The following is a 277,826-nucleotide window of genomic DNA, read 5'->3' as shown; positions in this document are numbered from 1 at the left end:
ACAGTAATAGAAATGACAGTTGCACCTCTGTGGGGGTTCGAACCAGCTACCTTCGGCATACAGACTCGTTGCTTTAACTAACTGAGCTATTTGCTTTCTTACGCAAACTGAACATGTTATACGGTAAAGATGATTTTTCATTACGATCGTGCTACCAATTCGTCCTTTTCCATAGGTAATTTCAACTATTTGCTCTATCTAAACGCTAATACTTGGCATAGATTCATATATTTGAAGTTTGCAGATAATGCATGTAATAAGACATATTAGAAAAGTTTCGTTGAAAGTTTCGTTTGTAGATTTAATCCGCATTTCTCTCAATGACATAGATGTCGTTGCTTCGTGTTGAACTGTAGAATTCCCTCGAGTTCTTGAAAATTTCCCACTTTAGCAGAGTTGGTAATTCTCGTAATTTCGGTCGATTTAATGTTTTCTGCTTCTAATTTATTTATTTTAAGCTGATATCTAACACAAATATTTAAAACGGGCTTGTTATTAACGTTTCCTGCTGGGGAAACCTTCCGAAATTTCGAACATATAAAGAAAACGGAGATATTTTCAAAAAACTTCAAAATAAAGAGACGCGTCATTTATTTTGCTCATGGTAGTACGTACGTTTAAAACAATAATATCACACCACCGTCCCTTAAGAGTAATAAAAGAAAGTCTGTCAGTGACAAATTCAATTCGTTTAATTGCTGATAATATTCGTTTGTGAACGAAAAACCCTGTTCCTAACTGGTGGTTTTTCTTTCCTTCCCCGCAAAAGAACGTAAAATTTCCGGAATTCACAGATCCATTTCCTTCCCACCTAACTTCTTGAACTCCTACTAAGTCTATACTTTTTTTTTCTAACTCACTCGTTACGAATTTTAACGCGCTTGCCCTTTAAAGACTTCTAATATTCCATGTTCCAAATCTCATGTCCATTTTCTTTTGCTGAGGTCATGCCAAGCTATCAGTCCTTGTCCACTGCTTTTGTGAATGTTTCTGAACAAGTTCCTTTTTTTTTTTTTTTTTTTTTTTTTTTTTTTACAGGATGAGGTTGTTAGCTTTACCCAAACCCCAAGCTGGAGGGCCACTCCTAGTCGGCTGTCCGCGACTGCTTATTCAGTATATTCGCAGCTAACCTCTATATCTAGAGGCCTTCTCGATGCGCAACCTGAGGACGCGCCATGCCTAGCTGACAGGAACCCACGTTACATGGAATAATAATAATAATAATAATAATAATAATAATAATAATAATAATAATAATAATAATAATAATAATAATAATAATAATAATAATAATAATATACAGGGTTATTTCGAACAAAGCAGTTTTCTAAAATACTTTATTGAAAGAATGTGATAATATTTCACCTAAAAATTCCTACAAAGTATTATTCAATTGAAAAGTGATGTTATTATTATTATTATTTTCTTGAATATGTCAGCTGTACGAATACTTTTTCCACGTACAATTTTAAAATTATTTTTTTTTTAAATTTTTTGTTACAGAGAGAAAACAGCATTTATTTGAAAATCACTTCGTCAATATATTCATAGATATATATATATGAAGGGCTCGGGGGAAAACACGATAACTGACAAAATAATGTTTGCCACCTTGCTGTCATCTTTGCTTTTACCGTAATTCACTTGCAGGAAATCGTAAGAGGAAACACTTTCAACGCGTATTACTCTACCAGCTATTGGAGGATTGACGAATTTTCACCACCGATCGACTGTTCGTATGATGATGAACACAGAGATCTAACAATTTCAAAATACCGAAAATGTCAGTTATCGTGTTTCCTCCCCGAGCCCTTCACACACACACACACACACACACACACACACACACATATATATATATATATATATATATATATATATATATATATATATATCCTCTACGGTCCTCCAATGCTCATTTGAGTACATTCATTTTAATATTACGTAAATATATGTCGTTTCATTTCAATTGCACCCTTACACGTTTTGCTACTCAAGTACTCATTCGAGAACACATTTAATGCACTCTGGGTCCATCAGATGGTAGTATTGAGTATACAGTGTACTAACTAGAAAATATTCAGAAATAATTTTTGGTGCAGTAAAAAAAAAGAAAAAAAATCGGGTCTGTAGAGGATATATATATATATATATATATATATATATATATATATATATATATATATATATATATATATATATATATATATATATATATATATACGGATTATTTAACTTGAACTGGCAACACTGCTACGATTGAAGTGTCGGAGGCAAATGACGAACGTGGTATGTTCCGTGGATGTGTACGAGTCAGTTCAACTCCGCTGCAGTCCCATATTACGGTGTGTGTGGCGAGTAGACACTGTTAATGTGGTTGTTATGTGAAATACCGATAAAGAATACCGATAAAGCTAATTAGATTAATTAAGATATGTTTAAATGAATCCCAAAGTAAAGTCCGGGTAGGAAAATTTTTGTCCACGAGCTTACACGTCGAAAATGGCCTGAAACAAGGAGATGCGTTGTCGCCATTATTATTTAACTTCGTTCTGGAATACGCTATAAGGAAAATCAAAGATAGCAACCAGGGCCTAGAATTGAACGGTATTCACCAGGTTATGGCATATGCTGATGACGTAAATTTAATAGGTGATGATAGGAGAACAATAGAAAGAAATGCAGAGATCTTATTAAACGCTTGCAGGGACATGGGTTTAGAAGTAAATGCAGATAAAACTAAATACTGTACATGGAAGTGCGTCGGGACCGGAATACAGCAAACTATGGATGCGTTAAAATATTAAATAATACTTTTGATAAAGTGGATAGTTTCAAATACCTAGGATCAATATTAACAGAGGAAAATCATATTCACGGAGAAATTAAATGTCGACTAAAAGCGGGGAATTCGTGTTACTATTCGGTTCAAAATCTCTTGTCGTCGCAAATTCTGTCGAGAAATTTGAAGCTTAAAATATACAAAACGGTAATCATGCCTGTTGTTCTGTATGGCTGCGAAACATGGTCACTTACTCTGAGGGAAGAACATAGACTGAAAGTATTTGAGAACAAGATCCTGGGACGAATATTCGGACCCAAGAGGAACGGGAATGGGGAATGGCGAAAACTTCATAACGAAGAACTACATAATTTATATGGTTTACCCAACATTGTTAGGTCGTGAAGTCTAGGAGGCTTAGATGGGCGGGTCATGTAGCTAGAATGGAAGAAAGTAGAAACGCTTTGAAAGTCTTGACAGGAAGACCAATCGGAAAACGACCATTAGGAAGACCTAGGCGCAGATGGGAGGACAATATTAAGATGGATCTCGCAGAGATTGGAATACAAAGTAGAAACTGGATGCAGTTAGCTAAGGATAGAAGTCAGTGGAGAGCTTTTGTGAACGCGGCATTGAACCTCCGGGTTCCATAGGCCATAGAGTTAGTTAGTTATGTGAAATGCCGCCCTAACGCAATATTCACACGTGCAGAACAACGTGTGTTTATGAAATTCCAGATCGCACGAGGGCGAAATGCTAGAACAATTCACAAAGGATTAGTAGAGGCCTGTGGTGAAGCTACTGTACCGTATCGGACAGTCGCGAGATAGGTTGCAGCAATTTAGGCGGGACGACAGTCAACAGACAAAATGCACGGTGGAGGGCACATGCAAATGGCTACGGACGAAATTCATCTTGAAAGACTATGGACACTGCTTGACGGTGATCAGCGCTGGACTTGTAGTGAATTGGCGCAGGAGCTGAACATTTCTTGCGGAACAGTGTTTCGCATGCTAACACAAGATCTTGGCATGCGGAAAATTGTAGCCAGATGGGTACTCCATGCTCTGACCGAGGTTCAAAAGTCGCATAGGTGGGAGTGTGCGCGCCTACACCTTCAACATTACAATGAGGAAGGTGATGACTTCTTGCACCGCATTATTGCAAGTGACGAAACGTGGTGAAGATCTTACATGGTGACGATCTTGAATTGAAACGTCAGTCGAGTGAATGGCGTCACCCAGAATCTCCACGACCGAAAAAGCTTAAGTAAGAGGCAGTAAACGTGAAGGTGATGATGATAATATCATACGACCACGAAGGCATTACCCTGTCACATCAAGTTCCACCGGGCGTTGATGTGAATGCTGCATTCAATGCTTCATACCTCAGTGACCATTTGCGACCAGCATTGCGGCGCAAACGTCTACACCTTCTGGAGTCTGGACCAATTCTCCTACACGATAATGTCAGATGCCATACAGCCAGGCCCGTGCTGGCCCACCGGAACTTGTCCCGGTGCGCCCTCTGAAACATCACAGTATAAATAAAGGTACAAGTTTTTAGTAAAAATTCTTAGTTTTATTGGTAAAGAACCCGTGAAAGGCACAGCGCGCCCTTTACATTAGACACCCTTGCGAGACCACATCAAAAATGGACGATTTTATTCACTCTTCTGTATACTAGAGTCCTGTATAATACATACATAGAGTTACTATTGGTAAAGAACCCGTAAAAGATACAGTGCGTCCTTTACATAAGGCGCCCTACGAAACATCACATTATAGATAAGTGTTTTTAGTTGTTCTGTATACCAGGTTTGTATAAATTAAAATAGTGACTGTTAATAAAGAACCTGTGAAGGGTACAAGGCGCCATTTACATAAGGTGCCCTGCGCATTATCACATTATAGACATATATATTTTTTTAATTTGTTCTTCTGGATACCAGTTTTGTGTTATATAATTCATACAGTTGTTATGGGTGGAGATCAGATAAAGAGTATAAACACTTACAAAAATAACTGTAAAGTTATGTAGCTATAAAGCGAAACAATGTGATACATCAAGAATAGTTCGAAGCAGTCGCGGACAGATGACAAGGATGATCCTCCAGCTTGGGGATTTGGTGTGAGGCGGACAACCTTATTCTGTTAAAAAAAAAAAAAAAAAAAAAAAAGATTGTTAAGATATATTCGCAGAATCCTCGGATTAGAACTGATAACTTGGCACGAACTCAGTAAAGTAAAATCGACATGAGATTTGGAACAAGGAATATAAGAAGTCTCTGTAGGGTAGCGGCGTTAAAATTTGTAAGGAATGAGTTTAGAAATAGAGGATGGACCTAGTGGGATATCAGGAAGTTAGATGAGAAGAAAATGGAGAAATCAAGTCGGGAAATTTTACGTTATTTTAAGGGGAACGAATTAAAAATTACCAACTAGGAACAGGGCTATCCGCTCACAAACGAATAATATTAGCAAATACATGGGTTTAATTTGTTAATGATAGATTTTCTTTTACTTCTCTTAAGGGTCGGTGGTGTAATATTTTGTTTTAAATGCACATGCTCCAACATAAAATAACGATGACGATAAAAAGGACAGTTTTTACGAAAGAATAGAACGCTTATTTGATTATCTCTCGCAATACTATATGAAAATTCTGTTAGGCCGTTTCAATGCGAAGGTAGGACGGGAGGGTATTTTCAAACCAATTATGGGGAATAAAGGTCTGCATAAACAAGGTTGTGACAACGGCGTTAGACTCGTGAACTTTGCAACATCCAGAAACCTTATCGTGAAGATTACAAAATTCCCGCATTCATAAATATGCTTAGATTTCATCAGATGGAAAAACACAATCAATCTGATCACGTTTTAGTAGACAGAAGAAAACAGTCTAGCACAACTAATGTTCGGTCGTTCAGAGGAGCTGATTGTGATACTAATTACCACCTGGTAACAGTGACAATAAGAGAGAGAGACTATCGTTAAATAAAGGAAATACTCATTATCTGAAAATGTAACGGTTTAGTTTAAAGAAATTAGAGGAGAGTCAGCTGAGATGGGAGCCAGATTAAAGTGTCAAATAGATCCTCGATTTTAGAAGGTTCGGAGTGCACTAGTGTTCAGGATAATTGGTTGAAATTAGAGATAACATTAAAATTTCAGCAAAAGAAAAATTGCTGCACGCAGAGATACGTAGGAACAAACTATGGTTCAAACAGAAATGCACTAAAGTAGCAGAGAAGAGGAAATAGAAGAAACAGCATTGGCTAAAAAATCGGAACGAAATAACTACATAAAATTTCACTCGGCGGAAAACTTCCAAAATTTTTAGAACAAAGGAACGCTATTTTTGAAAGCTAAAAAGCTAAAATTAATTAAATTGAAGATAATAATAATAATAATAATAATAATAATAATAATAATAATAATAATAATAATAATAATAATAATAATAATAATAATAATAATAAAAACATTCGGGGCATGTACGAGGGGCATTCAATAAGTAAAGAGACAAATTGCTATAGCTCAATAAAGATTTATTTGAATCTTTCAAAACTAAGGCTATTTTTCTAGATATAATCACCCTTTACAGTTATGCATTTGTCCCATCTTTCTTGCAGCTTCCTAATTCCCTTGGCGAACAAATCTTTCGATTTTCCCCGAAGCCACCTTTGCACCGCTGCCTTAACTTCCTCATTGTCTGGGAACCCATCTGGCACACGTTTTTCTGTACTTTAAAATGTTCCTAATGACATTGTGAACAGTTCCAACACTTACTTGAACTTCCTCAGCTATCATTTCAACAGTAATTCTTCTGTTATCACGAATAAGTCCGTCAATCCTCGATTCCAACGAAGAACCAGAAACTTCCACCGGACGTCCACATCGGGGTTCATCACCTACACTTGTTCGGCCACTTTTAAACCGATCAACCCACTTGTACACATTCGCACGGTTCATACAACTGTTACCGTACTGTCTCAACATTCGAGAAAAAATGTCACTTGGTTTTACACCTTCTGCGACTAAAAACCTAATGACTGAGCGCTGTTCTTCTAAGGTGCAATCTTCTAGAGGACTTGCCATGATGAATTGATATTTTTGAAGTTATGTTGACATAAAATTACGAAACAGCAGATCAGAGCATATCCCAAGGTTGCAAGCTAAAACCCCTGAAACAAAAACACAAAAAAATTGATTAGTGTTAAAAATATAGACTTTGTCTCTTTACTTATTGAATGATCCTCGTATAAGGGGAGCAACGAATTTAAGAAAGCATATCAATCTCGTGCTTATATATTAAAGAAAGCCAACGGAACAGTTCTCACTGATAAAGATAGCATCTTAAGTAGATGGACAGATTTCTTTGATGATTTGCTTAACATATACCCAAAAACTAATGTTCGTGGAGAAAGTGAAATGCACACAGCATAATCGTATATTCCAGAACCTAACAAGACAGAAATCGCTATTAGAAAACTAAAGATACACACCTCTCCGGGTGTAGACGAAATTCTGGCTGACTTAATTTAGGTGGAGGGGAAAAATTGTACAGCAAGATACACAAACTCATTCTCCTTATCTGGAACAAGGAGGAATTACCATAAAAGTGAAAAGAATTAGCCATTGTTCCAGTTCAGAAGAAAAGTAACAAAACTGATTGTAATAATTATTGAGACATTTCTCTTCCGTCAACATCCAATAAATCCTCTTAAACATTCTATTAGCAAGATTGCCTCCATACGCAGTTGAAATTATTGGAGATTATCAGAGCGTATTTAGGTAAAACCAATCAAGTACCGACCAGATATTTACCATTCGACTAATACTTGAAAAGAAATGGGAATGCAATATCCTGGGACATCAGCTGTCGACTTTAGGCTCGGGTAGGAGGGAAACATTGAACAACATGCTTCCAGAATTTGGAATGCCGAAAAAGTTAGATTAATCCCAAAGTAAAGTTCGAATAGAGGAATTCTCGTTCATGAGCTTTCACGTTGAGAATAACCTAAAACAAGGAGATGCGTTGTCGCCATTATTATTTAACTTTGGTTTGGAGAACACTAAAAATCAAAGACAGCAATCAGGTCCTAGAGCTGAATTGCATTTACCAGGTTATGGCGTATGCTGATGATGTAAATTTTATAGGGGATGATAGAACAATAGAAAGGAATACAGAAATCTGAATTAACGCTTGCAGAGATATGGGCTTAGAAGTAAATGCAGATAAAACTAAATACATGGAAGTTTGTTGGGATCGTAATACTACATTTTATGGATGCGTTAAAATACCAGATAATGTTTACTTTCGACAAAGTGGATACTTTCAAATATCTAGAATCATTATTAACAGACCAAAACCATAATCACTAAGAAATTTAATGTCAACTGAAAGCAGGGATTTCGTGTTAAAAAAATCTTTTGTTGTCGCGAATTCTGTTGAGGAATTTGCAGCTTAAAATACAAAACGATAATCATGCCTGTTGTGCTGCAAGGTTGCGAAACATGGTCACTGACTCTGAGGGAAAATTGTAGACTGAAAGTATTTGAAAACAAGATTCGGACTCCAAGAGGAACGGGAATGAGGAATGGTGGAAACTTCATAATGAGGAAGTGCATAATTTGTACGTTTAGCAAACATTGTGAGGGTCATCAAGTCTAGTAGGCTCAAATGAGCCGGTCATGTAGCTGGAATGGAAGAATTTAGAAACGCTTTCGAAGTTCTACATGGAAATTCAATAGGAAAACGACCATTAGGAAGACCGAGGCGCAGATGGGAGGACAACATTAAAATGGTTCTCGCAGAGATTGGAATATAAAGTAGAAAATAAATCCAATTGGCTAAGGACAGAAGTCAATGGAGAGCTTTTGTACACGTGGCACTGAACCTCCAGTGTCCTTAGGCAATAGAGCTACATTAAGTTGTTGATATATTTATCTTCTTTTTATTTGACAGAAATGCTGTTACAGGAACTAAAAAGTTTTTCTCTAGTAAAGAGGATTTCGATTCGAGGCTTTCACAAATTAGCTATTTACGTTAATACTAAAACAAATTTGGTGGTGATTTTGATATAAAATGAAACCCATACTTTCTTTCAAAGTCTGTGCATAAGATTATGTATATATTCCCGTTTGTATGAGTGCCCTTTTAGTAGACTTGTCCACCGCCCTCATTAGTATCTCAGCATGGGCCTGCATACAGCCCATCCAGTACAGACTCTGTTACGACGATGGAGTTGGGAGGTACTGGAGAACCCGCGATACTTCCCGGATATGAGCCCCTGCGATTTTGATTTTTTCCCAAAAACGAAAGAACCTCTCAGGGGCAAACGTTTCAAAGACATTCCCAGCATTGTTCGTGCTTTAGGGCACACTGTCAACACCCTCTCACATCGTGGGGCTTTGACAGGTATGCAACGGTTACCAGACATCTGGCGAATGGTTCAACAGGCTGGCGGAGATTATATCGAAGGACTGTAAGCTTCTTGAGGTGAGTGATTGACAACTATGTTGTCACCACTTCACAACCCATTTCATTTCACAACTATGTTGTCACTTTGAGTTAAGTGACCCTTAACTCGTATACATATAAACAGATACCGGTAATAAATAATTATGATTTATTTACGAGTCAGGACAGCTCTCATAATGATTATTTTGTAACTTATACTTTTATCGCTAACATAATTCAACTGTTAGCTGTTTTACTTCAAAGAACTGGTTGAATTGTGCAGATTTTATCAACTTACTGTTTTACGACGCGTTCTCTATCGCTTGCTCAACAGCCACAGGAAACTGTGTCACAATCACGACGTGGAGAAGTCTTTGGAAGTCCGTAGCTAAAGTCTGTTCCAGGCAACCTGATAGGAAACTCCCCTACCTCCCACCACTTACCACTGCAGAAGGGGGAAAGCTAGTCGTTTACCTTCACAGGCAGGGAAGATTTTCTAATAAACAGAATCGTGTAAACTCTAAATTCGTAAGTCAACTCGCTGGCACCTGATGTTGAGAAAGCACTGCTGTTCCTTTTAGTTATCAACCTCGAGTAACAATTACTGTTTTGAATTTTTGTCTTGTAAAAAAATATTGCATATTATTTGTATCATAGTGGAAAGACTACAAGGTGGATGCAATGCAGTGCTACATTCTTGTCGCTCTGGCGCATGACGTCATTTTGGTCTCATTGTCAGACGTGGTCAGCGAGAGTCAGATGAACTTTTAACAAGCGCTTGCTCGCTGGTATCTTACACGCAAACTTCTCTTCTATTTATAGTGATATTTTAAATTTTAGTACAAACAATAATTGTATAAACGTAATGTAATCAATGCTTAAGCTAAGTGAATTCAAAGGAAGACATTTACAATAACAAAAGAAACAGCAATATCAGTTCATATTAAACAACTTTGAAGCTTGAACAAGCCAATATTACTCACTACATTTTTTGCTTTTTCTTTCTTTTCTTTTCTTTCTTTCTTTCTTCTCTTTTTTAAACATCTGAAGTAATACACTCGAGTATGTATAGGCCTGAATAATCTATAACACAATGTGTCGTTAATGCATTTTATTATTATATATTTATGTATGCTCAAGTATATTTTCTTAACACATTGATCGGTTTTGATTTACTATTATTATTATTTTGCTTGAAAGAGAATTCTTTACTGATGACCCCATATAAATTTTGAGAATATCTCAAGGGAGAATTCATGGTTTTCGCAAACAGAAATGCAAGTACGTATATTTTCCTTATGCTTGGACAGTTTTTTTTTAAGAGGTTGCTCCCATGTAAGTTTCGTCAGAATCCTAGGGGAGGTTAAAAATTTTATTGAGCAGGGACGCACGTATTTAATATTTTAAACATCGTTTTTATTTTTGATTTATAAAAAAAGAAACATCTTATTTGAAATGGCTGATCGCTTATATATAGAATTTGTATCTGAATAAAAGGTTTGGTGAAACTGACAGTTCTCTGAGTATTAGTGTCAAAATTTACGCTATAACAAACTGTATTATTAAACATTTGTACGAAATAAAACGATGTACGAACGTTACATATACTATTGTGTTCTAAAAAAATATAAAAATAAATATGTATATACAAAGCACCTCAAACAAAGAAATTGCAACATGACTATTTCAAACAAGATACAAAGTACTAGGCGTAGGTGAAGACGATATAGGGGTGTAACAGCTAGACTAGAAAACATATAAACCATAAAATTACATATTTTTTTTTTATTTTCTTGATAAGTTTTCTCTTTTCTGTCCCGTGGACTAAAGGAGACAAAAGATAAATGCAAATAAATGATTATGTGGAATTTGGTGGAATGAGAATGCGGGAGTACCCCGAGAAACTCACGGACACGATGTTGTCCACCAGAAACTCACTTGACCGAGAAGCGGACCAATACCCCTTGCACCGGAGGTGAGCCTTCTGCCACTGAGCCACTGTGCTTCCTTGATTGGTTGAGATCTACCATATTTTAAAATTTACTGCAGTCATTCTTAATTTTGTAATTCTAAAGGGAACCCCTAAATATGTATCCAAAGTAAATTATCCAAAGTTATGATTCAAATGAACAAAAATTTCAAAATCTGAGTGTAAAAATGTCCCGACAATGTCGCCCTGACATGGTAGGTGGATACTTTATTCTCTTGATCTAATACATTGTTATATATAGAGACCGGATGTTTAGGCACTAAAAACCTGAAAAATAGGCATGCAAATAGGCACTAAAAATTTAAGAAATAGGCAGTAAAATAGGCACTAAAATGTAACTCGAAATAATGAAGATAAATACTCAATATAATTAAAAAATAGATTCAAGTCATAGATAATGTTCAATGAATATAGAAACATACTTCTTTGTTAATATCTTCTTTTATTGTACATATAAAAACAAAGCTTGTTATGCATTCCATATATACTGGGAGAACCTGAAAGATGTGCACATACGTCAGGAGGTGATTCATGATATCAAAAGAAGACAAAAAGTCCTTTTGTATGTTATCGAATTCCACGTCGTGTAGGAGTGACAGGGGGCGAACTTGGAATCCAAAATCAAATCCTGACAATTGGAACGAGACATAAAGGCGTACACATACTTCGGGAGGTGATTCCTGACATTCAAGAGGACCTTTTGTATTCTTTTCATGTCACGAATCACCTCTCGAAGTATGCGCACATCTTTCGGTTTCGTTCCAATTGTCAGTATTCGATTTTCGATTCCAAGTTGGCACTCTGTCACTCGTACACGATACGGAATTAGACAAAATACACGAGGACTTTTTGTGTTCTTTTGATGTCACTAATCACTTCCCGAAGTGTGAGCATATCTTTGAAGTTCACTCTGTATATATATTGCAACGTACCACGTGCTTGTGTTTACAAACACCTAACATACACACATATATGTGTGTATTATTGATGTTATATAAATTACATTTTTCCCAATGAAGGCTTAATTTCAAGAAAATGCATAGAATAGGCAACATTAGGCACTAAAACAATTATTTAGGCAGTAAAGGTCGAAATAGGCAAAATAGGCAAAATAAAACTGGCTTAAATCGAAACTATTAGGGATGCATTCGAGTCGAGTCGAGTCGAGATTTAAGCCTGTCTCGACTCGTCTCGAGAAAATGTTGTCTCGACTCGTGTCTCGACTCGAAAATATGTTTCTGTCTCGACTCGTGTCTCGACTCGACAGTCTCTGTCTCGACTCGACTCGAATTCGAGTCGAGACGTCTCGAAATTCGAGTCGAGACAAAATGTACGAGTTAAAATATACGCACACATCAGCCAGACCATCATGACTACCTACCTAATTGTCAGTATGTCGACTTTTGGCATGGATAAAAACGGCGACACGTGTTGGCATACACGCAATGATCCTTGATAGGTCGCTGGAGAGAGCTGGCACCACATGTGCTCACTCAGGTCACCTAATTCCCGTAAATTCCGGGAAGGGGGGCGATGTGTTCTGACGTCACGTTCAATCACATCCCACAAGGGACATCACTCAAATGTACGGCTCCAATTTCAATGAAACTTTTTTTGCTGATAGAAGGCATGTATGCATCATTACTTGTGATGACAAATTTTTGCCATGGTGCATGTTTTCTATTTTTTTTAAATAACTTTTAAGAGTTGTGATGTGGTTATTAGAGATTACTACAGAAGTCCCTTACTACCCTTTGTAAACGGAGCGTTAATGAAGAAAAGTGAAGAAAAACCATGTGGATACATATAAGTCCTGGGGGAAGTCGTATGGTAGATATGACCTTGATGGCAGCCATCTTGAAATCCGCCATTTTGAATTAAGGTCAAGTTTTCAAAATGGGAATAGGGTAATATGATACATAATTTCGGGCTAGAATTTAATTAGAAAAATAATGGTGAGGTTAGTTTTAAGATACACCCATTTGGGGGAAAGTTACAGGCATATTAATTGTTTTTACTTACTGTGTGCGTAAGTCCCTTCTTACTTTCGTCTCAAGACCTGTAAATCGATCGCAACGGCAGAGCCCGGTTTCGCACTAGTGTTTAGAAATCTTTAAACTCACTTGAGGCAATATTTGTGGATTATTGTATTGTATTTTGCCTTTAATTAAATTTGAACCCACTTCATGATCTTGTGTAAAGTATCATTAAAAGAGAATTTCTGTTTTTATGGAGAACGTAAGCATAGCAATTATAAAAGGTGAGTAAGGTGCGTATGTATTTATAAGAAAGATTATTTTACGAGTCTTTTGTGGTTCCGCCAACCTATTCTTTAGTTGTTTTTTTTTTTAAATACTCATATCTCATAAATAAAAGAGCTATTATAAAATCTCTTACCACTATTCTTTAATACTTATAAAATTTTATTTATTGTAAAAGCACTGGCGAAATATTTCTTATCGCCCACTAAAATTATGGTGGAGCTCCTTCGTGGCTAACGGTTAGTATACTTGCCTTTGGCGTGGGAAACCTGGGCTTGATTCCCGGTGGGAGTTCATGTGGTTCGGATTCCACGTTAATCAGTAGGTCCACGTCTCACATAGCCTCGCTGCTGAACGGGACGTTACATTGACTACATTATAAAATTGTAATTTGTGACGACTAAAATATCAGAAATTAAAGATTATTCTTTGGGTTTTGGAACATTTTGAAAAACGTGAAAAACTGGTACTGCACCGATACAACACACCTTTTGGATTTGTCATTGTGTAAAGTGATACAAACTAAAGAAGAATTACAACTTTATGAAATTGTATTAGGACTTATTTAGAAATAAACACCAAATAAGTGTAATAGTTCATATCCGTATCAAATACCAAGTTTATGATGAATCAACTACACAACGTAGGATCCAAAAACGCTCATTGCAATTTGTTCCATCCTTCAGTCGAACCAGGAACTGAAACATAAAGAGTGACATTTTCTTTTTAAAGATACTTTGTCCAGCTAAGTATTGTGAAGGTTTATGTCAGTAGAAGGAATTGCATTCCATTATACAAGCGCAATTTCACAACTTTATGTACACATTACTAAATATCGAACACCCTTGTCCATATGATTAGCGTACGCGTCTTTGGTGCGGGAGACCTTGGTTCGATTTCCGATGGGAACTCCTATGGTTCTGAACCCACGTTAATTTGTAAGTTCACGTCTCATATAGCCTTGATGCTGAAAGGGACACTAAACTCTAATCTAATACTAAATACAAATATTTAAAGAAAAATGATGACGAACCAAGATGACGTGAATTTGGCTATCAAATCCATTTTGTGTTTTCAGTTATTTTCTAGTAGTATTTTTTCTAGGCATCCTTTCAAAAGACAGTGATGCAAATTTCGTAACTGCGAATTCCTGTTAGAAGCCATGAAATTATCCGATTAGATGCAAAATTTCCCGTCCACTAAAATAGATACCGTAAATTTACAATATCTAACAATAAATAATTTTGAAAGATATCGCTTTCGAGGGAAAAAATGAAGTGAAATCTTTGAGTTTTACGTCCCACAGTTATGCCGGTTAGGCTAAAGGAGAGGGGTGATGATGAGAAATTAGTGAAATCGTGGAATGGAGAAAGTGGGAGGAACGGAAGAACCCCGAGGAAACCCATGCACACGGTGTTTGTCCACTACAAAGTTCACTTGGTGCGAGCTGGGATCGAACCAGGGTCCCCAAGCACCAGAGGTGAACGATCTACCACTGAGCCACCGCGGCCCCGCTTTAGAGGGGCCATGACGTATAGTTGAACTCATTCTCGTAGTATGAAAGGCATTATTTATAATTATGCATGATAGGATCACAAACAAAATTTAAAAATATTATGTGCACTTTCTTTTAACAAACATTATATTGTCTTTTATGGTGTGGAAGGGAATGTTATGTTCGAAAAAAAAAAAGTCCTTAACACGATTCTTGTTGCTGCACACTGCATGTTCCTAGCCACAGAAAAGATGCAGCGATAGGTAGGCTATTTTTCAATTGCTTTACATTAGTTTGATGTTTCAAGTCTTTTGTGTGTTTCTGAAGTTCACTTTTACCACAAAAGAGCTCAATATTGACATGTCTTACATAGCTTTGGTTCAATTCTCAACACGGACTGCAACTACCCGTTAAATTGTGCATCCGAAAGGCACTCTTTGTTAAACCTCGCTTATCACCGCTCATCTTAATAATATATATATAACTTCACCGCGAAGCAAATGTTGCATTTCTCTCTTTCATCCTAACACAAAACAAAACTAACCACAGCTGTGACACGAAGGAGCTATTTCGAAAAGAAACAAGCTGTGCTTCATAGAGATGTGTACCAAATGATAGAAGTATAAAGTATTGTTTTCTTTCCTGTTTATTGATATCAGTTGGTGTTCTTAATGAGTTTACTCATTAGTTTAGAAATAGTATATATGGAATTTGGACATATGTTGTACGTATTTTCCTGAGAAATTGATGAGACCAGAAAAATTATAAGGACAGATGGAATAGGTTTAAGCGCATCTACGTGACTTTATCAGATATTTATTCTCCATAATGGTACCACGCGGAAAACTTGGTATACTATAATCTTTGCCTCCCTCTGTTAGCTGTTTCGTATCATATATATTGGATGGTTTTGATATTTCTTCTGATCATTAAAATATAGCAATGGTACCTGTGTGCGTGCAGAAATGCAAAAGCACAAGATAACTTCCTATTTGTTTTGGAAACAACAACACCCATTTCACGTGTGCGAGAGAAATTGAGCACAGCGAGATCGGGTGTTTATGTTTACTCACGGTCAGTTCGCAGCAGGAGTCCATGGTAAAAGATTTGGCTAACTATCTCTTCATATTGACGTGAAAACACTCGCAAAACCCTACAAATACAAAAGAATGCGCTTCAAAGAAAGTTTAGACACAGATGTTTCAATTTTCTCTTAGCATCTTTCTTCAGCAAAAGAGTCGGTTCATTGTATTCGAAAAAGGGAAGAGAGAAAGGGTGAATTTATATTTTATGGGGGGGGTAACATTGTAAGTAGTATAAACAATACATACCGCTTCTGACTCGACCCTCATCCTACCTCAAGTTGTAAAGTAGAAACTACTAGAAAGGGACAGAAGTATTCAACATGACTGCGACTTGAGTTTCAGTTCACAATACTAAAACCAGTGAGCAAGTAAACAGTCTTTTGTAGGATCGTGTTTTACTTCTTGAATTTATTTTTGAACATTTCTGTGAATTCAACAACAGAACGCAGTAGAAATACGGACTAGTTTTTACTTCAACCATTACTTTCGCTCCAACCCAGGGATGCCACATTTATGATTTCGTATAATACTAGATTTAGTGATTTTACTATTGAACTAGTGATCTAGTACGTACTTTGGGTAAATAGGCACATTCTAGTGATTTTTTTTTTGCATTTTTTTCTGATGCAGACAAATGACAAGGAAATGGTTCTTAAAATAAAAGGAAGAAGTATATTGCAGTTCAAAACAAATGTAGAAACTTTAAATTATTTTTTTTCTCTCTCTGACTGAGTGAAACCCCTGCTGTGTAACGACCTTAGGTAAACAACGGCTATCTTTGGTCCGCTACCTCCTTTTGTTAGCCGACATGAGATGTGTTACTTTTTTTTTTTTTAAGAAAGTGAAGAAATAATTATCCAGTACATTTACGTTTTGTCAGGCACACAGGCGCAGTCTGTACTTGTTTCCTAACGAATTTTAGCAACATAACATAAATGAAACATGTGTACCAGAAAATAGAGGCAGTACAAACGGACATTTTCATCTGTGACACATTTGATGAGAAATATAGTTAGATGTCACGTGCAAGCACTCTAAACATGTCCTATCCTTTAATTCTATTCGTATGTTTATGTAGGTGAGACTGAGAAATCAAGAAACAATAATAACTGGTTTTCTTCCAGGGCAAAAATCTAAATGTGAAGGGGTGTTACACTGGGACTTTAATTGCGTCCTTTGTACAAGATTGACAAGTAATCGGAATTTTACAAGATTAACAAGTAATCGCAATTTTTTAATTTATTAGTTCTTGGGGAGAGGAAGATGGAAGCGAACACTCGTAAGGACCTCTGCAAGAAAACATGAATACTATCCGCCACTGTTTGTTACATTACACAAAATAGTTATATATATACAGGGGCGGATCTAGGATATGATCAAGGGAGGGGCTAAACCATATTTTTCCGTTTTATCCAGTGTAAAGCAGGACTGAAGTCCATTTTATCCAGTGTATACCCGAGCGTCAAGGGGGGGGCTATAGCCCCTATAGCCCCCCCTTAGATCCGCCACTGTATATATATATATATATATATATATATATATATATATATATATATATATATATATATATATATATATATATATATATATAATATTGAGTTTTAGTCAGGGTTTTCATTCTGCAGGAGAGGGGAGGATAGTAATACCTGGCGAACATTTTCTATTCTCAGAGTGTTGCAAATGATAGCATTTCCTTCATTATAGCTTGGCCAAGCTAGTTGCATTATATATAAGGATTAAGTTAGCCTAAAAAGCTTAAATTTTTATGGCAGTTTTACTCTGTAGCCATGTTTCTCATTTTCGGTCTACGGGACTCTGTGTTCGGAAATTTTCGAAGGCTTCCAAGTCGGAAAATAAGTGTATCAAAGGCATATATATTATATGTATGGTTATATGAGGCATGGATCTACAGTTTAAAGTGGAATACCGGTAACAACTTCATGAGCTTCCACCGTAAATCGAACCAGAGTCTCCCGCGATCAAGGTGTATGTGTTAACCATACAGCCACGAGGAAATTCACATAAGCACACACACATATATATTGTTGAGTTGATTTTGACTTTACCGTCTCTTTCAGCAGCGAGGATATATGAACTGTAGACCTATTGATTAACGTGGAATCCGAACTACATAAGCTCGCGCTGGGAATTGAACCCGAGTCTTCCACGACAAAGACGCGTACACTAGCCACGGAGTTCACACACACACACACACAGAATCAGAGTCCTCACACACCAAGGGTAAAAGCTGTGCCACTGAGTCACAGCAGCCACGAGGCTAGGTCGAGTCCACTTTACGTTCATAGTTTCTTAGTACATAAATGTTACGATTATGAAATAGATTTTCCTTAATGAGCTGCATATAAACAAAAGCTTTCGAAATGTATTAAACAATTAGCTCGATTTGAGTGTGAACTTAAAGTTATATCAGAGTGTAAATACGGATACGCACCAAAGCTCGAAAACTTAATACACTATTTCTCCTATATAGTCAGCATGTACCAAGCAATCGTTCAGCTTTCATTTGAGAGGATGGAAATCGAAGGCTCCTGAACACCTATGTTACTAATGTGCGGAATGTATTTATCTTACAGTGAACTGCTTCGATGCCAAGTGGCCTAACTCCAAAATTGAAATTTTCCAGGAGTGAAAGTTAAAGTTCAATATCTCATGAACAATTCATATTTCTTTTATGTTGGGAACCAAAACCATAACTACTGTATGTAGTTCATTGTTTTATAATTTAGTGTTTACAAAAATCCTTTAAAAAAATACCTATTCACAGAAGTGAAAGGTACTTATCTGTACTAGTTCTTGGCATCCAAGCAGTCCATTTACTGTAATACTAGCTTAATATACCCATTCTTAGCATGGGGGCTGTATTTGGAAGTCAACACCTGTGGAAGTATCACCATTCATTTCAGCGACCGCGAAAACTATGGATTTGACACTAGTATCAATCAATATGGGCTATTTATACATGTCTCGGTATTCCTCACCTGCTGACACCCGGCCCGCGTACAGTGGTAGCTGAATTTGCAAGTCATCGCTGATGGAAGTGTCACCATTGATCTCAGCGACCGTGAAAACTATGGATTTGACACTAATGTCGATCAATTTGGATTACTTTTACTACATGTCTCGGTAAACGCGCCCCTGAGACCCCCCTGGTTACAATTTTGACAAAAACGCTTTGCCTTAGACTGGGACCTGGACCAAGGTATCCGTGACCAAAATTTGGTAACTCTCGGTCAACTTGTCTGGTCCTCAGGTCGGTCCCAGTAAACGTCCCCTCCGAGACCCCCCTGGTTCGAAATTTAAAAATAAACGCTTCGTCTTGATCTGGGGCCTGGACCAAGGTACCCGTGACCAAATTTTGGGAACTCTCGGTCCACTCGTCTGGTCCCCAGGTCGCACACAAACAGACAAACTCACAAACAAACTCTTTATTTTATTTATATTAGATAAGATATACTATGTAAAATAGTCTCGTATCACAATATGTGATGTACAACAAATGTTTCATTATATATTATCCGTAGCTCTTGATATGCTGCAACATATTAAAGCCTCAAAATAGTTGGGCAAGCGAATAATCCAGAAGTTACGTAACCCTATTGCGTTCATGGGAACAAAAACAATAATTATAACTATGCTAAATTACTATAGACTATCAACTGCTCATTCAGAGAATTTATGAAGTTCACTTTATCGCAATAGTTTTATACAAACTAGATTTAAACTACGGATAATAGTTTTATACAAACTAGATAATCAATTATTATCATTATATTTGCAGTACAACCAAATACAACAACATTAACTATTAGTTCTAATTAACTGAATTGAGCTGAAAATTAAATCTTGATCTTTAAAGATTAATTATTAATTTTATGCGTTCTGTACCTTTCTGAAGGAATAAAAGCTGGAATTGGTTTCAAGGCTGTTTCTGAGTGAATACTTTCTTCAAAATAATATTAAAAATTATAGAAAAATTTTCGAGACATTCGAGTCGAGTCGAGATTTTTAAGAGCCGTCTCGACTCGACTCGTGTCTCGACTCGAAAATTCGAGTCGAGAAATACGTTTGTCTCGACTCGTCTCGAATTTTACAAAGTGTGTCTCGACTCGAATCTCGACTCGAATTCGAGTCGAGTCGAGTCGAGATTCGAGACATGTCTCGACTCGAGCGCATCCCTAGAAACTATAACCCTCCATATAAACTTTAAAACGTTATTTTTGATCATATCTTTAATATTAAAGAATAGGCATTTTGCCTAACATCCGTTCTCTAGTTATATATCTTTGTAACCGTTAATCGTTGTTACGAACCTTCCATTCGTTAGTTAATTTGAAGTGCAACGTCCCGTTTTAGCACCGAGGCTACAGAGAAGGCAGACCGCCAGAATGAAATGGGACCTGAACTGCTTTAACGCGTTCAATGCTCTCCATTTGCGTAACTCGATGGAGGTAAGCCTCCTAGATCATCGTGCCTCCCTTCTCGAGTTACATGCCTGCCTGTGGGGAAAATTTTATCTCAGTATCTTATGTAGAAGGAAATGATGATAGAAATTATCAGCTCTGTCGGTTCTCCTCCCTCATCATTTCGAATCCGGGTCTTGCCCCTAAGTTCGTCTTTTTAAATCGTACTATTGGATTTTGGACCTGAACACAAGCTACTGTAGCTCTATATACTATTAATACTAAAAAGAAACTATATAATGAAATCTCTATTTTATAATTTCATTTAACATTGCATTTATTTATTACTTTTATGTAAAACTTACCATATTTTAGGTTTATTTTGTCCTGTCGCCTGCAAGCTAAAATCCATTTCTGGAGACATTCCCCCTCATTTTGAGGAAATCTAAAGTATTTTAAATTAGTTCCCTTAATTTTTCTGTAATAATTACTACAGCCGTACACTGCACAGTCAGACATTCTCGATATCATTTAAAAGAACAAAGTAACAAAGAATTTCCACTTGTGGTCAGTTAAAGCCGCGCCGCTTCGTTGTCTGTTGCAAACCAGATGACGTCACAGCCACGACAGCGCTCCAGGCGACATGCGCATGCAAACACCTTGTAGTCTTTCCACCATGATTTGTATACTAAAGTTTACTCAGGGGCGGATCCAGAACGGACTTCTGGGGGGGGCGGTGGGTTGCTACTTAGAGCTACTTTTAAGAGCTTCAAACTCTGGGATGGCTTTTATTTATATATATAAAATAAGAAAGTTTCCTCTTCTGGCGGGCGATTGCCCCGATCGTCCCCATGGATCCGCCCCTCTTTTGTGGTGGACAAACACCGCGTGCCTGGCTTTCCTCGGGATCTCCCGTTTCCTCCCACTTTCTTCATTCCACCATTTCTTTCATTTCTCATCATCACCGTCTCCTTTAGCCTAGCCGGCATAACCGTGGGACGTAAAACTTATAAAGATTTAATTTTTGGTTTACGATTTCATATTATTATGAAATGATTGTATCAATAAAAAATACAAATTCAATTACTAACCCCGCCATCCCTTGCCATTCCAACATTATTCAAGCCCGTCTGCCAAGAAAAAGGAAAATAAACAATACAACTGCTTAGTAAAATTTCCATTATAGTAACACGTATTACCTCATTAACGCAGGCAAATGTGATTGTTTTGAAATACGTAATGTTATTATGAAAGTTGTAATTTATTATTTAAACATATTTAGATACACTCTATATAGCCGTGTGCGGGTGCTGATGGTGAAAGACGGAACACCAAAATTCCCCCGTACTTGAGTGTGGAACAGATTATAGTACTAAGGCATGAGGGAAGGGACGATATAATATTTGTTAAGGCTGACTTAAGTTGATCTTGGTCACACATACATACCAACTAACAACTGAAAGTTTTAGGAGGGTTGAATGTGACAGGGAGACTTAGAACCCTGGCACAGGGCTGGGCCTTTGACCAGCTTGCTCTACGCTGTGCATACTTCCGCTTGAATGTGTAACACGAGGTTTAGTTCCTTGTTTACAGCAGTAATGGCCGAATTCTAATGTAGCACTGGTCAGAAGAAAATAAGAATCAAGCTTGGGGGTCATTTTCCACTTTCTTTCTCCCTCCTTCTGAGGCCAGAGATCGCTAAATGTGCATAAGTCATGGGCTACATCTTTTGAATATTTATTGTATTCTACGCAGTGTTTCTTCCAGACATGTTCTTTTGGAGAGCACTGCCCCCCCCCTTGCGGAGCTCTGAGAGAGCCTCTCGGAGGAGACCAAAATAATACGTCTATAATAGCCTATAATAATACATAGAATAGTATCAGCACTGTCCCTCTGAATACTAGGTATGCCCCCCCCGGAACATTTTTCTGAAAGAACGATGATTCTACGTAGCCTGTACCCTGCTTCTTGTTTCATGTGCGTAGTGAAATTAGTCTAAAGTACCGTACTAATATTTGAAAGTAAGTTTGAAATTTGTATTTCTCTGAAGTAAGAGAAATCGGCAATGGGTACAAAAAGCTTTTCTATAGTGGAACAAGCAATGGAAGAGGAAAGGATGGAGTTGGAATTGTTGTGGTAAGGAAGTTAAAGGATGGAGTGTGAGGCAGGCTGGTAGCCAGCCCAAACATGTAGGGGGGCCCGGCTGAAGTTAGGGGGGACCGATCCAACGTTACTATAGTTTATCACCATAATATAGTTCATTTGCAAGGCTACCGTGGAAATTTTAGGGGGGCCAGCAAAAATTTATGCTGGGCGGTCCCCTAGACCCTCCTAGATACGGGCCTGGTGTGAGGTAAAAGGAAGAGCGATAGAATTACGAGGATGACTGTATTATCCAAGGATGTTACAAAATAGAGAATCTACCCATTTCCTCAATGAAACCAAAAAGAACAACCAAGCATCGACACAACAACCAAGTCTGATTGGCTACTCTCGTTTCTGCCATGTATATTGGCTCAAAACATTGCGATCTTATTGGCGAGGAGCAGGCAGAGTGTGAGTGGCGCAACTGTGACGTATGGCTTCACGATTTTGTTGTATAGGCAGATCCTCTATTTTATAACGTCCTTGCTATTATGCGCCTATCCCTCCCAAGTAAAAAGCAAAGAAAACGAAAAAGAAAGCTTTAGGTTAGAACCAAGGCTGGCCCTAGGAAAATTGCCACCCCATGCAATAGCAACATCCTCCCTCCCTAGAAAGAACACATCTCAAAGCTCACTATTTTAAGTACGTTATCCCACTATAATTTTAGTGGCGCTAATGAAAAAACAGAATTCACCATATACCTATTACTGCTATGAAGGTAACCAAGAAAGTTCTGTCGCTTTTTTACCCACCACCTTCGAACATCGATATGTCACATAAGACGTAACTCGAAGATAAAAAATAGTCCCCATCAGCATCGACGATTTTCTGCCAACGTTCTGGAAAGCCATGGATTCCATCGCGGTAGAACTTGATGGGCCGTGAAGCAAAGAAGGTATCAAGTGCATTTTGCACCTCTACTAGGGATTTGAACTGTCGTCTTCTAAGGTGATTGTCTAAGGAATGGAACAGATGATAATCGGATGGTGCAATGTCCGGGGAGTATGGCGGATGCAATAGTGTTTCCCATCCGAGGCGTAGAATAGTGTCCCGGGTCATCTTAGCCACGTGGGGCTTAGCGTTGTCCTGTAACAGGAATATCCCTTTGAGATTCAGTAGCGCTGGCTCCAGAGTTTTGAGTTTTTCTTGAACACGGCTCAACCCTAATAGCATGTTGCTTTGCAGCAAGTCTTTCACTATATTTGATTTTCACTTGCTACACTTTCCGTGCACTGTACACCTGCTGCAGGCGTTTTGAAAGAGTTATCCGCAAATGTCGTAATTTGATTTTCACTTGCTAGATTTTACTTGCTTCGGAGGCTTGCTGCAACTTTGTAACAAGTGTGTCAGTTCTAGATTCTACCAACAGGTGGCACAAAAGTCTAATCTTAGAAATCTCTCTGCCAGGCCGCCATTTGTAGTAGGTGCGAAGTGTGTGAAGAATTAAAACAAGTGGATAATTAAGATAATTACGTAAGTATCCAGTATGTAGAGATAATTTATATTTTAAACGTGTATTGTTTGACAAAGTTGTTGAGAAAAATATAGTGTGATTATTCGTATACAGTAAATGTTCGGTTTGTAAAAAGCATGCATTACAATGCAAGTATATACCTGCAGAAGACTTATTACACTCACTTGCTGAAGATCTGCTGTAGACTTGTAATGCAAGTATATACTTGCAGGAGACTTACTACAAACTTGCTGTAGACTTGCAGTGCAAGTGGTATCCTTGCAGAGACTTGCGTCGAACCTGCACTAACTTGCTGCCGACTTGCTGTGCACTTGCAGTGCAAGTGGGAACTTGCAGTAGGCTTGCTGTGCAAGTAAACTCCTTGCAGAAACTTGCTTTGCAAACTTACCACACACTTGCACTGCAAGCGTGCTGCAAGTTCGAAGAGCGTCAACTAGGAAGTTTGCATTAAACTTGCATCAAACTTGCAGAGTTGCATCACAAGTCTGTTGCAAGTTTGCCAGACTTGAATTGCAAATCTGCTGCAAGTTTGTTGCAAGTCATTTTTGCTATCTGGGAACTGCTAACAGTACACAGTTGCATTGATGATCTGACCAGCTGGTAGCAGTTCCCGATGCGCGATGCCGCGAGCAGTCCATCAAACACACAGGAGAACCTTCTTTTGGTGCAGTGCTGATTTTGGCTGTTTTGGGATATAACCAATGATGATGGGGTCGAGAACTTCGTACAGGATCCACTTCTTATCACATGTCAACACTCTGTCCAGAAATGTCTCCTTCCTCAGACGAGACAGCAAAGAAACACAGGTGTCTGCTCGCGTTGCCTTCTGGCTTGGAGTCAAATCACGTGGAATCCATCGACCCAACTTTTCGTGCTTCCCAAGTTGATGGAGGTGCTGCCGAATTGTTTCTCCATTCACACTGAATTGTAGTCCTAGTTCCTCACATGTCTGGCAACTGCTCACCTCAATTGCTGCCTGATGATCTTCATTTTGTACATGTGTTGGTTTTCAGGCACGTGGTTCGTCTTCGAGCGTTTCGTCACCGTCCTTAAAGTTGTTAAACCACCGCTGCACTGTCCGCGTAGTCACGACACCGTCAACAAAGGCCTGGCATTTCTTCCGCCCCGCTGCAGTGGCTTTCGACTCTAGTTTGAACTCGTACAGCATACACTCCTGCATGACGCTCTGTGGAGGTCCCATGTTCACCCTGTCCTTACGCAATTTCACGGTGTAACTGAACTGCCACAACCAGGTAGTGTGTTGGATATACTCACACCAACAACTAATCTTCGCCTTATCTCCATTCACATTCAACTCATGTTGTGAGGGCCAATGGAACACATACCTCCACGAAAAGCGGCAGGATTTCTTGGTTACCTTTATAATAAATACGCTATGTTGATATTACAATCAAACTCCTGCTGTAGAAAATATTAGTAGCAAAGAATGTGTAGCGAAGAATAGAACTTTGTACTAATGTTCAGAAAACAATCACCTATCACTGAAAGGCTCAATCTCACGAAAGCTTAAAGCAGGGGCGTCATTTAGGGAGGGTAGGAGGGGGCAGTTGCCCCCCCCCCCCAAGAGTTTGACGAATACATATGCTTTAATAGATTGTCTACTAATATACTAGTACAACACGTGAGATTCTTATGCCAGTGGCAGGCCAACGACTAGAGGAGGACCATGGGGGCCTGCCCCCCTAAACTTTTCATGGCCCCTCCAGACCTCAATACAAAATGCTATTATTAATACAAAAACCACAATTTAGATATTTGTAAGAGAATTTTAATGACACGTCCTCCATATCTTATTCATGGTTCCCCAAACTTCTGTGTCTGTTTGCGGGCCTGGTAAGTGGTGCTCTTGCCCCTCCCAAGCGAAGTCTGAAATGACGCCCCTGGCTTAAAGTGAATATGTTCGAATATTTGTTCCATTACTGAATTTTTCGAACACCCTTATATGATCCTCCCCTAAAGAAAATGAAAAAAAAGAAACATGCCTAAGTAATTGTAGTATAGTTGACTAAATATTTTATCCAAAATGTTAGCGTGACTGTATAACATACATAAGTAGAAGCTTATAAGATTGATTCTTTATCTATCTAGTTTTGTTAACACAACTCAGTTAGTGTTACGAATAAATTAAGGTATTGGCTATGTATTACATAAATCGTACTAATCAATATAAAGATTATTACCGAATATATACCGTATATCTGAGTGGTCCTCAGATATATTGTATTTTAAGTTAGGGCAATTAATATAGCTAAAATTATAATCTTCGGTATATAGAAATACAACTGGCCCCTAAAAAAATCTCTGCCTTTCCACTTGCTCCCCTCTCCCCAACAAATTAAAAGTTGACGTCATCACTGGTTCCCGATTGTTCCTTCAAGCAAACATTCCCATTCCAGTATGCATATGTCCGAACATTGTCGTGATAGAATATAGTGTCCAGAATTGTCTGAAGCAAGGATACAACTTCAGCCATTATAACTTCCCTGATGTAACAGTCATCGCTGACATTGCCTTCTATAAATAGTAGCCGAGATACCGTGTCCTAGTCAATTGTATCCTACATCATCATACCTGCCATTCGGCCATATTAACGCTGCTGACAGATAGCGCTCGCCATGGACGTTTCTAATTTATGTGGCCATAATTAAAGAGCAAGTTGAAGCAGAACTCGTCCGAAACCACAGTCGTCGTCCATTCAGCAGGCCAGTAGCAATGCTTACATGCCCATTACAACCTGATACTTGTGTTCTGGATCAATGGGATTCGATGCAATGCATGAGCGCCGAAAGTCCAGCGATCAGCAGACGTCGTCAAACCATTTGATACAGAAAATTGCACGCTATGTTTCAGAATCTAGCTAATGTTGTAGGCGACGACCATGTGGATATGATATATGTCACAATCGCTTCTCAGTGTTCGATCGTTGCTGCGTACGATGATTCTCTTCTGGCAATGGCCTCCACACACATACCCAGGGGCGGACTGGCCCACCCTGCTACCCTGCAAATGCAGGGTGGGCCCCCCAAACAGGTGGGCCCCCTCCACCAATTTTAAAAAGATGTGCTCAATTAAACCTACCAGCATCAAAAATATGGCAGGGTAAAACCCGAAAACTTGTGTTTTGCATAAAAAGACGTAAAGTTAAACTTTCTTGAACAGACCTTATTCTTCTTCACGTTTATCGACACGAAAAGGTTCCGTTTATGAGACAATCAGTCCCTAAAACATTGCGTGGTTTGTGATACAGCAGCTGTTAGAAACGAGCACGTTAACTACTGCTTTTTTAAATATAAGAAACACAGTAGATTTCAGGCTGTTATTGGATTTGGATACCATTGCCTACTCCGGTCCTTTTACAAGCCGGCGAGTGACGATGTTTTAAAGAAACAATAGTTTCGTAGATATTGCTATTGTGGAAAGTGGAGGGGGAGCCGGAACGCTTTTGAACTGCATTGTTCTCAGACCAAGCTTCGAAGAAAGAAATCGGATCAGGCTTCGTTTTTTTTTTTTTTTTTTTTTTTTAGTGCGGTAAAGCGAAAAGAAATTAATCGCCACTATCAATGATTGTTTTATACAAACCTCAAACAATTACTATGAAGTTACTGCCATTGCTCGTGTTTTATTTGTAAATTACATCGAAGAGCAAATCCGATAGCAGCAATTCAATTATTGGAACACCAGTTACGTGTCGTTTGTCGTGGAAGACAGATGTGGTTGTGTCAGTATGGATGGTAGGAGTGATTGTACGATTACTGTAAAGAAAAAATATAAAAGTGTTGCTAAAAAGCGAGAACATAAACGATGTGATTTACAAAAAGCTGCATCTGACCCAAAACAACATAGGCTATTTGAATCTGTGAAGCCCCAAGAAACAATGAGCGTGATGTGACTCATTCGAGTACTGTAGGACAGTTGCCAGGTTTTTTTTTTTCTGTCTAAGGTGTTTATAAATTATAATGTATACACCACGTCTTTGGATGATTTCAGTCAATTGTAGCTTATCTTTTATAGCTATTTTTACTTGAAATTACACAACTTTAACAGGAGAACACGAAATTAACTGAACTGTTTGCTGCCGCGTAGTGCTTTCAAACGGGTCAGATCAGGCTTTCATGGGTCAGGGGTCGAGTCAAGCCTGCTTGAGACACGAGTCGGGTCAGGTCACCTACGCTAGGGTCAGGCTGCTCTAGCCACGGGTCGGCTCGGGTCAACTTTCTTATGCGCCGTTTCGGCTAAATCCTTCTCGGGTCGAGTTGAACGTCGCCCCGACCCGACTCATGACCCGAATAGGTTTTAGCCGAAACGACGCATAAGAAAGTTGACCCGAGCCGACCCGTGGCTAGAGCAGCCCAACCCGACCTGTAACCCAAGGAGGTTCGACTCGAGCCCTGACACAATGAAGCCTGACCTGACCAGTTTGAGAGCACTAGCTGCCGGCACTGGACTCAGTAAGCGTTGGTGTAACTTCTAAAAGTGCTGAACACTTATGCTGTCAGTCAAATCAGTGTGTATATCGTGTAAATGTTAACATAATTTAAAATAAAACTGTAGTAAAATGTAAAAATTATTTGTGATGTGCAAAGTAGGTATTCATATGAAAAGAGAAGTTGGGGCCAGCCGAGGAATGGGCCGACTACACTAGACGATATCTAATCTTTCTGCGACATGAAGATATATTATGACTTATGTCAAGGAAAATCTTGCGTTTCGAAATCTATCGCAAATTTACCTCCAATCGCATTCTTTGTGTTGCATTGAGGTCACAAAGTTACATTTTTATACAGTGGGCCCTCATTTCAGTTTAGCAGGGTGGGCCCTATGGTTGCCAGTCCGCCCCTGCACATACCTTACTATAGTGGCGGTATACTCTATATGCATATCAGTCTCACGGAATGAGAAGCCGTCTGTCTACTCGTAAGGCATAGTAACGCTTGTCTCAGTAACGAATACAGATATGGGGAGCCCCAGTTATTTCAACCAGATGAGACAAAAGATTTTTTTGCTAATATACACTTGTCATTTAAAAAATGTAAATACGCTTTGAACTGTCGTAGAAAATTTATTTTCAAATCTACAAGGTTAAACTTCTGGAATGGGTAAAGCTACAATCTAATTTGAAAAATAAATGTACTTTGTGGTGAAACTAAATATTCCGTTAAAGTAAATGTTCAAAATGATTGCCTTCTACTATAGGTGTTTACGTTTTTTGTTCCTATGTTGCTCGTTCTTACATGTACCACAGCATCATTCGGATTTTTGCATTCTTTTTTTTTTTTTTTTCAATTCGTTTATTGTAGTCTATGAACGCTTGAAATTTATTTCGTATTACTAGCAGTATGCTACTGCAGCTATTATAATAGAATCGTCTATTACCTACACTTTCTTCTCTCTCCTTTAATGTGTTATTTTGGGTTAAGAGTTTGTCTCACTTTCTTCATTTCTTTTAATTTTTACTTTCGCACTTTTACTTTATTATTTTTACAGTACTTACCTTTTTGTTTTTCTTTGCTTTTTAATTTTGCATTTGATCCATATCCATCTGCTGTCTACTATCATTACTTTTTTCTTTCTTTCTTTCTTTCTTTTTTTTTTTTTAATCTTTGAGCATTTGTGGGACTTATTATTGCATTGTTTCTGTATGTCTCATGTGTTTTCCTTCAATCTTTCCTGGTTTTATATCATTTTTCTTAGTTGATTCTTTTTCCTGTAAGATCTTCCCTTTGTTTGTATATAATTTCTTTCCAAGGTTTCCCTTATTCTACGTCCTTTCGTTCAGTTGATTCGTTGTCGAGTAAAATGGACCATACACTCTCAGTTTTAGGCTAAACCGCACATTGACCACCGTGTCAATCCAAGGCAGAGGGGATACGGAGGGAAAGGCTTGTTTCATTGACCAGACATTGGAAGGAGTAAGTACGCAATTAAGAAAGACGATCTGGTATCTCGCTTGTAAAGTCCCACGACAAATAAACCTACGGAATGAACAGTAATTTCTTATATAGAAAATACACTCATTGGAGATTTGTGCTATGGACATGTTTATGCTTCCACTAATCGCAGTCTTCCTAGTCAAAAGAAGTCAGTACGAGGTGTGATCAAAAATACGGCGAATAATTTTATAAGAAACAAAGTAAAAAGCTTACATGGAATTTGATTTAATTTCTTTCAGAGTGCTGCCCTTGCCTAGCAATGTACTTATCCCAACGTTGAATCCATGACTGAAAGCATTTCTGGAAGGCTTTTGGAAGGACGTTCAGCTGCTCTGTCGTGGCCCTCTCAATGTCAGGAAATGCGTCCAAACGTTTTCATTTAAGCACGGTTTTAATTTTGGGGAAGAACAAATTTTTGCACTCCCTCTTCTCATTTCCAAGTCGGTGGTTAATATGCTTTGTACAGACCCGTGCGAGATGTTTAGTTCTTTGGAAAGCTCTCAAATAGTTATTCGCCTGTTTGAACGAAAATTTTTGCCACTTTTTGTGCGTTTTCTTCTGTTTGTAAGGTTAATGGACATCCCGAATGTTGCTCATCTTCTACTCAATCATTTCCACGTTTAAATCCCTCATACCACTTGTAAGCAGTCTTCAGAGTTGAGTTACACCATTATCACCATGCACCAATTTCAACATTTCATGAGTCTGACTATTTTTTGCAACTTGAAACAGAACTTAATGTTTACGCATTGTTGATGCGCGACAAACATGATAAACACAACCTCACTCTAGCGGCTCTCGATCCTGACTGACAAGTGAGAACGTGTTCCAGTTTGTCGCTGCTTGTCTCAACGGATCAGACTATCAGACAAATTACATCAAATGGTTGTAGCGTTAGTAGTTGCTCCTTAAAAAATCATTCATCGTATTCTTTGATCACATCTTGTATACTAGTGCTCACATTGGAATAAAAGATATACCGTACATCAGGGACAATATATCAGAGGCGCACTCACCCCTTATCCACTCTAGCCATTGATGGACACAATTTTTTCCATGGTTAGCACCGTGTCCAGATGTCACCCATCGAGTATGTGTGGGATATCGTGTGTCAGCAACTTTCTCGGTACGCTTTTCCAGCAGACATCGGTTTGTGTCAATGACATGCACATTGACGTCATATCATATAATTTACTGATTTTTCAGTATGACGTCAGTAGGCAAATTGTGAGTTTCAGAATCATTTATTCTCCAGAATTAATTTTCACACACTCACCATCAGAAATGCTTAGCACAAATTATGCGTCGCGTTGAGGTTCTCAAAATTTGCAAAGATTAATTCAAAATTAGTTAGGTCCTTGTATGTTAACCATTCAAATTCTGGACTCATTAGATTTTTTTTTTCAGGCAAATCACTGAAGGTACGATGATTGACAAGCTTGAGGCACGGAGTGTCATCAGGGAAAATCAGCAAAGCAGATCCACGAAGAGATTAAAGGAGGTCTACGGGGATGACAGCCTATCCTAAGAGATGGTATCCAAGTAGAAACGGCAATTCCAAACTGAACACATGACCACCGCAAACGCCTCTAGATCTAGAAGACTATCTTTCACTGATGATGTCACCTTGACGGAGAAAGTTGAGATCAGAATGGAAGATAGGAGGATAACCATTGAAAATGTTATTTGTGCAATGATTATGGGTCTGCCTGGAATACCATTCATAATCAGATACATCTTCAGAAATTATCAGCACGGTGAGTGCCACCGTTCCTTACACTTTTCCAGAAGAGAAATCGCGAGGACACTGCATGAGATGGGTGAAGAGGACTTTTTCGGCAAACTAGTGACAATGGATGAAAGTTGGGTTTATCTTTATGGCCTAGAAAGAAAGGAAATGAGCAATGGAAACATCCCTTCTCCGTCACCCTATAAGAAGGCAAGAGAGCAGAAGTCTGCGCTAAGGTGATGCTTTCCGTTTTCTGGAACTGTGAAGGGATCATAACAGATTACCTGCTAGTACCAACAGGGGCAAACTATTGTTAGTACCAATTATTCTCTTCTCCTCACTAAATTATGAAAGGAACTGGGTGCTACTGTTGGCAAACAATATACCAGCTTATTTCGCCCATGCATCCAGTGGAATGAAGATATGAAATATTGGCCCACTCACATACTCACCGGACCTAGCACCAAGTGACTTCTTTCTCTTCCCAGAAATGAAGCGTCCATTCAGAGGACGTCTTTTCTGAGATTAAACTGTAGCCTCAAAGCCAAACTAGAGACTTTTACAAAATGGGCTCACGGAAAGTGAAGAACCACTGGCAAAAAAAGTGTCGTTAGGCACGGCGACTACACAGACAAATACCACCAGGGTGTCAGAATTCTCCAGAGTGTATTTCTTCTATGTGATTAGAAGAACTTTTTGATAATTTCTCGTACAAGCAGCATTACAGGCGACTCCTCTGGAAAATATCCAATTACATTTGATTCGATGCTGCGATATATAGATGTTCTAAAGTTGTGATCATTTCTATGTAGCCATGTAACGATTTTATTCCACTCATAAGTGTGTCTTGGTTTTGTAAACAGCAGCATGTAAGAATAATCTGCTCTTGTATGATCTAATATTGAAATGAACTCAACTATTATACACTAGACTATAAAGAACAGGTTAGCGATCTGATTTGTAGGCTGGATTTATAGTTGTGTCCCGCTGTAAACTCTAGGAGCCACATTGTGTACCATTCCTCGCAAAATTCTGCATACAGCAATGCAATTATAGCTACTATTCCTACATTCTTTCTGCGAGAGTTCGTTGTCGAATGTAGCAATCTGAATGGACTAAATTTGCTGAACGTGAAATTCCAATAAGTAAAGATTTTTGATAATACAGACAAATACAGGTTCAGTGATTGCAGCGACTGAAATAGCCAATTTTACATCCGGCCGGAAATCACCCTAACGCAACCAAGTTATGCACTGACGTCACAAACTCAATAGAAGTTGAGAAAATAGGATCAGGTGCCGCCAGTCAGACAGGAGGCAAGGTATTGTTGAACAGTCATGTGAAAGTGGACTAGAGAGAACACACACGAAAACTATGGAGTGATTTTCTTTAAGAGTTGAAATTGGGACATGTTGCACATATAGCCGCGAAAACATTAACAATGTATTTGGGAGAGGTACGGCAAATGAACACACTATTCGCCGTTTGTTTGTTAAATTTGTTTCGATAACACAGCGTTACGAAATGAGCCTCATGGGAACCGACCATCATCATCTTCGGACGAGCTCCTTCTGCTACTGTGGAGGCGAACTGTCGGAAAAATATTCGCACCATTGTAGACAAGTTTAGGCGGCGCCGCGCAAACGGTAAGGCGAAAAAAAAATCATGGGTGCCACGTAAGTTGACACCAGTTAACAAGGATTATCGCCTCGTGATCTCGGTTAGCTGGTGATATAATAGATATATGTAATTCGTCTTTGTTGTTGTAATTGTTTGTATTGTATGTATGTTTTATATTTATGTACTAAAAAAACTTTTCTTATATTTCAGAATAAAGGATTTAAGATGCTCCATTGAGGAAGTAGAAACCCGAGATTAATATTAGGACTCGGGTTAAAAGTAAGCCCCACATCCAGCTTTTGGGGAAGTGTTAAAAACGAAAAGAGACAAGAGATAAAGTAAAAAAAAAAAAAAAAAAAAAAAAAAAGTAAAGGAGAGAGATTAAAAAAGAGTTAGGGCAGTTGCGTCTGCAAGTAAGACCGTATGATCACGGCTAAGGCAGGGGTAGTGGAGGATTAAAATAATAATAATAATAAAAATCAATTTTGAGTACGATTTGTGTTCATCTTTTTTTTTAATTAATTTTTCGGATGTACACTCATGTCCAAAATTATTGTCACATATCTATAAATATGTCGTTGTAGGAATATAATTTGATAACGAATTCGCCCGGTATTTCTTATAATGTTAGTGTGTGTATAATCGGCAAAGACAAGTATGTTGTAAATTTCATGTCAAAAGAGCCGTAAATAAGAACAATAAAACGAAAAGAAAAATTTCTTGTCCATTCAGCAACATTTTGTTTTACTCATTCTAATTTTCGTATTTATAATTCTTTTCCTATGAAATTTACCGCAAATATACATTTCCCGATTATACACGTAGTATCAGTATTAAAAGTATCCTGCAAAATCATTATCAAATTATATTCTTACAAGTTATAGATATGCGACAATCATTTTGGACATGAGTGTACAACCACTTTTTTCTATTAATTAAAAAGAATCATTTGTAGCCAGCTTTGCTCTATCTTAGATTAACACTGAAATCTCAAGTTGTAGTGGATTTTTGTGGAGTTAAGGATGGAGATGAAATTTATTCTTAAGACGCTTCATTGATTGCAGGAAACATCTCGCTATCTATAACCGTTTTTGCTCTACAGTGATAAACGCGAAAACCGGAAATGGATGATTTCTACTACTTCCAGTAGATGGATCACCTCCACCAACGAAATCGATTCCTGACTTCTAACTCTCTACATCGCAGCCAAAATTGATGATGATCCATCAAATAATTCTGGAGTTTTTTTTTTGTCTCTCGGACGGATGAACGGACGGACATAGAGACAGACTAAATATATACCAAACTCCTTAAAAATTAGATACTTAGAAACATTAAAATAAATTATCCCATATATATGTTAAAAATTAATTTTATTATTAATCTATTTACAGGTTGAATGAATAAGCTACAAATTCTGTTACAATGAATTATAAATGAATTTCAATTTGTAAACATACCTACGTATCTATTACAGGAACTTGTCACGAAAATCACAATAAGTTTTGTCAAAATCAAGCTATATTTTGTCAAGAAAAGTCAATAAATACACAAGTTAATTTTACTAATACAATTTAATTGAGTGTTTTCATTATATACTCCAGTTTTACAACTTTTTTTTATTACGTGAACAGTTTTCTTGCTACTTTACACATGTATAATCATACAGCGAAATTCACCCAATTAAGTCAGTTATCTATAACTAAAAAAACTCGTCAGCAACTGATTCACCCGTTACCACGCGTTTTAGACGGCATTTGCTGGTATTAAATATCCTTACGAAATCACCGCATACGTCATTAATATTATCGACACTCGTATATAATAAATTAAAATGTTTATGTACCTTGTATGTGTTTACTTATTTTATCTTAGCCTATAATTTCAGGTTTCGATGGTACTGAAGTCTTTTTCAGGATTAAATCTTTTAGAAGAAATCTTGGACTACTAACTGAAGTTACGTATTTTCAAGTTCTTCTCTAGTTAAGTTTGTCCTAAATTTATCGAGTTTATGAATTAGACTGGGGTGTAGACAGAAAAATGTATACATTCTTTGTCATCCTGTGTCTGGATACTGGCATTGACAATTGTTCTGAAATTTAAGTATGTTGTAGTCAGGGCTGGATTAATTCATCTGGAGGCACGGGGCTAGAAAAACATATGTGATCCCTGCTGACTTCATCTAATACATTTCTGTGAAAGTACAATAGGAAAATCAAGGAAATATGTTTCATATTTTTGATCATATTTTATTTTATGATGATGATTGTATCTTCATGATTCTTTTTAGATATTCAGTTGCTATTTTAATCAGTGTGGAGGCCCCTGTCCATCTGAAAGCCCGGGGCTATAGCCCTCTAAGTCCCGCTTAATCCGGCCCTGGTTGTAGTATGGTTTTTCGCCCAATAGATGTCGGCACTGCCATTCTTTTCAGTTAAAACTGAAGGATAAGGGGAAAAACAAGGAATATCCATGTGTGTACTTTACCAAGTGCTTTGGCCTATCTGTTGGTGACTCTTGGTACTATTTCACTGCGTACAATAACGAATGGACAATAGCCTTTAACTTTATTAAGTGATCGTTCGTGTGATTGAACCCTACTCATTTTGTACACGATTTCCAATATTATAAAGCCGTTTTCTCGAAAATGTAGTTTAGGAATGACCACAAAGTTTCGGTTCCGGCGGAACCGGTTCTTGGAGGTCCGGTTTTCAGAACCGGTTCGACCTGACCTGAAAACCTGGATCCGAAAACCCGGTTCTAGAACCGGATCTTAGGAACCGGTTCCATACCTGGATTCGAAAGCTTCCAAAGACCCGTGAAGGAGGCACAAGCTTCACCTTCAAAACACTGCAAAGGGAACTATTCGCTTGTGCCCTCCCCGCCCAGACCCGCTTGTGCCAAGAAAAAAAATTTGCTCCACCAGTAGGTGTTTAGCCAGTTGAGCCAAATGAGTTTGCCAGTTTGCCTGTTTAGTCAAAGATTTTGCCAGTTACACAGTTTGTTTAGGCAAGTGAGACATGCGGCCGTTGCCTGTCAATTCAACCATTTTATCTAGCACACTGTTCTCAGCCTGGTAGCAGCTCGGGTTTAGAGTAGGGATGGACACAAAGTTCTGGAACCAGTTCCACACCTGGGTCCGAAAACCCGGTTCCAGAACCGGATCTCAGGAACCGGTTCCAGACCTGAATCCGAAAACCCGGTTCCAGAACCGGTTGCAGACCTAGATCCGAAGAACCGGTTCCAGACGTGGATCCATAAAACCGGTTCCGGAACTGCATCCGTTCAGAGCCGAAAACTGGTTCCGCCAGGAACCGGTTCTGGCCATCCCTAATGTAGTTTTGTGATATTCCTTCTTTTTCCCCCCTTACCCTTCAATTATGTTGTAGTACGATTTTTCGCACAACAGATATCGGTACTGTCAGCACGGTTAGTGAGATAAGAAAGTGGGAGGTGTAAGCTTGACGTTCGATTGTTATGCGGGTTGGTGGTTCAGTATCAAACTCCCCTCTCCACTGACGCTGCACTTCGGTGGCTTTCCTAAACTTGATAAAACACTTCAAAACGTACTTACGTGCCAATGCCGACATCTGTTGGGCGAAAAACCATACTACAACATACTCAAATTTCAGAACATTGTCAACGCCAGTATCTTGATACACGATGACAAAGAGTGTTACATTTTTCTGGCGGACTCGGTATATCTATTATTCCTGGAAATTCCGAATAATGTTCATAAGATCAAATATTTAGAATTTTCTCAATATAGTGCTTCTTTGTACTGAACAGATATAGCATCGCAAGAATCTTTCATATCAGAGATCCAGTTCCGGAACCGGTTTTATGGATCCAAGTCTGCAATCGGTTCCCAAGATCCGGTTCTGGAACCGGGTTTTCGGATCCAGGTCTGGAACTGGTTTATCTGATTCACTACATCCAGTGACGGTAATAACAAACACAATCATCAATCAATCATCAATCATCATCATTGACAAACAGTAACTGTCAATTCTGGCAACTCCTGTACAGCATTTAAAATCTGATGTACTATACCAAGGCAAAATACGCAAGGACGTTATTTAATCTTCTTTCTTTATATTTCTCACCATATTTGCCTGTTTTTATAAACTTTTTTTTTTCTGAAGCAAGATACACAAATTGATCGAATATATGGAATGTACGAAATCTTTTAATGTTGTTTTACACAAACTTAGTTAATCTAATTTTTATACCGCGCTACCCCAACTCTCTTATGTAAAAATAGCCACATTTTTAACATAGTCACGACAGAAGGAGTACTAGACACTTTAAATGGACGGCATAAGATCTCCTGAGTATTTAAACTACAGGCTGTGAATGTGATAACGCGAGACGCCGAAATTAAACATGCAGAGTACTTTTAAAAAATCTAGTTTTTGAGATTGTCATTGCATTTATGCCTTGTCATCATTTCTTCAAATTACTGGTTATTCTAATACGGATAGCAGTATACATTACCGTCATTAAGTATGCATTTACTTTATTTAGATGTTTACACATCAAAATCAAAAACACTTATGCACTTTTTCAAATTATAATAATCAATTTTAGAGATATACCGCAATGCTATCAGTAATTTTACAGAGTCCCACTCCTTTGACGAACACAGCTGTTTTATGGATTTATTTGTGTTTGTCATTGAAATTTAACCCAACATTTCACCTATTTATCCAATTATTTGCTGTACTGGCTCTTACAGTATAATGGCTCTTACATTTTTATGCAGTAATGAAAACTGGGTAAAACTGATGGCACACCACAAGTAAAATTCAAAACAGACCTAGCTATGTGACTGTTATGCCCTTATATTATTTCGTCTCAATGGCTCTTACATTTGAAGCCTTATATTATTTCGTTTCAAGTTTAAAAGGCTTTCTGAAAGATAATTCTGGGTGCAAACTAGATTCTCATACTTGCATGATATTTTACAATGGAAGTAAAATTCTGTTATCTTATTCTTGGAGCTAGTGAACGAAGTTCTGTTACTGAAAGATAATCTAAGAATTTTGTTCACACTTAATTTAAACGAAAGTCAGCACGCAAGAACTTTCCAGGTCCCTGCTGATAATTTTAGGCCTGTAATTAAGAACACTTGTAAATCCCATAGTGTACATCAGATTGCCATTTATATCATGATATTTAATACTTTATAATAATGGTCAACATTTATTGATGCATTGATCATGGTAGGCGATAACGGAAGGAGGAACGGTATGTAGGTGGAATCTTTGCTAGGGTCTGTATTTACAAAATTCAATACATATATATAGCAATTTGTTTCATTTTTAAATACCCAAGCAGTATTTTCTTTCTGAGCGCGATGATATATTACAGAAGGAATACAAGTTCCAGTATATTATAGATTTTGCAGGACACAAATTTGTTCAGAAAATATAATTTTTGAGCAAAAGTTGCCCACTTAAAACATCCATGATTAATCTTATAAAAATACAAATGATGCACTTACATTTCGCCTCTAAGGAACTTAGAGAACACAGAATACAAAATTGTTGCACAGGTGACAACATTTATAATAATCTTTTGACTTGGTTAAAACTAAGGAATAAACGGTATATTTGCACATATAAGATGCTGCACTCTTCTATTTACAATATTTACAAAACACTACACAGGGTTCGAATAAAGAAAATGACATAAAAGGGATATATAAACTGTACATTAAGAAACTATTTACAGTACTTAAAAATGAAAAATTCAATAAATATATACTAAAAATAACGTACAATCGCCATTTTTTATATATATGTATATAAAGAGTAACATTCTGCTACATTGCCTTGTTACATATATATATAAGGTGTAACATAGCTTCACTTATGAATACGGATATAACGCATTGTTTATGTTACTGTTATCTTCCTACTTGAGCACATTCGGAATAACAGTTCCGCTCTTCAATTCCAAATCAGGTAACAATCTTTTGCCTTTTCACTCGTCGTTAAATACGTCTTGAAGACCAACTGCTTTCTCTAACTTCCCTAAACTTTGCCTGGAAAAAAGAAATTGAAACTAAAAAATATAAGCAAAGAAAATATTTATTTATGTACCTATCAGCAAAGTTTCAGATACAACCGACTAGGCCATTTTACATAGGAACATGAACAACATTTTTAACAAGAGAAAGAAAAAAATTTGGAACATAGTCAGTGAGAATCTATGAAAATATACTAGTTTTATTAAAGATTATTATATGACGCGCCAAACTTAAGAAGGTCTACACAGGAATCAGAAAAATTGCATTTACAATATTGTGCGAGAGGTACCAGAATCGATACTCTGCGCTTCCACCTGTAAAATTCTGCGGAAAGAAGGTTGATAGAGACAAATGATAGCACACGGGATCTGGACTTTCTCCCACAACATGATAAAACTCCACTATGATACAAAACAATATAATGCTTTAACAAAGGCGGCCCGAAGACCAATAATGTCCCTTAAATTAATGGTAGGTGATTAGGATTGCCCCAGGTCCTAGTCGCAGCCAATACAGTGGTAGGAATTCTCAGGGCCAGACACAGCCAAGAGAAAAGGATTGGGTTTCCAGACACAGCCAAGATAGGGTAAGGTAGTTCTCAGGGGCCAGACTCAACCAAGAGAGGGGTAGGAGTAATCTGTCTGGCGAGACTGATAGCATCGAAGGTGCTACGGCGTCTTTTATATCAAATCCTCGTTCATCCTTGTAGGTGATAATGTCGTAGTCCTCTTCGGGTCACATATTGAATGATGGCATTTGTCGTCTGCTGGGTGTTGTTATTGTGGACTGCGTGAAAATTCTTCAGTAATAATGTAAATGTTCTGGATATTGGGAAATGAATTTGAAGTTTCCGAAGTAGTACTCTTTGGCCTACTTTTCATGACTTGGTAACATTCGGTTGAATGATGGAATATGGGTAGCAAATTACCTTTATCATGTTTATTTAATAAAGAGCTTGAGAAGTTTCACGATTATGTATTTCAGCCTAATGTTCTGCTGTTATAAGCTTTAATATTAAGAGTTCAGTGGCTATGCCATTTGGGGAAGAATTGATCTTTAAATACTAGTACTAGCAGCATTAAAGATATTATCAAGAAAAACATAAATAATAATAATTTGTCTGTTATACTACAACCTGAGAGTTCCGAAAAAAAGTTTTGAGGAAATTATTTGGTGCAAAAAATGGATAATCAAAAGCAACAAGAAAGAAGCTACATAAATCGAATCTTCACAATATGTAGTCGTTGCCAAATATACAATATGGTTTATAAGGATGGATGGTACAGTCAACTGAATACAAGATACAAACGTGGTACATAGAATTCCAGCTGAAAGCCTCTGGACAAGTCAAGAAATGAAAGAACATGATATGTTTTTAGAGAGGTAGTTACAATAATTCTGGATTTGTTTGGCTTGTACACAATGAGGTCTAATAACATACTTATGTTTCTGCGACGATAAGCCTTTAAGTTTCTTATGCTATAAGTTAGTCGTTAGTATATGCGTAGCTAAACTTCTTCCAAGTCAATTCGAAACAATGAAATACTTAACTAATAACGATCAATGAAGGCTTTAAAAACATCATAACACAATAAATCAACTTGATTCTGTTCCGAAAAATGTATTTTAGAAGTTGTCAGTACACTCATTTTAACTAGGGATTTGAGGAGTTCCGTGTTTGATGGATTGCTCGCGGCATCGTGCATCGGGAACTGCTACCTGCTGATCAGAGCATCAATGCAATTGTGTATTGTCAGCAGTTGAACCATGTTCAAGAAAAACTCAAAACTCTGAAGCCAGCACTTTTGAATCGCAAAGGGGTCCTCCTGTTACAGGGCAACGCTAAGGCTCCTACGTGGCTAGGATGACCGGGACACCATTCTACGCCTTGGATGGGAAACACTATTGCATCCGCCATACTCCCCGGACATTACACCGTCCGATTATTACTTGCTCCACCTGTTCCATTCCTTAGACAATCACCTTAGAAGACGCCAGTTGAAATCCCTAGTAGAGATGCAAAATGCACTTGATACTTTCTTCGCTTCACGGCCCACCAAATTCTACCGCGATGGAATCCATGGTCTTCCAGAACGTTGGCAGACGGTCGTCGATGCTGATGGGGACTATTTTTGATCTTCCAGGTACGTCTTAGGTGACATATCGATGTCCAAAGGTGGTGGGTAAAAAACAACAGAACTTTCTTGGTTTATATATATATACACAGTGGTGGATCCAGGATATGATTAAGGGAGGGGTTAAACCATAGTTTGCCGCTTTATCCAGTGTAAAGCAAGATTGAAGCCCATTTAATCCAGTGTATACCTGAGCGTCAAGGGGGGATATAGACCCATAGTATCATAAGCATCCACATTTTTTGGTGATTTCTACAGCAGTAATAATGCAAATTAGTTGGGGCAATGCATATCCAAAGTGCTTTAGTGTCATGATTTGACGGATTATGTATATATTGTAACGGTAACACTGAATGGTGTCAAAAACTTTACAATCCTTCAAATGTACTCTCCTGTGCCAAACATCTGGCACACGTTAGATACTCGGAATATCTAAAATGTTTTATCTTGGAAAACAAAATGTAGCCGCAAGGACTCATATCAGGCGAATAAGGTAGATGCTACAATATCTCCCAACCTCATAGTTGCAGTAAGTTGTTCATCACTTCTGATGTAGTACATCTTGCGTTATCGTGGAGAATCTTGCGACTCGATAGGAGAAGATGCGGTTTTTTGCGCCTAAAAGTATTCGTGGTCATAACACATGCCTTCAAATTCGCCGGTTCTTTATTGTCGGACGTTTCTTGTTAGTTTTGATTTAAGTTTAGCGTCCTTTAAGCAACGAGGCTATACAAGACGTGGATTTGCAGCTTAACGTGGGATCCAAACCACATGAACTTGTGCCAGGAATCGAACGCGGTTCTCCAGGCCAAAGGCGTGTACTCTAACCGACCGCTTAGCCACACGGGAGCTTTGTTGTTGTTGTTGACGTGATGAACGCAGAGATAAATGTGTAATCTTCTAATTGCCAATGACGAATGCATGTACATTTCCATCTGTATCATATCTGAACTTTAATCGGGATATGTGGTACCCATTTGCTGATCTCTTACGCACGCCGAGGTCCTCAATTAGCAAGTTCATTTGCTAATTCACTGATTTTATTTCTTAAATACTTCTCACTATTTTTGAAACAAAGCATGTTGAAGCCTGGCTGAAAAAAGTCTACTGCCGTTTACCATCCAATGTTTCGAATATCTTGATTTGAGCTGAGTAATTTTGTTAAGATTCATAATTTTGTGTGGTATAGAATGCAATAACCTACTTCCATAAGACTGATATTCGTATTGTTTATTGGATGCCAGTTTTCAATAAAGCATCGATATTTGCGCGGTTTCACTTCATGTTTGAAGTCTTTAACGGAAGGTTAGAGAGAACTGTTTGTTTCTGTTTTGGAGTTTACACACTTTAGCACCGAGGCTAAAGGAGACAGTGACGATGAGATGGATGATAATAGTGGAATGATGTAAGTGGGAGGAAACGGGGGAACCTCGAGAAAAGTAACGCAAACGGTGATGGTCCCAATCAAAGCCTACTTGGCGGGATCTGGGATTGAACCATGGACAAACACGCCAAAAGTGAGCTCAGGTTAGAACACATGTTATCACGTAATTGTTCAATACATTTTAAGCATATTTCCAAAAGTTTAGTAGATACAGCCGAGTACTTCCTTGCTCCCAAAGGACTTGGATGAACCCTTACTCTTCCCCAAATTTATCATTCTGTTCCGCAAATGTACTTTTCTTCCCTAAAATTTACCATCCTCCAGTTCACAACCTTCGCCTTAAAACCAGCTTGTGAGCACCATTGTAGCTTAGAGTGATATAAAATACCATTAATTATGATTCGCACGTGGTATCTTTCTATTGCTATCTTCATTGACTTATGAAATGCACTTTATATTATAAACATTTTTCTAACAACGAATCCCTATTATATGAACAATGAAAAAGAAAAATCCGCATTTACCATTCTCACTTTTCTATTATCAAAATTTCAGTGTTTTAACATTTCTTTGCCTAATGCTAAAAACAATCCACTCATAACAAAACAAAAGTATCTATTAATTGGCTATACTGCTTTACATCGTTCAATATGAGTCGTCCTGGTTAGGTTATATATTTTTCAGTGTTGGCCAAATATCATACGGCAATTTGGGAGCCACTAACAAATAGCTAAATCCAGTTTTAAAAAAAAATGTTCGAATTAACGAGAGTCCGCTATATATAAGATAGCTCACTTAGCCATGTAGTTTAGGCAAAGATTACGCAAAGGGAGCGGAAACACAACACCCCACGTTGCAATTACTTTTGTCCTAGGCCATATACCACTAAAACTTTCACCAGTGACAAGAATACTTTACTCTCAGTTGGTTGGCAACGCTGACAGAAGTAAGACAGAACTAGAAGACTGCTCAACTGGCTGAAGCCCTACTCGCTGTTGCCTAGCCGAAGAAAATATTGGAACACGCGTACGGACCACTGATCTAGACGAAATATTTAATCTTTATTATAAACGACAAGACGTCTCAGTTTGTCAGTCACGCTAATAGATGTCACTAGCTGCACTGTCTTCACATAACGCCAAGATATGTCTCTATTGTACAAGCAATTTGCAGTCGAGTTGAAAACTTAGAGGAACAATAATGATATAACGCTGCATGTCGTGGAGGACAGTATAAACTAAAATCTAAATTCCCTGGTTAGATTTAGAAGGGATATGGCTAACTAGCCTGCTTTAACTGAGGGACTTATGATCAGAACCATGATTTCCATCGCCATTATTCTAAGCTTTATAGATAAGAACTTAAAGTAGCACCAACCCTCTGCTTTAGTTATTAACACAAAAAATTACGCCAAAATCGAGAATTGAATTGACACAATTTGATACTCAGGAACATACACAATATCGTTGTGTGCATATGCTCCTGAGTCTTACCTGGTCTCAGGGCACAGCGCACATTAAACGTTCTTGTCTAGATGAGGTTTCCGTACCTTCAACCTAGAACGTATCTTCATTTTTAAGTTATTGGGAGAGCATTTTGGGTGAATGAAAAGGTACACAGTTTCGAGGAGGAAATGTGCGAGCAGAAAGGAAATATTCATTCACAGCAAAGGCAATGTGTGAGGCTTTAATGCGAGTGCCTTTGTTTCTTAAAACGAATCTAATTTGAATTTTAATTCCCGATAAATTTTTGGGTTGGTGTTGGATTGGAAACAACACAGCCTAAAAGGAAACATTCAGATATGAGAGCAGGATGGAGAATGTATGTATAGAAACTGCAACTGACTCGGATTTGCCAATAAATGAATACTACTTACGGCTTTGGTTCCAACCATTCCAGTTCGTAGTAGTCTGTATTAACACTCACACTAGCACATCACTAATACACAGTTCTTGAAGGTTGTTAAGTGACACTAGTCCGAAAAATAAGGTGGGAAGGTTTTTAGTCCATCAAGCATCTAGATTGATTGGAGATTAACTCTGGGCGACGACCAATTATGAGTCTGGACTCCAGCATCGTAGACTGCTAGGCAATTATCTCTTCCTTCTATTGGGTATGGACGAAGTTTTCGATGATTTTCCCTCTTTTGGGAGGACCACGAGGGTGTATTCTAAGGATCTGAAGTACCCTAAAAGTCTATGATAGTCCTTTTATCATTTTAGGTATTTTCTTCTTCAGATTCGTATATGTTTGGATAACAAAATAACACAAATCGGAGTAGCTCGCGCACAGAGGTGTTGCGAGTTTGAAATACCGAGGTAAAAAGCTTAATGTTACAAGTCCTTGCTTCTATTTGTAAGTTCGCTCGGCGTTGTTCGAAGGATCTGGCGTCCCTATCTCAGCAAATCAATTGCTTGTGATGAGAACGTTCTCTTCAGTGTGTTTCCATCCTATGTCTGCAGTTTCGTTGTGTTTTTTTTTTCTTTTCTGCTCTATCTGCATGTTTGCTTCCGGCTAATGTTGAACTATTGAAAGCTAATTGCATGAGACGCGAAAGAAATCGTTTCTATGCAATGTAAAATTAAATTTAGAATAATCGCGTATCTTTATTTCCTTTTTACTCTTTTCTGATTTATTTTGTATTCCTTTTAGAAATTACAAATTAGATCTGTTTTACGCTCCCTCCGCGAAGTTGCAATTTTCTCAAATACAAAATTGAAAACTTGAAAATATGCAATACGGATTAAAACGAAAAAAAATGAGGTTCTGAAACATAACAAAGTGAATGAAACGTGAATTGGAAACAAAAGTGACACATATATATATGTGAAAATTAAACTCAAAATAAGGGCGAATTAAAATGGAAAGCCCTGTATACCATTCAGGTCGTAAACACTTAAATTGAGTGCAAGACTAACTATGACATAAACATACAACAATCAAAATCAAAACATAAATGCAAATATTGAATATAAAATCAAAGCTGAAAGTAATGAAAATTATTAAAAGCGCATAAAAGTATAACGCATGAATCTGGAAATGATTTCTTGAAATTGCATAATGTATGTATCATTCAATAATCAAAGTAAATTGAAAAGTAAACATTAAATGAACATAAAAGATATGCGAAAGGTACGACAAAATTTTAAATCAATGTACCTGAAATGGAAAATATATGAGCACATACTTATTTCAGCAAGCACTAAGTAGTTATGGATAATGAATATTACCAACTAAAATAAAATGCAAAATGAGTTTAAAATCAATCAAACTAAAATAACATGTAAATAAATTGATATCATATTCGCTTCTAGAGTCCTGTGTTTCATGAACACATTCAAACACGAATCCTACACAAATGGAGTAAAAGTAATTCCTTGCTAATTGCAAAATGTCAATGTCATTTTGTATATTACTGTAGCACTGAAAATCAAGTCTCTATTAAGTAGATTCAATGTCTGTCTGAGGAATTAACATATTTCTTAATAGTAATCATTTAAAGACAAGAATCCTCAAAATCAAATTACAGTTTCTTATAAGGAGAGGAGGGATTTAAATGCTAAGATGTTTCCACTCCGTCACTGTGTCAAGGGCAACATATGACAAGATAAACAAATGCGCATGCGCTGCATACAAGAGAGGAGGAGCACGGGAGTGCTGCATGGAGAGAAAATGATGCGATACATGTGTGTGTGTAAACAGCAAGCAGATCATCACACTTGGGTATCTAAGCAACTTCCTGTGATAAAGCATGCGCTGCTACAAATTAAGCATATATATATATATATATAGCGTAAATAAATGTTTCCTTAAAGCCCCATTACAAGGATAGGGGTAAGGGAAGGATTCCAGGTAAATCTAAAACAAATGAAACGCATAAAGCAACAAACGTTTTAGTCTCCCGTATACGAAGAGTATTAAAACGTATATGTAAATAAACAATGCTTAAACTTGGAATCGATTTTCCTATCATAACCTAATCTACAAGTAAAATTAATATGCTAAATAGTTTCAATAAACGCAAAAAATTACAAGGGTTATGGAAAATCCAAGTAGGGTTCGTAGAAAACGGCAGATTACCTATTTGAGTCGGCACCTTGTGAGACTTATGTATTTATCTAAAAGCCGGCTAAGATATATATATAATAGGAGTTTCTGGTGAATATGCTTACAAAAGAACCAAAATCCTAAGAATAGCAAATTGGACAGCGAGTCTGAATGGAAACGACCACAGACGAGTAAGCTTATTCACACGGAACGGAAACAAAAGGTAAGGACACAAATAAAAATCCTTAAAGAAAAAGTATCCGTATCCAACAGAAACAGACTCAAATGTATCCGCGGAATTCCAGAACTGGAACAACGTAAATACAACAGAACGAGGATCTACGAAGTTCACCGAGTACGTCCGAGTATCCACATGTGGAAGCAGAGCAGAATGACATGAGCAAATGACTGGCGGGAAGGTGCGATCCCTGTAAACTAACCTAACTTAAACTAAAGCTACTGGCAACGAAAACTAGAAGACTGCGTAGGTATGTTCAAAATACCAGGGGTAAATATTCCAGTTAACGTGTCGTGAAACTACTGCGTTCCCAACATACTTGTGTGACTTGTCAAAAGTCGGTGACGTCGATTGGGATTGGGAAGGTTACTGTATGGCGTGCATTGACTACTGAGTGTGTCTAACACCCTTGTTACGTTATGCATGTGCCTGTTTTTTTTTTTTTTTTTTTTTTTTTTTTTTTTTTTTTTTTTTTTTTTTTTTTTTTTTGCAAAACTGGCGGATATGTAGGGTTGCGTATTCCGGTCTCTCAAAGGAGAAGAAAGAAAAGTCTGACTACAGGACCAGCCCGATAGGCAAACGAGGATTTGCGCAAAAGGAGAGGAAACGAGAAATACACAAACAAACATTCGCACAGTTGAGTTTCCGGTTTGCGTGATACAGTCTAGAGGTGTGTTCGGTAATGCCATAGTAGGACTCACATACGTACTAACAAAAGGATGCGCGCATTTGAGTAAGACTGATCACCATGTCATTCCTTTTTAAAGTGCTCACGAGGATGACATGTAAGATTCATCTGGATGCTGAAAGATACGGAAAAGAACCTGACAACATATATATTTACGAAGTAAACTGAAGTATGAGAATGGAACCTCTATACATGATCAGTTTGCTCCTACCAGAGAATACAATACAAGTGCCTATGTCATTCCCACATGGGATAATTACTAAACAAGTCGGGAAAGGAAGACAACGGAGAACAAAACAAATTGTATAAGTGTATACAAAGCGGACAAAGGGCACGCATGGTATACATCAAAAGGGGGAATAAATCGTACACGGTACCATCAAGGCAACCTAAGTGCACTCTGAAATTTATATCCCAAATGCAAATTTTGAATAGTCCAAAGTCTTCCAAACACGAAGTATAAAAGCAGGTGACTGAACAAAATAACGAAAAAATGGATTCGCAAAGATGACATAAACGACCTAGGAGGTGGGGAATCGCATAAAGAAAGGGGGCACAGAACCGACCAAAAAAAATGGGTTAAAAAATGGATCACAGATTACGGCGTATGATGTGATTCGAAGTAAACAAAGTAACAAAACTCAAAGAAAAGAACAAATTCGAAACAGTGGCAAAAGTACGGTGTACTGAAGGAACTAGTAAATTTCGAAATGTTCAAAAGAACGTCAGTCTGAACAATTAAAAAAATCGGAAGAATTGAAAATGAACGCGAAAAAAAATCAATCAAAATGAGTTTCAAAAAAAATAGGGGTATGATCTGAATAGTTTCGTAACATCCACAAAGTATTTGAAAAGAGGAACAACCAAGAGTAAGCCTGAATACTCTCACTACGAAATGTGAACGATGTACCTCCATACTAACGTGGCTGAACGTGTTATAATCGAAATGGTAAATTCCCTACGGTCATGTCGTATATCCTACGAGTAGGAAAACCTCCGAAAAATCCATGAGCTGAACCTGGTATAATAATTGTCTAAATAAAATCACCCTACACGAGAATGACCAAGCATTCGAAAGTGTACAACTAGAGATGATTTAAAGACAAAAGTAACCGGCCATGTCGTTGAACAAAGTATGTTAACCTCTCATGGAAATGTTTTCAGCTGAACCTGTAGATAACGGAATTAAGAACCTATTCGAATAACCGCCATGTCGTTACGAAGAAAACCAGACCAAACCTAAGAAAGACTACGAATGTGGGTAAGAGAGAACACTCGAAATGGAACCGTGCTTGGCAAACGGGAACGGTTTTGGAACGCCACAATGGGTGGGGAATCCAAGGTTCACCTCCAAAACTGAAGGAACAGTTTGGGCTAGCATTGTGGTATCAAAGAAGGGTTATCTATTCACCACAGAATCAAGTCTTTCGAAGCCAATAAGAATAAGGGGGAATTTAGGAGGAACATTCTGAAAGATATTATTGCGCTTCAACATCGCGCGATTCCACCATAGGATGTGATTCATTATAAGTCTTCATAACTTGAAGAAGGGCGACAGTGATGGAACGAATGCGAATAAATGCATAGACCAACAAACCTGCTAAAATGGCTATGAAAATGAACACCAATGATAAAGCGGGATAAGTAACGATCGGAGCGTTGGACCAAGTTGGTAATTGACTATTAACTGAGAAGTTACTAAGTTCGTAACTTAAAAGATCCAATTTCACAGTAAACTCGTCAAAATTAGCGGAAAAGTTGAAAGTCGGCATTACAACAGGAATGACGGTATGATTAACGTCCAAGGGGGTTCTCGATTCTAAAAGAAATGAACCAGCCATAAGGGTAGTAAAATTGTCATAAGGGAGGAATTGGGTCAAACCGTGTATTGCTGACATGTTCGTATAAAACGGTCTATTGTGAGAGCGTTTAATAAGGTGTACATCCAACAGAGATGTAAACAACAAACCAGCCAAGGTATAGCGATACTGCGCGGACAGCGGGACTGAGAAAGAACTACCATGACTAACTATGAAGACAATTACACAAACAAGCAAGATGACATGCTTCATGATGATAAGAAGGTTATTCACCTAAAGCAAGTAAAAATCTATGCGGCTGCACGTAACTCAGCTGAAGCTGACACGACAAAACGAGAGAATTGCAGGATATGGGTTAGACAGCATGAATATGGCATAGTAAACAATCGCGATAAAACTTACGCTAACTATAATTGTCTGTCTACGGATAACGTATTAAACATGGTCCTGAGTTCAGTGAAAACCTGGAGAAGTACAGACACCACAAAAATAGTATGTACGCGGACGTCGAACTCGAGACGAGTTATCCATAGAAAAGCTAGTGCGGCCAAGAAAAGGGGATCCAGGGGGGGCATGATAACGAAGTATCAAAACCTCGCACAAAACCACGCGTAGGGCGTAAGGGCGACAACGACCAAAAAGTTGAGCGGGTTCGGGCTCGTGCCCTGGCGGGGAATGAACGGGGAACCCCGGCCACAAAAACCAAGAGAATTGGGAGTGCGTCGTTCTAGTAAAAGAAACACTCTGATGTTCAGCCATAAACAAAGCGAAAATCCTTAAAGGTGAAGAGCCGTAAAAGTATACTAAAGACCCTAGGTACGAATCCAAGTGATGGTATTACCAAAGTAAGGTGCATACAAAGCACGGGTACCACGTTGTGGATAAAACGGGTTTCAGCATCACGTTGTTTGTCCGCAGGACCACTACGGGAAAAGCGGGTTTCGGGCAATACGTTGTGAGCCTGGGGCCACAAGGGTACGAGCGGGGTGCGGCACCACGTTGTGAGTGAAGGACCACGGGTTCAATTCCTAGCGGTAGAAGTGAGGTTGTCGGCACCACGGTTCGTGTAAATCGGGTATCGGTACCACGTTGTATATAGACCGGGTTTCGGCTCCACGTTGTGTGCCGGTGGCCTCGAGGGTGCGAACGGGTTTCGGCACCACGTTGTGTGCATATGCTCCTGAGTCTTACCTGGTCTCAGGGCACAGCGCACATTAAACGTTCTTGTCTAGATGAGGTTTCCGTACCTTCAACCTAGAACGTATCTTCATTTTTAAGTTATTGGGAGAGCATTTTGGGTGAATGAAAAGGTACACAGTTTCGAGGAGGAAATGTGCGAGCAGAAAGGAAATATTCATTCACAGCAAAGGCAATGTGTGAGGCTTTAATGCGAGTGCCTTTGTTTCTTAAAACGAATCTAATTTGAATTTTAATTCCCGATAAATTTTTGGGTTGGTGTTGGATTGGAAACAACACAGCCTAAAAGGAAACATTCAGATATGAGAGCAGGATGGAGAATGTATGTATAGAAACTGCAACTGACTCGGATTTGCCAATAAATGAATACTACTTACGGCTTTGGTTCCAACCATTCCAGTTCGTAGTAGTCTGTATTAACACTCACACTAGCACATCACTAATACACAGTTCTTGAAGGTTGTTAAGTGACACTAGTCCGAAAAATAAGGTGGGAAGGTTTTTAGTCCATCAAGCATCTAGATTGATTGGAGATTAACTCTGGGCGACGACCAATTATGAGTCTGGACTCCAGCATCGTAGACTGCTAGGCAATTATCTCTTCCTTCTATTGGGTATGGACGAAGTTTTCGATGATTTTCCCTCTTTTGGGAGGACCACGAGGGTGTATTCTAAGGATCTGAAGTACCCTAAAAGTCTATGATAGTCCTTTTATCATTTTAGGTATTTTCTTCTTCAGATTCGTATATGTTTGGATAACAAAATAACACAAATCGGAGTAGCTCGCGCACAGAGGTGTTGCGAGTTTGAAATACCGAGGTAAAAAGCTTAATGTTACAAGTCCTTGCTTCTATTTGTAAGTTCGCTCGGCGTTGTTCGAAGGATCTGGCGTCCCTATCTCAGCAAATCAATTGCTTGTGATGAGAACGTTCTCTTCAGTGTGTTTCCATCCTATGTCTGCAGTTTCGTTGTGTTTTTTTTTTCTTTTCTGCTCTATCTGCATGTTTGCTTCCGGCTAATGTTGAACTATTGAAAGCTAATTGCATGAGACGCGAAAGAAATCGTTTCTATGCAATGTAAAATTAAATTTAGAATAATCGCGTATCTTTATTTCCTTTTTACTCTTTTCTGATTTATTTTGTATTCCTTTTAGAAATTACAAATTAGATCTGTTTTACGATATAGTATGACTTTACAAAATACCACAACTGTACGGCCACAATGATTCAAAACAAATGCGTAACGTACCTCATAAAAATTCAGTCACTGTTTATAGGATATAAAATTCATACCTGAGAACAGAATCATAACCGACTCCTCTTCTCCTTTCTACTAACTCAATTTCTCTCTTGATTTCTGGTAGAGCAACAATAATCAAGTCTGGACATGAATTAGCAATTTGCTGAAGTAGTCGCATTACTCTTGTTGCAGAGAAAGCTAAGTGACGATTCACTAATTGCATTAACACGAAGTTCATTTCACTGAAAATTAAAACAAATTATATATGTTTCTAACCACGAATCAATGTCAACTGAATCAGAAAAAATCTATTCACCAAAACATCAATATTACAATTTGACGGATATCAATATTCAACAACAAATTGTTATTGTTCTTAATGCACCTTCCTTACGACATTACGCTTATCGTGTACCTGCATATTCTGATCAGTTTCCCTTATTGTAGAAATAGTGTTAAAGGTTCTTGATCTTGAATAATTGCCTTGTCCGGTAAAAGAAGCCAATAAACTATATACCCATGCAATGTTACTTTGCTAATACTACTTGCTTGATACAAGGAACTGGTATGAAAATTTCACCAAAGCACAGGTGATTACTTCTTATATCTGTATTGTTTTTCCATTTTACCTGAATTCAAAATTTCTTGTCAGTTTAATGGAAGTCCTGCTACTTGTTTGTGTCGAAATGTTAAATGGATTCTTTGGTGAGTCGATTTTTTCTAATTGATATGCATGTATCCTGTCATGTTATTAAGGAATGTTTAGTGAAGACAAAAATACTGACAATCTATATTGACAACGATTTATTTCTTATTAAAAATAAGCACCTAAAACACCCAGATTGGCTACAAAAATCACAGAAAAAAAAAATTTTCAGACTCTTCTCGGTTTTCCAGAATATTTTTTTCAAATTCTCCCTGATATTTAATTAGTCTTTCCTATCTTCACGAAAGTGATACATAAATAAGAAAGCAGGGTATTTTTCCCTAATCAACTAGAATAATGAATCTTACCTAATAAAAAATCCTACATAAAACAAGATATTAAAAATCTTCCTGAAATTTTAATCACATAATGAAAGTTTCGTCGAAAAAGGGTGGATGCGTGTTATTTCCTCATCAATACTGAACACATATTCAATTCTTTCAATCTTCTTAGCTTGAAGCTCCTTTACAATGATCTTTATTTTCCTGTTTTCAGGTTCTTTTTGTTGCTTTCCTTCTTCCTTCCATCGTTGATTTGTTACTTTTGCACAATGAGTACGAGAATTTTTCGTGCATAATGAATCATAGATTCGCTTATGAACAGTTTCTCACAGCCACCAGAAATATCTATTGAATCATACACAAAGTTTGCATGCCACTAAAGTGCTTCTAATTACCTGCTATACATCCGCATTGACAAAAATACTCTTTCCAGACACGAACTTCCCTTGAAAAAAAAAAAAAAAAAAAAAAAAAAAAAAAAAAAAAAAAAAACTGCCCTATTTGCATCTAACCATTTTAGCCTATATTAACAAATGAAGAGAACAACCGATTTTTTAGCACATCAATTCTTTTATAAGTGCGAAAATATTTCTATATTTTCACTCCTTATGTATTATTTTTTTCACCTACTTCTGCTGAAAGAGACTTCATGTGATTTATTCCAACATCAGATTCTGCAGAAGCATTAGGAATCCAAATACATAAGAGCTCTAGTCAATTTATAACTTTAAAAATGACTTCCCCAGAAGTTTAAGAACAAATTTTTTTAGACACTTTCTGTGATTTGGGGAAAATTCAAAATCTCTTATTAGTGGACATTTCTTAACGGCACTGCATGTAGCACCAGTATCAACGTTTACCACAGAAAGATTTTCTTATTTTTTCACATCAATTCGCATACGTAAGTTGGAAGAACTGAGAGCTTTTCTTTTTGCGAATTTTCGCAGCACAATGTTTATCTCAACATTATTGAGCCTGCATAGTGTTTGTTAGAGAATTGAGTGAGCAAACGTCTTCCTTCACCACGTGAACGAACTGAACTTGTTACAGCGCTTCAGGAGGAATGGCTGAAAATCCCTCTGCAAACGATGCAGAACCTCCCAATCAATCCTTCCCAAGTCATGTTGCTGCTGTACAGGCCACCAAAGGCGCCCGAACACCTAATTAAATGAAATGAAATCTTTGAGTTTTACGTCCCACGTTTATGCCGGTTAAGCTAAAGGAGACGGTGATGATGAGTAATGAATGAAATGGTGGAATGAAGAAAGTGGGAGGAAACGGGAGAACCCAGAGAAAACCCACGCACACGGTGTTTGTCCACCACAAAGTTCACTTGGCGGGGCTGGGATTGACCCCGGGACCCCAAGCACCAGAGGTGAACGCTCTACCACTAAGCCACCGCGGCCCCCAACACCTAATTAACTACAAATTATGGTTTTATTCGAGATGTTTTAGTTTTAATGTCAACTACCTGTTCGTTTGAATACTTTGATATCTTTAGCAACATATGCATTGATATATGTGTACCCCGATATCGTAAAAATTAACATACAAAAAACTTTAAAAAATACGCTCAGGAATAATAATAATAATAATAATAATAATAATAATAATAATAATAATAATAATAATAATAATAATAATAATAATAATATCCGTGTATAGAAAGCAAGTAGTTTGACAAATTTAGGTCTACTTCAAACTGACTCAATCTCAACATTACTTCGATTTCCAAATTAAGGAATACATGTACTCTTTTTTTTTTTTTCCAGTAAGACTTCTGAGCCAATGTATGGAGAATGTATGGAATTTCAGGAGTGTAACAATAGAAGAACAACATGTGTCCAGGTCACCTTGGTCCGACCTTGGCATTTTGGAGCTTAACCTATTTATAGTTGATGACAGCGACTACAAACAGCAAGGCATATGCGACAAAAATTACTTTAAAAAATTAAGGAAGAAAAATTTATATAATTTTTGCCTCACATAAACAAGAGTTGTTTGTTGATGAAGACACTAACTGCAGACACTGTGTTAAAGAAGAAAATTATTAGTTTCACATAATGTGGTTCCCGAGAATTCCCTGCACTTCTAAGATTTCGGCTCTCCCCTGAAGCCTTGTTTATGGAGGATAAATATAGGAGTACACTGATTTAAAATAATAATAATAATAATAATAATAATAATAATAATAATAATAATAATAATAATAATAATAATAATAATAATAAACGTCATTGCCAAGATATTTCTGCAATACTCTACCCATGAGTCCGTTCTTTATATTTCCTTGATGCTTTTATTATGTTTGCTCGTATATTTATCCTCTGTGAACACGGCACTAAGTGAGAGCTGAAGGCTTGGAAGTGCAAGTAATTTACAGGAATAAGAATTTCAAAATTAAATGAAATGATTTAAACTTCCTGAGCGAGTTAGCATATTGTCAATAAATATGACTAAAGATTGAAACTTTTAATTATGAAAAGAAGTTAAAGACTGAGAATTCCAGCTTTGACAAGTAACTGACGATACGGATTAATCAGATTGTCTGCCACGAAAGAAGTAACCACATATAAAGTAAAAATCTCGGATGTGAATGAAATTGGAGTGATTAATTCAAAAGCATATGTTTGCTCTGACAAGATAAGGCCTCTAAAGCACACACTGCCACACGGAATTTAAGATTGGTGTAAACGGACAAGTTTTGCCGATAGGTGTCACTATAATCTCCGCCTCTCTCTCATGTATTTTTTTTTTAACTTTCACTAAAATTTACAATTTCTCTTACAAATTTCAACCCAGAGACTTCAAATTTTTAGAAAAGGAACCTCATAATTTTTCAACAATCAAGCCATATCAACAATGAAGAAAATTCTAAATAAAAAATCGGAACAGATTCTTACCTTCGATAGGTTATGAAGTTTCTTCTCTAAAAATTTGAAGTTTGTAGGCTGAAGTTTGTAAGAGAAATCGTGAATTTTCGTGAAAGGTAAAAAATACATGCGAAAGATACGAAGATAGTAGTGACATCTATTGGCAAAACTTGTCCTTTTAAACCAACCTTAAAGCGAGTTTTCCCACACGAAAGATAATGAGTATTACAAGTGAGCTAGTGAATAATTTTCGATTTACGCAATTTTTCAGAAAGAATTTATCTACAGACTTTGTCCAACTGTTCCCAGTGCATCAATTGTAACTAATGAACACTTCTCTAGTAATACAATTCTTACTTGACTAACAAATCCATGCCTCTGCTCACTACTAATTGAAAAGTTTCCCATCCTTGTTTCTTAATCTCGTTGTCTTCCACATTTAGTAATAATTCCAACAAAGATCGCAACAGACTATTCACAACTAAACATAGTATTTGATCCTTTTTCATATTTACAAGGTTTACTACAAGCTTCAACGCCTGAAATAAATAAATAAAAAAATGAATAAATAAGAATTAAAAATATCTGCACATCATAAATATTTTACGGTTTACAAATTTAAAATGCAATACAGATTTGTTCGAGAATACATAATATACTTCTTACATATTTAACTCGTGAACTGCAAAACATACCATTTACTATTTAAAAAAAAAATCAAGCATTCATTAAAAGAACTTGAAAGTTCATTAGAAGTAAAGATGACAGAAAAAAAAAGTTTTTTTTTTTTTTTAATTAATAAAGCGGAAAGTTGAGGAACAATTTATGTTTTGATCTCAGGATGGATGTTTATGTCTTCACATATCAATTTGATTTGTTTTTAAGTTTTATTTGAAGTTACTGTGTGAAAAAAGAAAAAAAAACATACTTCTTTAATTTTACTTTTAAATAACTCCTGACGAAGTTTGAGGGATATTTTAGAAGAAAGTTGGATTATTTACTTATTCTTTTTTCGCAACATTTGACGCATTGTAGTAAGTTATCGGTTTTCATTATAGGCACTTTAAAATGAAGATAATTCGGATTGAGAGCATATAAACATATCACGTTAAAATTACTGTTATGTCGCTCATAACACGCAACAGGATGAGAGAGCGTCGACTCAGGAAAGCCACGCGAAGGTGAAGGTAAATATTTGACCAGAATAAGTAGAAATTACAGACACATACTCACGACAAAGAGAAATCCACACAGAAAAGTATTGAGTACATACAAATAAATACTCAGTTGAATACAGAAAATATAAATTAAGAAAATGTAGGTGGTGAAGGAAAGAAATTGGGTATTTAAGGATAATGCTTACAGATTGATTCGGCCTCACTTGCTTTCTGGATTTATTTTCTTTTTTATGTGGTACAGTATGGCTAATTATCATTGACTGAAAACAATTCTTTCTGTTCTTAATATTGATATCAGGATCGTAATCAGAAGACGATCGTAATGTCCTTTTCTCCTTCTTTTATCTTTCATGTTCTTTTTCTCTGCAGGGGAAGGGGAGTGTTTTAGAACGTAGACTATAATAAAACCTTGTTTTATTTTTAATTGAAACTTTTATTTAATATTTTATCTTTTTTAGTTTTAATCTACTGCAATAATAATAATAATAATAATAATAATAATAATAATAATAATAATAATAATAATAATAATAATAATAACAACAACAACAACAACAACACAGGCCTGCATTATTTCGGTTGTGTCATGTTTTTCAACATTGGACGATGGATTCCTATGTATCTTGTGCTTAATCCAAAAATGATCGTAATTTGTGTCCAGTGCGTCAGAATTGTTTGCAAATCGCAACGTGTCACAATGTGTTTGTGCTGTCATCTGTTTGTTTATGATGAAAACAAATCGTTGGCAACACAAACCGGCAGATGGCAGCACTTGCGTCATTAAACGTGGTGTACACCGCAACTGTTATTGCTGATGCAACCGTTCTTACATATCCTCCGCGATCAAACGTGTGTGTGTGTCGTGGAGCAGCAAACATAGTGTTCAACATGGTGTCAAGAGGCATCCTTTTGTTACATTAAACGTCTGGAGATTCCTTTTGTTACATTTATGGTGAGTTCATGTTGGCAAGGCAAAAAAAAAACAGACAACAACGTTCGTACGGCAAGTGTATCTCGCGTGTTTCGGTGTACAAGTAGGACGTCAAGACAAAACTTGGGCACTCCACTACCTTTGCTGTACGTGTGTTGAAGGACTAATACGGTGGTCAACGGGGGAACAACAGATTTTCAGATTTGGCGTTTCGATAGTTTGGCGCGAGCCATAAAATCACAGTGCCAATTCTTACGTTTGTTCAACCAATGTCAATATCAAAAGTAAAAAGAACATCGTGTATCCAAAGTCCCATCGGCATCACGTTCTGTCCCTCATGGTCCAGATGTGCTCGTGCCTATGCAACCAGAACATTTATCTAAAGTAGACGGTTCCGAAGGTGAAGAACGTGAAGACACCAACGAAAACGACGAGGCGTACGAACTGGCACGTCTGCACCACAACCATTTACACAATCAAAACTGAACGATGTGATTCGCGACTTACATCTCACCAGAGAGGCGGCAGAATTGATTGGTTCTACGCTGAAGAACAACAATTTCTTCCAGACTTGTCGAAAGAGGGAGATTTAGTATTCTGCAATGATGTGTGTGGGTTGTTTCAGACATTTAACATTCTGTACCAAAGCTCTGATTGGAGACTGTTCATTGATTCGTCGAAACGAAGCCTTGACAGTTGGCCTGCTTCACAATGGAAATAAGTATGCACGAATACTCATAAGATATTGTGTACACTTACAAGAATGTTACGAAAATTTACCATTTTTGCTCCAGAAAATTAAGTATGACGATCATCAATGGGTCATGTGTGGTGATCTTACGGTAATATCGATGATTAAACTACGTCATTAAGTCGCATACATGTGATATTTTTCGACATACTACATTTGGTACATTGCCATTTGCAAACAAAACTGACGTGATGGAAACAAATTAAGATCTTTTTTGGACTAAGCGCACAAAGACATAGAAATAGATCATTAAATGTGGAAAAGAAAACCATCGCAGGCTAGTGTATTAATAATAATAATAATAATAATAATAATAATAATAATAATAATAATAATAATAATAATAATAATAATAATAATAATAATAATAATAATAATAATAACTTAGAAATAATACATGTCACAAATGGCACAGACACAGATGAAACATTATGAAGTGCCAACGCTTCGGATACCGAAGTAGCCCTCAAGACGTAGGAAAAGGTGTTCGAAACTAGTTTCACACGGCAGAAAGCTTACATGGATCTTGGAAATCGAAATACAACCTCTTATTATTAATAACTCGAGTTCCTTCGTGGCTATCTGGTTAGTGTACGCGTCTTGGATGTGAGAGACCCAAGTACAATTCCCAGCGGGAGCTCATATGGTTCGGATCCCACATTAAATTATAGATCCATGTCTCATATAGCCTTGCTGATGAAAGGGACACTAAACTCATATCCTATCAACTGTAAATTATTAGTTCCATAATATACTACGTTTTACTGATAACAAATTCATCTCAAGACAAGTGGGCATGCCTAAGGGGCTAATATAAGAGGCGAGGATTTAGGTTCGAAACCTAAATGAGCCTTTTCAAAACGTTCATATTGCACTGTTGATTTTCTACTATAAAATTGATTTAGCAGCTATCTGAAACTGTTCATACTACAGTTATAAATCCTTAGCCACAATCTGCGAAAAGTACTGAATTGCGAATCTTAAGCAATCGTTATATCACCTTGAACTTAAATATAAACTGCTGGTACCACTAAGTTAATCTCCTACCTACCTGATTTACAAATGAATGATGTGTCCTTCCTCGTACAGTTAAAAATGTGTTTCCCACAGTCTGAAGAACAAATTCTAATCCATCTTTAAGTTTAGCATTATCAACATCTTCAAACGGAGCCTGGAAAAAAAAATTGAGATAATGAATTACGTACAACTTACCTAAGAACTGGCATAAAGTGACACAAATGTTCTTAGTTAATTTTGGTGTGCTAATTTCAAATTTACCAATCCATTTTCCCGCATTACGGAAGGATTTTCCGCAATATGCAGATGAAATATTTAATAACCTACTAATTTGTTAATAAATATTTAGTATCAATCATAATATCAAACGTGTGCAACACTGACTACCAACAGGAAAATGTAATGAATTCACTTAAATCTCACCAAATATGAATTATCTACTCCTCGTTTAATTGGAAACGTATGATATGTCGATCTGCGTCTGTGGCCTCCACGCGGTTTAGCTGCCTAGGAACCAAGAGTAACATATCACCATGAGCACGTCCCATCGACCGTGGTACCTCGTTTTCATCTCTTTAATGTCTTCGTAAAACCTCTCCCTCTGTTCTTCGCCCTAAATTTAGTCTAAAGTAGTCAGGGTGAAAGTGGAGGAAATGTAACTTCAAAGTCAATTGATAACTGGGTGAAGCATGGTTTAAATCTGCCTTATTATTATTATTATTATTATTATTATTATTATTATTATTATTTGTTCACGACCCGTTTTTTGATTCCACTCGAGCCTGACATGCTGCTCATGAAGCCACAATAGCAGAATCCACACCCAAGCAGATATACGCGCCATCTCTTGTCTGAGACATGTTATAAAATAGCTGACGCAGCAGTCTTTAAGATAGTCGAAGAGGTAGGGGCGCTCTTATTGCAGAAAACCGAAACAAGGTATCCTGTTCTGGCTTTCAAGGAGAGAATTTACATTTATAAAGAAATACAATACAGGAAAAATACATTTTGCAATATTTAAGCATTTAAAATATTGTTTTGCAGATATTGATGAAAGCAGTGCTTTAATTCAAAACAAGCTATGTACTGTATTAAAATGCATCGATTGTACAAATTTTGTACGCCACGCCACAGGACAAAATAACTAATGCTTTTACAATCAGAGAATTATATTTTTACTTATCTGTCATAATATATTTCATGCAGCAAAATCTTCGCAGGCTTGTATTATCTTTATAAAATATCAAACTTTTATAATATTACAACTTGTTTAGTCACATTCATCAATTGATACGCTGAAGTTCGGAGGCGCGTGGCAAAGAGTTATTCTTGCCAGAAAACTGAATGATGTACATGAAAAAATAAAGAGAGGTATAGGCTGAACAAATGTTTTTACGAAAAAAGAAAATTGAATATAAAAGAAGAATTGATAAAGGTAGTTTGAAAATTCAATATTTGTATTTGCTACTGTTGTCAAATTCGACAATTTCCCACTTCTGAACAGTTTTCTTCTCCTGAAATGGTATTCGATGTTTGGTAGGAGATTTGACTTTCAATAGTCATAAAATAGTACAATATCTGGTCACCTTACAATTAATAGAACCTTACTTTATCATTGTGAATCTAATGAAAGGATATCTCTTTCGGAACTATTGTTTGATGCCAGAGAGCAACTGTAAGTCACAGATTTGAAAGTTAACGTAAAGAGTCTCCTAGTGATAGAAATTTACTAGATTTCTCTGATTTTAACATTCGTAATTCCTCTACTTTTATTGTTTTCCTCATCCAGGGCTTGAAATGTAGTTAAAAAGTCCGTTTCATTTGAGATATCATTGACTGCTTATTTACGTGAAAGTAAAATACCACCGTCACCAACAAATACGTCACAGTGACGCCATCTGAAGTGGATTATTTATGACAACGAATACTATTTTAATACGAAATCATTTTGTGTATAACTGGCTCATTTTCGTTATTCAATAACTCTGAACAAGTACTGTCTTGCTGTATTGGCTTTAACCACGTTGTGAGGTTCGCCTTTGATTTTATCAAAATGAGCTGGAATCTCAAAATAAATAAATAAATAACAATAATAACTGGTATACGTTGTTTCTATTTAATAAAGATTCAAAAATATAGCTCACTGTAGTTGACAATTTCGTATAGTTTTGTATGTATTTTATTAATTTGGATTTCTAGGTTAGATTGTAGGTAGTCACAGCTTACATTACGATTCAAATATTGAATATTAAACTAAATCACTTACAATAAAATCAGTTACAATTTTCAGGAAAGCATTTGTACAGTTCAATTAGCAATTTTACTAGCAAGGCGTGTACGAATTCAAGGATGCAACTATAAGTAACATCTTGATGATTAAGAGGGTAAGATAAGATTAAAAAAAATACTCGTTAAATCAATTCTGCTGCAGTTATGTTTATATAAAACGATAAAATAAGTAAAACAATTTTTTTTTTATTCCTTCTCCCAAACTCAAACCTAATACACAGTACCTTCCTTAATTAATTTTTATTTTTAGAAAGTAACTATAATTACCGAATATACGGATTAAACAAATAATCTTTCCTCGAACGCAGTGAGGACAATAAAGTGTTTAATTCACATATTACATCATTTTTTTTTTTTTTTTTTTGACTGAAACATAGTAAATATGTCATGTTTCCTACAAGACCAACATACATTGGTGGAAACAAATTTAACACCTAGTAAGAACTCACGGATTTGTCAGAAAGTTGAGACATAAGAAGTACGAGATGATAGGTGGTAGTGGTACAGTATACTCGTGAGAAATCTTGAACATGTTATATAGTAAGTTGTTTACAAACCACACAGTACTTACATTAATAAAACGATTAGTCTTTCCAAGCACCTACAATAAGCAATTCGGGCAGACGCTGTCCCACCATGTTCTGCATGTGAAAGATCCGGAAACTTAGCAGGCAAAGGTAGAAAATGTATGCTAAGTATAATACACTAGACTCACGGTATGTGAACAAGCAATATCCTGTTGGAAAATGCGGTCACGTTAAGTGTTCAAATGAAATCGCAAGTCGTTACGAATGTACAACGCACTAGACATACTTCCCTGAATGAAGGTCAGAGACAAGCAGCTTATCGCCCCCATACCACAATATCAAGTGTAGTTCCTGTTATAGCGAACGCGGGCGAGAGCTTGATCCTTCCGCTCACCTGTATATCTACGGATACGCACACGAGCATCACTATGTCCGAGACAGAAACAACTCAATACTACCACCTTCCATTCGCCTAGCTACTGCAGTCTCTCTCGACACTACCAGAGACGCTCTCGGTGATGAGCAAGTGTCAGAGGCAATCGTACAAGAACGCCGGAACGCAGACGTATCTCTCTTACCATCGATTGCCTAGTGTTCGCGCGCTCAGATGAATAACCACAGTGGCTCTGATTGCACTGGCAGTCACCGTTCTGCCCGCAAGGGTAGCCCGAATTGCTGTGGGAACTCTTTACCTTCCTCGGTGTACATCACCTTTTACATTCTCACTATAACGCCGCACTTGCACAATAGGTGTTCACTAGCCCGTCTAGTATAGTAGATATAAATTGTGATCAACATATTCGAATACTCAACTATATACTCAGTACTATTCGATACTCTTCAGTTAAAAAAGTCGAATGCTATCTGTACATACAGTATGACCAACCTTCAGCTGCGATAGTCGATGAGCTACGACTTTCAAACTTAAATCCGAGTATAATACAACTAGATATTAACCAAAATTTAATTTGTATTAGTACATTCTAATTTCTTAAAAAAGGTCCCCAGTTTTGTAACGGCAAAATTTCAATACTTTCACGACCTTTTCTGCGATTTATTTTTATCCTGAATAACAATTTTATAAAGTATTCACGAAATGCTTCAACTTCAAATTAAAAGAACTGGAATGATATTCCGCTTTACTTTGTTCGCTTACAAACAGCTAATGTTTTTATGTACGGCATATTGTTGTTAAGTAACTTGCTACTTCCATGCCTTCAGTGCTTTATTAGCTTGCCACACTGAACAGTGATATATACACATTGATTATTCTTAGTGCTACTGCAGCATCATCAAATATAAATGAGTGTATTTTACCAAACCCTATTTTGACAATTGTTTTCATTTGTTAACATATGAGTAAGTCATTGCAGGTTCACAATTGTTGCAAGATGGGAACAGTAACCTTTGAAATACCAATGTTCTTCTAAAGTTCTGCTGAAGAATATGACTTTCTTCTTCATTCACGCAGCATGAAGTTTTAACCCATCGCAGAAGACAGGTATTATCGTTGAAACTGTTTGGGACTAAGTGCACACTCCAGGCGAGTAGTCAAACATTAAAGCAGAACACCTTTCTCAGCTGAACATTAAAGTACAATGCAGTATACGGGTTGAGCTTACAAAATACATTTTCAAATTCTTCAATGATATGTAGTTAATTTTGGTTTAAGGAAGAAATGCATTTTAGAAATCTGGAATTAATTACTGTGAAAGTCAGACTTACCAACACAGGCTGAAATGGTGTCACACTATTTCCCCCTAGTCTAGAAAATCGAGGAAGGCACTGAACTATAATGTCCTTTAAGCTTCGTCCAATATACGGATCATGCTTCGGTCTTAGGAATGCTAAGCCTTTTATGAACTGGAAAACAACAAAATTTCATCAATTTGAACGCCTTATGAGACAGAACAAACATTTACACATCTTACAACAATTATCACAACATACGTAAGTCAGACACATGTAAAGTTGAAAAGACTGTAAAAGAATTCGAAAAGTAGATTTTTTTTTTTTTTTTTCAGAGAAGTACCGTTGTTGATGAACATGGACAACTGGGACGTGAATAATTGATAACACGCATCTGGTTATATTTAGAGGACACATGAGTTAGAATAGAATATTTTATTTTATTTGTCATTAAGCCTGCACACAAGCAACAGACAGACAATGTCTATGAAGAGATTATATTATGTTTTCATTATAAATATATGTATAACAACGAAAACATAGGTTTATATAAAAATTTTTTACATTTAACAAAGCCATTAACGTTATAAACATAGATAATCAATTATATAACTTATATTGACATTTAGAAATGATGCATATATGTAGCTCACATGTTCATAGTAATTTTATATCCAAAATAATATAAGTCTAGTTTTTCGATAGTCTGTTAAACGGTATTCGAGTTGTTATACGATATAATATTATATAAAGCAGGTCCATATTGATATAGAACCATACTAATTAATAATAGACTGCGACGTATTCCACTAATAACTTCGATACTCTTCTTTCGTGATAATAAAGGTTATTTATACATAAATGCTTGTATTGTAAATGCTTGTAAATGTAATACAAAATATTAATCCATATGCAATAGCAGTTTGAAATATTTAAAGTCCCATAATTACGCTCTTTAGGCTGAAGGAGTCGCATGATCAATGGAAATCTATAAAATAATTAATGGTATGAGAACGTGTGAGGTCCAGAGCATGGAATCATATCAAACCTCTCGAACCGTAAGAAGCGCTCAACTACTTAACCCCTATCAGGGTGTCTACTAAAATCCCAAAATGAAATTTCGTGACTTTTTCTTACCAAAACCATAAAATTTAGTAACATTCTCAAGAGCGAATTTGGGTGCGAATTGGGCCAAATTTTCATGCATGCGATAGAAGCGTGCTTTGATTGCGATTTGGTAGCGTCTAAAGCCGAAAATAGACATATTTTGGTGGTGACTTTTGACGTTTCATAGAACAAAATTTTCCGGTCTATACCACATTTCTCCAGATTTAAAAAAAAAGACCTAAAAGCTAAATTTCGTGACCGTTTTCTGATTTCGTGACCGATAGACTCGACCTATGGCTCCTCGTCATAGTTTGAAGAAATGTACAATATGGTGGAGTTAAAATAACGTATTTTAAACGTAGCATTGGACAGCACGAAGTACTCCACATTTACTATTTTATCTGTCTATGGAAGATAGATCTACTCAATCAAACACCGGAGAGCACAGAAATAATTTTTTTTAATTATACGATTCCTTAATAATGAAAAGAACAAATATTTGACGAAAAAGCAAGTGTACTGACGATCTAAAGGCTTAGTATATTTGTTCGTTCCTACACCGTATACTTGTGCAAATCGAACATTTTATACGCAAACTTTTAATGACTGGATACATTTTGTAGAATTATACGAAGGTATGGTAGTACCAATCAGCAAAATAAATATCCATGGTGAGGTATTTTATTTTACAAGACTGCACAGTTGCGTTAAAAATAAATTTTCTACTAACAACATCTGATTTCAGTGATAAACCGCTCACATTTAGTGCGAGGGACCCTTTTTTTATTTCGGCCCATATGAGCTTGTGGTAAACAATATCGTATCCATGGTTCCTCGGAGTTATCGCATTTTCTCATATATTTTCTCTGCATCAACTCTTGCACAAGCTTTATCAAGATGCCTTCGTTGTAATGGGAATAACTATGATATGTTAAACTGAAGGTTTCATTTAATATTTCGGGAACACGGTAGCTCATGTTGGTTCACAAAAGAAAATGTTATTAACTAAATGTTATATTTAAAATCAATTAGAATGGATTCCAATTATAACACTGTTGATTAATTCTGCATGATACATTTATTCCTTAATACCTTTATCAATCATTTTCGTAACATTATTTCATGTTACAATATTGTCTACACTTGAACCATGTTAATCATATAATTATTATTTTTACTATCTATGCAGGGTTTCTCTATAAACAGATCACCATATTTATCTAACAACAAACTTTCTTCTTTCTCTATACTACAAAATTTCTTGGCACCGCAAAACGTGCCTACACTATCCAATCCTACAGCTCAAAGGTAGAGCATTTTATCTCTGGTGCATGGGGTCCTTGCTTTCGATCCTCGGCCAAGTAAGTTAGTGGTGGACAAAATCGTGCATGTGGGTTTTCTCGAGATACTCCCGTTTCCTCCCAATTTCTCATTCCACTAATTCTTTCATAATCATTCACTTGCTTTAATCATCGCCTCCCTTAGCCTAAAGGGTATAATCGTGGAACGTTAAATTTTTTATTTAAGATTTCATTTGATTTAGTGACCTGATTCGGGTAGTTTACGTAAAGAAAGATAAAAACAATTACAGACAAGGCCAGTGTTTTCTTAACTGGTTATTCCAAAAATCACTTAGAAATTCTACAATATCATTAGTATTTAAGAGAAAATCCATAGATAAAGACATATACCATTACTAGAAATTCTACAATATCATTAGCATTTAAGAGAAAATCCATAGATATGAGATATACCATTACTAGAAATTCTACAATATCATTAGTATTTAAGAGAAAATCCATAGATAAAGACATAAACCATTACTAGAAATTCTACAATATCATTAGCATTTAAGAGAAAATCAATACATAAAGACATATACCATTACTAGAAATTCTACAATATCATTAGCATTTAAGAGAAAATCCATAGATAAAGACATATACCATTACTAGAAATTCTACAATATCATTAGCATTTAAGAGAAAATCCATAGATAAAGACATAAACCATTACTAGAAATTCTACAATATCATTAGCATTTAAGAGAAAATCGATAGATAAAGACATAAACCATTACTAGAAATTCTACAATATCATTAGCATTTAAGAGAAAATCAATACATAAAGACATATACCATTACTAGAAATTCTACAATATCATTAGCATTTAAGAGAAAATCCATAGATAAAGACATATACCATTACTAGAAATTCTACAATATCATTAGCATTTAAGAGAAAATCAATACATAAAGACATATACCATTACTAGAAATTCTACAATATCATTAGCATTTAAGAGAAAATCAATACATAAAGACATATACCATTACTAGAAATTCTACAATATCATTAGCATTTAAGAGAAAATCCATAGATAAAGACATATACCATTACTAGAAATTCTACAATATCATTAGCATTTAAGAGAAAATCAATACATAAAGACATATACCATTACTAGAAATTCTACAATATCATTAGCATTTAAGAGAAAATCAATACATAAAGACATATACCATTACTAGAAATTCTACAATATCATTAGCATTTAAGAGAAAATCCATAGATAAGAGATATACCATTACTTATAAATTCTACAATATCATTAGCATTTAAGAGAAAATCCATAGATAAAGACATATACCATTACTTAGAAATTCTACAATATCATTAGCATTTAAGAGAAAATCCATAGATAAGAGATATACCATTGATAGATCTTATAGTGCTGAATAAAACTATATGCGTGAGTGTAAAACCTCATGCGTAGTTTCTGAGGAAATGAATTTCTTTGTAAACCTAAAAATTGACGCTGTGCGAGAACCATACCACTTAATGAGGTGAACCTGATCCTACAATATACCTCATTAAGATTTTCATTACGACCTAGTAGGACGACAATATATAATGTGGTTAATTAGATATAGCCTAAAATTATTAACTGTTAAATTTTAACAGTTTAACCAAAATATTGTCCAAAGATAAGACATATATCAGTCGATAGATCTGAACGAGCTGAATAAAATGATAAGCTTGAAGGTAAATTCTTATGCGTAGTTTTTGAGACTGAAACGAATTTTTATAGCACTAAAAAGTATGCTGTTCGTTACCAATAATAATGGATAGTTTTTATTTTTGCTGGAAATAGTTATTTATTTGCGTACGTTATGTCTAGCAAAAAATATTGTTAAATAGTACATAGCTGATTCAGAAAGTAATGCCTCCAAGCCCACTACTTGGCTAATAGTACTGAAAACATTCTGAACTGTTTACCATTAATGCACTGATGTTTAAGCTATAGAATGCCACTTGTTTCACCTTCCTATCTCTTCTCGTTCCAGAGTAATGGAGTAATCCATGGCATCCAGTGATAACGTCCGGTCGAAACAGCAAGTTTCATTGAATTTCTGACTGCGGAAGGTTGTGCGCGCAGGAACACTCTTCGCCCGGACGAGTAGCCTACGACATCATTGCGACCCGGAAACGAAGCGTCAGTCGATGGAGTATTGCCACACGTCCTCTCCTCCGCCTAAAAAAAGTTTAAAGTTGTCCCATCTGTTGGCAAAGTGTTGTTGACATTTTGCCTCATCCTGTCTATAGTCCGGATCTTGCACCCTGTAACTTTTGGCTCTTCTCCAACTTAAGAATCACCTTAAGGGCCAACGCTACAGTAGTGACGTGGAGGTGGAAGCAGCAGTTCAGCACTGGGTGTCTCCAGCAGCCACCACAATTCTTCGCTGACACCATGAAAAGTTTTCTTTCGCTTGGCCCGTAATGGAGAATATGTTGATAAATAATGCCACCATTTATAGCTGACATTACAAGCTTTCCGTTGATAGTTATATCGGTGCTATTTGTCAAACACAAATAAAGCTATCACCTTGGAGGCATTACTTTCTGAATCACCCTCGTAGTTTATATCTATTGTCTGTTTTCTCCTTTCAGTCACACATAGACTCCTTTAGGGACATACTCTCTCTTGTATTAAGATGACTAAATCAAGTAGGTTCATACATATAGAAAATAATAAATTAAATTAATATTTACCAGATGTAATGTTTTCATTAAAGCCGACAAGATATTGCTATGGATATTAATTTGTGAATCATACATAGAACGCGGAAGGATCAGTGATCCTATCAAGACTGGTAGTAAACATTTCACACTGGCCTGAAAGACACAAAGAAAAAGAAATAAAATAAAGAGCATTCTTATTTCATTAACATAATATACAAACACATATATGAATGAGTAAGAAATCGCAATATACAGTATATTGAACTAGTAGGGGTTCATCAAGAACAATGATAGTTCAAAACAAAGCTTGAATTCAACGTAAGGAATTGCTTGAACACATTTGCTGGTGGTAGTAGTTAGTTCTCATATATTTACAACAAAGGAATCCAGTATGGATGCTGGAAAATCAAATGGCGATATACTACCTCTTTCACGGTAACTGTAACATGTTATATATATATATATATACAGAGTGTTGATTAATGCGTGTGTCAATTTCATTTGTTCACTGTGCAAAAGTGGTATGAGGTAAAACCATGGAATTTAGTGTAACTTAAGACGAAGGACATAAGTTTTGTTTCGCCATAGAAGCATGTCACTTGTACTAAAGGTTGAAGAGATACAGGGTCAAAGATCAAATTTTGATTTTTTCCTTATGGGATTCCAATGTTAAATTCTGAAAGAGCCTGAAAAAACGTAAATCGAAGTGATAACGAAGAAAAAGCTGTATGGTATGATTCTATGTCGCAAGCCCACCAAATATGCGTCAATCAAGTGTCATGGTCAGAGGTCACTGTCAGATCAAGGTCACAGGTCACCTTGAAAACCCATTTGACATGATGAGGTACGGACATTGCGTTGTTTTTAGTGTGACCTGTGACCTTGATCTGACAGTGACCTCTGACCTTGACACTTGATTGACGCATATTTGGTCGGCTTGCGACATAGAATCATACCATACAGCTTTTTCTTTGTTATCACTTCGATTTACGTTTTTCCAGGCTCTTTCAGAATTTAACATTGGAATCCCATAAGGAAAAAATCGAAATTTGATCTTTGACCCTGTATCTCTTCAACCTTTAGTACAAGTGACATGCTTCTATGGCGAAACAAAACTTATGTCCGTCGTCTAAAGTTACACCAAATTCCACGGCTTTACCTCATACCACTTTTGCACAGTGCACAAATGAAATTGACACACGAATTAATCAACACACTGTATATATATATAAAACAGAGTAAGCTTCCTCAAATCATCGTTAGTGATAGACGACAATCTCCGCCATCTGATAACAAATACATTTCAAACTGTTTTGTTTTAAAGTTCTAAACCACTATTTCTATTATTTATGGAGGTAAGCAAAAACTGAACGAAAATAAAATTGATAGTTTTACACCAGCATATTCAAAGTTTCATAATTAGAGACACAACAAAATCACCAACCTTCCTAGGATGTAATTTTTCATTAAGTGTTGTAATTTGTTATACAAAGAACGTAGTTTCATGCACGACTGGACCGTGAATCAAATCTGGATCTCCGTCCAATTATGTTAATTAACCACTACATTACCCAATCCACTCCCGTAACAACCATACATTTTATCACTCTTGAAGTCTGTGTTCAGCCACTCAAAGAACATGGACTGCATCATAACTTCTATTGTGATTGGACAACCCACCTACATTATAGAACACATTTGACAGTTGAACTTATATTATACATGGTAAATGGAGGAAAATGAAATCTGAGTTTTGCGTCCCACCGACTAGGCTAAAGAAGATGGTGATGATGAGAAATGAATGAAATGGTGGAATGAAGAAAGTGGGGGGAAACCCATGCACACGGTGTTTGTCCACCACAAAGTTCACTTGGCGCGAGCTGAGATCGAACCAGGGACCCCATGCAGCAGAGGTGAACGCTCTACCATTGAACAACCGCAGCCCCAGTAAATGAAGGAAATAGCCTATTTATATTACACCAAATCCTCTCTACCTGCGAATTCAATTATATACAAGGGGGGCCGCGGTGGCTCAGTGGTAGAGCGTTCACCTCTGGTGCTAGGGGTCTCGGGTTCAAACCCTGCTCCCGCCAAGTGAACTTTGTGGTGGACAAACACCGTGTGCGTGGGTTTTCTCGGGGTTCTCCCGTTTCCTCCCACTTTCTTCATTCCACCATTTCATTCATTACTCATTATCACCGTCTCGTTTAGCCTAACCGGCATAACCGTGGGACGTAAAACTCAAAATTTCATTTCATTTCATTTTTCAATTATATACAAAGATTGAAAAATACACTACTGGATAAGAAATCGAACCTGGGTCTCTGGCTTACCACGCCGATTAGTTAATTACTACGCTACCCAATTTGCTCCCTCAACTAAGCATTGAATTCAAGAGACAGAATGTGTGGTTGTTATAAAATGTGTACAGTGACTAACAAAATTGTTATGTACACCCAACATACTCTATTACCAATAACTTCGGATCAAGTCAATCAATTTTATTTCCCCCTACAAAAAGAACGTAATTTTCTATACAATAGTGTAAACTAAAATTAAACTGGTCAATTCGTTCAGAAGTTACCAACGAAAGAACACATATTCATTTTGACTGACGGCTGCTGCTGCATCTTGTCATTTTGGACAAGTAGTTAAATTTCTTTCGGACAAAGTGTTTAGTAAAGGTGTCACTTTCTTTGTTTTTACCTGTTCTTTTTGGAACATTGTTCACTGATAATTACCTGATCAGATGCGTTATGTCGGAAGGATGCATCCGAAAGTGATCATTATACGAGGTGTAATCAAAAATTCCGGTGAATCAATTTATTAGAAACAAACTAATAAGCTTACCTGGAATTTGATTTAATCTCCTTCAAAGTACTGTCCTTGGCTAGCAATGCACTTGAATCCATGACTAGAAGTATTTCTGGAAGGTTTCTTTTGGAAGGACGTTCAGCTTCTCTGTTGTGGCCCTCTCACAATGTCAGGAATGGTGTCAAAACGTTTCCCTTTAAACACGGTTTAAATTTTTGGGAAGAGCCAGAAGTCACATGGTACTAAATCTGGTGAGTAAGGCGGATGTGGGCAGACAGGAACACTTTTTCTGACCAAAACTCGCGGATGAAAAGCAAGGTGTGGCACGGTGCGTTTTCGTGCCGAAGAAGGAAGTCATTTGCCCATTTAATCGGTAGTTAAAATGCTTTTCACGAACCCATATGAGATGTTCTTCGGAGAGCTCTGGAATTGTCATTCGCCTGTTTGAACAGATCATTTGTGCCAGTTTTTCGAAGTTTTCATCTGTTTTTGACGTCAACGGATGTGTCGATCGTTGCTCGTTTTCTATCGACTCCTTGCTGCTTTTGAATCGCTCATATCATTTGTAAACAGCCTTCAATGCCACCGCTTCATCGCCATACACTGATTTTGACATTTCGTGAGCTTCTTTGGACTTTTTATTTTTCTTAAGTTTAGAACAAAACTTAATTTTGGAGCGCGACAGACACTTAATACGTTCTCATTCTTCTAGCTCTGGAAGCCAACTAACATGTCACAACTTGTTCAAACTCATACCGGGCTACCGGGCTTACTAGTTGAAAGGAATAAATCAACGATAGATGTCATTGTGCAACTACCGTATATTCACCGTACTTCTTGATCACACCTTGTAAAAAGGAGACAACTAGAAGCAGTATTTTTTAAATCCTTCTGATTGTCTTCTTTCATATGATCACTGGTAAATGCTGTTAATCCACGATGTAACACAATTAATCTTCATTCTTAGAAATATGACTTGGACAGCTAAAATGTCAATGTTCAATGGAATGGGTAGTTGCAGGTGTGACATGACAAAATACGACGTTGAAAAAAAAAAAATGGTTTTACATCTGACAAATCGAAGATGGCAAAGAGAATTAAAGATCTTTAGAGTTTCCAGACAGCATTTAATACTACTAGTTAAGTGTTATCCAAGATATTAGCTTAGCCACCACACAGACAGATTGAATGTTACAAATTCAAGGAAACGTACAATACTTGCCCAGAAAATTTAAATTACCTGCTTATAGATAATTTCACCGCAATGCAACACTAAATATCCAGAAACGAAATAAATCCTTTGAATAACATCATTTGCAGTAGGATTTTTGATGAAAGGTTGAATATATTTCTCCATCTGGTCAAAGTACAAATTGCATTTTTGTCTGAAAGAGGCTCTATTGTTTTCCTAAAAAGATACACGAAAAATCAATGCATGGTTCTAAAACATAAAAAAGAAAAAAAAGATTATCAGTATTAAGAAATAAAAGGTCATCCAAATTACTGCGTAAATACATAAAAAATCATACTATATACAAAGTGTAATCAGGGTGTCTATTAAAATTCCAAAATGAAATTTCGTGACTTTTTCATTACCAAATCATAAAATTTCCTAACATTTTCAAGAGCGAATTTGGGCACAAATTAGGCCGAATTTTCATGCATGCGATAGAAACGTACTTTGCTTGCGATTTGGTAGCGTCTAAAGCCGACTATAGACATTTTTGGTGGTGAATTTTAACGTTTTATAGAACAAAAGTTTCCAATCTGTACTTACATTTGTGACCCAAATGATAAATTTCGTGACTTTCATGACCGTTTTCTGATTTCGTGACTTTTTCGTGACCGATAGACACCCTGATAATTAAAAATTTTCGGGAAAAATCTTCAACTCCTATCAACCTATCGTATAAAAGCAGTCATTGTACCTTGCAAGTTATTGTACGGAGAGCATTGTTACTACCTGACAGTGCCTACGTTAAAAGCGTTTTAGTGTGTTCTGTTGAATGTGCTTCGGGCCACTTTTTTAATGCGATTGGATTATGATAAATATATACTCGAAAAGGACAAATGCTATGTATTAATTCCTCCAGATCTGACTCCTGCCATATCTCAGTTATTTCCAAAACTCAAGAAAGACCGAAAGGGCAATGTTTGCACATCATAGTGAAGATTCAGCAAGAATCGCATGTGTTACATCATCACAGGTATTTTGCTATTATTGGCCGTTCATTTGAAGAAAACTGAGAATCTTCTATGCATCACGGTCTTCAGTAAACCTCTTCGTCTTCTTGTACAAGGTAACCGAAAAAGTTTTTGCGGTTTTTGACGTTCCATGAATCATGCACTCATAGGGAGGAAACGAAATGACGCACATGACTGCCAAGCGATCAGGAGTTAGTCTGACCACCGACCTTCAGTAATATAGGCACGCTGTGCACACAGAACTGTCATAGTTCGTCCAATGTCGATGACTTTAAAGTCAGCCTGTCAGCTGCCGCATAAGCCAGGGATTTGGTGAGAATTCTGTGAACGAACGCACTGCCAGTCATTGGTTTCAGAAATTCTATTCGAGAGACGTTAGCCTTTCGCTTGAACCTCGCAGTGAACTAAGGTGTAATAACTGTTTCCGCTGAATAAAGGGTAATAAGGCACTGACTTTGACAATTTTTTTTTGGGGGGGGGGGGGACATGAAAAAGTATCTGGAAAATGCATTAATACATCAGCAGGTTTCATTTTTTTTTTTGTACAATCACATATTTTTGTTTTCTAATTCCTCAAGAAATCAATGCAAACGCTAGAATTTTTTTGTCTCTTATTACCCCGGCCTCCCTTAACACTTCTTTCCTTGCACTCACTTTACTAATCAAGTGACCAGCGTGCGTTCCTTTGATGCACGAGGTCCCATGTTCCATTCCCGATGGGAAAGCATTAAACGCACTACAGTGGTTTAAATTCCGCCTAAAATCGTACTCTCGTTTTAAGCAATTTCGCCGCAGACAAACGGCGAATCAATCATTTCTTGTAACTATTGTAAATACATACCATAATTCAAGAAACGTTTCTATTTTACTTACCTGCAATGTATCATATGTTAATTTCAAACTTTCTACAAACGTACACAATGGATCGTCAGCATCTATCACAGATTGTAACAGAGAAGGATCACACAGTTCCTGTAATACTGGTAGTTTGAAAACGATTCGGGTCAAATCTGTAACTTCATCTTTGCACGTGTCTGTTGACAATAAGGAGCACCTACAAAATACATGTACATTAATTAAATGCTGATACAAGATGATATTAGCATCTTGTATGGTGCCTCTGAAAGGTGTATCGATGTTTATTTAATTAATTTATTTAGTAATATATTTCATATTCAACTGTGGAGCCATTTTACAAGAAAACAACAATGAAACATTGAGAAACAATAGAATGAAGTCGGCTACGAATTACACACAGTCGGTCACAAATGTTAGCGTTAATAACTTTTTTTTTTTAAAAAAAATCACATTTGCAGCGATAATAATAATAATAATAATAATAATAATAATAATAATAATAATAATAATAATAATAATATAGATATATATAGATAGATCTCAGCATTTGTATGAAATAAAAATAGTGATCTCCCAAGTGGCAGTATTGTATTTCAAATATCGGTTTTCATTTCAGAACAGTAACAGCAGTTTAGAATGATCTAACGCCTGACACTGTGTTTATATCCAGATCACAGGCCATTATGAAGTGTGTCGCACTGTTGTAAAGGTGCAAAGATGGTAGCGAAGTTCACAAACCTCGTGCTTCAACTCACAAACTAATAAAAAACAATGTGGCTCGGCATGACCTCCAGTCAAGTGAATGGACCATTCCTTACTTGGAACATAATGAATGCACATCGTTATCTATCCAGCCTCATTTTGCACGCATTCGGCATGTTCTGGCAGCCATACTGTGTGAGTTTCTGCTAAAGTAAATTGAGAATGTTTCCCGACGATTGCAAAAAATGGTTTACAGTATTGGAGCCTATATATTAAGTTTTACCACTTGTGACTATGCAATCTTTCGACAGTGAAGTTGTCATTCTACTGTGCATTGTAAAACTTGTTCCATTGAAATCAATCAACTAGTATTAAAGTTATTATATATTTCAAGCAGAGAGTTATTTTTCACCCACTCTGGACATTAAAGGTACCAGCCAAACATTCGACTCGTGCGGCTACAGGAAACACAAAGAACATTCAACCAGGGTGACTGGCTATCGGAACATCCTTTGAAGCAAGTCTTTGTTTACACCTGATCTATTACACACAACATAATCTGCTAACAAAACTTATCCATGATTCGACTGTATTCACACCATATACTCAGAGTTAGTACAATAAATTCGTTATAATCCGGTTGTATGCTACTCCGATCCATCCGGTAATCTGTCCTTTTCTGATGGACATTTTTCTTACTTTATGTGTCGTTTTGCTGAAAAAACAGTACATATACATATTGTAGTGAGTGTTCCTTTTTATTACTTGTTTATATAGACAACTTTTCTTGTAAGTAGCGAATTTGGTAATCCAAACCTGATCTTGTATCTGGTGGACTAGTAACTTGTCTACTGTTATATTAGTGTATTTATTATTATATACAAAATATAATAAAAGGTAACGATATTTCACTATATTTAGAGGCAATAGAGTAACTGAAAATTGAATGCCATATGTCCTTAAAAGTAACATTAGCTGAAGCTAGACTGTGTTAACATATAACGACAACTAACAAGACAGCGACAGCAGACTTGTCAATAGTACAGATAAGAGTTTTTGGCCTATTCTATCTAAAATGTAGACGATGTTGCATAAATCGTAGTAACATTAGCTGAAGCTAGACTGTGTTAACATACTACGACAACTAACAAGACAGCGGCAGCAGACTTGTCAATAGTACAGATAAGAGTTTTTGGCCTATTCTATCTAGGGTGTAGACGATGTTGCATAAATCGCAGAAAAGGAAATTTTGCAATATTTGACAATTGAGAACTTCCGTTTGTGTGTCAATTAATTGCAAAGATTATTGTTGGGGGCCCAGTGGCTCAATGGCAGAGCACGTACTTCTGGTGCATGGGGTCCCTGGTTCGACCCCCGGTCAAGTACGTTTATGGTAGACAATATCGTGTTCGTGGGTTTTTCGGTCTACTCCCGTTTCTTCCCACATTCTCATTCCACTAATTCTTCCATCATTATTTACTTTGATCATCCGTCTCCCTTAGCCTAAAGGGCATAAACGTGAAACGTTAAACTGAAAAAGATTACTGTTAGTTCCAGCATGTTCTATGAGTTCAAAAGACAAAGAAAACATATCACAGGTAGAGATGAAGTCTCAAGTGCTACTAACTCTTCAGTGGCGTCTTCCGCAGCTGATTTATCTTCGCCAACAACAACGAACTCCTTCGTCAATAGCGACAATACGAAGAGATCATCCGCCAGGAAATTAACTGTACATTACTTCTAGCTGCTATAAAATTAATTGAGCGTTACTTCTATCAGCTTAGAAGGTTGCGGCAATCTACAATGTAATAGTGAACATTGTGCTTCAAGTTAAAGAGGCATAGAGTTAAGCAGCAGCAGCAGCACTGAAGAGAGGTTCTCACATTGTTAGGACAGTATAAATAGGAGAATTATTGAATCTTCAGTTCTTTTATAAAGACATCACTGTAAAAATGTTTCCCTATAAACAACCGGCATATCAAGAGACCTTATTTCGACTGTAGAACCCTTGCGTCAAAAGTCTAAATTGTGTTTATAAAGTGAAATGACCTTCATGAGTGATTTTAGTTTGGTGAAGAAGGCCACAGACTAAGTGGTCGAAACCGTTCAGGAAAACTTAGATACAATCCAAGAAGTACATGTTTCACTTATCTTTTGATTAATTTCAAAAGAGAAGATTTCGTGCTTCTGCAACAAAATAAGTGTAACGCGTGATTTGAAAATGTCTGTCTGTTTGTCATATACGTATATAAACAGTGGCGGATTCAGAATATGATCAAGGGAGGGGCTAAACCATAGTTTGCCGCTTTATCCAGTGTACACCTGAGCGTCAAGAGGAGGGGGGCTACAGCCTCCCTTGGATCCTCTCTCTCTCTCTCTCTCTCTCTCTCTCTATATATATATATATATATATATATATATATATAGATAGGGATCTTTATCTTGATACATTCTTGCAACTTTTAAACTAATGGACAAAAATATTGAAGCTCTGTACCATGTAAATATCGGCAGGGATACATTATGAGGCAAACTCAGTAATACCACAAGGCTAAGAGTTGCCGACCAAACATAAATGTTTTATTTTTTCAAATGGCAGTACATCAGATTAGTACATATTTCAAACCTACATGATAAACGAAACCTTACAATCTTACATTTATTATTTAGTGTAGCAAACTAAGGACGCCACAGTATCACAAGCATCCAAATTTTTTGATTATTTCTACAGCAATAATAATGCAAATAAGTTGGGGCAATGCATATCCAAAGTGCTTGAGTGTTATGATCTGACGGATTTTATGGTTTGATGGATTTCGAATGAATATGATTGCAGTTACAAGGGATTGAAAATTTGATTACTTTCAAAAGTCTTTTTTTTTCGAAAAAGAGAATGCTTAGGTAAGTACTTCATTCAATTACACAGATGGTTTTCAATAGACGTGAAGATCGCAATGCCGTTTATTGCAATTAGATATCTCAACCCATTCTGGAGGATGGTAAAAACTGTTAAAGTTTACATCACTGCTTAAAATTATGTAATTCCGAGAACTTGTTATAATTACACCTACCAAAGGTGTTATAAGTCATAGAGGCAAAATAAGTTCTCACAAATACGTCATTTTAAGCAATACATGAAATTTTACTATTTTTTCATATCTTCCTAATGACTTGAGAACGGTTTTATGATCTTTATGTCTATTGGAAATCAGGTATTACTCAAGTATTTAATGTGTTACTTATCTAAACACTTTTTTGAAATGAAATCCTTTGTGAAAAGTCAAATTATCAATTCATTGTAACTGTTTGAAATGGGGGCTGGCCATCGAAACGTTAGTGTAAGAGACCGTAACTTCATTCACTTATGTTGTGGCTCCAGGTAAATGGCAATGTTGCATTTTCATTTAACATTGGACGCATAAAGAGAGTACAGCTTAAACGGCTCGTCCGATTTAAAAAAAAATCCTTCACTTTAGATTGAAAACATCATATTTGGAGACGGTTTTCTCTCTTATATTTTGCTGTAACTCTGATAATAACACCATATATATATATATATTTATCGGGTGTTCTAAAAATGGCGCCCACGGACTACAAAACACTATTCTTCAGGCCAAAATAAAGCCAAAATGTTATATGATGTTTTGCCCTCCGGGGCCTCCTTCAGCCACTATGGGGAATCAAAATTTCATAATGTGGCAACGTCGAAGATTAACTTGGACCCATTAGCATTACTCTACGAATACAACAAGCAGTTGAATCTACTGCTACACTAATAAGTGATGCTAGTATTAATCTATATGGACTTTAGCTGCCATCTGAAAAAAAAAAAAAAAAAAAAAAATCGATGCAACTATTTGAGAGCTCAGTAGATCTACTCTATGGTTCTTTATTTGCGACGGGGTTGCCATATAGTGCAATTCATGTCTCCAGACAAAGACCCGAAAAGTATATAAATATAAATATAAATATAAATATATATATATATATATTGAAAAATGAAATGAAATCTTTGAGTTTTACGTCCCACGATTATGCCAGTTAGGCTAAAGGAGACGGTGATGATGAATAATGAATGAAATGGTGGAATGAAGAAAGTGGGAGAAAACGGGAGAACCCCGAGAAAACCCACGCACACGGTGTTTGTCCACCACAAAGTTCACTTGGCGGGGGCTGGGATCGAACCCACGACCCCAAGCACCAGAGGTGAACGCTCTACCACTGAGCCACCGCGGCCCCTATATATATTTTGCTTTATTATGACAGGTGGAATAGTTCTCGTGGTCTGTGGGTGCCACTTTTAGAACACCCGATATATATATATATATATATATATATATATATATATATATATATATATATATATATATATATATATATATATCAGAAATGTTGATTGGAGCGTGGTTTGCAGATGATATGGGGCTTGTTGTGGAATCTGAAAAGAAAATTAATAAGATGTTGGAAAACTTGAGGAAGGGTTGTGAAGAATATGGGATGAAAATAGATGTTAGAAAAACAAAAGCCATGGTGATTGGAACGAAACAGTCGGTGTCAAGTATAGAACAGGTGGCTAATTTTCGATACCTGGATATTATTATTAGTGATTATATGAAGCGCGAAGGTGAAATAAAAGCAAGAATAGGAATGGCGAAAAAAGCCTTTAGGAGGAAGAAAATACTATTTTATGGGACCCTGAATAATGAGTTGAGAAAAAGACTCAGAAAATGCTTTGTGTGGAGTATTGTATTGTGTGGGGCAGAAACATGGATATTATGCAAAAATGATGAAAAACAACTAGAAGCTTTCTAAGAGTGGGTGTGGGGAAGAATGGAGAGAATTAGTTGGGTCGAGCGGAAAGCGAATGAAAGATTGTTAGAAATGATGGGGGAGAAACAAACAATTTTAGATATTAAGAAGAGAAAGAGAAACTGGTTGAGACATGGGCTAAGAAGGAACTGTATCACGAAAGACGCGCTAGAGGGTATGGTGGCAGGAAAGAGAGGGAGGGGGGCGAAGGAGACTACAATTAATGAACGATATCAAAACCGAAAAATTGTACATGAAGACGAAGAGATCAGCGGAAGGCCGTGGAGCATGGAAGCTTCTCAGTTGCGGAAATGACCTGCCAATAATGGCAGAATACCAATAATTATGATGATTGGACCGTTATATCTTTGTATGGTTATCGTATAGTGATACGATAAGATATACATAAACGAATGTATTATGCAACTTGTTCTATATTATTTTGATACTACATATTTAAGTAGTTTCATAAATGTATAATACTCACTTAATCCAAGCTTGGATGATAGTACATTGATAGTCTTCCAGTTGCCTTTCCAAAGATTCCATTACAGAATGATGAGGTAGTATGTGACATAAATAACGCCTGCATATTCTGTAATAATACACGAAATACATATTAACTTAGGATACATTTTGTCTTTCTTTCCAATTTATTTTTTAATTCTATCATGATATACACAATACTTCCAAATTATTTATTATTTGCAATAAATATATTAAATTAAAAAGTAGTGTTGTAAGTTAAATGTGTTTTTTACTTGTAAGAATTTACGTAACTTATTAGGTGTAGACAAGTTGATTGATAAACTTACAATATAAAAATGCCCTCGCGTACGACAACCAGCATGCACTTTCAAGGCAAAATTTATAATATATTCGAAGAACAAAATGTTCTTACCTTACATTGACGTTTTCTGCACATGCGAAATGGTAAAATATTTGTTTAAAGCTATTTCCACCAATGTGGTGCTCTTTGCCTGCGAGATCCAAAGATGTCAATGTAAATGCAGCTGCTAGATCAGCAACTTGGAAAGGCGGATTAGGATTTTTGCTTTGTTGCCTTACATATGGATATACATACATGAACAAGGAATTCAGCATCTTGAGCATTTGTTCTTCAGGTTCTGAAAGTACAGAGTAGATATTCATTCACTTTATAATTAACATTTATATGTACAAAGTGTCCCGTCAATATAGGACGCATTTCACTTAACTTTACATGAACATGAGGAGTCTTTCCCACCTATATTTTAGTGTGTTTGAGAATCAATGTGTGGGAGTTTATTTTGAAGTTATTTGTTGCAGGTGTGTAAATATTTAGAGGTTTTGGGACGGAAATGAAGGTGTAAACCTTGAAGCATCTACCACCATGTTAGCCTGGTTTGCTTTTGTATGAAACGAATGTGGGGATAGTAGTAAGAATGAGGAGATTAAACTAATTTAAGAGAAATATTTGGAATTTTTCTTTTAATATGCCCTTAAAAGTTAGGCAAAGTGTATATTATGTAATTTTAGAATAATTTAGTTGTGATAAATGGAAGTGTTATTTAATTTAGAGAAAGGCATATTGTTTAATTTATAATAGTTTATTAGTTAATGGATTTAGTGTTTTAAGATTGATTTGATTAAATATTTGAAAGGTTATGAGGAATGAAATTAGGGAAATTTGGTTTTAAAAATATTATATTTGGATGATTATTGGTTTTATGTTGTTAGGTGATCCTATTTGTAGTTTAGTTTTAAATTTTATAAAGTGTTTATGGAAAGATGAGTTTATTACTTGAAAATATATGTGAATAAAATTTGTATATGATTTTTTTTTGAAATTTAGATAAAAATAACTTATTTTGATTTGTTATTTGGGATGTAAGTATGTATTGCGAAGCAACATGTTGGATTATTATTATGATTAACTTTTGGTTTTTTATAAACTTTGTATTGATTGATTTTTTAATAATTTTTTATTAACTTGTTTTTTAATAACTGAACTTTTTTTAAGGAAACGGTTTTATATAATTAAGAAATGAGGTTGTAGATATTGGAGATATTTATGACAACAATAGATTTTAGTTAGCACGTGGAATTTTTGAGAAACTTAATTGGGACAAGACATTTTGCTGACCAAAATTTTTAGAATTTTTAGACAATTTTTTGGATGATTTAAATTTTGTTAATTTAAGAAATTTTTAAAAATAAAAAGATACACAATTTTTACAATATTATAGACATTTTGTTTTTAATTTTGAAAAATAAAAACGCTGATTTAATTGTAATTGCTTGACAAACGTAATAATTTTATTGTATAAATTTTTTTGTTAATATAATGCAACTAGGTTGCTTTATTTGCTGTTTTGTAATGGAATAATAAAGCGTTAGCAAATTAAATGATTTTTATGACATAATGTTATTTTTATTATTTGTGAGACATGATTTAATGAGCAAAATGATGATGTGAATAAACTTAATTTAAATGACATAAAATATTGTAATTTTACTAAAACTGAAATTTAAAACTATAATATTTAATAATATTTTAAAAATATCTTAAAATATAATATGACATCCCATAACATCCTATAACAATTTTAGTGTGTTTGAGAATCAATGTGTGGGAGTTTATTTTGAAGTTATTTGTTGCAGGTGTGTATTCTTTCACGATGATGTGAATCCCAAGTGAAATTGGGTATGTTCTTAGACGCTAGTTAAGGCTCAATCACCAAAGCACAAAGGCAGCTTACAGAGTATTTCAGGAAACACGATGCACCACGACGGAAAGTGACTCTTCGTGGGACTTCACTTTTGTGAGACAGAAAATCAATTTAAAAAAAATCCATGGACAATCTACAGCCTCGTTGCAAAGAGAGCATTCAACATGTTGCAAACGCCATGGAACGAAGTCCCCACAAGTTCATCCATCAATTATCTTAAGTTAATGTTTCCCGCAGCAATGTCAAGAGGATTTTGAGACCTGCAACTGTGTTTTGCTTTGTGTTAATTATCTTATAAACTGAGCTTCATAATAGTTTGGATAATGAAAACAATTCAGCAATAAGAAAGAAAGAAGAAAAAGAAAAAAAGTTTTATTAATTAACTAAAATTTAAACTAAACACATTAACTAACAGTTTTATTAATATAATATTAGTTTTAATTATACAATATTGTGTAATTAACTTGCTCTTTTGGCGACACTATTTCCTTGTTATGACGCATATACTACTGGGTTGGTGCAGAATTTTATCCGGACACATTAAGGGGGGAATATTCCGCCCATTTTCCAAAAACATTTTGAATATATAGTTGATGCATGTAAGTGACGAATATGTCTCCCCTAGAGCTTTATACACTCTTTCCCGAAATCGAGGACAGAGGACACTGGCTAAGGCATTGGGCTGGTACATTTCGTGGCGTACTTTTATCAGGTAAATCGCTGACAATGAAGATCATCAGCAAGGATCCAATTCTTAGAAATAATCGTAATTCATAACTAACTTGGTCTCATCATACTTTGGTCTATGAAAATAACTTTTCACGCAGAATTAGCTAGTGATTAATAATTCATTTCTTTGTTTGATATTAACACACAGAGACCAGTGTTAATTACAGACAATAAGAGAAAAGCAATTAACATTCTTTTAACGAGCTAGATTCTACAGTTTATTATTCTCCCTGAAAAAACTGCGTTCTCCATGAAAATTCTACAACTACAGGAATCCTCCTTCCCTACATTTGACTTGATCGCACCAATTTGGTAGTTTTTAAATATTTTTTTAATGTACTCCTTTCTTCTCTTATTTTTATAATATTTTTACATAGGAATATACAAAAGAAACACTGACCAAAGCTTAAAAGCCACTTTATTTTAAATTATAATTTGTAACGGTTTCGGATATCTAACATATCCTTCTTCAGACACTATCGACAATAAATGAAAATACAGACATATCTTCTGAAGAAGGATATGTTAGATATCCGAAATCGTTACAAATTATAATTTAAAATAAAGTGAGTTTTAAGCTTTGATCAGTGTTTCTTCTGTTAAAATAATCAATCCAAAGCCATGGATAGTCTTACTAAGGAATATACAATAGTAAAGTTCTCTTTCTAAGGTAATAACTAAATATTTGTGCATGTATGTGTTCCTCTAAGTAGTTAAAAGAAGTATGTAACACAGCATCTTACTAAATTCTGCACGAAAAGTAAAAATAACAAAAACCTTCACCAAAAAGAGCAAAAACAAAATAATCAGTTGAAACTTCCTACAAAATAATCAGTTAAAACTTCTATGCGAAAGTACTTTCGGTTGAGTTTCAAAAAGTATTAAATTTTAGTGATACCCTTTAGATGAAAGTTAAGACTTCCAAAATGTATCTTCTGATACTGGACAAAAGTAAATCTTGATCTCGTTCATTTTGATATTAATAGCAAACCCATTTTCATTACTTCCCTGTTTTAAGACTATTCCTTCTTGCTTCTGTTCTACATCCAACTTTAATTTTATTTCTTTCTTCTTTCTATTGTTACAAATGAAGGGTAAGGGGAAAAAACAAGGAATGTCCATATGTGTCCTTTATCGGGTTTTTTGTCCTATCTGTTGGTGACTCTTGGTACTATTTGACAGTATATGCCATGCATGCGTAGATGTCGAAATGTCCATGTAAAAGGTGCAAAAGATTTGACTACCGTATTCTTTCTTATGCGGTTTAAAATATAAAAACGCCGTTTTCTCGAAAATGCAGTTTTGTGACATTCCTCCTTTTTTCCCCTTACCCTTCAAATATTCTTGATGGTGCTTCCTATCACATTTCATATTAGTTTGTTTAGCTATCGATTTACGCATGTTCAGTGCTTCAGCTTCTTTTCACTCACTAAGGATGTAGCTTTGTGCAATGATAATCTTTTCGAGCCAATTCTAGGTGCATCAGTAGTAATTATGGAAAGCCTCCTTTGGCCGTTGCATTTCCTATTATTCGGGAGAGTTCTTCATTAATAATTTTACTGATTCTTTCCAATCTATAGGCCGCGGTGGCTCAGTGGTAGAGCGTTCACATCTGGTGCATGGGGTCCCTGGTTCGATCCCAGCTCGCGCGAAGTGAACATTGTGGTGGACAAAACCGTGTGCGTGGGTTTCCTCGGGGTTGTCACGTTTTCTCCCACTTTCTTCATTACACCATTTCATTAATTTCTCATAATCACCGCCTCCTTTAGCCTAACTGGCATAACCGTGGGACGTAAAACTCAAAGATTTCATTTCATTTCTTTCCAATCTATTGTCTGTGTACCTTCTTCTTTTCGTAATGTTGATATTATGGTTGGCTATTTCATCTATTCAATAGCAATTTTGTAGAGAGTACCCCAAACATCAGTTATTAACTGAGAATTTACGTAAGTTGCCCAACTTCTTATTTTAAATTTGTATAGTTTCCTTATAAACTCTTGTTTTATAATTTTATATTTTTTTGAGTCTTCTTTGCCTCTGTTTTACATCAATTGTTCTTTGGCATTGTTCCCTTAAACGCTTGTATTTACTTTTAAGGTCTTGTAGACTTTTATTCAGTATGGCACTTACGTTTTTACTTGTCTTAAATTTGGGTGAATTCGTTTCTTTTATGACTGCTGTCATACAGTTTGCAGTTCATTTGCTACTTCATCTACGTTGCAATCTTCTTTAGAGATTGATAACAACTTTAATTTCTGTTTGACTGACTGCCAATTTATTTTGTTATTATTATAATTTATTCTTTCCTCTTCTATGATTTATTCATTTTCTCTTAAGTTATTGCGTAAATCAAAAATTAAGCTAATATTTCTGATTAGTCCAATAGAATTGGACAAATTAAGGAAATATACAATAAATTGGAATTTAATCAAAATGTTGATTTTGCCATTACAACGATTAACATTATGTGTATTTGGCCAAATGGCCAAAGTGCGTGCATTTTATAAGCGTGGCCCCGGGTTCGATCCCGACCGGGGTACTAGCTCCGGATACAAGCTCCAGTAATGGTTTGGAACTGATTTCAAACAGTGGAGTCTCGTCTCATACAGTATTCGTGCTGAAAAATGGGGGATTGTTAGTGCAAAATTAATTTCAATTTTATAATACTAAGTCTTTTATTACCAATAATGAGACTAATTTCCTTTTTCTAACTTATCTTCTATTTGAAAATTCGTTATTCTTAAAACATGAATACAAGCGTATTACTTACCCGATTGCCAATCTAACGAATGGTGTCGATGAATTGATCTAAGTTTTGTTACAATAGACAAGACTGCATCTAGAGCCCTACTTACATCCGACGAATTGCATACTGATAAAAAGTGTGGTAACCAATTGCCTACAAAAGAGATACAAATGTTTTTGAATAAGAAAATTTCGTTCGTTCACACGTCTTTTCTCTTTTCTTTTTTTAACTATGGTAAAATTTAATTTATATTTTACTTTAACTAACTGAACGCAATAACAATTTGTACAATTTGACTAAGTGGTAAAAACTTAAATTTATTTTAGTTTATTTCTTAAACAGTGCAAAAACAAAAGATAAAAATAAGTTTTAAAAAATCATGTTTTTACTGAGAGAGCACAAAACCCATTTTGTAATTTGTGGACTTGCTAGCTGAGTGTAGTGTGCTCACCTCAGGTAGCTAAGCCTCTGGTTTGGTACCAAGTAATATTAAGTTATAATGGACATCATCAATCTAGTTGATTTTCTCGAGGTCTTCTCACTACTTTCATTTCAGAAATTATTCTATCCTTCATTTGGATTAATCACTCTTTTTAATTTACCTAAACTGTATATCAGCGGGAAATGAAATATTTTATTTTATATCTATTTTCATATTGTAATTACCGCAACAAGAATCCGGCTAACAATTACCACTCCATAGTATTACATACATGTGTTTATCAGAATAATGTTAGTATTAAGAGAAAATTATTGGAAAATTATATTTGCTTATGTCCAGATAGTAAAAAATAGTTGTGAATTGATCGTAGAGGTCAGAATGGAGGCCCAAAGTAATAGAGTTATTACAAAATAAATTGTGCTATTTGGCGAGCTCAAATTGTTATCGATCACTATTACGGTTCGTGTAGTGATCAGAACCTTATGGGTCTGTCCATGCCAAGTGTACCAGAGAAAAAATAATTGCTTGCTGGCCATTTTACATTTTTTTGTGTGTGTTGATTAATATATGATTACACAGCCCAAAAATAATTTTATTTATTTTATCGTTTTCCGAAATCCGATGGCAGCCATTTTTGTCTGACAATACGCGTTAAATCTTGCGTTTGTAAAGGTTTCATTAACTCATATTATTCATATCTGGTGAACTTAGTTTGACGAAACAAAGAAACATTTTATTCAGAAAAGAACCGTTTATCTTATATTCAGGACATATTTAATGAAATTTGTATGGAAAATAGTCCAAATCCACCTAATAGTTGACATCGAAATTGACAAATTTACAATGTTCGAAGACATATCACGTGAAGAGGGAATGTTCTCCTGGCTTAACTGTTTGGTAGGGAGGGGAGTAGGTACATAAATGTACAAAGTGGTCCATAAGTCTTAGTACAGTGGATTATTTTGGAAAGAAACACGATTAAAGCAAATCTGACTAGCGGACGGCGGACTTGGGTAAAGGAGCTACCGATTGATGCATGCGTGGTGAATTGCGGCCATCTTGGATCCAGGTTAATTTTTTCAAATGGGAAAGGCATGTGACACATCAATTAACACTGATTTTTGCAGCGGAATGCAGTCTCGCAAGCAGAAATGAGTTATCATGTCCCGTTCCAAAGTTACGCTCCAAAGTCCAACCTACAGGATGTGCTCCACATGTTGCTAGTCCATTGCAACACACAACCGGAGTCTCTTAATCCAGTCCTCCTGAACCCGTAAGAACACAGCGGGGGTTATGCTATCACAGGCGTCCTGAATACGTCCCTGTAGGTGTGCAAATCCCGAATCTTCTTCTGATAAACCAGGTGTTTCAAGTATTCTCATAAAAAACAAAATCTAAGGGAGTGAAGTCCGATGACCGGACTGGCAACTCCACAGGGCCTCGACGACCGATCTAACGTCCAGAAAAATGCAGATCCAAGCATTCCCGCACAGACAGCGCAAAGTGTGGTGGGGCACCATCTTGCTGAAATATCGCGGCAAGGTGGTATCAGGGTGGAAAAGCAACGGGTAGCATGTCCAGATATCGGACACCATTTAGGGTACCAGGAATGAATAAGGGTCCTATGATCGACGTGTTCCATATGCCACACCAGACCATGATATGAACAGGGGTAGCCCTCTTGCAGGAATTTATCACATTTGGGTTTGCATCCGACCCATATCGCATGTTCTGGTGATTCACTTCCCCATCCAAATAAAAGTTTGCCTCGTCTATGAAGAGAACGTTGGCTGGGAAATGCGGATCCCAGTCATATTGCGACAAAGCCCAATCGGCGAATTCAATGCGCCGGTCTGAATCATCCTCTGAAAGGTTGTGGACAAGCTGCAGCTTGAGGGGATGCCACTTGTTCGTATGGAGAATTCTCATCACGGAAGCACGTGGTAAGTCTGTTATCGCTGATAGTTGCCTTGTGCTGCGTTTCGGACATTGCACACTCGCAGCAAGAACCATTGTGGATGTCTCCTCATCTGTCGCGGTTCGTGGGGGACCTGGTCGTGGTCTGTCAACAACATTACCAGTTATACTGAATTTCCTAATGAGGTAGCTAACGATGTTGTGGCTTATTGCAGGTCTTTCGGGGTGGCGCGCGTTGAAGTCCTAGGCAATCACACGACTGCTTCTTTCTCCAGACATTAGGATGATCTCAATTTTTTCCTGCTTCGTCAGTGCCATCTCGCTCTACCTGCAACGAAAAGAAAACCTGTCAAATTTGGGGCGTCATGTCTTTCTTGCAGCGTTAGTGCCATGTCGCTCTCCCTGCAAGGAAACAGAAAACCGTCCACCTTGGGGCGTCTTAACTTTGGAACGGGACATGATAACGCATTTCTGCTTGTGGGACTGAATTCCCTTGCAAAAAGGCAGTGTTAATTGATGTGTCACATGTTTACCTTCCTATTTGAAAAACTTAACCTGGATCCAACATGGTTTTTGATGGCCGCCATTCACCATGCATACATCAATCGGTAGCTCCTTTACCCAAGTCCGTCCTCCGCTAGTCAGATTTACTTTAACCGTGTTTGTTTCCAAAATAATCGACTGTACAAAGACTTATGGACCATCCTGCTTTACATAAGAAACAAAAATAAACTAAGGGTTGTTTCTTTTACAAGTTACAATGTCTCAAAACAATAAATAAATAAATAAATAAAATACAAAATAAAATAAATAAATAAAATTTGAACATCCTGCATTTTTGCTAGGACAAAGTTGAAAAATCTGAAATTTTGCCAGATAAACGTTCTATCGTGTATTATACTGCTGTGTAAATATCATGTTTGAGATTTATCTACAAGTCAGCTTACAGAACGTTACATATATCACTCCTCCCCACACCTACACATAAAACGTCTTGCTAGCTGAGGATAGCAAGACAAAAAATGAACAAGCAATTGTTATAGGTGAACCGGGTCCATAATTTCATTATTGAGTGTTGTTAAGTTTAAAATGAGTTTGTTGTTGAAAATAGATACGTTAGTGCTTACTATTTTAATATTGTGACCAATGTGAATAGACTAATAATGTCTTGTTAATTTCTGAACGCCTACTAAGGGTATGCTAAACAAATTTTTGCGTATAAGCGATTTCTTTCATACCTCAACAGTGGCGCAATAGGATGGCTCGCCAGTTGTTAGTATTTACCATTTAATAGCGGTTAGCTAAGAAGATTATTGCATAAATAAAAAATACCACTATGTTTCAAAGATTCAAAAAAGATTTCTGAAAGAGAAGAAACACGAGAATCTAACTGAAGAAATGAGAGGGAGAGACTCTAATTGCTTATTCTTTCGTTTGCATGCATCTTTTAAGATCAACAAGGTATTAAATTTTAGTACTAGAGTACTTACCTATTAGCATATGCTGTGAAAGATTAAAACTATGACTAAGGTCTGCAATATCCTGTAATCCATCTACGTATATTTTAATGAAAGACATGGTACTTGGGCTCTTGTTTTGTGTAACAGTGGAACTGATTACTGTTAGATCACTTAAAAAAAGATTTGCTATGGATGAAATATCCAACTGTTTCTCAACATGCAAAACAATCAACGCCAATTGTCCGCGCCAAACCATTTGTCTTCTTGCAACATCCAACTTCTCTGGTAATGGTTTTAGAAGATCTTGTACTTTGTCGCTCTGAAAATAAGAATAGTATTAATTAAGTAAGGTTCGTTTGTGAATATAGTTTCAAATTTTACTTGTGAATGAGAAAGAGTGTGCGCGGAGACATCTGGCACCTTTTCATCAGATTCCATTTGCATTCACGATGTTATTTAGTATGCTTCGTAGTGTGAGGTTAACATATTGGAAAAAATCGAGCAGCCTATTAACTGTAAAATACAGTCATCCGATTCCTAACAGCAAGAAAAGTGACAGCTGCGAATACTCATAATTAAATATCTAAGGTGTGTAGTGATAATGCAATGAGTAACAGTAAAGTGTGAAAATGAGTCAGATTGTCACATTCAAAATCTAGAAAACACAGTATCTACCTATTAAAATGCTACAAAACCAACATAAACGCCTTAGCTCCAACTTCTAACTTATAATATCAAACTTTTGATTTACGGTTATTTGTGATTTCACGTTTAACAAATTCAAATATTTTAAAGTACATGTACTTTAAATAAATTATTTAAATAGATCTTTTTTAGAAACTTTATTTTATTAAAATTATTGCTCAAAGCCTTTGTATTTTAATAAGCCTTCTCCAAAATCAATGGAAATGAACTGTGCTGCCATCTTTGGAGTTCTTGTAAACTATATGTTTGTGGCCAATCCTTTCGACAATGAGATCTCGGGAACTACAGGATCTAGAAAGATCACGCTTTCATTGATCGATTGCAAATTTTGCGTAGACTGTCCAGTTCTAATTGAATATTTAAAAAAACATGGCCGTTATTTCTTTATTACATTTTTACGGGTACACTGAAAATGTTGAAATAAAAAAAACCTAAAGCATCATATCCAACGAGTTATACATTCCAATACCACATAGTTGTATACAGGAGTTGTATACCTCTCAGGCTTTTGTTTCATAGCCAAATCATAATGAAAAACGAAGGATAATTATTCCTCCAGTCTAAGATGAATCTTTATTGTTTGCAGTGTTGTACTGAATAAATACCGTACATCACTGACATTATAATTAATTTTTGTATAATGTATTTGCTTATTACATACTGCATGCAAGAAGAAATAAAAGGTTGTACATAAATTAGAAACTCCAACCGGAAGTAGGCTCAAATCTTGCAAATGGTGAAAGATATTGAAAAAATAATCGAAAAGTCTCCCCTTTATGATACCCCTTGCCGATTTTTGTCAACACGTCCTTCACTTGTGTCTGTAAAGGGTACAGAGGTTGTGAGGAATGACAAGGAGATTCATGCTCATATTTGAATGATGCGCTGCGTAGAGAGCGCAGGTAGTCTATATATTAAAATGCTAGGTTTATATGTTTGCCCCCAATTCTTTTGACAATGAGATCTCAGAAACCACAAGTGCTAGAAACGTACAGTTTTCACTGGTCGATTCTAAATTTTGTGTAAATTGTCCAGTTCTAATCGAATATTAAAAAATAATAATAAAAAAACATGATCGTTATTTCTTTATTACAGTTTTTAGGGATACACTGGAAGTGTTGAAATTTAAAAAAATAAAAACATCATTTCCTGCGAGTTATACATTCCAGCATCACATACTTGTATACAGGGATTATACATCTCTCAGGCGTTTGCTTCATGGCCAAATAATGAAAGACGAAGGATAACCATTTCTCCAGTCTAAGATGAATCTTTATTGTTTGGAGTGTTTATTCCAATGAACACCATATATCACTGACGTACTGCATGCAAGAAGAAACAAAACACTGATTATACATGGTTTAGAAATTCCAACCGGAAGTAGGCTAAATTCTTGCAAATGGTGCGATGTATTGAAAAAATAATCGAAAAAAATATCCCCTTTATGGTACCCCTTGCCGATTTTTATCAAGACGTCTTTCACTTGTATCTATAAAGGGACAGGTACAGATGTGAGAATGACAAGAAGATTCATGCTCCTAAGTGAATGCTGTGCTTTGTAGAAAGCGCAGGTTCAGCTAGTACTATTTAAAAATTTTTTAATGCGTACTCTAAGGGTGAACGGAGAGAGGTTGAAAGGGAAAGAGATGGTTTAAAATCCACACCCACAATACAGTGTCTCACGAACTCCTCGTGTTAGGAAGACGGAAGTCGGTATGTAAACTCAGTTTTAAAGGCAAGCTGATATACACATATAGGGTTTCCATTCAATTGGCAAGCGTGCATTCCCTGACTTGTCCAGAATATGATTTACAAATTTCCAGTTCTACATATAATGTAAGAAAACAATTACATTTTTCTCCACCAGGGTTTATCATCTACTAAGCATGCAATGCACACTGTATGTGTAAGTAGAGAAAGTTTGCAAAACAAACTAAATAATCCCCTACCAAATAGCCGAGTAAGGCAAAAAGGAAAATGGGCTCTGAAAAGTAAAAAAATCGTACTTAAAATTCTCTGACTTTTCTAGCTTTTCAATTACTCGCGAAAGTCCTTGATTTTTTCAGGACTTTTAATGAATAACCTGAATTTCCTGACATTTCCCGGGTTTGCAGGTCGGTAGTGTATCGATTACTAGATTATTAAGAGAGAAAGATTTTCAATACATGATTGATCTCAATACGTGAAAGAAAAAATGAAATGAAATCTTTGAGTTTTACGTCCCACGATTATGCCGGTTAGGCTAAAGGAGACGGTGATTATGAGAAATGAATGAAATGGTGGAATGAAGAAAGTGGGAGGAAACGGGAGAACCCCGAGAAAACCCACGAGCACGGTGTTTGTTCACCACAAAGTCCACACGGCGCGAGCTAGGATCGAAACAGGGACCCCAAGCACCGGAGGTGAACGCTCTACCACTGAGCCAACGCGCCCCCTCAATATATGAAAGATGGATTTTAATACTAATCTCTAGATTTGACATCTGTGGTAGTACAGTGGTAATATTTTATCATATGTAATTCGAATCGAGGTTAATTTGTTAAAGAATGAAACTCAAATTGATATACATTTATTAGATCATATTCTTAACAAAACAAAAGCTTATAATTATAGCAGACATATTCTAAATGAATATGAATCAAGTGCACTTTTTATATCTGCCATTTCAAGAATATTAAATTGACTATTTGAAAATTACTTTATAAAAGTACAAAGATTTGAGTGTACTGATTATAGGTAGGCCTGTCGAGAGGCCTCCATGAGAAGTGATGTAAATACATTCTCATTACTCAAGACAAATTCAATTATAATAAAAGATTAACTTACATGAAAAGTTCAAATCAGCGAAAATTCTCATTTCTCAAAAGATAAGTAATCTGTCTCTTTGCTCGTAGTCCTTCCCTTCTTCTGCTTTGTTCTGTCCCTGTAGTTCTTCCTCTACTGCCATTTTTGGGAAGTATTTATATACAAGTTTTCAATACTTTCACTGACATAAAATTTAAAAACAACCAGCACGTCATACATCCTTATGGAGTATTTTGAGGTTGTTTACTATTTGCTAGTTCCTATATCTTTTGAATATAATTTTGTTTATAGGTCTTGAAAGTGTGTTAAGTTTCAGTACAATCATGCACAAAAGTTTTGTATGTTGCAAAACTGCAATAAAAGTTTTTAATATTTCAAAGAGTTGTTAAACGATGTTAACGTTAGTTAACACACTAGAGCTTTGACATATGACTTAAATCTAAAAGAGTCACCTCTAGCAGTGAGAAGAGGTGGAAAGTAAACTGTCCAAAATGACCTTTAGTCAAGAACGTACATATCAGCTGAACCAAGAATTGACAGGAGAAACGCCTTTGGCGTTGCTTGTTGTTTATTCTACTAAGTTTTTTATTTTCAAATTTTGTTCATAAACATTATTCTTCTCGTGCGAAGCTGGGCACTTGAGTTAGTGTAACATCTTGTTCGTGTTCAAATCACTGGAAAACGGCTGAACCATTTGAAATGAATTTTTGGAAATAGTTATCAAATATCTTGATCTGGATTTTTATCATATTATTTTGAGTAAAACGAATAGTCTATGAGGGAAAGGGGGAGCAGTAAATTCATAATTTATGCGAAAACAATGAGTATCTTAAGAACCTGTTATGTTAGGAAGATGAAGCTCGGTAAACTAACTCATTAAAAGTAGCGGGAAACATTCCCAGTGTATTTGAAACTTTCTCTTTTGAGGTGTGAAGGGGACATTTTCTATATAAATAAAAATGAAATTTAAGAATATTTGACGGTCAACTCCTTCTAAACCGCTGCACCGAATTTGATAATGGATTTGGTACATGAGTTGGCCATGGTCTAACTTTGATTTTATCACATTATCAGTATGGAGATGAGATGGGAAGGAGATGACGCAAAAATAATCGAAAGCCACCGAAATTAGTGAGCAATTCACAGCTTTCGGAGTCGCTGAGATGAATAATGGCACACCCTGATGCCGTTGAGTCCAAACTAATACCTCATCATCATGAGGGTGAGAGTGGGCATGAGAAAGGTGTGACATGTCAAAATGATTGAAAACGATCGATATTAGTTTCTAGTACATAGTTTTCGGCGTTTATGTGATGAATAGTGACAATCCAGATGCCGTTTAAGACCAAGTTCAGCCTCATTGGTCTTGGGATTGAGAAGGGTAAAGGGTGGATGTGAGAAAGAGTAACATTACTTATTTTTTTATTATTATACTTTGATTGAAATTACGGAAGAAGAGGATTCAAATACTTCCCATTGAAGTCAGTAATAATTAAACATCCCAACAGTGGATACAAGATAAGAACATTTATCTAATACGTATATTGTAACAGCTACAAGTAAATAGTCTTAAACAGAACACTAACGTGGTTTCATTTAAGGTTAGTGTAAAGGGACGTTTTGTCGATAGATGTCACTACAGTCTTCGTATCTATCCCATGTATTTTTTTACCTTTCATGAAAATTTACAAGTTCTCTTACAAATTTCAACTTAGAGACATCAAATTTTTAGAGAAGGAACTTCATAACCTATTAAAGGGAACAATCCGTGCCGATTTTTTATTTATAATTTTCTTCATTGTTGAAGCAGTTCCATTGTTAAAGGTTTGAATATCCATTTCAACAATCAAGCCATTTCAACAATGAAGAAAATTCTAAATGAAAAATCGGCACGGATTATTGCCTTCGATAGATTATGAAGTTCCTTTTCTAAAAAAAATTAAAGTCTGTAGGTTGAAACTTGTAAGAGAAATCGTGAATTTTCGTGAAAGGTAAAACATACATAGGAGAGATACAAAGACTGTAGTGTCATCTATCGGCAAAACTTGTCCCTTTAAACCAACCTTAATTCTACGAACGCATATATGTTTTTCAAAGAATGATGAGTGACCAACATTTCTGAGTTAGACTGTATATTGAAAACTTTATCTAAACGTTCTATATGTAGCACATCTCTGCAATCTAGATTAATTTTTCAATCTCTGAATTATATAATTATTTAATATTTGCGTAGTTAGAATAAAATAAACAAAAATGTAGTATTAAATTTTTCAACTTACAATCTCCTTTACGTTGGTTGCTAATGCAAGCGTGAGAAACAGGGAAAAGAAGTTATACAATCCCCATTCAGACAATGACACCATCTTCTGAGGAGAAAATTTGGAGTATATACGTCCTCTAATCTGAAGCCAAAGTCTATCTTGTCCTTCATCCAAATACTTTCTTACGTGCTTTCCTACAGAACACAAAAATTAAGCAAATAATCAAAGAAAATTAAAATAATTACATGAATGTAGTACTAAATTCTTTCTTATAATCTTAATATTAATATACATATTTATGTGGAAACTAAATTGTGAGATATTTGTTCGGCTGTAGTTCTTAAGCTAAAATATGCGTATATATCGTATTCAGTAAGGGCCTCTTAGTACGTACAAGAAAAACTTTCAAAGGAAAAATTCACAAAATGAAAAAGAAAGGAAAAAAAAAAAGCTTTAGACGATTGAAGAAATTTTTATCCTTTGATAAACCGAAAACGTTGTTTACTTGTGTGGCCAAACGGTGCGAGCGGTCCCGGGTTCAATTCCCCGTGTGGACACTCGGTCGAAAAAGTGTAAAACCTTTTTCTCAGGCTACCTATCCTAAGCGAAGTTTTTTTCACACCTAGCAAATGCCGGGATGGTACCTAACATACAGTTCTCAGGCCGCTTCCTTGCCCAATTCTTTCTTCCTTGCCTTTCCTCGGATAGTGTGATTGCTTATGAACGTCATCCCTCATAGGTGACGGGCTAACATGGCCAAATACGATGAAAGCCCAGAAATCTAAAATCTTAAATCCTAAATCCTTGTATTGCCAAACTGCTTTGTTTCATATCTCTGTAAAGAGTAAGCAGGTTTTATATGTACATTGTCTATTTATTAACAGTGCTTAAAACACCCTGTATCTCGAGAACGAATAGGACTATCTAAATACAGATTTCAGATTTGGAATCTGCACTCCCTAGGTACTTGTCAGTTTTAAACACCATGATGTACTATATCTTGTTATCGTCCGGAGTCCGATTCTGCGAATCTTCCACTAGAAATGGTTCTAGGCCAAGTGAAGAAACAAGAGAGAGAAAGAAAAAAAAGAAGAAATCTTTGTAGCAAGATTTCGGCTTTATATTAACAAATTTGCTTTACCAAAGCTCCTTTATCTAGTTAGTCTGCCTATCTGTCCGGGATCAGAAATACTTGAATTATCATCAATTTACGTCAGTATGTACACAGGCTAGATATCGAGTTCGTTAATGGAAATGATAATTCAAACCGGAAGTGGTGGAAATCAACCATTTCCGATTTTAACGTTGATCACTGTTAGCATTTTTTGTGAATCGATTTAAGGATCTTAAATTAGTCGTCGATTTAAAGTTCTGAGTCATCGTCTCTATTAACCCTCTATTAAAACTAGAAGTGGCAGAAATCAATCACTTCCTGTTTTAACGTTGATCGCTATAGAATAAAAACGATAATAGATAGCGAGAAGTGGATTTCTGCACTAAATTAAGCGTCTTAAGAGTATATTCCATCTTTACTCGAATCTCTCTGTTAAAATCGAAAGTGGTAGAAATCTACCACCTCCTTTGGTTTCAATATTAACTGAAAAATAACACGCAATACAAACCAAACTTTTTACGTGGTGTACAAGTAACACTGCTGCTTTCGGCTGAATGTTGTTGAAATACGATCGAAGAACTGACGAGTTACGAACAGAACGGTATCTACTAACTTACTTTATTTTCGTTATAATAAGGTGTAAGGTGCTGGACACGTGCGATTCACAAAATGATTTTGTGAAAGAGCAACGGTTACTAGTATCTGTTTGATAACAAACAACACAATGTTGATACATCCAACAAACACCAGAAGAAGAGATAATCAAGGATAGTTGATCGTAAATACAAATTTGCCTGACTTCTCTAGTCGCTGCTATGACACATAAGTGCCAGTCAGAACAATCCTACTATCCATTTCATAAAGATAGGCCCCTGACTTCGCGGTGCTGCCGTGACGTCCAGTCAAAACTTATACTGCATTGTCGTACCTCGTTGGAATTGTTGGAATGTTGTCTTTTCAATACTTAAGACGTACAAATTTTCTTTGTAGTGGGTAGTGAGAAAAAAATAGAAATTAATGAAAGAGTGTGTATTTTTTCGTACTTTTTTGGTAAATCAATGTTTATAGGACTATATCTTGGAAATGAGATAACATGAAATAATTTCCTGTGCACGATATGTAGGTGCATCTATTACCTGTAAGTTCTGAAAATTTCATTACTCAACACGTAGTAATTTTCTTGTTATTCAGTAAAAAGTGAGACATCATTATCTCTGAATTGCTGCGGTGTATTAACAATCTGAAAAACTTTTAGAAAGATCTTAAAATAGCTTTTTCAACCAAACTGTTTTGACTTGTTTTAAAAGATAAACAATCACAAATATGACATTATGATTATTTCTGCTTTGCGCCCTTCGCTATCGAAGTTTATACGGAGTGCTACGTTGCCACATTTTCCTGGCGCGTATAGACTCTCAGCCGGACGGGTATTTAAACTTGTCACGCACACTGTCCGGCACTTTTTAGAGATATTTTTAAAATGTAATGTCTCCACAGATTTTAAACCAATATCTTAGAAATTAACAGGATATACAGTTGTACCAAGTGTTCAAAATTAGAAAAGCAAACTCTTATCTTGTTTGGATTTGCATGTGATGGTCCTCGAAAATTTGTTGCTTTTTGTCAGTTTTTCACTTATTGCACGCAGTACAAAAATACACTTGCACAGAAACAAAAACACGCACAAAGTTTATTATATGATACAACCTTAGTTGATATGTAATATTGAGTTTACACTTCACAGAAAATCTGTTTTCAGATCTAAGAGCTCCAAGCTACATTAGAATCTGCCTTTGAATAGGAATGACGCGTTTTTTTGTTTTTTTCGGCGCAGCTTCAGGTTTACTTGAAACAGAGTTACTATCTTGTTCACTCCCGGATACGCCACTGAGCACAGAATAATCAATGTCCTTACTATTAATTACTAACTCATAACCGTCTGAGTCGGAGTCATTCATCAGTTCTGCAATTTCATTATCGCTAAACATTTTGCCTCTTCTTTTTGTAATATCGCCGCTCGTGAAGGAATATCCATTTTTTTTTTCAATCAAAAAGCACAAGATATACTCACAAAAATATAAATGCCCATTCGTCCGTTTCATTGCAATGAACCCATATGATGTGAGTGTGTGTGGAAGTTTTTGACGCCTACGAACCGAAGGGAAGTGTTGAAGATTTAATCAGTGCGACGTGATTAGACGCAAATACAGCCCTCGTCACCTACTCATTGCATTGTTTACTTTCGTTGAAAGAAAACAAAGGACTCATTCTGTGTTACATTCGGCAGGGGAATTGATCGCAAAACTTGGGTGAACACATGATTGCCAAGGTTACAGTAGGGCTATATTTCTTTTTAACCTTTAACATGTTCGTAAGCTGTAGAGTGTGTATACTGATAAATCTTGAGGTAGAAATGGAGCCATTGTTTATAAATATTAGGGAAGATAGCAGGAGCAGCGATGAGTCAACAAAGCCATGACGAAAGTGAATGAAGTAAGTAGATTAAGAGATGAGTTTTTGGATGTGTTTCTTCAACGTTTTATTTCGATTACATTGACATGTGTACACTCATGTCCAAAATTATTGTCGCATATCTATAACTGTCTTCTTGTAAGAATATAATTTGATAATGATTTTGCAGGGTACTTTTAATAGTGATACTATATGTAGAGTCGGGAAATGTATATTTGTAATAAATTTCATAGGAAAAGAATACGAAAATTAGCATGAGTAAAACAAAATTTTCCTAAATGGATAAGAAAATTTTAGTTTCGTTTTATTGTTCTTATTTACTGCTCTTTTGACATGAAATTTGCCACATACATGTCTTTGCCGATTATACACATACTAACATTATAAGAAATACCAGACGAATTCGTTATCAAATTATATTCCTACAATAACATATTTATAGACATGCGACAATAATTCTGGACATAAGTGTGCATGCATTAATATTTTTATGATGTTGTGAAAGGTTATAATAAATACTTTTCCTATTACATTCTTATGAAGTAGGCTTCGCGCTACAAGCTTCCTGAACGCGACAACAGTGCACGACAGCATTGCCGCACTTCCATTTACTGTATGCTGTTTCTTCATATAAGCGCGGGGAATTTAAAGATTGGGTTGCAACATGGCTCACCGCTTAACGCAGAGAATATGTTGAAGTAAACATTTTTTTTAAAAAATAAATACTCTACCAACTAAACCCTTTTTTGTTTATAGTTCCAAATATTTGGAACACTAGACTTCCAAATTTTCGAACAGTGTTTTGTACGTTTCTCTACCTACCATGGTAAAGGAGATCAGAGCGTCGTACATTTGTTTTAATTACAGAAAAAATATCAAGTGATGAAAATTGAACTTTTCACATCTTACAGTTAATGGATGCATCTACATACTGTACACAGGAAATTATTTCACGTGATCTCTTTTCTGAGATATAGCTCTATAAACATTGATCTACCAAAAAAGTACGAAAAAATACGCACTTTTTCATTAATTTTTATTTTTTTCTCACTACATAGTACAAAGAAAATTTTTATATTTTAAGTATTGAAAAGACAACATTCCAGCAATTCCAACGAGGTATGACAATGAAATATAAGTTTTGACTGGACGTCACGGCAGCACCGCGAAGTCAGGGGCCTATCTTTATGAAATGGATAGTAGTGTAACCCATTTACATTTCATGGTTTCATGGTTTATATAGTAAGTCATAATTTCGTTTTTTCCATTTCATTCATGCATAATTTGCGAAATTAGGGCGTAGAACAACAGTGTTCAAAAGAATATTACATACACTTGTTTCCTTTATATTTTCAGTAACCAATGTTTGTTTGTTTTCATTTTTTATTAACCAATCTCTATTTGACACTACTACTTTTCTTAACCATAAATGAATTAGGTCGTTCAAGGCACAATAATACACTATTGTCAATAATCAAACAATAATAATATCAAAGACAATTTAGGAAGCCCGAATTTCAAAAATTATAACATCCAGTTAAAAAATGGCAGTAACAGGGTTATAGTTCAACCCTAGTTTTATTGGCAGAGTAAATATCAAATCGCTCGCTGTGACTACGACCTTCTGTTACATCTTTGGAAGACATTGTACATCGTCAACACGTCTTTTTTTGTCAATGTTTCGCAGGTTCTGATGATGGTTTCTCCTGCAGCATGGTGTCATGTTCAGGAAAACGGGGCATGTACGAATATCACCCATCGTTATTTACGTGAGACCTCGTATTGTCACAGAAGATTATGGGCATCGTTGTCAGCATACTCCGTCGCTTTCTCTTCAGCGCATGACGAAATTACAGTAGTAAGGACATCGACCGTCTACCCGTGAAGTAAGAATGGTGCAAGATTACACATATGACAAATAGGGAACCGGTCAAAACCCCCACACTCAAGAAATGTCAAAACGCCCACACAAACGGTCATAACCCCCACACAAATGGACAAATCTCCCAAACGCACGAACGGTCAAAACCCCCACAGCCAAAACCCCCACACTCAAGAAATGTCAAAACGCCCACACGATCGGTCATAACCCCCACACAAATGGACAAATCTCCCAAATACACGAACGGTCATAACCCCCACAGCCAAAACCCCCACACTGGTAGTCGGTCATAACATCCAACGGTCATAACTCCCACACAAATGGACAAAACAGCCACACATAGCAACGGTCACAATCCCCACATAAATGGACAAAACCCCCACACAAATGGACAAAACTCCCACATGCAGAAATAGTCACAACTGCCACACAAATTGACAAAACCCCCATACTCATGTATTGCCCTTGTACTTTTTAATAACATTTTTTATTCCACTTACACTGATGTTGCAACTATTCTTCTTGGGCGTCATAAAGAGCCGCAACAAAGACGTGAAATGACGATCATTTCAGAGTGTGGGGGATTTGTCCGATTTTGTGGGAGTTTTGTCCATTTATGTGGGGATTATGACCGTTGCTATGTGTGGCTGTTTTGTCCATTTGTGTGGGGGTTATGACCGATCGTGTGGGCGTTTTGACATTTCTTGAGTGTGGGGGTTTTGGCTGTGGGGGTTTTGACCGTTCGTGCGTTTGGGAGATTTGTCCATTTGTGTGGGGGTTATGACCGATCGTGTGGGCGTTTTGACATTTCTTGAGTGTGGGGGTTTTGGCTGTGGGGGTTTTGACCGTTCGTGCGTTTGGGAGATTTGTCCATTTGTGTGGGGGTTATGACCGTTTGTGTGGGTGTTTTGACATTTCTTGAGTGTGGGGGTTTTGACCTAGACCCGACAAATAAACATCACCTTCACACCACAACCCTGTACAGGACACACTATCTTTGAATGGGGAGATCCAGGAATCTTTCATTCACTGGCATACAACTTCAAAAGTAATTCATAGGAGCAAGTCCAGTTTTCGACCGTCCACGAAGTTGTAGTCTTTGTTCTCATAGGTGATTTAAGTCCTCTGTAATTCCATTGCATTGCCATGTTTACACATGATTTGATGGGTATTCCTTGTGCTGCAGTTTTGCGGCATCCAAGAATGATGTGAAAAATGTGGAACATGGTTTTATGGCATACGTCTACTTCCGCAGCAAACTCACGTGGAAGAAAGGAGCTGAATTGTGTGGTTGTCACTTTGGGACCATCCTGAACGATATATCTGCCTTCCTGGAACTTTTTTCAACCATTGCGCCACTGTTCGATACCGTAACGCTTCATCACCTAATGCTTCACGTTGTCCCTGAACACAATCCTGTATACTCAGATAACGTGCCACTTCAAGTTTGATTCATGCATGTTGTTTCATTTTCGCAAAAATTTCGTTAGTGATCTTGAAATCTCCGAATCTGCTTCACGACACAACGTGATACCAGTGTTGTCATTATATATATATATATATATATACATATATCTCGAAGTCATGCAATTACATAACATGCAGTAATTACAGTAATGCGGTAATTTGTATATTATTAAACTTAAGGCTGTTCATGTTATTTAATTTCCATTTTAAACTACAAAAAATACAAACGCTCATATTACTTACCTAAAAGCTGCAGAAATAATCCGAAACTAGAATCGATCTTCTTTCTTTCGAAGGAATCCAAACGCCCCTTCACTTCTTCCAAGAGTTTCAACCCAGATTTTCTGAAAGAATTAATTTCAACATAATACAATTAATTATATAAAAGCGGTGACGTATTGAAAGAAATCAAACTTATCCTTTACATTTTTATAATGTAATGGAAAACGAGTACGGCTTCCTTTTTCTTGCAGACAAGGTCTGAACTATTTACCTGGATATGCCCTTGTAACTTTTAAACTAACAGACAAAAAAGTTGTACGATGCAAACTTCCACACAGTGAAAATGTTTGACATGCCCCGGAATAGCACAAGATAACACTGTTGCCAACCCAACATAAAGTTGTATTTTTTCAAATGGTACTACTCCAGACTATTACAAATTTCAAATCTACATATAAAAACACGGAAACTTACTATGTCACATTTATTATTCAGTGTTACAAACTGAAGACGCTACAGTATCACAAATATCTAAACTTTAGGGGCCTCACGAAAGTAATAACGTCAAGTGAGAAAAACGGGGCAATGCAAGCACATCTAGGGGCCGCGGTGGCTCAATGGTAGAGCGTTCGTTCACTTCTGGTGCTTGGGGTCCCGGGTTCGATCCCAGCCCCCGCCAAGTGAACTTTGTGGTGGACAAACACCGTGTGCGTGGGTTTTCTCGAGGTTCTCCCGTTTCCTCCCACTTTCTTCATTCCACCATTTCATTCATTACTCATCATCACAGTCTCCTTTAGCCTAACCGGCATAACCGTGGGACGTAAAACTCAAAGCGTTGCAAGCACATCTAGAGCACCTTAGTGTCGAATACTGATCCTGATATGACTATTTAGAATAGGAAGAAAATTACAAAGGACTGAAAAACTTCAATTTTTCCAAAGACTTCGTTTCAAAGCACTGTTTAAATAAGTATGATACCATTTAGATGGTTTTCAATAGACGTAAAGATCACAATGCTATTTAAAATAATCTGGTATCTCAAACCGTTCCGATGGGGGCACTCGGTCGAAACAGTGTAAAAAGTTTTTTCAGGTCAGTCATCCTGAATGAGGTTTCCCTCATTCACACCAGGCAAATACCGAGATGGCACCTAACTTATAGGTCTCAGGCCGCTTCCTTCCTTCCCTTTCCGCGGATAGTGTGCTCGTCGAGGGACGTCATCCCTCATACGCTACGGGCTAAATAGCCATAGATGCCAAAAGCCCAGTAATCTAAATCCTAAAACCTAAACTAAATACAACTTTCTTACAAGGCTGTCTATAATCTTTATTATAAATTAACTAGAAATTTTACAGTTTCGGAAGTATATCACTTCCTTCTTCAGACTACTACTCCAACTGAAATTGGACTACTACTCCAAGGATTTCAGTTGGAATAGTAGTCTGAAGAAGGAAGTGATATACTTCCGAAACTGTAACATTTCTAATTAATTTATAATAAAGATTATAGACAGCCTTGTAAGCAAGTTGTGTTTAGTTTGTGTTTAAGATGGACACAAGGCCTTTTTATCATAATATCCTAAAACCTAAACCGTTCTGAAGACATGACAAACAATGGTAAAATCTGCAAAACTGCTTAAAATTATGTAATTGTGAGAATTTCTTCTAGTTATAACTACCAAAACGTATTGCTGTAATGTTGTAGGAAAAAAAGTTATTTTAAACAGTAAGGCAATTTCTATCCATTTTTTCATATCTCTGGAAGGATCAGAAGATATTAAATTTCTGCAGGGTTTTATAATCTTTATGTCTACTGAAAACCATTTGTGGTTGGATGTGATACTTAATAAAGCAGTTTTTAAGGTCTTTTATAAAAAGTCAAATTTTCATACTCTTAAAACTACTTTTGTATTTATTTGAAATACGTTATATCATGATCATAGTTTTCAACTGTAAGGTACTTTGGAACGTTCTCAGTTTGCATCATTAAATAATGAATGTGGTATTAAAAGTTTTTGTTTATCATGTAGATTTGAAATATATAATAACATCATATTAATAAATGGAGGAAACAACCACGTATCATATAACACTTTTATTAACTTTGATTCTTATAGGCATTTCAGAACTAAATTTAAATGTGTCAGTTTTTCTGCATTATAGACAGTTATAAGCTATAAGCGTAAGCAGATTTTTAATTTATTTGAACAGTTTCGTATAGGTATAGACGCTGGGTTCATATAAGTATATATATATATATATATATATATATATATATATATATATACACTGAAATTCAAGAAATAGCCTGTAACATTTAGAGAATAACAGAAGGTAATACTTGACAAAGTGTTCACACATGTATTCTGTGCTTAGCAGTTATTCTAACGGAATATTTTCAAAGAATAGACAGAATTTGAACAGAATTGTCTTATTTTCTCCTTTTGTACTGAGTGTATTTCTTGTACCAAACAGCCCAGCAATTATCTTCTAATATTGTGGGAATCAGGTTTTATGGAATTATTCCCCGTGATTGCTCATTATATCATATTAACTTTCTTGAAAGAAGTCCAGATTTGAATATTCGAAATGCACTTTCAAGGATATGTTGCATCATAAATCTTTGTACGCTTTGACCACTTAATTTACAAATGTCCTGGATTTGGAATATCTTCTACTACCAAAGAAGTTTTATGTTAATTATTGAAACTTATTTATGCTAGCTTTTCTGTGTCTGTTAGGTACGCTTCAGAACTTCGATCTTGTTTCAGGTGTTGGATCTGAGAATCCACCAATGCACCATATTTAATTTTAGCATCTGATAGATAAGGAAATGTGTTAGCAGGACAGAGTTTCTACTGATCTGGAGAAATCTATTTCCCGACCTCTCCCTGATCTTTGGCAGGAAATTCCCTGTCTTTCACGACAGGTGTCGGATGCCGTTGACATAAACATAAGGAATAAATGACGGTGAATATTTATATATGACAACATTTATTTCATAGAGACAAATAATAATAATTGCTCATACGTACATTCCACTTACCACCCATGGATATTTTATAAAATTTCCCTGACTTTCCCTGATCAGTAGGAACTCTACAGGATATGCACATCCTCTGCCTGTTTAACCCATACCCTTTAGTAATGTTGTTGTTAAATTAGGCCCAATTTCATGTGAAGGGGGGCAAAAATCATCTTCACGAAATACCCATATTCCCACTGCACATTTTTAATCTACTAATCGACACTACTTACGAACACAATTAACACGGACATAAAAATAAACATAGAAATTCTAACGGATATACATTTGCACTCACTCTGTATTCCCAAAGAATCACAATAAATCAATTTTAAGTTTATTGGAATCGAAGCTTCTTTCACCGTGACTTTGAGTTAACATCCTACATTATATTAACAGTATTAACAACATCTGAAAACATCAGAAATTAAAAAGTAATGCTGCCAATGATTTACAAAAATTCAATATATTTGCTGCGGATATATATATATTATCCAAATTTTCAAATTAATGGCTAACTATCCCTTACAGCGAAGTTCTGATATCAGATTTGAATTGACAGATGTAAATTTCTTTAGAATTACTAACTTTTGATCTCAAACCGTCGTAGAACTGTGTAAGTTGACGTAGTGCCAGTAAATGTAAATGTAATAATAGTAATAAAACATTTATGGTAACAGTGTTAATCTGGTGGTATTGTACAATATATCAAACGAGTTTCCCATGTGGACATTTGCATTATACACAATTTCAGTGAATTTTATCAGTGAGTTTAAAAGTTTAAAGGGCATTTCAAGATAAATGGCCCACTCTGTATACATAAACTAGTAGGGGTCATTTCACATCACTTCAGCCAGGATTTGTTTCATTTGACACCCACTTGTCTCAGAAGGGAAGAAAATTCATGTACTTATATAGTTTGTGATGCTGAATCCAAAACTCTAAACCGTTTGAAAATACGTTCAATGGTTCTGGACTTATAGAACTTTGAAATTGAAGCCTGTAACGTGAGAAATAGTAGTCGCGAGATCGAAGGACACATTGAAAAGAGGGTGTAACTTGCTACAAAGTTAACGTAGAAACATGAACTTTTTATGTTTGTTTCTTCTATAAATGTACTTTACAGATACATAAAAGTCATTCTCGCAACGGTAGAAAGAAAAGAGAAAATCATCAGTAAGGAAAAAACCGCAGATAAAAACGCCTAACATTGTAATTGCAAGAACTCATCAGTCCCCATCTCAATTTGCGTGAAATTTTGTGTGAAGAATCGTATCAATATACCCATTCAATAGTAAAAAAAGATGATGGGCAATTCATAAGAACCATAAGAAAATAATAAATTTGTGATGAGCTGAAAATATGCCACGTGATGCTAGGCCAGAATTATTCTATAACTAACAGCAAAAGCATCCTATAAATACCTCTTCAGGGGATTAGCAATATTACATTTGGTGACTTAGTTCTTTGTCTTCATCCTTTATCTGATTGAACAGAACGTTCTTAATGTAATATTCGAGATTAACTGTTGTCTGGAACATGCGAGTATAACGTTTTTCTGGAGTTCTGTAGATAGAATGTGTATTTACCTTATCTGGAACTATCTAGAATGTTCTTCCTTTGTCTTAATCATTCTAAAATGCTCGTCTTTGGTCTGGAACATTCTAAAATGTTCGTCCTTGGTCTGGAACATTCGAGAATGTTCGTTCTTGGTAATGCAGACTTTATCACTGGAGGAACTGGTTCAAACTATCACTGAAAAAATGACCAAGCTTATACCACATGCGTGCATAGTAGAGCATCCATCTCGTTACCTAAAATCTAGAAAGGAGTGTCTACCAGACAATGAAGCATTGATACAGATGGACTTCAATGAAAATTATTCATTTGTCACTCAAGATGAAGCCCAGGAATTCCACTGGACCAATGGCTGTTGCACAACTGCATACTTGTGTTCTTTACTTCAAAGAAGATGAGGTTCTGCCACACAGGGATTTTTGTATTTTAAGTGATGATTTAGATTACCACGTCCCAATGATATATGCAACAAAGCAACTTTTGGCAAGTTTCATAAAAAGCAACATGCCACAAATAACAGAAATTGAGTATTTCACTGGTGGTTGTGCATCACAGTACAAGAACTGTAAATCCTTCTTGTGTCATTATGAAGCCGATTTTCAATTAAAAGCCCGGTATTTTTTTTTTCTTTCTTTCTTTCCAACGAGCTATAGCAAGTCACCCTGTGATGGTATTGGTGGTACCATAAAGCGAATTGTAACTAAAGCAAGCCTTCAGAGAACTGTCAGTGGACACATCATAAATACACAAGCAATGTTCAGCTACTGTAGACTTCGTTGGTGTCATTCGGTTTTATTTTGTAGCAAAAGAAGACATGCAAACTATTCGAGAACAGTTAGCAGACAAATTTTTGGTTGCAAAGACAGTTCCAGGTACGAGAAGTTTCAATTATTTCCAGCCAACTGGACAACTGGAGATTAGTGCTAAATTCGTGAGTGTGGACAAAGAATTTTGTCTGTCATCAGATTTTCAAGGGATGGGTCAGTAACTCCAATACCCTGCAAAAAAAATACCAGCAATCAGAGATCATAACTATGCAGCGTTCAAGTACAACAACAAGTGGTACATCGAGCTAATAACCGAAGTGTTCAATGAAGAAGGAGATGCTGCTGTTATGTTCATGCACCCTCATGGCCCTTCTGCATCATTTTACTGGCCACAGAACACAGTCACTTGTTTGGTGCCTTTCACGAATGTTTTCTGTCAAGCAGATGTAACCACGGTCACAGGACTAACATACAAACTATAAGATATTTCAAGCAATTTGGTGAGAACAGTGAGAAGTACATATGCAAAAGTAGATTTTCAACTGTACATACTGTAACAATGTCCTTATTTCTTTAGTTTACGCCAATATTATTTTCATACCTGGGTACTTCACATGTCACAAGCACTGACATAAAACATTCAACTCATCACAAATTTCTTTTTATTTAACGGTTTTTACGAATTGACCATTACCTTTTTTTTTTTTTTTTTTTTTTTTTTTTAATACTATTGAATAGGCATGTTGCTACGGTTCTTCACACAAAATTTCACGCAAATTAAGATGGAGGCTGATGAGTTCTTGCAATTACAATGTTATTTGCAGTTTTTTTTTTTTTTTTAACTTACTGATGATTTTCTCTTTTTCTTCTACAGTTGCGAGAATGACGTTTAGGCATCTGTAAAGTACATTCATTTATAGAGGAAACAAACAAACAAACAAACAAACAAAAAGTTAAGGTTTCTATGTTAACTTTGAACAAAGTTACATCCTCTTTTCGATGTGTCCTTCGCTCTCGCAATTACTATTTCTCATGTTACAAGCTTTAATTTCAAAGTTCCATAAGTTCAGAACCAATGGACTGATTTTTAAACGGTTTGCAGTTTTGGATTCAGCATCACAACCTACATAATACATGAATTTTTATTCCATCCTGAAACAGGTGGGTGTCAGCCCCTGGCTGAAGTGAAGTGGAATGACCCATAGAAGTTTAAAGTATGGGTATGGAAAAGTGAATATTGTTAAGAGAATGAAATAAAACGGAAGTAAAAAGGAAAGAAGAATATTTAAATAATGATGATTAATGAAGACCTAGTAAGGAGAAAAGAATAAAAATACTGACCCTGCTTCCCCTTGTAAGATTTTAGATTCAATTACTCATAGACAATCATATTTTTAGACATTCTGGTATTTTCAATACTATGTGTAAGAACCGAAGGGTTCAAGTCAGCAGAAATTTCTTAAATTAATATAAAATAGAAGGTGATTTTCGACTCATGAAAGTTCAGAGATTGGTAATCGAATTTATATTATCGCATCCCAATATACACGAAAAATTTTCTCTGGACTGTTGGAAATCAAATTTTGATCTCATGGTCGATTCTTTACAACTGGGACATAAACGATAGTCAACATATTAATTGTTCCTCTCATTTCAACTAATCAGACACTTCTGAATTTTACAGAGACAATCTTCTGGTTGGTCTGTTTCTCATCTTTTTTTTTTTTTTTTTATGAACTACTGAGGTTTAAGAAAAAACATCGTTGATAACAGAATGAAATGAAATGAAATCTTTAAGTTTAACGTCCCACGGTTATGCCGGTTAGGCTAAAGGAGACGGTGATAATGAGAGATGAGTGAAATGGTGGAACGATGAAAGTGGGAGGAAACAGGAGAACCCCGAGAAAACCCACGAGCACGATGTTTGTCCACCACAAAGTCCACACGGCGCGAGCTGGGATCGAACCAGGGACCCCAAGCACCGGAGGTGAACGCTCTACCACTGAGCCACCGCGCCCTCCTTGATGATAGAATGGTACAGTATAACCAACAAGTAGAATACCGATGCTATTCCGAGTCAGTCTAACTGACTTTTTTTCTGTTTACTTTTCCAATTAGTTTGGTATAGTTGAGACGTTCTCCTCACGTACAGTTTCCGAAACTCAAAGAGTAAATTCCCTTCCCTTATAACCACAAAATAGCACCCAAATAATGCAAACAACCAACCTTTCAACTAGCACAACTTATCCGTCAGTGTGTTCTTTGACGCTGCTTTATAAGTGACTCTTCCCGAAGCAACTAAAACTCTTAAAATAGTTTGTAAAGCTCATAAGGATGGGGGTATGGTTTTATTTAATTTTAAATTTTCAAGATTGTAAGTTAAGAACATTCTTTGCTTTACTGTTACAATCGTCTAAGTTTTACATGCTAAATAAATAAATTAAAAAAACTGCACACACATACAAGTGGTAGAAATTTCCTCAAAACATGGAACACAGAAAACCGAGCTTTATCGACTGCACTGCGACCGATCATAAATAAGCCCCTTATTGTGTTTGGTGACATTCAGTATGGCTGAATTGGAGAGTAACGAGTCACGAGGGTAGCGCATAACAAACTTGTCATACTTGGTTGCGAATGCAGATATACTTGAAATGCTTAAAAAATGATTTATTACGCACGAAGGAGAAGCGAAAAGCAGCAATTCTTTCCAATATAGGTTTAAAATCCAGAAACATCTGCAAGTTAAATATGTATTTTTATAAATAAATAAATTAGTTTTGCCATACCTGAGAACAGAAAATTCATCTAAAGTAGCACCAGGTATCATAAAAGATGAATTCAGGCGGCGATGGAAATATTCCCACAATCCAGCGACAGGTTCACTTCGTAATTCCCACAAGTCAAGGATTACGACTATTTGGCTCATATAAAGTCTTATTTGAACTTCCGACACTTGATAATTTGGACTGAGGAGAGACTTTAAGATGATGTCTAGTAAAGGATATGAACTTTTAACCTGCAAATCAAATAAAGAAAGAAAGCATAAAAGAAAAGAAGAAAAACCATAGGATGTATAAAAAATAACTTTACAACATTGAAAACTCATATTGATTTATTTATTTAGCTTACAGATATGATTTTGGGGGTCATTTTGTAGCAAAATACATCAAGGTTTTTTACCTTATACCTGAAGAGGTTCAATGTGGCTTCAATTGTGATGTGGCACACATCCCATCTTAAGTCGATTTCTGCAGCATTTCCACACAAAATTTCTTACGGACAATTCTATCAGTGTCTTTTAATTCTTGCATCATTTGTAATTTGTATGGAATGAGATGCAACAACCGTTTTCTCAATACACGCCGAACTCTCATGTGTGGGACGCCCAGCTGTTGAGAAGCATGCCGGGTTGATTTTGTAGGACTGATCACAAAGCTTTGTCTCACTTGCTCTACAACGTCTTCAGACATACGGGGACGACCTGAAGATTTGTTGTGTCTCACCGAATATTCAGCTCCAATAAAACACTTATGCCACTGATAAATACTAGGCCTACTGAGAGGATCTTTACCATACTTTGTACGAAAATTATGTTGTAGAGTTGTCGCAGACTTGGATTCTTCAAACCAAAACTCACAGCTAGCACGCTCGGGTCCAGTAAAGGCTTCCATCTTTGCTGCAACTGCCGCTAGCGCTTGTGGTGGCTTGTTTCTGAACTAGTGTACTACGTGAGTCAAATCTTGATGTATTTTGCTACTAAATGACACCAAAACCATGTCTGTAAGATAAACTAACAAATCAATATGAGTTTTCAAAATTGTAATGTCCTTTTTGACACAACATGTAGTAATTAATACAATACAGTGAAAGAAAAAATTGAAATTAATATAATAAAGTGAACCTGTTTCAAGTATTAATTAAAATATATCTGACAACATATTTTTCTATCATTTTATTACTTTCTACAAACAGTAATAGTAAGAGTAGACCGAAGTTTACCACAGAACTGCTACAATTAAGTTGGTCACTTTCTGGCGATCTTATGAACCTGCTGAAGTTTTTAACATTTCTAAGGAAATTAAACAAAAAAATTTTTTTTTTCGAAATAATTTAAGCAAATTTTTCTTTCACGTCAATAAATAAAGAATAGAATGGCTGTGATAAACTTTTAACATTTGAATTCGAGTAGAAACTGTGATCCATGTTCAATTAAGATCGTCAACTTATGTACTATATTCATTGCCTGATGCCTTACTGACAACGTTACTTAATTAAAGGACGGAGAATGTTCCTTTCAAATCACAATTTCTCATATTAATTTTCGTTACTTTCTTGTTTTGTTTTTATGATTAACAGATCTGAACGTAATCGAGAAACCAATTATCTGCTTGTCAGCTGCGTAATAATGAGACCACATTAACCAATTTCATGTTCTAACTTGATGGTGCAATCACACAATAATTTTGATGACAAGAAGATTATGCATTAGATTATATTAAGAAGTACGTACCTTTAGTAATTCAGAACCGTCAAATGATGTAATACGATGTATTTCTATTAACGCATAATTTTTGAAATGAAATATAATAAAATCTTTAAGTTTTACGTCCCACGATTATGCCGGCTAGAGTAAAGGAAATGGTGATGATGAGAAATGAATGAAATGGTGGAATGAAGAAAGTGGGAGGAAACGGAAGAACCCCGAGAAAACCCAGGCACACGATGTTAGCCCACCACAAAGCTTACTTGGTGCGAGCTGGGATCAAACCAAGGATCCCATGCACCAGAGGTGAGCGCTCTACCATTGAGCCAGCGTGACTTCTCCGCATAATTTTTGAATATTTTGGTTTATTGATACAGCATTGCTTTATATATATATATATATATATATATATATATATATATATATATATATAATCATTTTCCTATGTTCACTATAGCTTCATAGAAGTTTATAAAAACTCTTCTCACACAAAAGCTTTTGATCGAAATTCGATTATCCTACTACAGTTTGTATTTTATTTTGTTATTTATTTCCTTTTAATATTTCAAGCTCGTGTGGAGTGAAAATGGGAGAGAGAAACACTGTTTACTCGCTAGAATTTCATATTTCGAATAAAGCGAATCAATTTATCAAATTCAATATCAAACAAATTTTTTAACAAAAGAAATACAGCTTAAAGCTTAAACACATACTATATTTTAAACTATGATGTGTTACAGTTTCGGATGTCTACCATATCCTTCATCAGACACTATATAAACACTACACAACATAAATGAAGATATCAGACATATATATAGTCATCCTTATGAAAATGTCTAAATTCTATTGGCTGAAGCCTTCAGCCAATCCCGTAGGTTCCCGCGTCTATTTTATAACCAATTACATGCCGCTATTGTTCTGTAGTGTTTATATAGCGTCTGATGAAAAATATGGTAGATATCCGAAACTGTAACACATTATAGTTTAAAATACAGTGTGTGTGTGTGTATGTGTGTGTTTAAATTCTGGTCAGTATTTCTTTTGGCACAATATCCAATCCAACGCCATGGATAGTGTTATTATCAAACAAATCTTTATTTCAATTTTGCTAACAAGAATATCAACTGAACAAAGAATGAAACTAAATAAAATGTTAAATTCATAATATATATTTTGTAGATATACAAGTGAACTATGACAGGGTGTCCACTAAAATTCCACGATGAAATTTCGTGACCTTTTCTTTACCAAACCATAAAATTTTGTGACATTCAAAAACTAATAACAGTATATGTATTCTTCAGCATTTATCTTTATCTTATCCCTACTTTTAAAGGCCATTCTCTGGAGCGATGAAAACTTGGTGCCTTCTTATAGTTGAATAAACTGGTTAGATACATAGGTGGTTTCGGCGATGCGATGCAATTTGCATCGCCACTCCTCAATGATGCCAGCTGAAGGACAGTCTCAAGAGCGAATCTGAATGTGAATTAGGCTGAATTTTTATGCATGCGATAGAAGCGTGCTTTGTTTGCGATTTGGTGGCGTCTAAAGCCGACAGCACACATTTTTGGCGGTGAATTTTGACGTTGTATACAACATTTTCCAGTCTGTATTTATGTTCGTACAGATAAAAAAATCGTGATCATAAAGCTAAATTTCGTAACTTTCATGACTGTTTTCTGTTTCGTGACTTTTTCATGACTTTCGTGACCGACAGACACCCTGTATGATCAAGAATTGGTGGAATGAAACAGTAACAAACCCGAAAAAATTCTCACATTATTCTTTTCTACAGTAAGTTTACGTTGACTGACATCATATCCACGATCTTCTGCTTTTCTAATGAGCCATTGTGCCTCCAACTGGATATTTACTTGCATTTCTAAAAAAATCTCGAAGTAAAAATCTTCGCCTACTATTTAATAAATTGTAAAATGTATTCTATATACAAATGCTAATTATATAAAAAAAAATCCTTTACTACAACCAACACAAACATGTTTTTAAAACGCTTACCTGTTCAATTTTACCAACAAATTTTCCATATTCATTATACTCATACAACTCTGCTAGATTCACCAACATCCACAAAGAGAAACCTACTGGATTTTCACAATCATACTTCTGTGGAATTGAGAGTTCACCAGCACGTTTATCACCGACGGCTGCATTCCCTTGAGCAGGATCAAGTACTACTCTTAACAGTTCTTGGAAATATTCCCAGAAGGTCTAAGATAAGAAAGGAAGTGTATTTAGTTTTGCGAAAATAAAGTAATATCAACGATTAACATGTATGACAATTTCAAAAACTTCTCTTAGTTTTTCAATCCAGTTAACAAATTAGCTTAAATACAAAATTTTTGAGGTTAGAATTCTTCAGATCAGGGTTTCTCAACAAGGGGTTGCACTGTGTGCAGTAGGTCCAAAGTAAATGAAGATATGTGTAAAATTACCTAGGGTCAAGGGCGCCGATTTCTCTGTAAATTTGAGGGGTCCCATTCAGATGCAGAAGGTATATATATGAGGATTTTAAGACAATTTGCATGCAAATTATGTCAAATATTGCATATTAATAAATACAATATGGGGGCCCACATGAGCTTTGGGGGGACCCGCCCCCCCAGGATCGGCGCCCTTGCCTAGGGTTATATACATTTGTATATACGTATACTGTTTTATTTTACTTCAAATTTTCCTTACTGTCTTTATAACAATTTGGTTATTAGAATATACAAGTAAGTCAACAGTCAATTTCTAAAAATTGAAAACTATATTATACAAAATATAAAATACAAGTCACCAAAGATTAAAACTGAAACTTGAGTCAGGTGTGATTTAACTAGTTTTACAATGTATAATTCAATTTAACGACACAATTACTAAGTTATTTTTACATTTTGCTTTAAAGCGGTTTTTACACCTTACTTTTAATATCTTTCACCGAAGAAGAGCCAAATTTGCAGAGATACGAAGTTGCAAGAGAAATAATGATTTTTTAAAGCTGTAAACATAAGCTCAATGTCAACTGAAACTTGTCAAGCTCTTTACTCCCGAAGGACAGCACTCGCATGATAATCCAATCAGCTTGTCACGCGTTGTGAGCTTAGTTCGGTTACTCTTACTGTCTTCTCAATGGGAGGAAATGAAATGAAATTTTTAAGTTTTACTCCCAAGGTTATGTAGGATAAGCTAAAGGAGACGATATGATGAGAAATGAATGAAATGGTGGAATAAAGGAAGTGAGAGGAAACAGGCGAATCCCGAGAAAACCCACGCACATGGTATTTGTCCACCACAGAGCTCACTTGGCGCGAGCCGGGATCGAACCAAGGACCCTATGCACCAAAGGAGAACTCTTTACAACTGAGCCACCGCGGCTCCCTTTTCAATGGAAGAATTTACAAGGAAACTCACCGGACATCACCATAACACAAGAGATTTTTTTTTTTTTTGTTCCGGCAAAATATATTTGTAGTATCACGGGACAAACCCCCCTCACCGGACACGAGCAGTCTTTTCAGATCACCCCTCGTCCGCCAAACGTTTTAGTATGATAACTTCTTCATAACGGCCAAGAACTATTATCAGTTCATACCATTTAATACAGAAAGCACTTTTTACATTTTGAAAATAACCCTGTGATCTTACACTAAAATACTAATGCTGAGCAAAGCAACGTTTTATTATAATATATTAAATGTGACAGTTTTGGATATCTAACAACTTTTTTCAGACACTATCACATTAAATGAAAATTTATATACAGGGTGTTTCAAAACAGCACCAACAAAGTTTGGGAGGTGATTCCTGACACCAAGATAAGACAAAAAGTATAGACCAACCTGGGTGTACAAATGCTTCCTTTCGGAGTTATAGGCTGCCGAAAACATGAAAAAATGAACTTTAAAGGTCCATAGCTCCAAAACTATGGGACCTACCGTAGTCGGGTCAAGACTTTACTTAGGAACTAATATGTGCCCTATGCAAATATCCAAGTTTTAAAATCCTGCGATACTTCCGCAACAATTTTTACAGAGGTAGTTTGTGAGTACTTCAATTTATATGCCTGTACCCAAACTCCCTCCAGAAAAATTGTTGACCCGACTATGTTAAGAAACATTTAATATATATATATATAGTCATTGTTAAGAATTTTTTTAAAATTCCTTTAACAGACATATATAACAGAGAGACAGAAAATTCTGAACTCTGATTGGCTGATCAATAAAGAATCATCCAATCATAATAGAAGTTGATCAAATTGAAACTAAACACCAAGATCCTCCCTGGTCCAGTGGAAAACTAAGCTACAAATTAAGACTTTCCAGTAACTTGCCCCACTGCTTTCCAATTTTAAGTCCTGTATTCCAATTCATAATACAGCTTCCCTCTTTTACAATGAACCTAGCCTCCTTCCATTTTCTTATTAACGTCTTTTGTTCCCTTGCAAACACTCCTCTCTCGCACCAATTAATATTGTGCCCCGTGTCCCTTGCATGTTTAAAAATGGCATTTCTTTCTCTCTCCAATCTAACATCATCTTGATGTTGCTTTAATCGTTATTTTAGTTTATTCCCCGTTTCACCTGTATACAGCTATTACAATCACCACACTTTATCTTATAAACCACTCCTCTTTCCATTATTTCCTCTCGGCTTTCCTCTTTCTCTTCTTTCTTTTTTTCTTCATTCTTAACACATCCAATAGTCTTCTACTCCCTTTCCTGTATGTTGAAACGTTCCCTATCTTCTTTACAACTCTCTTGATTACCTCAATATTCTCCCCTGTACTTTCTATTCCGCACCATGGCTTCTTTTCTTCTTCTCCATCTTCTTCTTTCTTATATTCCTTCTTATTTTTCTGGTTCTTTCTCCTTATCCTTTCCATTTTTAGCTTTCTTTTATCATATCCATTGGCCTGTGATACATTATAGAAGACAGAAAATCCCTTCTCCGCAAAATGTTCTTGTTTTGAATGCTCTTACTGTTATTTTTTACTTTTATTACAATCAGGAGGCAAAATGAGGGATTTTTTTTTTTTTATACCGAGGATGATATGTACTTTAGAAGAAAATTACCACACATGCAGTAACTATATTTTGCACTACATGTCCATGTAAACACATCTCCCAGTGATATTTTTGTTTCTTTACAGAGGGAGATTTCTCATCTCCTTAATTCGAACAGTTCTGTACTTTAATACTAGCCTGTATTTATATTTATAGTTAATGTATTTACTATATTCCAATGAAATCTTTCAGTTTAACGTCCCACGATTATGCCTGTTAGGTTAAGGAAGACGGATAATTAAGGAGGATAGGAGAACTGGTGGAATGAGAATGCTGGAGGAAACTGGAGTACCTCGAGGAAACCCACGATGTTGTCCACCACAAACATACTTGGACGGGGATTGAACCAGGGGCCCCAAGCACCAGAGGTAAGCGCTCTACCACTGAGCCACCGTGCCCCTCTTATTGTATTCAAATAAAGTCACTTACTATATACAGCGTTTGATAGAACAGTATGTAGTTTATGGTATGAAGTGGACCTACATAGCATCAGGACCACCATATAGTTATTCAATATGTTCACCCTTGCCTTTACACAGCTCCAAAAACGGTCCGGCCACTCATCTATCGCCGTACGCATCATTCCTACTAGTATGGATTTTGCTGTCTGCACCGAATCTGCTTTAAGAGCTTCACGCGATGAGGTTTAGAGCAGGCCTTCTCTAAAATGTTCTACAATCGGTATTTCAATGGAATAAAGTCGAACAGATTGGAAGTCAGACAGTGTTGTATCGTTTTTGCCCACGCTCAGGTGCTACACAATCTTTTTGGAATGTCTGCTGTTGCCTACCAAACAATGTGGTGCTTAAGGACTTCACAACCGTCTCCAATACATCACCTGACAGTTAATGGCACGTATTAACGTAACCCCGCCTCGTAGAAATGCAATTGTGTGATGACTTTTTTCCCCCGTCACCTTTTCTCATATTTTATCTAGGAATATTATTCATTTATCCTTATTCACTCACAAGCACTGTTCTGTGGACACGGTCCTGGGTTCAATTGCTCAAGCAATGGTACGGATCCCACTTTAAGCAGTAGTCTCTTCTCATGCAACTTCGATGCTGGAAAGGGATATTCAATCAGTCAATCAACGACTGCATGATCTTGCTGTGCTTTATAACGACAGTCAAATAAACGATAGTACACAGCTTCATTTCTCAGAAGAAAACAAAAGCATGGTTCTGAGAACTACAAGTCTCTCAATTCTGAACTTTTCTTTTGTGATAACTTCGGGTTGTTGAAGTACAACAGGAGCTGTGATACAGCTTATCTTGTTTGAATGGCTAAATTTAAAAACAACAGTTTTTCAGAAGTTTGATACTTCAAAATCTAGTTGCTGTAATCTACTTGGAAGCCCATTAAGTATGATACCTGAGTAGAAAGCTTAGAGTACAAATAATCGTAAAAACTAAAGAGTTTATGAAAAATCTATCTCTAGTTACCTTGTATGCGGGATTTTCACTTAATCTATCAAGGTATAGTTGTAACATTAACCATAATTCCTTTACACATGAACAACTAAAAGGCGTCTTTCTACCAAGATCCACGATCTCCGACTGCAAAGATAAACATGTAATTAAACACAAACTAAAGCTCTGCCATTATACATAATACATTACTATTATTAATCGCTTTACTTCATCATATGAAAACGGTCAATACCGAAATAAAATAGACCTTGATCAACAACCTCCTTCACATTATTTTACGCCGGTCATAACAACAACTTTAGGTTTAAAATCTTATACAGGATCCTACGAAACTAATGAATTACATTTTAATTATACTTGCGTCGAATTGATATATATATAGAAAACATTCTTGCTTGGTAAGTTTCATCCAAAGTATTTTTACCCTTTTTTCTATCATGTTCTATCTTAATTTTTCTTCCTTTACATAACATTCCCCACGATAGAGCTAAAATTTAACTTAGGTAAGAACTTTTCAAATTGATAACTCGTACAATTTAAGGCAATTAGGTGTGAATCAACTTACCCTTTCGAATCTTATTAACGCAATGCTTAATAGATCTGACATCAGAACTAAGACAGCATTATCAAACTTGCTTCTTCTGATCCCTAACATGTTATCAAAGGAATTGGTACTGGAGTTCAGAGAGTTCATATTCTTCTCTATAACATTGGTCAGCGTTAGGAGGTACCATCGTAAATCCAAATGCAAATGGAATAAATGATACGCAGGATAGGTGCACTTGGAAGGAAAGAAGAAAATAATAAGTAGATTTATACTTATATTCACATATTTAAATTTATACAATGTCTGTAATTAAAAGATTGTCCATTAAAAACTGAAAATAATTAACTTACATACAAAAGATTCTAGCTTGCTTCTGCAAAGTCCTCTAAGTGAAGGCAAATTTCATTCTGTATATACAGCAAAAATATGAAATTTTTGTCCTGTTTCATTTCTGTTACAATGTCTTCTTCAAATTGTTCTGTCCTTTCTGAGGAAAGTACTATTACGGTACCGAAATCAAACAATGTTTCATCGAATCTATAAGCTTTGACTCTGCAGAATATACGAGGGGCAATCGAAAAGTTCCCACAATGTTTTATGATGCAATCACAATGAAACTTATATAATACAGTCCTTAGTTTGCCTAATTATGAATCTGACATGTGCGAACAGGTCCAGGCAGTGTATGAGTAGTGTAGCTGAACGGAGGACTGTGTGGGTGATCAGTTGGTGCAATGCTGCTATTTGAGCAACGTTCAAAACGTCAAGTTCATCTGCAAATTGGGGAGAAATCTGTTTCAGAGACTTTGGTAGTCTTAGAAACAGTTTAGCACCATCGGATGTTTGGCTCTTCCCAAAACTGAAAATGAGTCTCAAAGGTGGGCTAAAAATGGGATCAAAACCAACGGGACGGCGGCTGAAGTTCGGAAGATATCAAATGGCGACTTTCGTCGGGGTTTCCAGTAATAGCAGGAGTAGGGGAGCACGTGTATGTGTTCCGAAGGAACCTACTTTAAAGATCATTAAGTAATCTATGCTTACATTTTGGTAATTAACAGCTACAACAAAATTCCGGGAGATTTTTTTTATGCCCTCGTACACTGTAAATAATCATACCATTTTATTTGAAGTATATAAAATAGCAAATCTCTCCCCGCTGATCTAGTGGCTAGGTACGTCCGTCTAGGGTGCATGGGGTCCCGAATTCGATTCCCGGTGGGACAACCTTGAAATCCGAATGCATTACAGTGATTTGGATTTCACCATAAACTTCAGGTCTACGTCTCATATACCCTCAGTGCTGAAATGGAATGCTAAGCTCCAATCAAATAAATAAATAAATAAATAAAACAATGAAATAATCGCAGCAAGTATTGTGCTGGTGTCTGACAGATAGCTGCAAGCGCTCTAAATAAAACCACGCAAAAAATTATTCTAGTTCTGAAGATGGAACTTGTGATGGGAGAAGTAATGCTAACCTAAAGTGTTTTCAATTTTTTTCTATTGTATTAACACATAGTCTTCATTTTTATTGTGTAATAAGAAGACTAGCACATGAACTTATTTCGTATAAGTAACAAATAATTTAAGCCTTCAAAAATACAAGTGAAACATCTCGGAATTTTACAACATATTTTTTCTAGAGGCCACGTTTGCATAATCATTGAACTGCGGACTAAATTTACTTACTTTTTCGTAATAAATAAATAAAAATCATGGAAAGGAAGGCACTCACCTACATGTTTTCAGTCTAGCAGCGTAGTAGATGACTTTAATAAAGCCACCAGAGATAAACGAAACAGTAACGATAACTTTTTCTTCTCGGATACAAGGTAAGGCCTTCTTATCCCTAAGTTCTGTATTAATTTTATTGATTTTATTTATAGATTAATTTTGTCCTTTATCTATGTAAAAGATAATATCCCATGCAAAGTAAAATTATACATATATGCAACTGAAACTGACTTATCTTTGTGACTTAATAACTCTTGAATCACACGACCGATCTCGATCAAATTTTCAACATAGATGAGGTTCGGGCCTGGGATTGTTTTTATCATTTCACTTTGATGGTGCAACTTGGGGGAGGCGGAGAGGGAGATATATAAAAGTGATCAAAAATGACTGATATTAGTGTTGAATCCATAGTTTTCGGGTCGCTGAAATGAACAGTGACACTTCCGATAACATTTAAATCCAAATTCAGTCCCCAGTAGTACTTTTAAGGGAGGATGATGGCATGGAAAAATAATTGAAAATGACCGATATTAGCATGGAATTCATAGTTTTTGGGGTCCCTAAGTTGATTGGTGACAGTTTTGGTGCCCTTTATGTCCAAAATGAAACGTATTCTCCCCGTGCGAAGAATGGGCATTCAGGAATTCATACTATATTTAGGAATTCGATTAGCAAACTTCGGGAGGTGTTTCCTAACACGAACTTATCATAAACATGTGTCGGAAAATATCACCTTTTACAGTTATAAACCACTGAAAATGCAGGAAAAGATCACGTTTTAGAATTTCCTGGTTTGAAAACCACGGGACCTCAAATGGTTCAAGGTATTAAACAGGAACCAGTATGAGTTTTATCTAAATACATATTCTACAATGTTACGGTAGCGGCGAAACGAATGTTCAATTAGTACCTAAAAGTGTATTCTTGTACCCAAACCTGTTTTACATCTTTCATTCCGCCGGTACTGGAGGACTGTAAAACATGAATACTGAGATAAAGCGCATACTAGTTCTTGTCACTAGTAAGAGTCACTTGTGTAATTCCTCGAACCGCTTGCAATAGGTCCCACACTTTTCAAGCCAGGGGGATTTTAAAACGTAATAATCCGCATTTTCGTCGGCTTATGACTGAAAGAAGGTGATTTTCGATCCATGCTTATTAGAACTTTTCTTTCATTTGTTAACAAGTAACTACCTTCTGGACTTTGGTCATCCAATTTCTTAACATATTGTATAATAATACATTAAGGAGGTTACATAATATTTGAAGCTTCGAAATTTGGTGTTGGAGGAAGATGGAGAAGATAAAATGAACAGAGGGAGTGACAAATGAAGATGTTTTAGAATGGATAGGAGAGAAGAGAACGCTTCTAGCCAGTATCCTTCGTAGGAAGACCAATTGGATTGGACACATTTTACGAAGAAATTGTCTCCTTCATACCGCCATAGAAGGAAAGATGGAAGGAAAGAGAGGAATAGGAAGAAGAACACAACTGATCGATGATTTGAAGAATGGAAGAAATATTTCCAGGCCCAAACACCACAATAATAATAATAATAATAATAATAATAATAATAATAATAATAATAATAATAATAATAATAATACAAACGACAGCATTAAATTCTGAAAGTAGCTTGATAAATCAAGATTACATTAAGTATGAATTATAAATTTGTGTTTCTACGTTTTCGTGATAAATTACAAGTTTAAACGAACTGTGAAAACAAAAGGAGACAATGCAATTCTTAGTCACATTACAAAACATCAGTCAAAGTACCTGGTAATAGATTCATCAGAATTTTAAAACTAAGGCTCAGAATGTCTGTTTCACTTCTTAACTCATAATACGAGGGTGGATTGGAAAATTCGTGGCCTGACGAGGAAGGAATCAATTATTTTATGTTTGTATCTATATTCACTGGTAGTCACTGTGCAAAATTTCATTTCTCTATTGTTTCAGGTGAGGAGTTTATAAGGCGCTAAGTCGGTGGAAGTGACGGAAATTTGTAACATGGAGAAAATTACTAAAACAATGTGGGTGTTCACACATCACTTGTATCCCTGGCAGAAATTAATTTACATGCGTCTGAACTGTTGCCGCACCCGCCCTATTCGCCTGATCTGGCCATTTCCGACTTTCATTTGTTTAGAAACCTAAAAAAGTTTTTGGGGCGTCGGCCATTTTCTTCGGATGCAGAGATGAAAAGTACTGCACTAAGATATTTTGCAGGGCTCGAGGAATCATTTTTTGGTAGAAGCGTTATTGGAGAGATAGTGTAAATGTATCTCGGTCGAGGGAGATTACGTGGAAAAATAAAACATACTTATCCAAATATTTTCAGTTTTGTACGTCAGACCACGAACTTTCCAATTCACCCTCGTACATAGAATTTCCTTTTCCACAACAATAGGAAAGACACTATTAATAGACAAACATCTAAAAGTGAAAGATTTATTCATCTTACCTTATTGCCTTGAGCTGATGGGTAATGATTAATAAGCACATCTGGCAAATCTTTAGGATTTTTCAGTAACAGCCTTAATGAGGACAATTTATCGTTTAACAATGGGGTAAGTATCTCAACTATCCACCAGAAACTTTCACATTCGGATATGCTAATAAAATATGAAACTTGAGTTAGACTCACATTTATGAACACCAAAGTAACTGCGATTAAGAAAATGTAATAATAAGTTAAAGTATCATTAATACTGAATTCATGAACAGACTAGCCATCATCACATCCCTCCCATCCAAATGTACTCCACAAACACTATAACATAAATATTCTCTGTCACTCATACTCTTCTACATTATTCCTAAACTACTGTCTTATCATTATTCACTTGAATGTATCTACTTTAGCCTATGCAGTGTGATGCTATTCAAACTGGATATGCATAATTAAAAACAAATGTTGCAAAACATACTATGTACAATAAGAATTTAACCTTTCATTTATCGCTTTAAGAGGCTCCATCACAGTGAAATTAAAATACCGCTAATTTTACAATAATTATGCGATATCTTCAAATAGATAAAAGATAATCGATAAGTGTACAGCCCGCAGCAAAAAAACCTGCAACATGAGCATGTAAGTTTATTGTAAAACGACGAAGTATTTTGTTCCAAAATAAATGTGCAGGGGAGAACGCTGAGGTTCCTCCTGGTGTGATTCGTGCCACTTAGACGTTATGTTGATTCCCTGCGCTGTTAGGCGTACTTTCACAATAAACTTAATTGCTCATGTTGCAGGATTTTTGCTGCGGACTGTGCCAAGAGTTCGCTAGACAATATAATTTTACATAAGATACCTTTATCACGACTTACTTATCTGCTTTCGATTTCCAGCCATTTAGAAAATCGGCACATATTTTCGCGTTTCTAAATGGCTGCAAACGGAAAGCTACTAGGGGTCTCGTGATAACGGTACTGGTGGCATCTAAGAAAATTGCAAGGCCACGGAATTCGGTCTTAGCGACCCTTCCTGCTGAGTTTTCCCACCTACTCCCGGCTATGAAGATTTTTCACAGGGTGGCCAGTGTTATATCTAAATTTCCTTCTAGAAATTACAATTCAAGGAAACAAAAAAGGATGCAAGTGATAGAATAATAATTAAATGGTTAGAATGTAATGAAGTAATTACATGATTGTAATAAAGATAAAAAGTACTTTCAATTTCACCAAAAATTGAATCCATTATGTGAACTAGCTAATCTTTAATAGCCTATAGTTTTTATTTTTCAGTTTCTATTTATATGTTTAACCTCGATAAGCTAATTTCGTTAAAATATAGGAAAGTCATGTGTAAAGTTCCTTTAACCTAAAGCTGGAGATAACCCTTTTCGAAATTATCTTTGACGTTAGCTGAATTTACTTTCTTAAGCAAAGTTCGTTGACGTAATTAATCCTTATTACGAATATAAGGAAAACGTCTCAGCCTGTGAGTAACGCTAATTCTTAATAGTTCACAGTCATGCTTAGACATCAATAGCCATCCCTAACGTGTAGTCAACTTGCATATAAAACTATTGTGACAATTTAATTGCAACTTAAAAACTATATCGTTTCAATTTAATCATTTGAATCTGTGATCATACTAAGATTTGGGCATTAATACTCGTATTTGTGGATTTCTACAGCAATATATTGTGAAGATGTAATTACAACTCATAACTGTATTCTCTCAATTTAAGTATTGAAACTGTATAATAATGATGAACTCTATGCTGTGCTATTTATTATTAAGATAAGGGCCGTAGCTATATTTAGATTTGAACATTAATTTTCGTGTAACCGCAAGTTAATGGACAAACTTAAAAAGTTAAATATAAAGAATTGGAACGTACTGTTAAGCAATTTTAATCTATAGCGTACAGTACACCGAAGGCTTCTGGGGGAACAAATAGTAATATTAAACCTCTTTTAGCCTTCCCTGTAGGTCTAATAGCTAGCACGGGCCTGTGGTGAGCGTGGACCTGGGTTCGATTTCCGGAGGGAGAGCATTGAAATTTAAACGCACTTCACTTGTTCGGATTCCAGTCTAAACTGTTGGTTCATGCCTCAAATGGTCCCGGTACTGAAAAAAAATATTTCAGTTTAACGTCCCATGATTATGGTCATTATGCTAAGGGAGATGGATGATTAAGGCAAATGAATGATTGAATGATTGGTGGAATGAGAATGTGGAAGGAAATGGAAGTAGCCCGTGAAAGCCCACGGACACGATGTTGTCCACCATAAGCTTACTTGTTCGGAGGTCGAACCAGGGACCCCATGCACCAGATGTAAGCGCTCTGCCACTGAGTCACCGTGCCTCTCTTCCGCTACTAAAAAGGAACATTAAAAACCAAACAAAATACTATTAAGAAGTTTCATTAGTGCTATACGATCTGTCAAAACACTTAAACAATATGAGTTCTAACTTCTCGTTCAGGTACGATTCAGTGGACTCTACAAGATTCAACTGCTAAATGAGAAATTCGCTGATAATGATAATTTTCAAGAATAAATATTTTTAATCTCTTGCAGATACATTGACACATTTACTTACTATTCACTAATAAATCTTCAGATAAAGCTGTGAAATTATTTACAATGTAAGAAATTAATAAAACACGAAAAACTGGTCTAAACCAAAATATAATAATAATAATAATAATAATGATAATAATAATAATAATAATAATAATAATAATAATAATAATAATAATTAAAAAAAAAGTTGTTTGAGTCGATAATGAAGGGCTGGATTCGAGAAGTATATTTTCAGTGTGGCAATGCGAGGTAAATTGATTTATAATTTTATTTTCTGGCTAGATACAGCGGACTCTCTTTAATTCGAACTTGGATAATTCGAATTATTAGGAAATTCGAACTAAAGTCTATTTCCCTTGAAAACTGTATTAAAACCAATGGTAAAAAATCATGGATAAATCGAACTTTTGAATCTCCTGTTTGGATAATTCGAAGTATTTACAGTGGAAAAATTTGTAGTGTTCGACAGATTGCAAACAGAATAATGCAATTCCAACTGGTTTTTGTTTATCTGTTATTTTATCCAGAAGCGACCGTGGGAAAGAGAAAGTACTATTTGTTTAATACTACCTCCGCTGGACCCTCTCTCGCTCTAGAGAATCTGGCAGAAGGTGGTTGGTATGCATCTCTCCTCCTCCTCCATAATTTAGAAATGTTCATCCCTTCTATAGAAGTGTGAACGACCTTGAACCCTGTCCTCCACTAGCAAATGACTTGTGAGAGACATTCGTGCAATTCCAATTAACTGGAAGGAGCTCCTTGGTGGCGAAGCGGTTAGCGTACGCGCCTTTTGGCGCGGAAGACCCAGGTTCGATTCCTGGCGGGAGCTCATGTGATTCGGATTCCACGTTAATCAGTAGGTCCACGTCTCATATAGCCTCGCTGCTGAACGGGACGTTAAACTCAAAATCACCTCACCTCCAATTAACTGAACTAAAAGCAGTGACAAAAATGTAAGCAGATTCGTTTGTGATCTATTGGCGTGCATTATGCACAATGTCGAATCGCGGAGCGTATTCTAATTCCTTACGAAAATGTGGTGCTTTAAAAGGTAAGGTGCACTGCATGTTAGTTTTTCATATACAGTACAGTTATTTTGTTTCCTTGTTTTTACTTAAAAATGAAAGTTTTTGGTTAATTCGAATTTTTTTCCTGTCCCCTTGGACTTCGAATTAAAGAGACTCTACTGTATTAAAGTTTCGAGACTGGAAAAAAAATGTCAAATAATTTTTAATTATTTTCTTAAATAATCTCTTCAGATTCTCCGTAGAGTCTAGTAATTAAACTAGAGCGAAATGTGTAACGTATTTACTGTCAAATAGAATATATTTATTAATAAGTTTTCAAACGCTTTTTTCCTTCATTTTAAAGATTGAGACAGAATTTCTATGCTCGTTAACTGCTGTGTAGGCATGTGTCAGGTGTCACTGAAGCTAGATTTACAGCATCTCCTCCCCCAAATGATGGAAAGGGAACGGCACATTTCTTTTGATCTCCACACAAATATGGCATTTACCATATACCTGTCAACTCTGAAAAAATTTGTCTCTTTAGACACTCATAAGCTATCCTGAGAGTTTTGCGAAAGCAACAACTACACCCTCTGTTTCTCACTTCCTCACTCCTAACTTGTTTTCTTTTCTGATGCCGACTATACCTCATGCAAAATAATACTGCCTAGCGCGCTTTTGTTCCACATTTCGATTATCTTTCATCTATTTGAAGATATCACATAATTACTGTAAAATTAGCGGTATTTTAATTTCCCAGTGATTAGACTTCTTAATATCCTTGCTCAGAACGAAGACTATTAATTAAGACGTACATATCTTAGAATCGGATCAATTCCTACTGCGGACTGAACCTCGGTCTCGCGCATCAAACGTAAGAATGGTAATAATTTAACCAAGATACGATTTTCAAGTTAAAACATCACAAACTTAGCATTAATTTCTGAGAAGAAAAGTTAGAGGCAATTACTATTATTTGAAAGAATAGGAAACCTTTGGAAAAATCTTTAGCACTACATATTGGGACTACAATTATTCAGTATGGAAAATATTTTTTTTCTAGCCGTTCTACTTATTCCGATTTATTTATTTATTTATTTACATTTCCTTCATATTTAGATTACATCAAGGAAATAAAAACTTAGATTATTCATATTTTACACAGGGTGTCTCTAACCTCTTGGGTCAAATTTATGCATATGGCAGACGCAGGGGCGGCATTTATGGGGGCAGCTTCCTCCTTTTTAGAAGTGACCCATTAATATATATAGTTTCAATCGGAAATGTAAAGTTTTTGTATGTACTACTGGTTCATAGAAAAAATGGTGCCATATAATATTTGCCATTGCGTGAATAGATATTGGTTATTTGTCTTTCCGTGGAGGTAAGAAAGCTACAGGAATTGTGTTTTAATTGCAATTCAAAGCAATTAATATTACAATTGCATATTTCTTTAAATGTCGTAGTATATGCTTGTATTATTTACTGTCTTTCATGTTCTAAGAGTAATAACATACATTTAATGATATGTGTGGAATTAAAAATATAAGTTGTTCATTAATCCTCAGTTTCAATATAACTTCTACACAACAAGCATCATTATTCATTACTATGATTAATATTATCCTTTCTATTTATTTGTTTTACAAATTTGTTATTAAATAATTTGATTACACAATTTACCAGACAGAATTTGAAGATGTTAATGAGCAAGGAATCAAATCTCTTGTTACACTTTCATTGTTTAAGACTACAAAGAACTAGTACTTACTTGTGTTGCGTTTGCCAATTTACCTAATAAAATATGAAATACGATATTTTAACTGAAAAAGATACTATCTCATTAGTTATACAACCTGTCGTCAAACAAAGTGTTAGGAAAAAATGAAATCTTTGAGTTTTACGTCCCACGGTTATGCCGGTTAGGCTAAAGGAGACGGTGATGATGAATAATGAATGAAAATGGTGGAATGAGGAAAGTGGGAGGAAACGGGAGTACCCCGGGAAAACCCACGCACACGGTGTTTGTCCACCACAAAGTTCACTTGGCGGGGGCTGGGATCGAACCCGGGACCCCAAGCACCAGAGGTGAACGCTCTACCACTGAGCCACCGCGGCCCCCAAAAAAAGTGTTAGGAACAACCGGGAAAACTAACATTGATATATAAAATATTCAGATCATGTCTTGTCCCCAACTTTTAACGTCCAATCGCTACCACTGGGTAAAGGGATCTAATAAAGTATTGAGTGACAGGGAACCTAAGATGGGATATGCTTATGTCAACATTATCGTACAATATGTCAACAACCTATATTCTGCATAACATTATCGAAATTATTCATTGCATTATCAAAACTATTTATTAGATTCATTACATTTGACTGGTTAATTTTTCACAACGCTCATTTTGTTTGTGTAATTATTCATATAATAATCTACTGCTTCTCAACGTTTTATGACGTTTCGAATCAATACACAATCGAATTATGTTTACAAGGCGACAGTTATTTAGTATATATGTGCATTTCTGGTGATCAGACAACAAGAACCAATGTGTTGCAATATATGGATTTTTTTTTTTTTTTTTTACTTATCCTCCATCGTGAATCATATCGCTAATATCAACCTTCTCGTTCTAACGTATTGTTACCGGATATGAAAAATGGTATCTGTACGTTAACTTTAAGCAAAGGAAGAAATGGGTCAGCACAAACAGAAGACAACACCATGTCCCAAACAGGTTTTGCATATTAAGAAGACAATGTTGTGTGTCTGGTGGGACAAGAAAGGGACTATCAACATTGAACTCTTATCCCGTAATCGTACCTTCCTTGGACGGCACTTCCTTTTATATATATATATACAGGGTGTTTCAGATAAAACGTCCAGTGCTTATAAATCCGAAACGGTTGAGAATAAAAAGATGAAACAAAAACTGAGATAGGAAAATGTCATAGGGCGCATCACATGGTGTTGTCGTGGTGACCCACAGGGCCCTCATTCAAGGGAGCCCAGGGGCCAACTTCAAATTTTCAAATGGGAACATGTATTGAATCATACCTCATTCAATAGTCCTTGAAATACGAAACAAGTTTTGTAGGAAACAATTTTCGATTTGGGGCACCGTTTTCAAAATGGCCGCAAAAAGTCCTGTATCAGTTTGAAGTTGACACCTGGGCCCCCTTCACGGAGTTTCCTGAGCGTCACCACAACAACACCACTTGATATGCTTTATCATCGTTTCTATCTCAGTTTTTGTTTCATCTCTCTATTCTCAGCCGTTTCTGATTTAGGCCTATAAGCACTGGACGTTTTATCTGATACAGGACACTTTTTGCGGCCATTTTGAAAACGGTGGCCCAGATCGAAAATTGTTTCCTACAAAAGTTGTTTCATTTTTCAAGTACTATTGAATGAGGTATGATTCAATACGTGTTCCCATTTGAAAATTTGAAGTTGGCCCCTGGGCCCCCTTAAAGGAGGGCCCTGGGGGTCTTCACAACAACACCATGTGATGTGCCCTATGACATTTTCCTATCTCAGTTTTTGTTTCATCTTTTTATTCTCAGCCATTTCGGATTTATAAGCACTGGACGTTTTATCTGAAACACCCTGTATATATATATATATATATATATATATATATATATATATATATATATATATATATATATATATATATATTTAAAAAAAACAATTATGAACATCCCCAAAATTTCATTTATGACTTGGATGCATTCAAGTCACCTAGGTTTTTTTTTTTTCCTTCCGTAAAGGCACCCAACAACAGCCTGAGTGATGGGAGCAGATTCTGAACAATACCTTCAAACAAGAAAAGTATTCATTGGTTCCAAACGGCACAAACTAATGGATCAACCGAACAAAATTAATATCTATACCTATTTCATTTCACACTTTCAAGTTATCTAAGACAAAAATCTTGAAACGTTCTTTTTCAAAAACTGTTACTGGGTAGAAAAGTGATTCATAACTAGAGACCGGATGTTTAGGCATTAAAAACCTGGGAAATAGGCAGGCAAATAGGCATTTAAAACTTTAAAAATAGGCACTAAAATAACTCAAAATAATGACGATAAAATCTTCAATTAAAAAATAAATTGAAGTCATAGATAATGTTCGAAGAATATAGAAATATGCCTTTTTGCTAATAACTTCTTTTACTGTATATAGAAAAACGAAACTTGACATGTATTTTATGTATATTTGGTAAATACATTCTATACAGCCAGGGGCGGCTTTAGAATTTTAATTTTGGGTAGGCCCTCTCCGTCGCTTATGGATACATATACACATTTGATTGATTAATTACAGTAGGAAATTACTTTTACAGTAGTGGTTGATGCTATTTGTTAAGTAACTATCTAGTATTAATATAACTAGTCGGAAATATATTTACTCTTTATTGTATCATTTACCGTTTATACATTTTTCAAAACTTTTAGGTAGATCCGTGTCTACTCGGCCTACCTGCTAAAGCCGCCACTGTATAAAGCACTTTATCACAACACATAACAGTCCAAATTCTATACACTTTATCAGTACACTCAGCGAAAGTTTTACATTACTTTATCAGTAACATAGCAGTCCAAAGTTTTACGGCAACTTATTACTACAAACAGCACTTACATTTCTCGAAAGTTGCAGAATGCTTTCGTGATATATTAAATTATACATATTTTCCCAATAAAGTCTTATTTTGAAGAAATCGCATAGAATAGGCAATATTAGGCACTAAAGCAATTATTTAGGCAGGAAGGGGCGAAATAGGCAAAATAAAATTGGCTTAAATTGAAATTAAAACCTCCGATATAAACTTTAAAGCGTTATTTTTGATCATATCTTTAATATTAAAGAATAGGCATTTTGCCTAACATCCGGTCTCTATTCATAACTGTACTAGGAATATTGTCCAATTATACTGGTAATTAATAAATGTATAAATGTAGAAAGTCAGTCTCACAGACTGCTAATTATGTTATTACGAAAGTTTTAACAATGGACTTAGGACGAATTTGGTCAAGTATTATACACGGAGTATTGATTGTATGGAAAAATCTTCAAGTTTAACGTTCCACCATTATGCCTGTTAGACTAAGGGAGATGATGATTAACCTTTTTAGGATTTATGGTCTAGCTGTTTTGACTGAAAATCTAAAACTTACCTCAAAAAGTGGAAATTCTAAAAGAGGTAAAGCAAGCGAATAATGATGGACGAATTGGTGGAATGAGAAAGTGGAAGGAAGCGGGAGTACTCCGAGAAAACCCACGAGCACGATGGTGTCCACCACAAAATTACTTGGTCAGAGATCGAACCAGGGACCCCACAAACCAGAAGTAAGCGCTCTACCACTGAGCCCCCTATTGATTGTATGGGTCAGATACGTGGACATTACGGAAGTTAAAGAAGAAACATTTAGAACGCTTCGAAATGTGATATTGGAGAAATATGGATAAGATAAAATGGACGGAGAGAGTAACAAACGAAGATGTTTTAAAAATGAGTAGAAGAAGAGGACACTTTTACCCTTCTAGGAAGGGTAATTGGACTGGATACATCTTGCGAAGAAATTGTCTTCTTCGTAACCCCACAGAAGGAAAGATGAAAGGAAAGCGAGGAGTAGGAAGAACACAAGTGATCGAAAAACAGATCTGAAAAATAGAAGAAAATATTGGAAGAAGGAAGCTGAAGATCGAGAAACGTGGAAGAAATATTTCTAGACCGAGCGTAAGGAATATATATGTAAAATTATCCCCTATTTTAATTTCAGGATATGCCGACAGGTACAATAAACAATAATAATAACAATAACGACGATGTTAAGTAAGATGGTTTTGAATTTTCGAATATAGATGAGCCCCACAGCATTTACTAGCAAATATTTAGTTTGAAAGGAAAAAGTATAGAAAGCAATGAAAAAACTGGAGGAGGCGCGCTTTATCAATCATTACTGATTCCATCTTTTTCAACGTAACAGTGGATACATAGACAATTCTACGTGAGTATCTTCAACCAGTTTGCAAATCAATTGGATGATAAGAAACTCCGTTCTGACTACTTTTAGCAGAATGGTGAAGCTGTCACATTTCCAACCGCCAACATGCAAGATGATGTGCTCCTTTACGAAGATCGTTTCATTTCCAAATGGCTCTGGCGCCCAGATCTCCTGACTTTACTTCACCGGATTTCTTCATTTGGAGCATGCTGAAAGGAAACGTCTATCGCAACAAGTCGCGCACCATCAGGAAACTACAAAACAATATTCAGCGAAAAATTGATGTTATGACTCCTTATATGTTGGTGACTACTTTCTGTAAAAGGGAAAGGCCTATGTAGGTGTGTTTCGATGCTAGTGTCGATCATTATAACACTTGGTGTGACCCACCAAACTTCTCATACACCAAAATATGTCCGCAGAGATTTCCTTGCATTATGAGCAAAAGTTTGATTTTTATAGCGAAAATCAGGGACCAAGAGCGAGTGAAACACTTCATTACTTTTGGAATCACTTAAGTGTTTCCTCTTAATGGTATTTACAATATATTTAGCCATGCGTAAAGTATGATTCTTTGCACTCAAATTTTTTTTTATATAACACCAGCAGTAGTATCAGTGTTGCGGTAAAAGTACAATCTGTTAAAAAAAATGAAAGAAAAAATACTGGAAAAAACGCAAAGATAAAAAAAAGTGAGGAAAATAAACATACGGGAAAAAGAATTAATGACGATGTTTATGCCAGTGTGTAAAATATCACTCCATTGATTTTTATTATACTGCTTAAAGACCATATAACCCAATATAATAATAATAATAATAATAATAATATACATTATATCACATAACTTATTTTGCCGTTAGAACAAGTTGAATTTTAGATTTGACAACTTTAAACGTCCAGACTAAGAACAAAAATGACCACTTACCTTAAATAGTAGGAGCGTGCATACATAAAGAAATCACAAATGTGTTCCCTAAATTTTGAGTAACCAAGGGATGTACGATCTTCTCCGGTAGAAGACAAATTGGTGACAGACCTATTTCCGAGACCAGCATCCATCATTGTCAATCTTTTCCTGAAATGTATGTGTACGTGTGTGTATATAAAAGCATGGAAAAGAAAATAGAAAAAATACTAAGCAAGGCATAGGCATGAAGACAATTCAAATACGTAATTTTAAAAAATTATAGTCTAGTAACACTTCTCTGAACGAAAAAAATGAAACAGAAATACTAAATAGTATGAAAGTACCCATTATACTGGTATCATCAGATACAATATGTGTAAATTACAATGGGTAAACGTAAGCACATCAGATTCTCTGCAAGATCTGTTACTATTCAGAATGAAAATAGACACAAGACTTACGAGGGGACAGGAGTGAATAATGCTAGGTTGAATTAAGAGTAGATAAGATTAATAATAGATTTCTTTATGAAGTTGTCCATTATTAACATAATAAACTAGCTGAAATGCTCCTTCTACGTACGAAAATAATAGGTTTATGAAAGTATTTGAACCCCTGCCCACCTTAGGATTTGGATTTTAATGAAAGTATAATGACAAAGATCTGTAATTTTCCATCCAATTCATCTTAAATTAATAATTGTTATAAGTGATTTTTTTTTTTAAACTTACACCATCAGTGGAACATCTACATAGCCCCTTCAAAAATTGCAAGAACACTACTTTTTATCGTACTTTTTGTACTTATAGGCCAGCGTTTCCCAACCGGTGTGCCGTGAATGGGCCGCTGGTGTGCCGCGAGGAAATCGAAACAAAATTATTAATTCTATAGCAATCAAATTGGAAAACGTAGGGAAAAATGTATATTTGTATTGCACATTACTATGAACCTCTACTATGAATTTACAATTTTAAGTTTCATGCCGTGTTACTTTTCTGTACATTTCTGATGTTGAAAAAAGTATTTGTTATTGTTATGACCATTATTGCTTCCTTATTGTTGCAGACTATTTCGTAACTTGATAATTTAAAATATCATTCAATCCTTTCGACAAATTACTACATTTGTGTTTTAAAAGTAAATGAGATCTGTTTGTTCGTTCGTTATTTAGTGATCTTCCTTCGTAGTAAAAGGTTGAATACCGTTGTCGAAAAAGAAAGCGTATTTTTAAAAACCTGAGTCCAATATTTCATTGCAATTGTTTTCTGTTTTTTAAATTAGGATGAAAAATAAACATAGTGATTTACCACGAGGAAAAACCAGCGATCGAGCTTTCTTCTCTGTGCGAAGCAGATCAGCAATCAAAGAAAAAATACCACTGTGTTTTATATTTACATATAATAATATCTATAAGTGTGCCGCGAGAATCCAAGTTACATCCGTAGTGTGCCGCAAGTTGAAAAAGGTTGGGAATCGCTGTTATAGGCTATGCAGTTGCATACAGGTAAGTTGCACCAGTAAATTTCACTAAATTTTCCGATCCAAAATAGTAGCACTATATTATTAATATTATTCTTTAAAAAATAAAATTACATAAATTGATCACATTAGGTCAGCACACAAAATCACGATAAATTACACATTTCATATTGTAAAAAATAAAAGAAATACTTATTTTCTGTAAATAAATTAAATAAATTTTGAGTGCATGTAATGTGAAATTAATTAAGTATATATGTAACACTTACAGAGAAGCTTCTGGTAACGGACATATCCATAATACGGATTTTTTTTTGTCCCGGCAAAAATATGTATTATTCTAGGAAGAGGAGGAATTTTAGGTTCGTTAATAAAATGCCAAATTAACTTATCTTGCACAGAGAACATTTAATAAACACATCTAAATTCGTTTAGATTGGACCTTTGTGCAATTTTTTCCCCAACATAACCACCCTTTTGTATCTTTTCTCAAGATGAGCACCCGTTTGGCACTTTTTAAAACCTTTTTTTTTTTTTTGACTCATTTGCTGAATTTCGTTCCTAAAATAATACTTAAACAAGAAACAGAACGTGTTAGGGATGTACCGATACCACTTTTTCGCCGATACCGATACTGAAGAGGCTGATACTGCCGATACCGATACTTTTGGACACATTTCTTATATATTACGAGGAATTTTCAGAATAATGAAATGATCAACATTGTAATACGGTATATTAGATATAAGACCAAAATTCAACATACGAAGACAAAAATCAGAATTTCATATTAGGTTCCACACAGAAAATATATTGCCTCTAAATTTATTCCAGCTTACATAAAATGAACTAAAAAGCAGCAAAAACTTACACAGTGTAAACTTAATTCTAAGAGTCAGTGATTGATATTTAGAGTGATAATGTACTTTGATAGTTATATTGTATTTAATAGCCTCTATTACATACATAAAATGTAAACGGATACTACCGTTACGAATCTTTATTGTTTACAAAATTATGCGTGCTGAACCAGATGTTGCTGTGTATACCATAAAAAAAATAAGAGGGTTATTTAAGTGAAGTCGGCCGAGCGTGGGACTGCCCACTTCACCTTATTTCATAGATCGAGAATATGTGAAGCAGCTCCATATTCCCCATGCACCGTTAATCTTTTCCAATATGTAAGTACGAGAAAATAATGACAAAGTGAGCGTCTTGTGGGTTTCTTCCATAACATTTTCTTCTGAATCGAAACCTGTCTCGTTTGGGATTGAAATGACGGGTCTGCTATCTTGACCATGGGCGCCCGAACTGGGAGGACACGGCGGGCTCTGCCCCACCTGGCTCACGAAAATGTATACGTAATATAGCAACCATGGAATGGCCCTCCTAGAAAATTTTCTTTGGGCGCCATAGGATTTTTGACTGAGGATCCATCTGACTGAGAATTTTTGGCTTTTCTTCACCAGTATTTTGGCACGGAGGGAGAAAAAATATCAGTTGAGTGCGAGTAGTGCAAATCAAAGGCGTACAGATTCATAAAGAAATCGATGAAATATAAGTGTCAATATTAAACACATTGAAAATATGTCGGAAAATGTATCGGTAAATATCGGTGTTCATTTGCTGATCGATACCGATACTCTGAAAAGTTGCCGATATTACTGATATTGATATGTCGGTACATCTCTAGAACGTGTGTGTGGCATCACATTACTTCCGCAGTCTCGTTAGGCGAAAACTATTAAATGGGAAGCAAACAGAGATTGCAACATCAAACTGACCAATTTCGGGTATCACCAATCAGTATTGTTGAATGATGGAACAAATTTAAATTGCTTTAATTTTGCAGTTTAGAGTACACTTCGCTACCGTTGTGTCTTTCATGGCCGTATGTTGCCGAAACAGGATGTGAAGAAGAGGAGAAAACGTACTATTGTTAAACAGTTTAATGCAGATGGTATTCAGAGTATAGTTGTTCATTTTACTTCGACCTCACTTACTCTCGCCCTCGCAGTGGCAGTTGACCATCGCCCTCATTCACCCTCGCCATCGCGTAGGGAGTTGCCCATTGCCCGCGTGTTGGAAATTTGTCCTCGCCTTCGCGTACCTTCGCAGTGACAGTTGGCCCTCACGCTCGTTCACCCTCGCCATCGCGAAGGGAGTTGTCCATCGTCCTCGCTCTCGTGTTGGAAATTTATCCTCGCCCACGCAATGACAGTTGGCCCTCGCGAAGGGAGTTCTCCATCGTCCTCGCGTCATTTTGAGCCAGGGAATCTGAGGGTGAACATCTCTGTTTCAGAGTAACGGGTCTGTTCTCAGGCGTAATGTATACTTCTGGTCACAAAAACCTAGACCGTCTTCCAGATTTAAAAAAGAAAAGATCCTAGATCCTTATCAATTCCCTTAGATCTGACTCATTTCTCCTGTATTTTTAACAGACAGGATTGGAAACTGAACAACATTACTGTATGTATGCCGTAATTTGGTTGCCTGTACGGTGTACGATCAACATACTTCTATGTTACACATTTAAAGAAAGTAATTTTAAGTCGCAAATTTGATACATGATTTACATTTTAAATCTAGAATGATTTCAAAAAGATAAAGATGGCAGTAAGAGAAATATCATACCTACGAATTGACTATGATGACTAACATTCTGTTTTATTTGTTTTGTTAGGTGTCTCTCTGCCAATTTGAGTCTCATTACAACATACCCTTGTTCGGTGATCTTTGGAGCCATCAAAACCCCATCGAAATCAGCATGGTGCCAGAATTAGTGTCTGAAAACATTATGCTGTACTCTGTTAATATATGTCCAAAAGGGTTGAAGATACAAGGAAATAAAGTAACATTACATTTACTTGTAACTCAGTATTATAAGCTTTATGACAGAGTAAAGTTACTATATGTTAGAACCAGGAGCGTCGTTTCAGGTTTTGTCAGGGGAAAGTGGGAGAAAGGTTATCCACTGACATAAGAATTTCCCGTTTCTTATTAGTATAAAACTCAAGGGGCAATTAGCTTTTAAACTACGTTTGTAAAGCACATTTTTAAAATAAAATTACGACTTGACACTACGTAAGTTCCAACGTTGTACAACTTCCGCGGTTTGAGAAGAATTCGTTACATTCTATTTTAGATTAAGATTAGGAATTATATTTCTGGCCTTCGGTATTTATTATCATTGAAGTCCGTCACGTATGAGGGATGTCGTCCCTCGGCGATCACACTACCGGGAATGAAGGGAGCAGCCTGGGACTTTTGTCAGGTACCATCCCGGCATTTGCCTGATGTGGACGAGGAAAACCCCAGGAAAACCTTAATCAGGATGGCTGGCTGAAAAGGCTTTCCGTCCGAGTGTCCCGACCAGGAATTGAATCCGGAACTGCTTGCACCAAAGGCGAAAGCGTTAGCAGCAACGCTACACGGGGCCACAATTCTATTTTAGGAAAGTGACTAACTTTCCCATACAATTTATTACTATACCCAGTAAAACAAGATGGATGGAAAGTGAAATTTCCTATTCAAGAAGGCTGTTATGATACTTATACTCCCTTCTCTCACCACTCAGCTACCAAACATTTCTAATATTCTGCACCCTCCCTCGTTTATTTGAATGATACAATTTTTTTTTCTTGGGTGGACCAAAATGAACAAAAATTGACCGAACTCTGAGCTAGTTAATATTTGAATTTCAAAATTGTAAATATTGAAAATGCAAAATTCGGTAACACTCAAACGAGTCGGAGAACTTATCCGTACTAAGCGTATTTCTCCTTAGGTTGCAAATATAACTGAGGGTTTCTGATTTGTATAATATTTGTGAAAATTTACAAGTTGAGACACAAGGAGAAAAGGGGAGAATATAGTGTCAATTAACAACAATTTAAAAATGCACGAAATTAACGGATAATATCAAATATAGAACCATTAACAGCATTAACTCTGTAATTCGTTTTCTCCATTCTTTTTCTTCCTTTATTTTCAGAATTACATCATCATTGAATTTCTCCACTGGCGATTATCTTCGTTTAGTAGCATCCAACTGGAGCTCAGTCTTGTATATGAAACATTTTAAAAAGTGTCAAGGTTACATTTCAAAATTACAAATGTATTTCCAGGCCTTTGCTTACTCCCTCCAGATCAGTGTTCTGCATAGTTAGTTTCTGGAATTTAACATCTATTTTAGCACGAAGGCTATATAATCAGAGGGCTTAACGTGGAATCTGAAGGACCCACATCAGGAATTCAATTCTGGTCTCCGAAGCTATATACGTATTCATATATACACAAGAAAGGTCAATCAGTAAAGAATTAGAGTTATACTAACAAAAACACCTTCACGGCAACGGCAAGTTAACTGTATGTTTCAATGACCGTTGTCATCATCTTCATGCTCATATTCTAAAAAATTCTGTTCCTTGCAAATGCCATACCAAATTATATGAAAAATACCGTATTTACGCGAAAAATGTAAGACGCACCCTTGGCGAAAATGAAAAGAACCTACACTGCATTGATTTTAAGGAATGAAAATAATAATAATAATAATAATAATAATAATAATAATAATAATAATAATAATAATAATAATAATAATAATAATAATAATAATAATAATAAACATGGGAAAACAAATAATGATATGGGAAAATAAAGAAACAGTGAACTTACTGCTGGAATTTACGGTATATTCATGTGCATCTTCAGGTACTTTTTCTTCCTAATGTAATAACGGTACTCCACTTGTTTGCGTCAGTTTTATAGCAATCCATTATCGGTATCATATAGTATAATGGTACATGAATGATTCATTTCTTTCATTTGTTACTGGTTTGAGGGCTAATTTTAAAGGGTTTTTATTTCGCGTAAAATGCACAATTTTAGTTCTGCATTCTGTTCGTACACACAAAATACACATTCTTTACAGAATCGTGACTAACGGGATTAGCAATTTTTGGCAAAACTTCATCTAATATGGCCTGGACGCACCTTGATTTTGGAGGCAAAAAAGTCGACAAAAAAGTACGTCTTAGGATCGTGTAAATACGGCACTTCTTACCTGCTTTGTTTTTGCTAACATGTTGACCAAATTTATATCTGTGGCATAATTTTAAAGAAAACATTTCACTCCGTTAGATCACTAAACTGTAATTCAATTTTTCTTCTGCTCTAGTATTAAAAATGATGGTTCACTCATGTCTCCCTCACTTGTTATTTTCTCTTCTGTAACTAGAATACTTGCGACACAAATAACTTCAAAGATACTTCTTAATATGGGGTGTTTTTATTTATTTCCATTAGAAATACAGCAGGAGAGGGAAGAGTGGCTTTTACAATGGTGATTCAAGAAACACTGAAACTGTCTGTACAATCAAGGAAATTGATCAAAACATTATTTAGTTCTCCAAGCAGCGTCATTTCTTAAAATACACATATGAAAATGACAATGGGTCATTGAAACACAGCGTCGATTTGCCGTCACTATTTGGGTAATTTAGTTAGTATAATATTGATTTTTTAATTAATTACGTAATTAAGTAATCTTATGAACTCAATCAGTGTTAAAAAGAAGGAAAAAGGGTAGAGCGAATACGAACAAACGTGCAAATAGAGAAACCTATACAATGTGACACTTCACAAGAGCCACTCATCACCAAATATAATACAGATAATAAGATGCAGACGTTAAGACGGGCAGGATCGTTGCTCGAATGGAAAATCACACAAGCGGTGTATAAGGATTTTAGGATTTACGTAGACTCCCTTTCGCTCCAACTAATCTATTAAATTACTCCTGTAATTACTTTTTTAAGAGATCGTACGACATTAAGTGTTAAGATGTTACTGAGTATAAAAAGATTGGAAGTCACTGACAAAAAATTTGATAGATCCTAACAGTGAACAACTATCACTACTAACCTCACTTCCATCAGAAGATGATTACCATTTAAAAGAAGAGCTGAACCTCCACAGAACTCTTCTCCGAACAGATTAATTCTATTAATTTTGCCATCCATTAATGAATTCGTGACATTAAACAGGAACGAAATTTCGCCAGAAGCTAGATAACTTTCTTCATGAAACTCTGTGCTATTTCTGCTTAGTTCCCCTAAACAGTTGAAGAATTTGCATTCTCTTGTATCCACCTCTGAAATGTAAAAATGAATCAATTGCAGGATATTCTGTATCATGATCGACAACAAAATAAAGTTGAAAAATAAATACATAATTATATTTATACACAATTTTAAGTTAAAATTCCTCATTGCACTCGATGAGATTGCAACAAGATCTATTTTTAGTAATTTATGTTAGACTTTTTTGACAGGGGTGGTAGCTCAGTGGCAGAGTGCTCACGTCTGGTGCGTGGGATCCATGGTTTGACCCCAGCTAGTGACGGTGGACAAACACTGTGTGCCCCTTTCCTCCAGGGTTCTTCTCTTTCCTCCCACATTCTTCATTTCACAGCTTGGTTCTTCTTCCTCCTTCTCCCTTAGTCTCGAACTATAATCGGTGGAAGTTAAATTAAAAGCTTGAGTAAAAAGTACACACAATTTAACAGATGGTATCTGTGTATTGTTCTCTAAGTCGACTTGGAATATCATTACAGTATGTAGCATGGCGTTTTCTGAACAGATGTGACCATCTTCATGACGGTTAATTTTCTAAAACCATAGCCTAAGAAGCAGGACTTATAGCTGCACGAAGTCTTCCCTTGTGTACATCACGAATGATACACTATGAGTCTCGATTTTGTCACAAAACCGTGCAATCGTCAAGAGTGCAAAAAATTCTGTTTGAAACTCAAGCCTCTTCCACTGACGCTGAACTTCAGCGACATGATCAAACTTGAAATTCCTTTTTAAAATGTATTTCATCTCTTCACATATCAAGCATACTGGCACTATCATACGTCATACATCACATGTTACAGTAATGAGAATACCAGTATCTGTTGAAGAAAGACCATACTAAATATTGTAATGATAATTCAGCTTTGAAAACACTTCGCAGACATCATCTATTCAACTGTATACGTAGTTTTTACGGACTTTGTCCAAATCAAGATAAATGATACGTACGTTCCCCTAGAACAAGTACTTACTAAATAAAGCAATTTACCTTTCAAGTTTCGGATAGCTCGTCGTAAGGGTGTAGAAAGGAGGAGGAGAAAAATGTATATTTAATACTAACTTCAGTTTGTACAGATTCTAAACAATCACATCAGTACCTTTAGACTCATATACACACACACACATGGGATTTTTACTTTTACTCTGATATATTTATTGTCTCGTTATACAACTCGCAAGTTATTTAACAATATGAAGAAGTCTGCACAATATTAATCACAAAAAGTCTTTAAATATTGAAGAATCGTTGTGTATAAATTCTGTCGTTCAATTACATGCGTCATATTCAGGTCACAAACGGAGAAAAGAAAAATTTAAAGGAAAATAAAATGCATAACGTCAGATATTCAATATTAGATTGAGTTTTAAAATTAATGATATTTCAACAACCTACCGTTTAAATCAAACCTGTGATCGTTATCCTGAGCTTTATGATGGAAAATTCGAGCATTAGTATCTCTTCCTAGTTCTGGAGATGCCGGTGACAAGGGAAGCCAATTCATGTCCTCGTCCATCCTTTGAAACTGTTTAAAAGGAAAATAGCATATAATATTTGGATAACTGGCACGAATTACCAAACAAATTACGTAATTAAGGTAACTTATAACCAGGCTTTCCAATGAAAAAAAAAGTCACGACGAAAAAATGTAGGTTTCGTCAAGTTGGGAAAAAGGAACATTTCAATTATCCAATAGGTATAAAAAAAAATTACACCAATTGTTATATGAACATATATTCTACTCTAAATATAACTAAATGGGTAATTATCTCGTTGCAAAATTTTATACGAGTTTTTTTTTTTTTTTTTTTTTAAAGTGTCTTCGTACGTAGCTCTCCAGTACTAAGCAACGACCATAAGGAAAGTGTAAAAAGGATCTGTAAACATTCTACAGCTGGAGTTTTTAAGGTAAGATTTGACTATGTGTAACATATTCTACAATTGTTTGCCTATAGTTGGTGCAAAAAGTATTGATACACCTAAATAAATTATTTAAAAGTCTTTAAAATCATTACTCCATAGAACTTTTTAACGAATATAACGACACTAGTTTATTTTTTATTGCATTTTGTAGGTGTACGAATACTTTTTGCGCTGATTGTATATTGTTTGGTGTAGTTATCTTTAAACAATAAGCAGAAAAGGACGAAACACAGAAGAGTCTCCATTCAACCACTCTACTGTGGAGACAAAAGGCCCTCCAACCATTTACATCTTATTTCCTTATGTTATTTTCACAAGCTGAAGTACCAATGCTATAAAAATATAGGACGTTTCGCCAAAATGTAGAAAATGTAGGAGTTTATAGAAAGAGACGCAAACATATAGGAAAAATAGGAGCACTGGAAAGCCTGCTTATAACTCATTATTACAGACTAAAAACCCGCAACAAAATAATGTCCAGTGCTAAAATTTGTATGAAGATAATTGTACTACAAAACTTAATTATCATTATTTGGGGAGAGTGTTGGATCGAGGTGAAACTTTCTAGATGTGCCAGAGGCTCTTACTTTGACGTATGTTATATATTGCTAACTTTCTCAACTTATTCTATTATTATCAACTAATAGAAATCACTACCTGCAATGTTTGTTTCTCACTTTCTGTGCTGTAAAAAACAAAAACAATAAAAAAAAAAATAAAAATAAAAGATACAAAGTTCTAACTTAACCTAAAAATATAGGAAATGTGTCAAAATTTGGTAGAACAGTCTGCTCGAGTAATGCCTTAAACCCCCATTGGCGGAGCCCTTCTGCATAATACAGGAAAGCATTATTTTATGAATCAAGTCCCAAACCATTACAAGTGCCATATAGGCCTATTACGGTTAAAATGAGTGAGCACATATTAAAGATGTCTGTGCAACATTAATTTTCATCGGTTGAGTATTTCTGCACAATGCAGCGAACGTGTATTGTACGTTTACAAGTATATAGTTCCTAGTGTGAATACTGTGAAACTATATCAAATGCTGTAACCTATACAGGTGCGCTGTTTGTGTTCGACATAAAGTGTTTTTTCCACTATCTTCATTTATGTTCATACCATACGTCGCTGACGCGCCTGCTCTCCACGGACGCAACCGGGTGGGTACCCTCTACTGCATTCCTGTTCTGACTCGTTATACAGTATTTTCGATTTTAGTACCAGCCTAGCACAAGTGATAGTTGGTTTCGCACTATCCTCGTTTATGCGCACACCCTCCGTTGTTGACGCGCCTGTCCTGTCCTGATTCTGTTAGATAACATTCTTGCTTTTAGAAACATTTGTACTGTATCGCGGGACCACATGATAATCGAAGGAAAAAAAAGTGCCAAAAGGTTTTATTTTTGCTTACATTTGGTTAGAGTACATTACCTTACGTTAGATTACGTTACATTAGACTAGGTTAGATTCAGTTATAAGTCAACTACCTTCTAAACAGCAGTGTCTAAACTTTTACAATTTGGAATAGAAAGTTACTACTTGCGTATAAATACGGCGTCCGGATGCATGACAAAAAAACTGCAGTACAAAAAATCAGGGTTGGCAAAAAACCATGGTTATGGTCAGAAACAAGTTTGTTTCGCCTTATGCAACAACCAGGTTATGCTAGAAGGGTCACACAAGCTTAAAGCGGAATCCAAACCGCTCCTCGGCTTACATCCGATAGAAATTGTCTTCCATTTGTGCTCGAAACTGGGACTAATTGGCCACAAATGCGAAGCGTCTGCCGATTCACTCATGATGGACTCCTGATAAAAATACATTGTACTAATCTTTACATACTTGTTAATCTAATTGTCAAGGATCATTCCAGAAGGACAAAAAGATAAACAAGTGAAACCATTATACAAAAGAACTAACTTAGTCAAAGTTAGTTCGCTACGACTTTTATCATTCCAAGTTAAGGAAATACAACGACTTAATTTATATACTAGTAAGAAAAGTGAATAAAGATACGAATTATTTGTGCCCAGTTTGGCTCTGACCCATTTATACATAAATAGATACCAAAGATACTTCTGATTTCAATAAATGCCTCTCATGGGGACTGTATGACCCCCCCACCAAAGTACGGCATTTCGATTATTTTATCAACGGTAAACATTATTAAAACGAAACAATATTTAGAATTTCTTTGATTGCAATTGCATAACAAAATAAAAACTACAAAAAAATCACACAAGAAACATTCATAAACTTATTTAAAAAAAGTTGCTTTTGTAGTATAACCTTTCTGAGTAATGAATGGAGAATTTAAATTTATGTCTGAATATAATACGAATAATATACGGGAGTGAAACGTGATAACCAACAAATGTGTGTTTATCAAGATTTTACGAACATTATTCGTTTTTTGGTTTAAATCAGTTAAAAAAAAAAAAAAAAAACAGCTGGTTCAAACCACCTTGGTTTAAACCAACCTACCTGTGCTAGGTGCGACTATAAAGCACAAAAGCTACCCGAGTAAGGGCAGGACGAAGATAGTGGGCCAGCACGGGAGGGATAGGGAGTAGGTGCGTCAGCGATAGTCTATGGGAAAGACAAGATTTGAGTACAATTTGGGGGTACCAGATTTCCTTCAAACCACAATTGTATTGGTTCCTGAGGACCAAGAAAAACTATGACGGCCGTCTCGGAACGGTAGCTTTTTAAGACGGCGTCGAATCAAAGATGGTGCCTGAGTCGATTTATAAAACTGCCAATATCTCGGCTCCTAACTATCGAATTTTAACGCTATATATATATAAAAATGCTCATTATATTTGAAAAAGTAATGTCATCATTTTGCCGTATCTTGGACGATATATGAGGAAAATAACAAAAAATGAATTTCGAAGCGCTTTAAGTTTTATTTAATCTATATTAATCGTGACAACAAAAGATTTTATGAAAAAATGCGTTGGCCAAACGAGAAGAGACATTAATTAGCTTTCGTTTGATGCATTTGTGAACATTCTATCAATGATACAGCCGGAAATATCAAGATTTGAATGTTCAAAGGTGCGGCGTTCAGAAAACTCAAAGAAAAAAAATGATTTTTAAAATAAAACTTCTGTTCTGCAAAAAGCACGTAACACGAGCTACATTCCATATTATTTTACTCTTTTGAAATGTAAACTTTCCTTGCAAATTTTAGTTCTCCTCTTCACTGTCTGAAAACCCAATCTCTTCGTTAACTGTATACTCCTCAGGATCTGTTTGAGGTAGGTTGTCACAGTCTGCGAACTTACAAGCAAGTGTATTCTTCATGTTATTAAGCAAACAAGAACTGCTAGGTAGCTTACAGGAACGAAAACAAGGGCACCTCAAAAGACTCAAGACAGTCTTTGGAGCTGGTAATCGGTCATCTACTGAACAGATGTCCACTCTCGTCAATTGTCCAGCTATGGTTTCCAGGCTCGGAATTTCAAGAAAGTTCTCCAGGCATCGTTTCCAAATTGTAGACTGCTAACTTGCTCTGAGAGTATGCTGATAGAAGCAATCTTCGCAGGGAGTAAGTTGAACAGAATCGATTACACTTCGTTTACTTCGAAATAATTGGTATTGTGCCTCATTTACTTGATCAATACGCTTATGTCTCAAATACAGGAAGCAAACAAACTTTTGTAGTTGGCTGAAAAGTTCACTGTTTATATTCCAATCTCTTCCAAAGAAAGGAAATAAATTTATACATTTATCATCATTTCGCAACAGTTTAATTGCATTTAATTTTCCTTGACTACAAATAGCACTAACTGAATCAAAACCAGTCATTGTGTGAAGGGATGGTAAAGCCGACAATAAAGGAGATCACAAAACTGAGACAAGTTTCATTACATTAATAAGTCGAATTCGTTTTTTTTTTTTTTTTTTTTTTTTTTTTTTTTTTTTTTTTTTTTTGTTCCACATTTAATGGAAACATTACTTTGATTTTCAATATGCACACAGAACGAACACATCCGTGTCATTTGATTTACATATAACATTTGAAATCTCTTGTGAGTCATGTTTAATTTGTAACATCATTCTCGTATCAGCTTCTTCTTGAGAAGATGACAGTTCTGGTACTCCATTGATATCTTTTCCTGTACTTTTAAAACACTTGTTTTCATACATTACGAACAATTTTTTTCCCTTTCAAAGCCATTTTTTTTTTTCCTTTTGGTGCCAACTTTCTGCTAGGAATCTCGTTAGCTTATTCTTGCTATCATTACTTCTTAAGAGTCGCTTCCAGTTTGTACTTTATATGCACTCTTCAAAACATGAAATGTTATTCCTTCATCAGCACCTCTCAAAGTTCTTTCAGCGGACTGTATCGATTTCTGTTTATAAATGTCAAAAACTACGTCTATTTGGTCACTGACATGACCTACTTTTAAAACTTCTAGCAGTATTAAATGAGATATTTCATCAAAAGTAAATTTTATCCATGTAGCTTATAAGCTCCATTGCGTCAATAACTGTTGTAGATTTGCCTTGTGGACGGTTAGTAGATGAAACCATACCCTCAAGAAAGTTCGCTAGTGTGGCTTAATTTTCCTTAAAGTACCATCAGGATACGCTAGACTCAATGGCAAAGGATCCAAAGGATGATTGAAAAGTTCCTCTATGTTTAGGTTGCAGTTAGTTTTGAAAGTTCGTAACTGAACGTTTTTTGTAGAGTCAAAGAAACATTTATTCTTTTCTAAACGATCATGTTGAAAGTCTTGGTAAGCTTTTTCTCTTTTCTGTCTTGCCAATAATAAATCATTTTGAACTTCTGTCTGCGCTCCTAAGCCTTTGAAACGTGTAATGTTGAGGTATTTTTGTCGAAAGGGTTGGTCCACTCATTTTACGAAAGCTCAACTAAGGCCGAGACTTGTTCGTCTTTAGAAATACGAGTCTTCTGAAGATCCGGATGCTGGCATTTCTTGTCTAGAATGATTTCCACAAATTTTCGAATCTTTCCAGTGCTGAAGCTCGATATCCTGTGGTTAAATAGTATTTACTCACTACTCCAAGTTTTAAACTGAATCCTTTTGTCCCACCTGCTTTCTGTGTATCTTTATTCACTGTCTCTTGTAAAGCCGGAATTCGTGCAAATGCATTCTTTGACTTAAGCTCGACAGAACATTCTACAGACATGTAGAACTTAAAAATGGAAAGATTTGTAATTTCCAATTAGGATAGTTCAGTCAATTGAATTGATCAGTAAATTGCATAACTCATTTTATCAAAAGAAAACACCATGGAATCATTTCTTGCAAACACGAAAGATAAGTGTAACCAATAACCTTCCTTTGAATCAAGGCTAACACTAACTCCACTAAATCTGTGTAAAATATCCAGAAAGACGAAAGTACTCCATTCTCATGTCTCTAATGATTCAGATAACCTTCGAAAAGAATAAAAATTTCTTTGATTTTGTCGTCTCCGTATAACGTTTCAAAACTGTTTTGAGATATGTTTTCAGCAAATGAACAAAATAACTAATTTAATTATGTAACTGTAAAAGGAAGCTGAATATTTTCGACTTCGACATTATCCAAGAACTCATTCCAAATTATTCTCATTAAGGCTTTGTAGACTCATTCGTGAAGTCTTACAGCACGGTTGTATTCCTTTCCGTCTAAAACTTAAGAAATGAAGCCAATTGCAATTCTACTGCTAAGTCTAAGTCCAGCATTACCAATAACTTCCCAATATTAGAAAGTAGGTTACAAAATATGTGAAAAGGTCTCATCATTACGAAAATACTGTTAAATTCATTGACATGTATCCATTTAAATTCTGTTGCTTTTGAAAATATGGCCCGATTTACAACAACAAAAATGTTTCCCAAATTTAGTCTTGACTTTATTTAATTGCATTCAGGCAATATTTCATAAACTGTTGACTTATCAGTTGCTGGGTGATTTATGGAAGGCAAATAAGCTATTGGATTTGGTTAACGTTGTTCCTGGCTAGTATATTAAATCCTGTCCAAGAGCTGTCTAATTTCCAGAGTTGCAATGCTGACTTAGAACCCAAAGTAAATTTTTCCGTTTAGATTCCGAAAACAAGCTAAGGCAATCAGGAATTGGCTGTGTTGTAACGTTAGGAGATTCAATCTTCTTACCTGCAATATATTCTGCTAAAGGTATATGATGAAATACCATGCACCTTTTCTTCTTATTTAATACAGGTCTGAGGTAGACAACAGTCTGATACTTTCTGAATTACAATGCCATTAACTCGGTGAGTTTATGGAAACATTCCGCCTCAATATTCATTGTTTACATTGAATTACATTGCTGCCGCGCACACCTTTGAACATTCAAATCTTGATATTTCCGGCTGTATTGTTGATAGAATGTTCACAAATACATCAAACGAAAGCTAATTAATGTCTCTTCTCTTTTGGTCGAAGTATTTTTTTCATAAAATCTTTTGTTGTTACGATCAATATGGATTAAATAAAACTTGAAGCGCTTCGAAATTAATTTTTTGTTACTTTCCTCATATATCGCCCAAGATACGGCAAAATGATGACAATGCTACTTGTCGCAAATATAATGAGCTATCGTAACAAAAAATAAATAAATAAAATAAAATTCGATAATTAGAAGCCGAGATATTGGCAGTTTTATAAATCGACTTGGGCGCCATCTTGAAAAGCTACCGTTCCGAGACGGCCATCATAGTTTTTCGTGGTCCTCAGGTACCAATACAATTGTAGTTCGAAGGAAATCTGGTACCCCCAAATTATACTCACCTTACCTATACTGGTCCATAGACTACGACGGTGGTATGAGTGTGAGCGAGGGTAGTGAAAGCAGCTGGGTTTTGGCTAGGTTCACACTAGTAACGCTCCGATTGCAAAAGTGTGTCTCACACAATTTCAACAACTGATGTTCGTTATTTTTGAATAATTCTAAAAAACTCAAACACGATACTATGTCTGATCTTGACATTTACATGCCATTTCCTCATTGCCTTTCCCGTTACTAAATCATAACTAGTATACCTCTCCACTAAATAGTCCCTTCTGCCTCCACATACAGTGATGTTTACAACATCAAAAGCAGTCCACAACAACCACTTTCTTAACTTCAACTATTTCTCTCACCTGACTTTCCCTCGCCCTTCCTCACAAACCAAAATAAATTCTACAATCCACCCGGTAAATTTCTAAAAACCGGTCCGGCGATACAGCATTTAACCTCTTTTAGTAGACACCTAGTACAAGGTATTTAGTAGTTTTTCTTGTCATACTAAAATGAATCTGTACCTAAAAACGCAACTCCTACATCAAGAAATCATTTCTAAGGTCCTACCAGTGAACTTCTTGATAAAAGAATTGTACACAATATGCCTCATAGCAGAACATGCTGCGATCTGCGATGTGATCGCAGAAAATTTGCGCGCCTGTGCAGAAAAATTGCCAGAAAGAATTGTAAGAAAATGCCAGAAAGAATTGTAAGAAAATATAGCCAACAGAAAAGAAAAAACATGCATGCCATGTGTAGATATCTTAAATGCACGGACAACTCGCATAAATACAGTTTGAACTGATTTTTACGTCGCGTAAAGCATATTTTTAACGATCACAAGTGTTTCTTCTACAGAAAATTTTTGACTCACAAAAGCTCTTCGCAGAAAGACAAAGAAAGATCTGCCATCGGGACAATATGATACAAGGTAACATGAGAGCACGCTATTTCTATGCTGCATCAGGCTGCACGCTTACTATCAATCTGTACGCAATTACTTGGGCCTACGCGAAAACAACAAAACCGCAGAATGCTTTACGGAATCATTAAAGTAGAAAAGTAAACTAAATATATTTTAAAGTTTGAGGGTGTATCGTAAACCTGCACGGTTTTGTTTGCTTATATATATGTCACACTATGTAGGCTATTTGTTCTGTAAATTTTAGAGATCTATGATTCAGATTCTATATCTGCATCAATACCTTTCGATGCCAAGTCCTCTATATTTTTTAAATGATATACATCTTTAAACTTAACATGCACCGACACATCTTTCCTGGACTTTCATGTAAATTAGTAATTCTTATGTAAAGCAGAAAAATAGTCCTTTTCATGGTTCCGCTAAAATGTACAGCGGTGAGGAGAAAACAAAAGTGCTGGTAGTTTTGGCGCACAACATTTTGGAAGATTTACTACATGTAAAATTCAATATTTTGAATGAAAAGACATGTTTATAAGGAACAAATTTTTGCAGTCGACAGAAGTAAATACAAATTAATACAGCTGTATTCTAGGTTTACAAGTGTATTGTTGCTAGTGTAAAATCATTGCAAGTGGTTTACGACGGATAAAATGAGTGCATACGAAAGATGAATCTATTAAATGCTATTTTTCATCGGCGGTATATTTCTGCCAGTGTATAGAACCTGTATTTTATGTTTACAACTCGAGCGTTAAACTGGAAGTATGAAACCATGACAAGTGCTATTGAAACCCGTATCACTGCCAAAAAACAACTTGTTTTTATTACACTCGCTTACGCGCATATCCATCATTGCTGATGTACCTGCTCCGTTCGGACGCACCACCGTATAGGCCCACCCACTTCGCCCTGCCCTGACTCGGATAAATAGCATTCGTGCTTTTTAGTAGACACCTAGCATAGGTTTGTTCGTTTTTGCACTAGCTTTTATGCCACATATCCGGAAGACATGTTTATACGACAATCTAAAAAAAATTGTAAATTTTCAACAATTACTTTTGGTGCCCTCCTTGAATTTTATCTATGCTAAGTAACAGGGTTGGCAAAAACCATGGTTTTTATTAAAAAAACCAAAAAACCCGGTTTTTTTGGTTTAAACCAGGTTTTTATGGTTTAAATGATTTGCTCTATATATTCATATCATATATGGACAGAAATAAGTTTGTTTCGCTTTGATGTTATTATGCAACAACCGGGTTATGCTGGAAGGGGTCACATAAGCTTAAAGCGGAATAAAAACCGCTTCTCGAGTTACATCCGAGAGAAATTGTCCTCCATTTGAACTCGGAACCAGGACTAATTGGCCACAAATGCGATACGTCTGCCGACTCACTCACGAAGGAATCCTGATAAAAAAAAATACGTTGTACTGATCTTTACATGCTTCTTAATATAACTGTCAAGAGTCATTTCAGAAGGACAAAAAGATAAACAGTTGCACAAGTGAAACCATTACACAGAATTAATTACATATGAACAATTTCAAAGTACGACGGAGTACAGAAGAACTAATCTAGTTCAAGTTCGTTAACAACGACTTGTATTGGTCCAAATTAAAGAAATACACCGACTTAATCTGCATATCAATAAGAAAAGGGAATAAAGATACGAATTATTTGAGTCCACTTTGGCTCAGACTCATTTATACATAAATAGATACCAAAGATGCTTATTTCACTAAATGCCTCTCGTGGGGTCTGTATGACCCCCCCCCCATACGGCATTTTCGATGTATTTTATCAATAGTAAACATTGAAACGAAACAATATTTAGAATTTTTCTTCGATTGCAATTACATAACAAACAACTACAAAAAAATCACAAAATAAACATTTATAAACTTGTAAAAAAAAGTTGCTTTTGTAGTATAATCTTTTTGAGTAATGAATGGGGAATTTAGGTCTGAATATAATACGAATAATATACGGGAGTGAAACGTGATAACCCACAAATGTGTGTTCATCAAGATTTTACAAACACTTACACTTTTACGAACATTTTTTTTTGTTTTTTGGTTTAAACCTGTTGGTTTTTTTAAAAAAACCAGCTGGTTTAAACCTTGGTTTAAACCAGCCAACCCTGCTAAGTAAAATATTCTCATGTCGCTCAGTGGAAACCTTTCAGGGTACAGTAAGAAGGAAATTACTGAAAGAATTTTAATTTTTTAACAATTCTTTCCTTCTAGTGGTGCGCCAAAAGTAAACCAGTACGGGAACAACACAAGTTGCTGTTATTGACTACTTCAAAATACAGTCACTAAAATTACCTTAACACGTACCTCAAGAAGTCCGAAGTTGTAGAATTACCTATGTGTTCGGACTAGTTCCTATTACAAAGGGGCTTATAATTATAATCATGACCCATGAACTTCACATTAATGGATTGCGAAATTGTTTATTTTTTTTTCCATGAAACTCTTCTATACATTTTACATGGTGATTTCTTGATCAAGTACTCTAAATACCTCTTAGACACCTTCTTATACATAAATAACGTAAACAAACAACTTTCTCATCTGCCGCCAGGACGCACCTCGATACTCTTTTTTTAAGCATGCCAAATCCAAAGCTGCCAAGCACAATTTATTTCCCTAACCAGATTCTGAGCAAAAAACAACTAAAAGAATGTAAATAACCAGATTTTATTTTATCATTGTAAATAATAATAATAATAATAATAATAATAATAATAATAATAATAATAATAATAATAATAATAATAATAGGTTGTCAAAATAAAAAATGTATTTATAGGGCCTACTTAATTTTTATGATTTTAAATGATTGTCTGTGGATGCTCAAATTATCAAGAACATATTGACAATATGCATGCATTAGTGATGTGCCTGAAAACGATTATTCATGCAAAAAACACAAAGGATTCTGGTAACTTCTAGATGAAAGAATAAAAGAAACCGGTTTGTAAATTTTGTACATAAATTTACAAAAAAAACCAGACGAGAATTTTATAAAATTAGTTCTCCCTTTCTCCGCATATGGTAGCCATAGAAGTAAAATTGTTTATAGAATAAAGTATATTGTAGAAATGTGAAGCTGAAGCACCGTTACATCTACACATATGAAACATGTTGCAACAAACCACATAAAGAACAATCGGAACAAAGCATGGTTGTTGACAGGGGCTCACACACGGGGGAGACGAGGGTTCGGATCTTCCCAAAGTTTTAATTCAACATATACTGTACACTTTCTCAATAAAATTATATTTGAAATTTGATCTTACACATAATCTGTACTCTTTCTCTTATTAAAAAAAAAAAAAAAAAAAAAAACAATCTAGTTTTATATATTTTTTTCCCCCTGAAAATATAGGTGGAAGTATTTTACAATTGCTTATCGCCTTTTCGGATTGATAATAATACATTTTCAATACTACGTAAGGTTAGTGGCTTGTAGTATTGGTCCAATACTATTGGATTCTACTCCAAAGCTTGGACAACTCCTAACAAATATTTCTGAGTGCGCGCCTGGTGTAGATATTCCGGTAGACGTCTTTTTCGAACTTGCAACAACAATTATACAGTATGAGGTACTTCAGGAACCATGTACTTCTTGGTTTCATGAAAACTAGAATTGAATAGCTTATTAACAAGCATTCGTATAGTGTGGTTCATGAAGCGCCTCAGACTAAAATTATTGTTACAAGTTACAGTGGGCAAGGCTCCCTAGTTTTTTTAAATGACAAAAATAGTCTTCTACCAATAGAGGTTCATAAGATATTGCTAGAATAACATTAATTCCACATAGCACACGACGTTTCTAGGATGTCCCATTTTGATTCTAATTATCCCATATAGTTTACAGGATTATTGGGATAATGAATAGACATCCCATGGACATCCTGTACGGGACGTCCTAAATGATTCCTACGTAGGATGTCCGCGGGACATCCCAGATGGGCCTGGAGATCCCAAGGAAATCCCATGCCGGACATACCTAGGACCACATTATCCCATGATTTTCCAGTGGACATCCCTTTGAGATCCCATTTAATATCCCCTTTTCCTGGATATTAGCGGACATCTGGGTATCCCTCGGAGGTCCTATGGATGTCCCGGAAGCAAATTCGGACGATTCTGGGATGTATCGTTGTCTATTGAGGATCAGTCTCGGACGTCCCGTGGATGTCTGTGCCCTATGTGGGTAATGACGAATTGTAGTTTTGTATTCAACATTTATTTCCTCCCATAATTTCTAAGGGAATATTAATTGCAAGTTTTTCCTATATAAACCGCAATGTCTTGTAACTAATTTGATTACTATGGCACCTGTAAATGCCTACAATTTATCAATTCTTAATTCATATTTCATGTCTAACTGTAACTGGTGAAATGAGTTACTGATTTTTTAAAATTTCTAGTTAATGTTAACGAAGTGTGCAAACGGATTTCACATTAAAATGATTTACGCGAATTCATTGTATACCTATCACCGTCTGGGTTCTGGCTGGTCTCCCAGTTTTTTCTTCTAGATCCGCCACTGTTCGATAAGGCATGTGGTTTGTTCCCGGCAGTGGCGGATCCAGGATATGATCAAGGGAGAGGCTGAACCGTAGTTTGCCGCTTTATCCAATGTAAAACAGTATTGAAGTCCATTTTATCCAGTGTATACCTGAGGGTCAAGGGGGGCTATAGCCCCTATATCGCCCCTTGGATCCGCCCTTGGTTCCCGGTGTTCTTTATATGCCTTGCTAAAATACTTTTCATATTCATTTTACAGATGTGTAGCGTCTAATGCTTGAATTTCACATTTATACTATATACTGACTTTTATGAGAACGTTTTCTTTCTATGACTATCATAAGCGAAAATAGGCCGATCTTCAGTCATCCTTTTTTTTTTTTTTTAGACGAGACGAGAAAATCCTTGTTTCTCGTCTCGTGGACAACAATGTGTTTCAGATCCACCTCGAACTATAGATCCACGTTTCATATACACTCGGTGTTGCAAAGAGATGCTGAACTAAACCAAACAACAACAGAAATTAGGATATTAGCTAATGTTTTTTTTTCCTTTAGCCTGTAAGTATAAAATTGCATTATTTTATCGATGGGACTTAGCTTACAAGGCTCTACTGGTAATATCACATTGTGCTGCGTAGCCACACTGGACTATATTGATATAAGATTTTCCTTGGGGAGAATTTTAATACTCATGGTTAAAGTAGGATTGCCAACCGTCTGGTATTTTACCGGACAGTTCGGTTTTTGACCTCCTTGTTCAGTGTCCGGACGTTAATGTCCGGTAATTTTTCCTCTTACTAGTCATATTCTCTGCTCTATTCAGATTATTTTGGAATGGCGAAAGGAATCGTTTGTCGATGAACATGGTTAAAGCATAGCTTACAATTTGCTTTGTTATCGACCTGTCGTGCGTGGAATTTGCTGAAAGCAAAAAAAATTTACTGAACTAGTATTTCACCACAAGTATAACAAGTGTATAACTTTAACAATGGTCAAAAATTAAAAGCGTTTAAAATCTCCAAATTGTAAAGACTCATTACAAATTTAAAATCCCAATAAAAAAAACACTATATCCATCCTGGATCCAAACTAAATATTAAAGTCATAGTTGTCATTACTAAAACGTACCATCTACAAAGCTCTTACTATAAAACAATCTAAAAATTCATCATCAAATAAGGCATATAATTTGGATAATATTGTAATATGACAGTGGTAAAAGGGAAAGGATACTTAATAAATATTATCTCAATATTTTGTAAATTATTCATATTTTAAATGAAATAAATTCAACTCCCAGACTGGTGCTGGTAAGTCATTCATATCTTTAGATCAATTAATAAGGAAGTCATGTAGCAACTTAAAATTATGTGCAGACAGAACATTCCTTCAATAAGAAACAAAACTTATGTTATGTAGCAATGTGTTGGTATAAATCGTAAACACATCCCACTCCTCAAAACCAAGAAGAGAAGTAGGTGGGCGGATTTGGTAGAGAACTCGAGAGAGTGTATGTGTGTCCATAGAACAGGCAAAATCTACTCTATTAACCTAGCTGAAGGAATTTGGTGAGTAATCTCGTCGCAAGAACAAGAAAGCTCTCCGTGGGTGGTTTCGGCAATGTCCGAACACTCGTATCCCCTTACTAGTGACATTGTAAGTAAATGTGTATCCACCAACGTTGCCATAGTTTTGGGTCTCTGTTATACTCTGATTTATGACTTACACATGTGGGTTTAAGAGGTCACTTTCCTCTCTTTCTTTTTCCCCCTTGCCGTGGATTTGGGATTCCATTTTGCTCTTTTCTCCCCCTTGCAAACGAAAGGTACATGCTCTATTTTGTGTTAATGCTAGTTAAAAAAAAAAAAAAAAAGATATAAAAGATTTTTAAGTACACGGCCACATCGCATATAATGCAAGAAAATTAATTAGGACGACCTATGCTTTGGTGTAGAATTTTATAAAAATAATCGATGTAATACGCGTATAATGTAATTATGTAATAAAGTAATTGAATATAATGTAATAAATGCAAAATATAATTAAAATACATTATTCATAAATTTCTGATCTCATGTTGCCCAGTGGCGTAGGGAAGGGGGGGCAGCCCCCCCCAAAGAGGTCCGACAATGTACTTTGGTACTTTGATGTTTGTAATTTTTTATATATTTTATGTTTATATATTTTTGTTTGTAATTCCTCTATATGTACCTATAACAGCACTTGTCCCCCCCAAACACACATCCTATCTACGCTACTGATGTTTTAAGTTTTACGTCCCACGCATAAGCCGGTTAGGCTAAAGGAGACGGTGAAGATGAGAAATGCATGAAATTGTGGAATGAAAAAAGTGGAAGGAAACGGGAGAACCCCGAGAAAACCCACGAGCACGGTGTTTGTCCACCACAAAGTCCACACGGCGCGAGCTGGGATCGAACCAGGGATCCTGAGCACCGGAGGTGAACGCTCTACCAAATGATTTATGAAACACGAAAAGAAATTCGTTAGAGTAGTTTTTGAGTTTGAGTAGTTTGAGACAAATTTTGATTTTCATCTTTCAGTAAACTACTCGTAGTTTTAGAGGTGTTAAGAAAATTGGAAAATGACGCTAGAGAATCTTGTAAAAAACCTTAAGTTTAAGATTATGTCTCGATACGCTGAACCGTAGACATGCCCTCTAGGCAACCGAACATATTTTCACTGGGACGAACAGAACTCCGTTTTGAGACATGTAGGGATCATCTAACGTACAAATCCGTTTAAATCTAATTTTTTTTTTTTCATGATTGCTATACTTTCTTATTTCCTATCGTCACTCGAAAGTAAAAAGAAAATTTTGTAAAGAAGACAATCGAGACTATCTTCTCATCATCACGAGAAAACTGCTGAGCCGTTTGGAAAGAATTTTGGAACATTAGCACTTGGCTCAAACTGGGCTTTCCAGGTCTCTTTCATTATAATGAGTTTCCTAAGAGGTATGTGTCCTCCACACTCAAAATGATGTTATTTGTCATCATCATGAGAAAAACGGATAGTTTGTTTCAAATGGATTTTGCAATGTAGGTAACAGTTGACTGGAGTCGGATTTCTTTCATGTCACTTTCATTAAAGGCGTATCCTAGGGGGAAAGAGTTCAAATATAGAATATGTCAAAAGCTGTTAAACAGTTTAAAATCAATTTTTGAAAATAGCACTTGGGTGGCCTAACCTTTTATAATTTAATTTCCATTTAAATACCTAAATGCGAAAAAAAGGGTTCAAATATGATTAACATTTCAAATATTCTCCATAAATCTACTCTTCCCGTGAACGCCGGTTCTTCAGCCAGTTAATAAATAATTTTATGATTAGCGGCAATAAAAATAATAATTTAATGTTACAACGAAGGCAAGTTGTGTCATGTGTGGTTATCACATTGCTTTCTTTATTGTTGTTCTAGGCCAAGGTTCCCTCTTTCTTAATTCAATTATCTAAAGATGTAGATTAAAAACTGAAAATTCTGTGTTTGATCGGGAATCAATCCGAAACAAAGCATATTAAATTAACTATAATAGTAAAACAATAAATATTTCCTGGTGCTAAATTTCACATTACAATTGGAAAGTTTACAGAATTATGCAACGAGAAATCTTGACAGAATTGTCCACGATTTTCGTTTTCCTCTCAAACGAATTGTGAGATACTACCTTTTACTTATTATTTGTCAGCATCCTTTCCAAAATATTTCCCCATTTCTCATTATAATGTTAAAATTCATTCAAACTATACCTAGATCACTATTAAATACGTAAATACCTCTCAGCAATAATAATAATATAATAGATGAGAATAGTTGTTCCGCTAATAACTAACCATGGTCATCCTGGGTAACTCGATCTAAACCCCGTGGCCTATACATAACACTGTCAAATACCGAAGAGAAAGAAGAAAATTTAATATTATGCCTATGTTCTTCCGGTGTCATGAGGAAAACTCAGTAAAAGAAAATTAATTTAGACGGCCTATGCTCTAGTGAAGAATTCTATAAAAATAATCGATGTAAAATATAGTGTAATTATGTAATAAAATAATTAAAAATAATGTAATTTAATAAAATGTAAAATATAATTGAAATACACTGTTTGTAAATTTTTGATATCTTGTTGCCTTATCTATTATGTAAATGAGAAAGTTACTTCTTCATCATGCATTTCAGATATTATTATTCGACTAGAATTGAAGATACTTTTATATAGATTAAAATCTTCCTCGTGTTTTTTTTTCAATAGATGCATTCATGTTTATCTTTTAAATAAATGCACAGTCCAAAATGTGTTTCTTGCCTTCTTTGTTTATTTCATTCTTTCTATATAGAGAACAGGGAGATGAACAAACATTGACCAACTGGCAGGAAATATGGTTCGCTCCTTCTTAACGGAAGAAGAAAGATATTCTGTTGAAGTGTCAAATAACAAAACAACACGAAGGACTCGCAGCTTCCAGGCTACTTTTTTCTTCGCCAAAACATTTAAAACATTCCATTCCTTACTCAAGTAACGGAGATCAGCTTTTACTCACCCCCTCCTATTTTAGCTGAGAGCTGTCATGGAGTTCGAATTTGTTGGCAACATCGGATTTCGGAAAAAATATCTGTTTCACTACCATGTAATGGGCGGAGAAGGGTAATAGGTCAAGTTTCTGGACCTCACCCTAAGGCCGTCATGAAAATTCCAATAGTATACAGAGCTGGCTAATGACTAAATAACACATTGCTTATATTCGACTTAAAATTGCCAATATTTTCTTCCGTCAAAATTCATTTTTTTAATTGGAGTACGATTAGTCATTATTCATTAAGTAGCGAAAGACCACAGCACCAGTTTTGAATAATTAACAAAGTCTGATGTCTCGAGTTTTATTTAATAAATTCATTTCCAACTTTTACTTTTAGATAAATGGATACTTTTAGGAGCAATATTAACAGACCGAAACCATATTCACGAAGAAATTAAATGACGACTAAAAGCATGTAATTCGTGTTATTATTCAGTTCAAAATCTTTTGTCATCGCGAATTTTGTCCAAGAATTTTAAGCTTAAAATATATAAATTGATAATCATGTATATTGATTTGTATGATTGCGAAACATGGTCACACACTTTGAGAGAAGAACGTAGAAAGAAAGTTTTTGAGGATAAGATTCTGAGACGAATATTCTGAACCAAGAGGAACGGCAATGGGGAATGACGGAAACTTTATAACGAGGACCTACATAATTTATGCCGTTTACCAAACATTGTTAGGGTCATCAAAGCCAGGAGGTTCAGATGGGGAGGTCCTATAGACAGAATGGAAGAAATTAGGAACAGTTGCAAAGTTTTAACTGGAAGGCCAATTGGAAAACGTCCATTAGGAAAGCCTAGGAGCAAACGGAAGACATTAAGATGGATCTCGCGGAAATTGGAGTACAAAGTAGAAACTGGATTCGGTTGGCTAAGGATAAAAATCAATGGAGAGCGTTTTGAACGTGGCTTTCAATTCTGGGCTTCATATACCATTGAGTTACCTAGTTAGTTACCTGTAAGTAAGTTTCGTTTACTAAATAAATAGATAACTTTTCGTGAAATTTCACAAGTAGCTAAACAAGTAGTTAATCAAAGTTTAGCACTAAAAAAAATGTAGAAAGTTGAGAACGGTCATTGTAATTAAATCAAGGTAATTCTCTGAGTACGTCTTCGCTGGTTCTAAGCTAGGATTTAGCAGCTCATACTTCAATTGTTAATAGCAAGTAAAAGAAAAAAAAATAAAAGTCTCCCTATAATATTTATATTTGTATGTTGTACAGATGCGACTAGGGATGCGCACGAGACGAGTCGAGACAGGATTTTCCTGACAAAATTCAAGTCGAGACACGGCTCTTCCAATAGAAAAATATACATTTTTCGAGTCGAGACATCACTTTTACAGCAGATTTTCGAGACGAGACAGCCACAAATCTTGTCTCGTGTGCATCTCTAGATGCCACATTGCCGTGTGGCGCGTTGATACGTGATCAACTTGAAGTTTGAACTCAGAATGCCTCTGCGAAGTCTCTTTCCGTTCTCAAGCTGTTTCTTTCATTTTTTTTTTGTTCTCAAATTTGAAATTTAGATTCTTATTTGCTGGTTTTTGAGCGTTGTTCTAATTTCTTTAAAAGCTGTTTTGAACTTGGCTTTCCTTTTGGCGATTCTACTCCTGAGAAAACATGCCATTCTTCAAAACAACACATAGGCGTTCCGATGGTAGATAAAAATCTTTAGTTACGGGGGCCCTGGGCAAGACTTTAACACATTTTCGAATATTCTAAGGTCACACTAGCAAATGAAGATTACAAAATAACAGGGTAGCGGTTTCGACAAATGTGTTGTGTGGTCCGTGAGAAATAAAGGACTCTGAGCCACTGTTATTTTAGTACAGGGATGCAAATAATCACTCGTCCACTCGCCCTAGGCGGGCGAGTTTTTAATATCACTATTATTTATTTCAAAGGTAAGTAAATGACTTCTATTATAAGATGTGGGCTAGTAGCTTTTTTCTTAGGCTAGTAAAATTTTGTTGCTTATTTGCATCCCTGTTGTAGCAGTAGCACACCTTTTGGTTTTAGGTAACACTTTTGTACCATATCAAATGAAAGAGGATGCTTGCTTGCAAATAGGTCTTCATTAAATTGTAATAATTCTGGTTGGAAATTTGTTTTGAGTATAAAGATAATAAATAATTAATATGGAGTACGTAATATCTTTAAAATTTAGCACCTGTCACAAAATATGTAAACAAATACTCATTTCTCAAAAACAGTTTTTTTTACATATTTTTCAAAATCATGGTTTCGTTGTAGAGCTTAAGCAACATAATTTTCTCATGTCTTCAAATTTCATTTCATATCAAGAAACAACCAGTGTCAAATTTCGAGAAATTAAGCTATTTAGAGATTACATTAAGAAATTTCAGATCAGAAAGATACCAGACTTTATTTAAAAAAAATGAAATGAAATGCCCTTTAAGGTGGATCACCACCCGGAAGTCAGTACATATTTTAGCTCATTACCTTAATTACTGAGCAATCAAACATTAGATATTATAAATATTGAACTATAAGATAAAGTTATGTTTCAGCTACAACACAAGACACATTCATTTGGCTGTGTCTTCTGATATCGAAAAAGGTAACAAATAAAAGAAAATATTTGATTCGTTTTACAATGAGCACACAAGATGGCACTTGCTGTTAGATCTTACTAGAAGTGCTCGATTTTATGAAATTTTTATTTGAATGTGTAGGCCCTAAAGTATTTTAAAGTAACGATCTTATTACGAAATAGATATATTGTTTGATCGTTTTTCGTGTTATGTTTCACATTTTATTTAAATATTACTTTACATTTAAGGAAATATATTTTGAGAAGAAACTTGCGCAGAACCCCATAATGCGTTGTTGCCAAAGTTGTACGTTTAATTCCTGGGTTGTAGCGTTGCAGTTCGAGAAGCGGAACGTAGCTGTGAATTGCGGTAAGGGCCGAAAACTAATTTCTCCAGTAAATATCCAACCAGAATTTCATTATTACTTCCTTTATTATCAGGCACCAGTAATCACTCGACACTACCTGGCAACGCTACACTATTCAAGCACCGTTTAGCATAGCACCGAGAACACCTAGTGATCCTTAAGATAAGGGAGACGATGATTAAAGCAAGTAAATGATGATGGAAGAATTGGTGAATACCAATGCAGGGGAAAACCCCGAAAAACCGATGGACACGCTGTTGTCAACCACAAACTTACTTGACCGGAGCCCTTCTCTAAGTTATAATAAAAAGTACATTTACCTTTACGCGATAAAGCTAGGAATAATATTTTTCACCTTGAAATGCACGATACTTAACTTATGGAAAGAAACTTACAGAACTTTAACTTACAGAACATAATAGTTTAGGCGCTAGCCCATGCCCCGTGAGCATTATATGTTCCCTCATTTTGATTACTGGGTGTTATTACCCACTTAAATGAGAGTTAATTTCTTTTGGTCACGTGATTTGGTTCATGTTCGTTTAGTCGCCATATTGGATTCAAGATGGTGAATCATGACCTTTAAACGCTCATTACTCGACCATTTATGGACTGATTTTGATCATCTTTTTCTTTTGGAAAGAGAAAATTATACTCTACAATTTTGTATTCTTGCACTTTTTGCGAAATCTGCTCCGCTTTCCCGAAAAATTGGAAAGAGTAGAATTGAAGATAAAATTTTATTCTATTTTCGTAATTTTCTTGAAAATGGCTAATAATTCACCATTTCAATAAGACACAAAAAAGAAGCAGAATTTTATAAGCTTTAAAGCGGTATACGACATTGTGGATTTAGTTTAAAACTAGACTATATATTAAAAGAAAGCTAATAGTATGTATGATTTTAATTGTTGTTACAAAACTAGCTTTTTCGCCGTTTTTACCTTCTAGCAATATATCTGTACTGCAGACGTTAGCCCATCTCACGTGAGAAATTTTATGTCCCTCACGTTTTGTTGTGGGGTTTGTTAAACACCTATAGGAGTATAAAAACGGTCACATGATCCAGATTATAGTAGTTTATTTGCCATATCTAAAAATGGACGCCAAATTACTAGATTATTTTGTGTAAGTATATCTCCATACCAACTGGTCCGAATTTACAGTCTGGTTGCTCATTTTACTCCTTTGTCAAGTAAATCTCATAGTTCTAAATTATAGTGTAATTTAAAAAAAAAATGGAACATAGAACAAAAAATATTTTACAAATAGAAGAAGTATGTACTTTTAAACAAATACGTCGTAGTAGATAATACTGATACAATCTTGCCAAAAATTAATAATGAATATCGCAAATCTTTCAGAGTCGAGATAGAGACTCGAACAATATTATTTATAAAGGTTTCTGCATTGTTTCAAACTAGTATTTTTACATTTACAAAAGTCAGAGCACAATATTTAAAATTTTCTATAGGGACATACAGTTTCTCTGAAGCACATCTGGCAATTACATTGCTTAGGAGTTTTCTGGCTCCGATGGGTCATTTGTCATCTGCGGAATTAAAATACCGTCATCTTTTATGTAACCATCGTCCAACGGATTGAGTTTCTCAGACGGTTCCAAAACACGAATCCATTTACAACATTGCAAGTAGCTTCATTTTATGTGAAGACTTATAGATCTTAAAGTAGGAGTCAAATCTTGAAATTTTCGAATTTTTTTTATGGAACTAGTGGAATTTTTTTTATAGAACATGATTTATCCATTGTACCTATGTTTGAGAAGTGCACGAACCAAAACTTCTTATGCATTTTTTTCATGTTCTCATTTAGTGGACCTTTGCCAAAGTCTACAAGAGGATTTCCGCACATGATTCTGCTGCTTGTAGTGTCATAGCCGGTTAAAGAGTGAATAGCTGGTAAAACTGTTAAAACAGCAAGCGGTACTCTGCTTTCAAATGAGTAAAGTGGAATGTACTGCGATGATTTTCCAACTCCGAAGGAAATCCAGTTTTTGCTGTCCCAAATTGTTCCACTTCTGTAGGTAGTGATAGAAGGCATCAAGAAAGAACATCGGTATCAGTAGAACAAATGGCCACGTTGCTTACTTTTGAAGTCAGTGTCATGTGAGAAATATGGGCTAGGATCTTTCATCTGCTTCTCCATGATCAGATTCCAAAGTAAGTTCATTGTCATCCATCTCATTCTTAATAGAAACATATCTTAGTTGACCATGGTTTACTACACTACAAAGGTAAATCGGAGCAGATGAAGTAAGAGAATCTTTTATCAGGGATATCCAATCAACAAAGTATTACTGCAACAATTCTTTGTTTCTAAATGAGGCCCAGTAAGCGTCAGTACCTACGGAAGCGGTGTGCTGTCATTTGGGGCTTCATATTCTACAGGTTGTTTCGGTGATCGCTTGGACCTTGCAAGGGCTTTTACAGTTTTCTTCTTATAAACGTCGAAAACAATGTTGATGCAATCACTTGTGTGAGAAGCTTGGCAGATAACTTTCCAAATGCTTCTTACAAAATCTTCATATATCCTCAAGTTCAAAGATTCTGTTGGAACCTTCCTTGCAACCGCCATAAGGTCTATAACTGTTGCTTTACCAGACAATGAAGGAATTTCAGAATTTGGCGGTCTTTGTAGCTTTTTTCTAGTTCATGAACCAGCTATGATTTTCCCGGTTTTGTCAGAAATCCATTTCTCATCAAAAATAAAGATGAAGAAATTAATTTAAATATTACGAAACTTTCAATATATGGCCCCTACCTCAAGTTCTATCAGTCTTCGTATTTGCAAGATGGCGTCAAGCTCGAAGTCGATGCAAAGTGGTGCTCTTATTGTTTACCTTTTTTTGGTGGTTGTGTGTAGTGTTTATGTGCGTGCTCTACTGTCTTCATGTAGTATCGGTGCTGTGACTTTCCCAAGTGAAGCATTGCCAATGAAACATGGACTGAAGTGTAGTGGAAGATCATTTCATTTTATTGCTGCTGCCTTCATACCAAGAGGACCGCCATGTGCTCTCTCTGGTACTGCTAACAGTGACGGAGGAACTACCAGTGATTTTGTGCCAAGGTATGAGTCAAAAGCAAAAAAACAGTGCCTCATTCTCGTTTGTTTTCTCCTCCTTTGTGGTGATATTCACGTAAATCCTTTCCCACCCTGTCCATATTACACCAGTGCTTTCAATATATATTATCAAAATGTTCGTAGCATTTAAAACAAATTACTTGAGTGCTCATTGAACCTAGGTGAGATAAGGGAACTGGATTGATTCGCAGTGACCGAATCGTGGCTGAATGAATCAGTGAACGACAGTGAAATTAGCTTTTCTAATAATTTCACCATTTATTGTAAAGACCGCATAACTCGTGGAGGTGGAGTGATGATCTGTGTAAATAATAAGTGGAAGAGCAAGAGAAGACTGGATCTCGAACGGGATTGTGAACTTATTTGGGTGGAAGTATTTATTCCAAAGCGTCGTTCTGTGTTTATTGGGTGCTTCTATAGGCCGCACAAGAACACCCCCCAGCATATCTTAGAAGCTTGTCATGACTCACTGTTACATGCGTTGTCACACTGTGACGTCATCCTATTGGGTGATTTCAACCTTTCCATCACGTGGCAGGACAGCAATCATGGCGTCGCTAAAGATGGAAACGACAGTTATTTCATGGACAATTTTATTCATGGACTTGGTCTAGGTCAACATAATATGCATAATACCCGCAATAATGGCAATCTTGACTATATTCTCTCTAACTTAGAACCTCGTTGTGTTGTCCCATGCAGAAATCTTTTCCCCTCGGATCACGATTCCTTGGATGTTTCTTTCGATTTCCTCCCCTCCACTACTACAAACCAGCCCCTCAAAAGTAGGTCACAACTTCTTTGGAATAAAGCCCCCTGGGGTGACATCTGCCGGGCTATTGAACTGTTTCCTTGGTGTTTGTTAGAGGTAGGAACTGTTGACGACGCTGTGGACTTATTTACATCTGTTGTCCACTCAGCCATAAAGGACTTTGTGCCGGTGAAAGCATCAAAATCAAACAGGTTTCCGGTCTGGTACGACAATGAACTTCGTGAACTTCTTAAAAACAAAAAGCTTGCCTGGACTCTATGGAAATCACATCCGAATGACTACACATACAAAAACTTTGCTAGAATTAGAAGTCTTGCCAAGAAGGTACAGCGGCGTAAATATTTTGAATACATGGACTCAATTGGTGATTTTACTGTTAGTAACCCTAAAGTCTTTTGGTCTGTAATTAAATCTAGAACAAAATCTCCGGGTATACCGGCAATAGTTCAAGATGAAAATACTGTAGCGAGTGATGATCAAAGACCAGACCTCTTCAATAACTACTTCTGCAAAACATTTACTTTCCTTCCCTCTACAACCCATCTCCCCCCTCTCCACCCCATCTGTTCGGACACCTTATCCATTCTCTCTACTACCCCAGGCGAAGTTCTGGCTCTCTTACTATCGTTATCTCCACATAGATCACTTGGACCCGATAAAATTAGTCCTCTCTTTCTCAACAAAACTGCTTCAGTTATTGCGGTCCCTCTATCTATCTTATTCAATAGATGCTTCAAGGAAGGGTATTATCCCACCAGTTGGAAACTAGCTCACGTGACCCCAATATGCAAATCAGGACTTAAAGATCATGAGATCATGTATCCTCCTATAGGCCAATATCTCTTCTTTCTGTAATATCAATTATCTGCGAAAAAATAATCAAAGACAGGCTACTTAAATTCACTTCACCTTACATCCATAGTTCTCAGCACGGCTTTCTACCGAAAAGCTCAAGTCTCTCAAACTTAAGTACTCTTCTTTCCTGTGGAGTCAAATGTATGAATAACAATACTCAATTAGATGTTATCTACTTTGATCTCTCGAAGGCCTTTGATTCTGTGAGTCACATTCATCTTCATAAACTCTCCAATAGATTTAATTTACATGGCAAATTTCTCTCTCTAATCACAAGCTACTTGAAGGTAGAACGACAGCATGTATTATTCGGCATGCATGTATTATTCTTTACCTGCACCATTTAGATATTTTAATCAAAGGTGTTATAAACTAGCCAACTATTTAATTATTTTATATAGGTTAGAAGAAGAAGTTATATATATTTTAAGAAATTATAATTATATAAATGTTTTGTATCTTAGAATGTTGATTCGGTAACGATAGCAACGATATAACATATGGTAGTAAGATGGCTGTAAGCAGCCTAGATTTAACTATACAATAAATGCATTCGAACAAAGCAACATTTGCAGTTTTTGTGCTAATTTAATACGTGTGCAACTCACTTATTTGAACTAGGGCTCAACGATTACGTTGTATAATGGTGCCTTCACACCGGGAATAGCTAAAAACTGGTAAGAAGTTTAGTAAACCAAGTTTAGCAGAGAATACAAGTGAGTGCTACAAAATTGTTTTATTCATTGTGTACTGTTTGAAAGTATAGTTAAACTACATACATCATTGAGTCGATTAATAATTATACCATCTTGAGGAGTGGAAAGTTAATATATAGAAACACTAAGATGGATTTATCAGATAGTGAAGTTAATGACAGTAGGACTAATCAAAGTGAAACTGGTACATCTGAAAATTTGGCAGATGTACTTAAACAAACATCCCGTCAAATGAACGATTTGCAACATAAAATGGAGATGTCGCAACAGCAATTACAACAAAAAATTGATGTGTCTCAACAGCAGTTGGAAGACAAAATGAGTGCTTCGCAGCATAAAATTGAAGAGCAAATGAACAATTCTCAACAACAGTTGGATGACAAAATGGATGCTTTGCAGCATAAAATTGAAGAGCAATTTGAGGACAAAATGGATGCTTGGCAGCATAAAATTGAAGAGCAATTTGAGGACAAAATGGATGCTTTGCAGCATAAAATTGAAGAGCAAATGAACAAGCAGTTGGATGACAAAATGAATGCTTTGCAGCATAAAATTGAAGACCAATTTGATGACAAAACGAACCGACTTCAACACAAACTAGAAGATAATATATATCAGCGGCTGGAACAGTTACAGCAGAGAAACGACCTTAAATGGGAACAGTTACAACAGCAACAGAACCAAATGAATGTACAAATTAATGCCAGATTCGAGAAATGTGAAAAAAATGGAACAGATAGCTGAAACTTATACCGGAGTACAAAATACCGTCGAAGTTATAGAATCGGTTGTAAACGAACATTCTAATAGGATTAAAGGACTTCAAGATGAGTTCCATACTTTCCAGGAAAAGTATATTTTTGCTAAGGAGATGGAGCGCGATGATGGACCTAGGAATATCAATCGACCTCCTGATAATGGGACAGAACCAACTCCTCATTCCCAAGTAATTTTTGAAGATAGCGGATCATCGGTTGATAGTGAAGCGAGCACCGAATCAGGAAGAAGAACGAAGCATCTTACACGGAAGAGTAAGAACTCTCACGGTAACTGTAAGTGTTCTAAATCTTATAGTACTGATACGCCTTTGCGATTCAGTGAAATAAAATCCTTAACAAAATTCAGTGGTGTACCTGAGGATATCCCGGCTAGGGTATTTGTAGAAAAATTCGAGGATGAGTGCGAATTAATGGGAATTAATGAGTCGAAATTCATGAAACTTCTTCCTCATGTTTTATTGCCCCCATGTTTGACTTGGTACAAAGCAATCCGAGATAACATTAATGGGTATTCTGATTTTAAAGAGGCGCTATTGGCAAACTATGAAAACGACTTCATGTTAGCCAATAGGGACGCATTGCTAAGAACGAAATCATTTGACCCTAAGATACATAAAAATGTTACGGAATTTGTAGTGGCCACATATAATGAATTAAAAGCACTCAACCCAAACCAACCAGAATCACGTATAATAGCTTCTGTCCGTATTTTATTACCATTTAGATTACAACAAATGTTGATGACCGCTCAATGTGTCAATTTTAATCATTTAATCATTTTAGTTCAGAGCTACGAAAGTCAATTTCTAGCACAAAGAAATAGCAGAAATCCAGAAAAAAAATCAGGTTACCTCTAGACGTAATAATATTAATTATGCGCACATTCGAAATTTAAGTATTCAAAATAAAGATAGTGTTAATTCTTCAGGAAATAGTATCAGTTATTTTGGTACTAGAACAAATAATCAAAATAGTACTGGCAATTCAACTCAACCTAATTATAGATATGGTAACGGTAACAGAAGTTACCGGAATTCTAATAGGAATCCTAGTAGAAATTGCAATACGAATCAGCGTAATTGGTCACAAAATAGATTCATAGATGGACAAGCTTGCAGTAACAGAAACTCAAATTCAGTATCTTTAAGTAATCGATCGGAACATACTCAAGAGTGCGGAATACAATGTACTTTATTGGAATCTACTAATCCTTTTAATTTAAACTAGATCGTGCTGATGTGGCTTGGGTTGAAACCACACCAGCGTTAAGTGTATCTAAGCAATTTATTGAGGATGAAACTAAATTAAAAGTTGTACATACTAATGCAATGTACCAATACCTACCGATCGTCAATTGCTTTTGGTGATTCGATGATGATATAGAATTAGATATAGATTCCACTGAAAATGATTTTGTTTTTCTAAAAACTTTTTCCACAGCGCGGATTATGTTAAAAATTAATGAAATACCTGTGCATGCGTTAATTGATACAGGAGCTACAGTATCGCTTTTATCTAACGCTTTTTGGCGTAAAATTACCAAGAATTATTCCCATCCCAGGTTGCAAAAGATGGAAAATTTAATATTAATTGATTATACGGGCAAGCATAAAAAGAGAGTAATGGGCAAGACTCAAGTTGAAATTGATATACAGGGTTACAAAATTAACATTCCTATTTTGGTCATAAATGAACTGAATGAAAAAGTATTAATTGGTTTGGATTTCCTAACACAGTTGCGTACTATTCTAGATTTTGAGAATAAAACATTTACTGTAAAGACCCTAGATGACGTAATAGTTCAAAAATTAATTCCTGTAAAAGATGATATCGCTAGTCAATGTCAACCTTACGTGAACAATGTGTCAGAAATTGACCCTTCAAATTCTATAAACATTCAAGATGTCGAAATGAGAAAGAAACCTATTTTCACTATAGATGAGGAATTTTCATTGTCTAAACACGTAGATCATATCATAGATTCATTGGATTTTATGGATACAGAGGTGAAACTATCATTTAAGGATATAATGTATAGACATAAAAAGGTTTTTTCATCCAAACCCGGATGTTGTAAAAATTTTGTATATACCATTGAAGTAGACACCAAAGATCCGATAGTGACTAAACCGTACATTATTCCTTATCGATTCCGAGAAAACGTACGTGAACAAATAGCCGATATGTTAACTCATGGGATTATTCGACCTTCACGAAGTATTCACTTAAACCCATTGCATGTAGTTCCCAAGAAAGACGGAAAACATCTACGTGTGGTAATGGATCTCAGAAAACTGAACTCTCATATCAAATTACAACAAGTACGTTACCCCCCTATAGATGAAATTCTTGGAACATTACAAGGTAATACGACATTTGGGAATCTAGATTTAATAGCTGCGTACAACCAAGTAATGTTGGATGAAAACTCCAAACCTTTCACCGCCTTCTTATTTGAAGGACAATTGTATGAGTACAATCGAGTAGTTTTTGGATTAATTAATGGTAGTGCCGCCTTAGCTTCATGTTTAAATCAAGTATTGGGTCAAGATTTACGTAACAATGTAATTTATTACGCTGACGACATTTTGATAATGGGAAAAACTCCTGAGGATTACTTGAGGAATTTAGACATTGTTCTTGAACGTTTAGAAAATTCAGGTTTTACCGTAAATATTGAAAAATCCAAATTTTTCAAAAAATCAATTGAATTCTTAGGATATTCTATTGACGCAAATGGTATGTGTTACAGCGACTCTAAAGTTCAAGCTATTCGAGATTTACCAGCTCCCACTAATCTTAAAGAAACTAGACAAGTACTCGGTCTTTTCAACTGGTTTAGAAGATCAATACCAAAATTCGCCGAAATAGCCGAACCTTTATTTTCCATAACAAGGAAAGGAATTTTATGGCAGTGGGAAGAATCACAAGAGCAAAGTTTTCAATGTTTGAAGAGGTGTATTATGAAAAACATACGCTTGAATCATCCGAATTACGACCGTCCTTTCTTCGTGCAATGTGATGGGGCACTCTCTGGAATTTCAGGAATACTTTGGCAACCGGGTGTTGATTCCAACGAACCCTTGGTAATTCACTGTGTCAGTCGGACCTTGAAGAATGCTGAAAAAGGGTATACTATTACAGAAATCGAACTACTTGCCGTGCGTTTTTCATTACAAAAATTTGCACCTTATCTCAGTGGATGTCACTTTACAATCATTACAGATCATAGCTCATTGTGTCACCTAAAGAAAATACAAGGCTACAATAGTCGGTTATTAAGATGGTCGTTAGAGTTACAATCCTTCGATTTTGAAGTCAAACATATTAAAGGGATTGAAAATGTACCGGTGGATACTTTGTCTAGATTATTTCCCAGCGAAAATCATCGTGTATTATCGATAAATGTTTTTCAGGTCTTACAGGAAGAAATTTCTAACATTTCTTTGGATGAGTTACAAAAATCTCAAAGGAACTATGAGCCTTATGCAAAGATTATAAAACATTTAACTTCATGTGTAAAAGGATGTGATTGTCCTCGTTCGTGGAACACTCTGTATAAAATGTCCAATAATGTATTGGTAATTAAAGACTTCAAGTATGAACAAAGGAACAAGATTTGCATACCACCTCGGCTGGTACCTCAAATACTGAAAGCATATCATGATAATTTTGGACACTTCGGTTATTCAAAAGTATATTCTCTGATAAGTAAATCCTTTTATTGGAAGTCGCTAAGATCTCAAATTAAGAACTATGTCAAGGATTGTGAGGAGTGTATGAAAATCAAACATAACTATCGATCTATATATAAACCAATGTTGTCTGTAATACCCGATCGTCCTCATTCTTTCATTTCAATTGACTTATATGGCCCTCTTCCGAGAGCGTCTTCTGGTGAAACTTTTCTTCTCACTGTTTTGGACATTTTTACGAGATATATAGTAGCTTATCCCCTACGTAAAGCTACTTCGTCAGCAATCGTTCATCGCATTCTAAATGTATACATACCTCATTGTGGACCTATCAAGCATATCATGTGTGATAATGGAGGTCAATTCCGGAGTGATGTTTTTCTCAGTGCCATGAATAATGCCAACATTAAGGTACATTTTGTAACACCTTATCATCCTAGTAGCTCGGTAGTTGAGAATGTCCACCGAAATCTTGGGATGTTGTTTCGACATTATTGTCGTAATAAACACACTGATTGGATCAAATATGTTACGAAGATTACATATTTTCTGAATTATTCAGTGTCAGATACTTTGGGAGTGGCACCTGCTAATATTCATAACGGGACTGATTTTGTTTCTCCAATTGAAGAACATTTTGGAATTCAACTTGACAACAATGGTGAAATAGATTTTTCCCATCTCATAAGTATGATACATCTTCGGAGAACGCAGAAATTCAAACATCGTAATCAGAAAATTGAAGAGCAACAAGTAGGTAAAGTGAAAATTAAATCCAATGATTTGGTATTTGTAAGAATTCATCCTCAAAGTGACGCCTCATTAAAACGGATTTATAAATTTTGTGACATATACGCCGGTCCTTATTTGTGTACGAAACAAATTAACCCGAAAGTATTTGAGTTAATGGATATAAAAACGGGGAAAATCTTAGGATTACGAAATGTTGATGAACTAAAACTGTGGCAACCAACGGAAAATACTAGAAAACGATGGATGGACTTAGTCAAAGCTTTAATTCCCCCTGAGATTATAACAAAAGTTAATATAAGAAACACATAACAAAAGAATTTTATTCTTGGCACTCGACCTATTATGATAGAAGCTATCGATTTGATACTCTAGATTGTACTTAGAATTTTGTTAATGTTTATGTTGTTCTTTTATGTTAATTTAATATTTGTGTGTTAACCAATATTTCATTTCAATCAGTTGTGATTCAATGTTAAATCACGTTATATTATAATTTAATTAACATCAATTGTGTTGATTTTTCCTATCATAATTTCATCTTATTTTTTTCTCCTGAATTCTATATTATCTATGTTGTATTTTACCTATGTAATGAATATATGTGACACCTAATTATCAAGTGCAGGAAATATATTTTGTAACATCCTTATTTTTAATGAGTTTAAATATTCAAAGAGCCTCGACTATGTTTCTTTTTTTTTAAAAAAAAAGCTATGCTTGGACCAAAAACAAACTTTTAATTGTTCATAATTTTTGGAATAGACCCTCCTCTACGATGTTATAAAGAATTTGAAGTATAATTAATTATAAAAGAATATAATTGATATAAAGAATAAATAAAATGAAATATAAAGATCTGTATTTATATGTATTGTGAGTTTTGTATATACGAGGGCTATCCAATAATTAATGTATACGTATCTTTGTAAAGTTGTCATACGGTCCAGAATTCTTTCTAGAAGTGCTAAATCACTTCAAGAAGTCCTGTCGGGAGCCATAAAGATAGAACGACAGCATGTATTATTCGGCATGCATGTATTATTCTTTACCTGCACCATTTAGATATTTTAATCAAAGGTGTTATAAACTAGCCAACTATTTAATTATTTTATATAGGGATCCCAGCCTCCGCCAAGTGAACTTTGTGGTGGACAAACACCGTGTGCGTGGGTTTTCTCGGGGTTCTCCCGTTTCCTCCCACTTTCTTCATTCCACCATTTCATTCATCACTCATCATCACCGTCTCCTTTAGCCTAACCGGCATAACCGTGGGACGTAAAACTCAAAGATTTCATTTCATTTATTTTATATAGGTTAGAAGAAGAAGTTATATATATTTTAAGAAATTATAATTATATAAATGTTTTGTATCTTAGAATGTTGATTCGGTAACGATAGCAACGATATAACATATGGTAGTAAGATGGCTGTAAGCAGCCTAGATTTAACTATACAATAAATGCATTCGAACAAAGCAACATTTGCAGTTTTTGTGTTAATTTAATACGTGTGCAACTCACTTATTTGAACTAGGGCTCAACGATTACGTTGTAAAGGACCGTAAACAGAGAGTTGTTCTTTCAGGGGCGATTTCTAACCCCAACCCGTGATCTCAGGGGTGCCTCAGGGGAGTGTACTTGGGCCTCTGCTGTTTGTCCTGTATATGGATGATCTCTACACGCACTTATCAGCTCAACCTAGTGGCCTTCTGCTTTTTGCTGACGATTGTAAGTTATTCAGAGAAATATCGTGTCTCCATGACACAATTGCTCTACAGGAAGACATAAATTACCTTACAGGCTGGTGTGAAATGTGGCACTTGAAACTCAACAGTAAGAAATGTGACAGTATTACTATTACTTTGAAAAAGTCTCCTGTCCCCTCCACATACCATATCAACAATTCCCCTATCACACATTCTGCTAGTCATAACGACCTTGGTGTCATCTTTGATTCAAAACTCACCTTCTCTGACCACATCTCCTCAATACTAAAGAATTCAATGCGCATGTTGGGACTTCTTTATCGATTCACCGAACTACGCACTGTTTCTTCATTAGCAACTTTTTATAAGACTTAATAGCGCCCAAGATCGAATACTGCTCTCCTATATGGGCCATGGCAGCACCTACACATCTCTCCAGACTTGATTCTGTTCTCAATTTCTTCATCGCTATAGTCCGTTTTCGTGTTCCTGCACTTCGAATATTATCTAAGAAGGAGCTCTTGCGCCATCTTAATATTCAGACTCCTGAAGTACGCAGAATTATCTCTGACCTGAAATATCTACATAAAATAGTTAATGGAAGCTTAAGATCGGAAATATTACTTCAGGAACTATTCTTACGTGTCCCTTCCCGCATCACCCGGAATACCCACCTATTCCATCTTGCCCGTCCTAGGTTGGCTGTTATACAGAGGTCTCTTTTTTATAGAATACCAAACTGTTATAATCAAGTAACAACTGATATGGACATTTTTTCGAGCTACCCAGTGTTTGAAAGAGCAATTAAAGGAGCTTTGACGGAATAGTTTTACTTTTACACTCTTTTTTCTATGTTGTTGTTATTGTTGTCTTGTTTTTTTCTTTCTTTTGTTAGCATGTCCCTGTGTAAAATGGCAAAGTTATGCTGTATCTGGGAATTTGTTCAATAAATAAATAAATAAAAAGCAGCTACTTGCAATGCTATAAATTGATTCGTGCTTTGGAACCGTCTGAGAAGCTCAATCCGTTGAACGATGGTTACATAAAAGATGACGGTATTTTAATTCCGCAGATGGCAGATGACCCATCGGAGCCTGAGGACTTCCCTAAGCAATGTAATTGCCAGATGAGCTTCAGAGAAAATGTATGTCCCTATAGAAAATTTGAAATATTGTGCTGTGATTTTTGTAAATGTAAAACTACTATTTTGGACCAATGCAGGAACCCTCATAAACAATATTGTTTAAGTCTTTATCTCGACTCTGAAAGATTTAAAATATTCATTTCAATTTTTGGCACGATGTTATTAATTTGTATGAGTATTATCCACTACGACGTATTTCTTTAGAAGTACATACTTCTTCTATTTGTAAAATATTTTTTGCTCTTTGAATCCATTTTTTTAAAAAGAAATGTATTTGAAAATACGTCATTGTTCAATTTTTCAAATTACACTATAATTTAGAACTATGAGATTTACCTGACAAAGGAGTAAAATGAGCAACCAGGCCTTAAATTCGGACCACTCGGTACGGAGATAAGAACTAAACTAACTAACTAACTCTATGGCCTATGGAACTCAGAGGTTCAATGCCGCGTTAACAAAAGCTCTCCACTGACTTCTATCCTTAGCCAAATGGATTCAGTTTCTACTTTGTATTCCTATCTCTGCGAGATCCATCTTAATATTGTCCTCCCATCTGCGCCTAGGTCTTCCTAATGGTCGGTTTCGGATTGGTCTTCCAGTCAAGACTTTGAAAGCGTTTCTATTTTCTTCCATTCTAGCTACATAACCTGCCCACCTAAGCCTCCTAGATTTGATGACCCTAACAATGTTGGGTAAACCGTATAAATTATGTAGTTTCTCGTTATGAAGTTTCCGCCATTCCCCATTCTCGTTCCTCTTGGGTCCGAATATTCGTCTCAGGATTTTGTTCTCAAATATTTTCAGTCTATGTTCTTTCCTTAGAGTAAGCGACCATGTTTCGGAACCATACAGAACAACAGGCATGATTATCGATTTATATATTTTAAGCTTCAAATTCCTCGACAGAATTCGCGACGACAAGAGATTTTGAACCGAATAGTAACACTAATTCCCTGCTCTTAGTCGACATTTAATTTCTTCGTGAATATGGTTTTAGTCTGTTAATACTGATCCTAGATATTTGAAGGTATCTACTTTATCAAAAGTAATATTTAATATTTTAACGTATCCATAATTTGCTGTATTACGGTCCCGACGCACTTCCATGTATTTAGTTTTCTCTGCATTTGCTTCTAAACCCATGTTCCTGCAAACTTTTAATAAGGTCTCTGCATTTCTTTCTATATTTCTCCTATCATCCCCTATTAAATCTACATCATCATCATATGCCATAACCTGGTGAATACAGTTCAACTCTAGGCCCTGGTTGTTATCTTTGATTATCCTTATAGCGTATTCCAGAACAAAGTTGAATAGCAATGGCGTCAACGCATCTCCTTGTGTTAGGCCATTTTCGACGTGAAAGCTCTTGAACAAAAAATGTTCCTACCCGGATTTTACTTTGGGATTCATTTAAACATATCTTAATTAATCTAATTAGCTTTCTCGATATTCCAAGTTCTGTAAGAACGTTGTATAATGTTTCTCTCCTAACCGAGTCGTAGGCGTTCCTAAAATCAATAAGTAGTTGATGTACCGGGATATTGTGTTCCCACTTCTTTTCGAGTATTTGTCGAATGGTAAATATTTGGTCGATAGTTGATCGATTTCGTCTAAATCCGCACTGATAATCTCCAATAACACTAGCCAACAAAATTTTACTTTTTTCTGTAACTGGTATGAGAACAGCTAATCTTTATGTTTTCGGGTTTGCTGATAACGAAAACGTTAATGAAAATGCAAGATTAGCTCTCGTTTTGAAGTTATGATAATTTTACGTTATTACCTATATAAGCTTATCCGTGTATTTACCTTGTTGTTATCACTCGGAGGAAGGTCGCTGAAGACGCAATCGCTTTGCCTAACGTTTGTAGTTTTTTGCTGGTGATTCCCTGATTAGTATCCAACAATAATAGGCCAACATTGATGCATTACACTTTCCCTGGATCTCATTTCCATGTTCGAAATTTGCTGATGGAAGCGTTCCCGTGCTCGTCGCTTACAGAACCACAATTGTCAGGAAAGAAGTCCAAGTAGGAATCTAAGAAATGCAACTTTAAGGACATGTTACACTCCAGTCTATCGTGTGCAGAAGATTTGTAGTTTTGTAGTTTTCTGCTGGTGATTCCCTGATTAGTGTCCAACAATAGTAGGCCAACATTGATGCATTATACTTTCCCTGGATCTCATTTCCATGTTCGAAATTTGCTGATGGAAGCGTTCCCCGTGCTCGTCGCTTACAGAACCACAGTTGTCAGGAAAGAAGTCCAAGTAGGAATCTAAGAAATGTAACTTTAAGGACATGTTACACCCCAGTCTATCGTGTGCAGAAGATTTGCAGTACAGAAGATTTGCCACAAGATCCTTATAGTTTTCTGTCATCTTATTTCCTAAAAGTTTGTTGATACTTGAACAAAGGCATCCCAAGCTAACTTCTCATCACCTGTCAGGATGGTGTTGAAATGCTCATCTTTGTACAGTTTTCGTATCTGAGGACCCACAAAAATCCCCTCTTTTATTTTCGCCTCAATAAGACTTGGAAATTTCTCGAGCAAATAGAGAAATGCTTCCCCAGTTTTGTCCATGGCATTAACAAAGTTTTTCATTGGGCCCAGTTTTACATGAAAAGCATTAAGAATTATGTTCTTGGATTCGATAAGTGCTTCGTGCATAACATTGTAAGGTCCTGGTGCAAATGATTGACGCTTAGGCCAATCTTTATTTTTATAATGAAGTGCTTTAGCGCGGCTATCTCAGAGGCACAGGAAGCAACAGTATTTGGTGTAGCCCTGTTGTAGCCCAAGTAATATGCCTATGACTTTCAGATCTCCGGAAATCTGCCTATTTAAACTTGTCATAGTTCAATCGCAATAACAATTGTTTCATGTTATCCTATGTTTCTTTCATGTAAGATGCATACCCAATCGGAATCGATGGTAGCACGTTGCCATTATGCAGGAGGACACATTTGAGACTTATTTTGGAGGAGTCGATGAACAACCTTCACTCATCACTTTTATGGTCAATGCCCATAGCTGCCATTAGTCCCTCTACATCACTACAAAATACCAAATTCTTTTCACTTTCGAAAAATGGAAGGAATGATATATGGCTGTTACGGAATTTACCGTCTTATCAAAGCAATTCCATTGTTGTAGTCTTCACTTCCACCGATAATTAATTGGATGAGGCTTCTGTAAGGAGAAACTAGGAAAATCGTAGTTTCCATAAATTAACACTCTGAATTGGCAACATTGCTGATGTTTCAGTGCATCAAGAATGGGCCCAGTCTACATTATTCAATTCCTGAAAACAACAAAAAAGAAACTTTGAAATTATCATGATAACATTTTTACTTACATGCACCCGGCAACACTGCTTTTCATTTTTACGGGGCTACTTAAAACAAAAGGTATACAAGAACAATTCTCGAACTCTACAAGACTTGGAAACGAACATTCGCAGCGCCATTAAGAATATTAACACTTGTACTCTTCGTAAAGATGTTGCCAACATGATGAAACATGTGAACCGGGGTTTGAATCAAAACAATTGTCACTTCCAACATCTGCAGTAGAACTGATAACTCATTGCGCGGTAGTAGCAATGTTGTCGGGTACATGTAAGTAAAAGTTTAATCATGATAATTTCAAAGTTTGTTTTTCATTGTTTTCAGGAATTACATAATGTAGACAGATCCTTAACACACCTTTTGATGCACTAAAACATCAGCAATACTGCCAATTCAGAGTGTTAATTTACGAAAACTACGATTTCCCTAGTTCCTTCTTACAAAGGCCTCATCCAATTAGTTATCAGTGGAAATGAAAATTTATTTTTTCTGCTCCATAGTTTCCAAGCTACTTCAACTAAACAAACTGAAAATTAACGACAGAACATCCATACGTATGAGTTGTGAGTCAATTTACGTTTTGCAAAATAAATAAATAAATAAAATAAATAAATAAATAACATAAATAAATAAATAAAATAAATAAAAAATAAATAAAATAAAATAAAATAAAATAAAATAAAAATAAAAAGATTTACACCTTTGGCTACATCTGGCAACACTGTGTGGTTACTAGTGTACTTCTGTCGTTGCTCCCTAGTTTAAAAATATGCATGAACAAAGCCTCATTTTGGTATAACCATTATTTGTATATCGCTTCAGGTTCGAAAGTTCAACTATCCCAAACTCCGGGTTGCATTGTATATTGGACACCCTGTATATAGCCTAGTTTTAAACTAAATCCACAATGTTGTATACCGTTTTAAAGCTTATTAAATTCTACTTCTTTTTTGTGTCTTATTAAAATGGTGAATTATTAGCCATTTTCGAGAAAATTACGAAAATAGAATAAAATTTTATCTTCAATTCCACATTTTCCAATTTTTCGGGAAAACGGCGCAGATTTTACAAAACGTGCAACAATATAAAATTGTAGAGTATAATTTTCTCTTTCGAAAGGAAAAAAAGATGCTCAAAATCAGTCCATAAATGGTCGAGTAATGAGCGTTTAAAGAAGGTCATGATTCACCATCTTGAATCCAATATGGCGACTAAACAACTATTAACCAAATCACATGACCAAAAGAAATTAACTCTGATTTAAGTGGGTAATAACAGCCAACAGTCAAAATGAGGGCATATATAATGCGCACACTATAATTGTTGAACGTGAAAGAAAGAGAGGTATAGAGGAAAATCTCCAAATTCGGACCCTTTTTCGATTTTGGACTGTATCTCTAATTATTATGATGATTTTATTTGCATTTCATTGCAATAATATCTCTGATATGTTGTCAAACAGTACACATTAGTGAGTTCAGCATTCAGCTCATAAGATTTTGCTAAGGAATTATGTAATGAAAATTGACAAAAATGCCGTTTAGGAAAAAGGTCTCCAAAGTCGGATCCCCCCCCGTAATAACTGACATGAAAGTCACAAATAAAGTATCAAAATAGCACAAAACTTTATTTTACATATGTGATACACGTCCCTGAAGAATAGAAAAAAACATACGATACACTACATCAAATGAAAAACAAACAAACAAACAAACAAAAAAAATAAACCTCATTAATCGTCCCTTTTACAACAGAAATCACAAATGTACATTTCACTGTCATTTCCCGAACAGGTATCGTGTATCCACATCTCACACATTTCACATTGTATCTAAATTCATTCCCACAATCCATAGAGAACTTCTCCCCCAAAACAAGCAATCAGCATAATTGTCGTTTGGCACTCCTGCTTATGGAATATCCAAGTCGTTGTCTCCATAGAAATGAACGAAACGTGACCATTCTCTGAACTGTTGTCTTCCCGATCACGAATTGTGCAAGTAAGATCTTGAGTTCACTTGCTACATCCTTGTTTTTGTAGTGCGTCGTCTTGAAAAGTGTTGTTCTCTTGGGCGAAGATTTCTTTGCCTTTACCTTTGAGCTCCCACAGATTGGAGTAGATCAAGTTTCTAGGGAGAGGATGTTATGACAAAGAAGAATTTTGCCTTCTGAAACAATATGTAGGATGGATTTAGTAACAGGCTGTAATCCTTCGTTGAAAATAAGGGATGTTTTGTAAAAAGAAATTAGGGATCCCTCTTCGGATATGAGAAGAGGTCCGACTTACGCAACCTTGTTGTTTGCATTTCACTTGACATTTAACCAGTTGCAACTGTATGTGCTACCGAACAAACAGCACAGTTACGAAGAATAGTGCTTCCTAAAGATTAAACTGTACAAACTCTGTCCACTGACCCCCTAAAACTTTCCTAAATGACGGGTTTTTGCGCGGACGTAAAAACTTCTCTCCATACCGAAACGAAGAGTGCCTCAACTTTGGGGGTGTTAATTGCTGTTTGGTGCTCCATCCTTCATAATATAACGATTACGTCTTTATCTTTTCGTTCCTATCCATTCCAGCACGCAGAGCCATTTGTCTTGCGAAATATATATTAGGGATGGCCAAAATTTTCCGGATTCCGGAAATTTTGTTTTCCGGAATTCAGAAAAATTCCGGAATTCGAAAAAAATCCGGATTTTGGACAAATTCCGGAATTCAGAAAAAATCCGGAATTCGGAAAAAAATCCGGATTTCGGAAAAATTCCGGAATTCAGAAAAACTCCGACATTCGGAAAAAATCCGGAATTTAGAAAAATCGGAATTTTTCCGATTTTAGTTTCCGGATTCCGGAAAGTAAAAATTCTGGAATTGGCCATCCCTAGGTAGTAGCTGTTAAAAGAAAAACAATAATGAATAGTTGGATATGTATTTATCACTTACGTAGACAATTGCTACTACAGTTATTTACTGCTTTATGAGGAAGGTCTTATTTTCACACACAAAAAAGTCGCCGGTATGTCTCAAATATTATCGCGTTCCCATCTGCAGCTGCTCCAAAGCACTGCAAACTACTTTTTAACCAGACGAAAGGCAGTGAAGGAAAATAAATCTCAACAAATATTCTAATAACATTCGCTTATTGTCTACATACCTATGTATAGTAAATACAAATTTATAATTTTTGACTTTACGAAGTATACAATGTAATTGTTCAATAATTAACATAAGCAGGCATTCATTAATTTATATTAATATAATAATTAATAAAACTAATAAGCGGGTGATTGATGACTCAGTGGTAGAGTTTTCATCTATGGTATTCTAACCCAGGACATCTGGGTTTTCGATGGCTAATTTTGTGTTCGAAAATTTTCCCGGTGGTACTCTTGGTTGCCTTCTTATATTTGTTCCATCATCACTCATTAACGAATTTAGTTTATCAAAACTCTATAGCCATATATTGATTATGTTCGTCAGTGAAACAAACAGTCTCAAGAACTATCTGATGGATTACCATCAATTTTGGCTATGATGTACAGAGTCAATACTTAAGAATCGAGTTCCCTGATGAATGTAATATTCAAACCGGAAGCGGTACAAATCAACCATTTCCGGTTTTAACGTTAATCATTATATAGTAAATATGGTAATAGATAGCGAGAAGCGGTTTCCAGTAATCGACATATATAACATTCATGTAGATAGAATGTTACCTAATTTGTGCATCTGCTAAAAATAATGAGCTTAGGTATTTAGAGAGCATTTTCCGCTTTAGAAAATGTGTGCTTGGTAAAGAATGTAGAGAATTAGCTGAGTCAGGCACGTAGCTAGAATATGGTAATAGGAAGGGGGGGGTCTCTCACGAAATACTGCGGTTATTTACCAGGGGCTCAATCATTCTAAACTATTTTATTGGCAACATATATTGGTTCGTTTAGCCAAGATTTCTAATGGGGGGATGATATGAAATACTGTGGTTACACACCAGGGGCTCGACCAATCTAAATATTTTACTGACGAAATACCCATATTGATTGGTTAGGACAATGAAATGACGATATGTTAGTAAGTATTTTAATAAGAAGCTATGAAGAAATCTCGAGTAAAAGAATATAAAAAGTATTGAAAAAGATATAGTCTTCCGAGGTCATTCGAACGATGTCGAGAATTTTGCGCCTGGGAAATTTGCGCCCTACCTCAAGAACAAGGAAAATTGCGCTTGCGGTGTACCTCCACCGGGAAGTTTCAGCCCTGCGAAATAAAAGAACCTATTCGAGCTCGGAGGGGCTGACATTACAGCATAAACAATCCCCCCCCCCCACAACCATGCCATTTGTGATTTATTTTTATTGTGGCTATATAAGGGGAGAATAAACTTCAATATAAGCCAAAATAACACAAAGGATCAACGCAATCACTGCTTCTTCCAGAGATGATTTTGGGGGAACACTGGCCTCCCCAGAACTCTCAGAGTACCCCCTCGGAGGAGACCAAAATAATACGTCTATAATATAATGATAAATAGAATAGTACCAGCAGTGACCCCCCTCCGGAATACTAAGTGTGTCCCCCGGAACATTTTTTCTGAAAGAACGGCTGAGCGCAATTGTGTGTTTGAAGTGTAATTCCAGCAAGTAAACACACTGTACATAGTTTTCTTGATAATATTACTGACCTGATTTTACATTCACTTTACATTTTCTCTTCTATATTTTGTGTCCTGAAAAGCCAAACAACTCGCAAGGATTGTGAACAGAGATATCTGGGTAGACCCAAACAGCCTTTTGTAGGTTAAATTATACTCTTTGACTATATTAATAAATAATTATATATCAGTCATTTATACTTTTATTGTAAATTTTGTAGTATAATGAAAAATTGTATTTGTATGGATTGCCCTTTAGTGAACTAAAATTGTATTTTTTTCATTTGTTTGGAATATTATAACGGATGGAGTAACTCACTGAGACAATGAGAGGCAAGCCTAGTTCAAGTGTGAGTGGAAGTTACTTTACACAATACAAAAATAAGCTGAATTGTAGGGCGCTAACATCCCAGTGCAAATATATAGCCGGCGCATTTTCCCCTCTTTTTGGGGTAGGGCGCAAACATCTCAGTGCAAATATATTGTGAGCGCGTTTTCCCTCTTTTTGTGGTAGGGCGCAACATTCTCTCATTCAAGGAAAATATAATGTTCGTGAAGTTGACAAGCCACTTATGTCAGACCCCAATTTCGACTTTAAACGTCGCTAGTGCTACGTTAGTGTTCGATAATGACGCAAATCGTTAGTACTCCACAATAACGTGTGCTTTTTAAATATGTCTTCTACCTGCATGCCAACACGCCCACTTCTAAGAATCATCTCAAAAATGAGGTTAACCGTTAGAGCAAGTAAGTGTTCATTAGTGCCATTAACATTAACGTTAATGCCTCCATCGTACGGCCCTTTGAGTAATAATAACACCACGCTCTTTCCTAGAGTCTCAATGCGTCCCTATATTCTCGCGAACATAATGCGCAATGTGGATGTCCCCTGACGTGCCCAAATTAGTTACTTTTTTTTTGCAACTATTGTTTATCTGTTATTGTTTATTGTTTATTGCTAGTCTGCAGAGTAGTCCTTACATTAATATGCCATTGTCCTTGATTATCATTGCGTATTTACAAGCAATTTGTTATTACTGTTAGAAGATATCAAAAAACAACAGATAAAATCTACTACTTAACGGTTCATATTTTTCTTTTACAGTACATAAACGATTAATAATAATAATAATAATAATAATAATAATAATAATAATAATCCAGCATAAAAGTTATCAATTGCATCACACTGGCAACAAGCGACGCATATTATAACTTCATAAAAATTCGTTTCTCACGATTTTCTGGAAAACTACGTATGATAACATCTTCATTATGTCAAGTTGTTTATCTCAGTGTGATATATGTCTTACCTCTGGATAATATCACAGTAAAACAAAAATTAAATATTAGGAGTACATCGTACTTTTGGACTACATCTCATTAACCATGGGAAGATTGAGTAGTGTATATTTTAGGATGTAAGTTTCAGCTTAACTTGCATCATACATTCTTAGGATTACAAAAAGGAAATTTGTTCGTTTGCATTTGAACAAAATTCTTAGGATTACAAAAAGAAAAAATATTTTTTCCGAATTCCTGAATTGGCCATCCTTAATATATATATATATATATATATATATATATATATATATATATATATATATATATATATATATATATATATACCGGGTGCACCATTTATAATGTCCCACCTTTATAACAGAGGAACCAAGAGAGAGAGAGAGAAGCGAAACTTTGCACAAAAAACTACAGGAAAGGGGACATCTATCGATGTAATGAGTAACATCACCAGGTGAACAGTGTTGCCAACCCAATACAAAGTTATAATTTTTTAAATGGAATGATCTAGATTTAATTTCATAATTCGAATCAGCAATGAAAGCAAAGACGAAAGAGATGGCACTCGCAGATCAGTGTTGCATACTTTTTGAGAAATATTGTAAAACATGTGTCAAATTTAAACGCCGTTAACACACTCAAGGAATGAAGTAGTAACTATTTGTGCACATTAAATGAAATATTTGGAAGAACTCTTTAAAATGACTTCAAGTTTAGAAGGATCAGTTAAACAATGTTGCCACAACAGAAGAGAGAAAAGTTGAATTTGGAAATAGTGCAATAACTTGGAAAAGGTCCCCAGTACAGTATGATTTAAAATTCATAGAGCAAATCAGTATGTTATAAGAAGCATTGTCACGTTTATTTGCGATCGATAAGTCAAGTACTTAGCAAGATATTAAGTACTCTGTAAAAGCTGAGAATTTTGAGCTGTACAAGATGGTAACGCTGTTTCAAAATTCCCTTTTTTCCCTCAGCGTTAGAGAAATCGTGAAGAAATGTTTAAAACGAAATAAAACATTAATCAATGGACATACAATGAAATGAAACCCATTTGAGTTCTTGAAGGGACTAATTAAACTTAATGTGGATATAAATTGTTCTCGACAGTAATACGAATTCACATTTCAACAAGATGGTAGAAATACGTTTACGAGAGTTACCTAATAGCTATTTCGTGCGGTGAATATAGGCCTACTTATTCTCGTGCAACTTTAGGGGAGTAATATCGAAACAATTCAATATTATCTGTAAATATTACCGACTTGTTACTATTTCTTTTTAAAACACGAATGAATGAAATAAGTAACAGTTTGTTCCAATTGAAGCAATACAAAGGATGATTTGCAAGCACAATTTCTTTGGCTGTTTTGTAGCTGGTGGGTGTAGCCAAGCGGTGTAACCATGATAATTACTCACTTTCTTCGTTTGCACGTCTAAGGGGATCATTCGGAAGCAATGTTTAAGAAATTGTACATACAAGAAATGCAAGAAGTCATTATAACTGCTATGCCGATGATCATTAACAAAATGTTAAATATTGCTTTGCGTTGACGCAATCCATATCGGAATAGTTCCCCAAGTCTCTGGCCTTACCCATCAGATCACGAAACAAATTTCTTTGTGTGGTATTATTTGTACAGATGAACTCTCATTTAGGAACTTAAAATTTTAAAGTCATTGGCCCTAACTGAGTATTTTTTATTTATTATTATTTTGCTACCATATTATAAATCTCTGGAAAGTTTAGCTGTATGACTTTAGCCTATATGCACTAATGAAACAGACATTTTTCAGTAAATACATAATTATTGCATTCGTCCTTTTTAGTGGCCTACTAACACAGGTTGTTTCTTGTTTTTTGCATTGCAGTTTTTATGCATACATCCGGACGCCGTACTTACGCGCAAATCCTAGAAGAATTTTGATTTTTCAACAATTGATTATGATGGTCCCCTTGAAATTTAACTATTCCATTTGACAAGTTTCCATGTCGGCCAGCGCAAATCATTTAGTAAACAATAAGGAGGAATTTGTGAAAGACTTGTAATTTTTGAACAAATATTTCGAGTTGTGTGGCAAAAGTAGAGATGCAAAAAAGCCGGCTTTTTTGAATCGATGGTTTTTTTCACATAAAAAGCCGGCTTTTTTGGGAAAAAAACGAGAATTTTGGAAATTTTGGCTTTTTTCAACTTCATGATTTTTCTATCTAAATAGCTTTCTTATAGTATATTCTATAGTTAGATAAGAATTCCATGACCTGAATGTGATATTTCGCTCTGAAATTCACCATCAAGATGGATGGAGCACATGTTTTACGAATTAAAGCTAACATCAAGAATGTAGTATTTGAGGGTAATTTTAGAGGCTATTTAACTTGATTTTAACTTTTGAGTTATCGACATCTTTCTTCTTCTCTAATCTGTCATCCGTGTTTCATTTCTAAGAGCTTTTAGTACTCTAGCTTCTAGCGCAAAAGTTAAACTTGCCCGTTTTTCTATTTATCCGTCAAAGCGTACGTTTTTCAATATATCCGTCAAACCGTACTTCCACATTTCTGTTATACTGTAGCTGTGAAGTGATTTAGCAATAATTTTACGAACACAACCTTGAATACCAATTTATACAAATAATCAGTAGCGGATTTAGAAAAGTACTTTAGAAGGGTTTTTTCTGATTGTTTCGTTTCCTAAAAAGTCCTAATTTTATTTGGGAAGTGCTTGAAGTTTATGAGTACAGGCATAACTAATATTTCGTTTCGTTTATATGTTTAGCAATAATCTTCCGGATACAACTTGAAAAATCATTTTATACTGAGAATCAGTGGCGGATTTAGAAAAGTATTTTGGGAAGGGTTTCTTACTAATGTTTAGTTTTTTTAAACATTCGTAATTTTTATTTGACGGGAGCTTAAAGTTTATGAGTAAAGGCATAAATAATAGATGTTTCGTTTGTTGCAGACATTCCGTAACTTTGGGGAACGGGCTTCAGTCCGAAAGACCGCCCCCCTAACCTTCGCAAAACCGTCACTGCTGGTAATTAGTAATAATAACGATTTAAAAACAATAAAAAAGGAAGTCGCCCAACTCACAGTACACGCACTATTTCTACATTCACAGATGGAATGAAGAAAAGCTTTGTCAGAATAGTCGAGTGCTGGTTGAATCTCGGACTTCCCGATAGAAGCGCAAAAGCTAATCACTCAGTCATGTTTGTTGTGAGTTGTATTTAGCTTAACTTAAATATATTCCGTAGTCTTTTTTTTTGGGGGGGGGGGAGTTCCGTAATGATATGTTGAATCCCTCTTGTTAAAAATTCAGAAAACTTGAGGATTGGGTAAACTGTGATGGTGGTTCTATAAAACTTAACTGTAGAATTTCAAGAATATACAGAACCAAAAGCTCTAGATGTGCAGCCTTTAAGTGTATCATATAAATCTAAGTATTTCTCTTATGTTTTATTTTAATTTTATTTTGTTTCAAAAAGAGGGTATGGAATATTTTGAAGTAAAAATACTACATACTATTTTGCTAGTTATATGTGTATTCTTTAAAAAGAAGTGTTTACTTTTAGGGTTGGCTGGTTCACCCCAACTTTTTTTTTTTTAATAACTGGTTTAAACCACAAAAATAAAAAGAATGAAAAATGCGAATCGTGTGAAGTTCATGGTAACGTTTCCAGATATCAAACCACCTGCAATAGTTTTACTTCCCTTTCACCTTTTAATCAGGGTGTCCCATGTTCAATTCTCGGTCGAACCACAAACCTTCTTTCATGCGTAACCCAAGTAGCGGTTCGGATGTCAGTTTAAGCGAAAGTCTTCTCCTTGATAACCTCGGTATTTCGTAAGGATGTTAAGCCTAAATATACGAAACAAACCAAATTGTATATTTCTGCATGCCTAAATGCCTGTTGTTTATAAAGAAGCCAATATTGCTTAAATATATTGATAGAAATTGGCAAAATTTATCGATTGCCTACGTAGCTTCCAACATTAGCTTGGATTGGACTTTCAATGATATCTACGTACCGGTACTAAATTTGTAATTTAATACCTCAGTTTTAGCGTACTGATTATGGTACGTTGACCTTTAAATTTTACATGCAAAGCAATAACAGGATTTTCCCGTTATTGTCTTACATTTCAAGTAATGACGGGATTTTCCCAATGGCTAGGGCGGGAGATTCTCAACTTAAGAAATTTACTGACCGCACTTCTTTAAGCTTATGGGAGTTCTTCCGGCATAACCCCGCTGTTGCATAATAACATCAAGGCGAAACAAACTTATTTCTTCTGGAGCTCCTCCGTGGCTAAGCGGTTAGCGTACGCGCCTTTGGCGTGGGAGGCCCGGGTTCGATTCCCGGTGGGAGCTCATGTGGTTCGGATTCCACGTTAATCAGTAGGTCCACGTCTCATATAGCCTCGCTGCTGAACGGGACGTTAAACTCAAAATCAACTCAACTCAAACTTATTTCTGTGAATATCTAATATAAATACATAAAGCAAAAAATCTAAGTCAAAAAAGCCTGTTTTAAACCAAAAAAGCCTGTTTTAAACATCCCCCAAAAAACGGGTTTTTGGCATTTTCAAAAACAACCACGGTTCTTGCCAACTCTGCTTACTTTTGTATATAGGAGGTTAAAAAATTCTTATTATATACATTGGTTAATCCTGTGGAATTCATAATGTAAATATGTTGAAGAAAAATTGTTTGAAATATTTTTTCGAAATTCATAGTTTATTTTCGATGTTTTATATTATTATCAGCATCAACCACTAATTAAATGATTTTTTGTGTTATAGAGAAGCGATACAAAGTCTGTTTTATCAATTTAAAGCAGTATTTTGAAAAAAGCCCAAAATTTCCCAAGCAAAAAAGCAAAGCAGAAAAAACCGAGTTTTTTTCCAAAAAAGCCGGTTTTTTTCCGAGCCCTTGCATCTCTAGGCAAAAGTAAAGCTGCACGAGAAATATTCCTAAAACTGTACCGTACTTAAAATATAATGTCGAGCTTCATATCAAAGGCAGTAGCGCGTTTCAAACTCATTCCATGATTTGTAACTATACATTCAATAAATGAGCTGACAAATACAGAAGATAACGTACAGTTTGACAAGTTGGCGGCAAAGTAGAAATTTAAAAAAATACACGAATTTTATGGTACATACGGCAGGGCGAAGCTGAAGGGCGCGAGCTCTAGAGAGGGGGTGCGTCAGCGAAGATTGGTATATGCAAAAATAAAGATAGTGAAATGAGTGGATTTTGGTGATGATATGAGTTTCAATAATACTTGTCACGGTTTCATACTTCTAGGGTTTCACTTGTAAACATAAAATACAACTTCTGTACACTGTGCACAAATACAGCACCGGTGGAAAATAGTTTCTAATACAACCATCATTTATATGCACTCACTTATTTTATCCGTAGTAAAGTACTCGAAAGGCTTTTCCACTATACTCTGCGTCACCCGAATTGGCGTGTGGCATCAACCAATAAACTCACAGTGCGCTGTTACTAAACCTTCAGGGAGGAATCAAATCATTCATAATTAATTTTGTTCGTATTTGTGGGCAATTATGAATGATTAGGTTCCTCCCTGAAGGTAGAGTAACAGCGCACTGCGAGCTTGTTGGCTGATGCCACACGCCAATTCGAGGAACGCGAACTATGGTAACCTACACATGTAAACATAAAATACAGGTGTATTACTTTGTATTTAACTCTGTCGCTTGCAGAATTTTTTTTATATGTCTTTTCATGCGAAGTACGGAATTTTACATGTAAATCTTTCAAAATTTGGTGCGTCAAAAGTAAAAAAGTAAAGCACCATATTTACTATAAATTCAAAGGTAAATAAGTTGACCAAAAATGCAAGATGTAGCAAGTAGTAAGAATGACGTAATGTACTATATACTGGCTCACGCACAACAATGCATGATTGAGTTGATTTGGAGTTTAACGTCCCGTTCAGCAGCGAGGCTATATAAGACGTGGACCTACTGATTAACGTGGAATCCGAACCACATGAGCTCCCACCGGGAATCGAACCCGGGTCTCCCGCGCCAAAGGCGCGTACGCTAACCGCTTAGCCACGGAGGAGCTCAACAATGTATGATATGTTTAACTTTTGTAATATAGTGCTGATGGGGTTCATTAAAATTTTACTTAAGTGTTTTTTCTTTCTTTTTTCCTTGAACATAAAATATGAGTTAGGATACGTAGGTTGGCTTTGGTTAGCTTAGTTTAATATACATTTGGTAAACTCCTTCTATAATACTGCAGCAAACGTAAAAATTTGTGAACTGTGCATTAATATCACAAAAATCATAGGTTCAAGTTTTCTCTTACATACACAACTGCTATGTCGTAATTAACGAATGTCTTAAAATGTTTTATACGGCTTCATTCTGCAGTGGATTGTGTTAACGAAATGTAAAGTATGACTTTTTTTTTTACGATTCTCGGTATGCAACTATAATTATTTATTACATTGTTTGTGTTCGTTTGCGATCCGCTAATTTTGCGAACATTATTACGAAATTAGACTCATATACTGTTATTTAGCGTGGCACATAGACTGTTATTTGTTATGGTACCAATAGCTTCTAATGTTTGCATTTAGTGTTTAGATGTACCGTTACGTACAATATTATGTCCTAGCAACTGTTCGGAATATTTTTTGTAATATATTGTACGACAGTCATTTAAAAAGTTCTGCACACTGAAAGATGTTATCTAAGCTAATAATTTATTGTACAAAATACCTTTACAGGCCGTCAATACAATCTCCATACTTGTTTATGACAGGTTCCCAACATTTGGCAAATTCTGTATTCTGGATATTGCACCTTCATTGTTGAGGTGTCTGATCACTCGGGTCACCTCACTAAAAGCTTCGTCTATCTAATCTAAACATTTTCTACAGAGTAGTTCTTTTAATTTGGGAAACAAATCAAAGTCTGGTGGGATCAAATCAGGACTATATTGGGAAGGGAAGTATTTCCCATCCATACTTGTTAATTGTCACCCTTACTTGTAGAGCATTATGCGGCCTTGCATTATCGTTCAGAATGAGGATGATTTCTTTCAATAATTTTCGGGCGCAAAACACTTTGCAGAAACAGCTTGTAGTATACGCCTGGTATAGACGTCCCCTGTGTCACTCTATTGTAGCCATCTCTCCATTCGTATCATACGCAAAGATCATCGTGAGTTAAACGTTTGATTGTTGCTAGCGGAATTTCTTCGGGCGTGAAGAGTCTGAACTGTTTTATTGTGACGACTGAAACTTCAATTCTGGTTCAAACTCTCGTATCCAGGTTTCATCAATTGCAACAGTCGTTTGGAAAAACTGATCTCCTTCTGTTTGATAACGTTGAAGCAATTTTTCTGCGACTCTTTTGCAACATGCTTACTGCTCTTTACTCAGATCTTGCAGAACCCATCTAATCTTCACCTTCAGCTTCTCAGTAATGATTCTGTAAAGTGACAGATATTTTGGCATCATATGCAATTTTCTTACATGTTTTCGTCGACCCTCTCTCAAAATGTCATTCACAATAATCTCTGGAGTGTAGTCTGTTGCAGTTGATGGCCTTTCATTTCTTGGGGTGTCCGCAGTGTTTACACGACATTCACGGAAACGAGCTGAGCACCGAAATACAGTGCTATGATCCACTACACTATTTCGACAAACCTCCCGCAAAACATTGTAAATTTCAGTTGGATTCTTTCCACATAGAGTTTCGATGTTGATATAGGAACGCTTATCATCATGTGTAACCCAATTTCAGGCAGGTTCACCACTGAATTTCTCACAACCTAGCTAAGCAAACCAGAAAACATAGAAACAATCGTCAAGCCCAAACTCTTGATCCACAACTGACCAAAAAGTGAATTTACTCAAACCACTCAAACGGTGGTGCATAAGCTGTGTGCAAGACTTTTGAAATGACCCTCGTATTTATACCTGGACCCTCTCATTTCGTAACGGTTTGCCTCAACACAAAGCGAAAATAAGCATTTCGGTTTTACTTGCACGTGGTGACGTGTTTGTTTTCTACGGACACAGTCCCACGTAGCACAGAATGGTGCTTGTCTCTCTCCCTTGTCTTCCTTTACGCGCATATACACTGTCGCTGACATGCCTCCTCTATACGAACAGAAGCCCGTGTAAGTTTCCAACTTCGTTCTGTTCAAATAGATGAAATGATGCAGAGGTTTGTACGTATTTTTCTGAGAATAATCTCTTTTCAGACATATCATTTTGCAGTATATCATAAATCTATATTCAATTATTGTGAACCATTGTACAAAAAACAAAAGATTTTGATTGAATTATAATAGGAAAATTATGTGGTTATGCCTTCTTAAAGTTAAACTGCGAGGGCACGGTTGCTCAGTGTTACAGCACTTACCTCTGGTGCGTGTGGTCCCTGATACGATTTCCGATCCAGTAAGTTTGTGGTTGATACCATCGTGTCCATGGAGTTGTCGGGTATTCTCGCTTTCTCTCACATTCTCATCCCATTAATTTTTCTATCATCAGTCACTTGCCTTAATCATTGTCCCCCTTAGCCCAAATGGCATAAACGTGGGACGTTATACAGAAAGTTACGCTGCGCTAAGGAATACAGTATGTTTATACTATTTTGTTTAAAACTTACCCACCTTTTTAACGCGCCTGGTCCCTATAGACACCTTGAGTTTCCACTACTTTGTCCCTGTCCTGACTTGGTTAAATACTTCCTTGCTTTTTGTGGCCATAAAGCACAGATTTGATTTTTTAAATACTGTACTCGTTTACTCGTCAACTCACTACGGATCCAACTGTTCATTGTCCCACCAGGTTCTCCGTTTCTTAACCGATCCCATACATTTCTTGTTATTAATGGCCACTTAACGGGGGTTGTTTGGTGTTTGTTCAACTATAGCTTTTATGGCTTATTTCTACGTGCTGTAGTTTTACTCATCACTTTTGAGTCCTCATAAGGGAATCGGCACCTATGAATCCATAAATGCAACTCACTTCTTAAAAAAAAAAACATATTTATTCATTATTTGTAGTTAATTTCGTGGTGAATGAAATACAAAATAAGTTGTGTATGGTCCCCTAAAAATGGATAGTACGTATAAATATTGGATGATTTGAAAAAAAATTGCTACCATTTAAGAGAACTTAGCCTATGTATTTTCAATTCAAATTTTACAACTATTAATATCTACGTTTTATTGTCTTCTCTAACTTATATTCAGGAGAAAGAAATTAAATTAAAGAAATATTTGTTTATGATGATCAAGAAACAATTATTCGTAACATACATTACAAAATTCATGAAACAGAAAACATATTCTGTTTCCTTATTTTAAATAATTTGATTTAATTCGGCATGTCACAGAATATAACTAGTGTCACAGATTAGTACTTTAATATTTCTTCCACTTAGAAAGAAAAAAAGGGAATTTTGAAACAGCGTTACCATCTTGTACAGCACAAAATTCTCAGCTTTTACAGAGTACTTAATATCTTGGTAAGTACTTGACTTATCGATCTCAAACAAACGTGGCAATGCTCCTTATACTGATTTGCTCTATGAATTTTAAATCATACTGTACTAGGGACCTTTTCCAAGTTATTGCACTATTTCCAAATTCAACCTTTCTCTCTTCAGTTGTGGCAACACTGTTTAACTGATCCTTCTAAACTTGAAGTCATTTTAAAGAGTTCTTCTCAGTATTTCATTTAACGTGCACAAATAGTTACTAGAGCTCCTTCGTGGCTAAGCGGTTAGCGTACGCGCCTTTGGCGTGGGAGACCCGGGTTCGATTCCCGGCGGGAGCTCATGTGGTTCGGATTCCACGTTAATCAGTAGGTCCACGTCTCATATAGCCTCGCTGCTGAATGGGACGTAAAACTCAAAATCACCTCACCTCACAAACAGTTACTACTTCATTCCTTGAGTGTGTTAAAGGCGTTTAAATTTGACACATGTTTTACAATGTTTCTCAAAAAGTATGCAACACTGATCTGCGAGTGCCATCTCTTTCGTCTTCGTTTTCGTTGCTGATTCGAATTATAAAATTAAATTTAGGTAATTCCATTTAAAAAATCATAACTTTGTATTGGGTTGGCAACACTGTTCACCTGGTGATGTTACCCATTACATCGATAGATGTCCCCCTTCCTGTAGTTTTTTTGTGCAAAGTTTCGCTTCTCTCTCTCTCTTGGTTCCTTTGTTATAAAGGTGGGACATTATAAATGGTGCACCCGGTGTATATATATATATATACAGGGTGTTTCAGATAAAACGTCCAGTGCTTATAAATCCGAAACGGCTGAGAATAAAAAGATGAAACAAAAACAGATAGGAAAATGTCATAGGGCGCATCACATGGTGTTATTGTGGTGACCCACAGGGCCCTCCTTCAAGGGGTCCCAGGGGCCAACTTCAAATTTTCAAATAGGAACATGCATTGAATCATACCTCATTCAATAGTACTTGAAAAACGAAACAACTTTTGTAGGAAACAATTTTCGATTTGGGCCACCGTTTTTAAATGGCCGCAAAAAGTGGGTCCTATATCAGATAAAACGTCCAGTGCTTATAAATTCGAAATGGCTGAGAATAAAAAGATGAAACAAAAACTGAGATAGGAAAATGTCATAGGGCGCATCACGTGGTGTTGTCGTGGTGACCCACAGGGCCCTCCTTCAAGGGGGCCCAGGGGCCAACTTCAAATTTTCAAATGGGAACACGTATTGAATCATACCTCATTCAATAGTCCTTGAAATACGAAACAACTTTTGTAGGAAACAATTTTCGATTTGGGGCACCGTTTTCAAAATGGCCGCAAAATGTCCTGTATCAGTTTGAAGTTGACACCTGGGCCCCCTTCACGAAGTTTCCTGAGGGTCACCACAACAACACCACTTGATATGCTTTATCATCGTTTCTATCTCAGTTTTTGTTTCATCTCTCTATTCTCAGCCGTTTCTGATTTAGGCCTATAAGCACTGGACGTTTTATCTGATACAGGACACTTTTTGCGGCCATTTTGAAAACGGTGGCCCAGATCGAAAATTGTTTCCTACAAAAATTGTTTCGTTTTTCAAGTACTATTGAATGAGGTATGATTCAATACGTGTTCCTATTTGAAAATTTGAAGTTGGCCCCTGGGCCCCTTTGAAGGAGGGCCCTGTGGGTCACCACGACAACACCATGTGATGCGCCCTATGACATTTTCCTATCTCAGTAAATGTTTCATCTTTTTATTCTCAGCCATTTTGGATTTATAAGCACTGGACGTTTTATCTGATACAGGACCCACTTTTTGCGGCCATTTAAAAACGGTGGCCCAAATCGAAAATTGTTTCCTACAAAAGTTGTTTCGTTTTTCAAGTACTATTGAATGAGGTATGATTCAATACATGTTCCTATTTGAAAATTAGAAGTTGGCCCCTGGGCCTCCTTGAAGGTGGGCCCTGTGGGTCACCACAACAACACCATGTGATGCGCCCTATAACATTTTCCTATCTTAGTTTTTGTTTCATCTTTTTATTCTCAGCCATTTCGGATTTATAAGCACTGGACGTTTTATCTGAAACACCCTGTATATATATATATATATATATATATATATATATATATATATATATATATATATATAAACACAATCATATTTTGTCCTGGCAATACCGACATAATTGTTGTTTATTGAAGTTTAGCGACCCTTTTCAGCACCAACCAGCATAAAAGGTTGACCTACTGTTTAAGATGGAATCCGAACAAATGTAAAGGGTTAATATTACAATGTTCTTCCGCCGAGAATCGAACTCGGGAACACATGCACCATAGGCAAGCGACTAGCCAGTAGACCTGTAGAGGTTATTCAGGCTACTTAACTATAGAGGTTGTTCAATCCACATTTGGCCAATTTCGACTTACCTAAAAATTTAGAAGAATCCATGGCGCCAGGTCCGTAAGTGCTCGATGTGTCTCCCTTGGTTCCTAACAATAGCCCAACAGCGTAATTTCCACTGGTGTAGGCTTCTCTGAAGAACTGGGAGGGGAATCTTGTCCCATTCCGTTTGCACAACTTTCCAAAGTCCTTCCACAGTTGTCACACGCCGTTTTCCCAAAGCCCGCTTCAGCAATCCAAATCCACAATAGTCCATAGGACTTGCATCTGGAGATTTAACAGGTACCTCATTGAAAGGTATCACCTGTATACCACTTGCCTCCTCCATCTCCCTGTAGAATGCGAGGGACGATCATGAGGTATGTGATGAGGCTTTGTCCATGTGAATGCGCACCAGATTGGCGTCATTTCCGTACATTGTCGGAATCTCATGCTCGTAGATCGGCCGCATGATCTGCTCCTGAAAATACTGCGAATTTATTTTGCAGTTCTTTGCCACCCTACGAATCTTCAGTTTACCTCGGTAACATAGCCAGTAACGACCATGAACCCTTTTGGGAAGGATTCTTTACAGACACGGACCCACCTTCTGATCTTGGCGCCTTTGTCTCGGTACATGATAGCTCTCGGTTTGCTGCACTCGGAAAGGCAAATCCATGCTGCATCGAGCGTTACGACGTATATCCACCTTTGTTTTGACAGATGCCGTTCGTACAGCTTCTGGGCGTTACACTTTCGTTCCTTTTGGTGGGCATCCGTGAGAAGATGGTCGCGAGCTATCACGACTTTTTCCAGCTTGACTTGATGGTGTAACGTCCGGCTCACAGTCCCCAAAGACACGTCAAGACGATTAACCATACATCATTGTGTTGGCGGATTTTCTTACATTGTTATTTTGCGAAGTTTCCTCTGCATGGTGGAGGTGGCCTTGGTGCATTCCCGCTTCCTAGACAACTTCGTTGGTGATCCAAATGGTGGAGCTTCGTTGCCTTTGTACTTTTTAATAACATTTTTAAATTCACTTAAATTGATGTTGCAACCATTCTTCTTGCACTGTTTTCTAATGACAGAAACACCAAAGTGGGCGTCATAAAGAGCCGCAACATAGCCTTCCCAAAACCGGCTTAGTTAGGGCGGCATTTTGGTCACAGAGCGGAAACCCACACACTTGGAAACAAATTTAACACAAAACTCACAAGAATGGCCCTGTTTTATGCGTTATTGTCGTCCGCGCGGAAAAACAACTCCGTTCTTACGAAGCCACTACACAACACTGCAGGACGCCACGAGCCAGGTCGGGTGAGTCCATTCTGCCCGGGAGGGGAAAGGAACGAAATCAGCCAAACGTAGGCTGAACAACCTCTGTATAAAGGGTAGCGAATTATCACTAGCAGAAAATCAGATAGGCGTCCATGAGATAACACAACATTCTTAATATCAGTTAAATTCTTTTAAAGCGATTAAATACGGCCTAAACAAGTTCATCAAGTTTATAGTCTTTCCCAGAGTCTGCAGTGGCTTGTGTATAGCCCGCTCCCTCCAGTTCTTTGTCACCGGAACTGGAATAGTCACTACTACTACTACTACTACTTATATCGAGAGCAGAACCCAACCAACCCCTGCGGGGCTTCTACCCTATTCCTACTACTACTATTAATAGTAGTACTATTACTATTGCTACTACCGCTACTACTACTGCTACTACCGCTACTACTACCACCGCTTCTGCCACTACCATTACTACTACTTATACTAAAGCTTCCTTACCACAAGATTTACAGCTTAAATCGTTATAACATGCGATTCCGATTCATTATGAACTAATATGAATCGTTAGAATCACTATGATTCGTTAAAAATCACTGGGGGGAACAGGCTATACTCAATCCTCTGCAGTTGCCAGTGCCTGCTCACTAACCTATTCCCATGAAGAATCTGATGTAACTCGAACCATCAATTATAACTAATGTCCAGATCAGATGCCAACCTTTGAACTGACTAAAATAGTATCCTAATATAGAGTAAATACATCGCCCTATATATTTTCTTGTTACGTATAAAAATGCATAATAGAATAGTATATTAGTGAAACTCAAGCTAGAAAGCCGTAATTGAATAAGATATAACCGTTTTCATTTGTTTCTTCAAGTAAAAAAGAATATTTTTTTTTATCAAATTTGCATATTAATTGATTACTGATTAATTAACGTAGAAAACTTAACGGCAACATTATTAATATAACATTACATAGTAATGGACACAGACATGATTTGTTTGCTTTAATAGTTTGTTCAATCCAGGACCTATAGTAAGCCACATTGGTATACATTCCAGGAATTTCTGGTTGGGCACATCTCACACCCCAGGACACAATCCCTGCAACGTATGTATCACAAATCAATGGACCTCCAGAATCACCGTGACAAGCGTCATAACCACCTGTCTCATAACCTGCACATATTGTTCCATCTATGGGATCATATAACTTTTTCCCGATCTTTTGAAGATATTTTTTACACATTGTAATGTTCAGTAAAGGCACAGAAACTTTCATCTGTTCTGGTGAAGATTGTGAATAAGCTTCCCAGCTTAACTTTCCCCAGCCAACCACTGTACATGGTTGTTCGTAGCCAAATTCTTGCATAAATTCAGCCGTAGCGAGAACAGCAACGGATATTCCAGGAATTGAAAAACTGTACGAAACTTTCAAAACTGCAATATCATTTTGATGAAGAAAACGATCGAAATCTTTGTGTGGAAATACACTACCAACCTGGCGTGTTTGGAAATTATCTTCAGGAGAGTAAAAATTCGTTGCAGCATATACAACAAATTCGGAAGATGCTATTAAATAACCTCTCGTATCTACAACACAATGAGCTGCTGTTAGAACCCAGTCCAATGATATGATTGATCCACCACAAGATAATTTATTAATGCGAATCGACACTACAAACGGATATTCATTGGGGGTAGACTTTTGTCCTCCAACAATACGCCACTTAATCGTATTGGATTGACAATTCATAACATGGACAATATAGAGGAACAATAAACTGCGAATTATTATCATTCTTTTCTTCTTCTTCTTAACGTCGAGTGAGAATATATAAGGTTCCAGTCGCCTATTACACTGAATTTAGTTAAAATAAAGGTAAATGTAGTATTTATGAGGCCTTCATATATTATGAACGGTGCAGATTTACTGTTTGAATCCATATATTTGTAAATATACAAGACAAATTTGTAATCATATTTTAATAGATCAGCATGTGAGTAATCGAAACATGTTCTATTCTTATCTTCGTCATGCATGTCTACGTATAAATACATTCATGAAAATCTTAGCTGTTAAATACGGATTCGCCCATAAGGAAGCCATTAATAAAGTATACAAGTGAAGTGAAATGAAGTATCTGAACTTAGTTTCCTAACTCATGACACGCAACGATAGAAGTGTCTGAGATTTAAGGGACCCACATGTTTGTGAATTTTACGTTAGTAATGTGTTACGTCATTTTGGAACACAAATGTGCAAGCGGTAAAGACATATTACCCATAATGTCCTTAGTAATGTAGAATTACATAATCCAACACGTAAGTTAAGTGTTTTTATGCCATATACAGTGTTTTGCGCTATCCCCGTTTGTGTATACTCAACGTCACTGATGCGCCTTCTCCCTACGGGCGATCGGTTCCCCCTGCTGCTCTCTTTCTCTGAGTCGGTTAGATAGAATTCGTGTTTTTAGTGGTCATTTAGCACGAGTTGCTTAGTGTCTTGACCAATAGTTCTTATCATGTACGCACACTGAAGCTATCCTAAAATAAATCTTCACATATGAATGCAAGTCCAAACTCAAAAAATGATTAACGTACAGAGAGTCGATTTACTGGAAAAAGAAGTATATATGCAATGAATTCATGTATGGATCCGTATAATAAATCTGCAACTTACGATCCTTTTCAATATCTTTTTATATAGCGGTCTCAGCCTGGCGGTGACAATTTGTTTCTTAGTTTAGCAATGTCTTTTTACACCATTGTGTTCGTGGTCAGTTGTGGCCAGAGTAAATATATATACGAATAATGACACTGCCTTTTTTAATTATGAACAATAAAACTAACCAATGAAAAACCTCGAAACAATTTATCTACCAATCAAAGGATTCGAAACATATTCCCATAGCTATCTCCAAAATGGCTGTTCTCACATTTATAGTAATTTTCTCAAATACGTACACAAAATACCTAACAATTAGGAGACAATGTAGAAATTCAATCAGTGTTGCCACCGCCCTAGCTTTGGAGTTGGCTGAAAAATAGTACCAACTTGAAACAAAATGGGCTGAATTCATTATTTTATACCAGTGTAGTACATGGCTCTATAACACAATACTAAAAGAGGTGAAGTTCTAGCCCCCCTGTCTTCCATGAGTCCAAATGAAGAAAGTGTTCTTTTTTAAAAAATACTTTTTTAAAAACATACAAATAAGGGAACTCCGAACAGTTGAAGAAGTAGTTGAAACTTTTCTCGCACGTAGGAAGCATGGGCGAAGCTATGAGGGGCTTGGGGGAGCATTGCTCCCTGACTTTTTGACAAAAAATGAGTTATTCGTATTAACTCCACTCTCGTTTTGGAACTATTCCACAGGTCTGAAACCGACTAAAAGATCTGCCCCCCGCCCAGAACACAAAAAGTGCTAGCGCAAGGTTTTAGTAATGGAAGTCGCTTTTGGCGTGGGTTCAAACCCGGCCCAAGAATTTTCTTTTAAATTTTTATAACACTTTTCCATTAAAATACGATGAAAATAATACTCAGAAAGGAATTTAATTACTTCTTTTTATTTTTTTAATTTTTTTATTATATTTAATTTATTTATTTATTTATTTATTTATTTTTTTTTTTTTTTTTGCAGATAAGTAGTAGTAGTAGGAACGGGTTTGAAGCCCCGCAGGGCTCGTGTTTTTCCACCTTGACTCCCCGTGATATAAATTTTGTGACTAACTTAAAACGACTGGCTAGGGTTGTGCACAAAAAAAAAAAGTTATTTCCGGGAAAATTACTCTCCCGAGCGGCTTGTTTATTGCGTTCCTTCGAGCTTACTTTGTACGGGTACATAATAGTGGAAGGCATTGAAGATGTCGACGTATAACCTTCCACAAATTACAAAAAAAAAAAAAAAAAAAAAAAAAGATGCTAAAATAGTTTCATGAACTTTCATTTACAAAAGAAAAAAAAATATAAAAGAAATGCAGTGTTTCCAATTTGGGGGAAAAGTCGCTAAATCTAGGGGATTCGCCATCCAGGATAGCGGCAAAAATTAATTTTTCCGATTAGCGACTTTTTTGGTGATTTTGGAATGACGATTTGGCGACTTACTTACAAATCTAGCGACTTTTGTGCTGCAAACAACTTGTCCTAAAATAAGTACTATTAGCTCGAATCAGTTCAGATATACAGTATATGTGTTTTTCCTTTTGCTTATTTGAATCAATGCAGGTGTTAACGAGCTGGTAAAGTACACAACATTTATCTCTATATTCCCACTTTGATTGTTGTTATCTCTTACCTTCTACCGGGGACCAGCTCCGGCTTTTAATGACCTTTAGTTTACAGAGCTTCCGTTTAGAGGCACAAATAATACATTACTGATAGCAAACTGATTATCTGTAGAAGCGTGAGTAGAAGTGAAGTAAGATTTTTTTAGACCTTTAATTTTTTCGTTTTTCTAAACTCATTTTTGATTTCGTTGAAGTAAAATTGATCACAAAGTTAAAAATATTTAAAAGTGAAATTATTGTTAGTTATATATGAATCTTTCATAAACGTTCTTGTAGATAGTACTATAGCTTGAATTGTTCACGTATCTTATATATATCTTATATATATCTTATATATATATATATATATATATATATATATATATATATATATATATATATATATATATATATATATATATATATATATATATATATATATATAATGAAAGAGGCAAAATTCCACGAAAAATATTTTAGTGACTTTTCGCCCAAAATTGGAGTCATTTCATCTCCTATTTAGCGACTTTTTGTAACAACTTGTTGGCAACACTGAAGAAATGTTCACAGTTTTCGGTTGCATTAGTACTTTTGCACACAGCAAACATTGTGTGTGTTTTGAAATCTGATAATATTGATTCACCTATAGCACTGGTTCTCAACCTATTTCCTATCACGACCCCCATTTTCTCACATTCTTTTTTCAGCGACCCCCTAATAAGTTCTCGTTTGTAATAAGGTTTGTGTGATTTTTAATATATCAGTACCGAGATATCACGATATCAATCTATTTCTATAATAGTAGAATCCATTTCTTATTTGTAGTGGATACAGTAACAGTAGTGGGTAGAGCAGATGAGCACGTATATTGTTTTGTTGTTGTGTATTTCTGATACGCAATTAATTCTTCGTAAACAAATATAACAATATAGTATCTGAAGCGGCTTGAGTTGGATTGAATGAAAACGTGAACATGTATTGTTGATTATCATGATCTCGAAAAATTAGAAAAAAAATAGAAGCGCGACTGATGAGCAGAAAACGTCAAAATTTCACAAGGTATGAAATACTTGTTGACGTCAAAGCCACACACCTCAGAAACCAGAAAAAAGTTTGCCTCATCAACTAACCGCTGTCTTGTCCAAGTCAGTTGCTTCTTGTCATAACTTGTGAAATTTCCTGCAAGTTAATTAAAATGTTGAAAATTTCCTACATTTTAAATTTACTTCTTATCTATCTACTATCGATATAAACCCGTCCAGGCGATACCTGCGTCACCTACCGACGAATGCCTGCTAGTTAGTCACACTATCAGCGAGAGTGCTGGCCGTGTGTAGAATGGTGAAGGCGCGCGATCTATCTGAGTTTGACCGAGGGCAGGTTGTAATGGCCTGGAGACTCGGCAGGAGAATTTCGGAAACTTCAGGACTTGTCGGGTGTTCGAGGAGTGCTGTGGTGAGTGTCTTCAACAAGTGGCGAAACCAAGGGGAAACGACGTCCACACGTCGAGGGGGTGGGCGCCCCCACCTCATTACAGATACCGGACGTCATAGGCTGGAGAGGCTGGTAAAACAGGATAGGCAGCGAACTGTGGCAGAACTAACATCATACTTTATTACTGGACAAATTACAAGTGCGTCTGAATACACAGTGCACCAAACACCCCTAACGATGGGCCTCCGAAGCCCATCTCCCATCTATGTACGAATGTTAACACCACATCGGCAACTACGACTGAAATGAACAAATGACCATCATCATTAAACCTTGGCACAGTGGCAGAGCGTTCCATTGTCTGATGAATCCCGATACCTTCTTCATCATGACGATGGGATTGTGCGAATCCGTCGTGCTCCAAGAGAACAGTTCTTTGACACCTGTATTGCGGGACGGAGACAAGCTGGCGGTGGATTAATTATGCTCCGGGGAACCTTCACGTGAGCATCCATGTGTCTAGTGGAACTCGAGCAAGGCACCATGACAGCCAAGGCGTATCACACACTGCTTGCAGACTACGTACACCCCTTCATGACGACCATGTTTCCCAACGGTAGTGGCATTTTTCGAAAAGATAATGCACCATATCACAAGGCCAGGATTGTGAAGGAGTGGTTCGAGAAACACAGGGGCAAGTTCCAAGTGATGTGCTGGCCGCCCAACTCGGTGGATCTGAACCTAATCGAACACAAATGGGATGTGATTGAACATGACTTCAGAGCGCATCGCCCGCCCCTTCTCGGAATTTATGGGAATTAGGTGACCTGTGTGCAAGGGCGCCGATCCTGGGAGGGCCGAGGGGGCCCGGGCACCCCCAAAGCTCATGTGGGCCCCCGCATTGTATTTATGAATATACAATATTTGGCAAATTTGTCTTAAAATCCTCATATATATGCTTTCGGCATCTGAATGTCCCCCCTCCAAATTTACAGAAAAATTGGCGCCCTTGCCTGTGTGTACCAATCAACTCTCTCCAGTGACCTTTCAAGGATCATTGCATCCATGCCAAGAGGCGTCGCCATTGTTATCAGTGCCAAAGTTGGACACACTGACAATGAGATAGGTAGTCATAATATTCTGGCTGATGTGTGGGTATATTTTAAATCGTATATTTTGTCTCGACTCGAATTTCGAGACGTCTTGTCTCGAAACTGTCTAGTCGAGACAGAAACTTTCGAGTCAAGGCATGAGTCGAGACAAAAACATATTTTCGAGTCGAGACACGAGCCGAGACAACATTTTCTCGAGACGAGTCGAGACAGGAGTCGAGACATCATTTTCTCGAGACGAGTCGAGACAGGCTTAAATCTCGACTCGACTCGACTCGTGCGCATCCCTAATAGTGTACAGTGAGTCACATAAATTCTTGAGGTACAAAATCCGTTAGGCAACTTAACTAACGCCAGCTCCAAGATTAATGACGCCTATCAGAGTAACTAGAACAGCAGCACGAAGTTGCCCCCACCTGTTAGAAGAACAAGTCGTAAAGTGTTTATGTGCGGGAGTGAAGTGAAACACTGACTGACGAAATGACAAAAGGAAATCTTTGGATACTTGTACTCACAGTACCCAGCACAGTACCAGAAAAAAATATACGGTCACCAGAGGCGCTGATGAGAAGATAACAGTCGAGGGAGTTAAATAATCTTATAATTAACTCAAATGAGGGATTATATAAACAGGTTAACCTACTTTAAATAAACATACATATATGCGTATCAAATACTATAAGGATAGATTAGGCAGTATATGTAGTAGGTTATTTTTTTAAGTAAACACAAAGCCTTGTGCTGAGTTTTGAAATTATTAACAGCAGTCCTATGTGCAAATCAATTAAAGTATGGATAGATCATTCGAGGGAAGAACCCAGCCCCCAATGAAAATTTTGGGAGTCTAACAGGGCCTGAACTCCTAGGTTCCATTCCCATTGATTGATAGGTAATACAACTTCGAAAGAACTTGTCCGAATTCATTATTCGCTAAATGACTTTTGAAAATGCTAAATATTGGTATGCAATAATTTATTTGTAAATATTAAAAATGCAAAATTCGATAACACACAAACGAGTTGAATACTTATCCGTACCAAACGTATTTCCCCTCAGGATGCAAATATAACAGGGTTTCTGATTTGTATAATATTTGTGAAAATTTACACATTGAGACACAAGGAGAAACGGAAAAAATATATTGTCAATAAACAACAATTTAAAAATGTACGAAATTAACGGATAATATCAAATATAAAACCACTAACAGAATTAACTCTGTAACTCGTTTCTCCATTTTTTTACAGGGTGGCCAGTCTTATATCTAATTTACCTTGTAGAAATCCCAATTCAAGGAAACAAAAAAGGATGCAACTGATGGAATAAATATTTTATGGTTAGAATGTAATAACGTAATTACATAAATTAATAAAAGTAAAAAGTACTTTCAATCACACCAGAAACTGTATCCATTATATAGGCTAATCCTTATAGCCTATATTTTTTACTCTACAGTTTCTATTTATATGTTTAACCTCGTTAAGATAATTTCGTTAAAATATAGTAAAGTTCTTTTTGTCTAAAGCTGGAGATAAACCCCTTTCGAAATTATCTTTGTGGTCAGCTGAATTTACTTTCTTAAGCAAAGTTTATTGACGTAATAAATCTTTATTTCGAATAGCAGGAAACGATTCAGCCTGTAAGTAACGCTAATTCTTAATAGTTCACAGTCATGCTTAGACATCAATAGCCATCACTAACGTGCAGTCAACTTGCATATAAAACTATTGTGACGACTTAATTGCAACTTAAAAACTATATTGTTTCAATTGAATCATTTGAATCTGCGATCATATTAATATTTGGGCATTAATACTCGTATTTGTGGATTTCTACAGCAATATATTGTGAAGATGTAATTACAACTCATATCTGTATTCTCTCAACTTAAGTATTGAAACTGTATAATAATAATGAACTCTATGCTGTGCTATTTATTATTAAGATAAGGGCCGTAGCTATATTTAGATTTGAACACTAATTTTCGTGTAACCGCAAGTTAATGGACAAGCTTAAAAACTTAAATGTAAACAATTGGAACGTACAGTTAAGCAATTTTAACCTATAGCGTACAGTAAGCCGAAGGCTTCGGGAGGGAGGAGCAACTAGTAATAAAAAACATCTTTTAGCCTTCCCCGCTGGTTTAATAGCTAGGAAGGGCCTATGGTGAACGTGGTCCTGGTTCGATTTCCGGAGGGAGAGCATTGAAATTTAAACGCACTTCACTTATTCGGATTCCAGTTTTAATCTGTTGGTTCATGTCTCAAAGGGTCCCGGTACTAAAAAAGAAATATTTCAGTTTAACATACCACGTTATGCCCATTATGCTAAGGGAGATGGATGATTAAGGCAAATGAATGATTTAATAATTGGTGGAATGTGAATGTGGGAGGAAACGAGAGCAGCCCGTAAAAACCCACGGACACGATGTTGTCCACCATAAGCTTACTTGTTCGGAGATCGAACAAAGGAGCCCATGCATCAGATGTAAGCGCTCTGCCACTGAGCCACCCTGCGCCCCTTCAGCTACTATAAAGGAACACTAAAAACCAAAAACCAATAAACAAACAAAATGCTATTAAGAAGTTTCATCAGTGCTACGCGATCTGTCAAAACACTTAAACAATATGAGTTCTAACTTCTCGCTCAGGTACGGTTCAGTAGATTCAACCGCTAAATGAGTAATTCGCTAATGGTGATAATTTTCAAGAATAAATCTTCTTAATCTCTTACCGTTACATTGACATATTTACTTACTATTTAATAATAAATCTTCAGATAAAGCTGTGAAGTTATTTACACTGTAAGAAATTAATAAAACACGAAAAGCTGTTTTAGAAGAAAGTATGTTAGGACTTTATATCAAGGTGCTAATTTCAGTATTCACCTGATTTTTTTAGTTAAAAACGGTCTAAACCAGTATATAATAATAATAATAATAATAATAATAATAATAATAATAATAATAATAATAATAATAATAATAATAATAATAATAATAATAAAAATTGTTTGAGTCGATAATGAATGCCGGATTCGAGAAGTATACTTTCAGTCTAGTGATGAGAGGTAAATTGATTTATAAGTTTATTTTCTGGCTGAAAATTAAAGTATCGAGACAGGAAAAAATGTCAGATAATTTCTTTAAGCAATCTCTTCATATTTTCCGTGGAGTATATTAATTAATCTAGAGCGAAATGTGTAACGTATTTACTCTCGAATGCAATATATTCATTAATAAGTCTTTCAAACGCTTTTTTCCTTCATTTTAAAGATTAAGACGGAATTCCGCTACTCGTTAACTGCTGTGTAAGCATGTGTCAGGTGTCTTGATTTACAGCATCTCCTCCCTCAAATGATGGAAAGGGTACGGTACATTTCTTTTGATTTCCACACAAATATGGCATTTACCATATACCTGGCAACTATGAAAAAATTTGCCTCTTTAGACATTCATTAACTATCATGACAGTTTTTCGAAAGCAACAACTATACCCTCTGTTCCCCATTTCCACATCTCTAACTTGTTTTCTTCTCTGATGCCGATCGTGGTTCAGTCGTCAAGGCGCTCGCCCAGTAATCTGAAGGTACTCGGATCGGATCTATGATTTTTTTTACTGTAGAATTTTTTGTGGCGATTGATCAGCGGTGACTCACGTTTTTTTATCTTCAAATATTTGAATTCTCGGATGTTTTAATACTTGAACTATCAAATCTTCAGGAATAATAATAATAGTAATACTAAATTAATAATAATAATTATCTCGTAGAGGATTAAAGTTTAGGAGCTTATTATTGCTCAGGTCATACCATTACAAGCAGAGACGTGACATTTGGCAAGAATATTGTGGTTTTGATCAATGTTTACAAAGAGAAGAGGAATTTCTCATCTCGTTTCTAAAACAAAACAAACAAAATCGAGACGGGAATTAACATTTTACAATCGTGACGGGACAAGGCTGCCTCAAATAATCGTCTCGCTTTAGAGATGAGAATCGAGACGTGGCGAAAAGTATCGTAAACATTTCTCGTCTTATTTCGATTCTCAAAATGGTGTATGTCCGTTCTTTAAGTAACAATTGCTTTGTAGATTGAATCTTATACACTATTTTGTTATTTTGTATTTCGGAGCTCATTAAATTTATTATGGCCTGTGTATGTATTTTTGTAGCAAAGCTTTTATAATTAGTTATGCACATCCTTACTTTATAAAAAGCCTTGCTGTTCAATGGTATTCAGTTATTTTCTTTAACTCTTTCAAATTTTGGGTTTTTAAAGGTAATTTTTAGGCTTTTAGTCAAGCAGGTACAGTACCAACACTACTGACGCTAGGATGATCGTTCGTACCTCGTGTTTTTGTAATGAAGCAGAGTTTCCAACTGCATCAGTTAAATGTCCCTATTATGTGCCAAATGCGAGAAATTCCCGCTCAAATTGGGAAAAAGGGATTTTTTGAAAAATCCTATTTTATCGCGAATTTCTCCGCTCATGTATATGACACGCACATGCGAATGATACCAAAAAACCTTACTTCACTAAAAAATAATGAGGAACGAAGAATGTACGGGGAAAATAGTCTTGACGCTATGGCCGATGTACCAATTTTCCCTCGATAATACATTTTCAGTCAATTTTCTATGCAATCTGCTTCAGCATAAAGACTAATCATTGTAGGAACACGAGTCGTACCTCGTCTTGTTCGGCATGAATCGGAGTACCGAACGGTATAACTTGCATATCCGTATCGTGCACGTGAGGGAAGAAAATTTCCCCAAAAGGGAAATTTTGGAAAAAATCCTTTTTCCAATTTTGGGCCCCTCTGTGCGCCCCGGGTTGTAACACTCAGCGTCAAAAATATTTCGAAATATACTACATAGTGTATGTAATAACTGTACGAAATACTAATCTCATATCTTGAAAACTAAGGGCGAGAAAAATATTGACCCATGTCTCAACAATACGCATGTTTCCCTATAGGTTGAAAAACACCGAATTCTAGATAAAAATTTCCTGACACATTCCTAATTGTCGCAGGAACACGAACCATACCTTGTTTTCTTTGGCATAAAACATTGTTGTTGTTACAGAATCTAAAAAGAAAATTAATAAGATGTATTAAAATTGAGAAATGCTCTTGAACAGTATGGAATGAAAATAAATGTACGAAAGACAAAATCCATGGTAATTGAAACGAAGCGAACGGTGTCAAATATAGAAGTAGGAGCGGGAAAAATCAGCAGGTGACTAGTTTTTGATATCTGTTTAGTATTATTAGTGATGATATGACATGCGAACGTGAAATAAATGCAAGGATAGAATGGCGAAAGACACCTTTAGGATAAAGAAAATACTATTTTGTGGGATCTTGAATAGAGTTGAAAAAGACTCATAAAATGCATCGTGTACTGCATTTATAGGACAGAAATATGGACATTACGCAAAAATTATGAGAAACAATTGAAGGCGTTTGAAATATGGGTGTGGAGGAGAATGGAGAGAAATAGTTGGGTCGAGAGGAAAACGAATGAGAGGGTGTTAGAAATGGTAGGAGAAAAATATGATTAAGAGAAGGAAGAGAAACTGGTTAGGATATTGATTAAGAAGAAACAGTATGATGAGGGATGTGCTAGAGGAAATAGGAAATAGAGGGAAGGGCGAATTAGACTATATCGAAACAGAATTAGGCTCTTGGAAATATCAAAACAGGAAAATCGTATGTGAAGATGGAGAGGTTAACAGAAGATCGTGGAGTATAGCAGTTTCTCAGCTGCGGCAAGTGACCCGCTGATAATGGCGGAATACTTCTGATATACTGATGCTGATGATGCACAGTAGAAACAGAAAGATCCACTTTACTGTTATATCTAACACGATTCACAATGCAAAAGCCTACAGGGTGTCAAAATGCCACGCTCTAAAGGCTGTAGAGAACTATTAGTTAATATGCGAGGGGAAATCATAGGTCGAGTAACATTCACTGCCATTCAGATTGCTAGGGATATGGGCTGTGACGAGAAAACAGTGGAGAAATTGATTTAGCGGTATGAAGAAGGTGGAGAATATTTCACATCTCGGCCAAGAAGTGGGAGACCAATAATAATAATAATAATAATAATAATAATAATAATAATAATAATAATAATAATAATAATAATAATAATAATAATAATAATAATAATAATAATAATATATATAATAATATCAGGAATTAATATTTATTTCCAACAAGACTTTTGCGTGCTCCCCTAGTGCAGTATTATTTTTTAAAGGTCACAAAATTGTCAAGCAAAATTTTAAAGAGTTATTATAAGTGGTGCTTTATTTTTTTTTGTTTCCCAATTCTTTTCTGCCAGTAGCTTTCGCCCCCTTACTCGCTCTTCATGCCTACCCAGGAGGAAGCTGCGCATCTCCAGGTTGGGAACCACTGCTTTCCATTAAGGCATTCTGACAGCCTGTTAGAAATTTGCATTCTGACTAATATAAGTAAACTGCATTCTTTTGTTTCTACAGCGCATACAGTGAATTTCCATGGAAGATCATTAATAATTTTGATTATTTAAATAATATTTATGGACCAATATGTAATATAACATATATAAATAACATATAAAATTCCTCAAAGTAAAAAATACGGTAAACAATAAAAAATCAATAGACATTACAACTGGGCGACATAGGTATAAACTTCAGACACTACACAATACATTTCATTCGCTCTCCCCATTGGTTTAGTGGCTAGCACGTGCGGCTTTGAATGTATGGGGTCCCGGGTTCGATTCCCGGTGGGGAAAGTTTGCAATTTTAACTGTCCTAGATGTTTTTGTGTTCATGTTCCTGTCGTTCAAGTTACTAGAAATGACTAAAACGTGTATAACCGAGTAGAAAATAGAGACAAGTTACTCAGATACGTTCGGGGAATAAGTTACCTTAAAGAAAATAAAAGTGTGTTTAAGGCGTTTGTCTGTAAATTGTAAAAAAAAAAAAAAAAAAAAAAAACCTCTTGAAGGTTAATTCCAGTCCCACCAAAGTAATATTTTTTGCCTGTTCTCGAAGTTTCTCTCTGTATTTCTAGCGGATTCGATTGAATAGAATTTCGAATAGAGACCACGTTGAATTCCATTATTGACTAAGCCTGAAATTCCGATAAAGATATGGATATGATTTTATTATTATTATTATTATTATTATTATTATTATTATTATTATTATTATTATTATCATTATTATTAGTGAAAGTACTCAGTATTAAATCAGGCGATGCAGTATTTACCTAAACTAAATGATAATTAATTTGATATTATTATTATTATTATTATTATTATTATTATTATTATTATTATTATTATTATTATTAGTGAAAGTACTCAGTATTAAATCAGGCGACGCAGTATTTACCTAAACTAAATGATAATTAATTTGATATTCACTAGTCCACTATACATTTGCGAGATTTTGCTTTGGGAAATGAAGTGTATACAACACTGAACAGTAAAAATATTACAACAAAAATATATTATAAATATATTGATTAAGTAATTGGAGTTAAACATGATTTCCAGTAAGAACTATATAGAGAGAAGATTTACTTTAAAGTGCGATGCAAACGAATAGTCGAGTTTTAAACTGACTAGAAATCGATAACTTACAAAATAATATTTACTTTATTAGTTCTATAAATCTTTATGATTATCGTATTATAATTTTCCTTAAAATTATGATTTTGCCATTGCAAAACGTAGAAAAAGAAACAAATGTAATATTCTATTTGTTAAAAAAAAATTCAAACAGTGATGATTTCAGGGGATGATCTTAGGGAGAATTTTAGACCCTGTCGATATAAATATCCCAATTCTTACCCATATCTTCGATTATGCTCAAAGTGGACTAATATTGTTTCATCAGTTTTCCCTCCTTGACCATCGCTAGGGAGAATCTTCTGAAATCATCAATGCTTATAATTAGTTTTTCATTACAAATCAAAGGATAATAATGAAATATTGCACATATTAATATTTTGTTCTCAGTTATGGATTTTACATTTGCAATTCATATAATGTCCCCTTCTAATCGAATTTGAGAGAAAAGTAGTTGCCAAAGATTTATTCAAAGAAATGTTCTCACTGATCTGATTAAAATAGGAACACACTTAAAAAAAAAGAAAAAAAAACGAATACTTCCTACAGGATTTGAACACATAAACTTCTGATTGATAGAATATTGACGAAAACCATTCGACCAGTTCTTATGTCTTCACTGAGTTTCTGTTGACTTTTGTGTAAAGTGGATTTCCTGCTCCATACGTTTTTGTTTATGTCGATATGACTATACGTTTGTGGTGAATATTTGGACGTTACAGGTCTTGCAAAGCATAAAAGTCTTTCTCGTATAAATTACGCTCGATTTTAAGTCCTAATAACTTTTATACAACAGTTTCAATCTTAAAATGATTAGGGTTGGAGTGTTCGTAAATGTTTTCATAGTTAGGTGATGCAAACCCGCTTAACGTGTGGATTTACTTATGTTAAATTTGAACGTTTTAAAGCAAATAACTGTACTAAAAATAACTGAATATCACTGAAGAGTAAGGCATATAATAAACTAATGTTTAGGAAATGCAGAAGTAATTATAAAAGCTTTGGTACAAAAATACGTACACATACCATAATAAATTTAATGAGCCCCGAGATACAAAGTAACAAAACAGCGTATAGGATTCAATCTACAAAGCAATTGTTACTTAAAGAATAGACATACACAATTTCCAGAATCGAGATATAACGAGAAATATTTTTCGTCTCGTCTCGGTTCTCATCTCCAAAGCGAGACGATAATTTGAGTCAGCCTTGCCCCGTCCCGAATGTAAATTCTTGTTTCGATTTTGTTTGTTTTGTTTTAGAAACGAGAGGAGAAATTCTTCTTATTTTGGGAAACACTGATCAAAACCGAAACATTTTTGCCAAATGTCATGTTTCTGCTTGTAATGGTATGACTTGAGCAATAATAAACTATTTATACTAAATTTTAATCTTCTAGGAGATAATTATTGTTTTTAGTTTAGTATTATTACTATTATTATTCCTGAAGATTTGATAGTTCAAGTATTGGAACATCAGAGTATTCAAATATTTGACGATAATAATACTTGTGTCATCGCCGATCAATCGCCACCAAAAATTCTACATGAAACAAACATACTGTCCCTTCTTAGATCCGATCCGAGTACCTTCAGATTACTGGACGGCCACCTTCAGCACTCAACCACGATTACTATAGTCGGCATCAGAGAAGAAAACAAGTTAGGGGTGTGGAAATGGGGAACACAGGGTGTAGTTGTTGCTTTCGAAAAACTGTCAGGATAGTTTATGTGTGTCTAAAGAGACAAATTTTTCCAGAGTTGCCGTGTATATGGTGAATGCCTTGTTTGTGTGGAAATCAAAAGAAAGATACTGTACACTTTCCATCATTTGGGGGAGGAGATGCTGTAAATCAAGCTTCAGTGACACCTCACACTGCCTACACAGCCGTTAACGAGCAGAGAAATTCCGTCTTAATCTTTAAAATGAAAGAAAACAGGCGCTTGAACAACTTATTAATGAATATATTGCATTCGAGAGTAAATACGTTACACATTTCACTCTAGATTAATTAATATACTCCACAGAAAATATGAAGAGATTGCTTAAAGAAATTATTTGACATTTTTTTCCAGTCTCGATACTTTAATATCTAGCCAGAAAATAAAATTATAAATCAAATACATTTACCTTGCATCACCATACTGAAAGTATACTTCTCGTATCCAGCATTCATTATGTTTCATTTCAGCGCTCGGAGCGAAGTAAAATTCAGCGTCCCTTATACTCACCTTGCCAAGCGTATTTTTCTTTCATATAAAAGGAGTAACTTTTATTGTTACGCTACTCTGAATTTTTATCAAGCTGCTTGGACAGATCATTGCTACAATCAAAAGTGATCATTTTGTATACTTTTACAAATAAGAGATGTTTACAAGCGGCATATTTTAGAGTTTCTGTTAAATTTGACAAAACTACGGTTGGTTGTATACAAATCTACTTGGACAACAGTTGTGAATTTCTCTATATTGATCGATGGAGATAAAGAATATGTTTAATGCTTATATTTAAAATACAAAATATAGATTGGCTACTACATGTTCTAATTATAGAAATTTCTTCATTTGTTAATTAGTGAAAGTTCTGAATTCTCGCGATACAAGTAGTTGATGGAGAAATGATCCCAACAAATTCATTCAAATTGGAAGCATTTTATATGTCAATGGAATAAAAAATAAATAAATAAAAGAAACACTGGTAGTGATCAGTCTTTGAAAAAGACAAAATTCATTGTGTTAAGTTCTGATCCCTTAGGCCCCTCTTCTACAACTGCTTGAATTTTGAAAATTTTATTACTCCTCTAGTTTACCTTCAGTTTTAATATTCCCGCGCAAACAACAGTTTGTGTGTGTCTTTTCACCCTTCTCATTTTCATATCTTCATTCTCACCGTCGAGATTAATCCGATTGCATAGAAAAGCGGGATCATCTAAGCAAACTCATCAGCGTCAAAACGCCGAACACGTATTTCAGACTTTGACCGTTTATGATTTTGGAAACGCTCCTGCGTAGACAGTAAAGCAGTACTCGGCACCTTGTATATCGCATCCTTATGAACAAATAATATATAATACTTTTTTAAAAAGTAAGAGTAATAATTTGTTGTGACTCTCATTGAAACGTTTCGGTTGAGAGCGGTTGTTTTAACATCTACTTATTTACAAACTGACAATATTGATTTAAAATGGCGCCAATACTTCTTCGGGGCGACGAGTTGTTTACTCAGTTCCAATACTTTTCCTTTCTTCTTGCTCGTTCGACGCCCTCTTGCTGTCAACGTCCGGGGCGACCGCGCCCCTCGTCCCCTAGCTACGCCTCTGATGATACTACTTTTACATAGTATTGTACCAAAGGATGTTATAAATAGAGGATCTGCCCATATGTATCTTCATCCTATTAAATCGATGAAACCAAAAAACAACCGAGCATCGGCATGTCTGATTGGCTACTCTCGTTTCTGCTATCGCCTGATTGGCTACTTTCGTTTCCGCCATGATTGTTGGCTCAAAACATTGCACTCCTATTGGGCGAAATGGGCAGAGTAGGGGTGGCGAAACTGTGACGTATGGCTACAAGATTTTGTTGTTAAGGGCAGATCCTCTATTTTATAAGATCCTTGATTGTACCGGTGTTATTCTACAAGCAAAAATATGATAAGCGGTTGTTAAGTACTGCCATCTAGGTTCTCCGAAAAAAAATATAGAACTATATTGTTTTATAAGAAAAGAAGGAGTCAGTGGCGGCTAATGCTAGTGTTGCAGCGTTGCGCAACGACCAAAGTATTTCAAGACAAAAATATTATTATCAATAGTAGTAAAGAACAGAAAAAAAAATACTTTTTAATAGTTGCATATATAAACTTTAAATAACATATTTTTTACTTCTGTAACTGTTCGTTTCGTTAATCCGTTTTAAAAAGCAAAAAATTATCCGTCACAGACTCTGTAATTTATATTGTGTTGCAGCGAGCATACAACGACCAGATTCCATCAGCGCGGGAATTGGAGCAAATGTTAAGTCTCCTTTCCCTTATCTCAGAAGTTAAAGGGACTGGTCGTTGCAGTGCTTCTGCAACACAGCACGGTTTCCAGTGAACGAGAAGGTTTTTCACGCTAAATAAGATTTCTGAATTTTCTTTCACTAGCAATTAACAAATGGAATTTGTTTTTATGCATTCATATTTTTAAATTACGGGACCATACTGAAGCAAATCAATATAATGACAATTAAAAAAAAAGTGATTGCAGAATTACAAAATAAGAAAGAAATATCTAATAGAGGAGAAAATAAATGAAAGTAGACCCGCATTTACAAGCTAATTCTTAGCTTATATTGATAATGAAGGCTTCTTCTACAGTAATTTGTGAATCAAATGTTAATAAGTCAGTATGTAGAATCGCTCCCTCCCCCTCTGTGGATAGTATTTTAGTATAAACATATTTCCTTTATAAAATAAGTATATTTTACACTCTTGATAATTTCCACATAAAACTGTATGATGGGAAACGCCACATTGAATTTGGAACTAGTTAGCAATGCTCAGGGGCGTAGCCACGAGGGGGGTCCACCGGGTTCGGTCCTTCCCAAAATTTCGAAACTTGACTAACAGTTGTAGACTTTCTTAACGAACTATACTTGTTTAATAGAGAAGTGATTGATGTAGGCTAAATATTTTATTTTACGCCTCATCATGTACTCTTCTTTTCTTATAAAAATAATCGTTCTATCATTTTTTCTAAAAATATAGATGACAGTAAGTAAGAATTACTTATCGTCTTTTCGGGTGCAGTATAAGACAGGTTCCATATTATGTAGACGTATTGGACCTACCTCTAATACTTTGGACCCCTCCCAGTTAACATTTCTCGGTGTAGAACTGGCAGTGCTGTTTGTTTTGATGTTTTTTTTTTGATTTTTGGCTTCTGTTACATATTGATCCTTCATCTGGCGGGTTTCGAGGTTTCCTTTCCAGAACAAATCACATTGGTAAGCATTGTTTCGCCTCATGTGGAAGTATATTGTGTTCATCGTGTATTGCGTAACAAGCAAGACGGATGATTTGGAATGTAGTTTTTTCTTTTATGCACATGTGTGCGTGTTGATATATGAATATGTGAAATTCGGAATTTCATATAAGAGTACCTATTTTGTATCAGCTGTTTTGGTTTTTAATTATTAGGCTTAATTTTATTGTGTGTGCTTTAATTCTGTAAATAACCTACAAATTCTGAATGAATTGTATACCATGACTTCTGCAAATAACTTACAAAAAACATTGACCAGCTTTCAACTGAGGAAAAATTTGCAATTAAGGCTTAGACAAAACAAGCAAAGGGCAATTCAGGAGAGTGTTTGAAAAAAAAATCCAGTTTAAATTTACAGGATATCTTATGGCAATAGTGTTATTTGCACCAGATACATTTCCTCAATTTATTTTAAATTTTACTGGATAAACTGTGAATAAAGTGTGTTCAATGTACATTTTTTTATATAACACTAATCTCTGCTACGAACTCTCTTCAGTCAACGCTGAAGAGGAATTCGAATCACTGTCAGGGACTGAGTTTGCTAGAATGAATCGTTCGCAATAATCTAGAAAAAATATTTAGTGAATCTACAAAACTTTGAAATTAATATTAACTGTACCTATGGCATCAGCAAAAGACGAAAAGTTTTTTTTCACGTGAGAAAGAATTGACACTTTCAAGGAATTGAATGTCCCAAGAAAGGTTATCACCACTGGTTATGCTTAACCAGCATGTATTAGACAGATTTGCTCCAAAGAGAGGAGAATGAACTTATTAATTAACATAAGGTGATTAATCGGATAAAATATTCTGCATTTTTTATTTTTTAAAAACAGAATTTTATTTAATTTAACATGTCACATAGCATTTGCATCTAAAGTTATGCTGATTAGTCAATGAGTCAACTTTACATCTTCTGTCTCTTATCGTTCGTACTGCAACACCCGAAACCACAATCCACCGGCCGCCACTGGAAGGAGTCAGATAAAGTGTAGCAATAAATGTTTATGCTACATCAAACATTTCTTTGTTAAACAAGTATAGTTTTATTAAGAAAGTGAACAAATGTATGTCGAGTTACTAAATTTTTGTGGGATTTCGGACTCGGTGAGCCCCAATGTGTGCGTTCACTCCTGTACTGAAGTTCATTTTCCTCCGAAGTCGTGATCTAAAATAAGCAAGAAGTAGGGGGACCTATTTCTGACTGGACTTGTTTCCGACTGATCTTGTAGAGCAAATTGAACATTTTGCCATAGAGATTGACGAACCGAGGTTAAAAGAAATAAAAAGTGCAAATTTAGTATTACTTAAATAATAACGTTCATCCTTAACGAGTGTCCATTCTGTGCTGGAGGTCCTGGGTTCGATTCCCGGTAGGCACACTTAGCTCGAATACAAACCCGAGTAGTGGTTGGAAACTTAATTTAAGCAGTACGTTTGGTATCATATAGCCTTAGTGCTTCTGAAAAGGATCACTAAACTCTGATTAAAAATGAACTCAATCCATCAGTGACTTTTCATCGCTGTTGCTTAGGAAAGATTAGGGCTGCACAAGTATAATTGCTGTAAATATTATTTCCCTTTTAAAATCTTTGCTGATACGTAATAGAACATGTATGTTCTTTTTAAGCATCTTACATTTAAAACCTCGTAATCATAAGCGAACAGATTAAAAGTCTGAGAGCCATCTACAGATTACAAAATACAGTATCATTTGAGAATAAAATTTTGATTTTTCAATGCTTCTATTAACTACTTCCTCTTTTTACTAGTGAGTGACGTAACTAAGGGGGAAAAACGGGGCTTGTGCCCCCGGCGACGTATTGGGGAAGCAAAACTGGGCAAATATTTATTTTTACTATAAGACAAGGAAAAGAGTTTGCAGCCTTTGCAGCCAAAAAGCTCCGCAAAGTTAAATTTTAGTTCCAGTTTTTTGTGTTTTCATTTAACTTACAGTGATTTAAGAGATTTGCAAACTGTCGGAGTATAATACTCGGGACAACAACTCGACTGTCATAAATAGATATTCTATTCTAAAGCAACATACTGTTGATTCATTCTACACATATAGTCCTACAAATCTCTATATAATTAAAAAAAGAACATTTTGATTTACAGTTGTTATTATTATAAGATTGGAAGAATGTGTCAAGCATGCTATTCTCAGATTATTTGACAATCAAATATTAATTAGTTTGGTTTTATCTTGTACTAAAAATTAAATTATGTGCTGGAATTTTTGAAATCAACCTTTACCACTTAAAGAAAAAATGGAATAGGGAGAATTACAGTATGATGCCAATATCAAGTGTAGTCTGGGAGCGTTTTGGTTTGGTTGGTTGGGGGGGGGAAAGCACTAAGGCGAGTGCTTGCTTCGGGCGACAACTAGTCTAGTTTCGTCGCTCTTACAGGTATGCTTGCACCAAAAGATTTAATCTGACCCAATGGGGAGTGAAGGACGTTTACTTACGATTTGTCTGTGATTTGAAGTGGTATTATTATCTTCGTATATGTGATCTGAATGTGCTAAAGGGAAAATTGGAAAAAAGAAGGAAAAGTACAGTTCACTGTACTAAACTTTCTCTCGCCAATTTCTTAAAATTAATAATTCATTCTGCAATGATTACTTTCGCATTTATTTGTGAAATACTAACATTATTATAAGGGTTTTTCGGAAAAACAAAACATCCGAAAAAAAAACTCACCCCCAAAAGTAAAATATTTCTTGTAGAGTTTTCAAACAAGAAATTACTGGTAAGGCCACAAATTAAGGATATTAATGCAATGCGTATTTAATTTGTTTATGAATTAGCAACAAAATCGTGTCAAAAAAAAAAAAAAAACATTGCCCGAAAGGAAATTGATCCGCAATAGTAAACTAGAGTCTGTCTATTTCAGGTGTGCCCTCGGAAAATATGCGAAACATGCTACGGCCCCGCCTCCGCCATCCTCTGACGGAGGAAACTCTCCCTTTGTTTAGGCAAAGAGAAGTGAATAACCTCAACTGTGTTTTCAATTTGTCATTCAGTCGTTTGGTCTTGACAAGTTAAGATCGTATGCTACTTAGAATAGGTAACAAGACAGTGCACAGCAAAGTCCGTGAAATAATTCATTGTGGCAACACTTTTCATTCAACAATTGAAAGATCTAGGCCGCAGCAACCTGTTTCTCTTCTTTCGAGGGAGATACGGGAAAAACACACCGACAGCAGCGCCAGCAGGGGCACAGAAAGGCTCTACCTGTTCTAGATATGCCCATGAGAAGTGATTTGTGCAGCATTATAGGGGTTATTAATGAAACGTTTGTTTATGAAATATTAATGAAATCAACTGAGCCCTTTTTGAAATAATTATTCGAAAAAGACTCATCCTTCAAAGTATACTACTCCTTATGGATTTTTTCAGGACAAATGTGTTATACATATTGTCAGGTTGTTAACTAAGGCCCGCTATACACTATGAATAAATCCTAAGAAATATCTTAGGACAAAAGTTAGGACATATCTCGTAGGAAATCCTACCCTTTTGTAGCATACATGGAAAGATTTTTCCTGTTTCAACATCCTCCGTAGAGGTGCCAGGTCTCACAACGCATACTCGGCTAGCAATGTTTTCCAATGCCTTCTGCCTTGCATGTCTGTTGACTGTGTTTTATAACAATGTATGCTCCTCGTATGTACTAATAAGTAGTACGCAAATAGCATCTTTGCTGGCGGGAAGAAAACAAATTAGTTTTCACTTTCTCTCGCCTGATGTCGCTTAAATCGAAATCCTACGAACTTTCTTTCCAAAGGTGAGTGTGCTCTAAACAATATAAATTTCATAGAATCGTTCAGAACATAGGAAATTATATGCAATCTGATGTCATACTCATTGATATTTTGATTTTAGGAAAAATCGTAAGAGATTTCTTAGGATTTATCTCATAGTGTATAGCTGGCCTAAAAGTTATTTATGAAGTGTAAACAAAATCACTTTAGTCGTTTATGAGAAAACCATCCGAAAAATATTCCTCTTGTGGATTTTTTTCAAGAAAATAATTTATAGCAAATTGTCTGGTTATTAATGAGGCATTTATTTTTGAAATGTGAACGAAATTGAATCGGTTTGTTTTGAGAAAATCGTCTGAACTCGCAAGCCTATACTATCACTCCTTGATTTTCCTCAGAGAAATGACTTATAATTCGTATAGGTTTATTAATTAAATATTGATCTAAGATATAAACAAAATCATTAGAATTGTTTCCGGGAGAACAGGCATTTATTATTATTCATTCTTCAGTAAACTATCCGGAGAAGTAAGTCCGAAGAACGGGAGGGCCACAAATTTCTCCGGACTTAACATCACCTGACTTTTTCTTATGGGGTTACCTGAAAAATGTTGTGTAGAAGAGTAATCTCAGAACAATTGAGGAACTGAAGACGAACATTGAAACAGAAATTCAATCAATCACCTGGAACACTCTTGAAAAGGGAACAAGAAACATGATGAAGCGTGTAAATTCTGTGTTTACAAGAACACAACAGCCACTTCGAACTTTTGCTGTAAAGCGCTCTTCTCTTTCCACTAGAATTCTAGGGTTGCCAGCTGAAGTGAGCAATTTTTTATAGTAATTTTTACATAAAACTCAGGTTATCAATATTATGTGCAATCCCAAATGTGCATAAAATGGGATTTTTCCCTCAAGTTGGCACAGCTGGTGTGAATGTCGATTCTCAAACATCTACAGAAAGTCAAACATCAGAGCACTACCAGAGTCGAAAATCTATGATGGGAAATCGTTGCTGGGAACAATGAGAACTTTCCCAGCACATTGTCATACCTCTACCAACACACTCCTATCTGTATTTCGCATTAAATTTACAGACTTCTCAAAGCAACCTATTTATCCGCTATAGACAATAGAATTACAGTGTGTTTCAAAATGAATTTTGGGGATTTAAGGCTTTGTAATATTTATTACAATTAACTTACAATTATAAACAGTACATCAACTCAAACAATTTTGTACATACTCATGCACATACACTGTTTCCTGTGTCTGCCGTTAGAAAGCGCTAATAACAAAGATGGCGGCTAGTGAGCAGAAAACTTTTTCGTGTTTTACATTTTGCAAATACTGAATCTGTAGCTACATAGCAATGTAGTCTCTGTATTATTAGCTATTGCAATTAACCAAGTGATAACAACATCTGTAGATGATATAATCAGTTTGAAAACACCGGCTGTCTGTACAAAGGGAGGAATACGGGACGACCAAGAGTGACTGAAGAATGTGTTGAAAGATTGAGAGAGTATTTCACGCGTAGCCCCAAGAAATACATTCGGAGGACTAGTCGTGAATTAGCAATTCCAGTGACGTCTGTGCGGAGAATTTTAAGGAAATTGAGGAATTTCAGAAAGAGGACTGAAACAGTTGTTGCAACAAGTACTCCAAACACACTGATCAAGGTTTGGGAAGAACTCGCTTATCAACTCGATGTGTACTGTGGGGCCGCGGTGGCTCAGTGGTAGAGCGTTCACCTCTGGTGCTTGGGGTCCCGGGTTCGATCCCAGTCCCCGCCAAGTGAACTTTGTGGTGGACAAACACAGTGTGCGTGGGTTTTCTCGGGGTTCTTCCGTTTCCTCCCACTTTCTTCATTTCACCATTTCATTCATTTCTCATTATCACCGTCTTCTTTAGCCTAACCGGCATAACCGTGGGACGTAAAACTCAAAGATTTCATTTCATTTTTTTCAATGTGTACTGTGTGACGAATAGTGCTCACATTGAACACTTATAGTGCTCAATTGTTTGAGTTGCTCTTTCAGTTGATGTTTTATTGATAATTGTACAGTAAATGTAATAAAGCCTTAAAACCCCGCTTTATTCATTTTGAAACACCCTGCATTGTGATGAAAATTTTTGCTCTACTTAATTTTTGTAGCGACGAAACGTTTCCTCAATACAATTTATATTAGGCTACGGTAGGTTAGAAAGTAAACCGAATAGTAAAGAAAATTTTCCTTTTCTTCAGTTTAGAAGGTGAGTCACAGAAGAAAGTGAGAAGTTATACATTATTAAGAGGGAATTTATTCTAAGTTTACAAGGTCAACTCAATTGTTTTCTTTTTCAGAGCAAATTTCAAAAAGAGAAGTGTTTATTTACATTTCATGTAACGAAGGTTATGTACGAAGTACTTTTTTTTTTTTTAAAAAAAAAACACAATCTCAAGTCATTAGGAACAAGGCTCAAAATGTAACATATGTTAACTGTTGTGTCATAATTAGTAGCATTACGCTTAAAAGCATTCGTGGGAAGTGTGCCGATTTACAGTAATTTAATATGTTTTCCGTATGTGAGTTTTTACTTTCCAGTGTGTACAGAAAAACTAATTCCGGTCATTGCCTGCTTTTTTCGCTTCGTTAGTCACGCTGATTGACATTGTGCATAGCTCTTCCATAGTCAGAGAACGTTATTTTATTTCAGTTCTGATATCACCAGTGGCGGCTCATGAGGGATTGAGATTATTTGAAAATTTACAATTTTATTACTACAAGCTAAAAGAAGAAGGTTTACCTAATATCATAATTCTTTAATAAAACCACTAAGAGATTAGGCAAGTCTTATTCAAATAGGAAATAGGATAACACTGTGAAAACCCACGCACACACAGTTTGGCCACCATAAACCCTACTTGGAGTAAGCTGGGATGGAATCAAGGATCCCATTCACCACGCTCTACAACTTGGCCACTGCGGCAACTTCAGAAAGGGCTGAAACGTGCATATTATTATTTTAAATAAGAAGTTTATATACAAAATTTCATTTCTAAATTTAAGAGACTCGAGATATTGATATCTTATTATACCTAGGTATAATTGTAACTCACTTCTATTTTCACTTCCAGCTTTTCCTTTCCATTCGACTGGAATAGGAAGTTATGGTTACTGCAGTTAAGAGGAATGAATGTAATAATTTTATCAAGAAATAAATTAGGGTTATCGAAATTAACTCTATTCCTGTATGTTGACCATTCAAGGTTTAAAATTTAATGGAAAAAGTACTTAGACAATTTCCATGTCAGCTCTTTACCTAGCATTAAGATTGTTGTTACTTCCAAAAGATCGGTTTGATTTTCATTCTAATGTAACCTCATGTTGTGATTTCGATTTTCATGTGAGCAAAGAAGCCCAAACCAATTAAGATGAATTTAACTTGATCGTAAATCACTCATTCTAATGACTGTGGTGTTACATGTAGAATGAAGAACGAAATGTTTAGAGTAGATCGCATAGAAAGTAAATATCGCTTCGGTTTTATCAAGCACAAACATTTTCAGTCAAGAAATGTTTATTATATTGAGTTATACACTATGTATAATATTCAAATGTTTACATAATATTAAAGGAACTGAAATGGGTTACGTTTTCGTATGTATACATTCTAGTAGAGTAAATTAGAAAGAATTCTTAATAGTTTTTTTCAAAAACAATATAGTATATGTTAGAACAGAAGGACATTTATTTTGTTTCACTTGTATAGGGTTATCCACGATACCAATTTGGGTACGCAATAATTGATCACCTAACGGGAGACAACTAGCAGCAGACTGAAGTTCGTGATGGTCCAATACTGAGAGGAGAATACAGCCTTATTGAACGTGATGGCAGTTTAAGAAGAGTCATTTATAGAGCTGTTGACATTAATGGTTTCAATGCTATTGTACGAAGAGTTGGAGCCAACCTTCATACGGGAATAGGAAGTTATGGATACTACGGTTAAAGTGAATGAATGTAAAAAAAATAAATTAGGATTATCGAAATTAATTCTATTCCTTCATGTTGATCATTTTAGTTTTAAAATTTGAGGGAAAAATACCTAGTACAATTAATATTTACAACAGCTTTTCACCTACCATCAAGAATGTTGTTACTACAAAAGAGAGGTTTAATGTTCATTCTAACTAAACCTCGTGTTGTGATTTCGATTTTGGTGTGAACACAGAAACCCAAAAAAGGGAAACATGAATTTAACTTAATCGTAGATCATTCATTCGAATGAGTGTAGTGTTACATAGTGAATGAAGCTTGAAATATTTCGAGTATATCGCATACCCGTTTGGGTTTATTAAACACGAATATATCCACTCAAAAAAATTACATATTATTATATTTAATTATGCACTATGCACAATGTTCGAATGTATACATAATATTAAAGGAACTGAAATTTGTGCAGCAAGAATTTTGAGAATGACATTGCGTGTACAAGAAACAAAGATACAATTATTATAGATTAACTTATGTGGCTGAGCATAATCTTAGATAATATATCCTTAATAATAATAATAAAAAAAACATTTTCTTAGCGTAGAACAGAGTAGGTAAATTATCATTTTATAAGTGTCTGACTAGTATTTATATTGATCTAGATGTGTGCAATACAAAATCCGAAATTCACTGTCACTGAAAGAATAGGTGTCAAGAAATAATCGGACATATCAGATTAGCTGTTTATGTGTTAGGTAGGTTCATTCCCTTTTAACAAATAATAGAAAAAAATGTTATACAGGAAACATATGTAAAATTAATATTTGATAGAAAAATGATTTACGATATTGTGAGATTAGATAGAAGTTCAAATGGATCGCAGAGAAGACATATTCATTTCTCTCATTGGTTAGGACATCTCTTTTGAAACTGGAATAGAAAATATGTTTGTGAAGATATAATGAAGGACATCAAGAAATTTTGTTCTGCAAAATGTTATGCAGAACATATAATTTATATACCAAGAGAATTAATGAAAAATTACGGGATTGGCAATCTACTGTAGTCAATAATAGAAGCAAAGTAACTGAAATATGTGTAAATCACACAGGAACTATACGTTAATTGCATAGTGATTTGACAAATTAAACTTTGATTCGTATAAAACATGAATCTTAATCACACTGAAATAATAAAAGCTCAAGTGGGGCCAAGTGTTAACCTTTTACGAAACTTCATTTCAAATGCCCATTTGTTCCACGCAACCGTGAAACAACCACCCTCGCATCGGAGTTTGTGGCAACACTGTGGCATATTTCCGTTTGTACTGAATGAGATTAATACTACTTTTAAACTTCCTAACATGTTCATAATCTTAACGGATTTCGACGTAGGACCATATTTTATTACAGGATCAAATGAAATTATTTTCTGCAGTTTTATGTCACACGGTTATGCCGTATCGGCTAAAGGTGACAGTGATAATGAGAATGAAACAATTTGTTGAATGGAAAGAGTGGAAGTTAATAGGAGAACCTTCCGATGCTACCCCCCACACAGAGTTTGCCCACCATAAACCATACTTGATGTAAGCTGGGATCAAATCAAGGATTCCACATACTACTCACTACCACTTAGTTACTGCAGTAATATTAGAAACCTCTGACACATGTATTTTACCATTCTAAATGAGAAGTCTAAATACAAAATTTCATTCTTAAATTTAAGGGAATCGAGACGTTGATATCTTATGAAAAAATTTCAACCTACTATACTCCTAGTTCCCGCCATTCCTTTCTAGTCTTTGAAATATGCAACATGATTCTATGTTACTTTCTCAAAGATTATTTTATTTCACCTACATTTTTTATGAATTGGTCCAGATCAATGCAATTTTATTCGTCTTATGCTGATATTTCCGACTCTTGTATCTTTCCGTTCCATATACATATTATTCCTCTTTCACAAACTCTTTGTTCCAGACGTCTGCGCATATGTTGAGAACCACCATGATCTGCAGACTACAGTTGAAAGAAAGTTGACGTAACTGGCAATTCCATTAGGTAGTTTTGTGAAGTACATACAGCAGGTTAGATTCTACTGAGGCAACTGGGAAGACTTCTCGGAGACAACGTTACTTTAAAAAAAAAAAAAAAAAAAAAAAAAAAAAAAAATCAGATATACTTCACAGAAAATTTAAACTAATGAGGGAGGAACTTCTGAAAATTCATCTTCATATCAGTAAATTCCTTGAAACAGAAGGACATTATTCTCCCATTGTGGTCAAATATCTCTCAGCTGTGATTTCCGTGCTTAAACTGTACGTGTTATTTAAGTTAAGTGTCCTAATACTAACGTTACTCACCACATCTCTCACTATATATAGTTCATTTTCCCACCCTTTTGCACATCCGTAACTCGATTAGGAGGTCGAGATGGACATTGTGTTACATAGACATTTTTACTTGTTTTCATCAGCAGAATCACCTTCGAAGCGTTGTAAACAACCTTTCTTTACACCCTGTATATATATAAAGCAGACGAGTGATTCCTGAGAGTAAAACAAACAAAACAGTTTCAATAAACGCAGGGCGAAAACCTCAACGTTTACGTGTTATAGGCTGTCAAAAACAGAAAGAAAAATAAATTTAAAGGTCCATAGCTCCAAAACTATGGGACGTACTGTAGTCGGGTCAAGACTTCACTTAGGAACTAGTATGTGCTCTATCCAAAAATACATGTTTTAGAATCCTAGGGTACTCACGCAACAATTTTTATGGAGGTAGTTGGAGAGTACTTTGTATCATAGGCAAGTAGTCAAACTCCGTCTATAAAAATTGTTGTGGAAGAACCTCAGGATTGGGAAACACGCATTTTTGGATAGAGCACATACTACTTCCAAACTGAAGTCTTGACCCGACCAAGGTAGGTCCCATAATTTTGGAGCTATGAACCTTTAAAATTCATTCTTTCATGGGAATCAGTCCTATGCTTTTGTACAACGAATTTAGCGCTATACTATATATATATATCGTTTCCGAGGTACATGATGTTCAAATGTCGATTCCCTCCAATGGCTTACTATGGGAAAGTGAATGGAAATGTTCAATACTAGAGGAATAATACAATCAAGTGAAATTATGCTTGTGCAAATACATTTACACTAACATGGAGAATGAAACTAATCAACATTTGAGGTTATTGTGTTGTCAGTATTGCCAATCTAGTACAAAGTTTTATGTTTTCAAATAGTAGACCCTGACCCTACTAGGCGTCCACACGAAGTGGGCAATATTGTAACTCAATAACATTACTTCGTGACTTTTAACATTTAATTACTTTGTCGCTTCATACGTAAGTTATTCTCATGTGCATTCATTTGGAACGATACAATAACACTTTTATGTAAGAGCTTTGATCTATGAACCGTTGTTTCCTATTGTGGACCGTTAATTGACTTCACACTTGGACGCCTTGTCTTTCGAAAACGAAGCGGGATCTGTCCCATGTTTAGAAACGTTCTGATGTCAGCAACTATATGCTAACGTGTGGACGTCAAGTGCTATTTGAAAACGTAACACTTTGTACCAGGTTGGCAACGCTGGTATGTATGTATGTATGTGTATGTATATGTATGGGTGTTTTTTCTTTGCAATGGTATAATCATGTTAGAGTGGCATGATGCTTACTCTGTAATCGGGTAGTCCCGGCTTTCAAACCTGGGGCCGGCCACCTTGACTAAGATGTTGCAAATATATAAAGTCAAGGGTTTTTTGACAAACGAAAGAATGCAAAGCAAGAATTTCTTATTCCCTCTTTCCTTTTCGAGTCACCTATTTGCCAAGGAAAACATTTTCCATTTGAAGATATTTTACAAACACGTACACCAGTCTCAACACGCTTTTTGGCTCTCAAAAAAAAAAAAAAAAAAAATCGTTTGAGTATAGGCAACTTTTTTGTAGGTTGAATATCACTTGTCACTCAAAATTGACTTGACATTATTAATTCGATCATTTAACTTAAAATGGTATATTTGTCATCACTCACCACTGTGAGTGTGCCTTTCTCAGATTGGCTTGCGGACTCCCAGAGATCGTCCGCGGACTCCAGGTTGGGAAAGGCTGGGATACGACCTTATGGAGTTATGGTAGTGAAGGAGAGATATTATTTCTCAATTGTCCACACGTTCAGTGAGTATACAGGTAGAAGCAATATTTAAATATACAGGTATTTACGACACTTTACACATTACCGATAGGCCTACTCTTTGAATAACCCAGGTGACACTTATTCCCGTTTTTTATTAGTACACCTGGCCAGGCATATACCAAACGTTCGCTATGATGAGGGCTATTTTTGAAAAAGTAACCTTATTGCAAGTTACACATTAAACAAACAGAGGTGAGACCTAGAATCCAACCGAGAACCTCATGCGGAAAATTTACTCATTCTACTACTTACCCACTGTGGTTTGTGACAGAAAAGTAGTCACAGGCATTACATATTCATTGCAGTACTTCGTTGTTAATGTTGACTGTACAGAAGAAATATAGGTAATAGTATACAAGAGGACCTCATTATGTCCAGTGCACGTGCATACTTCCTACTGTTGCACTACGTATGAAAATGATTTTATTACATGTAGAAGTGGTAATAGAACATGCAAGAGACCCAGATCATGTTGTATTCACACTCCAATATGAAGTGTGAATACAACATGATCTGGGGTCTCTTCCGTGTTCTATTACTACTTCTACATGTAATAAAATCATTTTTATACATAGTGCAACAGTAAGAAGCATCCACGTGCACGTGACATGCGATATGTGTTTCAAATGCCCCACATATACTCATACAAAATGTACAAGGGTACATTATTATTCTTCGCATACCATATAAAAAAACATTCTTAGAAGAACATCTGTAAGTACAAGGGCCATTTTAAGAATGCAATAAAAATTAGGGAGGGAGTACCAAGCGAAAAAGCGCACATATAGCCCGAAGTACAAGGGCTATATTATTGTTAATCACGAAATATAAAGGTGTGCAAAAGTTAATGCCTACAATGACCTACTGAGCAACATAGAAATGCTTACCGCCAACGTGCTGAAATTTTAATACATTAAACTATCAATCAACAGAAAAAATCACTTATTATCTCCAATACAAGATCTGCAATACAAGATTTTAAAGCACAAATATAAAAAAAGATTAAGATCGCACATTTACTTCACGATCCACGCACTTTACTTACTTACACGTACAAATATCACCATTTTCATCTTCTTCCTACCGTACTGCCACCTGCAGAACACAAAGCACAAGCTCCGTCAATATACGCAGAACCAAAACAAAACAAAACAAAACAAAAACAAAAAAAAAAAAAAAAACAAAAAAAAATGGCACCCCCATGTAGGCGGAACCTCTGTGTAGAACTGCAGGACGTTATACGGCCCGCAAGAAAGTCCCGAAAATGCAAATTACCAATAAGCGAAAGTAACAAAAAAAAAAAAAAAAAAAAAAAAAAAAAACGCGAGCTCAGAAAAACCTCTACGGAATGAGCCCAAACCTTCACGAAACAACCCTTGAAAACAACCCTTCAAAAATCGGTAATCAATCACGGTAGACCTGCTACTACTGCATGCAACTCTAAACAGTTGAAGAGAGTTCACCGAGCATCAAAATAAACAAGTTGTACGATCCCAAAAGTGTAATACATACGTTGTCCTTTATATTCGTACCACCACAAAAGTGAACGACACTCGCTTTTTTACCCCATTTTTAAGTTCCTAGATGTTCAGTGAATAATCTGTAAAAGACTGCACTTCGTGCGTCCTCGGGAAGTAACGAGGCACTGTCGTATACTATATCCGAAATATAATTTAGTACTGTACTATATTTTTATTCTCATCAGTATTTTAATATAAAGGTGACTTCAGCAGAAAGTGGTAACAGAAAGACGTGGTTGACGCATTGTAATCTCACAACAAAATATGTATTTACAGTAGAGCGTCGATTATCCGAACGTCGGTCAACCGAACGACCGCTTAACCGAACTGTGTACTCACTCGCACCTGATACTCTCCCACCCTACCGTCCATCATCCCCCTCACTCCCAAACCAAGTTTCCCACAGTAGTCGCAGCACTGAGCCACCGCTGGTGGAACATTGCTTCTAATGGGGCCTTCATAAGGCGCTGCTGACCGGCCAAGCCGCCAGTCGCTGTGTTTCAACAATCAGCACACTTCTGTCCGTTTGGCACTGGATGTAGAAGTAGCGGCAGTATCAAAGCTGTTCACAGTAACAGCTGCGCCAGCTTAGAGTTGAGGCGTGCCGCTCCGCGCATGGCAAATAAACATGTACAGTTTGATTATCCGAACAAACCAGTTTTCCGAACACCCATGTCCCCCAATTACTTCGGATAATCGACGCTCTACTGTATTTCATTTAACGTTTCCTATTGTCTCTTAGTTTACTCTTATGATGTTTGTCTATGGGGTCAGGCTCACTAGTCTTTATTAGAGGCCTCGTGCTCAGAAGCTTACACTCATACTCGCCTAAGTTCGGCTCGTTGTCCGCAATAAGGCTCATGATGGCCCGATGTTACATCCTTTTGTCTCACCCATTTACCTCGTAATTCGCCAAGAGCTAGGGGTTGCTATCAATGGGATCGCCTTCACTATTCTCATTAGCTTATGCGTTGGCTGGGACTTTCGTTTTGGCTTTTATGAGAACCCCGCTCGCGCGCTGAATTATTGAAATCAAGGTCGATTGGCCGGACTCATGAATTTGGACATGTACACAAAGTACTCTACCGTCTGTAAGCTCCTTATATGATCTTATAGTTAGACCAAAATATAGTTATCAAAACTGTTTTACAACTACGTATGTCGTAGTAATGTGTAAATCTCTCTGCAAGAATATAACTTTATTTTTGAGATGCTCGACAAGAAGAACTGTTGAAGTATAGTACATACCACTTATACTACTTATAAACTGCAACAAAGTTTTGAGAAATAGTGTTATTTTTAAGTAAGCAGAGAACACTTTTTGAGCACAGTTTTAATCTCAACATTTTATCCACAAAATCTATTTTAAAAGTGTTTCTTTGCAGTGCAGCTAATTCATTTCTGTCAGTGAAAACCTAAAATCTATATTATAAAATTGAAACTGATTATGTTTGTGATTCTTAATCTCTTAAATGCCCGACCGATCTCGATCAAATTTTCAATGTAGATTCCATTCTGGCCTGCCCTTTTTTAGCTATTTACTTTGACGGTACAACTTAGGGAAGAGGAGGAGGGGGACATACGAAAAAATAAATAAAACTTAATAACTCTTGAACCACACGACTGATCTTGATCAAATTTTCAATGTAGATGAGATTCGGGACTAGGATGATTTTTATCATTTCACTTTGACGGAGCAACGTAGGGGAAGGGATGGAGATATACAAAAATCAATAATTATAAAAATAAAAGTGATTATGTTCGTGAATTAATTACTTTTGAACCACCCGATCGATCTCAATCAAATTTTTCAACATACAGTATATGAAGTTTAAACCTGGAAAGTTTTTTATAATTTCATTTTGATAGTAGATCTTAGGGGAGGGGCAAGAGAGGAGGATAAATATATGAAAATGAATATAACTTAATAACTCTTGAACCACCCGACCGATCTCGATCAAACTTTCAACATAGATAAAGTTCGGGCCTGGGATGTTTTATTCATTTCACTTTTACTGTGCAACGAAGGGGGGAGGGGAGGGGGAAATATGTGTCAAAAAAGTAAAAATAAAAGTGACTGCCTTTGTGATTTCATCACGCTTAAACCATCCGCACGATCTCAACCAAATTTTCAACATAGGTGAGGTTCTGATATGAGATAGTTTTTATCATATTACTTTAACTGTAGAACTTAGATTAGGGGTAGGGGAGGGAAGAAATCTTAAAAAAATAAAACTTAATAACTCTTGAACCACCCGACCGATCTCAATCAGACTTTCAACATAGATAAGGTTCGGGCCTGGGATGTTTTCTTCATTTCACTTTTACTAGTGCACCCAAGGGGAGGGGGTGGAGGGATATATATATGCAAAAAATAAAAGTGACTGTCTTTGTGACTTTATCACGCATAAACCACCCGACCGATCTTTAAAAATTTTCAACATAGATGAGATTCGAATCTGAGATTGTTTGTGTTATTACACTTTTACGGTGGAACCTAGGAGAGGGGGAGGGGGAGATATATGTAAAAATAATAAAAATAAAAGTGATTGTCTTTGTGATTTCATCACGCTTTAATCACAGGACCTATCTTAATCACATTTTCAATATGGATGAAGTTCGGACCTGGGGTGGTTTTTATCATATCACTCTGATGGTAGACCTTAGGGAGATGGAGGGGAGGGGACAGATATATAAAAATAAATAAAACTTAATAACTCTTGAACCACCCAACCGATCTCTATCAAATTTTCAACATAGATGAGATTCGGGCCTGGGATAATATTTATCTATTCACTTTGATGATAGAACTCAGAGTGGAAATAGGAGGGGAAGATATATAAAAATAAATAAAACTTAATAACTCTTGAACCACCGGATCACCGGATCTCGATCAAATTTTCAACCTAGATGAAGTTCGAACATGAGATGATTTTTGTTATATCACTCTGACGATGTAACTTAAAGAAGGAGAAAAACATTTACAAATGATCGAAAATGACCGATATTAGTGTCGAATCTATAGTTTTTGAAGTCGCTGAGATGAACAGTGACACTTCTGATGCCATTTAAATACAAATTCAGCCCCGCCAAAATTGTAGGAGGGATATATATATATATATATATATATATATATATATATATATATATAGCTTTTATAAGATAAAATAAGAACAAATCTATTTTGTTCACAGGTACATTACGGTCGTGTACCATTGAACAGACCTTCTTGTACCTTTGAACAGTGATAATTACAATGTTTCTGCGGCAATAATATAAAAAGAAGCCACAAATATTAACAGTTATAAATTGCAATAAAAGGTTTTGCTATAAAATGCTTCCCAGAATTAAAATTTTATCAGTTAAATTAAAAATTGAAGATAAGTTCTAACAAAAGATTGTGAACAATAAAGTTGAGCACTCATTATGTTATATAATAAGCGAATATATAGAAACTACTTAAAATTATAATTAATAACTTTATATCCTAACCTAACCTATATAAAATATATCAATTGTTTTAACTACTTACATTGTGTAGCTTTAAACAGTATTATTTATCGTTCAAAGTTACACGATGCATTAATGTTCATAGGTACAAGAGGGCCACCATTACGAAAAAAAAGTCTCCACTAGCTTAAATATTGAACAGAAGTTAAAACTAAAAATATTACTGTATTCACCAATGATTCTACCCCAAGTTTGGACAAATAAATATCACAAGTTGCGAAAATCGAAGAGCACAAAACTCAAAAGGTAACTACAAAAAATCTTCGTTTTGGAGATGAAAAAAATTAAAAGGAATATTACTCGACACAACACTCAGTAAACAACAGCCAAACGCGTTTGTAGTGCTTTTTTTTCATTTATTCTTTCAAATGAATTTTAATCACTGCACCTAGATAGCTCTGAATTCGAGAAAAGCACAGGTGTTCAAAGGTACATTGTTTCAAAGGTATAACGCCTTCCCCTATATATAAATGAAAATAAAACTTAAAGGAAAACACCAATATGACTTAAATCCTATTGCTGCTTTATGAGGTGATCCTATAATGTTACTCATGTTAGGAAATGCATATGCACATATACAAAATGGAAGGAAGAAAGTAATAAAAAGTCCTCAAAATCAAGGAAAAGCAGAGTATTTTTGAAAATTTTCTTACGTTTCGCGCAAACCATTGTGGCGCTTCGCGGCTCGCCTTTCGACTTCACTCATATCGACGGGGGCGCCGTCGTATACTTTCTCCCCGGGCGCTGATTTTCCACGGCAAGGCACTGTTTTGCCATAAAAATAGCTCACTTTGGAAAAAATTATATGATGGTAGATAAATTTTACTTTGATTTCCATTTGTTCTGTTTGCAACTTGTTTCTATCGTTTTATGTAGTAACTTGTGTTGTAATGTTGCTTTTTTAAAAACGCTTATATATATATATATATATATATATATATATATATATATATATATATATATATATATATATATGTATGTGTGTGTGTGTGAGTGTATGTATATATATACACAGTGGTGCTATTCAGCCGGTTCGCACCGGTTCGGTTGTTAAAATATTTCCAGTTCGCAGAACCGTTTGTTATTCCCAGACATGACAGTAAATTTTAGTTTAAGTATCTTTGTTTTTAAAAATCCCTACAGGTTATACATTGATCACTAAGGGCAACGTATAAGCTTTATTTTTAATCTCAAATTCTCCAATATCAAGAGTGAGAACTAGGATCACATGAGTGTAGTAGTAAGATTAATTATATTTCAAACGCATATATCATTATCAACAATTGTTGATCCATTCCTGAATTAAGATCTTTTCAATACTTTTTGACAAGCATCTATCTTCGATAAGTTCTTTCCAAGGTATTAGCAGTGCTACCTAATTTCGTTACATCACCTTGTATTCAGATTCTGTGTAGCTCTCTATTTGTCATTTGTGGTATTCAATAAAAAAAAAATACTTTTTTTTCTGTCTCTCTCTCACTATATATATATATATATATATATATATATATATATATATATATATATATATACGAGGGTGGACTGATAAGTTCTCGGATCGACCCAGAAGGACTTGAGCTGCAGGTGTGAAAGTGTGAGGCTATTCAACATAGTCCCCTCGAAGGTCAACACACTTGGCATTTCGATGCTGCAACTTCTGACACCTGTCACCATCTTCTGTTGAAAATTCACCACACTTGAAGTTCGCACACTATTTCTTCACAGTGGAGTATGAGGGGCACTGTCCACCCCATGTGTCTAGTATGCAACCATAGGTTTCCTTGGGCGACTTCTGTTGCAAGAAGAAGAACTTCATTACACCTCGCAACTCCTCTTTGGTGAATTTTACATCTGGCTCCGCCATGGTTCATTCAATTACCTGTAAAATAAAAACCGCTCATGATAGAATCGTGAAATTTTTGTACTTAAACATATAAAAGATCAACATTTCACATGACATCAATTATATCAGGGTAGTACATTCGGAAGAGGGTCGGGCGGAGAACTTATCAGCCGACTCTCGTACACACACACACACACACACACACACACACACACATATATATATATATATATATATATATATATATATATATATATATATATATATATAGATAGATAGATAGATAGATAGATAGATAGATAGATACAGATAGATAGATAGAGGAAAAGAGAACCGGTTGTTAAAGAATTAGAATAGCACCACTGTATATATACGTATCCTATTTACACAGCCTGGCTATGAACACAGCATCTGTAGAATGCTCGAAATAATTTGTTTCATTTCAATATATTTAAACCCAGAATTTTTGGTTGTCAGGGATCCAACACTACATACCACTATGTCTATGTACTATTGAACGGGTATTATTCTTCATCCAAGAAAGCGATAAATAATTCTAAAATACCTCTAGTTTCAGAAGTAAATGATAGAACTAGATTGTTTTTTATATATAAGTAAAAAAGTACAGATGAAGCGTAAAATCAAATTTTCATGCCATTTCAATCATTTTTCTGTTAAGTATAGTTTTATTGAGAAAGTGAAAAAAATGTGTATTGAGTTAGGAAGTGTAGGGAGGGGGGCATGTCTGTACCTTGTGGGTCCCGTATGTGCGTCTCTGAAAGCAAGAAATTCTCACAAAAAAAAAAGTAATATTCATCATCTTTTTTATAGCAAGCTCTGCTCTATAATAATATAACAATTTCAAATATTTATTTCATGTACCGTCGTGTTTGTGATACAGTATTTACGAGCATTTTTTTTAGAGTATGACAGCAATTTACGCAATTCATTCTTCTCCGATTCTATGAAATTTTCATATCTCTGTATTTGAGGAACCACTTAATAAAATATCTCTGTAATCAGCACTGCTTTTTATTGTCTGAGTACCGAAAGTGAAGTCACCGTCTACACGGCTGAGTTATGTAACTTACATAAAATTATAATTAGTTGAGAGTTTATGGTGTTCTCTGAATTTAATTTCCATGTGCTTTCATGCGAAACAGCGAGAGGACTCATTTACCATAATGACAATGCGGCGGTTCCTTGCACTTATAAGAACGAAAACTAATCAGTATCAGTTCTCTTGTGTATATTGCACTTATATGGAATACTGTACAATAAATTTTTACAACAGATAAAGAGGAAATATCTCTGTGCGGTTTACCACGGCACGTGAATCGTTCATTCGCTTTTGAAAACTGAAAATTTGCGTCCATGTTCCCATAAGTATATTCTTAAAATATTCTGCGTACTTACGAAAAAAGTCTGAAGGTATTATACACATAAAATAATAAGAAGAGAAAAACAAAATTATGTGAAAGAAAAAAGTCTTTGTACTAGTTTTTTACTGTACGCAATGGGAGCATGGGAAAATGTATAATGACCTGTGTGGTTTATTGGAACAGGGAGATCTTTTTCCTTAGAAAGTAGCTCGAAATATTCTGATGGATAAATAGTCCGTCCTTCCTTATTTAGTGTCATTAGCATCTCTGTTTCTGTACGCAGTTGATCGTAATAATTTGCTGTTAACATGAAGAATTTGGTAAGTATTATTTTAGCACGGTGTATTTGGTTAGAAATACATAAATATGTTGCCATATAGGTATATGTGCAAAGCTAGAGACTTCGGTGCCTGGGGGGCGAAGCAGAATTCGGAGCTCCCATACACTCACCTCATCAAGTTATACTTTTTTTTTTTTTTTTTTTTTTTTAACATACAAGAGAAGTGGCTTGTGTAGTTAGTTATGCTACACTGAATTTTTATCAAGCTGCTTGGAAAAACCATTCTAACAGCCAAAAGCGATCATTATGTATTCTTCTATAAGGAATAGCTCCATTGAAGAGGCTTATTTTGGACTTTTTGTTAAATTTGACGAAACTACCTATGGTTGCATATAAATCAACTCGGAGAACAGATGTGGAAATATACAACTATTTAAAACGTTTCATAGTATCGATAAGAAATGAAATTTCAATACATTATAAACTATGTTTTTAAAATGTTCGACGAAATGGATTACATCATTAATTTCCAATAATAATCGTAAACTTTTGTAATTTTATTCTGTATGTGACCATACAAATAGCATTTTTATTTCAATTCTTTTAAGGTAAAAAAATATTTTGTGAAATATAACGAAAATTCGCAAGGATCCTTCTTTGCAATTTCTCAATATCAATCGACAGGTGTGAAGAATATGTTTAATTTTTATATTCAAAACCCAAAATATAGTTTGGCTTCAACATATATTTCGAATTATAGTAATTACTTAATTTCTTAATAACTTAGTAAATGAAAATTCTGAATTTAAAATAAATTAACACACACACACATGCAAAAATACACTTACCCCTATATATATATATATATATATATATATATATATATATATATATATATATATATATATATATATATATATATATATATATATATATATATATATATATATATATACATCCATACATATAATGTGTGTATATGTTTTGTATGTCTATAGATAGATAAAAACTATCACAAAACTAGATACGTATGAACAAATAGAAAAAAGAAAAAAATGAAACGCTGAACACGTACTTCAGACTTTGACCGTTTCTGATTTTGAAAACTCTCCTGCGTGAGCTATAAGTCATTATTCGGCATCGTGTCATTAACAAATCGTAATATATTAACTTTCCTTAGGTAATAAGTAAAAACTTGTGACTTTTTGAAGCGTTTAGATTGCGAGCGGAGCGAGTAAGAAAATTTTCAGTGAATCTATTTCTTTGCAAACCGATGATAATATTGATTTAATAGAGCGCCAATACTTTTTAGGGGTGACGCTTTTTCTTTCTTCTTGCTCGTTCGGTGCGCCCTTGCTATCAGCGTCTGGGTTACCGCCCCGCTCACACCCCTAGCTACGGCTCTGTATATGTGATATCATTTGTATAATATTATACATAAGATCTTCAAGCATTTTAATGTATCTATAAAATAATGTTCGTGTCTGTCTGTGTGTGTGTGCGTCATTAGATTTTCGCATGGAAATTAGTGACATAGAGCCTCCAAATATAGCATAGTGATAGATCTTCATCAGATCTAATTATGTAAGAAGCCCTTTTTATTTAATTTTCGGTTTGGGTGGGGTCGAATTTGGGGGAGGGCGAAAATGTGTGTGAAAACGTTTTCATGTTTATAATTACAAACACCTAGCGGATATGAAACCCCATTACGTCATTATGTGCGGGTTTTACACAACAACAAAGGATAAACACCGAAGTATAACATTTTGCCTGTCTTTTAATTGATGTTTTGAATTCGGAGTCGGCAAAGACGGATGCTTACTCTTTCTATCCACGTTCTAAATTAAGACCCGATAACGTTGGGTGCTTAAATTCAAGGGCGCCGATTTCTCTGTAAATTTGGGGGAGGGTCCAGTCAGATGCAGAAGGTATACATATGAGGATTTTAAGACAAATTGCATTCAAATTATACCAAATATTGCATATTTATAAATACAATAGGGGCCAAATGAGCTTTGTTGGGGCCCGGGCCCCCCAGGATCGGCGCCCTTGCTTAAATCTAGTAGGACATAAAATTGGACAGAATGATCAATTATTAGTTCCGCATTTATTTAATTTGAAATACATTCTTATACTACCAACCCTAGAAATATTTTAGTTTAGACAGAAACTACGGGTTTTAGGTAACAAGTTTGTTGAAAACTTAGTCTGAACATTAAATTTAAAGAAGAGGTTTGAAGCTCCTGAGTGGCTAAATAGTTAGCAAGTTTACTTTTCGTGGTCTTGTGTTCTATTCCAATTATAATCTACACTGAGAAAAATACTTCTAGATTTAGGGGGAATTTATAAATAACATAGTTTCTAGTGAAAACACCATACCAATACTAGACGTTCTCAGACTGTGGTGTCAATCGTACTAATGGGTAATTGTTGTTTGCACATGCTGACGTGTGTCACAATGTTAAACACAGGCTTTTTGCTTCTTTAGTACGATCTACATACCGTCTAAGAATGCCAAACTCCAGTCTTCGCATGGGGTTCGTGCCAGAAAGCATGCTATCGAAGAACTGCCCTTAGATCTAGAATTATTTTTCTCACTACAAAGTGTAATAGAGGATTTCAATTTAAAAAGGACGTCCTAAGTCCAGGTTTTTTTTTTCTTTTGTATTTTCAGTTCTTCTTTTTCTTAGGCATATGTGATCCAAGAACTATTCATCTGCATATTTCAGCCAACTCAAAATCCTCTTTCAACAAAATACTAATTTCAACTGAATAGAATAACATCCTAAATCAAAGGACTTGGTATATAATCTAATTCAGTTGAGGGAATTACGACGTTTTTGCACTCAGGGGATGATTGTAAGAAACAAAATACTCAACTTCGATGTTATGCATCAATTGAGCAAGCACCAAAACACGGTTCTGAGACATTGAAGGAAATAAAAACATGTTTTTCATTAGGATCCAGTACTTGGCGCTTGGTCAAATAGTTTTTCCATGACATTTAAACAAATAGTAGGGTTTCAAACCATTTTTTAAAACATTATTTACATTGTTTCCTACTCACTGATGTAAAAATTTCGAAAATCGCAAAATGGCGCTTGGTCAATTGATGCCTAACACCGTAGCCGCAAACAGCAAGAAATCAAAGTTACTTGCCTCTCAGAATTTGATAACAACATTATTAAACAGGGAGGGAGGAACAAGAAGGAACATAAGAAAAAAACTAACTAAAAAGAAGAAAATAATTCATTACTGTTATTTATATTTAAAAAAAAAAATTGAACTCTGTGCTAAGCAGTACAAATTAATGCCTAACATAAAATTAGTTTAGATGGTAATTTTATGAGACATAATTTCACTTGGCAGAGGCTTCAAAAATTTTTAATAGATAATTTTATTGTTTTTTCTTTAGGCACTTTGTTATTATTATTATTTTCTGCTCTTTTAAGCTTGACAATCAGGAAAGGCTGGAGGAGACTTTTTACGGAAATTTTCCAAATGCTTTTCCCCAAAGTCACTAAACAAACATTACAGGGGTACCTTTAAATAAAGTTTTCTTTCCAAACTTTATTTAAAGATACCCCTGTAATGTTTGTTTAGTGACTTTCGGGAAAAGCATTTGAAAAATTTCCGTAAAAATTCTTCCAAAAGTCCTTGCCTTACTTTATTGTTAATTATTTTCTTCTGTATATTGGTTTTATTACTGAATCTGCAACTACATTGACAAGTGGGGACATGGCGGCTCAGTGATAGGACGCTCACTTCTTGATACGAACTCGTGTTTTATTATGGTGGACAACATACACTGACGTGAGAAAAATCCGTTCTTCGGACAGCGGTATATTGTACAAATATACGGAATCCTCTTGCTTATTACAGAAATCAGTACTAAGCATACGTTATCCGTATGCTACATAGGCACTGCCACTAGATGTTACATCATGCAGTTGCAGGATGTTGATATCTAACAATCTTCCTTATATTATATACATATATGTACGTCACCTTCGTCAGTTATATGTTACATAAGTCCATTTGTATGTGACTGCCTATATTGTTTCATACGGAAAGTACGTATAGATGGAACACTTATACAGAAACTGTATTATAAAACACGCGTTTTCAATTACACATTTGCTGTACATTAAGTCCAAAACCTACAGGATTTAAAATTGTAACACACGATTTTACGTACGCCACACACGATTTTTTTTCTCATGGTAGTTTACCGGTGAATTCTCGGGATAATATCGTTTCCTCCTATCTTTTCATTCTAATAGTTCTATCATAATCATCCATTTTCATCAATTATCCATTTTTTTTAGCATACGTATCACAAACGTGAGACATAAAACTAAAAAGATTTAAAGATTTAATTTCATTTTCATGTTCATATTCATAAATAAGTAAATAAATAAATATCAAATTATTTATGTTTCCAAGAAATTCTGTAGAAAAAAGTCCTCTTACCTCTTCTAGTGACTAGCGTTCGCATATTTGGTTCATGTGGCTACGGGTTCGATTCACGTAGGAAAACATTCAATGCATTTCGGTGATTCAGACTCCGCCTTAAATGTAGGTCAATGTCTTATATACCGTCGGTGATGAAAAGAGACGCGCTAAATCTCAACACAGAAAATACTAAAGTGTAATACTTAGGTCAGTATTATGCAAGAACAATTCTTGGATTACAGAAGTTACATTTTTAAATACCAGTGAAACGCCATTTGCAGAATTTTCTGTTTCAGCTCATTGTGTAGGAATAAATTTATATATTCAGTGTGTTTGAAAAAGAACTCCCTAGTTTTAATGTGTCCTAGAATCTGTACAAAGTGGCATACACTATTGTAGTTTGTGGTGTTTGATTCATCAACTCTTCAGGTTTGGGTCCCCTGCAGTTGGCAGGTCTGCTTGACCTTGAGACGGCACCAGTTGTAACTCCTCCAAATTTTTGCTTTATATATATATTTTCGCTTCAACGCAAATTCTGCGTTAGTGTATTTTGTGACGTTCATTTGAATTCGTACAATTCGTATGGTATATGCTTTCCGTTAATCGTGCTGCCACCTGGTAGTACAGAAAGAAAGAGAGTAGAAGAAAAGGAAGAAGAAAACTGAGAGAACTCGAGACGTATAAATTGAAATTTGGTGTAAGTGTGTGTGTGTGGAAATGACTCGGCAAAAATTTTTTGAACGTAGTTACGCCAGGTTCATTTTAAAAGGATATGAATTACGCTATATTTTAGGAAAGCTAAAATTATATCCAAAATTTCATAAATAATCTGTAAAAACAGTAATGCAGATATTAGTGTTTTCTACAAATATCTAGTAAGTTTTTATTAAAGTAAATCTACCCCATAAAGTACTTTATAACAAGAGGGGGTTGAGGACGAGACAGTGAGTTGAACAAAGAATTCGGCGAGGGGTACCGTAACAGCAGTCTTGGGAAGTAACGTAACGCAAGTAACGCGTTACTTGTAAGGCGTTACTTTTTAAGTAACGTTTCCTAGTAACGCGTTACATTTTTTCCAAAGTAACTGTAACGGTAACGCGTTACAAATTTTTAAGTAACGTACCTAGTTTGCGTTACTTTTTTCGCGTTACATTTCGGATGAGTAACTACAATATATGTGTATATATTTTTTCGGAAACAAATGTTTCTTTCCTGTAAGTGAATTTCTCAGAATGAAACAATCGAGCATGAACTACGTATGTCAGTGACCGATAGTCATCGACACACAGATAAACAGATAAATTCGTAATGACACTTACTGTTTTTGGAAAATGAGGACAGCTTCAGGGAAATCACGTGTACTGATTGCAAGCACCTGGAAAATTTTGTCGTAGATTTTGACAGTTCCAAATCAATACATTCAGCGAGTGAACTAGGAGTGCAATGATACCGGTAGTCTATTTTTACTTTGATTGGTGTTGTTTTTATAAAGATGGAGAACGGAAATATTTTACCGTTCGAACATTTGAAAGAATACTTTTTTCTTAAGAGCTGAAGATGATGGTAGACAGAATTTAGAAGTAAAGTGTCTGAAGTGCCCCGGCGGAAAATACGTATCAACAACTAGGGTGCCATAATTAACGATATAGAGTAAGGGGTTAATATGAATAAACTGTTCTGATGAGCAGGCCTACTTTATTACTAGAAAATAGTTTGCTGATGGTATGTAATGTTGGAGTTCTTTCAGATCAGTTTGCTTATCCTAGAGTCCCATTGATTATAAAGTTTGGAACAACTAGCTTTAAAGAGCATGTGTCGATTATACGAGTTACTGGCAAGTTTTAAGTCACTCCCAGTTCATGTGTTCTCATGTTATTAGTTGTAGTGTAATGTTTCTCTATATTCTGTATTTTTAATTTTACATAACGTTGTTATTATTATATAATTAGTTTAGCAGAATAATAATAAGCAACCATTTTTTCTAACGTATAGGGATGAGCACGAGTCAAGCTAAAACTCGACTCGACTCGAATTCAAGTCGAGTTTCGAGTCAAGTCAAAGGTAATATTCTCGAGTCGAGTTCAGAGCCGATTCAGTTTTTCGCGTCGAGCTTCGAGTCCAGTCGAGTTCGATAAATGGCTCGTTCGTTTTAACTCGTCTTGAAATTATGGCCTGATTACACTGGAAAACGAAAATCATAAGAAATGTAAGCTAAGCAGTAATATGGAATACTTTTAGTGTTGTTCACGAGAGGGGACACTGATCGCATCTCGTCTCGCCTCGATAGCGAGACCACAAAAGATTTTTATAACAAGCTCAGCTCGGCCCGACTCAACTGAGAAGATGGCTATAGCCGGCTCGCTTGGGGTGAACCATCGGCTCGAGTTGGCTCGCTTCGGCTCAACTGAGCCGAGGGCTCTAGCAGAGTCGGTTGAGTGACTTGTTGGCTCGACTCATTTCTCGGTTCGGGTCGATAGTGAATGAGCTGTGAGCCAAGCTGCTCGAGTCGTTGACAATTCTAAACCCGGGCAGAGCAGTTTTGAAGATATTTTGCCAGTGCCCTATAACTTTTAACAAAGTTTGGCTCGAGCCCGAATACTCAACCTAGACCCTCAACCCAAATTCAGAAGCTCGTGAACAGTGTCCTTGACTCCTAGATTTCACGATTACCAAGATTGGCAATCAACTCGTTTTTTAGTATTCAAATACAAACCGTCTATCATTCATGTTTATATACAGTGTTGTTATAATTACTACTACTACTACTACTACTACTACTACTACTACTACTACTACTACTACTACTACTACTACTACTAATAATAATAATAATAATAATAATAATAATAATAATAATAATAAAAGTTGCAGTAGTAGTAGTAGTGTCATTGATAATAATAATATTGTATATGTAATATACAGTGGCGAAGGGTGATAGTTTCAAGAGGGTAGGCCCAAGGTTCTACTACTACTAATAATAATAATAACGATAATAATAATAATAATAATAATAATAATAATAATAATAATAATAATAATAATAATAATAATAATAATAATAGTAAAATGAAACAGATTAGACATAAATATTTTACTACAGAAATACAAGAAGACGAATTCACATAAATTTAATGCAATTTTAGTTCATAGGCATGACTTATTCGATCCGGATCTCAATTTTCAAACTGAAATAGACGTATGTGACTCATAGATGATCTTAATTCGCCATAATGCAATTTGTTTTAATTGGCGTGATCGGGTGGGGAAGATGGACTATCACATTGTCTGCGCTTCACAAGAAACATATGTTGTTTAGTCTACATGTACTGAAACAAACTCTGCTTGTAAAATTTTGTCTTTAATTATATTGTTCAAAACACATGACAAGCATTCAGTCAAGATATTTTGTGTATATATATATATATCTGTACCAATGCATGCAGAACTCTCTTGCCCTCTGTTTGTTCTATTTTCAACACAGGCGTTAGTCTTCGTTCGTTAATAACACTAATTTTCAAACACTGGCATAGAAGGTTTTTAAATAGGAATTACAGTATATTACGTATATTCATATTCTCCACTTACTAACATTTTCTCTCATTCACTTTTGCAAATGTAAGAAAAAAAAATCACAATATCTCAAAAACATACACTCTTTCTAATGAACTCAATGAGTCTGATTTCGTACAGGTTTGCGCCAACGCAACGGAATAAAGGGGCATTAGTTTGCGATAATAGGCGTAGCGCCTTTAGAATTTTTTGTTCCAGTTTTTGCGTTGCGTTAGAGTCCGCAAAATTAAGTTAAGTTGGAACGGAATGGAGCCCACGTTATCTTGCTCTTTATTTGTTTGATATATCGAATCGAAATCGAAGGTCTCGAGAGAAACTAGTAGGTAGAAACGAAAGTCGATAAGCGCTGAGGCCGGTCTCTTTCGCAGGTTATACGCTGGTGAAGAAAACGTCATTTCCAACACGTTCTCTCGCGGGATTTTCTGAGTAGCTTGGCGGTAGTTCTACTGCCGCCTGAGACACTGCTCGGTGAGCCTCCCAGCAGTGGTGCCAACCATGATTTTTTTATCGAACAATTTTTTTTCAACTTAAAAAATATCATGCGTTCTGTGAAGGAAAATAAATTAATTATAAATTATAATTTCTGAAAGTAAATGGGTAGGCCGGGCCTCAGGGCCTCTTACCACCCTTCGCCACTGGTAATATACTTGAATAGAGTACTCGAAACTACACACTGGATTTGGCTCGACTCGACTCGAAACTCTACTCCAATTCGAGTAGAGTTGGAGAAAATTTTTCGAGCCGAGTTCTCGGGTCGAGCTCAAAGATGTATGTTTCTAGTCGAATCGAGTTTCAAAGAAAACTCGCTCGACCTCGCTCGTGCCCATCCCTACGAATAATGCAGTATGGCATTTTATCAATGTTACATTATATGAAAATGTTCATGTAACAATTAAAAATTTGTCCTTGCATTTACAAAAAGCGATTCAGAAGTGCAATAATAATAATAATAATAATAATAGTAATAGCAGTATTATTAATAGTACGGAAAATTGATGTAATATTTTTTTCACATATTTAAAGGTTCGGACCTAAAAGTAACGCGTTAGTAACGCGTTACTTTCTAAGTAAAGTAACAGTTACTTTTTTGGGGCAAGTAACGCGTTACTAACGCGTTACATTTTAAGAGAAAGTAAAGTAACTTATAACGCGTTACATTTTTACAAGTAACTTACCCAACACTGCGTAACAGAATGGAAGTCTGAAACGCCAATTAATATGAAGATCTGTTAATTAATCAAATTTCTTCGATTTAATTTACGAAATGTTATAGTCATCATGTTCCCCGGGGAAACCTGCTTCGTAAATCGTTAAAAGTGAAGTAAAGGACAATTATTGCAAGAAGATTCATCTGATTTAGAATGGAAAAACTATCAACTTGCGATCACGAACGTTAGTGTACTTCGACGGACTACGATTTTGTTCTTGTAAGAAACTTCAAAGTATTTCTACGAACCGACTATGAAATTGGGGCAAGATAAATTGTAAATCTATACTATGTTACACGTACGTTTAATTATTCATAATAAATGGCACTGAAAGTATTTAGGTTTGTTCGTTCTTTTTTCAGGCTGCATGACAAGGTGAAAACGTAGCTGTTGAATTATTTGTAATTGATCTGTGAAAGTGGGTGATGCTCTCATCTATTTTCTTTATCATGCCTCAGGTCTCCTCTCAGGTGATTCCGTCCGAATCTGGACCGTTACGGTAAGGTGAATCGTGCCTTCCTGGACTATTAGACGATTGTCGAGGGGACGAGCTTTCTGAACCTACAAGTAATATAGTGTAAAGCTATATTATTTGGGGGTAAAGAGTTGTGAGTTCTCTGCGGTAACCGTCTAATGATGGTGCGTACTGGGCTGCGCGAAGCTGTACCGTAATAGAATGGCTAAGCCCTTCACAGGGACAGAAATCCCAATCAGGGAGGTACAAGGAGCGAACCCGGATACCGTAACACAGTGCTGTTTTTCTCCTCTGTTTCCTCAGTTCAGTCCAGGCAGGCGTGCAGTGCAGAGCAACTCAGTAACAATGTGTACTCCGCAACAGACTTAACCCCACTTGACTTTTTCTTTTGGGGTCACATAAAAAAAGGTTGTGTACAGTGAAAAGATCAGAGACATCAATCATTTACGGGAAAGAATCGTCGCGGAGGTTGGAATAGTTACACCTGAAATGTTGGTGAATATGTGGCGAGAAGTGGAATATCGTCTCGACGTGTGCAGGGCCACAAATGGATGCCACGTTGAAGTATACCAACATTAAACAAAACTCGAAGGAATTCTCTTTCATGATATGTACTCATTGATGTAAGTTTTCATTCATTTCCCAATCACATTTATACTTAAAACCAGGGAATTCTTTTTCAAACACCCTGTATATATTAATTGATATCCAAGCAAGTATCTTTGTGAGGAGGAAACAATTACTCGATTCTTTTTCTCTGCATAGAAGTCCTAATCGTAATTCTCAATCTAGTATTGTTAGGAATACATTGTAAAAAATAAAACAGCATTTAAATACTTTTAGTACAGATGTTGAGAGGAAAATATGTCAAGTGGGTGTCTATAAAGTGTGCTTCATGTGACCAATAGCGTTCATTCTCTAAAAACAGTATCTAGTACGAGTATGACATATTTAAAATACTTCTCGGCAAACAGTTCGAAAACATAGTGATGAAATACATATTATTCATTTTGTACATAGGGACCGCGGTGGCTCAGTAGTAGAGCGTTCACCTCTGGTGCCCGGGTTCGATCCCAGCCCCGTCAAGTAAACTTTATGGTGGACAAACACCGTGTGCGTGGGTTTCCTCGAGGTTCTCCCGTTTCCTCCCACTTTCTTCATTCCACGATTTCATTCATTTCTCATCATCACCGTCTCCTTTAGCCTAACCGGCTTAACCGTGGGACGAAAAACTCACATTTTGTACATACATCTGGGACATACTTGGACAACACAGTATCTACAATGGGTGAGTATGTGCCATTTGGAGGTGTTCAAAGAGTGTCGGTAATATGTACAGTGTCCTACTGTGTCTAAAAGTAGTTTCTGCATTTTTTTACAGTGTAGTCTTGACATGAGACAAGATGATATTTCATACAGTCTCGGTTTCGTCTCGATTGATAAATAGCAGTTTCGATCTAGATCTCGTCTCGAGTCAAAAATATCCGTCTCGTTTCCGATGTAGTCTCGATTAACAGATGCTTGTCTCGATCTCGATCTCGATCACAATAAGCAAAATCTCGATCTCGTCTCGGCCTCTCCAGATAGTCTCGAAATAAATTTGTGAAAATTAAAAATGTGTAAGTAGTATGATCGTAAGATTGCATTTCTTTTATTTTTTCATTTCATTCTTGACTAGAGAATTATTGTAGGTCGCGTACCTCTTGATAGCTAAATAGCTAACGCTTGTACTTTTTGAGTGTGTTCAGAGTTCAGTCCTGAGTGAGTATATCACGCCTTGGATAAAACCCGACTAATGATTCACACACCATTTTAAACGATAAATGTTGTTTCATATAGTCTCCATATTGGCTATACAATTAAACTCTAATCAATCAACTGTCACCTCCAATATTATTTTTGCACCGTGTACCCTTCCCGCTAAATCAGTATTAATTAATCCCATATACTGCATAAGTTCCACTTTGAAATTCTAACAAAGATACGTTTCAGAATATGTTGGCAACATGCTTCTTTGAGTAATTAAGATAACTGAAAAGAGAAATAAATATATTGAATCCCAACTCAAAAATGTGTGCTGTTTAAAATACTTTCGACATACCATGTGATCAGAGGTAACATTTGAACTTTCTTTCTCCCGTGTGTTTACGTCCATAACTATGGCTACTGAAGGAAAAATTCTTGTTATCTTATATGCGACGTAGTAGTGCACGAATTTTGAGAAAAGATACATTCAGTAATTTTTCCTCCAATATTTGAAACTTTCGAGACTCAGTTTAGTCTCGTGTTGGCATCTCCTAGAATCAGAAGTGCCTGTCGTGATCTCTGTCTCGTCTCGAGTAAATCTTGATTTCGTCTCAGTCTCGGTATCATCCCTAATTACTGTGCTAGAATCTTATTTTCTACCTTGTTCGATTTGAACCATAAACAAAATAATTTGGTCATTTATCCATGACAATTCAGTGGGACTGAAAGAAGACGAAACGAGATAGAATTATCGTGTCGAGACAGAGCTCTTCAAACAGAAACAGCAAATTTTTGAGACGAGACATCCCTCTCACAACAGCTTGTCGAGACAAGTCTTAAGTCTTGATTCTAGAATTTAGTGTGTGTATTTCGGAACAACTAGAAAAACACTATCACTATCATACTGAGCGGTCGTACGCTAGTTGTTAGTATCAGCTTAGCAAGACAGTAGTTTTGGGTTCCAATCCGGTAACTGGCAATCCTCATTGACATTTTCATGAGTTTTTATCAGTTCCACCATGCGTAAGTTGAGTTGATACCTTTAAATGTATGCCTACCTTACCTGGCTACTATCTACTTTCTTTCTGATTGTTGTTGTAATCGTTGTTGACTGTTGGTTTATTTGGATGTTTGGCAATTAATAAATAAGCCTTCTGTCGCAGATCAGATTATCTTCCGACGCGTTGTGCATAACACATGGACTCTCATTATCTTTAGTAATGATTTTGTATACGAGAGCTTCGTACAATTCAGGTCAAGTACCTCTCCAATTACTTCGCGATACTCGATCAACGCAGACGTTATTCCCTACCAGGGAACGACCCCGTTGCTAAGCTGACGAAAGGCATGTACAGTAGGGTGGTTCGAAAAAAATCATTTTTCTATTTCCGGAACGCTATAGTGCACAAAAGTTGCCGTTGGTATAGACAAGAAAAAAAAAAAAGAAAAGAAAAAACTTTTATTTACATATCTTCCGGGCCCACATGACCGTTGAAATTTGAAAAATCTGGTAAAAACAATAAATTTTCAATATTTTTCTAAAAAGAGAGAATAATATAAGATGACCCTATATAACTTAAAGATTTCTTCAAGTATGTAAAAACAACGTTAAAATAAATAAACTATATTTATATAATATCTTCTGGTCACGCTTCCCTGCAAAAAAATTGCAAAATTTGCGAATTTAGCAAAATTTGAGTTTAACATTTTTTTTTTATTTTCTTAAAACAAGTAAGATAAGGACGCTACTCACCTCGAGAAGATGGTTGCACTTGGAGTTCCACTACTCAACCAGCCATCCAATGATTGGGATGTATTATTTACAATTGCATTTACAAATTTCTAATTTCACATAATTCGTTCTCTACAAATTTCCATTTTCCCCTTTATTCTTGTCCATTACTAATGACTTTAAACTCTGACAACAAAGGAAGTCTTAACAAAGGAAGAGAAGTAAGATTACAAGTATCCCATTGTATTATTTTGGTGTAATATTCAGCTAAGTTCAAGCTTGGTGGCAAAAATGTCTAATAGGATCACTTTCAAATGCTGCTCTCCTTGCCTTCAAAAGTCGTCTGTATCTAAGCTCTTGAATGTGGTTTCTGTCATCAATGACCATCGAAAAGCAAATTTTCGGGATTTCAGCTCTTATGGCGAAATACCGCGTTTTCTGAATTGTCTCGTAAACATGTTGTGGACTTTCGGTCAAATTGTTGCTCAAGTTAATGGCAAACCACATAGGCATATATAACTTTAGGTAACAATTTGCCTCATTATTTGGAGGATTTTCCACACTAATGTACAGCCGCAGAATTCTATTAGCTGTAGTGGGCCACGTTGAATGTGACAAAAAGCCAGGGTCAAGAACTGAAAAGTGCCATAACTGGATGACTTTTGATATGTCCAGTAAATACATCTGGCCTTTACTGAGTATCTGCCTATCTACTTCAGGAATCACAAAGTTGATAGGTTCAAATTCAATAATTGATAGAGTGCGTGGACCCAGTGCTAGAGACGGCTTCATCAGAGCTACACTATTTTCAAGATTGCCCATGCCTACATTTTCGCATAAATCAGAAAAATGAAATCTCTAAGTTTTACGTCCCACGCGTATTCCAGCTAGGCTAAAGTAGACGGTAATGATGAGAAATGAATGAAATGGTGGAATGAAGAAAGTTGGAGGAAACGGGAGAATCCCACAAAAAAACACACACACACGATGTTTATCCACCAAAAACTCACTTGGCGCGAGCTGGGATCGAACCAAGAATCTTATACACCAGAAATAAACGCTTTATCACTGAGCACCCGCTACCTCCGCATAAATCAGTATCAGAGTAAAATCATTAGTAATGGACAAGAATAAAGGGGAAAATGGAAATTTGATGGGGACGAATTATGTAAAATTATAAACTTGTTAATACAATAGTAAATAATATACACTAATCATTGGATGGCTGGTTGGGTAGTGGAACTCCAAGTGCAGCCACCTCTCGTGGTGAGTAGTGTCCTTACCTTACTTGTTTTAAGAAAATAAAAAAAAAATGTTAAACTTTTAAATTTTGCTAAACTCGCAAAATTTTTACAGGGAAGCGCGACCAGAAGATATTATATAAATATAGTTTATTTATTTTAACGTTGCTTTTACATACTTGAAGAAACCTTTAAGCTATAGAGGGTCATTATCCTATATTCTTCTGTCCTTTTAGAAAAATATTGAAAATTTATTGTCTTTACCAGATTTTTAAAATTTTAAGTTGCCATGCGGGACCGGAAGATATGTAAATAAACAATTTTCCTTTTGAGTTTTTTCTTGTCTATACCAATGGCAACTTTTGAGCACTATAGCGTTCCGGAAATAGAATTTTTTTTTTCGAACCACCCTAATGTACAGTAAGGGACACTTCTGGATGGTACACCCATATGAAAATTTACTGCAAAAGTGTATCATCCAGAAGTGTCCCTTACTGTACAAGCCAACCGTCTAAACGTTCACATTAAGTAGGCGATTTGATCTTATTTTGTTCAAGTTTGGGACTTGAGCCATAGTCATCTCCCTTCTCTCTTGGGAGGTGAGAAAACGTTGTATTAAACGATCCCTACTATGATGATTAATTTTTGCATGGTGGGCAGATTTTATACATCTACCAACTGAACTGGATTCAAATCCTAATTGTAACTCGAAGCCCTCGTCCTACATAATTATCGTGTTGCATTAAGGAGGCAAAACACAAAAGATCTTAGTTTGTTTAAGAATTCGGATTCGGATTTAGATTTCTGGGCTTCGACATCTATGGCTATATTAGCCCATCACGTATGAGAGGTGACGTATCTCAGAGATCACACTATCCGAAGAAAGGGAAGAAAGAAAGGATTGGAGAAGGAAGGAAGCGGTCTGGGGCCTTATGTTATGTACCATCCCGGTATTTGCCTGGTATGAATGAAGAAAACCTCACTCAGGATAGCTAGCCTGAAAAAGCTTTTAACCAATTGTTCCCACCGGAATTTGAACGCGGTACCGCTCGCACCAAAGACTAAAGCGTTAGTGATTACGCTACGCGGCGAGTATTTTGTTTAAGGTAAAACATGTGAAATATACAGGAACCTGGGAATTTGCCAATATCAAGTAATGTTACTACTTTTTACAATCAAGAAACAAATAAAAAACTGTTTGCGTAATGTTATTTTGGTACAACCTTACATCAAGTTATTCAAACATAGCTATTCAAATAACATTAAGATTTATCTTTCCTTTGTTCGATTTCTACATTGTTCTTAAGAACTCTAAATCTGTAGAGTGATTTTTTCTTCCTATTTTTCATTGATTCCCCTAGTTGTGTAATCTTATAAAACTTCAATCAAGCTTTCTATTTTTAATTCAATACAATTACATCCTGTATTTTTTATAACTGAATCACATATGTTCCGCTTTCATTAACACGAAGGATACGTTTTTTTTATTAAAATCTTTGTTTCACCTTACATTGATTACACGTGTCACTTTTACACGCATCGAGTTTTCGCTTTTACCATTTCGTTAGGGTCAGTGGTGAATCTTTAAATATCTTTTCGCAAGAGTACCCTTGTAGGTGCCATAATCAGTATCTACGTTTCTCTCCCTCCATAATTTCTTTTAGGGCTTGGTACGAAACGGTTCCTCTTTTCTTACTAGAATTATGCTGATGGACCTTATAAGATTGTTGTGTTAGCACATACGTCCATTATTTCTCACGATAACTCTTTAACTAAAGCAAAAGTTAAAATTCTTTTTTTTTTTTTTTTTTTTTTTTTAAATAGATAGCTAAAGCACTGTTAAATATAACTTCTTAGATTTGAGAAACGGTTTCATATCTTGCACTGAGACAATATTTTCTTAGAAATGAGATTCGGCAATTCTCATTCATAAGGAAAGCAACAATATATTTTCTCGTTTCGCTTTATATAACCTCATCTACTTTTCTTCACTTCTCATTAATGAGAGTTAGGAATAAAGTTCACTTATGCAGGTGATCCATCCCGTCAATCCCAAGGATATCATCCTTGCTTGAGGGACTACCCACACTGCTATTTAGATTAGCGGGCTAGTATAACGCTCAGGTGCAAAATTACTAAATAGTCCGCGGAATAATACGGAATGACCTTGCACTTGACACATCTAACGACTTAAGTATTTTCTATTTCTAATTATCTATTCACTTTAACGTACACTTCATGTAATTTGACATAAAATACTATATTCAAGCCTAAGTTTGCTAAAATTTAACTTCTTAAGGAGTTTCTTTTACCCAGAACCAAACGGAACTCTTTCACCTAGTTTACAGCATGACAATGCTATTTGTTTTTAGCACATGAAATATATTGAAATTTGTAGATTTACATCCAAAGATTAGCTCCGTAGGGTAAAGCTAACTGCTTATTAATTAAAGTGAATCAAACTAGTAGTGTACAGTACTAGTACAGCATGAAAGAAGTGGTGTAGTATGACTTTGGAAGAATACTGCAGAATTCCGGGAAATTGCATGGACATAATGTTCTTCTCCATTAACTCACGTGATCTGAGATAGAATCATGGACGTCTTGCACCACAGTAGAGCTCTAAACTACTTTTTTTAACAAATGAAATGAAATCTTTAAGTTTTACGTCCCACGATTATGCCGGTTAGGCTAAAGGAGACAGTATTAGTAAGAAATGAATGAAATGGTGGAATGAAGAAAGTGTGAGGAAACGGGAGAGCCCCGAGAAAACCCACGAGCACGGTGTTTGTCCACCACAAAGTCTACACGGCGCAAACTGAGAACCAAGGAGCCCAAGCACCGGAGGTGAACGCTCTACCACTGAGCCACCGCGCCCCCTTTTTTTAAAACAAGTATCACGTGTACACCACGTATACGAGTTTGGTTTGTATGGGGTTATATTTTCTTAAATTAATATTGAAACCGAAAGTGGTAGTAGATTTCTATCATTTTCGGTTTTAGTAGGGAAATTAAACTAGAGATGGAACATATTCTTGAAACACTTAATTGATTGCAGAAAACTGCTTCTCGCTATCTATTATCGCTTTTACTTGATAGCAATCAACGCCACTTCCTATTTGAATACAGGATCAATATGACTCCTATCCTTAGCCTCTTGTTATCCCTTATCGTTCTTCTCTATGTAGATAAATTTTTAAAGCGTAAGTTGAAGTGCATTTCTATTACTTCTGGTATTAGTAAAGAGGTAGAGATAGAAATGAAATGTATTTTTGTGACGCTTAATCCATTGTAGAAAATCACTTCTCAATATCTATTATCTGTTTTCCACTATGTTAGGGTCCCAAATGATCGATTCCTATCACTTTCGATATGAATATCACATCGACTACGAATTCGATTCCTAACTTTTAACCCATTACATCCTGGCCAACATCGATGGTGATCAATTAAGTAATTCTTGAAATTTCTTGTCTCCTTGTTCGACAAACATACACGAAGAGACAGGGAGACTATTTAAGGGACAATTGGTAAACCTCTTCTTCTAAATCTTTTTCCCAGTTTGCTGGGGTGTTTTTTCTTTCTTTTTTTTTTTTTTTGATCGCTGTTCTCCACCTGTTTCCATCTTGTGCCATATCTACAGCGACGCCACACTGCACCATATCATTCTCCACATAACTCTTTTCCACTTCTTCCTTGACCGTCCTCATGCTAGTTTCCCAGTTCTATATCATTCACTCGGTGAGCTACGTATTTTTTTTTTTTTTTACTATAACTCGACGAAAAGGCTCAAAACACTGATACAATTAAACTTGTGTAGGATACATAATATATCCAACTTAATTCCAAAATAAATATTCTGAATTCACATATACTGTTATCAAAGAAAAATAATTTGCAATGTTACTTCTGGTGACAGATTGTGTTATTTATGAGTGATATGTATACTCATTACACTTGGGTTTAACCTGTTTACAATTACCGCATGGGTGTGAAGTAAACGGCTACAATTGCATTCAACTTGTCATGGCTGCTCGCTATGACTGATCGAAAGGGAGCCGGTCTTACAGAGACATTCATATACAGCGTAACAAACGATGACTCAGGATATTTCATTTGTAACTGAGAACAGCAAATCTCGTGACAAATGTTTCACATGCCTGATTTTGCATAAACAGCAAAAGAAAAATTTCTGTTCAAGGTGTACGGAGCTCGCAGTACTTACTATAAAGGGGAGCAAGTAAACTTTTCGGAGACCAGTGAAAAAAAAAAAACATATTGGCCACGTTTGTCAAGACAAAAAGAATCATAGCTCTTCAAGAAAGTAAGTTCAATTATAAAATTTGTCTGTAGGCCATGAAATACATGGGTGGCTCTAGAGCATGAAAACTCTTGCAATGAACACATTCGATAAAATAATTTAGAATCATCGTTGAGTGTAGCACAGGTACACTCTTCGCTGTAATGTGATCTTTTGTTTAAATATGGAAATAGCTTTACTATTATCGTGCTGATACTTTGCGAAATAAATTATTATTAGAAAAAACAGTGAGAACTGCTTTGCAAATATCGCATTATTATACCAATGTCATAATAGTAACTATACGTATATAATACAGAATTTTTGGAACGCTCGTTTTAGTTGTTAACGATACTAATCACTTCCATTCTTTTTATTTTAGGTCCACGGAATACTCCTAATCACATTCGCCGACTTCATTAACAACGCCGTTGGACAAATTGGAGGAGGAGGAGGCGGTGGGGGAGGAGGAATTGGTGGTATAGGAGGAGGAGGTGGCGGAATTGGAGGAATAGGGGGAGCTGGAGGTGGTGGAGCAGGAGGCCTAGGAGGAGGAATAGGAGGAATAGGAGGTGGCATTGGGAAAGGAATTGGTGGAATAGGTGGAGGAATTGGTGGGTTTGGAGGAGGTATCGGCAAAGGAATTGGTGGCGTAGGAGGTATCGGAGGAGGAGGTATTGGTAAGGGTGTAATTGGAGGATTCGGTATTCCTGGCATTGGCGGATTTCCTTTTGCCTTCTTCGGAGGACCAGGCATTGGAGGCTTCGGTGGAGGCATTGGCGGTGGAGGTATTGGTGGAGCAGGCGGAGGATTTGGAGGCGGAGCAGGAGGTGGATTCGGCGGAGGAGCAGGTGGAGGTGGTGGTATTGGAGGAGGAGCAGGAGGCTTCGGAGGTGGATTTGGAGGTATCGGAGGACCAGGAATCGGCATTTTTGGTGGACCAGGAATAGGCAAACTAGGATTAGGCGGTTTTGGCCCAATCGGCGGAGCAGCTATAAATAGCATTGGAGGACCATTCTTTGGTGGAAAGTTCCCTGGAGGAGGAATTGGCGGATTTGGTGGAGCAGGAATTGGCGGAGGAGGCATTGGTGGAGGAATTGGCGGAGGCGGAATTGGCGGTGGAGGATTCGGAGGAGGAATCGGTGGAGCTGGTGCTGGTGGAATAGGAGGAGGAGGAGGTGGTGGATTTGGACGCTAAAGTAGTGCCATAAAATGTACAATATTTATATGAATAGCTGTTCTCTAATTGATTCCTTGTTTACTAGACGTGTCAAATACAAAATGTTAATGTTGTACGTAAGATATTGTGTTTTATTTCCCACCAATAAAGTTGAGTAATATTTAGTGATATAATATAGTGATATAATATCAAAGTAATGAAACGGTGTAATAAGGAGTAATAATATCGAAATCTAAGCTCAACTGAAAAATTAAATATGTGTGTATGTGTTTATATATGTGTTTATATGTCTATAAAGATTAGATTTTTCTTGACATTATGAAGATACGTTATCCCTATAGTAAAGCTGGTTTATATCTTTTAATAACATTAAAAACATATTACAAAATCCCTTAGACTTAATAGTTACAAATGTTGATTATTTAATGTATAATTGAAAAGTGTTTGCTTCAGTTGAGAAAGAAACTAAACATACGCCTAAGATCAGAAAATGTGTATAACAATAAGAAGAAGCTAGTTATTAGGATTAGAAAACAAGAAAAATATGAACATATTCAAATTTAGGGTAAAAATAAGAGAGAAATTTATTTAGGATTCCAATAAATTGACTATGCAATTCTCAATTCTATTTTGAGGTTAATATTTCAGTGAAAAAAAGCACACTATAACAGAATATAACATTTTTGATACAGATGTACTCTATCCAGATAGATATTCTGTTTTGGTTTACTATGTATATAATTAGAAAAATGAAATCACTAAAGAGTAATTAATGACGAAGGATAAGGCTTAGTATCATCTACAATACAGCAAGATATGAAAAAAATTAAGGTACTACATAAGAATTTCATATAAAATATATTGCAACATGGATACTTCTCAGTTGTGGACGTTTACTAAAAATAAAATTCCTCATCTTGTTTGTAACACATTGACAAATAATAACAAACCAAGAGGGTATTAAAACAAATTTGCAACTTATTTTCAAAGGATCTGTAACGACTAACGTACAATGAATATTAATACTATAGATGATATAAGAATTTGATCTCAGGGACTAAGCAGACAGGAAACTAAAAAGTATTGTCGAATACTCGAAGAAGAGGGAACAATTAAAATTGACAATACCTCATATTACATAATAAATCAATGTGAACAATACTAATTACTTCTCTTTCTATTATATTTTACCTTTATAACATTTACATTCATCACTTCAAACTGCTAAAGAAGTTGAAATTAAAAAGAAAGCGTTGTTCTATTCATGCATTTAATAATGGTAAAGTGCATTCAAAATTGGTGACCTGCTTGGATGTTTTGCTAGGAATGTTTGAGTCTATCTTTCATAAACGTATCGGAAATTATGCCTAATTGTCAATCTAAGAATAGAAGTATGGTTTAAATGAAATGAAATGAAATCTTTGAGTTTTACGTCCCACAGATATGCCGGGTAGGCTAAAAGAGACACTGATGATGAGACATGAATGAAATGATAGAATGAAGAAAGTGGAAGGAAACAGAAGAACCCCGGGGAAACCCAAACTCATGGTGTTTGTCCATTACAAAGTTCACTTTGCGCGAGCTGGGATCGAACCAATGATCCCATGCAGAAAAGGTGAACGCTCTACCACTGAGCCACCGCGGACCTTAGAAGTATAGTTTAGTCCAAGGAAGATAGTAGGAAATCTATCAACAACTTCATAGCAAATACATGAGAGAACTATATGCTATTTATATGGATTTTGCAGAAGCATAGGGTAGTATAAATAACAAACCGTTAATTACAGTGTAACCCTAAATTAGACTTATGTGTGGGATTTATTTTTTTCTAAAATGGGGATTTTCAATAAGTAGAGGTTTTGCTATAAAAAAAATGCACGACATAAACAATAGTGTCACTAAAATGTACGATATGAGCTTTTTGCATTTTAACATGTTTTGTGTTTTTGAAGCAGTATATCTGAAAGATTTTGATCTGCACTTTTAAGGGTTGTTCAATTTAAAAGTTTGAAAAGTTAAAGTGTTTAAATAAACATGGAAAACATCTTCCTTCAAACAGATTGCTTCATAAGAAATATTTGAGTCTAACCTTCTGTTTTTAGAAAGATGTTTATCATCAGCGTTTTCACCTTCCCAAAACTAAAAATAGCATACTGAAATCCACAATAAAAATGATTAAACATACCAAAGTAAACATTAACAAAACACTTAAAGAAAAGGAGTTGCTAACATAAAGTGTTTGATCTCAGAATTATATCAATTCTAGTGTCAGCCAATAATTTTGGTAATACAAATATCGAAACATAAAGGTAACCAAGAAAGTTCTGTCGCTTTTTCACCCACCACCGTCGAAAATCGATATGCCACCTAAGACGTATCTGTAAAATCAAAAATAGTCCCCATCAGCATCGACGACCTTCTGCAAACGTTTGGAAGGCTATGGATTCCATCGCGGTAGAACTTGGTGGGAAGTGAAGCTGATGGTATCAAGTGCATTTTGCACCTCTACTAAGGATTGAACTGGCGTCCTGTAAGGTGATTGTCCAAGGAATGGAACAGGTGATAATCGGACGGTATAATGTCCGGGAAGTATGGTAGATACAATAGTGTTTCCCATCCAAGGCGTAGAATGGTGTCCTGGGTCATCCTAGCCACGTGAGGCTTAACGTTGTCCTGTAAAAATAGGACCCCTTTGCGATTCAGAAGTGCAGGCTCCAGAGTTTTGAGTTTTTCTTGAACATGGCTCAACTGCTGACAGTACACAGTTGCATTGATGGTCTGACCAGCTGGTAACAGTTCCCGATGCACGATGCCACGAGCAGTCCACCAAAAACTAGGAGGATCTTCTTCTGGTGCAGTGCTGCTAATCAATGATGATGGCGCCGTGGAGCTTCGTACAGGGCCCACTTCTCATCACATATCAACACCCTGTCCGGAAATGTTTCCTTCCTCAGACGAGATAGCAAAGGAAGACAAGTATCTGCTCGCGTTTCCTTCTGGCCTGAAGTCAAATCATGTGGGACCCATCAACCCAACTTGTAGTATTTCCAAAGTTGATCGAGGTGCTGCCGAATGATTTCTCCACTCAAAGTGAATTGTAGTCCCTGTTCCTCATATGTATGGCCACTGTTCGCCTCAATTGCTGCCTGAAGATTTTCATGTTGTACATGTGTTAGTCTTCCCGGAGCTTTAACTTTCGCCTATTCAAGATTCACCTAATATCTCCCAGCTATGCAAACGTCAATTTGTTTTAGCTCGCATACGTTGATAGTCCTCTACCTCATTAAAAGTCAACATTTATCTTGAAAGTATTTTCGCGCTCTTATTAAATAGTACAGTATGTAGTTAAAAGGTTGACAAACCCTGCGAAAATTAGTAGCTTAATAAAAGTTTCAGAATAATTTCCTTTCATCAAGTACAGTACTATCCAAAAACTCCCCGAACATTGCTCTTGAGCTTCATCCAATATGGCTGCCATATCCAATTTGTCCGCACTGTTTATAGAACAATTATGTTTTCCTTGATTTCTTATCTTAGGTTCAATTCTACGGTCTTGGAACTTGTATCAACATATTTTGCAAATAAAATTTCCTTTGTTTGATATAATTCATCTCTGTAGGTCAGACAGATATAAATATGTCAACATGCCATAATTACAATTGATATACACAAAATATGATACTTTTGAGAATAATGTGGTAATATGTGGAAACCCCAACTGTAAACTTATTTAACAAAATAATTCGCAGACAAAACGTTATTTAAGTAAAATTGTTTTTTTTTTTTATAAACGATAAAGACACAAAAAATTAACCTATCCCTGTCATGGTACATTTTTGGGACATAAATGATACGGCCGGGTTGGATCAGACCCACTGCTGCTTCAGATGAAAATGTCTATGAAACAACGAGTTTTAAGGAGAGTGTTTATATTTTAGTAGTTTAGGTTTCATAAAAAAAAAAGTATGTTTCTCTCAGAACAGGAATGGTACTTATTACACTGAAAAACTAAAAACAAAAGGAAAAAGGAACTTAGAAAGATTCATAAAAGTAACGTATAATTCAAGAGTAGTTCAACACTAAGATAATGCCAACATGTCACTTTCATCCTGTTGTTTTATGATTCCCAAAATATCATTTCCCTACAATTAATGCAAACGTTTGAGTAAAACAATCTTGAACATGAACAGTTGCGCTAAGTACATGAAAGTTTTACATTTGCAATACACAAGCTTCAGAAAAGAGTTTGGTGCTGCTATGTCCAAACAAGTAATCCGGTAGGATTTTTCATTTTCTCCTCCAATCTCTAATCAATTGCTGAAATATCTTGCTGTAGCCAAGCTTGCTTCTGATGATACACCTTCAAAACGTGTCGTCTACACGCACTAGCTCTTATGGGTAAAAGTGAGGGACGAGTGACTGGTGTGAAATAAGTCTTCTGTATAAGAAATATCGACAGAAAGCCAGCGCGTCACAATCATGTGATGCATAAAAGTGTAATTGGAAATGTTATTTCACTTTTACTAATTCTTCAGGATTCATAGTAGATTTGTTGAATATACTCACAACCTGTCGCAATTAACTGTCTACTTCTGAAGTAGTTTCTGGCAACTTTTCTTCCATTTCTGGAACAGAGAAAGTCGTGTCACTTCCTGAAAATTCATGTAAAAGCAGTGTAACATCATCCATGTTTCCTCCAGTATTTTCATGTATTTAAGGTTAGTGTAAAGGGACAAGTTTTGCCGATAGATGTCACTACAGTTTTCGTATCTCTCCCATGTATTTTTTACCATTCACGAAAATTTACAATTTCTCTTACAAATTTCAACCTAGAGACTTCATTTTTTAGAGAAGGAACTTCAAACTTCATAACGTATTAAAGGGAACAAACCTTGTCGATTTTTATTTAGAATTTTCTTAATTGTTGAAACAGTTCTATTGTTAAAGGTTTGGATATCTTTTTCAACAATGAAGCCATTTCAACAATTAAGAAAATTCTAAATAAAAAATCGGCACGGATTATTGCCTTCGATACATTATGAAGTTCCTTTTCTAAAAGTTTGAAGTCTGTATGTTAAAATTTGTAAGAGAAATAGTGAATTTTCCTGACAGGTAAACAATTCATGGGAGAGATACGAAGACTGTAGTGCCATCTATCGACAAAACTTGTCCCTTTGAACCAACCTTAAACACTTTGGCTGCTTGATGAAATATGCCTTCTTTATGAAAGAGATTTAAAAATCAGATAAGTACGCTGGAAAGAAAGCGACACAAGCGTACTCTATCATTTGTAACTTTATATTTACCTAACCTACAGAGACGTATTATATATCAAACAAAGGTTACTTGATTTACAAAATATTTTGATACAAGTTCCAAGACCGTATAATTAGACCTAAGATAAGAAATCAAGGTAAATATGGTTGCTCTATAGACGGCGGCAGCCAAATTAGATATGGCAATCATATTGGGTAAAGTTTAAGGTGGATACCTGGGTACTTTTAGGATATACCTACACTTGATGGAAAGGAGCTGTCCTGCAAGTTTCCTTAAGTTACTATTTTTTTGCTTTCGAGTTCAGACCTCTACACACTGACTACAAAGTTTGCACTGAATAAAAATTAACATTTTTAATGTCGATGGTCGATAATTGAGGCTTTCTTTAATTTTATGACTTATGCAAACTCTCGTAGAATTAATGTTACGTCATTTTATATTTTTCCGTAACTTCACATAACATTTTCATATCTCGATGTCAAACATAAAATACCTAGTCATAAACTGTAATTGTGCTTATATTGTTTTAATATATAATTTTTAAATTTAGAACTTACAAACTTTTGTGTCATTTCTTGTCAGTACTGCCAACATAATTTCGCATTAGGCGAATCTTGAATTCAAGATTCGCCTACACTTTCTCTTCAGTTAACATCTATAAATTCCATTGCCTGAAATTATTAGGCGAATCTTGAATAGGCGAAAGTTGAAGTTACCGGTCTTCCGGCACGTGATGCGTCTTCAATTGTTTCGTCACCGTCCTTAAACTTGTTAAACCACTGCTGCACTGTCCGCATAGTCACGACATCCTCACCAAAGGCCTGGCATATCTTCCGCCCCGCTGCAGCGGCGTTTGACCCTAGTTTGAACTCGTAGGACATGACGCTCTGTGGAGGTCTCATGTTCACTATGTCGTTACGCAACTTCACGGTGTAACTGAACTGCCACAATCCGGTAATATGTTGGATATATCCACACCAACAACTGACCGTCGCGTTATCCCCATTCGCATTCAACTAACGGTGTGAAGGCCGATTGAACACAGACCTCCACAAAAAACGATAGAACTTTCTTGGTTACCTTTATATCTATATACAAGTGGACCTGTTGATTATAGTAAATATATGACGTCCGTGAGCGATATATATCAATACTTCATATTTACTAATGATACTTCTGGATTGTTTCTCTTCAATGTGGAAAATTTACTTGTATAGCTTTCCTTAAATGTGAATTTAAATTCATTATGTATATCATTGAAGAATAGATAGAAGGAAAGCGAGGAATAGGAAGAAGAAGAACATAAGTGATCGATGATTTGAAAAATAGAAGAAAATATTGGGAGTTATAAAAGGAAGCTGAAGATCGAGAAACGAAGATGATTTCGAAGCCCAAACCTAAAATAAATAAATAAATAAAATGAAATGAAAAAATCATTAGTCGCAGGATCTGCCAAAAGGCAGAATACTTAATAATAATAATAATAATAATAATAATAATAATAATAATAATAATAATAATAATAATAATAATAATAATAATAATAATAACTAACTAACTCTATGGCTTATGGAACCCGGAGGTTCAATGCCGCTTTCACAAAAACTCTCCACTGACTTCTATCCGTAGCTAACTGCATCTAGTTTCTACTTTGTATTCCAATCTCTGCGAGATCCATCTTAATATTGTCCTCCCATCTCCGCCTAGGTCTTCCTAATGGTCGCTTTCCGATTGGTCTTCCTGTCAAGACTTTGACAGCGTTTCTATTTTCTTCCATTCTAGCTACATGACCCGCCCACCTAAGCCTCCTAGACTTCACGACCCTAACAATGTTGGGTAAACCATATAAATTATGTAGTTCCTCGTTATGAAGTTTCCGCCATTCCCCATTCCCGTTCCTCTTGGGTCCGAATATTCGTCTCAGGATCTTGTTCTCAAATACATTCAGTCTATGTTCTTCCCTCAGAGTAAGTGACCATGTTTCGCAGCCATACAAAACAACAGGCATGATTACCGTTTTGTATATTTTAAGCTCCAAATTTCTCGACAGAATTCGCGACGACAAGAGATTTTGAACCGAATAGTAACACGAATTCCCTGCTTTTAGTCGACATTTAATTTCTCCGTGAATATGATTTTCCTCTATTAATATTGATCCTAGGTATTTGAAACTATCCACTTTATCAAAAGTATTATTTAATATTTTAAGTCATTCATAATTTGCTGTATTCCGGTGCCGACGCACTTCCATGTATTTAGTTTTCTCTGCATTTACTTCTAAACCCATGTCCCTGCAAGTGTTTAATAAGATCTCTGCATTTCTTTCTATTGTTCTCCTATCATCGGCTATTAAATTTACGTCATCAGCATATGCCATAACCTGGTGAATACCGTTCAACTCTAGGCCCTGGTTGCTATCTTTAATTTTCCTTATAGCGTATTCCAGAACGAAGTTAAATAATAATGGCGACAACGCATCTCCTTGATTCAGGCCATTTTCTACGTGAAAGCTCGTGGACAAAAATTTTCCTACCCGGACTTTACTTTGGGATTCATTTAAACATATCGTAATTAATCTAATTAGCTTTCTCGGTATTCCAAGTTCTGTAAGAACGTTGTATAATGTTTCTCTCCTAACCGAGTCGTACGCCTTTCTAAAATCAATAAATAGTTGATGTACCGGGGTATTGTATTCCCACTTTTTTTTTCGAGTATTTGGCGAATGGTAAATATTTGGTCGATAGTTGATCGATTCCGTCTAAATCCACATTGATAATCTCCAATAATTTCATCTGCGTATGGGGTCAGTCTTGCTAATAGAATAATAATAATAATAATAATAATAATAATAATAATAAAAATAAAAATAATAATAATAATAATAATAATAATAATAATAATAATAATAATAATAATAATAATAATAATAATAATAATAATGTATATCGTTGCTTTGTATTTACGTTCGTTTAGACCAAACTAATCTTTAGTTAGGTAAAATCAGGGTTATACTATAATAGATAAGCTTTATCGTTTTAGTTTGCACAGTTAATCAATCTATTTACCACAAGAATCAAGTTTGGAATTTTTTTTACTTATAATATTTATGAACGATCTTATTTAATGCAAATATAAAGACTCTAATAAATTACGAATCGATGATTAAATATTATTTAGGGTAATCAAATCAGCAACTGGTTATGATGAACTTTGACGAGATATAAATACAACGGTTAAGTGATATCAATATAATTTCCTTGAAGGAAATATTAGAAAATATAAACTTATTACTGCTACAAGCAGAGCAGTACAATTCAATCATCAGGTTTCAGAAGGGAATAAACCAAAAAAATCAAAATCTTGAGAAATCGAAGAAGAGAAATTGTATAAGAGATAAAATTTTCATTCAATAATCACGAAGATTGAATTTTGAGAAGTATACACTATGAGGAAACATGGGAACCATGTAGCAGACTGTAGAGCACACAAAGTAATTTTGAGTTTTTTCGTCTTCATTCACTTCTTAATACTGACGATTTAAACACAATAAAATAGATATATTATTTGTAGTTACTGTGAATATGTTTAGAAGTAAATGCAGAGAAAACTGAAGTCAAACAAATCTACTATACAATCCAAGTGCAGTTTTCTTGATGAGAATGAGAACCCTCGATCAAAATGGTTAGAATCAGAATTCGAACTGAAACCTTCCAGTTAAGAGACAATAATTTTAAACTTTTGTCTGTTCTCAGTTGGTAAACTGAATAAGCGACAGGTGACTGCACGATACTATTCCTTTTGCGTATAGTTGCAGAAAACACAACTGATGCTTAATAATAAACATTTCACGAAGTAGTTACATGTTTCAAACTTTATAAAAGAAATTATCTTACGTTCGACGTTGATCATGAAAAACAAACAAACATGTTCATGTAGCAACGAACAACAATGAAATTTTTACCTCAAGACAATATGATAATAAAGACAAATATTACCTACATATTTACATTTCCAGCTGATGCAACTTTGAATCTCCACTTGTTACAATGATTAACCCTTAACTATGATCGTGAAAAAAAATTACGTAACTATGATGGTGGGGTAATGAAACACCCCAAATGAAAACATCCATTAATACTGTGATCAAATAAGTTAATTTATTTTCAACTATTACAGTAAAGACAGACTAACTTTTATACACAGTCTGGGCAAAGAACTTTTTGGTGGACTTTGCATATATTCTTTCACTTTGAACAATTCATTTTTGTTTTGTGGTGCTTTGATCTTGGACTATACTGATCAGCCAGAACATTATGACCACCTACCTAATAGTTGGTATGTTCACCTTTGGTACGGATAATGGCGGCGACACATCTTGCCATGGAAACAGTTAGATCTTGCTAGGTCGCTGGAGGGAGTTGACGCCATATCTGCACACAGAGGTCATTTAATCCCCGTAAACTCCTGGGAGAGAGGCGATGCGCTCTGACAGTACGTTCAATAACATCCCAGAGGTGTTTGATTGGTTTCAGATCCGGCGAGTTGAGGGATCGAGGAACTCGCCACTGTGTTCCTCGAACCACTCCATCACACTTCTGGCATGGCGCATTATCTTGTTGAAAAATGCCACTGCCGTTGGGAGACATGGTCGTCATGAAGGGATTGTACGTGGTCTGCAGCTAGTGTACAATGCGCCTCGGCCGTTGATAGCTTCATTGTGGCTTGCAAGCGCTCCACTGCACCCTTGATGCCACCTCCAAAGCGTGATTGATCCGCTGCCAGCTTGTCTACGTCTCGCAGGACAGGTGTCAAGGAGCTGTTCTCCTGGAAGACAACGGATTCACACCTTTCCTTCAGGATTCATCAGACCATGCAACACTCTGTCACTGCGGCAAGGTCCAGTGGCGATAATCATTTGCCCATTTTAGTCGTAGTTGCCGATGTAGTCGTATTAACATTGGCACATGGATGGATCGTCGGCTGCAGAGGCCCATCGTTAAGAAGTGTTCGGTGCACAGTGTGTTCAGACATACTTGTACTCTGCCCAGCATTGAAGTCTGATGTTAGTTCAGCCACAGTTCGCCGAATGTCCTGTTTTACCAGTCCGTCCAGCCTACGACGTCCGACATCTGTAATGAGGGCAGGCTGATGTTTGGACGTCGTTTCATCTTGGTTTCGCCACTTGTTGAATACACTCAGCACAGCACTTCTCGAAGATCATCAAGTCCTTGCTCATGCCGCGCCTCCGGGCCATTACAATCTGCCCTTGGTCAAACTCAAATAAATCACGCGCCTTCCCCATTTTACATACCGCCACACGCTCTCTGGTACTACATGCAACGTACGTGTGTCTGATTATCAGGCATTCCTCGTCACGTGAAGTTGCTATCACCTGGAAGGGTTTATATCGATAGTAGGTAGGTGTAGAGATGTGGGTCGGGTAAATACCCAGTGGGTAGGTAAATAAAAAATGGGTATTTACCCGGGTATTTACCCTTTTCTTATTTACCTACCCAAAAAATGGGTATTTTACGAAAATTTAATTATTATTAAAATTTAAGAGTAATTAACCATACCGATGACATTTTTCTGTATTTTATTAATTCCTAAAATTGTTACAAATATTACACTACGGATATTTTACTCAAAAATGCATAACATCTCTTAGTTTTATAGAGATTTTTGCAGTACTTTGTATTGTTGCAGAAGTGCAAGACATGGCAACACCACAGCACTGGTTTGAATATCAAAAAATAAAGATAATCGTTGTATTGTTTGCGCATTTGTCTATGCCTTCAATACTAGTCTTGTGCTGTGCTCTGACTGTTCTGCAAGTTGGAATTAAAAGTGTTTTGAAAGACTAGAAAATAACACGAGGAAGAAGGGTCATGCATGGCATTCTTTAAAGATGTTTAACAACAAAGGTGTTGTTTGCAAGTTCTGCAATAAAGAATATAAACATGCGAATGTCAATAAAATGACAAATTATTTGAAAAAAGTGTTTTAAGTGTCCAGCTCATGTGAACGGTTTGAAGAACCAACGGCTTGAAGTACTTTTTCGAATACCGTTGCAAGCACATCATCTGCGAAAGAAATAGTTGAATTATTAGAAATAGACATTCCTGATGCTTCCGTGTCAAAAGAAAGCCCTGCACCTCTATCGCTGGGTTCATGTGCAAATACGATTAATAGTTCTCATTCAAGTAAATCATTGGGTATTTTGTCACCATTTGTGAACCGTATGGATCCAATCATAAACGTAAGCTGCAAACAGTTTAGTATAGCTAAATTTAGTAAGGTATATATTAACCCTTACGGTACCACGGGGTGTTCGTGGAACCCACAACCAATTGTTTTTCTACCCGAACAAAAAAATTAGCACTGTCAGAAGGAATATTAAGAACAGAATTCAATTGCATTTCTTTCTCAGTGGCTATTGGTTTACCTTTCAGAACCCTATAAATAGAAATGGGTTCACGAACCTCTCTCCCCGTTGATAAGGCATGCATTTGAGAGTGCCTGGAGCTTCAATGTGAGCTGTCATATAAAAAAATAATGTTACATATACCTACAGGGCAGTGTCCAATCGAAGTGATAACACCTCAGCTGGGAAAACAACAACCATCAGCAAGAATATAATTTAATAAAGCCTTTGAATGAAATCGAGACTTGAATGAAGAAACATTTCATCCAAGAAATATAAGAAAATGTAATGCAAACAATTCTATACCGCCACGGACACCACAATAAAGATTACATTACATTACACTGAGTATTGTTGTTGATGTTTATTCTCTTCCCAGCTGAGATGATTTTACCCCGATTGGACGCTGTAAGTATACCTGGTAGATAACATTCATTTTATTATATGACAGCTCACATTGAATCTTCAGGTACCATCAAATGGGGTACTTACGGGGAACTAATGGCAACTTGAACCTCATATTCATGCTCAAGATGTTAGATTCATACGAAATAGACACCAACATCAAGTTTCACTTTGAACCAAAATATGGATGGGGGTGACACAGGCTACCAAATGGAGTCTTGGCGATTTTGTTGTCTATCGAGTGTAATTTTTCATTCATTCATGAGTAAAATGCAAAATAATAACAAATTGATCCCGTTCAGGTGCAGTGCAGGTTTGCAGGCAGTTTTGACCATGGCGCATCCGCGGTACAAATGTGGATATTACATGTTATTCTAGGGTAAAACCGACATTAGAAACCTATTTTTTCATATTTTTTCTCCAAGAACTTCATAGGCAAAGAGGAGATCAAAATATTGAATCGAATTTTTTGAAAGAGGGATATTGTGGGGGCTAGTTGTTACATTTTTCAGACGAAGCCCTCGTGTACATCTAAGTTTTAACAATATCAATCAAGCCAATCTTGAGAAATAATTCCCATCACGTGTCCGATTTTACGTCATTGCTCACGAAAAAATGACGAGTTAAAACATGAGGGATTAATGTCTGCTGGAGGAACCTACAGGGGGACTCACTTGTCGTCTGAAGATGGATCTGGTGCCATTTTAGTATCTTATCTACCTATGCCCTTTCGTCACCAAGCTGTGAACGGCTTTTAAACGTAGATTTGTTTCACCAAGGTCTAAAAAATGAAGAAATCATATGACTTCAAGCCTTAGGTTAGGTGGTTAGATTGTATACATAGAAATCGTATATAAACTCTATTTGTTGAACCTTTTGGGTGACAGTCTCAGTTTTAAATGTAAAGTCTGCGATAATTCCGAATTGTGTGATGATTCCGACTCTGATCTTACGGTTGATTCTGACAAGGATGGTAAAATTTGTAGTCGTTTTATGGTGCTCCAAATATGGTAAAGGTTAATTGCTACTCTATACTGGATAATTTAAATTATAAATATTACGTTCACTGAGTTAATATATAGCTTAACGTTGTTCATCACAGTATTTTAAATATGCTATTCCAATAAAATACTTTTACAAAGCATTAGTGTTAGTGTTAACCCCATTTAGTGAACACTCTAAAAATCAGGAATTCGTTATTGTTTTACGAAGTTTTATTCCTCATTTTATGGATAATTTTCTCTCAACGGCATATTTAGTAAATTATTTGATCGACCAATTTATTAAATTTCGTTACTTTGATTATTCTGCAACTTAAGTAATCATACAATTACTTCTACAGAATGGCAAATTGGGTAAATGTGTAATTTGTTTAGTTTCTAAGTATTTTCTAGGTTATTACTTACTAAAGCCGAGTTTCTTTACTTTGATATAGCTATATCAACAACTTAGTTGTTACAGTGTTGTTTCTTAAACAGATTGAATTTATTAGTTCAGTAAACCAGGAGTAAAAGATTAACTTATTGGTGCAATTCTTTGTATAATTGACAATCCAGCACATCTCATTATCTATAGATAAAATACCAAAAATAACATTATTTTGCGTGAAAGTAACCAGCTGTATCTAGAATATCAGTTCAGTTTTCTTAATTATAAAAAAAGTTTTTCATCTGTACTATTCAATTTTTTAAGGTAACGTTAAAAATATATATATGTATAATAAAATTGTTGTAAAGTTTAGATTCTCAAAATAGGAAAGTAACTATTACCACCATTAATATATTTGGCAAACCAGAAGAAAACGTGGTTGTTTATTTCAGTAATAGAGATCCTGCTCTTATTTAAATAGTTTAGTTAGTGTGTTCATCGGTGATTTGCAAAACTGGAGAAGGTATTGGAAGATAAAAGAAGATGCGCAGATCAAGAAAAATGGAGAAAGCAGTTTCATCAGACGCAAACCTAAAAAAGAACCTAAATTCCATGTCATTAATACCAGGAGTTGCTGGGAGGCAGAATACTTAATAATAGTGAATGATTGTTTTGGTGATAACTGACTTCACTTTTGTTAGTCATCGTTATGTTTTATCATAAATTTTATATTTTCGTGTTGGTTTGGTGCACTATCGAATTCTACTGCCTAGCTGATTGGACGTCTCAGGGACACATTAAGGTCATGGGTAGAATGAACAATTATTTCCCGCGAAGGGTAATAGATGGAATTTAGTATAAGTAGGAGGAAAATACTGGTGCCTAGCTAGAAAATCCATACTCTGTTACTTAATAAATATCAAATTCATTCTTTAATTACTAGAAAAAATGATTAGTTAAGTGGTTATTTAGTATTTCTGTTACTGGTGATACAAATGACCATTATATTTTTCATTGACAACAATAAAATCCATTTATGGATAATGGAAACATAAAATACCCACTAAAATACCCATTTTGGGTAAATACCCGGGTATTTACCCAGGGTATTTACCCGCTGAAATAAATACCCAGGTATTTTACATCCCTAGGTAGGTGTCATAATGTTGTTGCTGATCAGTTTATTCCTCTTTGTCTCCACGAACTTTTTTGACAACTTCTTGAAGATCTTGAAAATCGAACAGACTTCACACATCTTCATGCTCCGATTTTATTACTCCAGAGAGATACAGTAGTCCAATAAATGCACGCAATTCTACAACATTCAAATCTTTAGTATAGGTATCGATTTTTGTAATTTGATCATACCCCTACAACTCATCTTCCCCTTCGCCGCCCCATCTATTCTAACACCTTTTGAAACCTCTCTACTACCCCGGACGATGTTCTGGCTCTCTTCCAATCACTATCTCCTCAAAGATCATTTGGACCCGACAACATTGGTTCTCTCTTTCTCAACAAAACTGCTTTAGTTATTGCAGCTCCTCTATCCATCTTGTTCAATAGATGATTCAAGAAAGGTTACCCCACCAGATGGAAACTAGCTCACGTGACCCCAATATATAAATCTGGCTCTAAAGATCATGTATCTTCGTATAGGCCTATATCTTTTCTTTCTGTAATATCAATCATTTGCGAAAAAGTAATCAAGGACAGGCTTACACATTTCTCAGCATGGCTTTCTACCAAAAAGTTTAAGTCTCACAAACTTAAGCACTCTTCTTTCCTGTGCAGTTAAATGTATGAATAATAATACTCAATTAGATGTTATCTACTTAGATTTCTCCAAGGTCTTTGATTTTGTCAGTCACATTCATCTTCTCCACAAGCTTTTCAATAGGTTTAATATACATGGCAAAATTTTCTCTTTAGTTACCAGCTACTTGAAGGACCGTACATAGAGTTGTTATTTCAGGACGACTTCTGACACCCAACTTGTGATCTCAGGGATGCCACAGGGTAGTGTACTTGGGCCCCTGGTATTTGTCCTGTATATGGATGACCTCTATTCTCACTTATCAGCTTATCCTACTGGCCTTCTACTAGTTGCTGACGACTGTAAGTTATACAGAGAAATATTGTCTCTCCAAGATACGATTGCCGCACAGGAAGACATAAATTATCTTACAGGCTGGTGTATAATGTGGCACTTGAAACTTAATAGTAAAAAAATGTGATAGTATTACCATTACACTGAAAAAAGTCTCCTGTTCCCTCCACATACCACATCAACGAAACTCACATTCTCTGACCACATTTCCTCAATACTTAACAATTCAATGTGCATGTTGGGACTCCTTTATCGATTTACTGAACTACGCACTGTTTCATCCTTAGCAACTTTTTATAAAACTCTAATAGCGCCCAAGATGGAATACTGCTTTCGTATTGATTCACTTCGAATGTTATCTAAGGAGGAACTATTGCGATATCTTAATATCCAGAGTACGCAGAAATAACTCTGACCTGAAATTTCTTCATAAAATAGTTAATGGAAACTTAAGATCGGAAACATTACTTCAGGAACTATACTTACGTGTCCCCCCCGCATAACCCGGAATACCCACCTATTCCATCTTGCCCACCATAGGTTGGCAATTATACAGAGGGTTTTTTTTTTTTTTTTTTTTTTTTTTTTTACAAAGTAACGAACTATTACAATCATTTAACAACTGATGTGGACATTGTTTTTCTCGCTATCCGGTGTTTTCAAAGAGCAATTAAACGAGTTTTGGAGAAATAATGTTACTTTTGCACTATTTTCTGACATTGTTTTTGTTGCTGTTTTTTTCTTTTTCCTGTTTGTTAACATTTCCTTGTGTAAAATGGCAATTGCATTTGGGAATTTGTTCAATAAATAAATCTCCACAATTTGTTGTTTGTATTTTGCAAAATACACTAAATAATATTATCTGAAATCAATAGTTGCCGGTATGAATCACAATATTTCTTGAACGACTTCTCTGCACTGGTGCTTCTTCTTCTTTTTTGTTTTTCATTTGAAGCACTTGCTTTACCATAAAATAACTGCTTTTAAGAACACTTTCAGTTTCATCAGCAGGAAAATCGCAACAGCTCTATTCTGATGTCGAAGAATACGAATTTTCCAAATGGTAATCACTATCAGCGTCATTTTCTGTATCTGATTCTACTTTTTGCAAAGTAACGTTAATTTCCTGGTCATTTAGGGGTTGTTTCAGACGCTTAACACGTTCTGGTGGATTCGCCTTGATTCTACGTTCAAAATGACAACAAACCGTCACCTTTGAGATTAAAATGTAGTATGTAAATTCGGGATATTACAAAATTTTAGACCAAAAAATAGTTACACAAATATGATCGTGGGGTAACAAAATACACCACCTCCTGTACAGTTCTTATGGCAAAAGAGAGAAACGCAACTTCACACCACTATGACCTCGACCACACTGAGACAAGCAAATACTGTAAGCAATAGTGGCAATCAGAAAAATGACCAGGTGTTGAGGGTCTGTTGGGGTAAAAAATACCCCTGGATCATAGTAAAGGGTTAAATGTTTTATGTTTTGTTGTTCTTTGTGTATTACTTCTGATTGGG

General features: G+C 35.9%; 3 protein-coding genes across 5 annotated transcripts; 1 reads left to right on the top strand and 2 right to left on the bottom strand.

Annotated features, from left to right (window-relative positions):
- Positions 1-34,783: 34,783 nt before the first annotated feature.
- LOC145686639 (protein MMS22-like) lies at positions 34,784-155,350 on the bottom strand. 3 transcript variants are annotated; one of them, XM_081760107.1, is made up of 23 exons: positions 155,080-155,350; positions 144,531-144,660; positions 142,923-143,151; positions 135,534-135,683; positions 125,008-125,158; positions 120,821-121,036; positions 120,268-120,381; positions 115,771-115,983; positions 112,052-112,281; positions 103,915-104,015; positions 96,755-96,930; positions 90,996-91,284; positions 87,171-87,299; positions 81,862-82,087; positions 81,448-81,555; positions 75,465-75,645; positions 73,627-73,794; positions 69,603-69,725; positions 64,479-64,616; positions 59,972-60,091; positions 56,418-56,599; positions 52,254-52,442; positions 34,784-39,467 (listed from the first exon to the last, which is right to left on the bottom strand). In XM_081760107.1, the coding sequence occupies exons 2-23, from the start codon at positions 144,649-144,651 to the stop codon at positions 39,407-39,409; spliced, it is 3,615 nt and encodes a 1,204-aa protein (XP_081616233.1). In that variant the 5' UTR covers positions 144,652-144,660; positions 155,080-155,350; the 3' UTR covers positions 34,784-39,406. The 3 variants fall into 3 exon arrangements, with proteins under 3 accessions (XP_081616233.1, XP_081616232.1, XP_081616234.1); XM_081760106.1 differs by having other exon boundaries at positions 155,092-155,350; XM_081760108.1 differs by lacking the exons at positions 144,531-144,660; positions 155,080-155,350 and having other exon boundaries at positions 142,948-143,080.
- Positions 155,351-201,750: 46,400 nt separating this feature from the next.
- On the bottom strand, positions 201,751-202,616 carry LOC145684873 (trypsin-like). Its single transcript, XM_081757230.1, has one exon. It carries the CDS (start codon positions 202,591-202,593, stop codon positions 201,769-201,771), a length of 825 nt encoding a protein of 274 aa, XP_081613356.1. The 5' UTR covers positions 202,594-202,616; the 3' UTR covers positions 201,751-201,768.
- A 38,105-nt stretch (positions 202,617-240,721) lies between these two features.
- On the top strand, positions 240,722-261,877 carry LOC145684872 (uncharacterized). The gene is made up of 2 exons (XM_081757229.1): positions 240,722-240,848; positions 259,918-261,877. The coding sequence occupies exons 1-2, from the start codon at positions 240,837-240,839 to the stop codon at positions 260,731-260,733; spliced, it is 828 nt and encodes a 275-aa protein (XP_081613355.1). The 5' UTR covers positions 240,722-240,836; the 3' UTR covers positions 260,734-261,877.
- Positions 261,878-277,826: the final 15,949 nt, after the last annotated feature.

The sequence above is a fragment of the Thermobia domestica genome, chromosome 5 (genome assembly GCF_964235325.1).
Source record: "Thermobia domestica chromosome 5, izTheDome1.hap1.1, whole genome shotgun sequence".
In the NCBI taxonomy this organism is placed as follows: domain Eukaryota; kingdom Metazoa; phylum Arthropoda; class Insecta; order Zygentoma; family Lepismatidae; genus Thermobia; species Thermobia domestica.
The sequence above is the reverse complement of the archived record's forward strand: the minus strand, read 5'-3'. Positions and strand labels throughout refer to the sequence as shown.

Excerpts from the sequence above, each read along its gene's own strand:
- LOC145686639 (XM_081760107.1), bottom strand. The coding sequence starts at position 144,651 with ATGGACGAGGACATGAATTGGCTTCCCTTGTCACCGGCATCTCCAGAA. Across the intron at positions 75,646-81,447 it reads ATCATCCAAGCTTGGATTAA|GTGCTCCTTATTGTCAACAG; the intron begins GTGAGTATTATA and ends TGTATTTTGTAG. Across the intron at positions 39,468-52,253 it reads GGTTATGATTCTGTTCTCAG|GCAAAGTTTAGGGAAGTTAG; the intron begins GTATGAATTTTA and ends TCTTTTTTCCAG.
- LOC145684873 (XM_081757230.1), bottom strand. The coding sequence starts at position 202,593 with ATGAATTGTCAATCCAATACGATTAAGTGGCGTATTGTTGGAGGACAA.